We start from the raw sequence: 288,358 nt of genomic DNA, 5'->3' as shown, positions 1-288,358 counted from the left end.
AACACCCATGTATGACTGCATGGGTAACTTTGTGGAGAGTGGGCTGCAAGAGGCCCGCGAATACGCAAAAAGCCCCGCGAACACGCAAAAAAAAGCCACAAATTCGCACAAATTTTCCGGATTATGCGGACCGCGAATTCGCTTTCCCACGAATTCGCAGACCGCGAAAATTTCACCCCTACTTAATTTATTGTATATCTCTGTATTCCCCTGAAGGCCTACGAGCAATTTATACACTTTCATTTACACCAGTTTCATCCCTGTTCGCTGTTAAAAGTGCTGCAGCTCCTTTATTATTTCTGCATTTATTAGTAAAGGCATCTAATTCAATCAGTGCTTGTTAAGTGCGACTACTCACCTGTGAGGGTCTCAAGGCACTGGAGGGGTTGACTAGGCACTGCAGTTCAGTTGAGATCATTCCTGAATTGGTTTACCACAGGAATAGCCTGAGGTGGAGAGGCAGGGTGTTCCAGGTTTTCGCATTGAGGTATGAAAAGGATCTTCCGCCGGTCCTGGTCTTGTGGGTCCGAGGGAAGGTGGCAATGGAAAGTTGGGCCGAGCAGATGTGTGTGTTGGGTACGTGGAATGAGAGATGGTGGTTCAGGTATGCTGGTCTGGTATTTGGAGAGCTTTGTATGCATGTCTGGGGAGCTTGAAGATGATTCTTTTGTTGACTGGGAGCCAGTGGAGTTCTAGTAGGTGTTTGGAGATGTGGCTGAGGTGGGGGACAATAGTAAAAATAATAATCCACATTTGTAAAGCACACAATAACCCGTAAGGGTCTCTAGGCGTTGGGGGCCATCAGGAAGATTAAGCAAGCTATTGCCCAGAGTCACATGGTGTTGGGCTAATCTGCTGCCGGTGCCGGGGATCGAACCGTGATCCCCAGATTCTGGAGTCAGTCGCCCTAGCCGCGGCGCCACACCTCTTCCCGTGAGGATGTGGCGAGGAATGCCCATGCGCAGGCTGCAGCGCATGCGCAGTTTCAAGAAGAAGGCGCGATAGACCCGGAAAAGATGTCCCCGCTATAAGGTAAGTGTCTTTAATCTTATTTAAGGCTTTAATCTTTTTAATATTGCGGGCGGGAGGCGGGCGAGAGGCGGGCGGGAGGTGGGCGGCCGGGGCGGGTGCCAGGTAACGGAAATTTGCGGAGAGGCACGGAAATTGGTTCAATTGCCGTGCCTCCCCGCGAAAGTCGATTACACGACTTCCGCCCACCCCTATTAGAGATCCATCAGTAGAGTTTGTGTTTTGAGGTATTGGTGTCTATGAATGCGGGCGGTGTGGTTGTGCTGAGGGAGGTGGTGAGATGTTCCATGGTGACCTTGTTCCAGTTGTGGAGGGGGAGGTGGTGTACGGTGGATTTCGTTAAGGTGAAATTAATGCAGTGGTGGTCGGTCCAGAAGAGTTCAGAGGTGAGGTTATGGGTGATGTTTTCGCTGGTGGAGAAGACAGCAGCAAGCATGTGTCCTGCTGCATGGGGTGGAGAGGTGGATGATGGTGATGCCTCCTCCTGGTCGGATGGTGTGGTCCTTGCGGGTGATCATGTAGCTGTCAGAGGTGGCGGTTGTGATGTCCTGGCCCGAACTGGGGTTTGTCCCGGTTTCCGTGAGGAAGGCGATGTCGGGGGAAATGGAGTCGAAGAGGTCCCAAATTGCTGTTGTGCGTTTGTGGAAGGAGCACGTGTTGAGGAGAATGCAGATTTGCTGGTAGGGTTCAATATGGGTAGGCCAGGCAGCAAGAGGAGCTTGAGTGTGGAAGCGGGTGAGGGTGCAGTTGTAGTTTCAGCAAGAGAAAGGTCATTGGGTGTCCTTTTGCGATGCAAGGTGGCAGGCGGCATGGCATCCAATGTTTAGGGCAAGGAGGGTGCTGGTGTCATATCAGTTGAGGGTCTGAGAACCAGAGTCCACGGCGATGGGCAAGGGAAGCAGATCACTGACAAGGTAGTAGTAGTAAACCATCTTGCAGAACCATCAAACCCGCCCAGTGAAACATCGCAAACTCTCTGCAATGCTCTGGCGGACTTTTTCTCTGAAAAGGTTACGTCTATATTCAAGGACCTCACTCCAAATTCCAGCCCCATCAAACCAACTAACACACAAATAAATCAGAACTTACCGGTTCTTATGGAGTTTACCAAAATACACCCGCAATACATTCATAAATTAATCTCGTCAATTAAATATGGCTCCCCATTGGACCCTTGCCACCCTTCTATACTCAATACTATTCCAGACATCATTACTTTACCTCTGACACACATTTGCAATGCCATGTTCTCAACAGGTTCATATCCAACAATATGGAAAAATACTATAACTAAGCCACTCCTCAAAAAACCATCACTTGACCCTTCACTACCTTCCAGTTACCGTCCCATAGCATCCTTACCGTTCCCAGCCAAAATCTTTGAATCCGTCATAAATAAACAGCTGTCCGAATATATTCATAATCATGACCTTTTAGATGACACCCAGTTCGGTTTCCGACAAGGTCACGGGACAGAAACTGCCCTGATCAAGGCCGCAGATGAAATGAGAACAACGATGGATAATGGCGGACAGGCTGTGTTGATTCTGCTGGACCTACCGGCGGCATTCGACACGGTCGATCACTCTACTTTGATCGACCGTGTTGAGGCCATCGGTATTAAACATAAAGCCAGGGATCTTATCACATCTTTTCTGACAGACCGTAAACAAGCAGTTAAATTAGGCACATATACATCTCCCACTTTCACGCTTCCTTGTGGAGTTCCTCAGGGTTCCTCGCTAAGTCCGACCCTTTTTAACATCTATGTTTCGGACTTAGCGAGGGTAATAAAAGCCTATAACATCAACCTAACAACATATGCAGATGATACCCAGTTGGTATTATCTGTACACAGAGACGGTCCTACAATAGCAGCAAACTTCAAAGACGGCATGAGGGCCATTAGCAGTTGGATGTCTTCTAACTGTCTAAAACTGAACTCTACTAAGACTGAAGTAATGCTGTTTGGTAAGATCCAGCCTATGTGGTCCCCCCTTTGGTGGCCGGAAGAAATGGGCACTCCACCTGAACCAGTCAGTAAAGTCAGAAACTTAGGAGTCATTTTTGATGACAAACTCCTTTTTCACCATCATGTGAACTCGGTAGTTTCATCATCATTTAACACTCTACGGAAAATCAAGAAACTCCTTCCATATCTCCCTAAAACAGCAGGAAAAACTCTAATTTCTGCATTGGTGTTTTCACGCACTGACTATTGTAATGCCCTCCTCCTCCATGCACAAGAAAAGGTAATCTCCAAACTTCAAATGATACAGAATGCCTCAGCCAGAGTTTTACTGGGCATTTCAAAATTCAGCTCTGTTTCTAGACACCTGAAACAATTGCATTGGCTCCCGATTAGAAGTCGCACAAAATTTAAGTCCCTTTGTATTGTCTATAAGGCAATTAACAATGTTGGACCTAAATTCCTCAGGAATTAATTTAAACCACTCATAACTCCCAGAACGCTTCGTTCAAATACTGCTCATCTGCTTAATATACCCAGAACGAGGAGAGTTAACTGGGGAGGCAGATGCTTCACCATCGCAGCTGCAAAACTGTGGAACTCTCTTCCCCTTACTATAAAAACCAGTTCCACTCTGACTATCTTTAGAAAGCAACTAAAGACATGGTTGTTCTCTCAATAATCTGACTAACTGGAAAGTTTATAAAGGAATGTTTCAGTAATCTCACATTAGTTATATCAAACATAGCTCACAGCGCTAAGACACCCCTGGGTAATTGCAGCGCTTTAAAAATTTCATAAATAAATAAATAAATAATAAAGGTCAGTGAAATTGCTCCTTTACTGGTGCAGCAGCTGCCATTACGTAGTGTGAGGGGAGGGCTGGACAACTGGGAGGCGTGAAGCAGAAAATGCAGTGCTGGAAGGGGGCAGGGCCATGGCCGTCAAGCAGGGGTAAGGTGCAGATAAAAGAGAGTGAAAAGTAAGCAAGAGGGAGAAAAAGGGAAAAAGTTAAAAAATGAAAAGAAGGCAGAGGGGAAGTAGAGACAGAAGTACAGGGACGGAAGGCAGACCAGCAGCAGAACAAAGACGCTCCCCACTAGACCACCAGGGATGAGGGTCTCAAACCACCAACCAACCAGGGTCATTAAACCTGCAAGGGGTAGCATCTACCAGGCGGAGCTGTACAGGGAGGGAAGCAGATCACTGAGGTGTTGACAACTGTCCAAAGAGGTGACTGGAGTCAAACTACTGAACACTTCCTCCTGACTTATGCAGCTACAATTTGCCTGGTGGCTGATAGTGACTTAGTAAGTCCAGCAAAGTACAAATTGATTTTTGGGATGTTGTCTCGGATGCAACGGTTGTCCCTAATGGTGTGAACGTGCAGGTGGGAGTAGAGGTAGATAAGTTGTCTATCATCCAAAGGGGCAACCTTTACTGAGTTAGGCTAGAACTTCTAAGAAATAGAATGCCAATATGTGCTTGTGACGCCAGGTGTGCATGTCCAATCTACAGAAAAGAACAGGGAATAATGATACAAAGGCACCAACTTCGGCATTAATCTTTCAAAGAAACTCCCCCAATTGCACTGACAGGAAGCAATTTTTTCACAGACACCTGATGCAAATGTTCTGCAATCCTACCTGGATCATACTCCGCACTAAAAACCCAATGGAGTAATTTGATGATCCCCATAAAAACCTTGCAAAAGGTGTTAATGGGCTGAGAGGGCTCCCAGACTACCCTCTCTCATGGGTATTTGGCGGCTTTGGGCTCCATGGGGTCTCAGGGGCTGAGGGGACTTGTGTTACCCCTGAGTAAGGCTTGGAAAGCTCCTAAAAATAAAAATGACCAGCAAAACAATAGTAGTCCGGCTAGATGTATTTAGATGTAAACATGTTTTTAGACATTGGGGCATATTCTCAAAAACGTGTGATAACCATCGCAAAAGTTACTTAACACAATTACCAACTTCGCATCTATCACAGGAAAATGACGCTATGTTAACCAAGCATTCTCAACACGGCGGTACCATGTGATACTCTCCAGATAACGCGTCAAATGTCCATGTTAAAATCTACACCATTCCGCAAAAATACGAAATGCAAACGCAAAAAATCCTGCGATGAGGCCAATCGTGGTACAAAGAGCAGCAAAAATTAGCGACAGGTCTGCAAACACCACGCATCTGGCGGGAAAAAGCACCAAAAAGTTACAAATACAACACACCAAAACCAATCCAAAGTTCTTAGCAACATGGATGCAGTCAGAGTGTCGAGGAGGCCAATCGAGGAGGTCAAGAGGAGCTGGCATGATGTGAAAATCTAAAACAGGCACAAATCCGCTGCCAACAGTAAGGCTGCAATGGGGACAGGAGGCAGGAGTCCTGCGCCACAGTAGAAGATGGAGGAAACGGAGGCCACAGTCATCAGTGCGGAGACGGTGCAAGGAGTCAGGAGTCCGGGCACAGCTCGGGAGGACCTGACACAACATCAACAGGGTGAGTAACCACCAGGGACTGGGGCGATGGGGGGAGATGGGCACATTGGCACACATGCACAATGAGTAGTAGCACACTGCACACCCAAATGACCCAGTATCATGGCCATGTTCCCCGTAGCACACACACAGCAAGAACAGCACACCCACAGTGACGACAGTGTGGTACAAATGCGCAAACACGATTCTGCATAACAAAGGACACAACTGGGTTCGCACATACAAAGAAACAGGCCTACTACATCTGACAGAGCTGGAAACTGTGAAATGGAAATGTACGCATACAACCATACATCCGTCATGTAGTCCAAATGTACATGGACCCGCATCTAATTCCTGCACCTTCCAAACAGACACAATGTACATTGTCTGACAGTCTGCATGTAAAAAGAACAATACGGCAACATACATGTCAACACAATGTCCCATTCACATTGCAGATGGACACACAACACCTGCAGCAGAGCACAGAAGACCACACATCAGTGATGCTGGAGAGGACCACCACACTTTTGACACTGATGGCCTACAACAGGCCTAGGGAATCCCATGCAACCCACCACCAGGACCAGGGCAGCCAAGCTGCGTAGAGGAATCCACAGATCCTACAACAGACCACAGCAGGAACCACCCGCAAGCACGGCTGGCTCACAACACGTCACCGAGCCACACATGGCAACCCAATGCCAGGTGACAGAACGCCAAAAGGAGGTGGCAGAACAGGTGTGGGTTGGGTCCGAGCCCATGGAAGGAAAACTAGATCATAGACGTAGGTGTCTATCATCCTTCAGGGACCACCTACACCCCACAGAGGAGACCCACACTGCCATTGACACATGCAGATGCACATACCCAGTACATAAACACGCCATTGGGCATGCAAACATCAGTCACACACCTGTGTTGGCTCTGTGTACGATGGCCCAGTCCACTTCCCTGACGACTAGAGTGGTTATCGACAAAGCCACATCTCTAAGCTTCAACCCACTGCCTGCTGTGACATGGTTGTATCCGCTGTACACAGCACATAGTACTGTGGTAGGACCCGGGGCACTCATGCATACAACAATACCACAGGGACACATGCAGATATCATGTTGAATTGGCTACTGGCACGTGCGCCCGGCCCCTTCATTGGCAGGGCCACATGTACAGTGATTCCTGTGCTAGATGTGCGTGAGGTGTGTGTAAGACAGCCTGCATGGAGTGTTTGGTGCTGGCTACAACCTGAATAATGGACACCAGTGCAATGGAAACACATACACCTGCATAACAGAGTCAATTCCTGAGCAACATGGAGGGAGCCGGACCAAGTACAGAGGTCACCCAATATACAAACAGAAGTGTCCTTGAGTTGCAGTGCACTGAGTTAGGGGCAATGGAGCTGAGCGCACTCATGTGAAGAAAATGTCTGGTATTGTTTACCGTCTGGATAATCCTGATGCAGATGCAGTGGGGTGTGTTAGACCTGCATCATCTTCCACGTCAGTGTCCCAGGTCCCCCACACTGCCTGAGGTGACATTGCTGCGCAACATCTCCACAGCACAACACTCAATCAGTGATGGACCATGGGTTGCGGTGCATTGAATGGAGTGCTGAGCAGGGTAACAGGCAGAGGATTGCATCCACAACAGGTGCGAGCAACTCCGTTAGTCTGTCAGTACCACTATTTTGACTCTGGCAGATGGCGTTTGGAGGTGGTCCTGGCAATGGTGGTGTGTGCCTCCTGCGGTGATGCCAGTCTGAATAAGATGTGATGTGTGAGCCCTGGTGGTGGCTTGTGGCTGGAGGCAGCGGACAGTGCAGGGCCACAGACACATGGCGTTGATGACCCCAAAACCATCGCCTCAGAGGCCATCCAACATCTCAGAAGAAGGGGTCCTGGACCTGACCAGCACAGAGTTAGTGGCCCCGGATGCACAGCAGCCGACACAGGCACCCCGCCATGGGACTTTGACTTGCGATCCACTGAGGTAGGGCCACGCAGACTGTGCGGGTCCTCTTCGAGCTCCAAGGGGAATGGGACTGAGGGTAGCGGGGACAGTGGAAGGGGTCCTCCAGGGCATGATGCAAAGGTTTGATCTCATCCAGAATCAGCAAATGGAAAAGTTGAAAGCGACAGCCTTGTTTCCACCAACAATTCGGTATCAGCTATATGAGGATGAAAACTACCTCCTAGTCCATACACTCAGACGCCACCAAAGTTCAACCAGAGAGTGTCCATGATTGTTGGGGAACAGACTTAGTGGCACCTGGGCTGAGGCTAAGCAGTCTGTGATGATGCCAGTACACTGATATGAAGTCTGCCATTGCTAAATCAGGACTCTGTAATCTACTGGACCGTAGTGTAGGCCGGAGGCAGCGGTCAGTAGTGGCCCACAACCACGTGTCGTAGACTCGCGATGCACAAGGTTAGTGCCACCAGGGCAGTTGTCGGCAGTGTCCGATTACCTCAGTAACGATGTTTCTTTTCCCCTCGCATTTACAACGCGTCATCCTCTTACGCCTCTCCTTGCGTGCATTGATATGCACTCTGTCTTTGAATCATCCATATCCAGTTCCAATAGTGTGACTACGTGAGCGCAGCGTAGGCCACGGGCAGTAGTCTGCGTGGGCCCACATACACGTGTGGTTGTGAGGCTAAGCACAGACTTGGTGGCACCACATCGAAGGGAATATAGTGATGTAAAGTCTGCATTGCCATGTGTACCTGGCCATTGCATGATCAAGACCCAGTTCCAAATGTGTGACCTACTCAAGCTTAGTGTGTCCCTGGAACAGTAGTCCATGTGGGCCCACATGCATGTGTGGTTGTGATGCTGAGCACAGAATTGGTGGCACCACATCGAAGGGAGCATAGTGATTTCCAGTCAGCCATAAACATCATCCCCTGCCATGGTGCAATCAAGGCTCAGTTACAAATGTGTGACCTACTAGTCTGCTGTGTCAGCCGGTAGAGTATGTAAACAAGAAAGGACTCCTACACGCCTTGCTCGCGGAGGCCGTGACGGTTGTTGCAGGTTGCCAGGGTCGTGGGCCTCTGAGCAAGCACCTGCATGTGGTGGGCCCTCTTGGACACACGCCGGTGTCAGCAGGTGGGCATTGAGGCCCGGGTACGCAGGGGCAGCCAGGACTGCTTTGGGGACCAGCGCCTGGGGTACAGCAGGTGCACCGGATCGCAGGCAACTCCGCTCACAGAGACAGCATCGGCCTCGTGGTGGGGTGAGAGGTGCCACCATGCCAGAGGCGCTGGGTATTCCGAAAGTGGACCACACCCAGGGTTACGTGCCTTTTATTCACACCCCTAAGCTGTCCTGGCGTACGCCGGGCCAGCCCACCCCACTCACGCTTACAGGGGGAACGTAACAAGCTACAGTCCAGCGATCTTCCCCACTGGCTGGGGTGACATGGTTGCGTCCACTGTCCATTATACTCCATACATCCGCTGGGTCTGTCGACATGGATATGTGTGTGGTCTGCATACCGCAGGCTGGCCATCACATCCACACCACACTTGGCATTGTGTACATTCTCATTCATAGGATACTTGCCTCCTTCGCACATGCATAGCCCCGACCACTTCAGACATCCTGCTTTTGTGTGGCTGAAGTGCCATGCCGTTGAAGGCTAATGTACATGACTGGCCCAGGTTCCCAAGTAAGTTATGCTGTTGTGTCGGGTGGGTGTGCATGCTGTATGTGAGCTTGTGACGTGTACATTTCAGCTTGATAATGGACTGTAGGAGGTGTTTGAATCGTGCACACTGCCTCGGTGGTTGGCAATGAGGTTGGTGGAGATTCCCAGGAGATGTACGTGCCTGTACATGTGTGGGATACTGTGTGCAGTGTTGCAAGGGGGTACAAGTAGAACATGTCTTCAGTCAATTGCCCCTGACACGTGTGGGTATCTAGCTGTGCCATAGATGCCTTGCTTGGTCTCCAGCTGTTCCTGCGCAGGGTGTGAGATGTATAGATAGTGGGGTACCAAGCTGATGGTGTCATCCATGACCGTTGTGAGGGACTTGAATTGGCCTGGCTGTGTGACTTATTTAACTCTGGCAGTTGTTGGTTGGTGGGTACCAGAGGCCAACAGGTGCATCACGGCCAGCATTTTTGTCTGAGGTGGGATGTTGGTTGTCCGCTGTGTTGGTACCGTCAGCCAATGGTGGTCAAGGTGCTGATGTGGTTTGTCCCTTTGAGCCTGTAGTGGGCAATGACATTCTCTGGTGTTGAGTCTTTGAGGTTGGTGCATTTTCTGGGGTCGCTCTCTTTGTCTGCACTGCCTCATTGGTGGTCCGTGGGGGCGGTGTGGGTCTGGGGGTTAGGAGGGTCCTGGGTGTGGTGGCGGTGGGTGTTGTGGCCCTCTTGGGTGTTCGTCCCACATGTTCAGTGGCTCCATGGCATCTGCTGTTCTTCAGGTGTGGCTCTGACCTTGGCTCCGATTTATGGTGCAGGCTGTGGTCCGACTTTACACCAGGTCAGAGCAGGTGTTAGTTTCCTGCTGCTAACGCGCCTTATCGCCTGTTTTGGGATCTTATCAGCGATCTGAGTGACCGTTGAGAATGTTGCAGAGTGGTGTTGATGCAGCTTTTAGCTCGGAAATGCCTACTCTGCATCTCATTAGCGATAGTTGCGGGGGTCATCTGTGGCAAGGTTTTTTGTGGCTGCTATCGCAGGTAAACTGGTGCTATGGGCTGTTAGCACCAGCTTGTAAATGGGGTGGGAACTTTATTGCGACTTTGGCTGAGATAAAGTGCAGTTAACTCAGCAATAGCTCCTTGAGAATATGCCCCATTGTGTTTCTTGCATTCACATCGGATCCTCAGGTGCCTGATGGCCATCTCAGAATTGTGATAGGTTGTTTCATAATTTTGATGGATTATTTGAGATTTCTGACCTGAGGTTTCAGAATTTCTATCTCCCTTTTGGATAATGGGATTATGCTCTGTCACTTCAGAGTTCAGCTCTGTGAACGTGATATTCTGAAAATACATTCATTTCCGTCCACCTAGGGATTGTGACAAGTCATTTCAGAACTCTGGTAATTTTTTGTAACTGTTATTTCTAATTCTACATGACCAGTGCATTTCAGCTGTTTTAAAATTGTAATCGGTAATTTAATAATTGCGAGGTATCTTCATTGCTCCAGTCTTCTTGCAAGATATATGAATTGGCACAGGTTTACTCTGTGGAATGCAAACTATCATGGGCGTATTTAGTGACTGAGCTGATCACTTCAGATTCCTAACAGTAAGGGGCAGATTTACAAGCCCCTTGCGCCACTTTTGAGTCATTTTTCCCATGTTAAAAATGATGCATATGTGGCACAAGGGGCTTGTAAATCTGCCCCTAAGTATATTCAACATGCCAGCTTTCTTCAAGAATTGGTTTGCATTGTAATGGCCATACGACACTCCGACAGACCATTTCAAATGTTGCTTCAAATTCGTATTTTAAATTCTGAGTTATAGAAATCTGTAGGCGAAGTCTGAGACTTCTTCCATGGTATTCGGTATAGGCTGTCTATTGTTCAGACCCTCTGCACATTTGTATTTTTTCTCTTCCTCCTAGTGTCTGCTTTCTTTCAGTGGAAAGGGGGAGGGCGGGTCCCCATCCTTCACTCACCTGCTGCTCAATTATACCAAGGTTTAGTACAATTTCACGACAACAAGAAGAGCTTTGACAGGTAGGTAATTCATCCACTGTCCTTACACCACTTATATGAGTCTATTAGGGTTAGCACATGAATTAGGGAATGCTAATAAAGGTCCTGAAGAACGACTAGTGATTTACTCACACATTGGGTAGAGCTTAAAGTTGATGCCCTGGATAAAAGATTTGAAGGAGGTACTGTTGGACTTGGCCCTTATGGCAGGTTCACCCCTAATCTTTTTGCTTTTAATCTGTGATATGTATGTATGATTTTCTGGTCTGTGTGCACTTTTTCTCTGTGCCCCAGAGTAAAGTGTGTGCATGTAGTTAGGCTGGCCTGCTCTCCCATAGGGATGCATGGGGAATGTCTGTGTCCCTAGTAATTCCTGATGTGTGGGGAGTGCATGCTCGAGTTTGGTATGTGCGTGTTCGTGGGAATGAATGCTTTGCAATGATGTATGTTGCATGAGTGTGGAATGTGTAGAAATGTCATTTCTTGGACTTGGCATATTAATGTAAAATATGTCTGCAGTGTGATTGGCTGGAGCTGGCTGGTGAGCCTGGCTCCAGGAAGGCTGGATGGGTCTGCCCGGTGGTGAGTGTGAGATCAGCATGCTTGATGGCTTGGGAGGAGTGCACTTGGTCCCTGATGGGCCTGGACTTTCCCCGGACAATGCTGGCTCCACCCCCTGTAGTGCGACTGATGGCCCTAGCCTTGCCAGTGAATAGAGAGGGTGGTTGGGGTAAACAGAGTACTTCAGAACCAGCTGCAACTGGTTTTTCCCCCACCCTGCACCCTTGAGACAAAGGGGTTTTACTGTATAAGAAGGGGCTGTGTCCCCATACAATTTGTCCTGTTCTTGGTTCTGCCTAGGATCTTGCCAGAGGGGGCTGCTGCTGCTGCAGGGGCCAAGAGGACCGCCACTTGGCTGTCTCCCTGCCTGGAGACCCAGTGCGCTGGCTCTGGCCCTGCCTTGCCCCTCTGCCTGCCTCCAGACCCTGCTGGAGCTTTCCTGTGCCTGGAGGCGCCCTGAATTTGATTTATAGCGCTAGGAGCGCTTTCCTGGTGCCCCAGCGCTCAATAGCGCTTTGCTTATCTTTTTAGCGCTGAGCGCGCTCTTCTATAGTCCCTAAGCGCTTGGGAGCGCTGTATTTGCATTGCCGGTGCCACCCGGCATTGGGACCGATATTGCCGATTTTTGGAGGAGCGAGTGCCCACCTCGCTTTATTTTTAATTTGAAGGCCGGTGCCACCCGGCATTGCCCCGTTGTGCTGATTTTATTTCAAGCTGGTGCCCACCCGGCATTGCCCCGTGTTCACCGCCGCAGCCCGGGAGCCCTGAAAGCTGTTGCCGGGCCGCTGCCTAGAGCGACCCGGAAGTCCCGCCTCCTGACCCCCAGGGCCGCGCTGCCATTGGCGGCCCCGGCGGAAGTCAGGCAGAAGGACGGCGTGACGAGGCCAGGCGGGAGACCGAGGAAGCCTGCTCCCGTGTCCGCGAGGCTCCCCGTGTGGAGAGGAGCCCCGCGCTGCTGCTGGGAGGCTCCCCGGGAGGAGAGAGGAGCCCCGCCCGCCCTGAGACAGCCGGTGAGTGCATGGAAGAGGGAGAGGGGCGTCGGGACACATTTTCGGTGTCCGCCCCTCCCCCGTAGCGCGATCTTGCGCGCACTACTTTGTGAAGCCCGAGGGCTTCAGGGGGCATTTACCTGATCGCGAGTCCCCCGTGAGGGACTCCAACGAAGCCTGCCATCCAGATTGGAGCCCCGAGGCTCCTGGGGGCAAGTTGTGTGTTCTGAGCCCAGCGAGGCTCCAACGTGGGCAGCATTTCTTAAGTTGAGAGCCACGAGGCTCTGTGAGGCCATTTGCATTGATTTAGAGCGCTGAGCTCTATTTGCACATTTTGCTTGGTGAGCCCCTGAGAGGCTCCTTGCCCACCTTGGTTCTTGAGCCCTCCTGGCTCCAACGTTGTGCATCATATTTACAACTGTCCAGCACTTAGTGGACAGTTGCCACGTTTAGGCTTTGTGTTCTGTGCTGCCTGCACAGACCCCCCCTGACACTGAGACTCAGGGCATTCCGCCCCTTTCGAGGCCAGTTGGCCTGAGGGACCTTTTGAGTGTTGTGCTTTGTGCACCCCGCGCATTGTAATTTGTTGTTGATATAATTCTTGCGCATGTGTTCTAACCTGCACCTTTTCTAAAAGTGACCTGATTAGGTATTTTATGGTTATCCCCTTATGCTAAATGTGACCTGCATAGTAGATGGTTGATGGTTCATTTTATGTGTAGGTTTCCTTCCCTTTGCTAAGAGTGAATTGCTTAGGTGTTGGTATTCCTTCCTTAGGTCCTAGTTACCTGCGTGATTTCCTACAGTGTTTTAGGGTTGCGTAGAAGGTCCTGATTTTTCCAGTGATTACTGGATGTGTGTTGCTTTTATAATTTTGGTGCTACTCATTCTATGTTTACGACATAAGTGTATATCTACCAGTATTAGTATCTAACAAGTGCCTACCCCTGACAGTGGTCCATGTGGCCCTGTCCTGTAAATAATTCCCCTTGTAATTTTTGCCCGTGCCCCTGGCACATTGTAAAGTTTGTGTGTTATCTAATGTGTTTTGTTTATTATAAATACAAAGGCTATTTTTTATATATATCCTTGTGTAGAGTCTTTCTTTGTGGTGGGCCTTGGGTGTTGTTGCTGGGGTGCGTGCGCAAATACTTAACTCATACCGCCTCCAAGTTTAGCCTAGACTGCTCGCGCCACGCTACCTAGAGGGCGAGTGGGGGTTGCCTTGGTGTGTGACTCCCCTGCCCTGACTTTAGAAATGGTGATCCCTGACTGACCTCGACGCGAGTCTTGGCCGGCCAGGGTCCCGTTTCTAACAGGTACCATAATCAATACTGTGCATGCCACGCCCTTTATGCTTTTATTCTTGTATAAGATTTGCTTAACCCTCAATAGTCCTCAATAAAAGTCTTCATTTTGACTCCTTTGAATGTAATTTGACTCCTTTACTACCCTTCATATGTCCAAGAAACTGCTCCTAATTCAGGGCCCTAGTTGAACCCATCTAGCAGCAGCTGGTGCTGGGAAACTAGCAGCCCTATGATGAAGCATGTCACGAAGTGTGGGTGAGGTGTTACATCTTTTTTTTTTTTTAAGAATACTTTTTAAAGACCAATCTATATACAACTAAACTCTAAGAGGAACATAAACAACTTTGCTAGACCCTGTTCATCGTTATTGATATGTAGATTTATGGCTCACAGAGAGTCCAGATCAATGGCAACCTGTCCGCTCCCTCTCCGATCATGGTTGGAGTGCCTCAAGGATCAACCCTGTCCCCTACCCTCTTCAATCTTTAACTTGAACCGCTCTCAGAGTGCTGTGCACTGCCAATATCTCCTACCACATGTATGCCGATGACACACAGCTCTACATCAAAATCTCTTCTGAGGACATTCGCTCCCCGAATGAGGCCCTGAAGTTGACTGTTCACTGGCTCACATCTAACCAGCTAAAACTCAAAGCTAAAAAAACAGAGTTCCTCTTAATTTCAGCACCTAACCACAATACAGACATTCAAGAATGGATCAAGGCTATCACAGTGCTAAACTGCTCTCCTACCCTTGTGGACTCTACTAAACCCCCTGGAATTTTCTTAGACGGCAACCTGAACATGCGTGGCCATATTACCTCTAAGCATGGGTGAATTTTGCGAATTCGCGATCCGTGAATTTGCGGATTTGCGAATTTGCGATCCGCAAAATTCGCGAATTTGTGTGAATTTGCGGATTTTTGTTTTTTTGCGTGTTCGAGGGGTTTTTTGCGTGTTCGCTGGGTTTTTTGCGTGTTCGCGGGGATTTTTGCGTCTTCGCGAGCCGCTTGCATAGCGAAGTTACCCATGCAGTTGTTTATGGGAGAGGGAGAGATAGATAGATAGATAGATAGATAGATAGATAGATAGATAGATAGATAGATAGATAGATAGATAGATAGATAGATAGATAGATAGATAAAGAGAGGGAAAGAGAGAGGGAGAGAGAGAACAAGAGAAAGAAAGAGAGGCCGGATCTTTGAAGTGCCAGATTCCTGAGTTGCCCCTCCAGAACATACAGCTTTTTATTTTTAGCAAAATGCATATGAAAATTGTGCTGTAAAGGTCTCTTTTAGTTGAACCCCTCCTGACAACTCAAAATGGGTGTATTTGCCATCCTCTCCCTTCTTCCTGTTTTTTATATCTGTAAGTGCTTCCTGATGAGGTTTAATTCCTTGGACAGGTGCCTCGTTGCCTACTTGTAACTGTTCTCTGACCCTGCTTCAAGGGTCAGAGCAGGGTCAGAGAATAGTTGCAAATAGGCAACGAGGCGCCAGGAAGCAATTAGCAGCAGGTGTCCAAGTTGAAGTTAATTTGTTTGTAACCCTTTTGTAAAAGGTTACAAAGAAATTAGGTTCAACTTTTGCACCTGCTGCTGTAACCCTTGCTTGGCTGAAAATTCGTCCCCGCTGGACCGCGGATTTTACAGCGATTTCGCGAGATTCGTGGATGGCGAAATCGCGGAAAATCCGCAAATTCGCCCGCGAAATGGATTTTACGCCCACCCCATAACTGCCAGATTTCATTTGACCTACCTAAGAAACCTGAAACCATTCCTCGACACCCCAGATCTAAAATCGGTAATTCAGGCATTAGTCATTTCTAGGCTAGAATATGGATGCTCCCCCCTCTCAGGCCTACCCAAGATCTCGCTGGCGCCCTTGAAAGCCTGCCTCAACGCTGCCGCAAGACTTCTGAGTGGCATTAAGAAGTTCAACCATATCTCGACCCACCTTAAAGTTCTGAACTGGTTTCCTCTTGAGGCCAGAATCCAATTTAAGCTGGCTTGCATCACCCACAAGGCTCTTTCCTCAAAGTCCCCTGCATTTCTCACCCAGAAACTCGTGATATCCGAAGAAACCAGAAACTCCTGGTCCGCCAGAGACTTTTTGCTCCAACTTCCATTCTTCAGGAAAAAAAGAATGTGGTATTGGGCCTTCTCTGGGGCTGCCCCAAGAATATGGAACTCACTCCCACCAGTCATTAGAAGAATATCGTCTAGCACATTTCAAAAAGGAGGCCACAACTTTCCTAATGGGGACATTTCTCTCCTAACGCTCAAGTTACAATCACCTCTGTAACCTGGCTTCACCTATCGCTACAGCACTATCCCTGGGCCTTTTCTCCTTATGATACCCACCCAGCACTTCCGAACAAACCTCCCGGTTTGTTTAGACTGCTTTTTCTAGCTTAATGTATCCTGGTATTATGATTTTTTGTTTTACCAATATATTATGTCTACCTGTCCCTATCTCTTTGTCTTTGTATCCCACCTGTTGCTGCTGTAAAGTGCTCTGATACCCTCACAAGTCTGGTTCGCGCTCTATAAAACACTAAATAAATAAATAAAATAAATAAATAATAAAATTAAACCCATCACAGAGGAAGAAATCATCTGGTGATACGCTCCCTCAAAACTGGGTAAACCTCTGGCCAAAATGGCTATTTGTCGAAATTCTATTAAAAACTTTACCAGCAGTGTGACAGGCACCCTTCAAGTAGTTTTCATCAATATGGCTCTTCGGGCCTCATTAATAGGTTTGCTACTGAACCTACCATCATAGTGATACCTAAGGAAAGGAAAGACCTTCTAAATGTCAAAAATTACAGACCGATCTCCCTTATTAATATTGACTGCAAGATTTACACAAACATTGCAGCTCACAGACTCGAAGCGGTCATTCAACTGTTGATCCCAAACTCACAAACAGGCTTCCTTAAGGGCAGACTTGCAGCGAATAACATCGGACATTCTGCTGTGTCTTAGAAAGAGCTAAACTATCCCACTTCCTAACCGAATCCTTAGCGCTGGATGAAGCAAGGTCTCCTGGCCATTTCTCCATGCCAGCCTGCACAAATATTACCTTGGCGAAGTCTTAGAAAGAGCTAAACTATCCCACTCCCCAACACTGACCTTAGGGCTGGTTGCAGAAAAGGCCTTTGTCAAGGTCTCCAGGTCCCTTCTCCATGCCACCCTACACAAATATAACCTTGGTAAAAACTTGATATAGATTACTATTGATCTCTGGTCAGGTCAAAATGCAAGCATAAGGGTTATTGGTCATTTTTACCCAACCTTTCACTCTTTTTATTATAATTTATTTTTAATTTTTTGAAAGAACGTAAAAACCTGACACTGCTGTCATGGCTGTCAATTACAAAGCAATTACATACATCAGATTTCATAAACAGCGGGAGAAAGTGATTAATAAAGCAAGGTCATCAGTGGGGTAGGGGAACCAAAAAAAAAAAAAAAAGACAGCAAGAATTCATGGAACTATACAAACATAATACTAAACATCTTGAATATGATGGACACACAAGCTATTTTAGCCATTCCTCGACCGGGCCCAGATATTGCAACCCAGTCCGCCTCCACCTACCCTTTAGTAAGAATACTGAGAACTCCAGATTGTAAATAGCAAGTAACCTGGCTCTCCAGTTAGTGGATGTAGGTGCATCAGGGCATAACCACTGCGAGGTAATACATAGCTGAATCATTGACATGGCTATGAACAAGAACGCGGATACATACCACGTATTTCTAGCCCCTACTGCACCTTCATAACCCATCATCACCATCTCTGGGGAGAGTGAACACAGGATATTAAGAGTAGAGTTGATAAAACGCTCAACATCAATCAGAAATTCACGCAGATTCGGACAAGAATAAAACATATGAATAGAGTCCGATGAGTACAGCCCACACCTTGCACAATGATCTCCCTTCCTGCCACCCCATTTTGCTATAATAAAGATCGAACATTGCCATGTAACTTTGGGTCCGGAGGCTACCAGAAATTATGACGTCATTGGCTAAATCCAGTGCAGGCCTCAAATCAACCCCGGTCTTCCCAGATTTGCCCTCCCACTTAAGATTTTGTGCCTTCAGATCGTCCGGAAGGCCGGACAACAAATGTTGATACACTGTACCTATTTTAGCTTGCTTTTGAATCACTTCACATATAATTAGCTTATCTAGCATTGAGGGGGTTTCACTGAGATATTTATGAATAAAACTTCTAACCTGGAGATATTTAAAAAAGTCAGGAGTATTCAACTGAAACTTATCCCTCACAGGGGAATACCAGGACGGGTTCCCTAGGCAAGCGCTTAGAAACCGCTCGGTGATTTGTGCTATATAAATTCCTGTACATTTACAAATATGAAAAAGAAAGTATTTGCCCACCCGCAACTAAATCTCGTATAATCTGAATACCAAATATCTGCCATTTAAATATAGTCTGATCCCGGAAAATAGAGGGCAGAAGTCGAGCTGCTTTAAATGATGTATAAATATTAACATTAGGAATAGACAATTTCCAGATTTTCTGCCAAACTAAAAATATAGCAATAATTACCTTGAACCTAGTCTTCTTGAAATAACTCGCCTCCAGAACTTGCGTCAAAATACCCTTTGCTGCCGCGCCAAGACCAATCTCATAGATAGTAGGACTATTGCATGGCAAAGCATTCACATTTTCTCCCAGCAATGGAATCCCAAAAATTGACCATCACGGACCAATAGTAAAATACCAGGTTAGGTACTGCCCAACCACCACGATCGCGCGGAAGACACATCCATTTGGCAGCCCTGCGGGAGCGGCGAGAACCCCCATAGAAAGCTATGGAAGGTCCTATCAGCCTTCGCCAAGCTGCTGTATGGGAGTTCTAAAGGAATGCTCCTGAAGAGATATAAAAACTTTGGGAGTACCAGCATTTTAAGAACACTTCAGCGGCCGTAAGGGGAAATATGTATGTGGTCTAATGATTCCAGCTTAGTGTTTACAGCCTGAACTACTAGAAGAATGTTCAAATCCGGAATGGTTTCTACTATGGCAGTGATCTTGACTCCCAGATATGTTGCTTCATTGACCACTGGGGCATCGGAGTATGACATATTAGTTGTTTGAACCACCTGAGTTTTAGCCACATTTAACTTATCCCCCGACACCGATCCAAACTGTTCAGCAGAAACCTTAATGGCAGAGAAGGCTGAAGAAACTTCTGATGTTCACACACCAATGTCATCCACGTAGGCCAGGGCCCGATACTCTGTACCATCGATCCTTATCGGAGATATGTCCAAATTCCCTTTGATTTTGCTAAGGAACAGGTCGATGTACAGAGCAAAGAGTAAGGGTGAGCAGGGGCACCCTTGCCTGGTGCCTCTACTGATATTAAAATACCTTGACTCTTGACCTGTGACGCGTAGTGCTGCCATTGGGAAGACATATAGTGCCTGGATAAATTCGTTACGGAAGCCCTTCCAACGAAGCACAGCCCGCAGGAACCCCCAGGAGACCCTGTCAAATGCCTTCTCGGCGTCCAACAGGATCACCCCGAGGGGAGAAGAAGTGACCTGAGCCCAATCCAATAGGGCAATGACATGCCAAACGTGGTCCGCCGTGTCCCTGCCCGGAATAAACTCATGTTGGCGCTGGGAAACCAATGGGACAATCACCTTGGCAAGCCTGGATGCTAAGATTTTAGAGTATATTTTACTATCACTGTTTATGAGTGAAATTGGACGAAAGGATGATGGGCTTAACTCACACTTTCCCTTTTTTTCTAACAAAACAATCGTAGTCTGGCGCCAAGAGTCAGGAACGACACCACGCTGTGCCGACCTAAAAACAGCTAAACAGCTGTCGGATCTCTACAAGAAAGGTCTTATAGAACTCCAAAGGCACAGCGTCCGGGCCAGAGGCCTTTCCATTCGCATGGGATTTTATGGCTAGCTCAACCTCCTCCCATGTAATAGGAACCGATAGCAGTTCATTCTGCTAATTTGTAATAAAAAATCCTCAATCTCAGACTCAGCCAAAGTGCTCCCCATATCTTCTGTGTATAGCGCAGCATAAAACCTTTGAAAAAGATTGATTACCCCCTCCTGGGTATCCTGTACCACCCCATTTTGATCCTGGATTTTAGTAATATGACTCTGCATACCTTTGTGTTGGAGCCTCTTGGTCAGTAGCTTACCCGAATTCTCACCATATTCAAACATCATAGTGCGGTATTGAAGGTACTTACTAGCAAGGTCCTGCCCAACAGACTCCAAGAGTTTGGATTTAATTATAGCAACTGCCTGCTGACCCAACTTTATATTAAGGCCGTCCTTGATTCTGGAGGTTAGTTTCAACTCAGTGAGCCTAATCTCCTCAATACGGCTCTTCACCAACTCTTGTCCTGCCTTCAAGCAAAAGGAGGCAAAGCTCTTGGTCTCACCACTGACTGCAGCCTTTAGAGTATCCCAGACCATATGATCAGTTACAGTCCCTCTATTGAAATTCAGGAACTCAACTAACCACATTCTAGGCCTGGTCCGACAAGATTTTCCTTTCAAAAGTCCAGGCACTAGGGGCTCTGCCTACACGGGGCCAAAGGTATTCCACAATCAGCGGATTATGATCTGATAAAATTCTTGGAGGAGCCGAGATAGATGCTACTTAAGCCACCTGGTCAGAGGCAAAAAAATAGTCCAACTGGACCGTTTTATTGTGGGGGCAAAATAATATGTATAGCCATCATCAAGTTTATTATGCTGATACCACAGTTCAATCATACCATGTTCTTGCACTAAGGTCTGGAGAGCCTTACACACTCTAGGTTTCCTACCAAAATCCTTTTGATCCCCTGCCAAATTAAAGTTACTAGATAAGTTAATGTTCATATCCCCACATACAATCAGTGGATGCAACCAAGCAGCTAATTCTACATTTAAATATTTAAACAATTCCAGGTCATCTAAATTTGACCCATATATCGAACATATTGTTAACGGTCTGTTATCTACCACTATTTCAGCCAGAACCCATCTGCCCACCCTGTCCTCTCGGACCTTGGTACAGACCCCGATGCCACGCTTTAACAGAATGACCGCCCCTCTAGTCATGGAGGTCTGTCTAGAGCATGCGATTCAGTCGAATCCAGGCAGTTTTAAGCACTCACGCCTCCCCCAAGGTATATGTGTCTCCTGTATACATAATACATCCACTTGCATAGTGTAGGCAATTTTAGGGAATAACATCTGTTTTTTTGCATCATTGAGACCACAAATGTTCCATGAACTTAGAATAAATATACCCTGCCCCATCAGAGCTTAACAAACAGTTTGATCCCCACTGTAAACCTTTTGATTTTTTAAACAAATAAACTAGCACGTAACAAAATGGTCCAATTTTAAAGCAATGACTGCAATATATATCCAAAACCATAGTGACCCTACCCCTTTCCTCCCACCTCACCCCACCACTACCCCCTAAAGAACACCCCCCCTCGCCCACCCATTCCCTACAACCCCCTTAAGTGGCAACAGGACCTAGGCCCTTGTGATGGGATAAGCCGCTCTCATCTGGATCCCCTCACCCCCTAATAGTAAATGGCTAAGCGTTAGGGACGATTGCATCTAGAAAACAAGAGAAAAGAAGAATAAGGAGTAACTAGGGATTAACTCCTCATGCAATCGACCCGCCCCATCTTTTAACCAATAGCCCCCCTGGGATAGCTAGAAAAAAAATTACGTATGGCAAATACCAGCACCTACTCAGCTATATGGTGCCCAAAAACTCCTTAGCCTGTATTTCGGAGAGAAAAAATCTAGTCTGTCCCTTATAAATGATTTTCAGTTTGGAAGGGAAAAGCAGATACCCTTGGGCACCCTTTGACTGAAATGGAGATATTAGTTAGCTGGGGTGCCACCTATGCTCAACTGTTGCTGGACAAAAATCTGTCCAGACAAAGAACTCATAATCTTTTCCCAGTCTTTTTCTGTCAGTTTTAGCTAAATCATAAATCTTCTCCTCACCCAAAAATTATTAAGACAGATCGAAATTGCCCGGGGCTTATCCCCAGTTGTTCCCGATTTTTGTCTCTGCTGGAATGGGAATCGATGCCCTTGTTGCACCTCGAGCTGACAATCCTACTGCTTAACATCTGGGAATGCCTCTGTGAAAAGTTTGACGACAAATTACCTGGCATCTCCCCCTCACGTCCTTCCAGGATCCCAAGTATCCTAAGATTGTTCCACCTGGCCCTATTCTCTAAATCAGTCAGCTTCCACAAAATATCATCTTTTTGTTCTCCAATCGTGTCTGTTAAGTCCTTCTGCGTTGCCAGGGCGTTCTCTAAATTAGAAATCCTCTCCTCTGCTTCTCCAATTCTGGCTGCAATGTCAGTACAGGTTTTGGCGATTCTGCGGATTGAGTTTTGGACTTTGCGGCAGGCGCTCTGTGTGCGAACATTCTCCTGGCGAGACTCTTCACGATGCGCTATCATGGTCAGGTAGATGACAGCAAGTGTGATATCTCAGGAGGGCAGACCTGATGGATTAAGTGGTGGAACAGAGCCCTTAATTAGTGCGCTTCCCCAAAAGCCAGACTGTGCAGATAAAGAGCTGTCCCAGGACAGCAAGCCAGATGAACCTCCGTCCTTTCTTGAAGTGTTCTGATCTTTTGAACTATTAGCCTTGCGAACTGTGTGAGAACCGTGGGGTGAGACCTAACTATTGAGAATTCCGTTAAGTCGCCAATCTCCAATGTCGCTGCCATCATTAGGCCATTCTCTATCCTGATCTTCCTCCTCATCCACTGATGAGCTTGTGTGCCCTGATAAGGAGAAAAATGTATCCCCCCCTTCAAACACTCTGGAAGATTCATTAACATCAGCAGGACAGGTAATGAGAGCCTTTTGCTCAGCAATATATGCGGCTGGGAGGGATTGCACAGGAATTAAAGATCTCTCCATTTGTTGACCATCCATTTGCTGAACTACAGTTCCCATAGTGCCATTCACCGGGAGACCAGGCACAGGCTGCAAAACTCTGGTTTCTGAACTGTCATCATTAATAACAATTGATGAATTTGAGATATTGAGCCCCTGTGGCAAAGGATGACCTTGCTCAATTGAGAATACATATGCACCCTATTTACTGCAGCAGGAACTTCAGACACAAGTGCGGGGCTCGGTGAAACAGACACTTCCACCACTGAACACAGCGACACTCCATTAGAGGGAAGTAATTGTAATTGCTTGCTGGCCCCAATGTCGGTCAGGGTTTTAGTTTTTACTGCCGCATTTTTAACCGCTCGTCATAGACGCTGTCTGGTTGCTGCCTCCGGTAGCTTCGCCTCTTCGCACTGTCTGTGGCGCTTTAACTGGGTCAGCTGGCTCCACTAGACTGTTGGCTTGAGCAGCAGCAGCAGCAGATCGAGCCCTTGCTGCTGTAATTTTTGCTGTGGTTTTTGCACAAAGTTTCGGGGCCATGTTACCCTGAGAAAGTCTCCGGGAGCTCCATGCGCGGCGAGTGCAAAGGTAAGCGGCGTGATAAAAAGCTGGTAGATAACAAGCCGGTCTGCGCCGAGTTCTGAGTAGGCTGCCAGATACAGTACTCGATGAATGCGCGATTATCCTGAGCAGGGCACACAGGCTGGTGATTAGTAAGCCCAAATCTTGCAGTAGAGGTGCCTCAGGCGATTATAGTACTTAGAAGGGATGAATCATCCAGGTGAGAGCAAACGCCAGCTCACTCGGCTGAGTGCTCGGCCGCCATCTTGCCACCTTTCACTCTTTCTCAAGGTACTCACCAAGGATGTCCGCTCTCCCCATGCTCGTTCTTTTGTTAATTAAACTGCTAATCTCCGCTTTTAGAGATAACCCAGGGATAACGGGTATTAACTTTGCATCTGGCAGACACATAGTGGCCGAATATGCAGGCAACGTTTTACTATTTACTGAAGATGCCTCACAAGCCATACCAATCATTGTGAGGGAAATAAACAGATACTCTTGCGCGGCTGGCTATTCCTTAAGTAAAGATAAAACAGGGGTATTCCTCTTAAACATACACTGCACAACTGCTGTAATCAGTGATCTTGGCCTAAAGTGGCAACCGACGGCCATCAAATACTTAGGCATATGGTTCTTCTCAGATCTTAAACAGTTGGTTGATCTTAATGAACAAAAAACACTAACCAAAATCAAGGACCTTCTTTCTACATGGTCACCAAAAAATATCACCTCGTGAGGACGAGTTAACAAAGCAAAGATGATGATGGCCCCACTGATTAACTTCATCTCTAGCATGCTTCCAGTGACCCTATCCCCTCCTTCTTTAAATTGATGGACAACTCCATCTCTGAATTTATCAGGAAAAGTAAAAAGGTGAGAATCTCTATGAAAATCTTGAAGAGGAGAAAGTGCTCCTATGGTATAAAAATCCTGGACTATACCCATCACCAAAGAGCATTCCTGATCTCTTGGGAACGTGGTAGCTGAGACCTATCTACCCTATTGCTCAACATTCAAGCCAGAACACCACACCACCACCCTCAGCTCTATTCTTATATCCCACAGAATATCAAGGCTTCCAATGGAACGCTCCTTACACATTTCGACAGATTCTACAACCTCATTACTCTTGCTTAACAAACACCTAGGACATCGACTACAGGACCTGACCCTAGCTGCCCTATGCTTGAACTGCTCAATTAAATTGGAGGATAAAACAATATTTTGGGATCCATTGGCTTATAAAGGTATACACACCATACATTGCCTAGGACACGGGCCAACCCCATCCCTTTTTCCACCCTGCAAATACATTTTGACCTTCCTAATATCATTCTTTATAAATGTATTCAAATGAAAGACTTCTGAGCAAACTGAAGCCCCTTCACGAACCAGACCTTCCTGTCCAGTTAGCCAATCATAGGAGGCGTGGTCATAGTGCCTCCCGCCTGTTAAAATGCCTTGACACACACAATGGTCAATCTCTGAGTCTTTCTAGCAAAAAATGGGAATCCAATACCCAATTGACAAATGCCTTCCTCCTTGGTGAAACAACATGGCAATAGATCTGGAATTCTCCCTTTGATACCAAAACCACCCGCTCTAGTTCAATCCAGGTTGTTGTCTATCCACAAGGCATATTGGAAACCAGCCAGATTATGCAAACTTAGTTTGCGGGACTCGCCCACCTGTTAGTGTTGTGAGGAAGACCCCGGGACCTTCAACACATGTTTTTTAAATGCAAGATGACACTTCCATTATGGACAAAAAGCCAAGATCTTCTATGTCAAATCACATGGGTCCCAATTGAGAATGACTTCCTAACAACTGTCCTAGGCCTTCATGGCAACCCCGAGCGACTGAACTAGACCCTCTTCCAGCATCTTATATAGACCTCCTCCTATCCCTACGCACTAAAACTGTTCTTTCTGACTGGAAATCCATTTCAACCCGTGCCACCGACAAATGGTGGAACCTACTATACTCAGTCAGAAGCGCTGATAATACGCTATATTCTAAACTTCATCGTTCCTCGGACCCCGGCTGCTTTGGGACACACTTGATATATAGCTACAGAAGAACTAACCCTCATAAAGCCCACTTCCATCTTTCCTCCCACTGGGGTTACTTCCTGGAGCTATATCATGTGGCTAGCTTTTCCCTGCCCAGTGTAGACATTCCCTCCTTCCTTTTCCCTCTCCTTCTTCTCTTCTTCTTTCCTTTATGAGCCAGTGGATTTCTTTTCCTTTTTTGTGGTGCACTCCATTTAGACGGCCTAGTTTTTTGCAATTACTTCAAGCTACCAAGCCACAGATATATTTATCACCATACATGTCTTTTAATGCTTCACAACTGGTGACTACTTTGTGCACTATTATATGTGCCAATATGTTTGCTATGTGTACTATTATGTGTACTACTATGACTACTATGTGTACTAACATGTGTACTATTATTAGTACCATTATATCACTGGTCTTTTTTTCTAATTTCAGCTGACTTTTGGAGTGTACTGCCTTTTGCAGTATTATTTTTCCTCTCCATTTTGTATATAAAAAAAATATCTGAACAAAAAACTATTTTGAAAATTCTTTCAAGCGCTGGTGAATAAGTTGGTAACATAAATAAATTCTGCAAAGTGGGGGAAAAAAAGAAAGAAACAGTGTTGGTTTGCAACATTTAGAACAAGGTAATCCTCATCCTTTAAGAACAGCCCCATGAGCAGAAAACAAAAGAAAAACATGAATGTAAATTGAGAAAAGAAGACTTGGCAAAATAAAAGAAAGTTAACTACAGAAAATGAATCTTTTCAATTTTGCTAGGCAAATTTTTACCAGAGAGACACATTGTGTTTGCTGGGCACTAGAAGTTAAAAAGAAAGAACCTCGATCACGCCCGGGAGCATGGGATGGGCACTGATTACGTTTAATCAATCAGTGCTTGGTCCCTGGTCCACAGAGAAGAACGTAAATGATAATAGGACTGCCTTGACGAATTGCAAGGCTGTAAAACAGAGTGCTACTCAAGCCAACAAATGGTAACAAATCTATGGGCTCCCAGGACTTCCTTGTTAACAAATGTGTCTAGCAAGCGAGATGCATGCGCTAGTGCGTGCTCTTGAGGTTCGACCCTAAAAATGAAGATACTAAGGGGCAGATTTATGAGGCCCTTGCGCCACGTTTACGCCGCTGTTGCGTCACGCAAGGCAGCGTAAACGTGGCGCATCCCTACGAACGATTTACAACGTGACGCATCTAGGCAGATGCGTCACGTTGTAAAGCCCTGCGCCGCTTGTGGGCGTTCCGGCGCAGGGTGGGCGTTCCGGGGCAGGTGCGCCTCGCAAAAGTGGCTGAGTGAAATCTATGAGATTTCACTCAGTCACTTTTAAGCCAATGCTGCGTCAAAAGCCTGCGCCTGCTTGAAGCAGGCGTAGGTCTTGACGCAGCATTGTTCAAATGGGGCACACCCGAGCCTTGCTGGAGCTGCGTCGCGCTTGCGACGCAACTCCAGCAATGCGCCACATTTCCGGCACAGATGCGTCACGCATCTGTGCCGTTTTTGCACCATGGTGCGCCGCATTATAAATGCGGCGCACCATGGCTGGCGGAGCTGTAGCGCACTGTGGCGCATGTTAACTGGCGCATCCCTGGGGATGCGCCAGTTAACATAAATCTGCCCCTACATCTCAAAATCATCTACAAAATGTATGCGCAAAAGACAGTCATGAACTATAAACGTAGAAAGCAATGGTAACTGTTTTCAACACAACACATGCATGTCTGCAACAGAACTCAACGTGCACATACAAATCTGAGAATAGTTCAGCAAACGGGGCTAAACGCCCTTCAATGCAGACCATCATATCTCAAATGAGCATGAACACTGAGCCCTACTTTGAGAGCCCTCTTCAAGTATATTTGCAACCAAAGTTATTTAAGATAGTGTGACTCTCAGTAAAATAGAAAGATTGGCTGCCTGGAAAAAACAACAGACAGAGCCATATCAGTGTGCACACTGGGAATGTTAAAGTGCTAGATAGAGATCTAAAACCATTCAACGCAAGAACCTTACCGACAATTCTTTGAGAAATGTAATCCAATAAGACGTGAAAGGTTAACTGTCAGAGGTGCAGGCACATAAAACGTAATAGGTTTTCCCTGCAACAAAACAGAAAAACATGCAATTACTTACTTGACTCTACCAAATAGGTACAACACAAATCATGTACTATGAATAAGTTAGAGGATCGCCTTAAATGCTTCACAGAATTGCTTGGAACCTAATTGTCTTGTCTGTGAGGGATCCTGGTGACTGACAGCCAACAGTCAATTAAGCCCCTGAGCTAGTCCTAAACTATAAATGAAGCCATAGATCTTGAGAAAAATAACTTCCTCTTTTTCAAATGAGCTCTGAGCAGTAAATGCAGAAAGAAAACACAGCAGGACTCAAAACGGATGGATCCTAGCTGATGGTGATTTCCACATTGCAAGGCATCTTCCTCTGAGATTCTTTATATTTTATAGAGCTCACTTAAGCATAATTAAAATCAGTGGGGCATATTACCAACAACTAGCGATAATTTTTGTCTCTAACTTGTTTAGAGACAAAAACTATCGCCGCACATCGGCGATTTTTATCGCAGATAAACCTTGCTATTAGCAAGGTTTATCGCAAATGTGATAAAAAACGGCCGCAATGCATGAATATCGCTGAAAAGTCAGCGATATTCATGCATTATCGAGCAAATGCTCTTAGCCATGTTATCCACCTCCCATTGGATAACATGGCTAAGAACTGCTCAGGGCAGGTGTTAGCTTTTGGAGATATTCGCGCTTAGCGGGAATATCTCCAAAAGTTGGTAATAGGAGATAGCGATGTTAGGAACTGTTTCCAGTTGCTAACATCTTGGCATGCCCACTTTGCATGTCATTAGTGATAAATATCACTGACTTGCAAAGCGGGGCCCAAGATGGTCGCTATCTCCTATTAGCTGTCGCTAACTGGTGTTAGCGACAGCTTGGTAATAGGGAGATAATTTTATCTCCGCTTTCTTGGATTTTAAAGCCAAAAACGCGGAGATAAACCCCCTTGATAATATGCCCCAGTGTCTTTCTAGTGCACACGCAGGCTTGCTCAAAAAGTTATTGTGCTGTTGCATTTATGTATTGCTTTGTACCCTGCTGTGGGGTGTCAAAGTGCATTTTGGGGTAGGTAGCAAGCTACAATTTGGGGATTCGACCAGTTGGCAAAGCGTTGTTGTGATTCTGTAGAGAAAGGGTTTTGGTGTCTTCTAGGAGTGAGCAATGCATTATTGTGTCTTGGGGCACAGCAGCTAGCAGTGTGATGGAGGAGGAGGAGGTGTGAGAGGAACGCGCACAGAATATCATTGTAATATGCAGGTTTTTTTTATTTACTATGTAGGTCATTTGTTATGTTTCATGGTTTTTATTATGCTAGAGGCAGGGGAAGGAGGAGGGATCAGCCTTGATAGTGTGTGTTATCGGTGAGGTAAAGGGACTAGAACATATAGGCTGCTACACAGCACCAACCTAGCCAGAGAAGCAGAGTGCACTGTCTTTGTGCACATATGGCATCATATGCAAGACAGAGAGGCTGCCACGAGTCAAATGATTGCAAAAAACACAGTTGATGGACAGAATGTAGAACAATGTCATACATTCACCCCAGTACAAGGATCTGGGCCTAAATCCATCGTTTTTTTGCACTCCACACCACCCTGGGTTAGACACTGGCTATATGCAAATCAGCTCTGACCCTGTGCCCCATGGGAACAGTCCAGTCCGAACTACCAAGCCATGTCTTTCCCAGACCGGAATCAAGCATCCAAGGACCAGTTTCTGGCTATCAGCCTTCATTCAGCCTGGATAGCTTGACTCCAGTGGTGAGGAGAGCCTGGGACTCACGTCTGAGTATACCCAGCACACTCGGGGTGAAAATTGCAAAAAAACACAGTTGATGGACTGAATGTAGAACAATGTCATACATTCACCCCAGTACAAGGATCTGGGCCTAAATCTGTCGTTTCTTTGCACTCCACACCACCCTGGGTTAGACACTGGCTATATGCAAATCAGCTCTGACCCTGTGCCCCATGGGAACAGTCCAGTCCGAACTACCAAGCCATGTCTTTCCCAGACCGGAATCAAGCATCCAAGGACCGGTTTCTGTCTATCAGCCTTCATTCAGCCTGGATAGCTTGACTCCAGTGGTGTGGAGAGCCTGGGACTCACGTCTGAGTATACCCAGCACACTCGGGGTGAAAATTGCAAAAAACACAGTTGATGGACAGAATGTAGAACAATGTCATACATTCACCCCAGTACAAGGATCTGGGCCTAAATCCATCGTTTGTTTGCACTCCACACCACCCTTGGTTAGACACTGGCTATATGCAAATCAGCTCTGACCCTGTGCCCCATGGGAACAGTCCAGTCCGAACTACCAAGCCATGTCTTTCCCAGACCGGAATCAAGCATCCAAAGACCGGCTTCTGGCTATCAGCCTTCATTCAGCCTGGATAGCTTGACTCCAGTGGTGTGAAGAGCCTGGGACTCACGTCTGAGTATACCCAGCACACTCGGGGTGAAAATTGCAAAAAACACAGTTGATGGACAGAATGTAGAACAATGTCATACATTCACCCCAGTACAAGGATCTGGGCCTAAATCCATCGGTTTTTTGCACTCCACACCACCCTGGGTTAGACACTGGCTATATGCAAATCAGCTCTGACCCTGTGCCCCATGGGAACAGTCCACTCCGAACTACCAAGCCATGTCTTTCCCAGACCGGAATCAAGCATCCAAGGACCGGTTTCTGGCTATCAGCCTTCATTCAGCCTGGATAGCTTGACTCCAGTGGTGTGGAGAGCCTGGGACTCACGTCTGAGTATACCCAGCACACTCGGGGTGAAAATTGCAAACGAGTCAAATGATGTCATATGGGCAAGAATGGAACTCAGTGATGAGTAGTAGTGATGCACTTTTTTTAAAACATGAATTCTGCCATCAGCTTACAAACTCACCTCATGAGTTAGCCAAGAAATGGCAGTCTAATCAAGGCTAGGAACCGGAACAGAAGTTACACAATCTGGAAATGGCTCAGATTCAACCTACTCCGTCTATGCTGACGGAAGGCTATCTTTAGAGGAATAATTCAGGTCCAAAGCCCCTAACTTGCAGACAAAGGCTCCAAAGACAATCAAGCACAAGTCAGGCAAGCTCTAGAAAGGTCACGGGCGGATTCTATCCAGACTGACACCCTGCGCATGTAAGCTGACAGTACAAGAACAAATCAGCCTGCACTGTGATACCTTTCTGCCCTCGCCCCTCTATGTAAGTCCCATACCTTTCTTAGACACAAAGGGGCCGATTAGGATGGCGGTCGGAAAACCACCCCGACCGCCATGGAAGCAGAAAAGAACTGCCCGCCGCTACCGTGAAAAAACCGGCGGTCATATTAGAATCATCTGCCAAAAAAACACCGACCGCAGCGGAATGGGGTCAAGAAAAAACACGCGTAGCAGGCGGTGATGGCCAAAATCCGCCCACGGCGGTCGTATACGCAACGGAAAAACACCAACCTGTTGCAATCATAGCAGAGACCCCGCACAGGAAATTAGGATATCTCCGATGGACCCGCTGTTTCTGATTGCTGCGGTCACACACTGGAAAGAATGGGAAGGCCAGCGGAAGAGTTGCAGCATAGCCCCCGCTGCGGATGATTCGTGAAAAATGTGGCGGACAAAGCAAAAAAACCCACAATCAGGCCAAAAAGTACACACAGCAAACTACCCATGCCCTCCAAATACACAAAACACACCCCAATGACACAAACACATGGAAAAAAAAAATACTATTCCCAGGACAACACACACAACACACCTGACAGCAATACCCCATTTGGACACATCCACGTAGCTGAGTATAGAACCAACCCCTTCCCTGACCACAATCCTTTGCAACATTCCAAGACTGAAGGCCACTAACCCTCACAGGATAGGTAAAGCAACACACTAGCACTACTCACACCACACACAGTACCACCACCAATTCTACACCTGCACTACTAACACCCCTGCACATCACAACCATATACATCACAACCACACCCACCACTCACAACCCTGCACCCACAACCACTTTGCACACCACAAGCCATGTAAACACATAAAATGCCTAAATTCACAGAGAGTGAGTTGACAGTCATGGTAAATGAGATAGTCAGAGTGGAACCACAACTGTTTGGTAGCCTGGCCTAACAGACACTATTAGCCACAAGGACACAAATGTGGGCAAGGATAGTTCAAAGGGTCAATGCAGTAGGGACCATCCCGTGATCCAAAAAGGAGATCATGAAGCGGTGGCATGATCTGAAGAGGGTTGTCAAAGAGAGGAGAAGCAAGAACCGTGAGCTGACTTAGAGACTGGCGGTGACCCTCCCATTCCACCAATACCATTCACACCATGGGAGGAGAAGGTGCTTGCCATACTGCATCCAGAGAGTCTCACAGGAGTAGCCGGGGGGAGTGGAGGCTGGTAAGTACAAACAAAAGACTGCCACCACACTGATATGTACTGTCTTGCACAACTACAAAGCTACACCACCTAGGACAAATCCCATTCATCTGCATCACACATTCACAAAAGCATTTCTCACAGATCCAACATTCACCCACTCCCATTCACCCCAAACGTAGCTACCAACATTACCATGGGGCATGTGTACATGCAGCCAGCACTACAACTCCCACCATGCCCCCTGCCCCACAGCCTAGCAAGATGGACCCCTCCCCCCCACCCCACCCAGAAGCATTTGGAAGCCATTGCAGTACACCAAACAAACATACAGGTAGGTAGCCATCTTCCCTGGGAGGGTGTTTGTAGGTGAGAGGCCTGTACCACTACTCCCACCATGCACCCTGCCTCACACCTCAGTAGGATGGAGCCCTCCCCCAACCCCACCCAGAATCAGTTGGAAACCATTGCAGTACACCAAACAAACTTACAGGTAGGTAGCCATCTTCCCTGGGAGTGTGTATGTGGGTGGGAGGCCTGTACCACTACTCCCACCATGCCCCCTGACCCCTGCCCCACAGGCTAGCAATATGGACCCATCCCCACGCCCCACCCAGAAGCTGTTGGAAGCCATTGCAGTACACCAAACAAACTTACAGGTAGGTAGACATCTTCCCTGGGAGGGTGTTTGTGGGTGGGAGGCCTGCACTGCCACTCCCACCATGTACCCTTGTCCCCCAGTACAGCAGGCTGGAGCACTCACCCATCCCACCCACAAGCAGTTGGAAGCCATTGCAATTCACCAAACAAACGTACAGGTAAGTAGACATATTATTCTGTGTTATAACACCACTGAGCAGAATTTAAGCCTCCACCACACACACACAGATGTGTCACAATACAAAAAGCAAAATTTGAGCACGTAACAGGTAAGTAGCCAGTAAGTGCACCCACACATTTGTCACAAAAGAAATGGTGCCATATGACAACACCAGCCCTCTCATTGCACAAATATGCACACCAACCCAATTGCCACGCACAGTGCGCACACAGGTAAGCAAAGGAAACTGTAACAGCTACCAAAGTGTGACACATCAATGCACAAGTAGAATAAAGTCTGGGCACAAACATGCACAGCACCCATTGACATGTGCATCGCCATGGGGCCAGAGCAACACAGACTATTCAAAAAATAAGAAAGCATGTGTGTTGGTACAAATCAAGATTAGCACATGACATGACAAAGGTATGCAGATGACAATGGCCTGTCCATACCCAGATGTGACGTTTGCCAGGCCAGACAAATCAATAAAGAGTCCTCAATGAAAAACATGTTGTGCCAGTCCATAGATGGTCACAGGTCCCTGTGATCATAAATTATGCACGGTCGCATGGTATGCATTGAAACCTCACACCATTGACAAGTAATGCATGCACCACTGCATCATGTCAGGAGGCAAAGTAGTGCACATAGAAAACAATGTGGTGATCAGTCAATTGTTTAGCATACATTTAGTGAATGACACAGAGCTAACACAAAGCTTGCAGGGTGCATTACAATGACCATTTCCCATCTGATCTACAGGTGATCAAGGACTCACTGCAGAAGACAGCACCCGCAACCTGCAGAGACTGTCTCCCCCCGCACATGGACTCTCGGATGTTGACTCCCAGGATCCTCTGGATGATGAGCTTGAAGCCGGCCCATCTGGTGTCCCGGGGAGCAACAGGTCACAGGACTCCATCATCCCCCCCCACCACATCTGCTGCAATAACAACTTCACTGCAGACCCCGGCTGTTACGGTGTGTGCGTCTACTGCCACCACCACCACCAGTGCTGCCTGCAACACCCTCCCTGTCCCAGAGGATGACCACCCCACACCACCGACTGAGGACAGTAGGGAGAGGATGCGGGTGCCCACAGTGGTGAAGCAACAGGTCTGTGGCAGCAGGGTAGATAGGAATGCAGGGTTACCCACAGACACCAGGAGGCTGGGACCCAATTCCTGGACCACATCACCAGAGTCCTTGGCGCTTATGAATAGGTCCAGGGACAAACAGGCAGGCCGGTCGGATGAACTAGTATTGCAAGCTCGTCCTGCTGATGAGGACCATCGACACCCACATGGGACAAATTGTGGACCTCTTGGGCCAGCAAGTGGCGTAACTGAGGGACAGGCCTGAGCCACAAACAACACCTCCACCTCCCTCTGGTGGGCTGCAGGATGACAGTTAACCATCCTTCCCTGTGCCCACAGAGAAGGGTGAGTCCTCAGACCCCACTGGCCCTGCAGCAGGGCCCCCCTCCCAAGCAACGAAGGGGCCGTCCTAAGAAGACCCTGGGCGTAGATGGAAGCAAAGCACCTGGCAAACTCCAGTTATGGAGCCAGCCCTGATCGCAACCCTCTTCACCACTGCTTTGACTTTTTGGACTGTCCTTCCCCACACTGCCTTTTGAATGGCATCTGTCTGTTGGACTGGGTCATCACGTCAATGTGGTGACTACTCGATTATATCATTCACCATAACTTTCAACTCACTGCTCCACCACCACCACAATGGAAATGTACATCCCCCTCACATATCACCATTGTAAATAAAAAATCCTTACACACATGTTGTCGTGTCTGCTCTGTCTTTAGTGCATGATGTACAGTCTATAACATGACCACAATGTACCAGGAGTATGGACTGTATGTAGGCAAGGAGAATTTGAAAGCACCCAGGGAAACACAACAGAGCAACGTTCACTGGTCTGGGTGTGGCATCACAGACATCACATAACACCCACCATTAAGATAAGCCAACATGCACACGTCACAATGGGCAACAAGTGTCAACATACACGTCCTGTAGAAGTTCCCAAATGACCTGTGCCAGAAACATTGCCAACCACTGCTGGGTCTACAACTGGCTGCTATTACATTTCTCACATACCCCTTCATAACAACAGCAATATTATCAGACAATGGGTATGTTGTACATTGTCACCCACCTTCAAGTGCAGTAGCGGGTGATGAGCTGTTGACGCAGGTCAACACCTTCCTCCTCTCCACTGTCCTCCTCACTGGACACAGGTTGGTTTGCAGGCGGGTGCCTTGGATCCTCTTTTTCATCCAGGAGCAAGGGAATCTCCTTGTGAATAGCTAGGTTGTTGAGCATGCAGCATGCCACTACAATCTGACACACCTTCCTGGGCGAGTATGCTAGTTCACCTCCGGTTTTGTCCAGGCAGCGGAAACGTGACTTGAGCAGACTAAAAGTACGCTCCACCACACAACGTGTCCTCCCATGGGCATCATTGTAGCAGACTTCAGCTGGGGTCCTGGGATTCTTCAGTGGGCTCAGCAACCAGGGACAGGTGGAATAAGCAGAGTCACTTAGGTATGACAAACACAAATAGACATTGCAATGTCGCTGAGGCAGAGGGCAGCAGGTCACATATCCATCACGCCATACGACTAGGCATACTCACCCACAATCCATGCACGCACAGGAAGCAGATTAGCCCTCAGCTGGGGCACAATGCTGTTATACAGGATGTAGGAGTCATGGGCTGAGCCTGGGAATTTGGCACACACGTGGGAAATTATCATATCTGCCAGGCACACCACTTGCACATTTATGGAGTGGTAATGTTTGCGATTCCTGTAAATGTGTTCACTTGCCTGTGGTGGCACTAGACCAACATGGGTGCTATCAATGGCACCAACAACATGGGGGATGTGCCCAAGGGGATAGAAGTCTCCCTTCACAGCTGGCAATTCAGCACCCCGGGGGAAATGGATATATCTGTCCTTGTATATCCTCATTGCAGACAGAACATCACGCAGCACCATGCTGAACATCGGTTGTGACATCCAACCAGCACTGGCTACTGTCTGCTGGAACGATCCAGTGGCAAAAAAATACATGGCTGCCATCACATTATAAGTTGGGATGAAAGCTGTTGGATATGTCCGGCTAGGCTGCAGGTGGGGCTCCATACATATCGCAAAGGGTTTTTAGGGTGGCTCTATACAGACGGAATTTCTGGATGATCGCTACATCCTCCATGTCCTCAGGCACTGTCAAGTGACAAAGCAGATTTGGCCTCATCCTAGTTGAGAGGAAATTGGACAAATGTCAATGCAATACATCTTGAGATGTGCACAGCATCTCACATTCTGGATGACACAACAATGACTGTCATCAAAATTGAGTTACAGACCAGCTTACATGTAGGGACACCTTCAGCTACAAAGGGCACACCTGTCAACTTACACAAAATAAGTACCTCAAACATCACCTTAGTCAATGTGAATGCAAATAGGGATATGGCCACATTTCACTTGGTCATGCCTGGGAGCATAGCATCCAGCATATGTGTAACAAATTAACCCCACTGTCTCATACCTAGCTGCTGTACCTGTCAGACCTTAATGCGTCATTTCAACCTGGCACACATCCACAACACAATGACCACAGTTGGCACAGAAATGATGATTGTGTGCATGAGCAGACATAAGAGGCCATGCAAAAAAGTACATCATTCATTGAGACGAGCATTGCTGTGACTGTCACTGCACCTCAACACATTGACATGTGTACACATTTTAGAGTCCAGAACAACACTGTCCTGCCTACACGACCATAAATTCATAAGTGACATGTGCGGAAGTACAGGCCAATCTATGAAATCATATACACAAACATGGCATGTGTAGTCACCAGTGGAGTCAATGGAACATTGGCATCATGTTCACAATGATGTGCCATTGACCATGTGGGCACTGTGCACTGTTGATGTTTGCCAGATGGCCATTGCCATTGTATGGCACCCAAATCGTGGTAGCTACTGCCTGGCCCCAGCGGTGTGTCACCAGCACCCCCCAGGTTGGCATGCTCCACCACCCAATTCGCGGTAGCTACCCCCTGGCCCCAGCGGTGTGTCAACAGCACCCCCCATTCCCACAAGTGCAGTAATGATAGTCATGGAGACATGGGAAAATGGTGGTTGGCATGCTCCGCCATCCAAATTGCAGTAGCTACTGCCTGGCCCCAGTAGTGTGTCACCGCAGTGGAGCATGCCCCACATCCAATGGGAACCTTGATTGCGGTGGCATGATGCAATTTTGAAAATCGCCGTAGGCGTGCTCCGCCACCGCAGAGACGGTCATTGGATACATTTGAAAGATGAACCATCGCGGTAGCGCACACCGGGTCCCAGCGGTGTTTTACCGCCATGGAGCATGCCCCAGAGCCAATGGGAACCATGATTGCGGTGGCATGATGCAATTTTGAAAATCGTGATAGGCGTGCTCCACCACCGTGGAGGCGGTCATTGGATGCATTTGAAAGATGTACCATTGCGGTAGCACACACCGGGCCCAAGCGGTGTGTCACCGCCATGGAGCATGCCCCAGAGCCAATGGGAACCATGATTGCGGTGGCATGATGCAATTTTGAAAATCATGATAGGCGTGCTCCACCACCGTGGAGGCGGTCATTGGATGCATTTGAAAGATGCACCATCGCGGTAGCACACACCGGGCCCAAGCGGTGTTCACCGCCATGGAGCATGCCCCAAAGCCAATTGGAACCGTGATTGCTGTGGCATGATGCAATTTTGAAAATCGCGGTAGGCATACTCCGCCACCGCGGAGGCGGTCATTGGATGCGTTTGAAAGATGCACCATCCCGGTAACGCACACTGGGCCCCTGCGTTGTGTCACCGCCATGGAGCTTGCCCTAGAGCCAACGGGAACCTTGATTGCGATGGCATGATGCAATTTTGAAAATCGCGGTAGGAGTTCCCCCCCCCCCGTTGAGGCGGTCATTAGATGAATTTGAAAGAGGCAGACCTGGACCACCAATTCCTGCAGCTTGGCACCTTTGAAACAACCCCAGCGGGATCTATATGTGTGAGAGGGAGCCTCACCATTCCACTGCTCCGATAGCCTGCTGCCGGGGACTACTGCCTGAGACCCCTCAACTGATGCTGCCTCCAGGGACTGCTGCCTGAGACCCCTCACCTGCTGCTGCCTCCAGGGACAGCTGCCTGAGACCCCTCACCTGCTGCTGCCTCCAGGGATTGCTGCCAGAGACCCCTCATCTGCTACTACCTCCAGGGACTGCTGCCAGAGACCACACACCTGCTGCTGCCTCCAGGGACTACTGCCTGAGACCCCTAAACTGCTGCTGCCTCCAGGGAATGGTGCCAGAGACCGCTCACCTGCTGCTGCCTCCAGGGACTGCTGCCAGAGACCCCTCACCTGCTGCTGCCTCCAGGGACTGCTGCCAGAGACCCCTCACCCGCTGCTGCCTCCAGGGACTGCTGTCTGAGACCCTTCACCACCCAATTCCGCCGCTGTTGTCTCATGTCCACTGTGATGGCAAGGACAGAGAAGTTATGTGCCAGTCCCTTCACGAGTGAGGAGCTGGAGGTCCTGGTGGACGAGGTGCTCACACAGTACCCAAGGCTATATGGTGCCCCAAATGTCATAGTAAACTCAGACGTGGGGGTGTAGGGCAGGGGGGGCACACATGTAGTTGAACTGATGCAGCATGTGCCTGGGAGTGTGGGGTTGTGTCATGCACTACCTAACATGCTGTCTCCAGTGGGAAGGTGTGTGTATCCAATGCCATAGGTTTCCCTGCCTGCACATGTATGTATGAGTGACCTGTATTGTATTGTCAGCCATACTGTGACACAGAAGGTTGTTCATGCAGGAGTCGGGACAGTGATTGCTAGGCTGAATGGCTGTGTGTGCCCTTGTTTTCCATCTCAGTGTGAGCCCAGCTGGCCAGCACAATGCCCGCCCACAAAGATAAGGACACATAACTTAACTTACAGAGTGTTACATCAGTCTTTTCTCAAGGCACTCCAGCTATGCGCCATCTCAGAACTGTAGATTGCACACTACCGGCCTTGTGATGAGGATTTTTGCTTTGTGAGTTTATGTTTCTCAATGCGATATACATGACACATTTATCTATTCAAAGGGCAGGGACATTGAGCGCTGCGCTGTCTTGGACACAGTGAGTCCACCCCCAGATATGTGATGTATGTGTTGCTCAACCCAACAATGGACTGGAGATGTGGGCCGGCTACATAGGGGTTTCAGTGCTGGCATCCTGCATGTGTGTGAGATGCGCAGGGACTGTGTCCCCCCTCACACCTGCATGCCTTTACATCCGCTTTTCCCATGCAGGTGTACCATGTGAGATGTACTCTAGTCCCTGATAGACATATCGTTGCATTTGTGACAAGTTTGTATCTTGCTGCTATAATGATAGACGTCGGTACATAACACTGTGTCACTGATCATTTCCCCCTCCTGTCTCCCAATCCTGCACCTCAAGGTACACCAGAGTAAGACTGTGTGGAGGGCCATTGCAGCCAAGGTGTGAGCACTGGGGGGTCTCAAACCAACATCGCACCCACTGCCACAAGAGGTGGGACAACATCAGGCGGCTGGCAAAGAACGTGGCGGAGATGACCTTGGGGCTGCTTCCTCACACTGGGTGTTTGGCATGGCGCAGCATGACTCCACTAATGGGCCGCATCTAAGCGGTGACTCAGCCTAAGCTGGATGCACATTTGAAGGAGCATCAGCAGCAAGCCAGGGGTGATTATTTGGGGAGGGTGACTTTGGCTGGGAGTGGCTGCATGTGTACAGAGCCTTTCCCAGCGCTGGCCTATGTGATGTTGGTAGTGTGATGCCTTGGCATGTGAGTGGCTTCTGGGCTAGGTGCCAATGTCACACATTTGCCCTACCTGTACATACAAAGGTAATTTGAATGCTGTGCATTTCCATTGGAGTCTGAGTTGTGCTCTTTAGGTTGCTTCTGCATTGGGGTAGTCTGTGGAATCCCATTGGGAGGGAACAGCAGTGTTCCTGATCTGAATGTGCCTTCATCAATACATCCATTGCATGCACCAAGATTGGGGAGGCCTAGACATCTGAAAACAATGTGCACCAGTCTTTGGGCCCCAAAGTACGACATGGTGGATGGCATGGGCTCATTGCCATTGTGGACTGTCATGTTGTAGTCTGTGTCTGTGTTGTCCCCTCCTGTTCCATCCAGATCTGTCAGTGGCAACAAGTAGTGTGCCCCCATCATGTCCCTAGGAGTGCTCAGAGCTAGTTGTGTGTCTGGTTGAATAGAGCCACAAGTAGGGTGTTGTGCTGTGTGGTCGTCACATGGCTCAATGATGCCTGAATTTCTGGATTCCACGCACTGTTTGAGTCTATATAGTGAGTTGGCACGATGTGATTGCACAGGGTGGTGTGCAACATGTAGATTTGGTCATCTTTTATTATGCATTGCTTGCATATGTTTGTTCTGTTGCTGCCACTGACCTGACCCTACATCTCTCTCTCTCATGCAGCATCTCCAGTGGTCACGGAGGGACAGGAGACTGGCACCAGTGGGGGTGAAACTAGCACAACAGCTCCACAGGAGCCCAGTGATACAGAGACGAGGGGAAGAGTGTCCTTCACTCCTGGCACCACTGCCCTGCCCCTGTCCTCCCTGCTGCCATCAGTGATGAGTCTGTTGACCTTTTGTACCAGCTATCTGTACAAAAGGTTCAGACAGTTTTCCCCAATGCCTTCATTGACCACGACATAAAATTGGCCCAGGTGGTTCCTTTCATTGAAAGCATACATTCAGACGTGGGTGGTCTGCACTGGACTGTCCAGGCATTGTCTTCCACAGTGACATCTGTCCTTCAACAGGCACATACTCACAGTCCATCTCTGGCACCTTTGTCCACCCCCCTGGCAGTGGCCATGTCTGACAATAGTGACCACAGTCCACATTCATCAAAGTCACGATACGGCACACAAAGCACACAGCAGAAGCAACCTAAGCAGTCGCGGGCGCAGACACCATCCCCACTGAAGACCAAAGCCACCCCAGAGTGCAGAGAGAAAAGCCCATCAGGTGACACCAGGGGACCAAAAGCAAAGCAGCAGACCTCAGACACACGTGCCTCAGAGGCATCCCCAGCCAAGGACTCTCCTGTCCCTTAAGCATCTATTAAAAGATAAGGATACAGTTTCTGTGACCACCAAGGAGGTGGTGCATGCCAAGGGTACACCTACAAGGGCTCCAAGGCAGAATCATCCACCACCTCGACTCCAATTCCAAGCCCAGTGGAGCAGGAGAAGGAGGGCACTGTAGGGGTGACACCTAGTAAACAGGGGAAGGAGGGGCAGAGACGAAGCCAGGCAAAGGGTACAGCTGGGTCCAGCACATCACCAGAGGGGATGCCAGCGTCTGCACCTGATGCAGCTTTGGTGGTGAGTGTTCCTGTTGTGACCACACCTCTTCCCATTGACGCAGGGTCAGACAAGCCATTTAGACTCCCCAAGAAGAGGAAAGGCACCCCTCCACAATGTCCCAGCCACACCGTGTCTGCCTTCTGCATGACTCCGCCTCCACATGCCACTACACCACCTGGTCCAAGGAGCCCTCAGGTTTGCCAAGCCACTGATAGCTCTACCTCAGCTGGGCCGCTCTCTCCCCGGTCAAGTGCCCCAACAGTCCCCGAGACACAGCCAGCTCCCAGTCCACCTGTCAGCCAAGTCTGAGTGGTAGTCACCCTCACACACCTGTCTCACACAGGTGGGCCTGTACTGCACATCGTTACCCCCCGACTGTGTTGCTGACCATGAAAAGGTACAGTCGCACACATTCCCTGTGCAGCCTCTCCTGGACATACCCTGCACTTCGTTTCAGCCACTGGCCTGGTTGCTCTTTGCTGTGTTCAAGTATTCCCTCTGCACCTTCTCATGAAAATACTCTGCACCCTGAACTGGTCACTGGCCTTGTTATTTCTCTGCTGTTTTGCCCCTGCCTGTGCAGCTTCTCATGGACATACTCTTCACCCTGAATTGGCCACTGGCCACTGGCCTTGTTCACTGCTGTTTTGCCCATGCCTGTGCAGCGTCTCATGTACTCACTCTGCACTTTGCCCTGGACACTGGCCTTGTTCTCCACTGCTGTTTTGCCCTTGTCTGTGCAGCTTCTCATGGACATACTCAGCACCCTGATCTGGCCACTGGCCTTGTTGTTCTCTGCTGTTTTGCCCCTGCCTGTGTAGCTTCTCATGGACATACTCAGCACCCTGATCTGGCCACTGGCCTTGTTGTTCTCTGCTGTTTTGCCCCTGCCTGTGCAGCTTCTCATGGACATATTCTGGACGCTGAACTGGCCACTGGCCTTGTTGTTGTTCCCTGCCGTTTTGCCACTGCCTGTGCAGCTTCTCATGGACATACTCTGCACCCTGAACTCGCCACTGGCCTTGTTGTTCTCTGCTGTTTTGCCCCTGCCTGTGCAGCTTCTCATGGACATACTCTGCACCCTGAACTGGCCACTGGCCTTGTTATTCCCTGCCGTTTTGCCACTGCCTGTGCAGCTTCTCATGGACATACTCTGCACCCTGAACTGGCCACTGGCCTTGTTGTTCTCTGCTGTTTTGCTCCTGCCTGTGCAGCTTCTCATGGACATACTCTGCACTTTGCCCTGGACACCGGCCTTGTCCTTCACTGCTGTTTTACCTTTGCCTGTGCAGCTCCTCATGGACATAGTTTGCATTTTGTGCCTTGCTCTTGGTGCCTATCTGTGCAATATGTGAATAAAGAGAATTGCCCCTGTTGTCTATTTTGTCAGTGTCCTTACTAAATAAAGTTATTTTTCTGTGCGTATGTAGCTTACTGTGTCACATGGTCTGTGTGGCACTTCAACATAGGATATGTTTTGGCTCACTTACTATATTTTTTACAGGGGTGACACAGACTTAAGTGCTTCCTGACCCAGATACTTGTGGGGGCAATGATGTCAATTTTTAATGGGAAGCAGTTGTTGTTTTCTTAATTTTTACATGTTGGCTATGTTGTACACATGTCAGGTTGGGGTGCACTGCCAGCACAGAGTGGGATTCTATCAACAGTATTGCATGCAGGCTGGCCAGGGTCATCATGTATGTGTATTGTTCCTTTATGTGTGCCCAGTGGTGTATGTGTGTGGTCATCTTGTGATAGCCAGTCATCACAGTCCCATGGCTTACTTTCCATGTGTGCTTTTGGATGGTCAGGAAGTGTGCAGTGTACAGGGGGTGAGCTTGTCAGGAGTGTTGATGTGTGCATGCCCCTGAATTTTCAACTACACAAGTGTCACCCACATGGTGTATGCCTGTTATTTAGATTGTTCAGCCCTGTGGATGTGGTTGAATGCACATGTGTTATTAGTATGTTGTGCACTGTGCAGTGTGTTGGTGTGTCCTTGCAGTTCTGTCTGACTCCTACTTGTTGTTTTTGCCACTTGTGAGTATGCAGAGTGTGTGACTGGAAAGTCAGTGTTGTATTTTGTTGATCATCCATGTGTCTTGTTACTGTTTGTGGGGACTGTGCAGACATGTTGCTCCACACTGCCATTGTGGTTGTGTTTTCTCATGCCTTGCTCTCACATGGTGCCTTCTTGACTCCAGTGTGGCATGTTGTGTGTGGTGTCATACCATTCCCTATCTGTGCTTCAGTTGCCTAACCATTGTGGGTCAGCACTCCCTCAATTTATGTATGGTGCACTCCTGCTCTGTCCCCTACTGACATGTAGTACACTTCACTTTGATTTCAGCTGTCCCCTTGGTTTACATTTGTGTGTGCCTCCCCATCACTTCATTTGTTACACTGTGCTGTGTGCTGCAGTTCTTTGGCCAGGATCAATGTGTCACTCAGGTCATTCCCCCAATGGGTTGTATTTGATGTTCTTGTGTTTAGTTTGGCAGTCATGGTTGTTCATTTGCAGTTCAACTGTGTGTGCTGCCCAGTCCTCTGGCCAAGTTGTTTCCACCTTTGAGTCCCAGACTTATGCATCTGTTGGTGTTGTGTTGGATGTATGTGTGTAGGCTGTGGTATTGCTTCACTTCCTGTGTGCGCTGTTGTCTTTGTACTGTGCTGATTGGTGTTGTGTGGGTTGATGTTGTGGCACTCGTGTCTGTGTGTGGCTGGTATGCTTGGTGTGCACACACTGCTTGTTGTGCATGCAGTGCTGTGTGTGTATGTTGCCTTGTCATTGCCTGGTGTGCATACCCTGATGTCCTCCTGTGTTTGCTATGTGATTTTTTTGCCTGTACATCTGTTGTTTGTTTGATGTGGCTGTGTTGTTCTGTGATGGTGCACTTCTTGTGTGTGTTGTGATATGTTGTCTGTGCATTGTTCCTGAGTGATGAGATTGTTTCTGTGCTCCCATTGCCTTTCCACAGTTTAGCTGCACAGGGCATGTCTGTTCTTGTTGTGGTTCTGTGTGTGTTTCTGTTAGGTTATGTTTTTGTTGTTTTTGTGCATACATTTGTTCTGACATCACTGTAGGTGGGTGTTGTTTGTGGCTACCCCCAGGGTGTGTGATTGTTTGTGTGTGCATAAACTGGCAAGTATTGCCAGCCTTCATTGTGTTTGACACTGGTATTGTGTGCTGCTGGTGTGAGGCAGGTATGTGTGTACATTCCTACTAGTGTTTGGCAGTCATGGAGTGTGTCAATGGACCCTGTGTGTTGTGCTGCTGGTGTACTCCTCTGAAGTAGTTGTATACATACGTGACTGTTCGCAGTTGGACTTCAGGGCCTCCCTTTCATCCTTGTGCCTGTACATGGTTTGCCTTGCTGTCTCCCTATGTTGTTGCACTGTGATGTCTGTTGTTTGACTTCACTGACTGTACCAGCCATATATGCTTCGATGGTCTGAGGGTGTTGTTCTGTGTTGCATGTCTTGCATGTGATATACACATGCATGGTGTGTGTCTCCATGGCCTTCCCTTTATGTTCAGCCCACTTTGGCTTTCCTATTTATTGTGCTTCGTTGCTCTTGGCATGTGGGGTGTGTATGAGTCTGTGTGTCAATCTGTGGTATGTATGTGTGACTATGCAGGATGTGTGTCCATTTGGATGTTTGTTCCTTGTATGTGTTCATTTGGTGCTTGTACTTATTGTTGTTTCCCTGAGTGTGGTGTTGTTGTGGTCTGTGTGTTTCCCTGGCCCTGTGCTACTGTGCTACTGTGCTGTGTGTTGTGTGTTCCTGTGCAGCCACTCCTGCAGTGGCTGTCTCCCTGGTTGTTTGTTGTGTGGTGCAGGGCGTGGATTGACCTGGCTTGTTGTTGAGCATGGGGGTGCACAGAAGGGGCACATGGCATATACCCTCATTCGTGTGCTAATGTGTGGTGGGAGGAGGTGTGGCCCTGTGGTCTTTGTGCCCTGCCCATGCCTGGCTCTGGCCCTGGCTTCTGCATTGTGCGCATCTATTCCCTTGTGTTCACCACTGCTGTGACGTGACCGGGACATTGCTGCATGATCTCGGGCAATATGTGTCCAGGAGGCAGAGGGGTGACTTGGTGGCAGGTGTGTCATATATGGGTGCCCTTGTGGATGTGTTCCTGTCCCCAGCAGGGGGTCTGTTGTGGATTTGGACCCTGTGTCAGCCCATATGTTGTGTGTTGTGTTTGTGTTATTGCGTACCTGCGGCGGCGTCCGCTGCCGTCCATGAGTTGCTGGTGACGTATCAGGTGCAGAACCGGAAAAACATGTAGAGCTGGATCTATGGCGGTCGTGACCGGGTGGTGTGCACCGGGACTCTGGATTTGCGCTCCCCTGTTGAGCTTCTGCGTTCTCTGGATGGGCGGTTTCTTCGCTGCGGTGCGTCTGCTTGTTTGGGGCATCCTAATTTGTGGAGCGGGCGGACTTCATTCTGCAAGAAGGTGAGTCTCCATTGGCTCCCACCACTGCGGTGATGGGGGGCACTTTGATGGCGGTGTGCATTGCACCGTGGCGGACGGGAAATGGTCTATGTTTGGCCATACTAATATGACGAACATGTGTACTGTTGCTCGCAGTCGGAAAAATGCCTTTTTCCGCACAGCCAGCACCGAGGTGGTGCCACCGCCCGACATCTTAATGGACCCCAAAGACTTGATTTTCCAATTACACATCTGAGTTACTAGTTCTTTCTGAGTCTGCTGAACAAACTGTTTTGTATATGTCTTTATAAGTTACTTCTCATTGTGAGTAGTATATGTTGGAGTTATAGACACTAACTCCTAGACTGGGGCACTCCAAATTCACACGAAAACACTGTTTTCTCGTTGCATTATTTACTTTTAATTGCAGTTCATATTGTTTTCAATTTTAGATTCATAGATAAACGTTTGCTGTTGATATGTATTTCTCCAACATAATCACATCTTATGCTGTCGCACAATAGTTGAATTCATCCAAAGTTTTTCAACATCTCACAATACCCAATGCATTTCGGGTCAAACCATAGCCAAGACCCTTCGTCGGGGGTCTACATCAGGGAAAACAAACAGGACCAAATTAGTCACCCTGCCTGATAAACCAACAATAGTAAACACATGGCTGAAACTAACACTCGCGCAGAAAACGGAAAAGAAAGAGTGCCTTCAGAGCCCAATACTGCCCAAGCTTCAACTGTAAATAAATCGGCTTAATGCATAAATCAACGAGCTCAAGGAGGCTCCACCATGTGAGAGGTGAGAAAGTCTTACGCGTTACCGGTGGGCTAGAATATACGAACGCTCGCAAAACAGCTCACAAGTGAAGGAACTTACAGGTTTGAACGCGCGAGGACGCTTCTGTGGGAGTCTGCTCAATACCCGTAGACTAACAAGTTGTAAGTTAATAGGGAAACAGCATGTCACATGATCGCGGTAGTGACCAATCACGTTATAGCTTAACGGTCACATGTACTGAGTACAAAGGCATCAAAATAAACATAAACAACAGACGCTTAGCGCATGCAAAAAAAGGAACATAAACCAAACGTGCCTAATCTAACCCAAGAGGGCTTGAGTTATAGCAAAAATACAGAAATAAACAATATAATTTGCAAAATTTCAAGGCAATTGAACAAGTTCATAAAGGGGCTCAGGAATTAAAAAACAAGTCGATGCATCATAAGACCCACGCATATTCTATGCGGTCGTTCAACCCGATGGGCTGGGCAGAGTTCAGTTTTTTCATCCAAAAATATTCTGCTTTAAGTCTTTGTTTGACTGGATCCATGTCAGGGCGCTGATGGATGACTTCAAGAACCGTGAATTTTAACTGTGATATTTGATGATGACATTCATTCCAGTGGCATGATATAGCTGACTTGAGGTTACTGAGCCTAATGTTGCTTTTGTGTTCTGTGATTCTAACTTTAATTTTCCGCTCCGTTTGGCCAACGTAAACCTTGCCACATGGGCATTTTATCAGGTATATACAATTCGAGGTGTCACAGTTGCCGGAATGCTCAAGTTGAATGGGAAAACCTTTTGTGGGGTGCATCAAAGTGTTGCCACAGATGACATTATTACAGTGGATACAGTTAAAACATTTAGTCATTCCCTTCCAGTTCTTTTTCTCTTTGTTGGGAGTGTTGAGCAATTCCTTCAAGTTTTTAGATCTTTGGTAGGCAAAAGTTACTCGATCACTGTATATGTTCTTCAAGTCTGGCTCATTTTCTACCAAGTGCCAATGCTTATTGATAATTCTTTTGATTTTGGAAGCATCAGTGGAATATTTCAATACGCACACAGTTTTTAGCATGGTCGATTTGATTTTAGGTGTCAGTAACTCAATTCTATTGATTTTATCAACTTTAGAAGAGGCTTGAATAAGAACGTCATTAGGATACCCTCGTTTTTTGTACTTGACTGATTGTTGCAAGATTGCTTGTTTCGCTTGTTCTCCATCAGAGGTTATACGTTTTAGACGAGTATACTGCGAAAATGGCAAGTGTTTTTTCAGTGGTTCAGGATGAAAGCTTTGGAAAAGCAAGCTTGAGTTTCTATCCGTGGGTTTTTGGAACACGCTGGTTGTGATCTCATGATTAGCAATGTTGACGAATACATCCAAATAAGATATTGAATCCTGGGATATTGTGTGCGTAAACTTAATCCTTTCATTTTGACCGTTAAGTACTCTGATGTTTTCTTCCAATGATTCTCTTGAACCGCACCAGATTAAGAAAATATCGTCAATGAATCTCTTGAAGATGGTGAGACCTTCAATCCAAGAACGCTTGCACAGAATATAATCATTTTCAAACTTCTGCATAAAAATGTTCGCATATGAGGGGGCCCCCCCAAAACCCATAGATGTACCATTGAGTTGATTATAAAAAACACCGTTCCATTCGAAGTAACTGTGATACAGAGCATACTGCATCAGTTCCAAAATCAGGACTTTCTGGTAGTCTTCCAAGTCGCTGTTCAATAAGCTCCATTCCAGAGCTTCAATGCCCTCTTTGTGTGGAATTGAAGTATACAAGGCTACGACATCAATTGTACATAGCAAATATGTTTTGTCAGGTGATAGTTTGACACTGTTTAACATGTTCAAAAACGCAGTGGTATCTTTAATATATGTGACACCTTTCTGGAGTCTGCTGAACAAACTGTTTTGTATATGTCTTTATAAGTTACTTCTCATTGTGAGCTCATCTGCTGGGTTCCTTTCCACGCCCCAATTGCCTGTCTGCCTCAGTAACCAAGCCTGCACTTTTGACAAGGGGCCTTTGATTCAAAAGCATAGCAGCCAAAAAGGTTTCTTTTCTTATTCTGGACAGCTCCTAATTCAGCCTCTTTAAATCCAACTCCAGCCAGCAAAGTGTATTGATGAGATTTATAGACACTACGCTTCACACTTGCCCAGAGAGGGATACTTCACATTCCCACAATGCAGGTACTACTTCAATAGTCCTGCTCAGTGATTTGCCAACACGCTCACCATTTTATATCCCAAGATAAATAAATGCAAAGTGACCAATGCTGTGTAACCAGCGCAGAGATGTCATGCTCCGTCTCCTTAATGTCTAATCGCGACTTCTCTCTGAACTGATGCATGCCAGCATCTTCAATGTACATTGACATTTGCCCAGCCTTTGCTTTGCTTTTGACTGATGCACCAAATTCTTTTACCAATGAGAAAGCTTGCATTCCAATCCTCATTGTCAACAAATGTACATCAGTGGGCGGAACAATGCTTACAATAAGCATTTTCTTTGGACTTTGGATGATGTTACTGCAACACTATTACAAGACATAGCCTCTACCATCTTCCTGCATTGAGTGTTCAGGGAGAAGAGTGCCTTGACTTCTTTCTGCCATGTATACCCAGCTGCTACTAATACTCTACTGAAAACCTCTCTGCTCTTCTAGAAGGTTGAACTTTATGGTACCTCTCATAGAAGGCATTAAACTCACTCAAACAAATTGTCTGTTTTTACTGGTTTAGCAAGATCCCAAGACCTACTTTCTGAATCAATAGGCTTCCAGAGCCCCATCACCTGATCATTCAATCTGGTTGCTTCTGGAAGGAGCCATCTGGTGAACCATGTCACAATATGTCTGAAATTGTAAGCAGACATCATCAAACAAGGCCATACTAGAATGCCTATTGTTGGTGATTGCCAGAGATGCAGGACTAGGCAAAGAGAATCGTTTTTCTCTACATTAGTTGGCCCTTTAAGTTGAGCACAACCCTAAGCCTTTACCCAGCCTTGGGTAAAGATTGCACATCTTCTACAGCTCGAGAAGGTTTTAACTAAACCTATGCATCATTTTTATTGATCATTCCAATTATTCCAGTTCCAAATCCAATTATTAGGCTCCACACAGCATGTGCAATTGACCATTTTTCTTACCCTTACACTGACCACCTAGCTTTTGCTGACTTGAAAGCTGTTTTAAGCAGAAACGTCTCACGGAAACGTGGATACTGGATTTGTGCCATGAGCACTGCCCTAACAACATTCACTCTGACTTACAAAAACTAAAAAGTGATTCGTTGCAAGTAAAATGTATGTGAGAGCCTTGGCATTTGAGAAGAGATGGTAAGAATGGGAATCTTGCAATGAAAACCACCCACTGCAAGAGTCTGGATTTTCAGGTACCAAACGTCAAACCCATAATTCTTGCAGTAATTACATTACTGGGTACATTATAAAGCCTACTCAGTTTCGCCCATCTCTAGTTTCAGCAACGAAATCTGAAAGGCAAGTGAACTTTCCTATGACTATGAATGAAAAATATCTTTGCCACATGATGAGTTTCCCGATTTGAAAACAGTAATATATTAAGATTGCAATTTCTCAGTAGGAATATGCACATAGTTTGTACTGAACCATCAGATTTTTCTTCCACTTGATAATCAAGACCTTAGTGGAACTCCATTACTTCTAGCATCTGCACACTCCTTGTATTCTCGTTGTGCTCTTCCACATCCTGATTATCCTGTTTAAGTTGGTTTATAATTCAAGGAACTTGACATAATTAAGATACGAGCCCCTGATTGTTGTATATTCAGCCACAACTGCTTACTCTGGCCAAAGTTCATGACGTACAAATTAGAACATCTCAGACAGGGCCAGACTGGAAACCAACATCAGAAATGGCAAAAAAAAATTCAAAGCAGCCCTTCATTACACTGCACGCGCTGTGTATTAAATGGGGCAACAAAGGCATGATTGGATCATAGTTGCTCATCCAGCTCAGAAAGCAGGTCCCTAGCCTGCAGCCTACCAGGAAAGTGTCACAGTAGGAGACTGGCTACTCTGGCCCCTGGTTGGGAAGAGGAATGGCTAGTACTGCATCTTTGACAGAAAAGATGTAAAGCATGAACTCTACCACACACGGTGAAGTTTCAGGTTTCATTGGTGTAGTGAGTGTAGATGGCTTGCTATTCGTTAACCACCAGTTTTTCTTATGCATAATGCAGACTCAGCTGGTCAGCATCTATTGTCCCTCAACTGACCCATGTCATGTGGCAGCTCCACCCTTTCAGGATGGCTGGCTCTGGTTGTGTGGATTAGAAAGACCACGCAGGCATGTTTGAAAAGAACTTTGATCAAGCTAGGCCAAAGCTGGAATAAAATGAGCACCACGCAGGTCGTTGACCAGAATAGGACACGACAAACCAAAATCAAAATAATCTTTATTCGGTTTCAAGTGTTAAAACCATAAAAGCACATGCTAAAATATAATAAGAAACAATCATCACAAGGGCACATCGGTTTCTGGAGCTTGAGCTGATAAAAATATAGTCATATAGGACCTCCAATACTAAGCAAACAATAAAAACACTCCCAGTTAATACAATAATCACAGCTCATCAATGATATAATAACCAGAGAGATAGGCAATATATTATAACGTGCATGGTACCAGGAGAATTGTGAAAAGAAGCAGGCTAGCTAATCAAAACTAGACCTTAACCTGATTGAAGTTTTTAAAACTGTAAGCACATAAAAAACAGTGCTTCTTGTGAGCATTTGTAAAAAGATAAAAGCTAGTAGCAATTGCCTGAAATTGGCCTATTTCAATGACAGAATTAAAAAGCACTTTCTGGGGTTATCATAAAAGCAACAAAATATCATAAAATAAGTCATGTCCTGTGGAGATTGCCCATCACAGCCGCAGGTTAGCAGGCTATACCCCTTGCGCTGACCCCTAGTGTGGGCAAGTAGAAGGTAAAAGAGGTTGAACCAGAACCTTGTCAATAAAAAACTATCACATGAGTTTATGAACCCCAGTAAATACGGCTCCACCAGCTGGGTAGATGTAAGCATGATGAAGTTGCGTACACTGGGCTTCAGGTGCTCCTTCTCTTTCCTCAGTGCTGTCTGTTGCACAAAAAGGACCCATCTTAATGAAGTTTAGATACATCTTATTTGTCAGAACAGGGTTAGTAAAAAGATATCCCCTTCCCAAGCTCATTTGGTTTTCTTCAATATATTTGAGCCACCTCACACGTGAAGCTTGATCAAGGACCAAACAGTTGGGGAACGGCTAAAAGCTGTCTCATGAACTTGTTTTCCACTATTTGGAGATCGTCTAAGGTGTTGTACCCACAAATTTCATTGCCGTTCAGTGTCTTTGAGATATACTTGGGCCTGTAAAGCTCTAGTAAGGCCCCCCCTGTCTTTTCTCCAGTCTAGAAGCTAAGTTGAAAATAGCAGCTGACTCCCTGATGTGGTCATTTCTTTACAAGTCAGTTGAGGCCCCCATTTAATTTTTTCATCTTTCAACACCCCCAGATATGAAAAAACACTCAACCTTGGGACCGAGGTGGGCCCAAACTTAAAGCTATATGGTCTAATTGGGGGGGGGACTACCTGCATAATAGAAGACTTAGCATTTTTACCTTCAGGCCCTGCTCCCCCATGAATTGGCCAAAAGAGTTAAATAATGTTTTCAGGCCCCGTGCAGTCCTGGCCATCAAGACAGCAGCGTCGGCATACAACAGTAGTCAAAGACAATGCCGTCTCACCTGAGCAAAGTCCGCCTTGGTCTCCAAAAGGAATCTCTCCAAATTATTAATGTATACATTAAATAGGAAATGAGCCAATATGCAGCCCTGGTGGACTCCACCCTTGATAGGAAACAGGTGTGAAACCTTCACGTCACCTGTGTATCTCATTGCCGCCCTGGTGTCTCTATGGAGGTCTTGTAGAAAAACAACTATGTCACTATCCACCCCGAGAGATAGCAAGGTCTGCCACAACTTGCATCTATTCACACAATCAAAAGCATAGGATAGTTCCATAAATGCCAGGAAAATAGCACCGGGCCTGGCAATGGTGTACTTGTTCACTATCAGAAAGAGATTAAGAAATTGGTCTATTGTTGATCGCTGCGGGCGGATGCTGTATAAGGAATCTGACAGAATGTCATACTCTGAGGTTCAATTAGATAGCCTTTCTAACAGAATCCATCTGATCACTTTGACGACGGAGTCCAAAAAGGAGATAGATGAGCCTATAAAAAGGGTACTATCTCTATTGAACCTTTTTTAGGTCTCGCACCTGCGATGCAGGGCGAAGCCCTGCTGTCGCAGAAGAGACCTTTTGTCGGCGGTTCTGCTTACAAGGACTAAAAGAGGAGACAAGAGACTGGCACGCGCAACCTTGCAGAATTGGATCAGGTCGTGCGCGCATTCACCATCTCCTGTCTCCCTTTTGGCTCCTTGTAAGCAGACACACATGAGCGCACACACAGAGACACACACACACACACACACACACAAGCGCACATACAGGCACGCACACATAGAGACACAAACACACCCCCGCCACCGCGCACGCACACACACACACACACAGACAGACGCACGCACACACAGACACACTCACACACACAGTCCCACACATCCCCCCCCCACACTCACCGGGCTCTTTCCGCGTGTTCCGTGTCCCTCTCTCCCTCAGCAGCCAGTGGGTCAGTCTTATTTTTTTTTCGTGATCTACTCATCTCCCTCACTTCTGTGCACTGTGGGACCAGACCAGCCTCTCCGTATCACAGAATGGACGGAGCGAGCATCTGCCTGTGACTACGCGTATGCGCCTTGTGAACAAACGTGCGCGATACCCAGTTTTCTGACGTGACCCATTAACTTCTGGTTTGTAAATTTGGCGGATGTTCATATTGCCTCGCGCTGTGAAGTCACACAGAGCCATATGTTCGCTCTGAGTGCTCTTATTAAACAATTTTTGTATGTGGGTCCTCCGGCCAGAAGGGAAGATGCCGCATCGAGGTCTGTTAGAGGAAATGAGTGAGTGGACGCCCAAAACCTGTCGAAATGAGCTAAACTCCGTGTTACCCCGGCTCCTCTCTGCGCTCATTAACGCAGTACAGATAATGCCCTGGTCATCACGAGAAAGGTGGCCGTAATCTCCTCAAAAAGAGATCTGCATTCCAACCACAACCCCTCAGCACCCCCCTCCCCACCCACCCCGGTCAATTCTGCATCTCCAGTGCCCAACTTGTCTACTTTATTGTGAATACCCAGATTGGAATATGTTAATTCGCTTGAGTGACGTCACTACAGTGTGAAACCAAAGTGATTATCCACTGCTGTGACGTCACACGAGGAAGCATTTGCTCCTCCTTTGTTTATTCATAGAGACCCTAGAGTGGCAAGGGAACGGCAGGAAGATGCCTCTGCAAAGAGCCAAGTGCAGGACAAACGCAGGCATTGTGATGTGTCTGCTTCAGTCACCTACTACCCTACCTGAAACAGTCCCCATACTTGTTGCCTGGTTCCCACATTCGAGGACCCCTCCCCACCCCCCATGGCACTGATCAGAGTTCCCATACTTTTTTTATGCACGTCAACTCTGCAGAACTGTGCTGCAAGGACAAAACCGTCCGTGCTGACAGGCTTTTCCCACCGCTGCAGTGAGTGTGCTTCCAACTCCAGCAGAGGCACAGGAAAAGGGCTGGGATGAGGTGGGGGTGGAGAAGGGTGGTCCGGAAAGGTGGCATTAGGCCTGGTATTTTTATTTAATATCTTGATTTGAGCAGTCACCTCGGGGTTCTCAGTGGCATCATAGACAACTTGAGATTCCCTATTGTTGTCTCTGATGACATTCAGAAACATGCAGTGAAAAACGTCCCTGTTATTCACAGTTACAATAACTACTTGTTTTATAGTGCATTAGTGCAAGACAGATCCCTAGAGGGCACCGTTTTCAGCAACATTTGCAGCATTTCAGCTGCTTCGGCAGAAACTCGATTAAAAGTGCAGGCGTTGTACTCTATTTTATCAAGATCTCTTCGTAGCTTAAAAAACAGTGACCACGTGCCATGTCTAGTGAAGATTTCAGAGAAATTTATTAAACCTGCAATCTGTGAACCATGAAAAGCCTGCCTTGTCAGAAAGGGGGTGCACATGTGGTCTCCAGTTCTGTGCCGGTCTCAACCTACATGATGGCTCTGCTTATCTTTGTAAGAGTTTGTTCAGCACATTGCTGCCTTCTGTCTGACCCCATGCCGCTCTCAGAAATCCCGGAGTGTCTCTCCACACAGTATGGTTTGTCCAATGTAGTGCTTCATGGTGGTGCAGTTAATAAGTACAGGGACCCAAAGATGTGGCATCGCAGAATAAGAACGGACGTGGTACAGGTAGGCCTTTTTTTATTTATTTATTCTCTTTCAGTTTGATTTAGCGCAAACTTTACCCGCAGGTATCAGAGCGCTTTAAATCAGCATGCTTATAACAAGCAAGATTAGCACTCTATATTACTGCCAACTTTTCTTAGCATAAGCAACAGCTAACCATTCACAAACAATGTTTATATACCAATTGCAAATTAAAAAAAAAAATTAATGCAAAGCATTGTCATTTACAATGCCAGTAACTCAAACTTTAATGCTGCGAGCCTATTGCATTGTAAATGCTTGTTTTAAACTGGGACAATGATGGAAGTGACCCATGATGCAGGGGGGCCAGACCTAACGGCCGCATTGATTACTGAGGTAAGCACTGGGGCTCAAAACTGAAGCAGGTGCTCTGTGTATGATAAAGTACAAGCTTTAACACAAAAACGTTTCCAGAAAGTGACACACTGGTTCATGTCTCAAACACAGTTTGACTTGTTTTTGCAATTTGGGACACAAAATTCAATTGGCTCTTCTTGGAGAGTCGGTTATTTAGCTCCGGCATCACCCAAGGCATTCAGATTTTCAAAAACAACTCTTAAAAATACATACATATAGGGAATTAGAAACAGAGTCTTTTAGTTAGCCCATTTCATCCTTTGGTCAGCTGTAGTGTTGTTTACGTTTTTCGTCCACCCAACACAGCATCTAGCATAGAAACCGGTCCTTGGCTGCTTGATTCCGGTCTAGGAAAGACATGGCTTGGTAGTTCGGGCTGGACTGTTCCCATGAGGCACAGGGTCAAGGCTGATTTGCATATAGCCATTGTCTGGCCTAGGGTGGTGTGGAGTGCAAAAATACGATGGATTTAGGCCCAGATCTTTGTACTGGGGTGAATGTAAGACATTGTTCTGCATTCTGTCCATCAACTGTGTTTTTTGCAATTTTCACCCCGAGTGGGCTGGGTATGCTCAGACGTGAGTCCCAGGCTCTCCACATCACTGGAGTCAAGCTATCCAGGCTGAAGAGGGCTGATAGCCAGAAACTGGTCCTTGGGTGCTTGATTCCAGTCTAGGATTTAGGCCCAGATCTTTGTACTGGGGTGAATGTAAGACATTGTTCTGCATTCTGTCCATCAACTGTGTTTTTTGCAATTTGGTATGAAATTATCACCCCCAAAAATTCCAAGAAATCAGGCATTGATACACCACAAAGTTCGTCTCCAGCCAACACTAGACTTATTTGCTTATTAATTATTAGCTTATTAATATATCCAATGCAAATGCTTGTTACAAAGAGATAGTATTCACATCCAAGGGCTTTTCGGCAGAGGCGCCTAGTTGATGAGCAGAAATGGGGGAAGGTAATGAAAGCTTTCTCTATAGCTGATCTATGGCCTGGAAGGTTACACAGAAAGAGTATGCAGGTGCCAGGGGGAACTGCATACTCTTTAACTGTAACGTTTACTGTTGGGGGCTCGTATGCTGGACCTTTTAGCACCCCTCTTCCCTCCTTTGTATTACTACAATGGCCTGGAAGCCCACATATCAAAGCCTGGATTCATTTTTGTCACTCAAAGAAAATTAAAATGCTTTGTACCTGGAATCAAACGGTGCAGTGGAACTTAATTCCAGAGGCCCGGCTCATGAACTTTTGGCAAAGTAACTTAGGCGTAACAGCGACAGAATGCCCGTAGGGTTACAGCGCGCTTTAGAAATGTCCATACAATACAGTACAATACAAATTTGCTGCAGAAATATCTCCTGTTTGTTGAAGGGCACTTTTGTGACGCATCGGCGGCGTAAACAATACGGCCAATTTAATTGTGTGTATGTCTTTTATGGATGTACCATGTTACTCCGCATACTATTACTCCGCATACCGTTACAACGCGACTTTTACAACGCATACCATTACAACGCATAGCGCTTTGGGGTGCTGGATAGTGGTAAGTATAATTTACTATTCTAACTCCAGTCCCCGTGGACCCTAGGGAAGGTGTTGGATAGTAAATTATACTTATTCCCTATCCTAGAGCGCCCCCCAGCGCAATGCGTTGTAATGGTATGCGGAGTAAAAGTCGCGTTGTAATGGTAGTGCGGAGTAAAAGATGCGTTGTAACGGGTGTATACCGTCTTTTATGTTTGTCTGTGTCTTTTCTTTTACAGGTGCAGAAACACTCCTAAATCAGGAGTTTTTTAGGAACGGGCTATTTGCTCTTCCTCCCCCCCCCCCCCTTTTTTGCACTTTACTACACTTTTTACTTTTTCACTTTCACGTCCCCAGGTTAGGGTGGACGATTAGAGAGTCCATACTGCTGGGGTTTACACTAGTCCTGATGAATGCCTAGGTAAATTAACACCACTGTAAAAGGCTGAAACATGTTGACTGACTTAATGTAATTTCTGAAATAAACCAAACCATTACCTTTGGCTGTAAATTCAGACACATAAGAACTTTTTAACCGTGTCTTAGGGATCTACCAATAAAAAAAAATTTGTTTTGAGATACTCTTTAGGCACTTTTATCTATATACCTCACTGCACGCCAACTCACACAACCAGCTCCGCAGTCTTCTGGCGTCGTAGCACAACAAAGAGGCACTCGGCCTCTTTGGTGGGGCCCTATGATGAAGCATGACACTTACTAGGTCGGTGTGTGAGGGCTTTCTTATCTACCCAAATTGGGTGTGTAATTCCTTCCTTGCATCGCTTCGTCTCTGTGGCTTCTGAGACACATTTAACCTCTCTTCTTTTGTTTATGTACAATTTACAATGTGCCACATCTAGGGAGATGCGCCACGTTGTAAAGCCCTGCGTCACATTATACCTGCGTCAGGGATAATGTATGCAGGGTTGGCGTTCCCATGCAGGAAAGCCTCGTACAAGTGGTGCAGTGAAATCTACAGAAAAGTTATGAGTAGGGAGCTACCCTTTCTGTCAGGAAAAGGACTGGGTCGACAATTATACAAAAACAGGGTGCCTTTTCCTGATTGTTATGCCTTATGCGGTGTGCCTCTCCCCCTAGGGGTGGCCACCTCTGTGTGTACAAGATTGTGCAGTGTTATTTAGGTTACCAAATTTACAACATGAACTAACAACCCTTCAGTGTCATGGGGGACCATATATGAAGCAAAGACTTGTTTAAAAGTTGTCATACATTTATTCAAAAATTTTCTTTAAAAAGTCATAGTACTACAAAACTGTTACATTAAAAACCATTACACAATATATATTCAGTTAATGCAAACAATATTAATAACACATTTCTAAAACAATCTTAAAATTTTTTGCAAAAAAAATTTTTTTGCTTGTGAAGCATTATTTGCCAAAAAACATATTTGTACAAAGATAGTAGAACACAAATTATAGGAACAAACTGTCGACGCGGCGTTTCGGTGCCTCTTAAATTCTTGCACCTTCTTCAGGACTCGCTCCCTGATTGGTCACATCTACAAAGACATATATCATAATACATTTCATTAGGTCCCATCTTCTAGCATCAATTACATTTACATAGTACATCATTAGTTAAAACCTAATATTTGGTAACCTATATATTCTCTTCTGCACACCTCAACTCAAGATTTATTACAACTCTCTTTCTATCTTCTTTCATTTTCTATAGATTGATTGCCTCCTGGGCGAAATGGTAGTATGGAAGAGTTTCCTTACAACAATCTTAGTGACTGACTCAGTTCTTATTTTCTGTACTGGACAGTCCTATTCCATACTCCTATCACAGATCTTTTAATTGTATCTGCATGGTTCTTACTTATGGGTCCCTTTGTTATGACCCTGGGGCCTGGGTTAAGATTCTTTTTCCTTAACCGTATGTGTCCCACCATATCTATTACTCAACTTACCCAGGTAATATTCCCTGGATCTTTTTGGTCATATGAGTCCGTTTAGCATCTGCCCATATTTTTCGTTCCCTTTGTCTCTATGGGATTTCTTCACAATCGATATTCTTGATCTTTCCTCAGGGTCTATGGAATTTAACCACTTCAGTACTACAAGGCAAAGGGAAACATATTTATATATTTACTTTTTACTCTTTGTAAGCAGTCTGTTTTTTAACTAACCCCTCTTTGCTCCAGTAATTAAAAGGTAGGCCTGTCCATTCCTCACCGGTTTTGTTTCCACTTATATTTTGGTTGTCAGGAGGACGCCTCTGGGAGCTCCCTTTTTTTTGGATACTTCTTACCCCTGCTCCGTCTAGGGATGGGATAATCTTTGTTAGTGTTTCTCTACTTCCACTACACTTAATCAAATGTGCCCCATTCCTCTTACAGTTCTTACCTCACTGGATGTTTAGAGTTACTTTTAATTTACTTCACTCTTGGGGATGGTAGTCTTTAAGTTGAAGCCTTTTGACTTGGCTTATACTTCTGAGAAGGAACAAATATTGAGGCTGTATCAGAATAATCTGTTTTTTAAAAAAACGTTCTTCTCCTTGCAGCGCGATCGTCACCCTGTCTCTACTTACTTGGTAATGGGAGCTGAACTGCGTGGCGTCCTCCTTGCCTCTTGAGTCTTCTCGATCTAATGAGGCTTACTTCTGTCTGGTATTTATACCGTCAGAGATTGGCTCATTATTTGGCTCATTATTTACACCTGGCTACTATTTGCAGGTGCAATAGTTTGGTGACCCGACTGTGGCCGCCATCTTGTAGTGGGTTTAAACCTTGTTCCTTGTTAGCGTTTTGTGGTAAATTTATTTGTATTAGGTCTCCCTTTACTTATTTTCTCAATTTAATAAATATACCCCTTGTTTATCGTATTCACGGGTGAAATCTACAACATTTAACGGCACCACTTCAAGGACATCACTGCATCAAAACCTTACGCCTGCTTGAAGCAGGTGTAAGGAGTAATGCAGCACAATAAGTATAGGCTTCAACATGCATTGATAGAATTGCATCGTGCTTGCGATACAACTTCAGCAATGCGTGACTTTTAGGCCAACAGAAGCGTCAGAATTTCTGACGCATCTGTCAATCCTTGCGCCATGGTGCATTCATGGTGGCGCAAGTGTATCGCAGGCTGGCACAGGGAAACTGACGCAGCTCTACAGATGCGTCAGTTTCTTGTAAATCTGCCCCTCGATGCCTGGCTCTGTGATGGTGCTCTAACTACAGTCTTCAGTGTCTCTGGGAGGGAGAGTCGTGTTTCCAAACAAAATATGTTTGAGCAAGTTGAAGAACGACACTAAACTGCTGTATTGCTTTTTTTTTTAACATAAATTATTATCATTTCCGGGAAATGTTGTACACTCGCAGTAAAAATTAGTGGAGTACAGTGGAGTACAGACAGTCCTGGCAACGCTTAGAGTAATAGGCAATCAAACATTGAAATGAAACGTATTTCAGATAAGTTGTTGCGTGATCTAATAGGAGGCAACCTAGGTACAGGTGAGTATGGCCACTCCAATAGTATAAACAAGTAAGATGAGTGAGCCCCACCAACCTAAAGGAACAGTTGCAGGAAAGAAGAGGGTGTGGAACAGGATGCAGCGACTATGCAGGAAACTCAAAATGGCAAACCAAAGGCTGTCTATAGTGGGAAACAATCAGGCGGGGAAATCTCGTGCGTGGGAGTGAGGGGGTCTGACGTACAGGGGCAAAGACTCATGATAACCTAAATCGCTGTAGGAACTACAAACAAAAACAATATGTACGTCGATAACAATAGTGTTCATATAGCACACACGTGCTATATGAACACCATGTGTGTTACCATCACTCATTTTGACTGTGGTGATGATGATGAGTGATGAAAATGAAACTTTATTTATCGTTCTACTGCGCTAACACTTGAAGGTTTCATACAGCGGACGTAGTAGTGGAAACGGGCCTCAAAAGACCACACGACCTTCAATTGTTCAGGAGGATGAAAACGACCTGCTGCTTGGATGCTCAGCTCTGCAGCAGGTGCTTCACCCACTTGGACTTTCTGACCAGCCAATGATCTGATCATCGGGTGGTATATTGTAAACCAGGTAAGTTACACCCTCTGTTTATTTCCGATCAGAAGTGTTTTGCGATTCCTTTTCTGTTGAGAAGAGACATAACATCTTGTCAGTCAGCCTGCTCGGCCAGGCCTCTATTGGAGGCAGTAAGATATAGCTTCCTCCCTTGTCACAATCTGTTTGCTGCCTTCTCTTTCTGCCTCCTTGATCATCACAAGGAAATTGGTACCACTCTGAGAATCTGAACCAGTTTGATCTTGGTGCAATTGAAACCAGACTGATCTTGGCGGACCGCAGAGCCGGGTTGCAAAACTGTTTTCCCCCTCAGCAAAGAGCGGGAAGAAACTCTTTGATAGCGGGGAACCTGGAGTGCGTCTCCTCAGCCGGACAGATGCTGCAAGGCCCAGCGCCACGGTCTGCGCATTCGATCGCTCCTGGAACTCAATCGCGGCCTTGATTCCTCAGTTCCCCCCTTTTGCGCTCTGCACCTCTCTTTATCCACCCAGGGATCGGGAGTTGAAAAGCTTCCAGTTTCCATCTAAAAGATGAAAAGCGAAGAGCACAAAAAGCTGCTCTTTAAGTAGTTTTTTTTCTCATCCTCCACATACCCCGGGGGCAGAAGTGTTGACGAGAGAAGCGCGTTTTCTCTCTGCGCAGGGATCGCGGCGTCGACAGTAATCCAGCTTCTATCGATCTGGCAGCCTGACTGATAATGAGACGAGTGTGGAAATGACTTGTAAACACGTCAAAGTCGGCCTTAGTAAATAGACTAGCCCCGGGCAAGGGATAGATTTACCGGGGCAGGTAACATGTTGATGGCTGCCACTTTCACTCTAATTCGATGGCCTGCTAGATTGCCCAAAGTTGTCGGTAAAATTGATACTGGACCCATAAAAGTGAATAAATGCCCCTCAAGGGTGAGGTACCAGACTACGGTAGCCAAGAATACTTTGTGACATAACTATATTATCCTGAGTGTTGGTTTAAAAAATATCGCTTCAATAATCGAAAATCTGCTTCCAGCTGCACAATATTTTTGTAAACGACATTGAGGGCACAGTATTTACGTCAGGTGATGTTTCTGTATATGACATTCTGTCGTATAACCCACTTCAAGAGTGCAGCACCCGAGCAGAGACTGCATTATATTTAGACTAACTGAAACGAATGCCCTTCTTTTCAACTATATGTATGTGTGCCATAACAGATAAGTTCATGTGGCACAGAAACACCTTATTCAGAGTAGCTATATTAATAACAGCATATTTACATTTACTGTTACTTTGCAATGGGCACATTTAATTGTATTGCCACAGTACAGTGACATTTATATGTACAAAAACAATGTTCACTGTCTCCCAGATCGCAAGTTTAATTGATGTTACAAGGGGGAAATAACTCACATAATACTCAGCAGGCCTTAACTATTTGATTTTACATTGCTGCATAAATTTAGTCTCTTGCATCCTGACTTTTTTTTAAATACTTGAAAAAAAATCACCATATCCACATGAAAAAGCCATGGCATAAACCATATGTGCGGGTATGCAGAGTGTACTATTATTGTGGGATGAGAGGAGTATCATGACTCACTCCAGACTACTATAAAGATCTATTTCTATCTAATCTTTGTCTCTCTGTATATATATCTATATATCTATATATCTATATATCTCTATATCTATATATCTCTATCTCTCTCTCTCTCTCTCTCTCTCTCTCTCTCTCTCTATATATATATATATATGACCAAGCCCTCTGTGTAGGGCGAAACGTTATCCTGGCGTGGTGTGCTATAAAATAAAAACTCACCTGCACTCTGGGTCTTCCGTGTTCTTGCTTGAAAGTTGGCTGAGGATTGATAGCTGGCGAAGCAGCAGGAGCGCAAGTGGTGAAATATATATATATATATATATATATTTTTTTTTTATTAGATCCACATCCTTTGTAACGCCGGGACACCGTGACAGCGGTGCATTAAGGGGCAAAGGTCCCCCTTCGTTGTATGCAGGTCCACAAAACGTAGCAAAGCTACGTAAAATGCACTCCCCTTGAAAGATCAGGAATCAAAAAGTTCTCAGCAAAGTGCGCTTTTCCAAAAGTTCATATTTATTCAAAGTGCAGCATCGTGATAAGTCATGGAATCACAAAACCCAACGCGTTTCAGCGAGGAAACTCGCCTTGATCACGGCGAGTTTCCTCGCTGAAACGCGTTGGGTTTTGTGATTCCATGACTTATCACGATGCTGCACTTTGAATAAATATGAACTTTTGGAAAAGCGCACTTTGCTGAGAACTTTTTGATTCCTGATCTTTCAAGGGGAGTGCATTTTACGTAGCTTTGCTACGTTTTGTGGACCTGCATATATATATATATATATATATATATATATATATATATATATATATATATATATATATATATATCCAAAAGGTCGCCGTAATTCACTCTGCCTTCCACGCAGAACAACGAAGAAAGCGAGACCACAAGATAAGTGCAGTTTCTCAGTGCAATTTATTTTCGTGCCAAAGTTACAGCCTGCAAATCGACGCGTTTCACCTCAAAAGAGGCTTGTTCACATAGCGTGTCATGAACACAAACGAGGGTTTATAAAGTGCAAATGCGTAATACTTTTCAGCTGTGCAGATTGCATTTTTTTCAAATTGTAAACAGTGAAGACATACTATGTTCAGTCAAACAAGAATAAAGGGCATGGTGCCCGAGGGGTTCCAATGTGCATAAATGCAATGGTGGAGTATAACCATTATTATCTAAAAATGCTATATAAGTGAATAAATAAATTTCATTTTATGTATATACACCAGGTTAAAAAAATTATTGAACCATAAATCGATTACATTTCATATATATACATATGGTTAAAATTCATCAAACCATAGTAATTTCATTAAATCCATTGATTATACTTCATATATATATACACTAAAAATTTAGTCAGTATATATAGCACATACAATTTTAGGAACCCCCATTTATCACTTGTGAAAACACATGGCTCCACTTAAAAAGGATGATAATAGTGCCCCAGTGGGCATATATACAAGAAAACTGCACAGACTAAGTAATGAAAATAAAGACATGCACTTTTAGAATAACCTCTTATAGTTACTGCAGATCAAAAAAGTGTTTGTAAAGTGAATAAGTGCTAATACTAATGATTAAAAACATGCTACAGTTAACAGCAAATAGCAGAGTTTAAAAACAGATTGAGAGTCAGCTGGGGGAAATTACTATTTACATCAGAAATAATTTTCAATAGGTGTATTCTATAGCTAGAGGCAGGTATAAAGGTCCTCGCTATTATTAAGACCTCCCGGGTTCTTGGTATTGAATTCTCAAATGAATCTGGTTTCCAGCAGGCGCAGTTTAGCGTCCCGGTCACCCCCTCTTTTCAGAGGCAAAACCGAATCCACAAGAAAGTATTGTAAGCTGCTGGGGTCACTATTATGCGTGGTTTCAAAGTGTCTAGCCACTGGGTAGGCCTGGTCCTTTCCGGAAATTGCCCTCAAGTGTTGTAGGATGCGCTTGTGGGCAGGTGGGCGTGTGCTCCCAACATATTGCAGTCCACAAGGGCATTGAAGGACATATACAACGTATTCCGTCCTACATGTTAGTTTCTTGTTAATAATGAAGGGTTTGTCTGAGAAAGGGCGTGGGACCTGAGTTTTATTAACCCCGTGGCGGCAAGCCTTACAAGTAAGACACTTTTTGAAACCAGTGATGTGATCCATCCAGGATTTTGTGGGTTCTAACATGTTGCTGACTAGGGCACTAGCGAGGCTAGGGGATTTGCGAAAAGTTATGCTGGGTTTATCTGGTACCAGGTCACCTATTATAGGGTCACCTTTGACCAGATTCCAGTTCTTGTTCAAAATCTTCCTAATTTGGGAATGCTGGTTACTGTAGGTTACAATGGCTCTAGATTGAATTTGCTCATTGTTATTACCTTCTGCACTGGGTTTAGTTTTAGGCATTAGTGCATCCTCCCTTGTGATTTTCCTAGTACGCCTAATGGCTCCTTCTATTAGGGTACTGCCATAACCTCTTTGCAGGAATCTCGCTTTACTGGCTTGTTGTGCCAGGTCACACTCCAAGTCGGAGCTGCAGATTCTCCGCAATCTCAGCATCTCCCCGTAGGGGATGCTGCGAATCAGGTGTTGGGGATGCTGACTGCTGGCGTGTAGAACTGTATTTCCAGCAGTTATTTTTCTGTGTAGCCTAGTTTGCAGAGTTCCATCCCTGATATATACCTCCACATCTAGGAAAGTAACCTTCTCCTTATCAATGTGTGATGTGAATTCGAGATTCAAATTATTCATATTTAGTTGTTTCACAAAATGAATAGCCTCTTCCTGCGACCCTCTCCAAATAAAAAACAGGTCATCAATGTACCTTAGGTAGAGCATAACCTTGCTTTGCATGATTTCCATGTGGTCACCCATTAGGACCTGCTCCTCCCACAGCCCCATATGCAGGCAAGCAAAGCTAGGGGAGAAGCAGGCCCCCATGGCAACTCCCCTCATTTGTTGGTATATTTGGTTATTGAAGACAAAAAAGTTTTGTTCCAAACAAATTTTCAACATACCAACAATCATTTTGTTATGCTGTAAGCATTCAATGGGGCGTTTACCAAGGTAATACTCAACCGCTTTAATACCATCACAGTGTCGAATAGATGTGTACAATGAAGTTACATCCATGGCAATAAGCAATAGTTCATCATCCCAGGTAATTGAGGCCAGTTTGCACAAAAAGTCAGTTGTGTCTTTAACATATGAACCTAAGCTCTTTACCCATTCCTGTAGGAAGTAGTCTATATAGCGGGAAATACATTCCGTGGAGCTGTCTATGGCCGATATTATGGGCCTGCCAGGGGGCACAAGGGCGTCCTTGTGCACCTTAGGTAGAAGGTAGAAGCTGGGGATGACTGGATAGTCTTTCTTTAGATATTTGTATTCATCAAATGAAATTAGACCACTGCTTCGCCAAGCCATTAACTTTGAATTTTGGTCGGCTCAGGCAGCTTTAACAGTAGATAAATTGCTCTTTTTGTAGCAATCCATATCGCCCAATTGGAGTTCCGCCTCCTTGATGTACTCCTCACGTTTCCAAAGGACGATATTTCCACCCTTGTCGGCCGGCTTGATTATAACTTTGTCATCGTTCTTCAGCTTTTTGACCAAGTTATAATAGCATTGATTGTTTCTATTGATGACTCTTTCTTTATTGTTCGAGGCAGTATAAAGTTTTTTTAAGTCACGAATGACGAGCTCGTGGTACACATCCAGATTGTCATGGGTAGATATTGGGAGGAAGGTGGATTTTGGTTTGAATGGAGTTGTACTAACGCCCCTGCCAACGGCTTCGTCAGTAGTTGCTGGTGTTTCCCTACTTTCACATTGCAATTCCCATATTTCTTGCATCTCCATACCTTCACCAGCAGTTAGCAATGAGGGACTGGCTGGTAATGTTTTTTTGTTTTTTTTGTATGGGTGTTGTCGATGGAATTTATTGAGCTTCAACTTCCTGACATATCTGAAGACATCCATCCGAGTGTCAACATAATTGAAGTCCCTGGGGGGACAGTATGAAAGTCCCAAAGACAGGATGGAAGTTTCCTTTGTAGTCAGGACTATGTCAGTAAGGTTAATCACTGAGGGGGCGCCGTTGTTTGTCCTCTTTTCTTGTTCCACCTCCCCCTGTTTGCTTTCTTTTCTCCTCCTGTTTTTGTTACATTTCCTGCGTTCTGTCCGTTTCCTGTTTGCCCTCTGTTTCCTGGTGGGGCCTTTGGTTGTGAACTTGAGCGCAGAGTATCCCTCCTGTTCTTGCACAGGCAACTCACCTCCTGTGCTGGGGTAAGTTTTGTATACCCCAATCCTTGTCCCTGTTTTTTGGAGGTGCCTTCCTCTGCCTCACTTTCTGCAGCTGAACTCAGGTCCGTGGAGGAGACAGATACGGACGTTGTTTCTCTTACCTTGCGTCCTGTAGTGCCAAATTTAGCCTTAATTCCATCGAATTTGCGTGGAAATGTAAAAATATGTCCATTCACATAATCAAGCATGTCCCTCTCGAATTTAAAAGCCTTGCGCTTTTTAATAATATCCTCTTCCTTCGCTAATCGATTTTCCATTTCTTCCCTCATTTTCTTCATTTCATCATTTGTTTCAGTTTTAGCCAGCTCCGCCTCTATCTGTTCAATTTCTGTTTGGAGCTTTAGTCTGTCACTTTCCGCATACTTTACAAGGATTCTCATTACCCTTGCTGTCGATTCCAGGTTGGCAGTAGCCCATTCCTCGAGCATGTGTGGGTCTGGGTTATCGTAACTTGGGGCTAATGTAATTCGAAGGCCCCTAGGGACCCGCCCAACCTCTAGGTATCTCGTGAGGGATTTATTCTCCCACCACTTAGCCTGCTCCTTCTTTGAAAGTTTTTCCAGTTTGCGGAAGGTGTCTCTGATAGTTGGATTCGTATTTACCCCATCCGGCTGTTGGACGGGTGTAGATGAATCTCCCCCTGCCGGGCTCTCAAATACTGACTCCGCAGCCTGCTCTCTGTTCCGCAACACAGCGGCGGACATTGCGTTATGTGGCTAGTCGATGTCAGGCACTTCCGCTGAGAAACTAAACTAGCGGGGAGCGCTGTTATGGATCAACGCGCACCCCACACGGCACACTCTCCACTGCGATTGTCGCTGCTGTCTTACCAGGAAATGGGCTGCCGAACACCACGATTTTCCTCCGGTGTCGATGGCTCCGCTCCTCCTCGGCAGACGTGTGCTTTCTCGCAGGGGCATACACAGCTTCCTCCTACCGGAGTGTCAAAAAACGGTTCCGGGTCACAGAACCACTGCTTCCTGCCGTGTCGCCGCCCAGATGGAGAGGGGTCTCGCATGTAACCAGGAAGCTTCCAGCTACTAATACGTCCAAAAGGTCGCCGTAATTCACTCTGCCTTCCACGCAGAACAACGAAGAAAGCGAGACCACAAGATAAGTGCAGTTTCTCAGTGCAATTTAATTTTGTGCCAAAGTTACAGCCTGCAATTCCGCCATGACGCGTTTCACCTCAAAAGAGGCTTGTTCACATAGCGTGTCATGAACACAAACAAGGGTTTATAAAGTGCAAATGCGTAATACTTTTCAGCTGTGCAGATTGCATTTTTTTCAAATTGTAAACAGTGAAGACATACTATCGAGCCCTTCTTCACACTGCACTATATACATACATACATACATATGCACACACACACACATATATTAATATATGTATATATATATATATATATATCTTTACAACAACAACGCTCCATTAGGAACATTCGGGAGTAAACAGCGGATTCCACAGCCCTTTTATTGTGCCAAGCAGATGCATTTCAGAGAGAATTCTCCTTTCTCAATGCTTGTCTCCACCGGGGGTCCGAGGTTATCAGTTCTTTCATTTATTTAAAAAAACACACTCCCATTAATTGCCAAATCTTTTGATCCTTCCAATTACAGTGCCTGTGGATTGAAAAAAATCGCCTTCATTAGGTAATGTCTCTCACAATGACCCCAAGCTCCACAATGCATTTCAAGTTCTTACTATTATTTCATGAGCAGATTTGCTTAAATTAATATGATTCTCTCTGACCCCCTTGATCAGTCGCAATTATCATATTCAGGGTATCCCACCCTTAAATGCTCATTTTAGAATTCACGCTTACCATTTAGTAATGTGTTCTCAGTGTCCTTGGGTATGATTGTCCTTTTAGTGAAGTGCCGGTTCTGGCAGTCTCCAATTCATCAGTTCACCATATGCCACTTAAATGTTTTTAGCAAATGGCACACTAAAGGAGGCCCCTATAAGTTTTTGGTGGTCACAAGAGTGGCATTTGGTGAAAAAAAAAAATATATACATATATATACATATATATATATATATATATATATATATATATATATATATATATATATATATATATATATATATATATATATATATACATATCACTTAGGTCTAGCGGAGCAAGTTTAGCTACAGTATTGAGTTGTAATGCATTGTTGACCAATTAATGAGCGCAAGCTATATGTATTAGCAACCACATATATATATTTTTTTAATTTTAATGTCTGTCTAGTAAATAGGAAAATATGTTTAATTTTAAAGTGGTTTGATAGCAAAATTTTAAATGTTTTAACCTTATGAAAATTCTAAATACATACTTTTTAAAAAACTTTTTTTATTATACGACTGTAGAATTCTTTTATGATACTTGCTATCGAATAAAGCCAATTTGAATTACATTGAATATATATATATATATATATTTTTTTTTTTTACTGCAATGTGGTCTACTGACAGGATCGCTCTGCATAGGGTGCCGGCGTTGGGCCAGACCAGTGGCCAAAGTCAATTTTTCACCAAAAGATGCAGCACACAGCAATTTCAATTTTACTGTTTATTCAGTGCCCAGTCTGACACACCAACGCGTTTCAGCCACATCTATATGTTACTGCAACATGATATAGTGCTTTTTCCAAACGTGTAAGTTCACCTCTTGCCTAAACTGTAGGTGGGTTGGGTCATAGTGTGTGGGTGTGTTATTCCATATTCCAGGTGCTTAGATAGAGGCTTGTCGCCTTCCATTTTTTCACTTTGTCTGTAGTCTGATTGTGTCCTGGCTTTGGGCATTCTAAAAGCCAAAGGCGAAAGTGATCTTGTCAGTTGGATATGCACGGGGTGCCGGTAGTGAGGGCTTTGTAGATAATGTAGTGGTTTTGAAGATGGTGTGGACCAGCAAACCGAGCCAAGCCAGTAGATGTGCATTATGGTGGGGGTGATGTCATCATATCTTTCAGCGGCTTCAATGAAGTGTGCTGTGTTGTGAAGGATGTCCTTAAAGGGGGTCAGTGTGGGGCCCTACATCAGACCATAGCTACTAAATAGATGTATGAGTGTTGATGACTTGAATGCCAGTTCTGAATTTGCTTTCAGTTTCAGGGAGAAATAGTTTCTCTTTCTTTAGTAGAGGCATGTGGTACTAAGCCGCATTGGTGTTCTTGACTATGTCTTCTTTTAGGGTGAGGTAGGTGAGGTTAAGCTTCACACAGATGTTTGCCATCAAGGTTTGGAAAATGTGCAGGCAGGGGTAGAGGATTAGGATGCTTGGAGCAGAGAATACTTTCAATTAGGGCTGTGTACCACTGGCACATTGGTGAAGTTTGATGCTGTTATCACCCAGTAGAGCTTCAAGGGGCTCAATGTAGTATATACAAATGATGAGGGTCAAGATGGAATCCTGGGATACCCTGCAGTTGATAGGAATCTTCTTAGAACCTGGAGGTACCCATGTGAATTAACTGCTAAAGAACATCACACAGACACCAACCCCATTGATCCAGATACAGAGGACAAACTCCATCAAGATCATCTTGATCAGTGGCCTTTTAGCACCCCAATCTAAATCCATCTAGTAAACAATGGAAGAAGAAATGTTTTAGGGTTAGGCAGGAGCACCACCTCTAACACTATTTCCAAGCGTTCAGCACCTGGGGAACACCACTTGGGAGGCTGGAACTCATTCCAGCAGGGGCCAGGTATATAGTTAAATGTCTCTGGAGCTCACTATGTCCCTGTAGCTCACACAGGAGTTGAGCCAACTATCCCTTGAAGCCACTTCTGATGGCCCTTGGTTCAAACAGATGGTCCACTTCTCCTTCAAGCAGCACAGCAGGTGGACTTAAAGAAGCAGTGCAGTCCTCTGATAGCAGCAGGACAGTCCTCTGGGGTGTTAGATTTGAAAAATCCCTTTGCCTTTTCAGCCTGTGCTGTGCTATGTTAGGATTCACATTATAAGGCTAAGTTAGTAGCATAAGTCATGTTTACTGTAACCCACTGAGCTGTCCCTATAACATGCAGGCTTAAGTTAACATTTTGTGGCTCTATTTTGTTATTCGAGAGCCATGTTATACTACGACTGAATTGAGCTTCATTTATCTGCTTTGCTTACCTCAGCAGAAGACTGTATTCAGCTACTATTGCTATTGTGTTCAAGGTTGGATTTCGACTTACTAATGAATGGATTGTTCTGCCATTCATGCCTGTCTTTGTTCGTAGCTCTGCTCCCACGTTGGAGGAGCCGAGCTCTGACAAGACAACCTTGAGATAGTGATAGTGTGTACCCATCTCGCAGGTGGTACCCTATTTTTCTTTGTCTTGTCTTCTTTGTTCATGTATGGCTCAAGCTGGTAACTTTCCATTGGGGGTGTGGTTTGGGCTTGAGGAAGAATGATTATGCTCTACCAAATATTTGGGAACCAGTCCCCTCAACAGCAATCTCCGGGTGCTGGTCAGATTGGGCCCAGCTGCAGTGTATTTTACTAATAAATGATTATTTGTATTCTTTACTGTCTGACTAACTCTTCACTTGTTTGGAAGACTATGAGGTGATCTTAAAGTGACCCAGGTGGCCATAAACAAGTCACTTCCTTCAGTTGGCACCCAAACTGGGACTCCTTCATCATTTGTCCCATCCTTGCCCGTAATCGGGTGTAAGGAAGACAGGGTTACGTCTGGTCGGATGGGCAGATCAGGGTACCTTGCATTATAGAGCTTTGCACTCGCAGCTGCCTGCCTGTCTGATCATGCGGCTCCTCGTCTAGCGGTCAACCGGGCTGGGGTGCTGGGAAGGCAAAACCCTTGGATCTGACCATTTGGTCTGAAGAGTCAGCAGTGGAGAATAACGTTGCTTCACCTGTGTGCACCAGGTGAGTTTATCTTGTCTTTTTTAAACTTCTGTTTATTGTTTTTTAAACAAAAGATACATGTGCACCATTTACACTTATAATAATAGGCACAGTATAAGTACAGTTATTTCAAGCTCCTAAGAGCATTGGAGTACACATCAGTAATCAGTAAAGTACAATGGCGCATTTTTACACACATCAAGAATTAGCACACAAGTGATCAAGGCATCGCACATGCCCACAGATATGTAAGTATTACTAAATACTTCCAACATGTTACATCAATAATAAGTTACTATACTGCTAAACCCAATTGTGTCCAATCTCGGGCAGATCCAGGCAGTCCAAACAGATCAGGATACAATGCAATTAACTCAGTTCAACAGCACCCCACAAGGGAACACATACGCAATAGTGATGTGTGTGTTGTGAACCCCTCAGGATGCGGGTACCTATTGCTCTGTTGCGGGGCCCGCCCGCGGATGCTCTAACAGATAACACTGTAGGGGGGCCGAAATGTCCTTAGGCCTGGAGGTTCTTGGTAATAGTTCCCCGTATGTAGTGAGCTGTTCTTGACACTAAGTCATCAATCAATACTTTGAACTTGGGCGCCCTTCACCTGCCCCAGTGGCATGCCTCCCGCCTTTTTACCATCAGTAATGCGAGGGCCACGTATTTGTGATGCGCCGCCTGCAACGGTTTAACATATCCCAACAGGGCCAGTAATGTGTGGGCTCAATACGAGCACCTACCATCATATTCAGGGCTTCAAAAACATGTTTTCAGTAGTCATGTACTCCTGGGCCATCCCAGGCTAGATGCAAGAAATCTGCACTTAGGGCCTGACACCTTGCGCACCTATCTGTAGCCCTCAGTCTATACCTATGCATCCGGGCCAGGGTGTAAAACATTCTATGTAGGAATTTGCAGTGGATTATACATAGCCTGCTGCTGGCCGGGACCTGCTCTGTCTGCGAAGAGCAGTATTCCCACTGTTCATCTGTCATTGCAAAGCCCAATTCTGAGTCCCAGTGCGCTCTAGCTAGTGCAGGCGGTTCCTCTCTCTGTGTGTGCACTGCACAGTATATCAGTGATACTAGGCATTTGGCTGTTGTGTTTTTAAGAGTCAGTTGTAGTGGTGCAAGGACTGGGGGCTCAGCCGGGAAGTCCGGGGTAAGTGAATGGACGCCCTGTCTGAGACGTATATATAAAAATACATCAAGCAGAGTCTGCTGCAAGCCCTGAAAGATGTGCTCAACCTTCCGAAACTGACCTTCATGATACATGTCCCCCCAACGTTTTAATGTGCGTCCGCTCCATGAAATTAATAAAAGACCGCTTTTTCGAGAAGGGGCATAGTTGGATGATGTGCGAGAGGCAGTAGCGTAGAATAGAGCAGGGGTGTCCAACATCCGACCTATGCATGCCCATGCTGCGACGGTGCAGGTAACAGTAGTCCGTGTCTTTTCCCTGACAGCAGGTGTGTCATACAGCGCACCCTCAATTGGAACAGGATGTGCGAGCCAGTCCTCTGCCGCCACTTGTGGTATATATCTTGATTGGTGCACCCAAAAGTATGCATAGTGGGCCTGCCCGCTGAAATAATATAATTCAAAGTTGGGTACCCCAAATCCTCCTTGCGAGTAGGGTCTAATGAGAACATTCCATTGCAGTCTCGGGTGTTTACCTCCCCATACCAAGCGCATCAGCCCAGACTTGAGCAATTTAAAAATACCCAGAGCCCAATTTACAGTGTGGAAGATGTGTGGAGTGTGATGAAAGACTATGAGCCGTTTGTGCAGTAGCATGCTCTTATGCAAATGTCGGCTACGCTAATAGGATTGTGGGAACAGTGTTTCAGTGGAGTTGCATTGCAGATCATATATGATATTGGGGTTAGGGTGTACGTTACTGATTTGGCTACCAATGATGTTTTTAGTAATGCTGCGAGTTTGATTGCATCAGAAGACCCCAACTTTAGGTGCGCAGTTCCCTATGAGGGAGGTACATCCTATTTACCATCCAGAAATCCCAGAGCAGCGTAATGCAGCAAACATTGTGATTCAGTAAAAGGTGGAGGCTCATTTTCAGGAACAGTGGGTCTACACTCCTTGGAAGAGGAGTGAGGTACTATCCCTTAAGAGCCAGTTTCCAGACCCTAGTAAGTATCTAACTGCGTACTATAAGGAATTGACAGAGACAGCTTCCTCCCTGGTAATGACATTAGCTGATACAGAGCTGTTTTTGAGATTATTGGTACCAGTGTATATCTGGAGACAGGTGCATACACACGTGGAGCTAGGGGGGATATGGAATGAGATAGGGGAGTTGGATCAGAACCATGAGCCTGACGAGAAGCCGAGGGCAAAAATATTAGCTTCGCCAAGTCGTATCATTACTTATATGCGCTCCCTTATCCCACTGAGACGGGTGGATTGGGATAAATTGACAGCATGTCGTCAGAAGAAGGATGAAAGTGTGTCTGATTTTTTCACTAGGTTTGAAGGTGTAATCCTGGATTTTGGTGGCCAAGATTAGTCGGTGGAGGGTGGTGTCCGATTGTTTGTTAATACATTTGTTACAAATCTTCTTCCTGACATCGCGACTCGGCTACAGGCGTCGGAGAGTACTTGGACAACCTCCTCCCATCAGTAATATTGAGTATCTCACAGTATTATGAGCATAGAGAAAATGAGGAGAAGGAGAAAGCAGAGAAAAAGACTCAGGATCTAAAGACAAAAGTGTTGATCAGCGAGCGACTAGGGGCAATGGCAGGGGGAGAGGTCGTTCGGGTTCGGTTCATCAGTTGCCTCGGACAAATAGGAATAGCACCGTGGGTGCACCTGTTGGACCAAACCAATGTGCGTACTGTAGAAAGGAGGGGCATTGGTGATGTGAGTGTTCAGAGCTGTTACACAAGGTCGCGACTCCACGAGATCGGGGTTATAGAGGATGTGGTCATGAAAGGGACAGCCGTGATGACACGCAGAAGAAGGATTCGTCGTTTGGTCATCAGTATAAGAACTATTTCGATGATGCTCGAGGAGGACAAAATTACCATGATGATTATGATATGGATGAGGGGACAGGAATGTCCTACAGCTAGGATTGAAGAGGACAGTGCGAGGGCCAGTTTTGGTGCCTGTAGATCAGCATGGACCTTATGTCACCGCGGACTTACATGGCACGGCCAAGCCATTCCAAAATGATACGGGTGCTATGAATAGCTCTGTTTCTTGTTTGCTGGTCCCAGGGGCAGCTCTGTCTGGCCAAAATAATGTTTCATTAGGATTCTCTGGCGTGCCGGTTGTGAGCCCCATTTCAAAGCCCCTTGCTTGACCATTGGCCCTTTTACGGTTGGTTTCCCATTTTTGTTGACCACGAATTGTGAGGAGAATTTGATGGGACTAGATTTGTTGAAGAAGCTACATGCAACCATATTCTGTTCACCAGATGGTGTTTACATGACAATTGGCACTAAGGTAGTTAGTACAAAATAGTGTTTTACTAAAGTTACCCCCTCCAAACCTAGTTCAAGGATGTGCCACATACTTTATGGGCTACGGGGGATTTGAATGTGGGGTTGTTATGGATCCAACCGGTTTCTATCAAGATCTAAGAGAATGCTATATTACAGTGTATTCCTCAGTATAAAATACCACAGGCAGGGGAGAAAGCTTTTTTGCAAATAATTAAGGACTTGATACGGACAGGGGTGGTTGAGGAAACAGTACTGAATGTCTGTAAAAGCCCTATTCTTCCAATTCTTAAAAAGGCACCCTCTGGTGACCCTGAGGCTCACCCTGATGTTTATCATTTTGTTTTTGACCTGCGTGCAATAAATAAATTAGTAATACTTCAATATCCTGTGGTTCCTGACACTACATTGTTAACGATGTTTGCTCCCTCAGCGAAATTATTTTCCGAGATTGACTTAAAAAATGCTTTCTTTAGCATTCCAATTCACCCCAATAGTAGAAATCTTTTTGGGTTTGCAATAGCCGGCAGCAGCTTTCTCTTCTATCGTGCTCCTCAAGGCTATACTGAAAGTCCTAATATATATAGTCAGGCCTTGAAAGGTAAGTTGGATTCATTGACAATCCCCTCTGGCAATGTCTTTTTGCAGTATGTCGATGACCCCTTAGTGGGCTCTGACACTGAGGATGGCTGCAAGGATTGCTCCATCTGGCCCATCATGGACATAAAGTGTCCCTTTCTAAATTTCAATATTGTCGACAGGAGGACACCTTTCTAGGTCACCTACTGTCGAACGAGGGTCGTAGGTTGATGCCTGAGCGCATTGCTGCTATAACTAATATGCCGGTCCCTAAAACCAAACGTACTGTGCGTGCGTTTATCATCATTACTTTGAATTGCCGTCACTAGATCCCTAATTATTCCCAATTAACAAAGTCCCTACACCAGATAACCACTAAAGGTGTGTAGGAGCTCCTGCCTTGGACACCTGCATCTCAGCAAACTTTTGACCAATTAAAGGTTTGCTCCTTTGCTTGGTACTCCTGACTATCTGAAGCCGTTCGTGCTTTATATACACAAGACGGCTGATTGCACACTCTCTGTATTAACACAGCCCTTTGGTGGAAAGCAGGGGCCTTGCGCTTACATTTCTGCTATCCTGGAGTACGTCGGCAGAGCTCTCTAACGCTGTCTAAGAGCTGCAGCGGCTGTGGCAGTTTCTATCAGACAATCGTCGGGGCTCATCCTAGAGACTGACCTCACAGTTATGCTACCTCATGATGTGGATACACTTTTAAACAAAACAAAAACACAGCACCTTAATGGTGCATGGTTGACTGGTTATGAACTAACATTATTTGCACCACATATTACTAGCAAAAGATGTGCCACTCCGAATCCAGCCACGCTACTTCCCCTCCCCTCGGCGAGCGGAGATGTTGACATACACAATTGCATGTATCCGACAGAGGAGGAGACAATGGAACAGGTATGTTTGACTGATGTTCCTCTCTCTGACACACAAGGAGACCTATATGTTGATGGCTCTTGCTTTAAGGTACCGGATGGCATCATCACTACAGCGTATGCGATAACAACATTGTGTACAGTTGTTGAAACATCACGTGTCCCATATCAGTCTGCCCAGGCTCCAGAGCTTATTGCCCTTCTCTGGGCTTGTGAGTTAAGTGAAGTACTGGTTTTAAATATTTATACTGACAGCCAGTACGCTTTCTGGGTCACTCATAACTTTGGATGCCTCTGAGCAGAGAGAGGGTTCTTGTCTTCACATGGGTTACGAAAACAGAACAGCCCACTGATACGTAGATCCTTGTTGGCTCTAACACTTCCAAAAAGAGTAGCTATAGTGAAGTGTAGTGCACATAAGGCGATTTCTGATGATGTTGGGAGAGGAAATGTGTTTTCAGACCTGACAGAAAAAGAGACAGCTAGATCAAAGATGATTGTAGCAGGACCGGCGAGATGGGTGCCAGAAAACGGGATGTTGGAGGACACGCTAGACAATGTTAAGGAAATACAGAGTGAAGAGACAATAGGAGGAATTGGCAATATAGCAGGAGAGTACAGGGTGTCTTGATGAGGATGGGTGTTGGATAGATCTCTCAGGAAAACAAAGATGGATGTTGCCCAATTTACAGTGTGGAAGATGTGTGGAGTGTGATGAAAGACTATGAGCCGTTTGTGCAGTAGCATGCTCTTATGCAAATGTCGGCTACGCTAATAGGATTGTGGGAACAGTGTTTCAGTGGAGTTGCATTGCAGATCATATATGATATTGGGGTTAGGGTGTACGTTACTGATTTGGCTACCAATGATGTTTTTAGTAATGCTGCGAGTTTGATTGCATCAGAAGACCCCAACTTTAGGTGCGCAGTTCCCTATGAGGGAGGTACATCCTATTTACCATCCAGAAATCCCAGAGCAGCGTAATGCAGCAAACATTGTGATTCAGTAAAAGGTGGAGGCTCATTTTCAGGAACAGTGGGTCTACACTCCTTGGAAGAGGAGTGAGGTACTATCCCTTAAGAGCCAGTTTCCAGACCCTAGTAAGTATCTAACTGCGTACTATAAGGAATTGACAGAGACAGCTTCCTCCCTGGTAATGACATTAGCTGATACAGAGCTGTTTTTGAGATTATTGGTACCAGTGTATATCTGGAGACAGGTGCATACACACGTGGAGCTAGGGGGGATATGGAATGAGATAGGGGAGTTGGATCAGAACCATGAGCCTGACGAGAAGCCGAGGGCAAAAATATTAGCTTCGCCAAGTCGTATCATTACTTATATGCGCTCCCTTATCCCACTGAGACGGGTGGATTGGGATAAATTGACAGCATGTCGTCAGAAGAAGGATGAAAGTGTGTCTGATTTTTTCACTAGGTTTGAAGGTGTAATCCTGGATTTTGGTGGCCAAGATTAGTCGGTGGAGGGTGGTGTCCGATTGTTTGTTAATACATTTGGTACAAATCTTCTTCCTGACATCGCGACTCGGCTACAGGCGTCGGAGAGTACTTGGACAACCTCCTCCCATCAGTAATATTGAGTATCTCACAGTATTATGAGCATAGAGAAAATGAGGAGAAGGAGAAAGCAGAGAAAAAGACTCAGGATCTAAAGACAAAAGTGTTTATCAGCGAGCGACTAGGGGCAATGGCAGGGGGAGAGGTCGTTCGGGTTCGGTTCATCAGTTGCCTCGGACAAATAGGAATAGCACCGTGGGTGCACCTGTTGGACCAAACCAATGTGCGTACTGTAGAAAGGAGGGGCATTGGTGATGTGAGTGTTCAGAGCTGTTACACAAGGTCGCGACTCCACGAGATCGGGGTTATAGAGGACGTGGTCATGAAAGGGACAGCCGTGATGACACGCAGAAGAAGGATTCGTCGTTTGGTCATCAGTATAAGAACTATTTCGATGATGCTCGAGGAGGACAAAATTACCATGATGATTATGATATGGATGAGGGGACAGGAATGTCCTACAGCTAGGATTGAAGAGGACAGTGCGAGGGCCAGTTTTGGTGCCTGTAGATCAGCATGGACCTTATGTCACCGCGGACTTACATGGCACGGCCAAGCCATTCCAAAATGATACGGGTGCTATGAATAGCTCTGTTTCTTGTTTGCTGGTCCCAGGGGCAGCTCTGTCTGGCCAAAATAATGTTTCATTAGGATTCTCTGGCGTGCCGGTTGTGAGCCCCATTTCAAAGCCCCTTGCTTGACCATTGGCCCTTTTACGGTTGGTTTCCCATTTTTGTTGACCACGAATTGTGAGGAGAATTTGATGGGACTAGATTTGTTGAAGAAGCTACATGCAACCATATTCTGTTCACCAGATGGTGTTTACATGACAATTGACACTAAGGTAGTTAGTACAAAATAGTGTTTTACTAAAGTTACCCCCTCCAAACCTAGTTCAAGGATGTGCCACATACTTTATGGGCTACGGGGGATTTGAATGTGGGGTTGTTATGGATCCAACCGGTTTCTATCAAGATCTAAGAGAATGCTATATTACAGTGTATTCCTCAGTATAAAATACCACAGGCAGGGGAGAAAGCTTTTTTGCAAATAATTAAGGACTTGATACGGACAGGGGTGGTTGAGGAAACAGTACTGAATGTCTGTAAAAGCCCTATTCTTCCAATTCTTAAAAAGGCACCCTCTGGTGACCCTGAGGCTCACCCTGATGTTTATCATTTTGTTTTTGACCTGCGTGCAATAAATAAATTAGTAATACTTCAATATCCTGTGGTTCCTGACACTACATTGTTAACGATGTTTGCTCCCTCAGCGAAATTATTTTCCGAGATTGACTTAAAAAATGCTTTCTTTAGCATTCCAATTCACCCCAATAGTAGAAATCTTTTTGGGTTTGCAATAGCCGGCAGCAGCTTTCTCTTCTATCGTGCTCCTCAAGGCTATACTGAAAGTCCTAATATATATAGTCAGGCCTTGAAAGGTAAGTTGGATTCATTGACAATCCCCTCTGGCAATGTCTTTTTGCAGTATGTCGATGACCCCTTAGTGGGCTCTGACACTGAGGATGGCTGCAAGGATTGCTCCATCTGGCCCATCATGGACATAAAGTGTCCCTTTCTAAATTTCAATATTGTCGACAGGAGGACACCTTTCTAGGTCACCTACTGTCGAACGAGGGTCGTAGGTTGATGCCTGAGCGCATTGCTGCTATAACTAATATGCCGGTCCCTAAAACCAAACGTACTGTGCGTGCGTTTATCATCATTACTTAGAATTGCCGTCACTAGATCCCTAATTATTCCCAATTAACAAAGTCCCTACACCAGATAACCACTAAAGGTGTGTAGGAGCTCCTGCCTTGGACACCTGCATCTCAGCAAACTTTTGACCAATTAAAGGTCTGCTCCTTTGCTTGGTACTCCTGACTATCTGAAGCCGTTCGTGCTTTATATACACAAGACGGCTGATTGCACACTCTCTGTATTAACACAGCCCTTTGGTGGAAAGCAGGGGCCTTGCGCTTACATTTCTGCTATCCTGGAGTACGTCGGCAGAGCTCTCTAACGCTGTCTAAGAGCTGCAGCGGCTGTGGCAGTTTCTATCAGACAATCGTCGGGGCTCATCCTAGAGACTGACCTCACAGTTATGCTACCTCATGATGTGGATACACTTTTAAACAAAACAAAAACACAGCACCTTAATGGTGCATGGTTGACTGGTTATGAACTAACATTATTTGCACCACATATTACTAGCAAAAGATGTGCCACTCCGAATCCAGCCACGCTACTTCCCCTCCCCTCGGCGAGCGGAGATGTTGACATACACAATTGCATGTATCCGACAGAGGAGGAGACAATGGAACAGGTATGTTTGACTGATGTTCCTCTCTCTGACACACAAGGAGACCTATATGTTGATGGCTCTTGCTTTAAGGTACCGGATGGCATCATCACTACAGCGTATGCGATAACAACATTGTGTACAGTTGTTGAAACATCACGTGTCCCATATCAGTCTGCCCAGGCTCCAGAGCTTATTGCCCTTCTCTGGGCTTGTGAGTTAAGTGAAGTACTGGTTTTAAATATTTATACTGACAGCCAGTACGCTTTCTGGGTCACTCATAACTTTGGATGCCTCTGAGCAGAGAGAGGGTTCTTGTCTTCACATGGGTTACGAAAACAGAACAGCCCACTGATACGTAGATCCTTGTTGGCTCTAACACTTCCAAAAAGAGTAGCTATAGTGAAGTGTAGTGCACATAAGGCGATTTCTGATGATGTTGGGAGAGGAAATGTGTTTTCAGACCTGACAGAAAAAGAGACAGCTAGATCAAAGATGATTGTAGCAGGACCGGCGAGATGGGTGCCAGAAAACGGGATGTTGGAGGACACGCTAGACAATGTTAAGGAAATACAGAGTGAAGAGACAATAGGAGGAATTGGCAATATAGCAGGAGAGTACAGGGTGTCTTGATGAGGATGGGTGTTGGATAGATCTCTCAGGAAAACAAAGATGGATGTTGCCCAATGCATATGTGATCCCTGTTGTCATCATGGCTCATGGCCCAGTCCACATTAGTGCGAATGGAATATATAAGGTGTTAGATCCCATATGGCAGAACAACAATATTCCCAAGGTAGCCAGTCAATTGGTGAAAAATTGTATGATCTGAATACTACACATTCCTGGAAAAGGCACCCCTACCCCCAGTGGTAATTTTACACCACCTTCCTCCCCTTTAGAGGTTTTCCAGATGGATTTCATCAAAAGAGAATGAGTGAACAATTTGAAGTATGTATTGGCGGTGGTTTGTGCTTTCAGCACATAGATCAAAGCCTACCCCACCAAAGAGAATACAGCATTGGCAACGGTGAAGGCACTCTTGAAGGAGTTCTTCCTGCAGTTTGGTTTGCCACATTTGATTTAGAGTGACAAGGGAAGTCACTTCAATTCAAAAGTCATCCAACTAGTGTGTGATGGTTTACACATTAAACAGAAGTTCCAAGCAGCAAATCACCCCCAGTCAGCCGGTTTGGTTGATAAGTACAATGGTACTCTCAAACTGGAATTAACAAATATAAAGGAAAGCACATGATTGCAGTGGCCATATGCTCTACCCTTAGCTTTGTTAGCCACCAGAGGGATGGGACCTCTAGAACAGGGTTGTCCCCATACAAGGTTGTTTTTTGCCGCGCCCTGCAAATGTATGGGGCATTCCATGCCCTGACATTTCTCCGAGATAGAATACCCCTTACTAGTGAATTACCTTTCATGAGTTAACTAACGACTTACTTTCTATCCATCAACTGGTTCAGGACACACTACTGCCAGTACCGGAGGAGCCTGGGCATCAGCTTCAACCTGGCGATTTTGTCTTAGTCCGCAACTTACAGAGGAAGAGTTGTCTGGCACCTTACTGGAAGGGACCATTTTAGGTCCTCCTCACCACCCGGACGGCAGTGAAGGTAGACGGAAGGAAGCACTGGACCCACTCCTCGCATACCCGCAGGATCCTGCTTCCCTACAACTGTTGGGTGCGTGAAGGCATAGGAGACCATGAAAAGGAATGTGTGCCCCATTTCGTTCCCTTCTCTGCTGCTCGATGAGTTGGGCGCAGATGGACGAGGGAAGCGACGCAGTTCTGCAGGAAGCTATACCTTCAAAGATCAGAGCTTCTCAAGAGCAACCCTCATCCAGCTCTCCCACAATTGTTCAGCAAGGGCTGAGATTGCGCAGCTCCACGGATCAGTGCATAATGTAGAGGAACAAAAGGAGTCTACCAGTGAGGCGCTAATGAACACTGAGTGACTTGTGCCGTAGTATTTTATTGTTGGCCCCAGTATACGGATTTCCTCTGGCAGTTGTGAATTGTTCTTCATTTTGAAATGTACCCATTTGGTCGACCCATTATGGAAGAAGAGCAGCCCTTAGCGACCCCTCTGGTAGAGCAAAGAAGTCCTGGGTGGTCCAGTTGGTCTACTAAGAGTAGAATAGTAGCAGTAGTATTTGTTTTTGTAGTATTAATAACAGTGTTCGGGGAGGTGTGGTACTTGGAAGAAAAGCATCCTGTGCACTCCTTTCTGGGAACAATTCCAGCCCCTCCTGAGCATGTTTTTGTTATGTTGGCTCCGCACAAAGAGAGTCACAGACAGACATATATGAATAATGTTTTTCTTGAGATGTTCCATCATGCACATCAGACATCCAATGTCACTGATTGCTGGGTGTGTGGGTTATTTCCTTCAGTCATGCATAAAAAGTATTTATTGGTGTCCTTACCCATGCCATATTTAAATAGCTCTGAGCCCTGGTTCCAGTTGCTTTCAATTGTGTATATCCATTATGCCGCTGATGCTATGAATATTACCCAATCTGACTATAAGACAGTTTTTGAATATATAGTGGAACACCAAGGATTTACCCCCGGTAGAAGGAGGGGAACAAGGTACTCTACACCATGTTGCTTGTATGAACGTTTATGAACATAAGACGAAAGCCACTTGGCTCCAAAACGAGATGTTTGTTTTTCAGGGATTCAATGTCACTGAGTATTTCACATCTTTCCATTCACGTAATATCACTAAAGATAAAGCAATGCCTGTACCGGTGGTAAATATTACAGCTAGTTTCTGTGTTCAGGGTTTCGGAAATGTCCCAGTGGGGAAAAGTAATTGCAATTACACATAGTGTTTGAATATGACTAGAAGTCCACCCTTGCTCCTGCCCCATAACGTATATTTTGTCTGTGGGTCTCAAGCATATATATGGCTCCCCAGGGGCTGGTCTGGTATATGTCTCTTTCCTGTTGCACCATCCAATTATCACAAAGATCACAAGCTACGCCATAGGGATGTACACCTGCCCTGGGTGAAAAGAGTAATCGATTCTGATGATATAGATCAAACAGATACTACTCTGCAGCAATTCACTAATGCAATGAAGGGTATTTTGCCTTTCTTGGGTCCCATGTGCATCAGTCGAAGTATTCGTCGCCTCACCAGAGTAGTGGAAGTGGTTCATAATACCACTGCAGGAATTCTGACCAATATTATGGCCGAGCTTCAGGTTACCAGGCTCATTGCTCTTCAAAACAGGATGGTGCTTGACATCATACTCGCTGATAATGGTGGGGCCTGCTGCGTCATTGGCAGTATTTGTTGTGTGTACATCCCAGACCACTCCCAAATGTTTATCCAGCCATACAGAAATTACATATGTTTGCTTCTGATTTTCCCAAGAAAATGGGACCTTGTCCTTAACAGTGTGGCTCTGGGATTTGATGACTATGTGGGGTTGGGAAATAATTCTTTTCCTTGTAGATATTGCAGGTTTCATCTTTACGTACTGCCTATGTATCAATTGCCTTCCAGCCTGTTGCACCTACTGTGTTAGTAGATTAAAACCTACACCTAAGGTAGTGGGACCTGATGCTAAGGCCACTGTCATGATGATGCAAGATGTGCAAGATATCACAAATATCGATGAGGGCATTTTTGAATATTGAGTATGCTTTGCTATAATGTAATGATTCTGTTTTCTCCTTGAAATGAACATGTTGGTGAATAGTGATTATCCCTTCCATTAGAATTGTAAAAACCCTTACCTGATATCAGCAATAAAGTCAGCCTTATATGCTAAAAGGTGGGTCTGTTACATTTGAAAAATCTCTTTGCCTTTTCGGCCTGTCCTGTGCTATGTTAGGATTAGCATTATAAGGCTAAGTTAGTAGCATCTGCCATATTTACTGTAACACACTGAGCTGTCCCTATAACGTGCAGGCTTAAATTAACGTTTGTGGCTCCATTTTGTATTTCGAGAGCCATGTTATACTACGACTGAATTGAGCTAAATTTATCTGTTTTGGTTGCATCAGCAGAGAACAATATTCCACTATTTTTCCTATTGTGTTCAAGGTTGGATTTCAACTTACTAATGAATAGACTGTTCTGCCAAGCATGCCTATCTTTGTTCGTAGCTCTGCTTCCCCATTGGAGGAGCCAAGCTCTAGCAAGACAACCTTGAGATAGTGACAGTGTCTACCCATCTCGCAGGTGGTAGCCTATCCTTCTGTGCCTTCTTTGTTCATGTACGGCTCAAGCCTGTAACGTTCCGTTGGGGGTGTGGTTGGGGCTTGAGGAAGAATGGTTATGTGCTATAAAAGTGTTGGGTAACCAGTCCCCTCAACAGCCATCTCCGGGTGCTGGTCAGATTGGCTCTGCTGCAGTGTATTTGACTAATACATGATTGTTTGTGTTCTCTACTGTGTGATCGACTCTTCACTTGTTTGGAAGGTTATGAGGTTGTCGTAAAGTGACCCGGGGGGGGCCTAAACAGATCACTTCCTTCAGGGGGTCCAGGCAGTCCTTCTGAAATCTTCCAAAGCTTCAGGAGTGTACTGAAGAGGTGTTCTGAGGGTCCAATATTTATTCCTATTGCCAGCCCTTGAATTGGAGGTAGATTTTGGCCTACCCTGAAATCTGGTTCTGAGAATTTCTTCCCTTCTTCTGCCAAGGCTTCTAGAAGTCTGGGATGAAAAAAGGCTGCTGCCAGGTTCCTTTGTGTGTGCTGGGGGCAAGCTCTTTGAAGTGCAAGTGGGAGCGGGAACAGCTCTGCCCCAGCCATGCAGGCAGGTCCACCCTGCCTACAACCTGTACACTTTGTCACACTGTCTGGCAGGAATAGGCAAACCCCCAACAGCAGAGCAATTCAGACTCAAGTGATCCAGTGCACTGGCAACAGTACCAAATGGTTGGTGCAAGAAAATATCAACTTTCTTAACCGCATGCACGCTAGCGGGTTTTCCCGCTGCGCGCTGAAGATTCAAAAATCGCGCGTTACGTGACAAAGCCAGCTCGTCATGCGCGGAGCGCAGGTAACGACCATGACGAGCTGGCTTTGTCACCAGCATCGAAGGAGTTAAAGTATTATCTGGCTACTAGAGCAACCCATATCTGGATATACAATGACAAACTTGCAGTAAAGTTTTGCACAGGTACTGTTTTTTCACAAGTTAATGCAAACATTTAAAAGAACTCAATTAATGAACACAGAACACCATTGCAAGTAAGACACACAATGTTTATCTGTCTTAGTGTGAATACTAACAGCTGGTCTCAAGGTGACTTATACATAAATGATACATACATAGAACCCAACAGTACATAAGTGCAATGTGTCCCTAGCGTCAAAGCCTTCAATTAAACAATATGCAATTAACATAAGGATATACAAGGCTTTTGTGATGGTAGCAGACAACCTACAACATATGATTTATCATATCAATCTGAGAGCAAGCAGTTATCACATTTTTCTGCTACACCAAATCATCAACAACGTTTTTACATAAAATATGAAGGGGTCTCATCAGGACGTGAACAATGCAGGGACTTCCTAAGTGGAAAAGTATCAAAAATGAGGGGGTGGTAATGACACTGCATCATCATTACAGGGAAATGAAGAGGTAGTCGGGAGTACATAAAACAACAAAACAACTCTGGCATGCAGGGCTGTGTGCATGTTCACCGATGCAGACCGGAGCAGAAGAATAAGTATTGTACCTTATCCTCCTAGGTTGCTGTGGATAGAGGGCAGGAGATGACAGTGTTAGGCCTACTCAAACAAGCTTAGAGAATGAAAGTAAAGATAGGCCCAAGGGGCTGTCTCTTACCAAGGATGGCTAGGAGGCCTGATGTGTTGGGGTGCAAAATGGATTACACCAGGCCCCACGGCTGCGTGGGAAAGGGGGTCCATGTGGGTTTAAAGTAGCAATGTGCCTTGAATTATTCAGGTAACAACAGAGTCCTACATGTCTGCCTTTCCTACTTCCAACAGTAGGGCATATTCTCAAGAATGTGTATTAACCATTGAAAATTTTGCTTAACGCAACTTTGCATATCGCGAGAAAATAACACTGTTTTAATGTCCAATTCCCAACCCGGCGGCACCATGCGATAGTAGCATGATAACGCACCAAATGACCGCGTAGAAATCAATGCGACAAACAATAAATGCGAAACACAAACGCCCAAAAGTTACGATGCCCCAAAGCGCGAAACCAAAATCAGCGAAAACCAGCGACATGCTTGCAATTCCCACGCGCCATGCGGAAAAATGCACTATAAAAGCCACAAAACAAAAAAACACACCAAAACTCGTTCAAACTGCGTAGCACCATGGATACACATGGACCGAGTGCAGAGGACAAGCCGAACCGCACAAGCCCCACGGAGGCCCAGCATGTCAATGCAGTCGGAGTGTCGAGGAGGTCAATGGAGGAGGTCAAGAGGCACTGGCATGACTTGCAAAGCCAGACCAAACAGAAACTCGCTGCCAACAGGAAGGCAGCAACGGCCACTAAAGGTGGGAGCCCTGCGCCACAGAAGGAACTGGATGAGCTGGAAGAAATGGTGGCCACAGTCACCAGTGTGGAGATGGTGGCAGGAGTAGGGGGTCCAGATACAGGTCGATATGACCTAACCCAACAGCAACAGGTGAGTAACCAGAAGCCACTGGGGGGACGGAGGGAGATGGGCACAATGGCACCACTCATGTGTCACACACTGCACACGCACAATGTCTGTGGAACATGTCCCTGATACCCTTGGCACACTGCAGCACACATACAAACACAAAGTAGACCCCCGTCCACCATGTGCACATATGGGCCCTCTCCAAATCACCGACACAACCTATCCATACACATGTGATGAATCCAGGAAAAGCAGCGGCTCTGTGACCCACACTGACTATGCAAGTGACACTGCAGACCGATAGCTTGACAGCAGCCAAAATACATGACATGGTGCACGCTTTCACATGGAGGTGGCCCAGTGTGGATCACATCCGTAAAGGAGCAGGTAACACTCTGACATATCTACGCGCACCCAAAACCCATAACGTCCAATACACGCAGCAGACAAACAATGCACAAGGCCACAAAATCTGTCCAAGGGCACAAATGACCCAAGTCACAAACATGTCTGCCCCCGAAAAGCACAAAACACAAAGGCACACCACCTCAAAAGGATAAGGGTCCACAAAATCAGAGCTGCAGGGTCGACCCCCACAATGAAGGACACACACAACAATCAAAGAACATCAACAATGATGGCAATGTGGTACAAAGTGCAACACCTACACCACAGGACAGAGGACACAACAGGTTCTCCTTGTGCGTTGTAACTGGCCACTCACATCTGGCATTGCCTGACACTGTGTGATGATAATGTACAGGTACTACCACACATCTGGCATGTTGTCGAAAATTCCACTGTCTGCCATCAAATAGCCAGCTCTACCAAAACAGTCACAATGTACATTGCCGTGCAGCCTGTATGTAAACATCTCAAAGCGTCAACATACAGGGGAAACTCTGTTAACCTGCATCTCCCCTTAACATTGCAGAGGGACAATCAACACCTACTGCAGAGCAGACAACAAATCCCAGCAATGGCGATGAAGAGGACAACCTGCACATATGTTCAGACACCCTCCAACGCATGATGGACAGCCTCTGCACCCCACCCCCAGGAGCAGGGCAGCCTAGCTGTCTCGAGTTGACCCCACCACCTGCAAAGACCACATAGCAGGAAACACACACCACTACAGCTGTCTCCCAGGACCCACACGACCAACACATGGAATTTCAAAGCCATGTGTTGGGTTGCCGGGTGGAGTTGGCTGATTAGCTGCGGGTGGGATTTGAGCTCGTGGCAGCCAACCTCGATGCCATATGTGGGTGTCATCAGGGACTATTTACAGTCCATAACGAACACTCAATGTCCGCACCATGCTTCCCGATAATCCTTGGCTGACATCGCTGGGGCCATTACTCGGATACAAAAACTGTCTAGGCACCAGTGATGACAGCACAGAGTTGGCACAGATGCGCAGGACAGTGGAGACCATGGAGCAGATGCAGGCTGGAAGTAAGGCTGCCACAGCTAAACACCAGCGAGATGTAGCTGGGATCTTCCATGCCTTGCAGTTCATCATCTTGCAATTGCTGCTACTGAGCCTGTCCCAGATAAATGCAGTGGGAACTTCGACACACACATCTCCAACCCCTGATGTGTCAGTGGCACACAGGGATGCAGCCATTACACTGACACACACCGGACAAACCAGAGTATCAGAGGAGTAAGATGTGGATTGTAATTACTGTGTGAAGAAGGAGGTAGTAGCATCTACCACTGCCATATGGCCTGTCCCTGCCTGGTTCTGCCCTATGCATCATGCCCTGAGACGACACCTCCCACTGTCCTCTGGAACACTCGGCGACATTCACCTGCACCCTGACATGGACTGCCATATCTTTAATGGTTGACAATTACACAGCAGTCCTGCTGCGGACTGCACTCTCCCTCTTCCAAATCACTTTTCAATCCCCAAAGGACTCTGGTTGGCCCAACATTGGGCTTCCACGTAATGTGGGCTTGGATAGCCATGTACATCTCCAGCTCCGTAATTCACCAGAATGTGAATAAAACATTCGAAATCATGTAGATGTGTCATGACTACGTTCACTCAAGTATGAAAGTATGGCTGGATGTAGGGACAATGATTGCACAAGAAGGTACACCCTGGTAAATGACATCAATGTCCATGTTGAAGCCTGAGCCACATGGCCAATTGGATGACTGTGAAGGTGAGTACCAGCTGTGTCCCCATTGCACATCAACAACTAGTAGGTGGTGGCAGCTCCTGCAAACACCGCTGAGTGCTGGGGGGCAGACTGCGAGACACGCGCAGTGTAATTATTTTACGATTACTGTATTCTCTTCTGCCTGCTCATTAACTCTCACCCTCACCCTACTCTATCTGCCAGTTCCTAAGTACTTCATTTACGCTACTAAAAGCGGCTGCTGGATTTTAAAATTGTTATTTCCTCATTTATTTTTATTCTTGCACTTACTTGCTGCGAGGTGTGCTTCCCCCTGCCCCGGTCCATCACGGCTGCATTGCCGATTGTGTGGAGGGCAGGGCGCCATCTTAGGTCAGTCCCTAGCCCGGCAGGACCGGAGGTTGCGGTCTAGCGGGAGGCGGGGCTAGGCTACATATTGGCCGAGTGGGAGAAAAACGCTGCGGTACTAGTAGGTGGTGGCAGCTCCTGCAAACACCGCTGAGTGCTGGGGGGCAGGCTGCGAGGCAGGCGATGTGTAATGACTTACGATTACTGTGTTCTCTTCTGCCTGCTCATTTACTCTCACCCTCACCCTACTCTATCTGCCAGTTCCTAAGTACTTCATTTACACTACTAAAAGCGGCTGCTGGATTTTTAAAATTGTTATTTCCTCATTTATTTTTATTCTTGCACTTACTTGCTGCGAGGTGTGCCTCCCCCTGCCCCGGTCCATCGCGGCTGCATTGCCGATTGTGTGGAGGGCAGGGCACCATCTTAGGTCAGTCCCTAGCCCGGTAGGACAGTAGGTTGCGGTCTAGCTGGAGGCGGGGCTAGTCTACATATTGCACATGTTGACTTGAACGTGCAGCCGGGGCCAGGGGCAGGAAGCTCTGTCCGTTATATCAACTACCCAGCCCCGGCCTTTATCCGCCTTCACGACCACTGGCCCCTTAGCCCCACCACGCAATCACGACTGGACACATTGGGAATTCTCAGCCCCCGGACAAATTTTGAGGAATTAGTTTCTCCCTTGACTGTGGCCCTGTCCCCTCCCTCTTTGGCTGACCAGGTGAGGCTTCTCCCCCCACCCCCCTCACCAATAGAGCAATTAATCCTAGCCTTACAGTCAGCTATCTTAACACCCGCTCCCTGGTTAAACATCAGTTAGAGATCTTCCACCTCCTGGACTCGGAAAAACCGATATATACTTTTATTGACGGAAACCTGGCTTAATGAGGAATCTACCCCTGATATCCTAACGCCGTCCCCCGGGGCTACTACATCCTCCAAACAAATAGGTCATCTGGTAAGCCGGGTGGTGGGGTCGCGGCTATCGTCAAACAGTCCATCAGGTTCTCATCTCTTAATACTGTTAGTATCCCCTCCGTTGATTGCCTTACCCTAAGACTTGAGTCCTCTTTGTCCCCCCTTATTTGTGTTCTGGTATATCGGCCTCCTCAGCACATGCCCGATTTCCCATCACTGTTCAGCGACATGCTCTCCCAGCTGGTGATCAATAACTCTAGAGTGTTAATTATAGGCGATTTACATTTTTGGCCTTTGGACGCCAGGGAAAACACTTGTTCCTCGGCCTTCACTGAGCTACTAGAAGGCATGAATTGCTTACAACACATCCAATCAGCAACTCATGTTAAAGGCCATGTTTTAGACCAGGTTTGGACTTCTAACCTGGCCATTTCCAATCCCCTTTTTTCCCCCTGCCCGTGGTCAGACCACTTTATTATTTCACTCTCCCTGACCTCGACCTCCCGTACTAGTCTTACCCCTGTGGGAAATCTTCTGGCTAGGAACTGGAACAGAGCTGATCCTAGGGAACTTTGTTCCTTACTCAGTTCTTCGATTCCTGCCGAGCATGATTCCCTTGACACTCAGGCCTTGAGCTTGAGACATTGTCAGCTAGCGACATTGTTGCGCCGTTTAGACGCATCAAATTAAAACGCCCCCACAATGCTCAGAGATGGTTCTCGGAAGAGCTGAAAGCAAAAAAACTTTTGCTTAGGCAGACTGAGCGTAACTGGAGGTGAGAATATGCCCCCGAGAAAAAACTGCAATTTACGGCTCAGCTTAAAGACTACAAGCAAGCCATCCTTCAGGCAAAAATCCTGTACTTTTCTAAAAAGATTGTAGACTCTGCCACAAAGGCTAAAGAAATTTTTTCTATTGTAGAAGAACTTTCACTTCCAGATAGGGTGACTATCAAACCTCTCCCCTCCCAAGCCCTTTGTGACTCCCTTCATTCCTTTTTCGTGGAGAAAAATGTCAAAATTAAAAACAGTATTGTTCGCCGCACAGCACCCTCTACACCTACACCTGCCCCCCCCCCCCGGCCACCACAAATCCCCGTACAGTAGATCAGATACCTCTGATGTCTGAGGACGAATTCTTTGCCCTGTTGAAAAAGGTTGGGTCGGGCTCCCCTACTGACTGTTGTCCCCCCCACATCTCACGAGAGGCTTTCACTGCTTGCCCCACACCTCCTCTGACCCTTCTTAATAATTCCCTACGACTGGGCCGGGTCCCTGAATCCTTTAAGACCGCCGAAGTAGTACCTATCCTGAAAAAGCCCAATGCCGACCCCTCTGTGATGAGCAACCTTCGTCCAATCTCCCTTCTTCCCTACAAAGTGTTGGAAGCCCATGTCACTGGCTTCCTGAGCTCCTTCATTGAAGGCTCCCTGTTCCTTGATCCGCAACAGGCTGGCTTTAGACCTGCCCATTCGACTGAGTCAGTCATTCTCTCAGTGATGGAGGAATTGCAGAGAGGGGCGGACCTCGGGGCCAGCCAGACCTTGGTGCTCCTGGATCTGTCGGCCGCCTTCGACACGGTCGACCACGACATTTTGGTCGACCGTGTCAGAGAGGCCCGCATCCAGGGGACAGCCCTGGAGTGGGTTCGCTCTTTCTTGACCGATCGCCACCAGGCTGTCCGTCTCTCTAACTTCTCAGGGGAAAAGGTTAAGCTGACCTGCAGTGTCCCCCAGGGCTCTTCCCTCTCTCCCCTTCTTTTTAATTTATATCTGCCCCCCTTATTCGCTCCCTGCAAGGCAGTAAGGTCACTGCATTTAACTACGCTGACGACATCCAGCTAGTTTTTGATATTGATTCCTCTGATCAGTCTATTTATAATTTCCAGTCTACTCTGTGCCTCATCAGCAACTGGCTGGAGAACAATCCTTTAAAACTCAACCCCGATAAGACCGAGTTAGTCCTAACCGGTGGCGCCTCTAATCCCTGGAGCTCTAATTTTTGGCCGTCTTGCCTGTGCACTCCGCCAAGAGCCTTGGAGTTATTATCTGTAAGGACCTTTCTTTGAAGCCCCATATCAATGCGGTGGTCTCCTCTAGTTTTTTCCACCTTCGGAAGATCCGTAAGATCTCTCGCTTTTTAACCATGGAGGCCCTTACTCTGGCTCTATTGGCCCTAGTAGTGTCCAGGCTTGATTATGCCGACTCTCTTTACGTAGGCATCCCTGCGTATCAGCTAAACCACCTACAGTTGGTGCAGAATCAGGCTGTGCGTTTAATCTTTCATCAACCTAGACACCATCATGTCCACCCCCTGCATAAAACTCTTCACTGGCTCCCGGTGGCCAAGCGATGTGAATTTAAATTAGGCTGTATCACCTTTAAAGCATTGGCAGGCCAAGGCCCGGTGTTCATCTCCTCTCTCCTTCATCACTACCTCCCGTCACATAATCTTCGTTCCTCCCACTTGGCTCTGCTCACCACCCCTACCTTCAAACGCAAAAAACATGGTGGCCTTAGATTTTCGTTTCTTGCCCCTTCCTGATGGATTGCACTCCCCCTGGAGCTGAGATTAACTAATTCCTACGCTCGCTTCAGGTCACTCCTGAAACACTTCTGTTTCATAAAGCCTATGATTAAATATTGTTTGTGTTACTTCACTGCTGAACTGTCTGCCTCTCCCCCGCTCACAGCGCCATGAAACCGTTAGGTGTAAGTGCGCTTAATAAGCATTTTTAATATAACACATAACATAACATAACAACAATCTCGCAACCACTCAACTTAGGCACACGTTCATGTATTGAATAGGGCTGTGTGTAGGAATGACCAAATATCAATCAATCAATCAATCAAAGCATTTATATAGAGCGCTACTCACCCGGAGGGTCTCAAGGCACTTGGGTGGTCGTCTACTGCTTGAATAGCCAGGTCTAGAGTTGCTTCCTGAAGGAGAGGTGGTCTTGGGTCAGTCGGAGGTGGATGGGGAGGGAGTTCCACGTCTTGGCAGCCAGGAAGGAGAAGGATCTTCCTCCCGTGGTGGCTCTTCGGATGCGAGGAACGGCGGCAAGGGCGTGGGTGGTCGATCGGAGTTCGCGGGTGGGAGTGTAGAAGGTCAGGCGGTCATTGAGGTATCTGGGGCCTTGGTTGTGGAGGGCTTTGTGTGCATGGGTGAGGAGTCAGAACGTGATCCTCTTGCTGACGGGGAGCCAGGATGAAGCCCAGGTTTTGTGCGTGGTCGGTTGGTTTAGGTGTGCTGCCGAGGGCAGGGGGCCACCAGGAGTCGCCCCAGGCGGAGAGTGATGATCCCAGGATGAGGACTTCCGTCTTATCTGAGTTCAGTTTCAGGCGGCTGTTCGTCATCCACTTGGCTACGTCTCTCATTCCTTCGTGTAGGTTGGTTCTGGCGGTGTCGGGGTCGTATGTAGCAGGACAGAACTGGTGTCCTATATCACATGTGACAACAGAACTTCACTTCGCATACCTAATCACACACATCTGTGTGGACACATTCTGTTATGATTCATAACATTGCTCCGCATGGTCAGAGTTTGGAAACCATACTCACATTGCTTCAGACACGTAAGTGCACAGGTCTGCCAACAACTATCCCAAAACAATGTCTGGCTCACAGATAGCTGTCAAAAGGGCCCCCAGCCCCATTGTACATGCGTCAGTCAGTCCCTCCCTGTGTATGGATGATGCTCATTGTGACACCAGTGAAGTTGCATAGCCTTTATTGGCATGTGTGTGTCAGTACGGACAAGGCAAGGGCCAAAACATGCTGGGGCACATGTCGATTTGTAGGAAATGGGGAGGGCAAAAATTTACACAAATCATTACGGATGGCAATGCGCTCAACCCACTTTGTCTTGCTGGATGAGTCATGTGTTATTTTTTAGTCTGCTCTCCACCCCGTGTCAGAGGACACGACTCACAGCCCATGGGGTCGGCATAGTGCTGTCCCACCGGACCACGCCGACTGTCTGCTCTGCTGACAGTGATCAGGTGAGAGGGTCTGACAAGGTCACATGTCATGCTACTCTGCCATGTGTGTACTCTCCTCCCAGCAGTATGCCCGAATTGGTAATGTTGCCAAACAAACGCTGTACTGCTCCAACTATGGAACTGCATCACCGTGCACAGGTGTATGTACACACACGTAGTTCCACGCACATGCATTAAGAGACCAGACGAAGGCAGACATGCCAAATGTTGTGGTGGGATACGTGAGCATTCCTCACGATGCGACAAGGTGTTGGGACCTGTGCTGTGGGTGACATTCCGATGTTGCTGCAGGAACATAGTTACTCGTCCATGAATGTCAGCACAGCTTCATGGGCATTGTGTTCCAATAGTACGTCATTGTCGGGTTCAAGAAACACCAGGGCGATCCAATCCATTAATTGGTCCAGGCAGATGTGCTCCGTACACGCCGTTTCACCAATCCGCAGCACAGCTCAATAGGGTAGCGCTTCAATGTGGTTACTGCACACGAGGAGTTGTGCAATCCCCATTGCATAACTGCTAGCACATATGCCAAAAATCAGTGCATCCCATGCATGGGTATCCTGGTGACACTCCTGTTCGTGGGCCAACAGGGGATGCACTGTCAAGTCATAATCCAATTCTGCTACCTGTTGCTATGGAGACCTCCATGGCCACTTGAATGTGCATGATCGACAGTGGAACCAGGGCTGGACGCAGGTGACATAGGCAAGATGAAAACTTAGACGGAAACTGATTCGCAACACTGCCATTGACAGGTATCCCAACAGATGCAGCATTTGTGCACAGTACAGTTCCACGTGACAGGGGTTATGCATGTGCCCGGGAATGCCTGCCATTGTGTTTGGTGGTCTCGTGGCACCGGCACTTCTCAGACCGGCGGCAGTTTGGTGGGCGATATGCCACAGCTCTAGGCAATGAGTTGTATGTGTGTTCAACATTTGGACGTATGGGCAGTTTTTAGCCAATTTGCCAAGGGCAGATCTTGCAGGTGTAGGTCATGCAGGGACAAGTGTTTGTGGGGTGTGGGCACATTATTTTTGCATTAGCACAGTTCGTGGTGTGGGATTCGTCGGAGGCTGGTATGGTATCTCACGCTGGGTGTGCCAGCCACATTCATGACCAAGGTCGGGGGTTTGGTTGGCCTTCCGCCTTGTGTGTTGAGACAAAGGAGCTTTCATTCCAAATTTTTGTCTGACTACTGCTTGCATTTCTTAAATGTGATGTGGCCTTCGCACTGACTTTGATGCCAGGCCTGTGATTTAGGGTGCACAAATTTCGAGACACACGCAGCTGATGGCATGTTTGCGTGAGCCAAGGACCCGATTGCCCTTGCGCTCCTTGTTCAGACTCTCTCTTTCTCTCTCTCTCTCTCTCTCTCTCTCTCTCTCTCTCTCTCTCTCTCCCTGTCCTTTGATGAGTGCCTGATACACCTTCCTATCAGAGATATTGCCTTGCAGGCTGTGAGTCACGGAATGTCCAGGGGATGCCCCTCCATGACTCTTCAAAATGGTTGTTTGGAGACAAATTAGTATGTGATATTTTGTTTTGTCTTTTAATGGTGATTGAATGAATCAGGATTTCAGTATTCACATGTATGTTGATTGTTGCAACTGTGCGACATCAGGTGGGTGCTTTTGTTCATGTTTTCGTGCCTTTGATGTGCAGTGTCTTGGTCTGGAGTTGGTGGGGGGTTTCCAGGGTGGGGCCCGGGGGGGAGGGTGCTTCTGGGGGTGGTGGGTGTTGTGGCCATCTTGGGTGTCTGGACCGCATGTTCAGTGACTCCTTGGAATATGTTGTTCTTCAGGTGTGGGTCTGGGCTGTGCTCCTTTTTTGTGGTGCAGGCTGTCGTCCGACTTTGCACCAGGACAGAGCAGGTGTTAGTTTCCTGCTGCTAATGTGCCTTATCGCATGTTTTGTGGTCTTTTTGCAGATCTGGCTAGTCATTGAGAATGTTGTGGAGTGGTGTTGTTGCGGCTTTTGGCACGGGAACACCTATCCTGCATCTCATTAGTGGTAGTTGCCGAGATCGTCTGTGGCAATGTTTTTAGCGGCTGCTATCGCGGGTAAACTGGTGAGATGGGCTGTTATCACCAGCTTGTGAATGGGGCGTTAGTTTTATGATGACTTTGGCTGTGAGAAGGTGCGAATTTCTCATGATAGTTCCCCTCAATATGCCCCAGTTTGTACTAACTCATGCATGCATGCTGAGGTTAAAAGACGTCTGGGACACCCAACACATATGCATGAGTTAGAATGGCGAAGTCTCAGAATGAGGCTTAAAATCAGAGCATTTAAAGCCTCAAGGTGGTGCACTGCATATGTAGGCGGTGCACGTGTGTGTAAACTAGTGGGGGATAAGGAATTATTAGGAAAATGCTGTAAAAAAAAATTAAGAATGGCTATACATATGAAAAACAATATTTTCAGTGTGATTAGGCAAGAATAAGATGCTGGGGGGAAATCACTACAATTGCATACAATTATAATTCATTAAACAGGGAAGACATTACTGTACAGTGTCCAATGTCTAACTCATATGGCAAGTTGTTCCGGGGACATATGTAATCCCAGTAATGGCAGGCATTCTTTCCAGTATAGCTTAACTGAAAGTCAAGAAGTTATTTTCTTAGACCAAAAATTGATCTTTTTTTTTGCAGGAGTCCTCAACATAATCCTATTTGGATTGTTTTTTTCCCAGGATCGAAAGACAAAGTTACTCCATCCTTCCATGGGTTTTAGTCCATGTACTGTGGATTTACAGGTGCTGATTCACTTACATTCCAGGCATTGCAAAGGTCAGAAAGGTCACTATTTCGCGTAGGGATATTAGCTACTTCCAGCACCTGCCATTAAATGACCTCCTCTGTGAGGTGATATTCCACGTAGTGAGATACCAGGGGGGCCATGATCATGCTGCATCGAATTCTGCACAGTGTAGGCCATAGGTTGTGTCATTTGGCCAATGTAGATCAGTTGTAAGTGGCACCAAATACAGTAAATTACGTAAATGGTATTGCAGTTGGAAAAATCTTTCAGAAATACATTTATGGAATCATGGGGGAACATTTCCATGTTAGTGGTATATTTAGAAGCTATGCAGTTGCCCGACTTATAAAGTCCTTTTCGGGGTGGACAGCCCAATGCATTGTCAATTCTGTTGGGTTTTGGCGTTTCTTTTAATAACTTTCTAAAAGCCGCATTTTCAGACTAGTGACTTGAATCTGACTTTACCATTGAGGAGGATTTAAAATTAAAATTAATTTTAGTCCACGCATGATGTTTCTAGCTTTTCCCAATCAAAATGTAGCACTCATTAAATGTAATAAAGATTCCAAATGTTATAGTTGTAAAAAATTAATTTAGAAGTTTTCCACTACCAGGACATGCAAAACCTAAACCTACATATAAAAACAATGCACCATGGCCTCTATGGGCTTTAAGGGCCTACTTTAAGGTGACTTTTATGTATTAAAAAGAAGGTTTTAGTCAAAAGGTTTAATTTGCCAGCTCAGTATGGCAGATTAAAACTGCACTACATGCTGAAATGGCTGGCCTGACATGCATTTAAAGTGCTACTTTAGTGGGTGGCATAATAAGTGAACCAGACTCACTAGTAGCATTTAATGTACAGGCCCTGGACACATTCAGTACCACTTTACTAGGGACTCATAGGTAAAGGATACGGTCCAATCAGGTGTAGGCCAATTTTACCATGCTTAAGGGAGTGCGCACAAGTACTTTAGAACTGGTTAGTAGTGATAAAGTTTACAGAGTCCTAATGCAAACAAAAAAAATTCAGAAAACAGGATTGGTGAAGACAAAGAGTTTGGGGGAAGACCACACCAATGATGTCAGAGACACCAACATTCTCACTGGTATTTTTTCCGATCATATACCATCCCTCCCATCACTGCTACTTACTGCTTTGTGGCTTGTACAATGCAGGGGTATTCCTGTACTGCTGTATCTTTTGAATCTGAATATTCCTTACTCCTCCCTTGTGCAGCAACTCTCCCCCTAATGGATGCAAAATTCTTGTGGTTTTGTCTCATGTTTTAGAACTGATACCATTTATGCAGTCCTGCTTGCTTTCTCCTGTGTGGCACTGTCATGTTTCCCGCCACAGGTGATATGAAGTATACTGTTCCCACCCTAGAGTGGATTTGCACCTGAGAGCTAATTGAAGATTTCTCTTGGGTTTTCTTTTATCTCCCGTGCCACTTTGTTGCATGTGACCCTCCTAAATCGTATTATGTGGGTTTGTCTTTGGAGCCTACTCCTCTGCCCCTCATGACAATAAAGGACATCATCCTGTAAAAGGAGAATCTGTTGTTTAACTACACTTTTCCCACATGAAGGTATGAAGAGTGAGTGAGACTGTGTTTAAACTAGTCAACTGAGGAAGGGGATAGACTGTACTAGAGTCATTTAGTCCATCAGGTAGTTAATGATTGGCAAGTTACAATAAACTAGTGGTATGTGGCAACGGATCGCACCCCACTGGATTATGTGTTTCATTGATGTTGATGCGTAAGACTCCAATAAAGTGAGGTGAGGAGTGAGTGAGGCTTGAAGAAGGTGACAAAGTTGCTGACTTTGGAAGCAAGAGACATGGAGATCTGATTATAACTTCCCTATAGGAAAATGGGCATAATCGTTTTCTAAAAATGCAATCAACCAGTGCCTTGGTTCTCATATCCTACTAAATTGTTGCAGCCCAAACGGGATGACTACCTGTATTGAATGGTATAAAAAATCTGGTCCTGGTACATGTAGCCTGAGCTTTCCAAGCAACATTTCACTTCACAATATTGTTCTGTACATTTTCTAGCCATTATGAGAATAGCATTGTGAGAAAATAACAGGATCCCATGGAAGATCATGAAGCCATTGAAATGAGAAATACCCAAAACTTTATTGATGTGTAAGAAGCCATTACTATTGGAAGACAGAGGCCAGGTGAAAAGTGTTTGATACTCTGATAGGCAAAGACTTTACTGAAGGGTAAGAGGCCAGTACTGTGAGATTGAGCAAGGCTTCATTGGAGAATGGAAATGCTGTACTAACAAAAGTAGCAGAAGCCAGTACTGGGACAAGAGAATGAGGGCAGTATGGCGGAACACGAGAGACGCCAGTAAAGTGTCAGAGATAAGCATTGCAGGATGGCAAGAGAACACTGAAATATAAGAGACCATTGCTGTAGGAAGGAAAGAGACTCCACTGAAGTGCAAGAGACCACTTCTGTGGAAAGAAGAGAGACTCTCCTTAAGAGTAGCAGTCCAGTTTTGTTGGAAGGAGACAGACCAGTGAAATGTAAGAAGCTATTACTGTGTGAAGGATTGAAATTCCAATGAAGTGTAAGAGGTTGTACTGTAGGAAGACGAGAGACCACTGACATATAAGTGGCCAGTATTATGTGAAGGAGTAAGACATCACGGAATTGAAAGAGACATTTACCAAAGGGAAGGAGATGGACCACCGAAATGTAAGAGGGTGTTACTTTCTGAAGGAGAGACACTCTGTAGAAGTTTATTAGGCCACTACCGTGTGAAGGAGAGGCATTTTTAAGAGGACAATATTGTAGGAAAGCGAGAGGCCACTGAAATGTAAATAGTGTTTGTTACTCTCTGAAGGACAGACTCCATCGAAGTGCCATAGACCAATGCTGCAGCCTGCAGGCATTTGTCGTTCATATGACTCAGAGGGGCAAGCGCCTGCTACACAGTGCTATTTAACGCCTGCCCGTCCACAGCGCTCATGGATACGTTGATTCAATCAGTACCATTGGATTGGTTAACCAGAAAATAGTATTTCGGCGACATGTATTTTTTTTAATAAGCCCAATTAATGTGCGCCATACACATTTTAATTGATAATATATCATTGGGCAGTGCACGTTATCAGTTGACCGTCATTTGAAAAGTAATCCCTTTACATCCTCATGAGGCTTTCCGTTTGGACCTATAAGGAAGCTGGTCTCCGGACATTCCTGGACAATGATCGCTGTGCAGATTTAACACTCAATAAGCTAAAATAGAAAGCAAGATGACAATAAAAGTTATTACAATTCAGGATGACACAAAAGTATGGATGTGGACTGCCGCTCTATCGGAAATCACCCAGAGTTACAGCGTTGCAAGCCTATTTTCAGTCACCAAAAGGCGTTCTGAACGCATGTTAAGGGGTTAACAGTTACTGCTGTCGTCGGAGAACTAGCCTGGCGGAGAGCCGAAAGGGGATATTCTCAAGAACGTGCGATAATCATCGTCAAAATAGGCTAACACAATTTTCCATATTTCTGTCTATCACAGGAAAATAATGCAGTGTTAATGTCGTATTCACAACACAGCGGTAACATGCGATAGATTCCCGATAACGCATCAAATGACCGCAATAAAATTACCGTAATGGCAACAAAAATCCAAAGCCGAACATGAAAAAAGTGCTGATGGGTTCAACCGTGATTGAAAAATACGCGATAATCTGCGCCAGGCCTGCAATTCCCACACGTCAGGTGGGAAAATTAACTATAAAAGCAGGAAAAAAACCGACAAAACCAAAACAACTGCAAAGCTCAATGGAGGTAGCCGGAGCAAGTACAACCAGACCTCACTTTGCCACTGGATTCAAGCAAGCCGGGTTGAAGACGGCTGGAATGCCAGAAACCAGTCCTCGGAAACTTGTTTCCGGTCCAGGGAAGACATGGCTTGTCAGTTCGGGCTGGACTGTTCCCATGAGGCACAGGGTCAGACTGATTTGCATATAGCCATGTCTGAACTGGGGTGGCAGAGTGGGCTACAGAACGGTGATGGATTAAACCCAGATCGTTTGACTGGGTGTGAGTATTTGATTGATTCAGATGCTCCGTCCATCACCACCCCCTTTTGTACCGCTTTTGGCCGCCATAAGTGTGGCAGGGTATGCTCAGACGTGAGTCCCTTCCTCACTTTGCCACTGGATTCAAGCAAGCCGGGCTGAAGACGGCTGGAATGCCAGAAAACGTTCCTCGGAAGCTTGTTTCTGGACCAGGGAAGACATGGCTTGGCAGTTCGGGCTGGACTGTTCCCATGAGGCACAGGGTCAGACTGATTTGCATATAGCCATGTCTGGGGTGGCAGAGTGGGCTAAAGAACGGTGATGGATTAAACCCAGATCTTTTGACTGGGTGTGAGTGTTTGATTGATTCAGATGCTCCGTCCATCACCACCCCCTTCTGTACCGCTTTTGGCCACCATAAGTGTGGCAGGGTATGTTCGGACGTGAGTCCCTTGCTCACTTTGCCACTGGATTCAAGCAAGCCGGGCTGAAGATGGCTGGAATGCCAGAAACCGGTCCTCGGAAGCTTGTTTCCGGTCCAGGGAAGGCATGGCTTTGCAGTTCGGGCTGGGCTGTTCCCATGAGGCACAGGGTCAGACTGATTTGCATATGGCCATGTCTGAACTGGGGTGGTGTGGAGTGCAAAAAAACGATGGATTTAGGCCCAGATCTCTGTACTGGGGTGAATGTATGACATTGTTCTGCATTCTGTCCATCAACTGTGGTTTTTTCATTTGTCACCCCGAGTGGGATGGGTATGCTCAGACGTGAGTCCCATGCTCTCCACACCACTTGATTCAAGGAAGCCGGGCTGAAGACGGGTGGAATGCCAGAAACCGGTCCTCGGAAGCTTGTTTCCGGTCCAGGGAAGGCATGGTTTGGCAGTTCGGGCTGGACTATTCCCATGAGGCACAGGGTCAGACTGATTTGCATATAGCCATGTCTGAACTGGGGTGGTGTGGAGTGCAAACAAACGATGGATTTAGGCCAGATCTCTGTATTGGGGTGAATGTATGACATTGTTCTGCATTCTGTCCATCAACTGTGGTTTTTGTATTTGAAAGGGATAAGGGGTAGCAAAATAAGAGCTGCAGGGGCGACTCTCCCAAAATGCTGCACACACACACAACATTCAGAGCACATCAACATTGACAACAATGTGGTGAAAACTGCAACACGTTCACAACTGAACAGAGGACACAACTGGTGCCACTTGTGTCTAGAAACTGGTCAATCACATTAGGCATAGCAGGGAAATGTGAGTTGATAATGTACAAGTACAAACACACATCCGTGATGTTGTCAAAATGTCCACTGTCCCGCATCAAATAGGCAGCTTCTTCCAAACAGTCACAATGTACATTGTCTTTCAGTCTGTATGTAAACTTGTACAATGCATCAACATACATGTGAACACAATGTTACACTGCATCTCCCCTTCACATAGCAGAGGAAAAATCAACACTTCCTGCAGAGCAGACGAACATCTCTTCACTGATGATTTAGATGACCTCTACACCATTGACCACGGCGCCCTCCAACAGGTCATGGACTGCCTCAGCACTCAACCTTCGGGAGCAGGGCAGCCCAGCTGCATCGAGGAGACCCCACCCCTGCACAGACCACACAGCAGGAAGCACCTACCACCACGGCTGTCTCTCAGGACCCCATAGCAACATATGGCCTTCCAACGCCGTCTGTTGGGGTGCCAGGAGAAGATGGCTGATCAGGTGCAGGTGGGGTTCGACCTCATGGCATCCAAACTAGATGCCATACATGGGTGTCTAAGTTCCATCAGGGACCACCCACAGTCCCTAACGGCCACCCACAGTCTGCTCCATGCTCACCAATGATCCATGGCTGACATTGCTCGCGTCCTGACTCTGAGACAACAACAACAATTGTCTAGTCAGAGTGGCTCCAGCGATGTCAGCCGGGAATTGGAACAAATGTGGAGGATCATGGAGAATATGGACCTTGCGCAGGAGGAAAGAATGGTTGCCACAGCTGCACACCAGCAAGAGGTAGCTGGGTTCTTCTATGACTTGCAGTCCCTCATCATGGCATTACTGTCATAAGGTCTGGCGTGGATGAATGCTGCTGCTTCTATTCTATCCACATCTCCACCCCCTGAAGTGTTATTGACACACAGTGCTGCAAACAATCAACCTCCGGCCACTGATGTGTCACTGCCACACAGTGATGTGGAAAAAACAACACCACCCACATGTGAGGCACATGTAACATCAGAGGACAAAGATGAAGATGATTCTTCCTTAGTGGTAGGAAGGAGGCGGTAGCATTCATCTCTGCCATATGGACTGTTTCTACTTGGTTCTGCCCTCTGCATCATCATCTTCCACTGTCACCCGATACACTCTGCGACACTCACCTTGGACCTCGACATGGACTGCAATAGCCTGTTGGGTTACCAAGGACACAGCAATCAGACTGCGGACTGAACTCTTCCTCTACTGATGAACTTGTCAATCCCTAAAGGACTCTGGCTGCCCCTTAACGGACAACAATGTAAAGTGGGGTTTGCATGGCCCTGTCCTGCTTCAGCCTCAACACTCCACCGAATGTGAATAAAACATTATATTTCACATAGATGTGTCATGTCTATGATCAATCAAGTATGAAAGTATGGATGACTGTAGGAGCAGTGATTCCCCCTCACGTCCATGTTGCTAATGTTGTGGGACTTGAGTCACAGGGTGCAACTCTCTGCATCATGGTGGTACATATTTGAGCCCAAATGATGCCCTGATATCTTTTCTTGGTCACAAATGACAGCCTTTATGTGGTGAATTTGGACACACTGCTGAGTGGGATTACATACTATCTTTGACACCCCGAAATGGCATTTTGAATATGTGACACCCTAAACAGGCTCTCTGTACAGAGGTGACACCATCTAATTGCCATTTGTGAGATTGTTAGCACTAAATGTTGCACTCACACTTGTCAGAGTGATGGGCTTATGCAGAGGAGCAATATGCACACAGGGAATGTGTGTTGGAATGTATTTATTTGCACATGCTGTGCCTGTGGTAATTTTATCCTGTCCCATGATTGCTGAGAACAGTCACAATGTGACGTGCTCATGAAAAGAAATTGTTAATGAATGTGTTCCTTCGGGCTATTCCTGCTGAATCTGCACTGGGGTGTCGTCCACCTGCCTCATCTTCATAATCATCATCGTTCAGTGCATCTGGCACTTGGATCCATGGTGCATTGGTGCATACACATATGTTGTGCAACACACAACATGCAATGATCATCTTGCACACTATGTCCGGCTGTACATGAGTCTTCCTCCTGTGATGTCCAGGCACTTGAAACGTGACTATAACACGCCAAATGAGCACCCCACAATACCCCTGGTCCGTTTGTGGGCCGCATTGTACTGCCTCTGGGCCTGAGTGTTTGTGTCTCGCAGGGGTGTCATCATCCATGGGCTGAGTGCATATCCTTGATCACCTATGACAGGGGAGGAGATATGTGTCCATCAGTGGTTCTGCATTCTGTGTTGGCAGGCTTATTAGTTTAGTGGTGTGTGATGTGTGCGACTTTGGGATTCATGTTTGACATGTATTGCTTGTGGCAAATGAGCAGCATCCATGTGTGTTACATTGCCTCACAGCTGCTCCTCACTCCCCCGAGCCTATTTACTTGTTTGCACTGCGCAGTTGCATCACTTGCACTCTTAAGACACACCATTGTCATGACTGTCTGCGCATCTCCACAAGCTTGACAACAACACTGTGATATTGGCCGTTGAAGGTGGTCGGCCACATGTGTGTAGGCCTATGGTCAGAATAAGGTGGACACAGAGACACATGCAGTATTTACTTTGTTTGCCATCTCGGAAGTGAGCCACGCCCAGAGCCCAAGGCTTTTTATTGCCACTGCTATGCTGGACTGGCGTATGCCTGCCCAGCCCACTCCGCCTTACGCTTACAAGGGGGGGGGGACAGCACAGCTACATGTCCAATGTCTTCCTCACTGCCAGAGGTAACATGGTTGCGTCCACTGTCCACAATACTACAAACACCAGCAGCATATGTCCATAAGAACATGTCTGTGCTCTGCATACTGAACTCTGTCTAGCACATTACCACCACACCTGGCATCGTGTACATTCTTATTCATGGTCACTTGCCTCCTTCACACAGACTTGGTTCACACCTCTCCTCACATTCAGCAATTGTGTGGCAAAGGTGCCTTGACGTGGATGGTTTGTCTACATGGCTGGCCACGGTTACCACAGTTACTTGTGTTGTCGTGTCTGGTCGGTGCGCATGTTGTTTGGCATGTTGTATGTGATTTTGTAATGTGTGCATCCCCAAAGTTGTGAGTTGCATGATTGTGGAGTTGAGGTGTGTGGTGTGTTCATTTGGTACTTACCAACGAGCAGTGCATTTCCATAGGTGCCATACTGGAAGCGCTGGTTGATTATGGACCGTCGGAAGATGCAGGAAATATGCACACAGCCTGCACTGATAGTTGGCGATGACGTTAGTGAGGAGTCCCCGGTGGTCTACTATTGCCTGCACATTGATGGAATGCGTATGCTTTCTTTTGTGGGAATTGTGTGCAGTGTCGGCAGAGGGATCAAGTAGGACCTCTGTGCAGTCAATTGCCCCAACACGTGCGCGAAACCAGCTATGGCATACAAGTCTTGCTTGGTCTCCAGCTGTTCCTGCGCAGTGTAGGGGAAGTAAAGGTGCTGGGGTACCAAGCTGATGATGGCATCCAAAACAGGTGTGAGGAACTTTGACGGGGCTGGCTGTGAGACTCCTTCGACTCTGGCAGTTGTAGGTTATAAGGTACCAGAGGCCAACAGGTGCAGCACAGCCAGCAGCTTTGTCTGCAGAGGGATGTTGGTTCTCTGCTGTGTTGGTACCGCCGGCCTATGGGCAATGTGGGTCAGGATGTGCAGGATGGTTGTCCTTATGAACCTGTAGTGGGCAATGACATCCTCTGGCGTTAAGTCTGTGAGGCTGGTGCATTTTCAGAAGGTCCACTGTTCTGCGGTGCCTCTGTGGTAGTCCGGGGGGTTGGGGGTGATGCTAGGTGTTGTGGCCCTCTTGGGTCTCCGAGCAACATGATCAGTAGCTCCATGACATGTGTTGGTCTTCAGATGTAGCACTGGACTGGTCTCCCTTTCATTCAGTAGGTTGTCGTCCTGCTTATCACCAGTAGAAGGGAGGTGTTAAATCCCTGCTGCTAACGCGCCTTATCACCTGTTTTTGGATCGCCGATCTGGCTGATCTTTGAGAATATCGTAAAGTGGTGTTTTTGTGTGTTTTTGCACGGGAACGTCTACTCTGCATATCATTAGCGTTAGTTGTCCCTCTCATCCGTGGCAATGTTTTTTGAGGCAGCTATCACTGGAAAACTGGTGATATCGGCAATTTGCACCAGCTTGAAAATAGGAATTAATCTGTAGCCACTTTTGCAGCTCTAAAGTGCTGATAAATCGGTGATTAGACCTTGAGAATATGCCCCTGAGTCTTGACCATGGTGCTGAAACAGAAACTCACAAGAATTACTGTCGGGTGCCATGCTGTCAGAGTTCAGGTCACACCTTTCCCCCACTCTGATTAAACTTCGGACTCTCTAGCACCACCTCCTTTTACATTCTTCAGACAGTGCGCACAGCCTTAGTTTTGCGTTTTTGGGGCCATATTTAAAATGAAGTAACACAGCATAGTTCCGCAAGCCATTTGACTGCGCTGAGCTGTGTTAATTTCGAAGCAAAGGGATATGTTGCATTAACAACAATATGACTATCCCTACGCTCTATCCTGCGCTGGCGCACAATTGGATGCCATGTGCCAATGCAGAAACCCTTGCACCATGGTGCGAGGGTGACTAAGTTGCAGGGATGATTGTTTTTGTGCAGGAAGGGAGGCCTTCCTCCACAATATCAATCATGAGAGGTGTTTTCCTCTCTTTATATGCGATGCAGAATGTAGCTCAAATAGATAGACGAAAAAACGAGGAGAAATAAAAGTATTTCTCCTCGTTGCAACTGCTTACGCCCGTAGGATTCTGACACATTCCCAGGTTTACGAAACCTTGTTAATCTGGGAATGCGGCAAAATCCATGGGTGTTGCATGGGAAGACCCACAGCAACACCCATGAAACGCCCCTATCACGCAAAGTGCTGCATGAAAAGTGGCCGTATTTACAAAGACACAAAAAGCCACGCAGGGTGGCTTTACTTGTCCTTGTAAGTATGGAGCACCACACTGCACTACCGGTGTATCACAAAAAGTGACACACCAGGGGCACAAGTGGCATATTTGTAAATATGCCCCTTAGAGTTATTGGAGCCTGCTTTTACCAGGGCCGGACCGGCTACTGGGCATTTTGGTGGGCTGCCAAGCTGGGGGCCGATTTCACTGCAGTGGGGGCTGATTTTGTTGATGGTGACATGCATGTGCTTCGAAATAAAGAAAAAGAACAAATGCTTTTAAAACTTACTTTAACCCCTTCGATGCCTATTACGGAACGGTTCCGTCATGAGCGTCGGTTGGCCTGTGCTCATGACGCATCCGTTCCGTCATGAGCCAGTTGGCTCATTAGAACGTTCAGCACAGCGCAGGAATCTGCGCCGCGCTGATGAAGTTCAAACCATATGTTTTTCCATTGTTTACTTAGAAAGGCCCAGTAGACAGTCCTGCCCTGGCTATTACTGCTTCTCAGTGGGTTGACAAGAGCACTGTGGGGCATATGTACAAGGGGATTGCTACACCGGAGCATCTCTTTTTACGACGCATATTTACAATCTGCATCACATATAGAAGTAGCAAAGCGCCTGAAATATTGCTTATGTGCAGGAAGAAGACCCTTCCTGCATATAAACAATCATTCCTGCAACGCAGGCACCCTTGCACCATGGTGCAAAGGTGCCTGCGCTAGCGCTAGCTAGCTTTTTCAGCACCAGCACAAGGGAAAATGCAGATGTGTGCCATACTTTTGTGAATACGTGCATACCTGCATTTTTTCAAATGGCGCAGTGCAGATGAATTGCTTACAGCACCACGCTGCGTCATTTCTTTGTACATATGCCCCCTATTGCCTTAATGGAAGCAAGGAAATTTCCCCGCCCCAGCTTTGGTGGTAAAAAAAAATGCTCATTGGGGTACAGAGGGCCCTTCACGCCGCTGGGGGACACTGTCACGTCACCTGCGCCCAGTTCATAGCTAGCTGTTGTGTTGTGCGCGAGTCAGCGCGAGTACATGCTTGGTGCGAGGTTTCCCTCGTGCATTAACCACATGGACTCGCGCCGACTCGTGCTATTGTTTTTATTCAGTTTGGTCTCGAGTGTTATTATTGTTTAATTGTGCATCACTCGAGACCATCTCCAGTTGTTTGCTATTGTACTGTATGCTCTAACTGTATTGTGTCAGTTACTGGCGATCTTCTCAGAGACCGGAGCTGTATGCAGGGAGTGCTTCATTTGTACCATTAAACTCATTTCTACAACTTCTATTTGTTGATATTTACACAACAAACTTGGCGACGAGGGACGGAGCACTGAACCTGTTCTAGAAGGAAGCACTTCCTGTCCGTTTTAATACTCTTTTACGCATTTTTCTGATTCTTAAAAAAATAATTAAAGCATTAAAACGCTTTCAATTACGCCCCAACTTACATGGAAAGCTGTGCACAGTTTTTCTGAAGAGCTGAATTCCCTGGCGATTTGAGGAGTTGGATTTCCAGCTTAAAAGCCGACTTCATTTCACTCGCGTGTGGAGGTGCGCGTCTTCATTCCTTGATCGCGCTGGCTAATCCTTCCGGTACACGCATTGGCTGTCGTTTAAGCGGAACAAACGTTTGCATTTGGTGCGCTTTGGCTGATTGGATTAAACGCAATATATTGCTACTTTTTAGTTGAAAATCAGTGACGTCGCTCTCCATTGGTTGCCCGTTTTGAGTGAAACTGACAAGGTGACTTCGTTTTTCTCTTCCTCTACTGGAAAACTGGGAGATTTATTCAAATAACGAAGTAAAAACCTCAAGAACAGAGAAATCTATGGTGTTTGAAAACTTGAAGGGCAGAGAAATGGATCGTGTTTATCAGAAAAATGGATGGTGATAAATGAACACTGGAATTTTTTTTTGTTTTCCAATATTTTTCTGACTGTTTTGTTTTCTCTGCAACACCTAAATATTTCTTTATTTTTACTGAGACTATTTTTTTTCTGTTATTCTATTTGCTATTAGTATTCAGTCTAAAGTATCTTATTTATCTACTTGTTTCTGTTACTATGTGTGCTCAAGGCTATACACTTTCACCTCCACAAAGCTATTGGTCAGCTGGTAGTTCCCCTTGTATGCCTTGGATTGAATGGAAAGCTTATTTCTTAAATTATATTGAGACTCTAGATGCAAATGGCAAAATGAAAGCCCCGGAAAAAAAAGGTATTTTTTTACACTCTTTGGGACCTGAAGGACTAAAAGCCTTCAATCAACTTCCTACCTCACAAGCAAGTGGTGACATGAATGTATTTGATAAGGCAGTATATGATTTTGATAAGTACTGTTCTCCCAAAGTGTGCATAGGAATTTCGAGGTTTAAGTTTTTTCAAAGAAGGCAATTAGGTGAGGAGACTGTAGACAACTTTGTCTCTTCTCTAAAAACATTAGCGTTGGATTGTAAATTTGGTAACCTACAAGAAGATCTTATTAGAGATCAAGTAGTCATGCACTCTAAAAATGAAACTATACAGGAGAGACTTTGGATTAATGGTGATGAGAATTTAGATTTTGTTTTATCCATTGTCAGAAAAGCTGAACTTTCCTGTAGAAGCGCACTACAAGTTAAAGGGAAGGAAAGTTCTGTCAGTAAAGATGTTGTTGCAAAAATTAATCAAAAATATGACAGCAAAAATAGGGATGTTCTCAAAAAGAAGCAAATGTTTTCTTCCAAAGCTAATTCTGAAGTTTCAAGGAGTAATTTGAAATGTTTTAGATGTAACAGCAAATCGCATTTAGCAAATGATAAAACTTGCCCTGGTTTGAGGCAAAAGTGTTCCAATTGTGGGTTAAAAGGGCATTTCACTTCTGCTTGCAGAAGAGGTAATGTTAATCAAAAGGTCAAGTGCATTGAGTTGAATGAGAATAGTGATGAGGATGATGTTACAGATGACTCCAATGACTGTTCATTTGTCTTGAACATAAAAGATTCTATTGTTTTAAATGTAAATGACCATTCCATTAAGAAAAAGCCATTGTGCGACATGGTTATTGGAGGTGTAAAGATTAATATGTATGCAGATTCTGGATCACCTTATTCTATAGTGTGTGAATCTGTCTGGAAAAAATTGTTTGTACCTAGACTTGGCAGTCACTTAGAAGAGAGTGATATTAATCCTGAAGGATATTCTGGTGGAAGGATAGATAACTTAGGATTCAGAACGTTAGTTTTCAGATTTAAGAATAGAAAATGTATTGCAAAATTGTATGTTTCAAAGAAGGGTCCCTCAGTCCTTAGCTGGTTTGACTTTGGCAAACTTGACATTGTATTAGACCCTAATAGTCCTACTCCAGTGATGTTGATTGATGAGCAAAATGGTATCTCTTCTTTGATGTTAAGTAAATTTCCAAATGTTTTTTCCAAAGACATTGGGAAGTTAACCAGCTTTAAACACGAAATCCGTTTAAAGGACAACGCTTGTCCTAAAATACATAAGGCTCGTAATATTCCCTTTGCTGTCAGAGAGGAGGTTAGGAGTGAATTAAATGCTTTAGTGGAAGGAGGCATAATAGATAGAATAGAGTCCTCTGAATGGGTTTCGCCCATAGTGGTCGCTAGGCGAGCTAATGGCAAGGTGAGATTATGCATTGACCTTCGCCACCTTAACAATAATATTGTTGTAGATCAATTTCCCCTTCCCCGCATTTCCGAAATGTTATCTGTGGTTGGGGGGTCTAATATTTTTTCGACAATTGACCTATCTGCTGCGTATCACCAGATAGAGTTAAGTGAAAAGAGTAAGGATTTGACGGCATTTATTACACCATTTGGGTGTTTCAGATTCAACAGGATGCCTTTTGGACTGGCGTCCGCAGCTGCAATCTTCCAGAGGGTCATGCAAGATATTCTGAAAGATTGTAAAAATGCCATCTGTTTTCAAGATGACATTTTGGTGTTCAGTGATGACAAAGACAAACATATTATGGCTTTAGAGGAAGTTTTGAATGCACTTAATGTACATGGCCTTACCATTAAGCATGAGAAATGCAAATTTGGTGTACATTTTGTAAATTACTTAGGCCATGAATTATGTGCAGAGGGTATCAAGCCTAAATCTTCACTTTTAGAAGCGATTAAATCAGCTCCTCACCCTTTATCTAAAGATGATGTAGGGTCCTTTTTAGGGTTAGTTGAGTTCTACGCCAGGTATGTACCTGACTTCTCGTGCAGAACATATAATATCAGACAGTTAATTAAAAATAGAGTTGTCTTTGAATGGACTAGTGAGTGTGAGAAAGAGTTCAGTGATGTGAAGAATGCAATCTGCTCTGCAAGTGCATTATCCTGCTTTGATCCTTCTCTGGAAAATATTATTACTACCTATGCTAGCGCAAAAGGACTAGGTGCTGTGTTTTCGCAAAAGAACAAAGAGGGAAAAGAGGTTATCATTGCGCATGCTTCAAGGGCACTTACTCCTGCTGAGGAAAAGTATTCCACAATAGAAAGGGAGACTTTAGCGTGCATTTGGGCTTTGGAACATTTCAGAGTGTTTGTTTGGGGTAAGGAATGCACTCTTAGAAGTGATCATAAACCGTTAGTACGGCTACTTACTACAGAAGGCATGTTAAGAGCTTCAGCCCGTATTGCACGCATGTCCATGCGTTTGCAGGATTTTATTTATAATATACAATATTTACCAGGAAGAGAGAATGTTTCTGCAGATTTTTTGTCTAGGATGCCCTTACCTATTCAAGAGGATTTACATAATGAATGGGACAATTTCCAGATTGCCATGATACATGATGAGGGTCCCATTTCTATTGATCAGACCTTGTGGAAGGAGAAATTTGAGGGTGATGACATTTTAAGAAATGTTGCCAGTTATATTGTTGGTACTTGGCCTGAAAAGAAGTGTTTGAGTGCAGATTTGAGAAGCTTCTGGGAAGTAAGGTCAGAACTTTCATGTTGCGGGAACATCATTAAAAGAGGTGAACGCATTGTACCACCAGTGGGTGTAAGGAAAATTATAGTTTTACAGGGTCATGAAGGTCATAGTTGCATGGTTAGAACCAAGCAACAAGTTAAACATTTATTTTGGTGGCCAGGGATGGACATGTTTATTGAAAGGTTGGTTAGAAATTGTGTGGTATGTGCCAATTCTGATAAGTCCTTAGTTACCTTAAAACCCAATATGGGTACACATAGTATTCCTAATAATCCTTGGGAAACCATTGCCATAGACATTATGGGTCCTATTGGCTGCGAATCCAAGTATGTTATAGCAGCTATTGATATATTCTCAAAATGGCCCATTATCAAAATTGTCCAGAAGATAGATACTGATTCGGTCTTATGTTTCCTAGATAAAGTTTTTATTGAAGAAGGGTTACCTGTAAAGATAATATCGGATAATGGGGTACAATTTATCTCCAAGAAAGCTAATGATTATTTCTCAAGACTTGGCATCGTTCACTCTACCACCTCTTTATATAATCCCAGTGGGAATGGGGTTATAGAGAGATTCAATAGGGTTCTGAAAGGGGCCATACAGATCACTAGTAGTGATGACAAAACATGGGAAGTAGAGATTTTTAGGAAGGTATGGATGTACAGGACAACCACGAACTCTATGACTGGGTATTCTCCTTTTGAGATCATGAGAGGAAGAGTTCCTAGGACAAAGGTGAACCCTTCGTGGTTGGTAAAATCCACTCCTTCCAATGTGGATTTGAGTGTGGTCAAGGAGAACCTTATTCACACTCATTGCTCAAACAAAAAATACTTTGATGAGAAATGTGGTTCAAAAAAAGATCCCAAGGTAGAAGTGGGCATGATGGTAAAAGTCAAGAAACCATGGAAGGTCAAAAAAGGTGAAAGTTCATTTATGGGTCCTTTTGAAGTTTCAGAAGTCTTGAAAAACTCTGTGAGATTATCCAATAATAAGGTTTGGAATCTGGGCAGAATTGCTGTCCTCAAGGCTGACAAGGATGTTTACTGTAAAGAAGTTATTCCTGAACATCCTGATTTTTCTTTTTTGGATGAGGATTCCTGTACTGCAGATGTTTTACCTTGCTGTTCTAGTAATTGTCTTACCAACCAGGATTCTGCTTCCACTGTAACTCCCTGTCCAGATAGCAGTGTCATCAATCAAGATGTTACTGTCCAGTATGGTGTTTCTTCCTTACCTAAAAGAGTCACTAGGAAACCGAAGTGGTTGTCTGATTTTGTTGCTTTCATTACCAGAAAATTGTAATTTACTGTTTTTTTTTCTTCTCCTCTTTCCTCATAAGGGGGGAAGGTGTGTTGTGTTGTGCGCGATTCAGCGCGAGTACATGCTTGGTGCGAGGTTTCCCTCGTGCATTAACCACATGGACTCGCGCCGACTCGTGCTATTGTTTTTATTCAGTTTGGTCTCGAGTGTTATTATTGTTTAATTGTGCATCACTCGAGACCATCTCCAGTTGTTTGCTATTGTACTGTATGCTCTAACTGTATTGTGTCAGTTACTGGCGATCTTCTCAGAGACCGGAGCTGTATGCAGGGAGTGCTTCATTTGTACCATTAAACTCATTTCTACAACTTCTATTTGTTGATATTTACTCAACACTAGCCCCATCTGCTGCTGAGTAAAGATGGCTGTAAGGCACTCATCCTATAGAAGTAAATAACTATGCTGTGCTCAGGCAGCGGACCTGTCTGCTGTTCCACAACTTGCTTAGCAAATTGATCGCACTTCAGCCACACAGACAAACCGGTCTTTGAAACGGAGTGGGGAGTCATATGAACACAGACTTCACGCCCTGGCCAGAAAAAGAAAGGCCAGAAGATATATCCAAGCATTTCACCCCCGCCCTGATTGCTTCATTTGACATCACAAGATCACATATCTTCTCAAAATATTTCAGATTTTCTGGTCAATATTAAAAATTACCAGTCAATGTAGAACGTCTGACTTTCTGATTCTTTTCGAAAAGCAGTCTCATGGAAATGGCCACCTTAACCAACTCGTATGTTCGCTTCAGTAACGTGACCAGAAAAGACCAGTTAGGATAAAAGGCCCTCTTTTTTTATTAAGGTGCTGACATTATCAAATCAACAACTCGCTCACAATTAGGCAAAAGAACAACTTCCTTTTTGTTTCTTCCTTTAAAGAATGGAACAGTCCCCGCCCATGTTAACGCACTAGGCATCCACTAAAAACTGTACAGCATGCAAACTCTAACCATTGTCAACCACCATGTGGTAGAATAACCGTCTAAAAAGCCAAAAAGCTATTCTATGCAGGATCTACACAGCATTCAGAAAATTTAATATAAACCCGAAGGCAAAGTAAAGCCTGGTTATTTTAGGGTATTTTAGGGTATTAAAAACAAAGTAAGCTTGGCAAAAATAATCTTAAAAATGACAGTGGTGATTTTCCCAGAGCTGTGAGTGGAAAACCAAGATTTAGGGCTTGATTTAGACTAGAAAGTGGTGCATGTGTAGTCCTTCATAATCATGACTCCAATCTTATTACATGTACCTTGAGATATAATGCACTTGTGATAAGAAGTGGCCAGATATTGATCATGTTTGTGATGGAGTACCGATCTCTCAAGCTCTAAATCATGCCCTTAGTTAAACATGTGGAGGCTTTTTGGAGGCTTTTATTAATTTAACAGTGTTTCTTGCAGCTCCTTTAATGTAGGAAGCTAGCTTTTTATCTGGCAGTGCCAATGTACAGGCACACCATACAAAATTTACAGATGAACTTTATTGGTATATAGGGCTTAAATTAATAATCCCAAGTGGTCTGTTTGTGGTAATGTGTTCAAGCAGTTTAGGATTATCAAAGGGTAGTGTTAAGAATTGGTTGTATATACAGAGTCAATAACGGGGGCACACATTCAAAACGAATTTAGAAAAACAGCCCAGATTTTTATATAATTCTAGACACCAAAATCTTAAAAATCAGGTAAGTAATTTAGAACTTGTAGATTTTTAAAGATAAAACAATAGCAAATCACAGCTTTTAGATTTGAGGCATGCGCCTCGAATGTAGTAATGTTATCCTATGGTAGGATAAGACGAGGAAAAGACAGCTACTTCATAGGTATGCTTGCAAATGGTTGTAGAAAGTGTTGTTTAGGGTTTAAGGTGCTTAGGGTCCAGGGTCCAAGAAACCCCCAGCAGTCTGGGTCACACTGCGATGGGGTGTCCAGGTGCAGCAGTGCTGGTCACGTTGGTAGCCTCAAGTCACTTTTAAAGGGACCTGTCAAAATAAAAGAGTCTCCAAGGGGGGACTTGGGGATAAGTCCAGCAGAACCCAAAATGGGGTTAGGCTCGTGGGATTTTTAGGCCAAAGGGAAGGAGACACAGGCAGAAGTCTCCTACTAGGGCTGTGGGGCTCGGGTGCACAAGTGCTGGCTGACTGGCCACTTAGTGTTGGAGGCTCTCATTGTTCTTGTGTACCTGCAGAGGAGGGAAAAGAAACACAGCAGGGCCACTCTTGGTGTGGAGACCATCCCTACTAAAGTCCCTTGATGCACAGCTAAGTTTTGCCGTGGTAGTGTGCAGACTGAGCAAAAACAAGCATTTGTTGGTGCAAGTGCCCAGGTAGTCAGGGTATTAGTGCAGGGGGGCTCCTGGAGGTTCTACCATCTCAAACCTTGGACAGGGCTGATCTCCTAAAGCCTCAGGGACCTCCTCCTGTGGTGATGTACCTTCGGTGGGTCAGATTGCCAACTACACGAGGTACCAGGTAGATACTTTTGGTGCCTGCAGATGCAGAGGAATGGCTCCTCCACCAAGGGAGATGCTGTCTGATTGTTGAAGCTGATGGATGGTGCTCCCCAGCTTTGGAAGGATGCACAGTTTCTGGATGAGCTGGGTTGGTGCAATTGTGCAATGGCAGACTGCATGACGTTTTTGTGTGGGTCCCTTTCGGTGGCATAATACATGCTGCAGCCATAGGAATCCTCTTTAGTACCAATGCCCTGCATTCCAGAGGTAATAATAACTATTGACTAACTGGGGGGCTAAAGTCCTTTCCAATTGGGTTACAATTAAACATTTAACTATTTTAAGGGAAAGAGCACTGGCACTGTGGTCCTGGTTAGCAGGGACGCAGTGCACTTTCAGACAAAAAGCATTAGTACTAGGGCAAAAAGTGCGGGTGACATGCCAAATAGGGGCACTTTCCTACACTCAACAGCAACATTAAAAGGGCCCACACACAAAGAATACAGCTGAAACCTTTGACATGCCCTCTATCCTAGAACATCTTCTCATTATCTTCTGATAGTAAGATAAAAATAATTATTGTGTCATCATTTCCTGTGTGTAAAACACAGTCATCTAACATCATATTTTCCCTCACTTTTAGACATTGTTTCAATCCACCTCCGAATTATTTATGGTGGATGAGAACCCCAAAGAATGATTCACCTAATGCAACTCAGGTTCCACTTTGGCTACATCTGTTACTGAGACCTCTGCAATAGCTTTCTCTCTGCTAGAAACACACTGAAAGCATAGTAGGAGGAACCAAACCTTCCTTCAGTATAGTGGACTTTAGACAGCCCACTGCTGGAATGTCTTCCTGACAGTACTGAGACCTAACCATTCAGGTCAAAGGGTTTACATTTTGTGTGACACGCTTGACAGTCTCTCCAAAGAATATAGATTTTAGAATCAGACTCTTTATTTACTATACTAATTCCGATAGAGCACAGTCTCTCTGCACTCAGCCTCGTAATAGATCTAAACCCACTGGAAAGTCTCTTGCCTCTTCTTCCCGTGCTATGTTATTAAATGCATTTTACTGGTGTTACTGTATCCAATAGGCCATATTTTCAAATTTTATTGACCCTGTTTCAAAACTTTCTTGGATCTCTGTACAATTTGAAGAAAACTTCCAATAACTACAGATCTTATAATAGAGGACCTTATACCCTCATCCGGACAACTGCACCCATCCATCATTAAAGTTGTAGATCACCTTTTTTAAGAACAGAAATATCCTCTTACAAAATTAACCAACTTAAACACCAAGAACCAAATGACCATGACAGCATTCATATGTATGCCAGAATACCTTTACTACTCTTAGCTATGCATCCAAATACTTAAGTACACATCCAAATACTTTCAAGATATATTTAATGTCAAGGATGTTAAGTATAATAAGGAAATATAATTGCCACTCTTGTGACCACTGATATGTGAGCCCTGCAGAGGCCAACAATTGGCTATGCCTGTACTAAGAGGAAGTCTATTATCCAGTGATTTATACTGTCAGAAATGCACACAATTTAAAGCCTCAATCTCTAGAACTCTCAGTCATGCTATAATGAACTTTCTGAACTCACTTTGACACTTAGGCCCTAATTATGATGTTGGGCAAACCGCCACAGACAGGACGTCGGAGGTGGCCCGTCTGATCCAGGGCAGTGGTTCAACTGCTGGATTACGATGCTGACTGTCGGGGAGCAAGGGGGGAAGACAACTGCCTCCGACAGGCTCCAAAGCCTGTCATGGTGGTGGTCGGACCGTAATCCCTACAATGGGGGTGGTGCCTATGCAGGCACTGCCATGGAGATTAAGATGTTGATTTCCCACAGCCTTTCCATGGTGGTCCCACTGCTATGGAAAGGATGTCAGAAAGGGACTTTGGGGGTTGATAGCAGGGTCCTTGTCCCCAGTGGGCCTCAGCTATGTCGTCCCCCACCAAACATCCATGCACCATGTGCCAGGCACCACACACATGCATGAATGTTGAAAAATATCCCTTTTTCTATTGTGGCTTGTGGTGCGGTCCTTTGATGGGCTGCACCACAAGCCACAATAGAAAAAGGGATGTTTCAGACCATCTACACTATGGTCGCATCATAATCTGGGGGGTGGGACTGCTGGCTACATGTCGGGCAGTCCCATTCCCACTGCAATAGCAGTCAGACACTTGTACGACCACCATCGTAATAAGGCCCTTAGAGTAGTGTGCAGAATGCATTATACAAGATTCATGGGGTGCCAGAAAAACACAAGTGCAGAAACACAACATATGGGAAAAGAAAACAACCAAGACACGTATATTGTAAAAAATGGAGTTAAACATGTGTGAAATGTAGCAGGGAATGCATCACTAACAATGGATTACCTTAAGGATTCTTGCACACATTGTCAAGACAGACATTGTGTTGGCGTGTACAAACAAGAATTTGAAAGACAGGGCTAGTAGGGGGATACTTTCATAGTGTGTTCTTAAATGCTGCTTGTGCTGAGCCTCTGAATATAAAGCTCTGACTCACATACATTAACGCTCACATATGCTTTCTCTCTCCCTTTGTTTCCTTCTCCCCCTCACAATTTCTCGCACTCTCTCTCTTTCTGACGCTGCAATGGCCAAGGTCCCATTAGTGTAGTGTATATAGTTGTTTCAATGTTTAGACAACACTAATGAGCTATGAAAAAGAATCCATGTCACCTAATACACTCTGGCTGAGGCGCACCGACACCCACTAGTACGACTTAACCTTTGACTACTACTCAACAAATGTAAATGCTCTGAAGTCTGGCATTAGTAACTCTGATTTCTAAAATTTCTAAAAGATTTCTAAAAACAGCAACACCACTACTTAACTGCCACCATCTTTTCTAACACGGAGGCCTATGATAGTCCCTATCCTAAAGCCCAGCCTAAACTGTCCTACCACAAAGAAGTGAGAACAGAGGGCAGTCATGGCTCGTCAAGCCCAGCCTAAACTGTCCTACCACAAAGAAGTGAGAACAGAGGGCAGTCATGGCTCGTCAAGTCCAGCCTAAACTGTCCCACCACAAAGAAGTGAGAACAGAGGGCAGTCATGGCTCGTCAAGCCCAGCCTAAACTGTCCTACTACAAAGAAGTGAGAACAGAGGGCAGTCATGGCTCGTCAGTTGTTGAGTAAAGGAGCCTGAAGTACAAAGTTATCACCGGCATGTACTTATACCACTCTTGACACAACCAATCCTGACCCCAATCAGTCACAAAAATACCCTCCAGTGAAGCTAATGGTTCCAAACACAACCGAAAATGCTTACACTAAAAATGTTTTGAATAAAAAAGGTTACTCACCTCCAAAACATCCAAATTAATACCTTGACAAACCATGAAAGAATAGAAAACATTAAGCAACAAACCAACAAGAAGTCTACAACTTACCCAAAATACTTAACACATTACTTTAAAATCAATACTCGCACAATCAACCTTTAAATGATCTTTTTAACAATAATTAACGTCATATACACACACATATATATATATATCTCTATATATACCTATAAAGATATATACATATACATTTTTTTCTACAAAAAACAGTCCGGAGGAGTGCACTCTTTCCATAGTGGGTGCCTGTGTCGAGGGTGGACTACCCCTCGTTTACTTGTGAGCTCACAAAATCAATCAATCAAACGTCTGAATTTGGATATGATATATCCATTAAAGCACAAATCAAATCGATATGGCAACATACAAATGCATTGAGCTGTAAAAAGAAGTACAATGTCTTAAAAAATAATTTCTAAATGTGAATTTATGGGTTGTATGTGGTTTCTACCATTAAAAATTAAATATAATATTAACACAAATATTATAAACACAATATTAAGATACAAGCAATAAAAAGCCTTCATGGGGTACACATTGTTTCATGTGCCCGTACTGCTGCTTTCAGGAATGAGCCTACACGAAAAATGTATTCATCTTCTTCCTATTTAAGGATTTTCATGTAAGCATCTGGCACTTGCATCCATGGGGCATTGGTGCGTACACATATGTTGTGCAATACACAACATGCAACGATAATCTTTCACACAATGTCTGGGCTGTACAGGACCCTTCCACCTGTGATGCCCAGGCACCTGAAACGTGATTCAACACGCCAAATGTGAGTTTCACAATGTCCCTGGTGCGTTTGTGGGTTGCATTATACTGCCTCTGGGCCTGAGTGTTCGGGGCTCGGAGGGGCGTCATCATCCAAGCGCAGAGTGTATATCCTTGATCACCTGTGACAGTGCAGAGAGACATGAGTCAATAGTTCATTCTGCATGATGTGTTGGCAGGCTCACTGGTACATTGGTGTGGGATATGTCTGACTTTGGGAATCCTGTTTGACATGTACTGCTTGTAGCAAATGTGCGGCATCAATGTGTATTACGTAGCCTCATTGCAGCTCCTCCATCCCCCGGGCCTATTTACAATTGTGCATAGCGCAATTGCATCACTTGCACTCCTACAGCACACCATTGTCATGCCTGTCTGTGCATGTCCACAAGCCTGTCAACACCACTGTCATGTTGTGCATTGAAGGTGGGTGGCCACGTGAATGCAGGCCTCTGGTAAGTATAGGGCGCACACAGATGTAGAGTTCATAGCTGGCTCAACTTGCCATGCAGTTGAGGGTAGACCTTTGGCTTATGCTGCGGTAATAGCGACACACAAAACAGTTGGCATGTATGATCCCTGACCCGAGCAGGCTTGTACTCCCTCATTTACCCCTTCAGCCGAGCCTGCACTCCGGGGGCATGCTGCTTAGCAACATTGCCCATTGAAGGGCGGGTGGCCGCAACACTGCAACAGAGACACACGCATTAGTTACTTCCTTGGCAAGGCTAAACTTAACCAATCAGAGGCTAGAGTTAATTAACCACACCTCTATTTTGGACTGTCATAGGCAAGTCCACTCCGCTTACACTCACAGGGGGGTACGACATAGCTACATTGACCAGGTCTACCCCACTGCCTGACGTGACAGGGTTGCGTCTGCTGTATACAGCACAATGTAATGTGGTAGGGCCCGGGGCCATCATGCATACATAATGAACACACGTACACGCTTAGATAGTTTGTGGGACTGGCTAAGGGCATGTGCCCCCGGCCCCTTTTATTGTCAGGATCACATGTCCAGTGAGGCCTGTGCTGGATGGGTGTTGGGTGAGTGTAAGCCACCCCTCAGGGGCTGGTTGGTGCTGGCAACAACTACAACAGTGATCAGACAATCAGAAGTTTAAAGTTCAAACTCCAAGGGTCCATGACATGAGCTACACAGAGTTAGTGGCCCCGGATGCACTGCGGCCAGCATAGGCACACTGCCACGGGACGGTGACTTGCGCTGCACTGAGGTAGGGCCACATGAGTTGAGCAGGTACTCGTATAAGGTGGATGTCGTGGAGGGTTAGGGGGGGACAGTGGAAGGTGTCCTTCCAGGGCATGATTCAGGGGGCAGAAGCGGGCAGAAACAGGCAAATATAGGAGTGGAATGCTACAGCCTCATTTTTACCACCAAGTCAGTATCACCTACATGATGATGAAGACAACCCCCAGGCCATAGACTTAGACCCCACCAAGGTTCAACCAGAGAGTGTCCATGAACGTCAGGGCCCAGACTTAGTGGCACCGGAGCTGAAAGGGTATGCAGTCTGCAATGAGGCCTGTACAATGATATAAACTCTGCCATAAATAAATCAAGACTCAATTCCAAATGTGTGACCTACTCGACCACAGTGTAGGCCATAGGCAGGGGACAGCAGGGGCACACAGCCATGTGTCGTTGGCTCGCAATGCACCGAGTTAGTGACACCAGAGCAGTTGTTGGTAGTATTCGATCATCTCCGTAAAGATGATCCTTTTTCCTCTGGATTAAAATGCGTCTTCCTCTTACTCCTCTCTTTGCATACAATGATATGAACTCAGCCATTGAGAAATCAAGACTCAGTTCCAAATGTGTGACCTACTGGACCGCAGTGTGGGCCGAAAGCAGTAGTCAGTGAGGGACCACAGACAAGTGTGGTTGGAATGCTATGCACAGAGTTGGTGGCACCACATCAGAGGTAGTACAGTAATATCAAACGTCCTATTAACATATGTATTCGCCCATCAGGATATCAAGACTTAATTCCAAATGTGTGACCAACTTGACCGTAGTGTAGGCCAGAGGCAGCGGTGGAGTACGTCAACGAGTAAGGAGTCCTGGGGGCCTGTGTTGCGGAGGCCAGCGATGGTCTGAAGAGGCTGCAAATGTCACAGGCCTCAGGCTTGAAGATTGCACCGGCACGTGGTGGGCCCTCTTTGACACATGCTGGTGTCGTCAGGTAAGCAGTGAGGCCTGGGTGCACAGGGGCAGGCAAGATGGGTTCCGGGACCAGCAGCCAGGGTGCAGCATGCAGCAGGCGCACAGGATAGCAGGCACCACCGCTCACGGTGTTGGCCTTGTGGCGGGGTGAGGGGCGCCACCCTGGGAGACACGTTGGCCATTCCGGAAGAGAACCACACCCAGAGCTACGTGCTTTTTCTTCACACCCCTACACTAGCCTGGCATTCACCGGGCCAACCACTCCACTCACATTTACAGGGGCGACGTAACAAGCTACAGATCTTCCCCACTGCCTGGGGTAACATGGTTGTGCCCACTGTCCACTACACTCCAAACACCAGCATTATATGTTGACATGGACATGTCTGTGGTCTGCATACTGCAGTCTGGCCAGCACATCAATGCCACACTTGGCATTTTGTAAATTCTCCTTCATGGGCCACTTTCCTCCTTCGCACATGCCTGGTTCCCGCCTCTCCCCACAATCTGCTATTGTGTGGCTGAGGTGCTATGCCGTTGATGGCTCATGTACATGGCTGGCCCATGTTACCACAGTAAGTTGTGCTGTTGTGTCTGGTGGATGGGCATGTTGTTTGGCAAGTTGTATGTGAGTTTGTAACGTGTGCATTCCCAGAGTTGTGTGTTGCATGATTGTGGAGTTGGGGTGTGTGGAGTGTTCATTTGGTACTTACCAACGATCAGTGCATTTCAGTAGGTGCCATCCTGGAAGTGCTGGTTGATGACTGTTGGAAGATGTAGGAATCATACACACTGCCTGGGTAGTTGATGACGACATTCGTGAAGAGTCCCCGGTGGTCCGCTATTGCCTGCACATTGATCGAATGTGTGTGCTTTCTGTTGCAGTAATTGTGTGCAGTGTTAGCAGGGGGCACAAGTAGGACATGTGTGCAGTCAACTACCCCCAAGACGTGCAGGAAGCCAGCTATGGCTTAGAAGACTTGTTTGGTCTCCAGCTGTTCCTGCACAGTGTGGGGGAAGTGAAGGTGCTGGGATAGCAAGATGATGATGGCATCCAAGACAGTTGTGAAGAAATCTGATAGGGCAGGCTGAAAGACTCCTCCGACTCTGGCAGTTGTTGGTTGGAAGGTCCCAGAGGCCAACAGATGCAGCACAGCTAGCAGCATTGTCTGTGGAGGGATGTTGGAGTCTGCTGTGTTGGTACCATCAGCCTATGGGCAATGATGTTCAGGATGCGGAGGATAGTTGTCCATTTGAGCCTTTAGTGGGCAATGACATCCTCTGGTGTTAGGTCTTCGACGCTGGTGCATTTTCTGAAGGTCCGCTGTCTTTGTCTGTGCTGCCTCTGTGGTAGGGGTGGGCCGAATTTGTGAAATTGACTTTTGCAAACTATTGCGAAATTGCGCAAAATCTCGGCGAGCATGTGAATCTTTCACAAAGATGAGGAGATTGCTTTTCCCGCCCGTTCGCAATGTGTTTTTGCGTGCTCGTGGGGAAATGCCCTTCTAACTTGCCCATGCGGTCACTAATGGGCGCGGCCATCTTGCTCGCGATGCTTATTTCCTCTTCCGTGTCGAATGTTGGGTTCGCGATCACAAACTCGCGCGGGATAGCGCGACCGGTTACAGACAATCCAACATCTCGTGGCTCATGTGAACGGATAGGAAAACTCATTGGCGAATGCAGGGACCCGGCAAGTTGCTACCGCACATGCAAGAATGCATTTTTAAAGCGCAAACAAGAAAAATTGTCTGTTTTGTGGCAGATTGCGAAAGTTTTGACAATTTTGAGCACTCCTCGGAACGCGAAAATGTCAAAATATCGCAAATTCCGCTAGTGTAACTAAATGTACAGCCCAGGCCTACTCTCTGGTGGTCCGGGGGTCCGGTGGGGGGGGGTTGCGGGTCTGGGGTGGTGGCAGTGGCTGTTGTGCCCCTCTTGGGGCTCCGAACAGCATGATCAGTAGCTCCATGGCATCTGTTGTTCTTCTGGTGTGGCTCTGAGCTGGCTCCCTTTTATGATGCAGGTTGCCGTCCGACTTTACACCAGGAATGAGCAGGAGTTAAATCCCTGCTGTTACGTGCCTTATCGCCTGTTTTGGGATCTTATTGCCGATCTGGCTGGTCATTGCGAATGTTGCGAAGTGGTGTTTTCGCTGCTTTTTGCACAGGAACACCTACTCTGGATCTCATTAGTATTAGTTGCCGGGGTCATCTGCGGCAATTTTTTTTGTGGCTGCTATCGCGGGTAAACTGGTGATATTGGTTGTTAGCACCATCTTGTGAATGGGGCGATAAATTTATCTCCACTTTGGCTGTGATAAAGTGCAGATAACTCAGCGATAAGTCCTTGAGAATATGCCCCTATATCAGGGAATCATTAATACGCATTGTTATAGAGATATTTAGATTCTGATAAATGTTTTTATAGAGGTATTTAGGCAGTGAGTTTTCTATGGTGATTGTTATAATTATCTATATAGTTATAATTTTTGAATGTGGTGGTGGCTATTGAATTTCAGCTTTTTTGTTTTCTGTTTTCGCAACATTTCTGAGGCATCATGATTACTGATGTCATTGTGATCCCAGGAGTCACTGTGAAAATATAAAATAGGTTTCAGAGATGCTTTTTATAGAAACTCACTGGAAAAACAAGAGTTTAGAGAATACTGTAAGAAACCATTAGTGTGTAAAATACTGTAGTATGTTTGTATATATGTTTCTTTAGACTTTATGGAGGTTAAAGCGACGTCCTGAATACCTGTGAAAACGGAAAATAGTGCAATGTACAGAATCGATTTTTTATATCATATTTTGGATGTGTTGCTGGCCATGGAATGTCTGCTTTTGTTTTACACTTTCGCGACGGGTCCGGGGCAATAACGATAACCAATGTCATTGTGGTCTCTGAGTTCACTCCAATTACGGAAAATAGGTTTTAGAGATGGTTGTTCTATAAATACACTAGAAAAACATGAAATGTAAAGTAATAAACCCCTAGTGTGTAAAATAGTGTAATATGTGTCATATATGTGTTTTCACTTTATGGAAAAGGCGTGATCGTCATGGTTAACGATTTCATCTCCACGTTCTGAATGACTGCGAAAATGGAAAAACAGGTCTGAAAGATGGTTTTTAAAGAAACTTATTAGAAAAATATGAGTTTAAACATGCTTTTAAAGAAGTATGTAAATAGTAATATGTGTAGGGCAATATTCAGAATGGATTGTTTACATAATATTTTTCTATGTGTTGGTGGTCATAGAATGTCTGCTTTTGTTGTCTGTTTTTGCAACATGTTCATAGGGATCGCAACGTCGTTACACATATAAAAAATGTAAAGAAAAAACAACTCTAATTAATACACTGAAGAAAATACAAGCTTATAAAAGTACCCTTTATAGAAGCATTTAAGATAGAAAATACAATTTAAAAACCTAAAGAATTAAATAAAATAAAACATTATATATGGATAATAAAATTTGAAAAACCTTAAAAATGCACTGAAAAAACCAAAGGTTGCAGAGACCTTATAGTGAGTATTTAGCATTTTAAAAAAAGTCTTAGAAATTCACTGAAAAAACCAAAGGTTACAGGGGCATTATATTTAGGAAATAGTATTTAAAAACTTTAAAAATTCAGTAAAAAAACAAAGGTTACAGGGATGTTATAGTTAGGCTGCTATTTCATTCGTACAAAGCCAGAGAAATTCAGCAGTTACAGTTAGCTAAGCTAATTATAACGTGCGCACCTGCAATGCATTGTTTATGACCCCACATATTATCTTACTCATTACATGGTCGGTGACATAATTCATGACATCTCAAATGACATCACTGATGGCATTATCCACAGATTCTCGGATGCACCCACTCACACCCCCAAATAACCTTTCATATACCCACTCCAACTTCCATTCTACCATTCTCAAAACTATTGACACACCCATTCCAGTGCTAACACACCCACTCTCTGATTCATAGGTCTACACACACATCCACTCAGTCACCCATATGGCCACTCATACACCAACTTGCTCACTAATACAGCCACTGATATCTACTCATACACCTATACATCCACTCCCACACTGTCAGTCACTCATAGAGCTACTCACATACCTACTCACTCATCTGGAGAGTCACTCACACAGCCATTTACTCACCTTTACAGTTATACACACTGACTCACTTATTCATAAAAATACTAAAACATACTCAGCTATACAGTCACTGATGCAGGCACACATTCACCCATACAGCTTCTATCACAATCCCTTACTCACACATACAATCACTCATATACTCCAACATTTACCCATATAGCTGCTATCATAATCCCCTACTCATACATACAGTCACTCATATACTCCAACACTCACCTATACTGCCTTTTACATATCCAGTTACTCACCCATATACCACTGACACATTCAGTCACTCACTGACATACCCATACAACATTCAGTTGCCTATACAGCCCCTCACTTACACACACACTAACCCATAAAGCCACGGACTCATGACTCACTCATCCATGCAGGCAGTCACACACCCTCTCGCCCAGCTACACAGACACTTATACACCCATGCAGGAACTCAGACATCCAATCAATCACCCATACAGTCACTCACGTACCCACTCATCAACCAATACATCCAGTTAGACACCATCTGACAGACTGATAAGACATTCTCAAAACCTAGTCACTCACCCATCCATTCACTGAGACACCTAATCACTCGTACAGTCAGTTACTCACCCACTGAATCATCCATACAGGCACTCATACAGCCACTGATTCATCAATACACATTGTTATAAATATTTAACATTCATAAACATTTTAAAAACACTCACAGTCACTGAATGATGTCATCAGTGATGTCATTTGAAATATCATCATTGATGTCACTGTCCATGTCATGAGTGACGTGAGGTCATAAGCAGTACATTGTGGGGGCGCAAGTAATAGTTCTCTGGTTTTGTATGAGTGAAATATCAGTCTAACTATAACGTCCCTATAACCTTTGTTTTTTTCACACTCATTTGAGTTTTTTTCAATTAACCGTGGGAGTGTTGAGCGCCAAGGACAGTTGAGCCTCTGATGATGAGCAAACGGCTCAGAAACGTGTCAGGCGAAGAACGACTGAGAGCTGACACCGGCATACTGATGTGTCTTCTACCCGCTGGATTGCGGTGCCGCTCGTGTGCTGTCTCGCCTGAGGGCATGGTGTTTTACAATTAATACGCGGCGGCCGTGCCTTGGAGTCATGCACCACCCCAAGTGCTGGGGGTCATGGGACCTTGAATCACCGAAGCCTGATGTGAAGCGGTACCAAGGGATTATTGGACACATAATATTCAGGGGCCCATACAGGGCTGTATATTTTTCAGCTGTGGCGCCCCATCCAGGGAATCAACACTTACTACAAATCCCACAATGCAGCGTTCACACTCATTTGAGTTTCTTTCAATTAACAGTGGGAGTGTTGAGCGCCAAGGACAGTCGAGCCTCTGATGACGAGCAAACGGCTCAGAAACGCATCAGGCGATGAACGACTGAGAGCTGACACTGGCATACTGATGTGTCATCTACCCGCTGGATTGCGGTGCCGCTCGTGTGCTGCCTCGCCTGAGGGTATGATGTTTTTCAATTATTACGCGGCGGCCCGGCCGTGGAGGCATGCACCACCCCAAGAGCTGGGGGTCATGGGACTTTGAATCACCGAAGCCTGATGTGAAGCGGTACCAAGGGATTAATGGACACATAGTAATCTGGGGCCCATACAGGGCTGTATATTTTTCAGCTGTGGCGCCCAATCCAAGGAATCAACACTTACTACAAATCCCACAATGCAGCGTTCACACTCATTTGAATTTTTTTCAATTAACAGTGGGAGTGTTGAGCGCCGAAGACAGTCGAGCCTCTGATGACGAGCAAACGGCTCAGACACGCGTCAGGCAAATAACGACTGAGAGCTGACACCGGCATACTGATGTGTCTTCTACCCGCTGGATTGCGGTGCCGCTCGTGTGCTGTCTCGCCTGAGGGCATGGTGTTTTTCAATTAATACGAGGTGGCCCTGCCGTGGAGGCATGCACCACCCCAAGTGCTGGGCGTCACGGGACTTTGAATCACCGAAGCCTGATGTGAAGCGGTACCAAGGGATTAATCGACACATAGTATTCTGGGGCCCATACAGGGCTGTATATTTTTCAGCTGTGGCACCCCACTCAGGGAATCAACACTTACTACAAATCCCACAAATCAGCATTCACACTCATTTGAGTTTTTTTCAAGTAACAGTGGGAGTGTTGAGCGCCAAGGACAGTCGAGCCTCTGATGACGAGCAAACGGCTCAGACACGCATCAGGGGAAGAACGACTGAGAGCTGACACTGGCATTCTGATGTGTCTTCTACCCACTGGATTGTGGTGCCGCTCGTGTGCTGTCTTGCCTGAGGCCATGGTGTTTTTCAATTAATACGCCGTGGCCCTGCCGTGGAGGCATGCACCACCCCAAGTGCTGGGGGTCACGGGACTTTGAATCACCGAAGCCTGATGTGAAGCGGTACCAAGGGATTAATGGACACATAGTACTCTGGGGCCCATTCAGGGCTGTATATTTATCAGCTGTGGCACCCCATCCAGGGAATCAACACTTACTACAAATCCCACAATGCAGCGTTCACACTCATTTGAGTTTTTGTCAATTAACAGTGGGAGTGTTGAGCGCCAAGGACAGTCAAGCCTCTGATGATGAGCAAACGGCTCAGAAACGCATCAGGCGAAGAGCTGACACCGGCATACTGATGTGTCTTTTACCCGCTGGATTGCGGTGCCGGCCGTGTGCAGTCTCGCCTGAGGGCATGGTGTTTTTCAATATATGTATATATATATACATATACATATATGTATATATATTCACTGATAAAAAAAGGGTTTCACACCAGTTATAGTTAGCTGGTCATTTTACTCAAACAAAACCTTTGAATTTCTCCCGTTATAGTTAGTTCAGCTAACTATAACTTGCGCGCCCGCAATGCACTGCTGATGACGTCACATATTACATCACTCATGACATGGTCAATGACATCACTCCTGACATCACTGATGACATCTCAAATGACATCACTGATGACATCACTGATGACATCATCCAGTGGATGTGTGTCTTTCTGAAAAATAAATATTTTTTTATATATGTATATCTAAAGGTCGATGAAAGAATAAATGGGTAAGTAAGTGTCTAAATGGTTGACTTTTTTGTAAAATTGATTGTATAGCTGACTGATTAATTGTATCTTAGTGAATAGATGGGTTAGTTAGTAATGTTTAAATATGTAAATATATGTATCAGTCTCACACATTTTTTGAATAAGTGGCTGCATGGGTTGGTGAGTAGCTACATGAGTGTCTAAATAGGTTATTAGTTGGTTTTTTGAGTATCAGTATGAGTGTCTGAGTGTTTATATGATTTGGTGGGGGATATTACTTAGCAACATAGATGCATTAATGAGTGACTCACTGTTTATATGTGTTTTGAAGACAGCATGTGTGCAGGACTGTATGGGTGGATGAGTGTGTGTATAGGTGCGTTAGTGAGTGAGTGACTGTCTCAATACTGTCTTTATGACTAAGTACATATGCGTTAAGCTACTATATGTGAGTATTGGAGTATATACGAGAGTATATACGAGAGTTAGAGATTTGAAGAGTTCCTGTATAAATAAGTATGTGTTTCTATAAGTGATCGTTTAAGAGAGTCAGTATGTGTATGTTTGTGTGTATAGCTGTATATGCAAGTAAATGGATGTTTGATAGTTTATTTGCATGTGTGAGTATGTGTGTAAGTAACTCTATGGATGAGCATCGTGTAACAGGATGTATAGGTGTATGAGTAAATATGATGATTGAGTACATGTATGAGTGACTATATACAACTGTTGGTGAATGGGTGGATGTGGAAGTAGATGTTGGAATAGGTTGTTGTAACTGGTATTGGTATCTCCATTTTCCTAAAAAGGTTTGTTTCTATTTTTGAATGTGTGTATCAAAGGTTATATTAGAGTGAGAGGAGGTCTGCCACTCTTTCACAAGGATGATGTCATCAGTGATGTCATTTGAGATGTCATGAGTTATGTCATGAGTGATGTCACTGACCATGTCATGAGTGATGTAATATGTGAAGTCATCAGCAGTGCATTGCGGGCACGCGAGTTATAGTTAGCTGAACTATCTATAACAGGGGAATTTCAAAGGTTTTGTATGATTAAAATGACCAGCTAACTATAACTGGTGTGAAACCTATGGTTTTTTCAGTGAATTTCAAAGGTTTTTAAAATGCTAATTCCTAACTATAACGTTGCTGAAACCTATGGTTTTTTCAGTGAATTTCATTGGTTTTGTAAATGATAATTTTATAATGTATTAATTTTCATATTTTTTCTACTGATTTACTACATTATTTTAAATTATTTATTTTTAGATATTTTATTTTTTAAATTACATTACATATTTTTAATGTAAATAAAAAAAAAAAGTTTTGACACCTCTCTGCAATGCAGCCCTCTGGCGCGTTTGCAGAGGGGGAACTAATTCCCCTTGCATACTGGGGGTGCCTGGGGGCCAACTAGCCCACCAGGAACCTCCAGTATGCGCCAGGGGGCTGCATTGCAGAGATGTGTAAAAAGGGGTGTAGCCTCATTACACCTCTCGGCAACGCAGCCCCGGGCGCATTTGCAGAGGGGGAACTAATTTCCCTTGCATACTAGGGGTCCCTGGGGGCCAACTAGCCCACCTGGAACCTCCAGTATATGCCAGGGGGCTGCATTGCAGAGAGGTGTAGTGAGGCTATGCCCCTTTTGACACCTCTCTGCAACGCAGCCCCCTGGTGCGTTTGAAGAGGGGGAACTAATTCCCCTTGCATACTGGGGGTCCCTGGGGGCCCACTAGCCCACCAGGAGCCTCCAGTATGTGCCAGGGGGCTGAGCTGCTTTGCCCCGAGGGGTGGCAGTCCCCGGGGCAGTGTGGGGGGGATTGGGCCCCCCCCCACACTTCTTTATCACTATGCCCCCACGATTTGGTCCCCCCGGGGGGTAATTTGAAAAACAACAGACCGGGTTTTAAAAAAAAAAATTGGGGGCCTTGGGGGTCCTTGTGGGACCCCCTGAGCAGGCCTGAGGGTCAGGATGCTTCAACCTTCCCCCTTTTTTGAGTTCTACACGTTTGTTTTTCTGCTTTCTTGTGCCTCAGTCTACCGAGGCACAAGATGGCTACCAAAAATTTCTGTTTTGGAGTGTTGACAGACAGTGGCAGCCAATCAGCATGCAGCTCGTGCACGCGAAGGTCCGCGTGCCGTACACGGACCGTACGAGGACCTGTACGTGTACGGTGCTCGCTTATAGATATATATTTTTTCCTTTTGATTTTCTCATGAACTACTGAAGGGATTTTCACCATTTGAGCAAAAGCGTGATCTGTGAATCAGACTCTACAATTTTGCCAAATTTCTTGTAATTCCGTTCAGCCGTTCGGGCTGTAGCCGTGTCCAATCGTCCTATGGAAAATAACATGGGGAAAAAACGTTTTGGGACCCCCTTTTTTCTCAGCCCCCGCTTGACGAATCCCCCAAAACTTTCAGGGAAGGAGCGGAGCGGGTCATCTTCTTTGAGAAATTCGCCAAGATTCATCAACCGGCGCCAAAGTTAGTCCCAATAGAATGTTGCGGATTTCTTATGTATACTAGGTCCTAATTATAACTACCTACTGGCGACCGCAGTAGGTAATATATATATAATAATATAGCCTTGGATCGCTTCAAGAAAAGAGGTTACACTGATGACGTACTAAACAAAGCAGTGCATAAAGCTAATGAAAGATCTAGAGAATCCTTGCTACCTATGAATGAAGTGAATACAATAGAGGAGAACAGTGATAAAGAAACCCCTAGGCTAGTGACAACGTATAGTATGAAAGAGCGGAAAATTAAGGCTATACTAACAAAAAAATGGCCCATAGTATTAACTGATAATGTCTTATAATATAGATTGCCTGAGAGACCAACAGTGACATTTCGGAGATGTAAAACAATGGAATCCTATCTATCAAAACCAATGATGGAAGGAACCTCAGTAAAAACGTGGTTACCGGCAAAACAAGGATTTTTTAAGTGTGCGACTTGTCGGGCCTGCAAATTTGGGGTTAACACTTCGAAATAAAATACTCTATTCAGGGAACAAGCACAAGCAATTAGAGGAAACTTTGATTGCGGTGCGGTGTACATCCTCATGTGCACTTGTGGGCTCAGATACATGGGCAGCACCATCAAACAAGTGCACGTGAGAATCTTGCAGCACATAAGGGCAATCATCAATTGTGATCCGGCTTATCCGGTAGCTAGGTATTTCAAGGCCATGCACAAAAAAGACATTAATTGTTTAAAATACTATGTGATTGATCATGTCCAGATACCCAGAAAGAGAGGAGACAGGGAATTACTGTTGAGACAATTAGAAACTAAATACATCCTGAATCTCAACAGTAAATTCCCTTATGGACTCAATAATACAGAGGACTTACATACATTTTTGTAGTAGAATAGCCTCACACTGTTGTCTGGATGTTTATTATCTACAGCCTTTAAATTCACTACTTATTCCTCTTTAATTTGTCTCCCCTTTCTGTAGCATATTGATAAGAAATTAACAAACATAAAGGAAATAGAAGAAGAAAGAAAAGAAATGAACTCTTCAGGGGTCATCTCGGCCAACACTATGGAGAACTCTGAAGGATTGTAGAATGGGTTCCAGATTTGGCCTTTGGGAAATAATCTGCATGTAAATTGAATTTAATTATATGGATAGAAACTATGTGGTTTGAACAGTAAAATCTGTCTGATATTGAAGTCCTATTGATCACTTATGAAAGTAACTGTGACACACTGTATACTTGGGAAAGAAACAGAAAAAGAGACTAAATAGTAACAACGGAAAAGAGATAAAAAGTAAATTCATCTGTAAGAAGCCTCCTTATATATATATATATATATATATATATATAGGCATATATATATATATTTTTCAACATAGTTATGTAGTATTCACTATTATGAGCACCATCTTTTTTTATATATACAAAAAACTGTTCTTTTTTCAGGAGTTGAAGTGAGCTGGGTATCTGACAACTGGGATCAGTTGTTAAAGGGTTAAACGTGAATTAATTGAATATTATTGGCACATAGATATATAAAAACCTGGGATAGTGTTTACAGATAGCTATTTTGCACATATGCGACTGCATTGAAGCAGTTAAGTTGCACAAAGGGTCATACCCTACAAAACTGGATAACGGTAATTAGAAATAGAGTAATCATGTTTACAGATTGGCATTTTTTGCACATACATCCTAAGCATTGTAGCTGTAAGAACTTTTGAATTGGATGTATTGTAAATTAATTGAATGCATTATGTATATAGTAATGAGCGTTTTTAAGAAACTTAATTTGTTTGAAAACTTTTTTACATTACATTTTTTCATATGCCATATTTATTGATCTTTGTAAATTTGCACAAATTCAGTCTGTTTACCATTAACGCATTTATGCTGCTATAAACTGTAAATACTATGAAGATAATACTTAAAAGGTTAAATGCTTTTTAATGTGCCTTACCAGCAATGTACAAGACACTGATCCTGTATAACACAAGTATTTTTTCACTTTCTATGAATCACGTGGTGTGCTTGATAAAAGGTCTCTGGTACCACTGATCCGTTATGTGAACAAGGGTAGTCCATACCCGAAACGCGTCAGGCCAGTGAGAAACAAGGGGATAATAAACTTGAACCTTCGTACTGGACGAGCTGTATGGGGGTCCTTGTGTTCTGCGTGCCGTGCAAGCAGCGTGGAGAAGCAGGAGGAGAATTATATATATATATATATATATATATATATATATATATATATATATATATATATATATATATATATATATTTTACAATATTGTTTTATGGGGCAAACCTGACTATCTTCTTGAGGCAGCCCGACAATTAAATGACGCGCTTTGTTACACAAAATCTACTAAATTTGCCATGTTAAAAACCTTTGAAAAAAACTAGGAAAAACATCTTTCAGTGGCAGAGGCAGGGTCTTTTGACTAAAGATAAGGTGAAGTTCTTGAATGTTACACACCCTATCACCCCTTTATTCTATTTACTGCCTAAAATCAACAAGTGCACTACTCCTATTGCGGGCCGTCCTATAATTTCTGCATTAGGTAGTTTTAATGAAAACCTCTCCAAATATGTTGATTTCTTTCTACAGCCACATATGGAAAGGGGCGACCACTCGGTCCCCCCGAACGTATGGTGGAGTGCCCGACCCCCCCGGGAAGCCATCTTGGGCGGGAGGCGAGTCTCGGCTGGTATGCCCAAAGCGGCGTAGCCGGGGCGCGCTTTTTCCCACCCAAGAGTGGGTTGTCCTAGACACTGAAGCCGCCAGCCACGCCCCCGGAGGCGGGTGGAGGCGGGTTTACGCCCGCCCAAAGAAGGATAAAAGGAGCGACAAGCCAAGGAAGCATCCTCTTGTTCCTGTGCTCTGAAGCTGCACCTCCCCGCTGCACGTGAGCTCGAGACGGAACGAAGAGCCAATTTTGAGCGTTTTAATTTTGTCTTTGTTCTTTCAGAGAATCAGAGTTGGACAATGCCGGGCAAGAAGGTCGGAAAGCGGGTCGGTACCGATCAGATGCTCCGCATGCTCATGAAGGACATGGCCGAGATGAAGAAACAGATGGCGGCAATGAACGTGAGGTTCCGTGACGGTTCCGTGACGACTTGAACCCGTGTTTTCAAGTTTGTCGGAAATACATAAAAATGGTATCAGTGAACCGCAAATGATCCATTTAGTATATCCTAGTGGTTCCGCTACGCTACGAGCAAGAGCACTCCTTCCACTGACACATTTCTGATATACACACGGCATCCATCTTAGATCGTGGCCGCCATTTTGTGTTTCCTTGCCCTCACATATGCAATAGCCTCTGATCACTTCATTTACTCCACTTTGATTAAGGACACGTAGCTTTAGCCGGAGATTCACCTCGTACATGACACGTGCACCTTAAACCAAATCACGCTGTATCTGCATGACTCGACAAAGACTGCCTCCTCTGCCCGAGGCCAGTCCTGCCAAACTGGTCTTCGTGTCCATTGTACCTGATCATGATTAGGCGGCCGGAGCCGGTAGCCTTGCCCATTTACAACCCACAAACATCTCTTATCCCGCTTTTCTATCTTCCGCACCTGGCTCTGCTCCTTTCCTTCTGGGCCTTTATTAGGGGGAGGTAACGAACTTTACGATGAGGCGGTCCGGCTCTTGAATACAATATTGACAAGGGATTGTGATGGACTGGTGGGAACCCCTCTTCGTGATGTTTGGTATCAGATATTATCGACAGTTCCTGTGTAACGCCAAATATTTATTGTTTAGAGACACAAAAGGTTTGGGAATGTACCGACATGTGAAATATTTGCCTAGAGCACAATTTTTGGTATATAAGGAGCAACCCACTTTGTACAAATCGAACAGGCTCCTGGTTACTGCCCGTGTGTAGTATCTATGACTTCTGTGTCCCTGCAGTAATAAACCTTTGGTCTTTGACGCCACCATCGAGAAGCCCGTGTTTCTGTTCATTTGTGCACCAAGGCAGGTGGGACTCCGGGGTCTTTGGGTGTTGTACCCTGACACCTCTGGACGGAACCAAAAAAGTCCAGAACTCCAATTGGCGCCCAACGTGGGGCGACGTCATTCGGTACCGGTCCAAAAGCCTGAAGAGTTCGAGAAGCTTCGTGTGAAGATTCCTGAGGGAGGCGCCCCACTTCATCGATCCCGGCATATCGCAAAAGTGGCCCTGAAGTTCTCTTCCACGAGGGTTCCCGTTCAGGACGGCTGCAGTGGGCCGTTGCCTTGACCGTCGCCCTGTCTTGGACCCGAAGTGGTGCAGTCCTTAGTACGGCGAAACGTGACGGGTTTCTCCTTGGTGACGTCTTCAATGACTCAGTTAAGTATTTAGTAATAGCTAGCTGGTTACTTTTGTGAGGATTGTTAAAAATCCTTGATCGGTTCTTGGTTTGGTTTGGTTTTGCCAGATTATCATTGGTTGATCTAATTACGATAATCTATTTGGTTTAGTTTTGGGTATCGATACATCAGTTCGTTTTTGGTAGGCCTAAGTTTTTGGTTCAAGTGCACAATTTGTTTCGTGTTTGTTTGTTTTGTGTTCCGGACTGAAAATGGTAAGTCGGAAAATGTTGTCTTGTTTTAGTTGCAACAGTGACTCACAATTAGAGGACTCTTGTCTGGTTCCTCCGATTGGGACTCCCCTATATGATTTATACTGTAAGTATGGTGTGGGTCCTATAACTTATAATGAGATATGGGTCCGTTATTGTAAGAAGGATGGTGTCCTTAGTTGGCCACTGCATGGTAGTTTTGAACAAGAGATTCTCGACAACTTAGAAGCGAAATTGTTTAGGAAGAAAGCCCGGCCGGCAATGTTTGACTCTTTTCGTTATTGGCGGAAAGAATCCAAACAGAGAGAAATGAAAAGGTTGAAGAAAGAGCAAAAAGAACAAGAAGAGTTAACTCTAGAGCAAGCGACTAAACAGTTGCAGGCTAACGAGTGTGAGAAGGCCATAGATGTAGCCATTAGAGAGCATAACTTAGCGATTGACAAGTGCTATCCTGCCTTGCCATCGAAAATGGCTAAGATACTGGAGGATTCCGAAAACGATCCTCTGCTATCTTATCTGTTACGGTCACCTCCACCGTATGCACAAGGTGCTACGGCTCCACTCATCCCGAATGTTCAATTGCCGGTTGCTGGACAACCTGGTGTTCCTGCTCCTGTTCCTCAGAATCAAGTTCCTATACTTCCTGTGGTGAATGTAAATGTTCCTACAGCTCCTCCTCTTCCCGCACTGCCAGCTCCTATACCTACCACTGTACCTACTGGTCCTCAAACTATTTTCCTCGATACTCCTACTGTTTTGTCATCTATTCCTACCTCTACTGCATTCTCTATGTCTGCGAGTGTACTAACTCCACTTTCTGTTCGTCGAAGAATCACTGATTCCGTTACTAATATGCTGTCTCCTATATATAAAACCTTGATTAAGACTCCTACTCCTGACTCTGTTCAGAGACGGAGTCAGCTTCCAAGCACTGAGGAACGGGGAGTTTTAGACTCCACGGCTCTCAGATGGATTTCGAAGGGTAGAAGATATAGTACGAGAGATGTGTTAGAGACATTTATGCAATGGGGAGAGCCAACGCAACGGTACGTCTTTGATGAGATGTGCTCGTTGTTACGTGAAGAGATAGAAGAAGACGATGTCGAATCAGATTTGGAAGATTTAATTAAAGTTCAAAAGGAGTTTGCTGCTGGAATGATAGTGGGTGAGAATATAAAGCAAGCGATGGAACTCATTTTAAGTTTTAGGAGTGATCCATCTCTTCGTTCACCGAGAGATTTAGAGAAAGGTAAAGTGAAGCCAAGTCGCCAATATCCTATGAGGGAGGTTCCTCCAATTTGGCGCGAAGCAGTACAACGTGATGATAATGCAGGAATTGCAGCTGCTCCAGCACAGTTCCAAAGAGTATGGATACATATTCCATGGAAGCGAGCAGAAGTGTTAGCAGTGAAACAGGCCTTGCCAGATCCACGTAAGAATCCAGCTGGATATTACAAGGAATTGACGCAGACAGTTGAGGCTTGTATAATGAACTTAGCCGACATTGATATGTTGTTTGGTAATGTAGTTCCGCAACCAGTGTGGGCTAAAATTCGTAGAGAGGATCATCAGGCTACTTTAGGTGGTGATTGGGCAGCTATCACTGCAGCAGATGCTCAACAAATAGGTGGTGCGAAACCCGAACCTTTGATTGCTAATCTGCCAGGTAGAATAATTGATTTAATGAAGACTCTGATGCCAGCATTGCGTGTTAATTGGGACAAGTTGTCAGCGTGTAAACAGAAGAAAGACGAAAGCGTCTCGGACTTCTTCACGAGGTTCGAAGAGACTTTTGTAGATCATAGTGGTCAGGATATGAGCACAGAAGGGGGACAAAGACTCTTTGTCGATAAATTTGTGCATAATTTGTTACCTGAATTATGCAATAAATTGAAAGACTCAGAAAGTGCGTGGGCTGTATCTACGACAGCGCAAATACTTGCGACTGCACAGTACTACGAAAATAGGGATAAAGAGGAAAAGGAGAAATCAGAGAAGAAAACGAAAGATTTAAAAACTAAAGTTCTTTTGCAGCAGGCGTATCCGCCTCGTACGAATCAGACTAATACACAGCAAAACTCATATCAAAGGACAGATTATAGTACATCAAGGCCTCAATATCAGTGGAATCAGTGCGCGTACTGTAAGAAAGAGGGTCACTATAAAAATGAATGTCCGATCTTAGCGCAAAATAATGCAGCAGCAGCTCAGAGAGGTCGTGGTGGTTTTGTGCAGAATTCTAGAGGACGAGGACGAGGTGCTATGCCTCCACAAACGAATGATCGTCCCTCCAATCACTTTGATCAACGAAATGGACAATCTGCTCAGCAAAATAGATCTCAACAATATCTTGTTGAAGACTATTGTGAAGTAGATGAGGATTCTCAACAAAATGGGTACTAGGACAGCCATGGACAGAGAAAGGGAGTAGTATCAGTTCCAGTGGATCAGAGTGGACCTTATGTCGCAGTAGCAACATCAGGTGTAGTCGAACCGTTTCTGTTGGATACTGGTGCCGCGAAAAGTTCTATCATGCATGCGAAACTCCCTGGCGCACCTTTGTCTGGCTCAACAAATGTTTCCGTAGGTTTTTCAGGCGCCCCTGTGTACAACCCGATATCTGGTCCTTTGTCTATTTCTGTTGGACCGTGTCACTTGAAAGCACCCCTGATTTTGACGACAGGTTGTAATGAAAATCTGCTTGGTTTAGATTTGTTAAAACGACTATATGCGACATTGTACTGTTCTCCGGAAGGAGTACAGCTTACTTTGGGTAAAAGACTCACATCTCCGATGTACTTGTCAATGGACGCACTCCCGCCGGAGCTACGTTCACTCCCTGATTCTCTTTGGGCGACTGGTCCCAACGATGTAGGTCTACTAGAAATTCCACCGTATGTAGTAACTTTGAAAGCGAATGTAAAATTTCCAAGAATTCCTCAATATAAAATCTCAAGTGAAGGAGAACGTGCACTTTTACTAATTGTGCAAGATTTGATTAAGAAAGGTGTGGTTGAAGAAACGCGAGGAAATGTCTGTAACAGTCCTGTATTGCCGATCTTGAAACGAACTGATCCTACAAAGCCTCCAGTTTATAGGTTTGTCATAGACCTTAGAGAAGTTAATAAGATTGTAATTCCGCAGTTTCCTGTAGTGCCAGACATTACTGCCTTGTTAACATTGATTCCTGCCACAGCTACGTGGTTCTCAGTTATAGACCTTAAGAATGCCTTTTTCAGCATTCCGATAGCTGAAGAAAGTAGGGATATTTTCGGCTTCTGTTTGGGAGGTCGCAGTTTCAGATTTAAACGCGCTCCACAAGGCTATTGTGAAAGTCCATCCATTTACAGTCAAGCTTTAAAAAGTCAGCTAGATTCTTTTGTCCTTCCTCCAGGTTCTGCCCTAGTACAGTACGTAGACGATCTTTTAGTGGCTGCCGATGACAAGGAAACTTGCAAAGCAGCTACAATTTCACTATTGCATCATTTGTCTAATTTGAATCACAAGGTGTCACCTTCCAAAATGCAATATTGTTGCCAAGAAGTAACCTACCTAGGTCACCTCTTATCAAAGGAGGGAAGGAAGTTGACCCCAGAGAGAATAAAAGCAATTACGCAGATGAGTGTTCCACGCACACAGAGAGAAGTACGTGCCTTTCTAGGTATTACCTCTTACTGTAGGCAGTGGATTCCAAATTTTTCACTTTTAGCGAAACCATTGGTAGCTTTGACTGGGAAAAATGTTCCGAGTCCGGTGCCATGGTCTGATGAATGTCAAGAGAGTTTTATTGAGTTACGAAAAGCACTGTGTTCAGCTCCTGTATTGGGTACACCTGATTATAGCAAGCCATTCACGCTCTACGTTCACGAAAGAGAAGGTTGCGCGTTGAGTGTTCTGACACAGAAGTTTGGTGATAAACAACGCCCTTGTGCGTATTTCTCATCAACATTAGATCCGGTAGCTAGAGCATTGCCTAGTTGTTTGAGGGCTACAGCGGCAGCTGCAGCTTCCATTCGACAATCTGCTGGTTTGGTGATGAACAATATGCTAGTGGTCATGGTTCCTCATGCAGTGGATACACTCATGAACCGAACGAAGACACAACACCTTACTAGTGCGAGATTATCTGGTTACGAGCTGACGTTATTAGCGAGTCATATTCAGATCAAAAGATGCAATGTATTGAATCCAGCAACATTGTTGCCGACTGATCAAGAGTCGAGTGATTCTGAGCCACATGACTGCTATTTCAAAATGGAGGAAGAGACAAAAGGTCGCATCGACTTGAGGGATACTCCCCTATCCGACCCGGATGGTACGCTGTATGTGGACGGGTCATGTTTTAAATTGGAGAATGGTGATGTGACTGCTGCCTACGCGGTAACGACTTTGAAGACGATTGTGGAGACTGCAAGAGTGAGTCAGAATTCTGCCCAAGCAGCAGAATTAATAGCTCTTACGAGAGCGTGTGTTTTAGCTGAGGGAAAGAGAGTGAATGTGTTTACAGATAGTCAGTACGCATTTGGCGTGGCCCATAGTTTTGGCCGGTTGTGGAGAGAAAGGGGTTTCATTACGTCCCATGGGACTAAGATTCAACATGGTCAGCTAGTTAACGACTTGTTGGAATCTCTAACCTTACCGACTGAAGTTGCGATTGTGAAGTGCAGTGCTCATAAAGCAATCAGGGATGATGTTGGTCGGGGAAATGCCTTTGCTGATGAAACCGCTAAACAAACAGCTAGAGACATGATGAGTAGAATGTATGTTGCTACGTCTGCAAGATGGATTGCTGAGTCTGGAATGTGTGAGGACACTATGGAAAGTGTGAAAGAGATTCAGAAAGAAGCGACTGAGGAAGAGAAACGTGGGCAAATTGGACTCGAATGGATGTTGGATCGATTTGACAGAACAGCAGCGTTGGATGTTGCCTGATGCGTATGTGCTTGCAGTAGTGACGATGACGCATGGAGTGGCGCACATAAGTTCTAAAGGGATATGTAAAATGTTAGCTCCGGTCTGGAAGAATGAGGGAATCAGTAAGTGTGCAGAGAGAGTGGTGAAAAATTGTATGGTGTGCTTGATGCATAATCCTGGCAAGGGAACTCCAACTCCAGCTGGTCATTTTGCTCCTCCTTCCTGTCCCTTTGAAGTGATTCAGTTAGACTTCATTCACATGGAACGCTGCAACAATTTAAAATACGTCCTGGTGGTAGTTTGTGCTTTTTCCAGGTGGATAGAAGCATACCCACTAAAGGACAACACTGCTCTATCTACTGCCAAAATTCTTCTAAAAGAATTTTTCCCTAGGTACGGAATGCCACGGATTGTATGGTCAGATAACGGAAGTGAGTTTATAGGGAAAGTTATGCAGAGTGTGTGTGCTGGTCTAGGATTGAAACAAAAATTCCATAGTGCAAACCATCCCCAGTCTGCTGGTTTAGTCGAGGGTTACAATGGCACCCTCAAGCTTAAAATAGCCAAAATACAAGCATCCACAGGTTTGGCTTGGCCAGACGCACTTCCTTTGGCTTTGTTATCAACGAGAGCAACAGTGCATTCTAGAATAGGGCTTTCTCCATATGAGATTGTGTTTGGCCGCCCAGCAAATATCTGGGGTGTGCCAAGGCCTAAAAGGTTTTGCTCCATTGAATATCCTATGTTGATAGACTACCTTTACGACTTGACTGCTAAATTAAGTCTTATTCATCAACAGGTCTTTGATGCTTTGCCAAAACCTCCGGAGAGTCCAGGGCATCAGCTGAAACCCGGCGACCACGTGGTGGTCAGAAATTTTGCGAGGACAAAGAATCTTCAGCCTCGCTACATCGGCCCCTTCCAGGTCCTGCTGGCGACGAGGACAGCTGTACGTGTTGCTGGTCGCAAGCACTGGATCCACGCTTCTCACGTAAAGCGTGTTCCACTGCCGCTGCCCTACGACGACTGGGTGAAGAAGGGAATTGGTGCCTCCGAATCTGAAATAACTCCGAAATTTGTCCCTTTCAGCGATGCCGGTTTGATTACTGACACTTTGAAACTTGACTCTCCTCCTGAAAAGACTGCTTTGAACATTGAACATTTGTCTCCAGCATCAAAAGAAACTTTGCTATCTGCGAACTTAAACTCTACAACAGCTGCTAGTGATACACTATTTTCCGATCAGACAGTACCAGCGAAGAAGAGATACAACCTTAGAAGCCATAAAACGGACAAATAAAGCAGGCAACTGCATATTGTGATTTTGATATATATATATATTGAACTTTTGCTTTTCAGCCAGGAAGTTTGCTATTGTTTATTGTTTTTTTTAAATTGCCTTGCCGTCTGGGTAGCCGTAGGGTCGTGGCTGTGTGCCTAGTTTGAATTTGCAGGGGTCTGACACAAGGTCGATCTTTCTGTTAGTTCTGGGAACTCCCAGGGCTGACAGAGGCATTTTCATCTACGTACACATCATCAGTGGTCGCGAGCGGATTGTAGAAGATGGAACTTCCTGCGCTGCAACGAGAAAATGTGATCTACGTTCGCAGAAACAGACTTAATAGAATTCTTCACAGCAAATGTTTCTTGATGCAATGTGCCATTACATTTTTGATTGTTTTAGCAACATTGGTGGGTGGAATTGTCTTTAGCATAAATTTGATTTTTGTGCCAGTTTCTACAGTGCCTCCCCTTGATCCAGCTATTTCTACTGTTTCTTCTATACACTCTTTTCACTCATTTCCAGAACATGAGCAAGCTCGACGCTCAGAATTCATTAATAACACTTTTGTGCAGCTCTTGCACCAACACCAACTGGTGGTTAACACTACAGACTGCTGGGTGTGTGGCTTGATACCTCACACTATGGATAAAGGTATTCCCTATTTGGTTTTGCCTTACAGCTATAATGGATCATTTCAGGCCTTCCAAACCATCTTTGCTTATGCCCTTGAAACCTATCCTCCACGTCCACCACGTTCCACTAAATATAACTCTGCCAACAAAGCCTTAGTCCAGGGAATTATTGACATGGTCAAGGACGTCAATAATACTCCATCTTACCCTAGAGACGAATTGCGAGTATATTTAAGTTGGAATACTTCAGAGTATCGCCTTAGTTTAGGAGAAAGCAAGCGTAAAAGCTCAACTCCAATCTGGGTCGTACCTCACCGAGGTCAGGTCTGTTTGCAAGGTAATGGGAGAAATCCGAGAGCTCAGCTAGGGAGGAGTGAGTGCGTAGAGACTTATGTGTTTCCGGCTAACTCTTCCCCTGCCTTCCTCACTGCTAGGGGTACCTACTTCATTTGTCGAGACAGAGCTTATACATGGTTGCCTGCCGACTTCTCAGGATCATGTTATATTGCTCGATTGTTACCTCCGACATACACTGCTTCACCGGATTACCACAGAACAAGAGTAGCTAGAGGTGTTTTCAGCAAGGAAGATACCGCTGGTCAGGAAGCTGGAGACTTCTTCAAAGGCTTCCTTCCGTTCTGGGGGCCTATGGCCAATAGTAGAAACATACGTCAGCTAACACGGGTAGTCGAATCTACTATTACCGAAACTGCTGGTGCCCTTAGCAATCTGACAGCTGAGCTTCAGGCGGATAGACTCATGACATTGCAGAACCGTATGGTTCTAGATGTTATACTTGCAGATCGAGGTGGGGTATGCAGAATGATCCAATCGAGCTGCTGTGTCTTTATTCCTAATAATGCTCCAACAGTTTACGAAGCGATCTCTAAGTTGCACAAGATTTCGGACTCAATACATGTAGACAAGGGAAACTGGTCCTTCATGGAGTGGGTTTGGACTCTGATCTCAGTGTGGGGATGGAAGATTCTAATGGTCATTGGTGTCATCTTAGTATTCCTATTCTCATGTTGTCTGATTATCCAGTGTGGTCCTGCTCTGTGTAGTCTTTGTGCTGCAACTTGTCTCAGAAAACCACCTGCGTTTGGAGAAAAGACACGAGAAAGGATGATGATACAACAGCATGTCACTGACCTGATGAGCATAGAACTAGATTCAGACATAGATTGAGTAATTGCCTATGTAAGGGCAAAAGGAGGGTCTGAGGTTCCGTGACGGTTCCGTGACGACTTGAACCCGTGTTTTCAAGTTTGTCGGAAATACATAAAAATGGTATCAGTGAACCGCAAATGATCCATTTAGTATATCCTAGTGGTTCCGCTACGCTACGAGCAAGAGCACTCCTTCCACTGACACATTTCTGATATACACACGGCATCCATCTTAGATCGTGGCCGCCATTTTGTGTTTCCTTGCCCTCACATATGCAATAGCCTCTGATCACTTCATTTACTCCACTTTGATTAAGGACACGTAGCTTTAGCCGGAGATTCACCTCGTACATGACACGTGCACCTTAAACCAAATCACGCTGTATCTGCATGACTCGACAAAGACTGCCTCCTCTGCCCGAGGCCAGTCCTGCCAAACTGGTCTTCGTGTCCATTGTACCTGATCATGATTAGGCGGCCGGAGCCGGTAGCCTTGCCCATTTACAACCCACAAACATCTCTTATCCCGCTTTTCTATCTTCCGCACCTGGCTCTGCTCCTTTCCTTCTGGGCCTTTATTAGGGGGAGGTAACGAACTTTACGATGAGGCGGTCCGGCTCTTGAATACAATATTGACAAGGGATTGTGATGGACTGGTGGGAACCCCTCTTCGTGATGTTTGGTATCAGATATTATCGACAGTTCCTGTGTAACGCCAAATATTTATTGTTTAGAGACACAAAAGGTTTGGGAATGTACCGACATGTGAAATATTTGCCTAGAGCACAATTTTTGGTATATAAGGAGCAACCCACTTTGTACAAATCGAACAGGCTCCTGGTTACTGCCCGTGTGTAGTATCTATGACTTCTGTGTCCCTGCAGTAATAAACCTTTGGTCTTTGACGCCACCATCGAGAAGCCCGTGTTTCTGTTCATTTGTGCACCAAGGCAGGTGGGACTCCGGGGTCTTTGGGTGTTGTACCCTGACACCTCTGGACGGAACCAAAAAAGTCCAGAACTCCAAACGGTGTAGGAGGCCCCAAGCGAGTCGTCGTACCAGCATTGCCGGGAGTAGTCCTTAACAGGAGAGGTAGAAGGGCCAAGAGGGGAGCGGCTGGGGGAGAGGCCCCGGTTCCCGAGACGCCGCCGGCGCACCCTGATGCACCGACTGAGGCGCCGATCCCGGTCCCGAACGAGGGACAACGAATTCCCGTGGTAGTTACCCCAGTGAACGGGGAGGATATGCCTCCCGAGTTGGCTGCACAGTTGGCAGCATGGTTGGGGAAAGAGAGTGAGGGGGCAACGGCAGATGACGCCAGGGCAGTAATGAAGCAGTTGCGGTAATCAAGAGAAGCTGCAAAGGCACCATGTCCTTTTGTTCCCCCGCAGGCTCCAGTGGGACAACCCGCAGCGGGCATGAGTTCGGCAGCGACTACGGTCACAGCTTCCGGTTCAGGTAAGCAGCTATTGCCGATTGCGGGGGAGGGGTCAGTACCCTCGAGAAGGGAGAAAGTGGCTCAGCATATTCTGAAGGAAATCAAAGAAAGGATATGGGCTGAGAAATATATAAACATGTTTTCTTTATTAACTGATCATTACGAGATTGAGCATGTGAAAATGCAAAAAGAGTTTCTGCACCCGAGTGTTTGGCGCGCCAAGATGGCCGCTTTCAGAGTTGATGAAACAATAGGTAATTGGGGCAGAGCGTTTGGGATATTCACTGCAATTATGGGGGAACGGAGGCCTGAACTGTTGGACGAGTTACCTGTGTACCAGACACGTATTATGGAGTTTTCTCAGACATATGAGGGCAATCAGTGGTTTTGTTATGATAATATTTTTTGTAAGGCCAAGGAGTTCGACACATCTCTGACGTGGGATTGTTACGACTCCATTTCCTGGCAAAAAATGGAGAAATCAGGCATGACAAAGGTGCCATTGTTGGGGGGGAATGGGGGCGAGTTTTCCCGCCACTCATCAGGGGCGCCCTTTCGGGCGGGATCGAGTAATGAGCACCATTCAAGGTCGAATGGCAATACAGGTAAAAAAGGGGTCTGCTGGAATTTTAACAGGGGAAAGTGTACAAGGCCCCAGGGGTCATGCAAGTTTAGGCACGAATGTGGGGGGTGTGGACAGTCCTCGCATCCCGAGACCATGTGCAGAGCCAAAACGGGTGATAACGGAAGTAGGGGAAGCGCCAAACAGGTCTGAAATAGTCCGAGGGGCGCCTTTACCTACCCCGGTTGATACCATGGCAATGATTCCTTGGCTCAATGAATACCCGGATCATGTCTCCGCTGGGGTGTTGCGAGACGGTTTTTCGTATGGTTTCCGCATCCCGGTGGGGAATTTTCAGGGTAAAGCACAGTGTAGGAACCAACTGTCGGTCCTGCAGAATACGGCGGTGGTACAAGCAAAGATTGGGAAGGAGGTGACCCGGGGTCGGGTTGCTGGACCATTTGACATGCCACCAGTTGCTAATTTTGTTTGTTCACCCTTGGGAGTGGTCCCCAAGAAGGACCCGGGTGAGTTTAGATTGATACATAACTTGTCAGCCCCGAGAGGTCTTTCGGTAAACGATGCGATAGACCCGGAAGTTTGTTCGGTGCGGTACGCATCTTTCGATGATGCCGTCGCCATGTTGAATCGCCTGGGGCCCGGAGCGCTGATGGCCAAGTCAGACATCGAGTCAGCGTTCCGGTTGCTCCCGGTACACCCAGACGATCAGCGTCTCCTGGGTTTCATGTTTCAGGGACGCTATTACATGGATAAATGTATGCCAATGGGATGCTCCATATCTTGTGCATATTTTGAGAAATTCAGTAGTTTTCTGCAATGGGCATTCACAAGAATGACGGGGGTTCAGCATGTTATGCATTATCTTGACGATTTTCTGTTCCTGGGGGCAGCCGGGGACCCAGAATGTGCACAGGCTTTAAATGAATTTTGTGGTCTGATGAGTCAGTTTGGTGTGCCATTGGCGCCAGGTAAGACTGTGGGGCCATCTACTTCGCTCGAGTTTCTTGGAATAGAGCTCGATTCCGAAGAGGGTTGCTTCCGGTTGCCCAAAGAAAAGGTAATGAAATTCAGGGCCTCGCTTGAAACATGTATTAACGAGACTAAGGTAAATTTGCATCAATTGCAGCAGACTGTGGGTCAATTGAATTTTGCCCTTAGAGTGATGCCAATGGCCCGCCCTTTTTCCCGCTCGATTGCACAAGCCATGGTCGGTCTTAAAGAGGGGCACCACCGCACGAGGCTCTCGGCAGAGATTCGCCAGGACATGCGCATTTGGTTGGCATTCCTGGCGGATTTCAATGGTCGGGTTGTCTGGAACAAACCGGCGGTGTCCTCCGAGGAGTTGGGGTTGTGGACAGATTCGGCGGGGAGTATAGGCTTTGGCGCCATATTTGGTAATCACTGGTCAGCTCAAACATGGCCGTCATGGTGGCACGAGAGTGGGCTCACAGGTAACATCGCTTTTCTCGAACTGTTCCCTATTCTGGGGGCCTTGAAAACATGGCCTGAGGGGTTTCGGGATCACTCTGTGGTGTTCTGGTCTGATAACATGACCGTGGTTGAGTGTATCAATAGTCAGGCAGCACGATGCAAATGGATTTTGAGGTTGCTTAAGGAAATTGTCTTACTATGTATGCAATTGAACATGCTCTTTAGGGCAAGACATGTGCCAGGGGTGCTGAATCAGGCTGCTGATGCACTTTCTCGTTTCCGTATGCAGGCCTTCTGGGGTTTTCTGCCCACAGCGGACCCGGTGGGGGCACCATTTCCCGAAGCTCTCTGGTCTCTCGGTGCCCCGAACTACAAAACCTCGTGGGAGAGAGTTTAGCACCCAGGACAAGGAAGGCATATGAAGGGGCGTTCCGTTCCTATTGGTCCTTTTTGGGTTCTGCTAGGGGGGAGCTTTGGGTCCAAGAAGAGTATGTCTTAAAGTTTTTGCTGTCATTACATCAGGCAGGCAAATCGGTAGCTACGGCCCAGAGGCATCGGGCCGCCATTTCCTTTATGGCACGGGCTCATGGTATCCAGGACCCCACAGCGTCTTTTGTAGTACAGAAAGCGCTGCGTGGGTGGCAACGCCTTGAGGGTCGCAGAGTAGATGAAAGGCACCCGATAGGTCTGGAAAGGTTGGCCCTGTTACTGTCCGTACTCCCTGCGACATGTTCATCTCATTCAGAAACAGTGTTATTCCGGGCCGCTTTTGCATTAGCATTCCATGGGGCTATGCGGGTAAGCGAACTGGTGGCGAAGAACAAGCAGGATACGGGGGTGGACTGTGCCGGGAGCACATTCAAGTTAAGGGGGAGACGTTGATTGTCTCGTTTGCCAGGTCCAAGACCAATCAGGGTGCGATCGGGGACAGTGTAGTAGTCCAGCGGATTCCCGGATCTCCCATGTGCCCTGTTGCATGCGTTGAGGAATATTTGGCACAGAGGGCGGCATCATGGGGGGGGGACCTTGCTGAGACACGCTGATGCCACCCCACTGACAAGGTTTCAGTTCCAGCGGGTGCTTGCTATGGCAATTTCGGCCGCGGGCTTGAACCCGGGCGAGTTTGGGACCCATTCCTTCCGGATAGGGGCTGCTACAGAGGCTACAGCCAGGGGTCTGAGTGTGGAAAAAGTAAAACAGTTGGGGCGTTGGTCCTCGAATTGTTACAAAAGGTATGTGCGGTTGCACATGTTGTGAAGCTGATATCATGTACTCACGCTTCTTGTTTTTGTTTGGTTTACAGTTTCGCAAGCTTACGAGGCGGGGCGGACTGTGCAGTCGACCCGACACCTGGGAACCAGCGGTCAAAGATCACCGGCTGAGGAAAAAGTGGTGTGGGTCGTGGGCCACTCATACGTGAGGCGTGCCGCGGACGTATTCAAAGCAGGTGACATGATTCACATGGCTGGGGAATACGGGTACAGGGTGACCTTCTACGGAAGGGGCGGGCTCTGTATTGACCAGTTTCAAACTTTTATGGAGGGTTTGTTAGGGCGGACAAGGTCACCGCCAGCTATAATCATAGTGCATCTTGGGGGCAATGATTTGGTGACCACTGGTAGACGACTACTTCTCGAGGCGATACTATCCACAGTAAGTTGGTTGGCGAGAAGGGTTCCAGGGTGCACCATTGCATGGTCCCATATGATTCCACGGAAAGTGTGGCGGGGGGCTATTTCGGTGGCTGCTGTAAATCATTCTGTGAAGAAAGTAAATAACAAGCTTGGTAGACTGTTCCGTACAAGTACATTGCATTCGATTCCTCATGGATGTATCAGGGGGGACCATATGTATCTAGAAGATGGGGTCCATTTGTCCCGGGTGGGGAATTCTTTACTCATAGGAGACCTCGTAGCCTGGTTAAAGAGTTTACAGCATGACCTTTAGGTAGGAGTTTTTGTGGGGGGTCCGGATAGCCGGTCAACTATCCGGCCTGTGGCGGTAAGGTCATGATCGGTGAGCAGTAATTGGAAGATCCCTAGGGGGGGGCGTCACCCATTACGGATGGGAGCGCCCGGGGGGAGGTGGCCATTGGCCCCTCAACGGGGAGGCGGTCCCTCCTAAGGATGGGACGCCGAAAGGAAAGGGAAGGCGGTCAAGGCCCCTCCCTGGATAGGAGAGGCTACGGGCCCCTCCTAGGAATTTCCCGGGGCCAGGACATCTGCGACGGCAGATGTGGTAAGTTGTGTGGGGTGGGGAGGGGGGTCTACGCTACCTTCTAGACACCTCACACGAGTCCTCGGACGACCATTAAGATGGCGTCGAGTTAAATTGGGGCCCCCGTCAAGACAAGGGAAATTGGTATGTGCACATGAGGTGCAGTCCTCTGTGCGGCCGCCCCTCACAAGTGAGGGGGGAGTTCTGGTTTAGGGATCTGACACCGGTTACGACCTTGCCGTTGGCCCTTAACGTTAGGATGTACAATTTCAATTTGAAAATGCATTTGTAGGATGTTAGTATCGGCTAGGAGAACCTTTGTATTAGAAATGTGTTAAGGTCAGCCAAAAACATCGTAATGTGGAAATGAAATTGTACATGATATGAAACTGTTATTTTAATGTTTTAATTTTGTTTCATATTTTAATAAATACGGCCGGGAGGGTAACTCCCTCCCGCCTTCCAAAAGTTCAGCACCGTTTCCGTATTCCCATTCTTGGGGATTGTGTTGAGAGGGGGTGGCGGGTATCTCAGCCATATGGAAAGGGGCGACCACTCGGTCCCCCCGAACGTATGGTGGAGTGCCCCGACCCCCCCCGGGAAGCCATCTTGGGCGGGAGGCGAGTCTCGGCTGGTATGCCCAAAGCGGCGTAGCCGGGGCGCGCTTTTTCCCGCCCAAGAGTGGGTTGTCCTAGACACTGAAGCCGCCAGCCACGCCCCCGGAGGCGGGTGGAGGCGGGTTTACGCCCGCCCAAAGAAGGATAAAAGGAGCGACAAGCCAAGGAAGCATCCTCTTGTTCCTGTGCTCTGAAGCTGCACCTCCCCGCTGCACGTGAGCTCGAGACGGAACGAAGAGCCAATTTTGACCCACCCACCAGCCCCTGAGGACAGCAAGTTGTTTTTGAAATAAAGTCATTTGACGTGGTAATTAATTTTCTTACAGGTTGTTCTGAATAAAGTTGTGAGTCAGTATGCAATAAAGTGGATAATTCTTTACAGTATGCTTTATTGAATAAAAGTAGTTGCAACAGAGTTGATCAGTGATGTTTTAGACAGTTCATAATGTGAATGTCTTATTGTCTTTCTCCTCTTTAGTAATTAGCCTCTTTTAGTTTGTCGTATTTATTATTTGGTCGGGCGGTAAGGTCATGATCGGTGAGCAGTAATTGGAAGATCCCTAGGGGGGGGGCGTCACCCATTACAGATGGGAGCGCCCGGGGGGAGGTGGCCATTGACCCCTCAATGGGGAGGCGGTCCCTTCTAAGGATGGGACACCGAAAGGAAAGGGAAGGCGGTCAAGGCCCCTCCCTGGATAGGAGGGGCTACGGGCCCCTCCTGGGAATTTCCCGGGGCCAGGACATCTGCGACGGCAGATGTGGTAAGTTGTGTGGGGTGGGGAGGGGGGTCTACGCTACCTTCTAGACACATCACACGAGTCCTCGGACGACCATTAAGATGGCGTCGAGTTAAATTGGGGCCCCCGTCAAGACAAGGGAAATTGGTATATGCACATGAGGTGCAGTCCTCTGTGCGGCCGCCCCTCACAAGTGAGGGGGGAGTTCTGGTTTAGGGATCTGACACCGGTTACGACCTTGCCGTTGGCCCTTAACGTTAGGATGTACAATTTCAATTTGAAAATGCATTTGTAGGATGTTAGTATCGGCTAGGAGAACCTTTGTATTAGAAATGTGTTAAGGTCAGCCAAAAACATCGTAATGTGGAAATGAAATTGTACATGATATGAAACTGTTATTTTAATGTTTTAATTTTGTTTCATATTTTAATAAATACGGCCGGGAAGGTAACACCCTCCCGCCTTCCAAAAGTTCAGCACCGTTTCCGTATTCCCATTCTTGGGGATTGTGTTGAGAGGGGGTGGCGGGTATCTCAGCCATATGAGTTCACTTCCTTCATTTTTAAAAGACACCACAGATTTTTTACTTAAGATTCAGCAGATCACTTGGTGCCGTGAATTTTGTTTTCTGGTGATGGATATCGAATCTTTGTACACCAGTATACACCATTCACAAGGTTTAGAGGCAGTGAAATATTTTCTGGAAACTAGAGATGCTACCTTTAGAGACCACAATACAATGCTTTTGGGTATGATTTACATCTGTTTGACCAACAACTACTTCCAATTTGGAGGTGATATTTTCCATCAAGAACGAGGAGTGGCCATGGGTTCGTGTTTCTCCCCCAGCTATTCGTGTCTTTACGTTGGTTGGTGGGTGGAACACGTTCTCCGGGGGACTCAACGCCATTGGCTCCAGAATATAGCCCATTATTATCGCTTCATCGATGATATTTTCATCGTTTGGAACGGCTCTAAGGAACTTGCTACCTTGTTTGTCAATGAGATTAACAGCAATGACAGAAATCTCAAGTTCACTGCTTCAATTACTACTGAATCAGCTGTGGTTTTAGATGTACAGGTTTACATTGATCAGGGCCAACTCCACACCAGGTTACATAGAAAAACCACTGCGGGCAATTCAATTCTTCATGCCCGCAGTGCTCACCCTCCGCACACCATCAAAAGTATACCCTACAGGGAATTTATCCGTGTAAAAAGGATTTGTAGTAATGCTGTAGTTACTGATGAGTGTTTGACTGATTCTAAACAGAGATTTTTACAACGAGGCTATAGCCTTAGCCTCCTAAATCAGGCTCTGCACAAGGCATCTAAACGTCCGAGAGCAGACCTTCTAACTAGTAAAACAAGGGAAGGAAGGGCAGAGAACATTCCAGCTAATGTCAGACTAATAACTACTTACTGTACACAAGAACATAAGCTGCGAAAGATTATTAACAAAGAATGGCCAATTGTCTTAACAGACGTGATATTAGGTCCTATTCTGCCAAATCTGCCTTCTATTACTTTTGGGCGTGCACCCTCCATGAGAGATGCACTTGACATCTCTCAACCGGAGTTACCAATAAAAAGGAAAGTGCACACTAAAACTGGGTTTTTTAGATGCACATCGTGCCGGGCTTGCAATTTTGCTAGTAACAGTACACACTATACTTCAGCATTTAGTAGCAATCCTATACTCATCAAAGAGTATCTCACCTGCCGTAGTGAATATGTAGTATATCAGCTTACATGTACATGCAATCTTTCCTACATAGGCAGCACAAAGCTACCGGCCAATCAACGCATTCTTCAACATCTCCGTGCCATAGTTAATTGTGATCTTAACTACCCGGTAGCTCATCACTTTAAATCAATTCATAATAAAAAATTAAGTGACTTGAGATATACTCTGCTGTGCTCTGTCCCCAACCCCGGACGGGGTGGTAATAGAGAGAGACTGCTTACACAAAAGGAGTCTTCACTTATCTTACTTCTCAACACCCGTTCCCCAAATGGTCTGAATACTATTGATGAGCTTCATCATTTTCTTTAATGTTGAACATTTTGAAGGACATTCCTTAATACTTTGGTCTATGTTTCTTAGAATGTGACTGTGGTTAACTGCTACTATATCATGAATCCTCTATGTTGTGTTTGAAATACCTTTAAATGTACTTTATCTGAATCGAAAAAACTATTGTAGTAATGTGTAAATTTCAATAGGTTTTCAGCCGCTTTAATTTAGCTTAGTTTCACAAAAAAATGTTTTTTCACAAATACGAAATGAGGGAACCATTTTATCTCATTGCAATCATAAACTTGTCTTTGGTTTTGCAGTTGGCGATATTATAGGATAGATAACTGAGCATTGATTGTCGTGGTCATACAGGCACTTGCACTTTATTGTATCTAAATCATCAGATGTATCTATTTACATTGAGTTGATTGTTGCACTGGCACTTTATTTTGCTGATTCACAGCCGACAATTGCTAAGATACTGTTTACCATTATTGATATTTGATATATGCTCACCTATTTGCATTTTATCGCATCTGTATCTATGAGCAGTATGCTAAAAATTTTCTAAAAAACCAATGACGATATATACATTTTTTGGATTTGCATGGTAAACTGTGTAATGTATTTACAAGCAGCACGCTATGAATTTGTTATTTTACAACCTGTTGCACTCGTTTTGTACTCATGTGATCGATTTCTTTAGTCACATGAGCTTCTATTTCTTTAAATTGCCGTGCCTACTCCTGACACGTCATGTGATCAAGCTCTGTGTGCAGAGCGAAACGCGTCAGGGAGAGCACTTGCTTGTCAAATGGCAGAACATTAAAACTGCACTGCTCACTTTACTACGTGTGATGGTGTCCTAATTCCTGGATTAAGGAGTTGGAGGGAGAAAGAGGTCCGCACCCAACAGAAGCTGTGTCGAGAGCGGCTGGGATTTGTTTTTACATATATATATATATATATATAGATATATATATATATATATATATATATATATATATATATACATATACATCTACATATATATATACATATACATATATATATATATATATATGTATATATATATATATATATATATATATATATATATATATATATATATATATATATATATATATATATATATATATATATATATATTCACTGAAAAAACCATAGGTTATAGACCATATATAGTTAGTGATTAGCATTTACAAAACCTTATTTTACCCGCACAAAACCATTGAAATTTGCATATATAGTTAGTTGCACTAACTATATATCGCGCACCCGCAATCCACTTCTGATGATGTCACATATTACATCATTCATGACATGGTCAGTGACATCACTGATGACATCACTGATGACATCATCCAGTGACTGTATGTTTCTGTAAAGTTAAAATATGTCTTACATATTGAAGAATGAGTGGATGTATAAGTGTCTGGATCAAGGTTTTAGTAGGTGCATGACTGACTGTATGAGAGAGTGATTAAATGTGTCTCACTGAGTGCATGGGTTAGTGACTAAATTGTCTTAATTTGTGCATCATTATGTCTGTTGTTCTGTAAACTGCTGCATGTGTTAATCAGTAGCTATATGAGTAACTATATGGGTTATTGATTGGTTGCCCAAGGATTTGTATGGGAGACTGAGTATGTGTGTGGGTGGCTGGGAGGTGTATAACTCTGTGCATAGATGTGTGACCAGTTGATTCACTAGATGTATGGGTTCAAAACTGCATGTGGAAACAGCTGTATGCGTGGTTGACTGTGTGCATGAGTGTATTGGTGAGTGAATAGATATCTCAGTGCTGTATGTCAAAGTAAGTACATATGTAAAACACAGTACATGTGAGAGTTGGCATATATAAATAACTGTGCATAAGAGCCAGTGAATGTGTGAGTGGCTGTATGGATCATTGTGAACTTCAATCACGGATTGTATAAAAGAGTAAATATGTGTTAGTATATGTTTGAATAAGTAAGGTGTGTATAATTGTATAGTTGAGGAAATGGAGGTGTGATTGATTGTTTGCATGACTGACTAGGTGTGTGAGTAACTCCATGGATGAGTGACAGTCTGTGAGTTTCTGTTTACACTGAGTGTATCTAAGGTTATATTAGAGTCTGAAGAGGTTCATCGTATTATCACATGAATGATGTCATCAGTGATGTTGTCAGTGATGTCATTTGAGTTGTCAACAGTGATGTCATCAGTGATGTCACTGACCATGTCATGAATGATGTAATATGTGATATCATCAGCAGTGGATTGCGGGTGCGCGATATATAGTTAGTGCAACTAACTATATATGCGAATTTCAATGGTTTTGTGCGAGTAAAATAAGGTTTTGTAAATGCTAATCCCTAACTATATATGGTCTATAACCTATGGTTTTTTCAGTGAATTTTTATGGTTTTGTAAATGCTAATTCCTAACTATATATGGTCTATAACCTATGGTTTTTTCAGTGAATTTCAATGGTTTTTTAATAGTAAATATTATTGCGTTACAACATTCAAGACATCTACAGAATAGATGGTGTGCACTTCCCTGGTGAAGGGAATAGAATATTCGTCCTTTATTTAAAAGTGTGCATTGGAACATACTTGTAGGTACCTAAATTAGCGACAGAACCCAATAGCTCTTTTCAGAGCTACCCTACCTCTGATTATTCAAAACGTTTATCTTTTTCTTACTTTTTTTTTTCACCAAAGTACGCTCCCCGGTTTGCTTACTGGTGCGCGTACCGGGCGCTCCCCCGCGAAATATTTACATTTTTTTTAATTTTATTTTTGCCTGTATCAGCATCCTAATCCCCCCTCCGAAAACCTAGAGGGTCACAAAGTGTCTACCGTGCCCCCTTCTACCCATTCCGAACATTGTTTTTCCTCCATCTTGTGTCTCAATTCTACCGATACTCAAAATGGAGAACTCCCGTAACGCTGCCGGTTCGCGTACCGGGGAGCGCACCGGTAAGCGCTCGATAAAAAAAGGTGGGAAAGTAATTTACAGAAAAACCACTACAGACACTTTCATCAAATATAGAATAGCCCCTACTACATAGCAGTCCCTACCATTTCCCCAAATTTGATGGAATTCCATTGAGAAAATTATGCTGTAAGCCTCACTAAATATCCTGAGGTAAATTACCTAACAAAAACACTTATGAAGTGTTAGAATTGACAACCAATCAAAATGCTACTTTCAATATCTTCTATTATTCCATGACATTTGATTGGTTATGTACCTGAATATATATAAAGAAAGAGAGAGAAACACAACCATTTTGACTACTACTTCCTGAAGTACATATCAAGTGCATTTCAACTGAGAACTTAAACTTCTATTTGAAAGGTAAGATGTTATTTTAAAAACTGAAGTATGTTCTGTACTTTAAGTTAATTAGGAAAACATTTTCTGATAGTTATATACTATCCCTCTGTAATACTTATAGAATAAGATAGACTTCTCTGTTTTAGTTATGGATGGAGTTAGGCTTGTCTTGTATAATTAAGAATTGACTTAGACTTTATCACATACATTTTTTGATATTTCTACTTCCAGTCTGATACCATACACTGCACAAAGAAAAAATCACTGTTTAAAAAAACCAAACTACCTGTCTCTACTTAAACCCAACAGTGCCCTATCTGTACTGATATATTTTTTTAAAATTCATTTTACAGCATAAAAATGGAAGGAGAGAAAAAAAATAACGTGGAAATTGTTGCAGAATGCAACAAAGATACAGAAAATGAATCAGAATTCTTTGATGAATCACTGGACATAGAACTTCTGCAATGTGTTGAATCTGTGGATTTCCTAATTGAAAATGAGACAAATTCTGACAAAGAATTATTAGAAGTTCTTTTTAATTTTGAAAACAAATCAGAAAAATAAATGTATATATAATAATTCAAAAATTGTTTGAGGCATTATTCATTGTTATATGTATTTTTTAAACTAGTAGCAAATTGATTATAATGTAAAATTAGACTTTAAATATACTGTGCAACTTTAAGTTTGCTAATAGTTACTTCCTTTCTTCCACTATATCATCTCCAATGTGTATTTAACATCTCTTTATCATCTCCTGCCTCCATGGTGTTTCTGCTTTCCTGACAGACTACGCTATGAATTCCATATACCAAAATAACTTCTGAAACAACATGCAAGATATCTACAAAGGAAACAATGTATTTTTATTTTTAGACTCTGCATTGGTACCTACATGTTGGTACTTAAATAAAAAAATTAAAATAAAATAAAAAAAGAACAATCAATAAACATACAATATTTGAACATTCTTTCATCCTATTTTCTCAATATTACGCTTCCCGGACCGCTTCCCGATGCGCTCCCCCCGCAAAAAAAACGATATAAAATTATTGTTTTTTAACCCCGCGAGGCCCTTTTAAAGCCCCCTCATCAAACCTAGGGGGTCAGGAAGGATGTACTCTGCCCCCTTATGCTCATTTCCCCCTTTGTTTTTGCCACATCTTGTGTCTCGATCCTACCGAGACACAAGATGGCGGCCGCTCCGGACTGTTTCGAATGTTGACAGACACCCGACAGCCAATCAGCTTCGCTTTGCGAAGTTACGTTACGCGTCAGGTACGCGAACCGGGGCGCTAACCGGAGCGCTGTCACAGATATATCTGTTTTTAAAAACGTTAATTTCTCAAAATCCACTGGAGCACATATATTGAGACATAGCAAAGGCACGTCGGGCAAACCATATCTACAATTTTGTCAAGTTTTGTGTAAATCCATTCAGCCGTTCGAGCTAAAAGTGATTCCAACCGCCCTATGGAAAAATGAATAGGAAAAACAAGTTTTGGGACCCCCCTTTTTTCTCGGCCCCCCCTTGACGAAAACCCTCAAATTTTCAGGGGATGCTCAGAAACAAAATGTGCCATTTTCCTGAAAATTTCAGCCAATTCCGTCCACAAACGCCAAAGTTATTCGACATAGAATTTTCAAAAATCCCATTGGAAAAAAATCCTAACTATATATACCTACTGGCGACCGCCAGCAGGTAATATATATATATATATATATATATATATATATATATATATATATATATATATATATATACATAGATATATATATATATATATACATATATATATATATATATATACATATATATATATATATATCTATATCTATATATATATCTATATCTATATCTATATCTATATCTATCTATATCTATATCTATATATATATATATATATATATATATATATATATATATATATATATATATATATATATATATATATATATATATATAATATTATATTATATTGCAACAATGAAAGTCCAGAGAGAAATTTCATTATGCGAGGCTACAAGGTTGATAGGTTGATGCAGCAGGTGAACCTTATTCCTGACAGCAAAGACGACGCATTTCGACCATGCCCATGGTCTTGGTCACATGACCCACGTCTCCACAGTGAAACTATTTAAATGTACAGTTTGATTGTCTAACATAGACATACAAGAAATTAAATGAAACATGTTTAAACGTCACATTTTCAAAGAAAAAGGTGAGTGCAACAATGATAAATGTGCATGGATAAGATACACTACTGCAGTTTAGTACAATGTTTGAGATGACATCATATATATTTATATATATATATATATTTATGTTTTTGTATATGTGTGTATATGGCTTTAATAAGATATAATTATAATAATAATTATAAAAAGAGAGGAGACAATTGAGAAGAATGACTTATCTGTTTATGGAATAACAATAAAGAAGAGAAGCTCTGGAATAGTGGGTATGTACAAACCCACCTGATGAATCCTATCTACGTGTTACATTTTAAAATAAATGTTAAATAAACATTTATAGCGAGAGGCTAGAGAAAAAATACTATGCTCTTACAAAGTCGCTAAACGTTTGACACCTATACTAACCTTGGAATTCTAGTGATGTCTAATGACTATTTCAAGGAAAAATATATACAAAACAAACAACATTTCTTTTACTATGTGATCTTATGCCCATAAATACACTCAAATTAAATCAAGCAATCAACATTTGCTTCTAAATCATAAACATAAGTTACCTGTTTGAAGAGCAGCAAATAAAAGAGTCAGAGTTTTGGAATGCCTCTCGCTTTGAATGTTCCCAGCTCCTAGAGTAATTTCTACTCAAATTTGTTACTTAAAGAGTATAAAATAAACAATCAGTGCATAATGTAAGCCTCCTATTTTGCCCTGAAATTAGCTGTGAAATACAATAAGATTATTAGAACATTGGTATTTTGGGAGCTACATTGAAGGCAATGGATTAGAGGGTCAATGAAGGCTTGTTTAAGCCATCTGCTTCAAAATTCGTATGTGTGTATCTTTATGAGTCTCTCTCATTAGCCTGGAACATTACACACGCTATGGATGGAATTCTCCTAAAGCACTGATTCCCGGAACTATGCCAATGGATGAGTACTCTATCTTTAGGGGTTGGCAGTTTCACTGCACAGAATTACTTTGAGCCACATATCTCCATGAGATTATGTGCAGATCCACCAATGGATGGAAAATCTTCATATCACACTACTTGCACTGCAATTTAGCGCCATTAGCATAAGCAGTGCTGAAAAATCAGCTAAGTGGTGGCCAATAGTGCACTTCCATTCACTTTGATTTTGCTGTCTCTTGGCCATTCAAGTTGATTTTGCTCCCATTTGAGCAGAAAATCTACTTGAGCTACAGCACATCTACTCAAGAAGCAGATTCCTGACCGCCACCGTTCATTACCTCCCATGTAAGAGAATGGCACTAGGTTCACCAAATATTGTTCACACATGCATTTCTGGAGCCTTGCTTGAAATAATTCTGTCATGTTGTGATTGGGGAATTTGACCGGAACTTCGTCTTACAAGAGTAATATGGAGTCGCCAAATTCTACCAGTTCCAAGGGCGGAATGAAAAATTACACCCACTCCTACCTCTCTTACATTAAATGCCTCACCTGTTGTTTAAAATTTCAACTCATGCAGAGAGTATTGTACTAGGCCCTCTCTGCAGGGTCCACCCTAGACTTTCTGCCTTCACCCCTCCTGTTTTACTGAATTTGTTTTTGTTGCTTTAGGGGACTCTGTGCGTTTTGCCACTGCTAACCAGGGCTTAAGTGCTTGTGCCCTCTCGCCCTAAAAGAAGGTAAAGTTGGCCAACATCCAATTGGAAGATTTAATGTACTTGTCAGCCCCTAGTAAATGTTAATACATGTACCTAGAGCCTACTACTTAAATGCTACTAATGGGCCTGCAGCAATTAGTGTGCCACCCACTTAAGTAGCCCTTTAAAACATCTCAGGCCTGTCATTGCCGCTCTTAATGCAGTTCTAAACTGCCATTATGGCTTGGTAAAATTTATATTTTGCCAAGCCTAAACCATTCTTAGTAATACTTGTATTCGACCCCCAAGGTAGTTCGTAAAAGCTCCTGGGGCAGGGCGCATGGTATGTAAAGAGCAGGACATGTGGCTGTAAGTTTTACATGTCCTGGTAGTGAAAAACCCCTAAAGAAGTTTTTCACTATTTTATTTATTTATTTTAAAGGATTTCTATAGCGTTGGCTGGACACAAGAGTATCAGAGCGCTTTACAGGTTTTGGTAATACAGAATTACAATATAACTTTACTATATTGAGAAAATGAGACAAGGCAGTTTGAAAATTTGGGACAGTTTTTTTTTAAATGGGTAAATTAACTAGGCAGACCTAATAGATCGAAGATAGTAGATCTGGAAGAAAGCAAAAGTAATTTGTGTTTGAGGAGGGGGAGGGGGAGAAAGTGAAAGGACAACAGTGGAGGGTAAGGGGTAAGGGGAAAGCAGGTGGAAGAAGGTGGGCATTATCCAAAAAATATAGAGGGGGAGGTGGTCGAAATGAAAGAATAGAAGGGGGTTACACAATAAGTTGAGGGGACCTATACTGATAGGCAAGGGTAAGAATTAGTAGCCAGTGACAATATATTAAGTACCCCAGTATTTATTGAGAAGGAGCAGCTTGAGGTCTTCTTTGAAGCTGGGGTAGGTGGGGTTGCAACTTAGATCTTTAGGGAGGGCATTTTAGACGGAGGGCTCATTTCCAGAGAAAGAGCGAGACTGTGGATTTCTTTTTTAATAAAGGAGGGACAAGAGCATTAGTGCTCCTCATAGTTCTAGTACAGCCCGCTCTGTGGAGTTTGGCAGAGAGGTAAGATGGGGTATTTTGATGGAGGCCTTTGTGCGTGATGCAAGCAGTCTTGTAGGCGGTTCTGCCTTCAATCGGAAACCATTTAAGGTCTTTGAGATGGGAGAGATGTGATCAAAATGCTTACAGTCAGTAATAAACCTGGCAGCAAGGTTAAGAACGGATTTGATAGGTGCTAGGTGGACTTTAGAAGTTCCAGCGAGAGTGGCATTACCGTAATCAATTCTAGACAGGACCGATGATTGTACAACTGATTTAAAGTCATCTACAGGAATAAAGGGTTTAATTTTTTTAAGATGGTGAAGTGTGAAAAGAGCACCTTTGGCAGAATTTTTTATGTGGAGAGTAAGACTGAGGCTCTTTTCGATGCTGATGCCGAGGGATTTGACTGGGTTAGAGATGAAGAGAGAGACGTTGAGAGCTTTGATGTTAGAGATCCAGTGTTGAATAGGTTGTTTTTAGGAGAGAATAGAATGATTTCTGTTTTTTTAGGGTTTAGTTTGAGGTGGTTCTGATGGAACCACAAATGAATCTTAGTCAAGGCATCGTTAAGATGTAAAACATCGCCATGGGATTTGATCCTTTAGTAAAGTTGGGTGTCATCAGCATAGAGGTGGTAACTGATTTTTGCTTGTTTAATAATAAGGGTGAGGGGTTTCATGAAGAGGTTGAATAGAGTGGGAGAGAGAATAGAGCCCTGGGGGACACCCAAGGTGACTGGCAGAGGATTAGAAAGGCAATTGCTGACTTTAATTTGTTGGGCTCTATGTTGGAAAAAGGAGGTGAACCACTTGAGAACAGCACTGTCATAGCCAAAACGGCCTTCGAGAATATTGAGTAAGGCAGCATGGTTAACAGTATCAAAAGCAGGAGAGAGGTCAAGAAGAATGAGAAGGAAGGATTCACCCTTGTCTATCCATAATGTTGAGCATTGCTGTTTCAGTGCTACAGCCCTTTCGAAAACCTGATTGTAAAGCGTCCAAGTGGTTGAATAAGTCGATGTGTTTGTCCAACTAGAGCAGGCCGCATTTTCATAGGGCCTTAGATAAGAAAGGAAGGTTAGAAATAGGGTGCAGATTATTTGAGTCATTGGAATCAGCTGTAATGTTTTTGATGGTGGGGGTAATTTGGCCTAGTTGGAGGGACGCAGGGACACTACTGGTGGCAAGGGAGGAGTTTGATAGTGGTCCAATATGGGGCGATGATGTATTTTAGGTCTTGAATAAGATAGGCCTGGGGGGGATCTCTGGTATGTGAGGATTGTTTAAGCTTGGTGATGATGTTGAGGACATCCTGTTCTGAAACTGGACAAAGGTTATTCCAGGATGCATTGTTTTTTAGCTGGGGAATGGTGTAGTAAGATTCAGAAGGGGTGACAGCGAGGGGGAGTTGGGCAGAATCCGGGGGGGATTGAAGTGGATCGAGACATAGAGAGAATGCTAAGGATGGGATGTAGGCTATGTGGGGGGGGAGTTAAGATGAAGGATTGATCAATCTTAGTGATTTTATCTGAGAAGAATCTTGCAATTTCTTCACATCTCTCGACCGTGGCCAATAGTTTGGAGGGGGCTGAGGCGCTTTGGTTTTTGACAATGCTAAATAGTTCCCTAGGTCGATTTCCTTGTCCGGTCAAGTTGTGAACGGAAGATGTAAGCTTTTTCATTAAAGATGTGTTTTGTAGTTGTCCCCTTGCAGCTCTGAGGAGGACAAGATTTGAGGGGGAAGGCTGTTGCCTCCATGTGCGTTCGGTCTGCCTGAGAGCTCATCTCTCATTGTTGAGGTCAATATTGAACCAGGATTTGGAGGGTTTACTTTTTTGCAGTTTTAATTTGGCTAGGGCAATTTGGTCAAGGACTTCAACGATGGATTTGTGTTCATGTTCTGTAAGGTCATTGGCACTTTGGGAGAGAGGAGTAAGTCGTAGATGAGCTTTAATTTTAATCTCCAGTTCGTCCGGTGGAATAAGGTGAAGATTTCTGGTCAGCTTCTTTTGTTTGATGGTATTGGTGGAAAGGGGGGGTCACAGAGCTGTTGATTGTGAAAAGGATGAGGTGGTGGTCAGACCAGTCAATGGGGATAATGTGGGAAAGAGAAGCCAGGTCCTTACTAGTGATGATAGCATCAAGGGTGGTACCTTTGGAGTGTGTAGGAGAATTGTAGAGTTGTTTCAAGTCACTGATATCAAGTAAGTCATTGATGAGATTAACGGAGGGGGACATAATTTTTGTTCCAGTGGAGGTGAAAGTCCCAGAGGAAGAGGTTTTTAGACTTGGAAATCGAAGATTGGATAAGAAGATCAGACAATTCTTTAACAACGGAAAGAGGTTCACCAGGGGGATGATAGATATTATGTAGGCGAATAGGGGGAACCCTCAGCTGTAAGTTCAGCCCCAAGGTATTCAAAAGTAGTAAGGTCAGGGTGCTGGACAGGTGAGAGTTGAAGTGCTTCTTTTTTACGTTCTTACTATTGTAAGGCCTACTTCCCCCATAGGCTTACATTGGGTTGCCTCATTACATGTAAGAAGTGCTAACTCTGGACTGGGAGCAGGTAAACAAATGATTATGTGTATGTTTTGGATTGTAATTGAAAACTCTCTTTAATGGTAAAGTTGAATATTAAGTTACAATTGTAAAAAGATCCCATTTACAAAGTTAGCATTTTTGTGCGTAAATCCGCCATACCTTTCTGCTAGTATCCTTGGTCAAATGACTCTGTTGTAGGTTGTGTATTGCTGCCAGACAGTGAGACAAAGGGAACTAAATGTGGCCAGGATGGGTAATCCTGCCAGGTTGGCTGGGAGCAGTACTGTACCAAGTCCCAATTACATTTCAAAGGACTTTGCCTCCTGCACAAACAAACAAACCTGACATCAGGACTGCCCTTGCTTTTTGACACCCCAGATATTTTGGAGCCAGTATCAAGGCAGAGGAATAGGAGACAAAGGGGAAATCTCCCAACCAAAAGCTGGTACTGTGGATAAAGGATGGCACTCTCGGACCCCAAATCAGATCACTTCTTTACCTGTGGAAGACTCAGAAGAAGGACTGCACTGCAGCCCTGTTGCCTCAGAAAGGAAGACTGGATCTGCTCCTTGAAAACATGGCCACCAAAGTGACTTTATGGGGTTGCTGGCAAGCCATCTTTGTGAGCTATAGGGACACAATGAGCTACAGAGACCCTGCGATCTGTCTGTCTGCTGCTGCTGGTCCCTGCTGGAGTGAGTCCTAGCCACCAAGTGGTGCTCCCCAGGTCCTGGACCCTTGGTGTGTTGCTAAAGTGGCCTCCTCCTACCAAAACCGAAAAAGTGTGACCTGTAAAATGTTCCTGCAAAAACTTCTCCAAGAGCGGACAGGAAACCGGAACCAACCTGCTAGCCAATCAGATGAAGGTGCATGTACTTAGGGTCCTCTTGTTTTATGTTGAATAACATCGGCTGCTACATAATCGACAAGCCGGGTTCAGGGCTCACAACATCACTGAGTTAGTGATGCTCTCGGTGCTGGATGATCTGCGACTCGCAGCCGATAAGAAGACCCCCCAGCATTAATCTTACTTAATCTCTCTGCCGCCTTTGATACGGTAAACCATGTGCAGCTACTTGCTTGTGTCCGGCGACTGGGAGTCACTGGGACGGTTCACCAGTGGATCACTTCCTTCATGGAAGATCGATCTCAAAGGGTCCAATTAGGAGACTGCATGTCCTGGCAGGGTAATCTTCGCTGGGGGGTTCCGCAGGGCTCTATGCTGTCCCATTTGCTTTTTAACATTTACCTTCAACCTCTGATTGAGGCTCTGGCAAAAGCAGATTGTCAGGTGTTTAACTGCGCAGACAACACTCAGTTAATAGTGCGTATTGACAACTCTCCTGATTTACAGCATCCAGAATATTCTCCGATTCCCCATAAACTAGATGACTTCTAATTCCCTGAAGGTGAACCCAGACAAAACCGAAGTGCTGGTTCTTACTTCAGGCATTTCCCCCTGGTCCAGCTTTTTTTGGCCCCAAGAGCTGGGCACTACTCCAATACCTGTGCCAGCCATGAAGAGTTTGGGCTTTAGGCTTGACACTGGACTAAACCTAAAGACCCAGGTGTCTGCCGTAGTCGGAAGTGGCATCGGATTGATGCAACAACTCCGTAAATTGTCAATTTTGTTGTCACGGCAATGCAGTCTATATTAGTTTTCCTGGTAAACTCTTGGGGAAACTCCAAGTGGTCATGAATGACGCAGTGAGGTTGATCTATAAATTGCCTCTGAAATTTTTATGTCTGAAGGTAGAACTCTTCACTGGCCTCAACAATCAGCAGCATCCCTTCAACAACAATGACCTCCTCGCCATGGATTCTGGGCTTTTTGTGCTCCACGCAAAACAATAGCTCCGATTAGGGCTATCTGGTTGTACTTGACTGGGAGAAGTCCACAGGTTCAGTCCGAACGCGATGGTGCTTGGGCGGCTACAGGAGTCACACCACCCTTGTTACAGTATCTTGGGTGAGTCACAAAGTCAAATAAGGTGCAATGCACAGAGGAGGTGGGGCATTGTGAAGGCAGGTGATGCAATCGTTCCTTACTGCTATCCAAGTCATTGGTACATTGGCGCTCGGGAATGATACATTGCTCAAAGGAGGTGAGGCGTCATTGCAGCAAAGTGAAGTATTAGTCAGTTCCTAGCGGTAGTGCAGGGTCGTTGAGCCACTAACACCAGGGGACAATGGGGGGGGGGGTCATAGGGGAGGTAATTCACCCAGCCATTGTCCATGGGTGTTAGTGGCTCTACAACCCTGTCAATGATGTGTCAATGTCTCAGAGCGACCTCCGTCGATTCCACAGCGTCAATGTCAATCCACCAGTTCACAGGTGCTGTATCAGAGTTGGAGTGGGGCGTCACGGACTTGGCAGAAGAGGTGCTCGAGACTCCTGCAGTGGCTGTACTTTGGAGGCACTGCAGCACCATCGGGCATGTGTTGTAAGTTGTCGTCATTGAGTTGCACGCTCTTTGAGCACGGTCCATGGCTATAGTGAAGGCAGTAGCAATGCGTGGATTAGGTGGCGACGCTTAGATGCATTGATATCTTGGTAGCACCAGAATCACCGCCAAGGGTCCAGGATTGTAATGGCACCACTTGGCAGGTCAGAACTCACAGCTGAGGAGCCCAGGTCCTGGTAGCAAGATGCAAATGAAGTCTTTGATGGACCTGAGACGTCCAACAGGAGGCAAGCTCAACTCAAGTCCTTAGAGAAACTTTAGAAAGCAGGATGCAGAGAACCAAGTATAGTGCTCTCATTCCCAAGCAAGATGCAAAGGGCCAACACATCAAAGCAAGCATCAAAGTGGCAGTCCAACAACTCTTCTTCCTGGCAGAATGTCCTCAGTCCAGAGTGTTTCTGAGTGTCCGACTTTTCCTTTCAGAATCCTCTGGACTGTGCTGATGCTCAAGGGGGTCCACCTCTTGACGGCCCCAAGTCTGGAATGTAAGTACACAAAGACTTTTGCGATAGTCAAGCGAGGGAAGGAAAGGGTAGGTACTGCAAGGAGGGAGATCTGAGGACAACACAGGGTAAGTATACCGTATATATATGTAATGTCTGACCAAGTAACTTAAGACACTATATTCAAAACACAGTACGTTTTGCATACCCTACCTGTAAAGGAAAAAAGGTGAAAATATGTTGCCAGAAGAGAGCATGCAGAGAAATCTAGTTTATGGCCGCTTGTGCTCCTCTGTACGGCGTTTTGTTAGTCAGCGTGTCTCCGGCCTGGAATTCCTGACACTGAGTATATGTATCAGAGGTTCAGTACTATGCCCATTTTGGCCTTTGAAGTAGGGAAACTTCAAACAAAGTTCTTTGTAACACACACGACTGGCTCTTCCTGGCCCTGTCTCCAGACACACTACAGGGGAGTACGCAGTTCTTTGTGTGGGAAGTGGCACAGCCCTACTTAGGTGCAAGTGTCCACTAGTCCTGCCACTGTGGGAAACAGTGTTTACAACGCTGCCATCACATTGCATTACTGTTACAACGCGGTAGTTACAATGACCCCGTTGTTAGAACGTGACACCTTTACTTCGCAAGTCATTAGATCGACTTGCTGTAGGTGGCGGTCAAAAATAAGGAATAGTATAATTTACTATTCCAATACCTTCCCTACTGTTGAATAGGCTGGAGTTGGAACAGTAAATTATACTATTCCTAAGTCCAATGAGCCCCCGATAGCAAGTCGATCTAATGACTTGTGATGTAAAGGTATTGGGTTCTAACAACGCGGTCGTTGTAACGACTGCGTTGTAATAGAAGGCAATGTGATGGCATGCATTGTAACATGCTGTATTTACCACTGTAGCGCCACTGTAGCTCAGGAAGACCCACCAGCCTGGTGATGGACCATTGGTATACGCAGGGCACACTTCAGCTCCCTTTGTGTGTAACTGTCTAGAGTGAATTCACAAATCCCAACTGCCATCCAACCCAGAAGTGTATTCTAGGAACAGGCAAAAGCACCAATTGGTTTAAGTAAGAAAATGACAACTTTCTAAAAGTTACATTTTCAGACCTGTAAGTTAAAAAACATCCTCACTAAAAGATTGCTTTTAACTTGTGAGTACAGAAACACCAAACTTCAATTTTCTATCAGCTCCCAATTGGAAGATAGCCATGTAAAATGCTACGGTGCAGCTTAAATGCTAACCTATGGGAGACATAGGACTTACTGTAGTGAAAAGCAAATTCAGCGGCTTTTCACTACCAGGACATGGTTAGAGGCGGCAGACCCGAGAGCAGAGGACGGCCCGGGACCAGGGTTCGATTCCCGGCGCTGCAGGTTTCTGGACCAGGGTCAGCGGACTCGATAATTCTCTCGCCTCGGTGCCCACTCTGATCAGCGATCACACTCGGCAACTCTGGGCATTAGCTTGCCTCATCTTCACTAACGGCCCCACCAGACTGCCGGGGAGGCCTGGTCTCACCCTGGAGATACCCATTAAGGGACCATCTCTCAGGGAAGCCAGGAAGGGTTTCGCAGCGGTCGAAGCGCCTTGGGACCCTACGGGTAAGTAGTGCACTATATAAATGCCTATACATTTACATTTACATTTACATTTTACATGTCCCATCTTTTAAACACACAGCACCCCCTGGGGATACCTAGGGCCTTCCTTAGTGGTGCCTTACATATAGATAAAGGTAAGTTTGGTTTACTTGCCGGGTCGATATTGCAGGTAAACTTCACACACGGGCGCTGCAGTGATAGGTCTGAGATGAGTTTGAAGGGCTTTGTGGGTGGCCCACTAGTGGCATTAGGTTTGCCGGCCCCATGCACACACTGAGCACTGTATGAGGGAATTGCTAGGAAATCAAATATGGCAATCGTGTGAAAACAAAATGCCATTATATTTAAGACCCAGAGCACATGCACTTTAGCACTGGGCAGCAGTGGTGACGTGCTCAGATTTCAACACCAGCAAACATTAAATCCAGCACACAGTTTATAGACCTTCTGTCTCAGGCTATACTTGCTGTTAATGGCCCTCGCCCTCGTTTTAGGCCCTTGCCTGCGGCTCAGGTCTCGGGTTCAGGGCTTTTAACCGGTATAGCTCACTGAGCTATAATGTTACACACTGCCAGTTGGCACCCACCCCCTGCTCATGCTGCCAAAGTGGGGGGTTCATGAAGCCCCTGGTGTAAATGCAGAATTGCAATAATCATGCTCAAGGTTGATACATATGGCTGCTGACTGAAAAGTACGTAATATGTAGGGGTGGAAGGTTTAGAAGAACAATTTAAAAGACACCTCTGCTTCTTGAGAGGTAAGTGCGTTTACATCAAATGGAGAGACGTGAATGATAGTTCCTCTGCCCCCCTTGGCTGTCGACGCTACTTAGTTGGAAAATATTGTGATTTCTCCAACCGGCTTACTACTCAAGCGCTGCAGACTGTTGTTTTGAAGGAAACTAGCCCGGCGTTAAAGTTGATGCAATCCTAGTCAGTCGGGTTGTCTCCTACCTGCAACAACTCCTTTGTCCCTATCTTTGCCTCACCATTGGGATTTTTTTCTTTATCCATTTTTAAGCAAAATTTTCTCTAAATGTAAAATAATACCTTTGTGCGAAGCCCTTTTCTTTGATTTAATCCCTCCGCTTCCTTTTTGATGGCGCTATTTGAATGCAGGCCCATTGTGCTTGTTCTCGGTGTTCCACCGTTGCGCACGGGTTTCCTGGCGGACCTGGAAATGTAGGGTAAGTCACAAATCCGGGCACGTCAGCCGGGACAATGGCTTTTCTGCCTCAAGTGCCCTGGCTTTGAAATTGCTCTCGGAGGGAAAGAAAGACCAAGTATGTCGTGAAATAAGACGCTAATTGGACCTGTGAATATGTATTGTGCCCGAGAAGTGCCTGGTTATTCCAATAAAAAATGCCTCGCTGTTCCACAGAGCAAGAACCGGAATCCCTTTTCAGAGCTTTTCAGGCCTTTAAGTAGCACTCAGCGTCACAAAAAGATTCCTTTTATGCTATTTTTCATCTTTTGCATTGTGATTTGATAGAAGTCCGGCTGCCTGTGAGGAATCTTTTACGGTCCTATCTTGATGTTCTAGTACTGCAGGTGAAATAAAAAGTTTCAACCATGCACTGAAGTGTACTCAAAGATTGAGAGGATGACGAAAGAAAAATGAAATGTGCAACTTCTTCTTGAGTAGCGTTTTGAAAATGTCGAAGTCTTTGCCAAAGGAAATCCATCCGATTCCGTCAACAGCCTCATTCAAAAAAGAAGTGAAATCATTTCTGATGAAACAACGGCTGGAAAAGATCATACCCTGTGTCCCTTGCCCTTGTATATTTTTCATTTGCGATCATGACTACTATCCTGCTGATCTACCATGGAGGACATGTTCCTCAATTTGTCATTCTTTCCTGATTGTACTTCTCTCGTATTTGCTATTATACTTCTGTCTTTACTTGTTTCTTGGTCTGTCCTCCTGTAAAGCACTCTGATAACATCACGGGTCATGTTATGTTATGTTATGTTATATAGTTGCTTGTAACACGCACTGTTAGTCGAAACTGTCCTGGCGCGAGAGAGGATCGTGGTGTCAGGTAAAAGAAAAGCAGAGAATCTACAAGGCTTGTCTAAATAAGTGTGTTTTCAGATGTTTTTTAAAACATGTGAGGTTTGTCGTATGCCTAAGTTCGTCGGGAAGGTTGTTCCACATCTGAGCAGCTCTAACCGTCAGAGATTGCCCCCCTAGACGAACTCTCTTAAATCTGGGAATGACCAAATGTCTAAGGGTGGCTGATCGCAGCTGACGGGGTGGTTGGTAAAAAGCAAATCTGTCCCTTAAGTAGGACGGGCGTGGGCCATGTAGGGCTTTGAAAGCCAAAACCAGGGTCTTAAAACGTACTCTTTGAGCTACTGGAAGCCAATGTATCTCCCTGAGCTGCTTGTGTACGCTGAGTCTCCTTGGAATGTCAAAGAGGAGCCTCACAGTCGCGTTCTGGACCATTTGTAATTCAAAAAGTCAGGCGCACCGATGTAAAGGGCGTTAGTGTAGTCCAGACGCGAGAGAATAAGTGCTCTGGCTACTGTTTTTTTTGCCTCTTGTGGAAGGAGGGGAAAAAACTTCCGGAGAGTGGTTAGGGTACCAAAACATGTACCCGCCAACGGCGTGATTTGTTCCCGGAAGCATAAATCAGCTCCGAACCAGATCCCTACGTTTTTTGCAACCCCACAGTCCCCATTGGGGCATGGCAGTCCACTGGGCCAAATGGATTCCTTAAAAGCCACCGGAAAATGGCCATACAGAAGTATCTCTGACTTGTCCTCATTACATTTGAGGCAAGCCTGGGCAAGCCAGGCAAAAACTGAGGACAAGCACTGCCGGACTCCATCGGTACATAGGTTGTTCTTGCCCCAAGTGAAGAGAAGTTGGGTGTCATCGGCGTAGGCCATTATTTTCGCACCCAAGCTCTCGGCCAAACAGACAAGCGAGGTCAAATAAACATTAGAAAGCAGGGGGCTTAAAGTCGACCCTTGAGAACCTCCTGTATCTACCCTGCTATTCGATGAATGGTAGGGGGGCAGCCATACTTGTTGAAACCTGTCTGTGAGGAAAGATTTGACCCATCTGAGGGCCGCGCCCGTGATGCCAATATCCTCCAGCCTAGAGAGAAGCTGGACATGGGGAACTGTGTCAAACGCGGCATAGAGGTCCAATAAAGTTAGAGCCGCTCTGCCGCCCCATCCAGACATTCCCTAATGGCCTCAGTGACTTCCACGAGCACGGTCTCAGTGCTAAAGGAGGTGCGGAACCTGGACTGGGCAGGATGTAGAGCCCCCGATGATTCCACAAACTTCTCTAGCTGCCTAAAGGCAGCCTTCTCACAGACCTTGGCAAGAGCAGGGAGCAAGGAGATGGGCCTGTAATTGGAGATGATCAGAGGATCCGCTGAAGGTTTTTTGATCAGTGGGAGAAGTTTTGCTTGTTTCCACTGACGGGGTACCACGCCTGTTTGTAAGGACTCATTGACCAAGTCAGTTACTATAGGAGCGATAACTTCCGCCACACCACTCAAAACTCTAGCCGGGCAAGGATCAACAGGAGATCCAGACTTCAATGCTTTTAAGATGGCAAATTTTAGAACAAGAGTCACCGCTAACCGGAGGGGTAACGGTAGAGGCAGAACTGCTAAATTGAAACTGACATATAGGGCAGGCCCTCGCCTTGGAGTGTAAAACCTCCGATGGCGTGCAATTGCTACAAGGGTTTTTATTAAGAGAGAGAAGTAGCTCTCGGCTATATATGATAGGTGTGTCTAAATGATGGAATCCTAAGCATGAAGCGTTTCTGGCCCTGTGTGCTGCCGGGGCGTTGACGGGCGCAGACAGGCTTACCTTAGGTGCACCTTCAGCACGCCATCGTCGCACCCGCTGCGCCCGTCCGCTGCGCTCCCGGAAACACATGTGCTTTATATGCCCTGCCTCCCCAAAAGCGCTACACCGCTAACTCCGGCCAGGCTCCAGGAACAACACAGCCCAAGATGGCGCCTCGCCCTCCACTCAAACGGCACAGTCAGCCACGGTGGAACGGGGTGAGGGAGGCCGCAGAAGGAGCAAAAATGTGCAGAAGATGCAGTTGAATATGCAAATATTAAAACCAGTGCTCAAAAAGAGTAAGTGACAATTTTAAAAACGATATTAGGCGCCAGCATCTAAATCATGCCTGCGCTCACTGAGTAGCCTGACAAGCTTTTGATTGTAAATAGCGAGCTCCCAGATGAAATAATAGCTCACACTGACACAGAGTCCCCCAGTGAACCTCAGGCGCTGCCACCGACCTGAAAGTTCCCTGCGAGCCCTGCGCTGGTTGTCTTCTTATGCCCTGCCTCCCCAAAAGCGCTAGACCGCTAACTCCGGCCAGGCTCCAGGAACAACACAGCCCAAGATGGCGCCTCGCCCTCCACTCAAACGGCACAGTCAGCCGCGGTGGAACGGGGCGAGGGAGGCCGCAGTAGGAGCGAAAATGTGCAGAAGATGCAGTTGAATATGCAAATATTAAAACCAGTGCCCAAAAATTGTAAGTGACAATTTTTAAAACGATATTAGGCGCCAGCATCTATTACACTATGTAAAACGTTAAAAATAAATAAATAAAATAAAAAAATTTAGGAGGCCACAAGGGCACATGGTGTGTCTAAATGATGGAATCCTAAACATGCAGCGTTTCTGCCCCTGTGTGCTGCCAGGGCGCTGACGGGCGCAGACAGGCTTACCTTAGGCGCACCTTCAGCGCGCCATCGTCGCACCCGCTGCTCCCGTCCGCTGCGCTCCCGGAAACACATGTGCTTTATATGCCCTGCCTCCCCAAAAGCGCTACACCGCTAACTCCGGCCAGGCTCCAGGAACAACACAGCCCAAGATGGTGCCTCGCCCTCCACTCAAACGGCACAGTCAGCTGCAGTGGAACGGGGTGAGGGAGGCCGCAGAAGAAACAAAAATGTGCAGAAGATGCAGTTGAATATGCAAATATTAAAACCAGTGCTCAAAAAGAGTAAGTGACAATTTTAAATTAGGTGCCAGCATCTAAATCATGCCTGCGCTCACTGAGTAGCCTGACAAGCTTTTGATTGTAAATAGCGAGCTCCCAGATGAAATAATAGCTCACACTGACACAGAGTCCCCCAGTGAACCTCAGGCGCTGCCACCGACCTGAAAGTTCACTGCGAGCCCTGCGCTGCTTGTCTTCTTATGCCCTGCCTCCCCAAAAGTGCTAGACCGCCAACTCCGGCCAGGCTCCAGGAACAACACAGCCCAAGATGGCGCCTCGCCCTCCACTCAAACGGCACAGTCAGCCGCGGTGGAACGGGGCGAGGGAGGCCGCAGTAGGAGCGAAAATGTGCAGAAGATGCAGTTGAATATGCAAATATTAAAACCAGTGCTCAAAAATTGTAAGTGACAATTTTTAAAACGATATTAGGCGCCAGCATCTATTACACTATGTAAAACGTTAAAAATAAATAAATAAAATAAAAAAATTTAGGAGGCCACAAGGGCACATGGTGTGTCTAAATGATGGAATCCTAAACATGCAGCGTTTCTGGCCCTGTGTGCTGCCGGGGCGCTGACGGGTGCAGACAGGCTTACCTTAGGCGCACCTTCAGCGCGCCATCGTCGCACCCGCTGCTCCCGTCCGCTGCGCTCCCGGAAACACATGTGCTTTATATGCCCTGCCTCCCCAAAAGCACTACACCGCTAACTCCGGCCAGGCTCCAGGAACAACACAGCCCAAGATGGTGCCTCGCCCTCCACTCAAACGGCACAGTCAGCTGCAGTGGAACGGGGTGAGGGAGGCCGCAGAAGGAGCAAAAATGTGCAGAAGATGCAGTTGAATATGCAAATATTAAAACCAGTGCTCAAAAAGAGTAAGTGACAATTTTAAATTAGGTGCCAGCATCTAAATCATGCCTGCGCTCACTGAGTAGCCTGACAAGCTTTTGATTTTAAATAGCGAGCTCCCAGATGAAATAATAGCTCACACTGACACAGAGTCCCCCAGTGAACCTCAGGCGCTGCCACCGACCTGAAAGTTCACTGCGAGCCCTGGGCTGCTTGTCTTCTTATGCCCTGCCTCCCCAAAAGTGCTAGACCGCTAACTCCGGCCAGGCTCCAGGAACAACACAGCCCAAGATGGCGCCTCCCCCTCCACTCAAACGGCACAGTCAGCCGCGGTGGAATGGGGCGAGGGAGGCCGCAGTATGAGCGAAAATGTGCAGAAGATGCAGTTGAATATGCAAATATTAAAACCAGTGCTCAAAAATTGTAAGTGACAATTTTTAAAACGATATTAGGCGCCAGCATCTATTACACTATATAAAACGTTAAAAATAAATAAATAAAATAAAAAAATTTAGGAGGCCACAAGGGCACATGAAAGCATATATTACTTTCTTTTAATCATAATTTGCAAAATGTCCTAAAGCAATTTTTAGGTTTTGCCTAGACAGTGTGAGTGCTGTTTCTGCAAGACATTTCATTTACCACACAGTGGGCATGCAGCTCGCCAATAGTTAACATTTAATAACTTGAGCACTGCTCTCATTTCCTTTATTCCCGTTTGTCTTGGCATGGCTGCGCCGTGTCCTCTACTTGTATTTGGCCCTCGCCTGGAGCATGGACCAAGTACTTGTGTCCTTCCACTGCTCCAGTTTTTGGAGCTACATTTTTTTCAAGCAGTCCATATGAATGCTTGTGTTTTCAGTTTCTTTCTTATATTCCTGTCCTTGTAGCTTCTATTGCCTACCACCGCCCCCTTCCAAGTTCCTTCTTTTCCCTCCCACACCCTGCCCAACATTGTAAGCAAATCAGTCAATCTATGGCAGTGAATAGGTCCACAGTTGTGGAATAGTATACCCATAACTTTGTACTGTAAAGTGTGACTATGATTCTGCGTGCCTTCCAAATAAAGAACGCTGTTACATTATTTCTTGTTCCCCACAGTGCTCACCAGTGCAGTGTCTCTGTGAAATATTGTCAAATTGCATGACAGTGGCTTTTCTTCAGAGATTAAGAACCACATAAAACTTGAATTGAGGCTCTGATGTAGGCCTTTGACTGCATTCCTCTAGGCCACTGCACTACACTGTACTCCACTCCACTATGCAAGACTCCACTCAATGCCACTTCACTCTATGCCACTCCACTCTATGGTATAGCAGGTTATGCCCCTGCACTCTTTGTCACTCTACTCTTCTCTGCACCACTGTACTCCATGCCACTGCACTCTTAACCATTCTACTCTTTGCTGCACCACTGCACTCTACGCCACTAGACTCTACTGCACTACACTCTACGCCACTCTACTCTGCACCATTTCACTCTACCCCCAAACTATACACCACCCTACTCTGCACCACTCTATTCAACTGCACTCTACACCCCTCAACTCTACACCACTGTACTTTACTATACATCACTGCATTCTACACCACTCCACTCCATGCCAGTCCACCCTTTGCTAGTCCACTTTATTCTACACAGCTCCATGCCACTCCACTCTACTCTGCACCACTGTACTCAACACCAATCCACTCCATGCAACTACACTACGCCACTGTACTGTATGCCACTCTACTGAACTCTGCACCACTTCACTCTATGCCACTCCTCTCTTAGCTACTCCACTGCACTGTATATCACTCCACTCTACACCTCTGCACTTTATGTCACTCTACTCTGCTCTTACTCTGCCGTACGCCACTCTACTGTATGCCACTGCACTCTAGGCCTCTGCACTCCACACCACTCTGCTCTACAGCACTGAACGCCACACCACTGTGCTCTATGTCACCACACTCTACTCTGCCCCACTCTACTCCACTTCAGTTTACTCTGCACCACTCTGTTCTGTCACTGCCCTTTATGTTACTACACTCCACACTGCTCAAATTTACTCTGCAGAACGCCACTCTAATCAACTCTATTCCATGCAGGCCACTGCAATCTTTGCCACTCCTGTCTATGCCACTCTTCTCTTCTCTTCCCTGCTCTGCTCCACTCTACTCTACGCCACTGCACTCTGAGCAACTGCACTCTATGGCCGCTCCACTATACACCAATCTATTCAATGCCACTGCACTCTATGCCACTCTATTGTGCACTACTGCATTCTACAATACTGCACTATACGGCACTATGCTTTATGTGCCACTCTAATTTAGCTACTGCACTCTATGCCTCTGCACACGACATCATTCTACTCTTCATCACTCTATGCCACTGCACTCTACACCACTTCTAATCTAAGCCACTCTACACTACGTTGCACCACTGCACTTTATATCACTGCAGTCTATACCACTCTTCTCTACTCTACACCACTCTACTCTACGCCACTACACTCTATGGCTACTGAACTCTATGCCACTCTACTCTACTCTGCACCACTCTATTCTATGGCACTGCATTTTAACCCCTCCCACGTTCATGACGAGTTCAGCTCATCATGAGCCACGGTTCTCGTTTGCTCATGATGAGCTGAGCTCGTCATGACCTTTAGAACGCTCGCACGCTGTGCAAATTCCCCTGCTGTGCGAGTGTTCTAATTAAACGGGTGTGGTCATGACGAGCTCAGCTCATCATGAGCACACGACCACCATGGCGCATGACGAGCTCAGCTCGTCATGAGCACCGGGGCGCTGTGTGCGCGCTCCCTACCCCCAGCACAGCAGGGGAATGACCGCAGCATCCAAGGGGTTAAACTACTGTGCCCTTATCTGCACCACTCTATTCCACACCATTGCACTATATGCCACTTTATGTTCTACTAAGCACCATTATAATTTATCCATCTCTACTCTGCACCTCTTTCTTTTTCGGCACCCTTTTCTACAATGCATCACTCTATTCTATGCCACTAGGCTCTATTTACTGCACTCAACACCACTGCACGCTACACCATTCTACTCTTCACCACTCTACCCTATGCCACTGAACTCTACGCCACTCTTTTCTTCTCTGCACCTCTCTACTCTATGCCACTCTATTCTACTTTCCACCACTCAACTCTAGGTGAAACCATTCTACACCAGTCTACTCTGTATCAGTTGTCCCTTGTGCACTAAGGTAAATACAACTTGCGCCGTCACCATGCACTGCTAATTAATACCTCACATATTACCTCACTAAAACATCTTCTTTGACATCATCGATAACATCACTACAACATTTGCTGTAAAATTATTCATGAATAAACTGTGCATGGTGGGGGCGCGAGTTATAGTTTTTTGAGATAACTAATTATAAGTGCTGAATTCCTATAGTTTTGTGTGTGTAAAGCCTGAAACTAACTGTAACATCCCTGTAACCTTTGTTTTTTTCAGTGAATATATATATATATATATTTATAGGGGTAGAAGGAGGTATATAAATACAATATATATATATATATTTATATATATGTATATATATATATATATGTATATATGGCAGAGAAGTCGACACTACAACATCGTAAGGACGACAGCGGACCCAAATCTTCAGTGCATTAATTTTTTATTGTGCAAATTCCCTGCACCGCCACCATGACGCGCTTCGAGCCCTCTTGGCCCTTGATCACATGACACGCTATGGAGTGAAGTTCAACTATTTAAAGTGACAGTGCACATTGACTCTGAACAGCGTCATCATAGAAATAGAAGCAGTATTCATTTCATTGTCACATATTTAAAAAACAAATATTTGTTTTTAAAAAAGATTGATACCTATTTACAAGTGAAAAAACATATAAATATATATATATTCACCAGAAATGACAAAAATAGAGATCAAACCACTCATTGCTGAAATAGCAAGTTAAAAAAAGCTATTTTTGTAGCGTGCACAATGATACACAATTATAATGGTACAATACTAAGCAATCGCTGTAAAATACAAAGCGAATAGCTAAGAGCTCTATTAGCAGATCTCTGGTTACTACTGCTAGTCAAGAACAAAATGTAATGTCTCGTTACTAGATGATGTTCCTAGAACAGTGCAAAGTGTGCATAACTGATAAGAAATAAATATAAAGTGCTAAAAACCAGTGCAAAGTTCATGAATTAATTTGTGCAAAAATATGTATTATTGTATTGTTACTCAGTCAATATGTACATATTATAACTTAACCCTATTCAACAGGGATATACCTATCAAATATCTTGCAAGTCACATAGAATCAGTGTGTATAGACCTTTGCTGTCCTGACATAAAGAAGTAATATAGATACCCTTGAGCGCATCACTGTATAAATTTACCAACAAATTCATAGGCATGTGTAGAAATCCTCACTCGCATTGAGCCCTGCTGGATGTTTACTGTCTAAGTTGAGGATATAATGCATTTCTAGTTTTCTGAGGATCCCCTCTCTATTGCCACCTCTTCTTAATGGCATGACTGCATCAATTGCGTAAAACTTTAACAGTTTTAAGTCTCTATTGTGATGGTCATTGAAATGCCTTAAGACAGGATATGACTCGTCATGGTTGGTAAACGCTCTCATGTGCTGTAGCACCCGTTTATGCCCTGGGAGCTTGGTGCTCCCAACATATCTCAGAGAACATGGGCATTCAAGCACATATACAGCGTACTCAGTCTTGCAGGTTAAATATTTGGAGATAGGAATTTGTTTGTCTAAAAAGGGTGTGGAGTACGATGTCATGTTGACCCAATGCTTAAAGGCCTTGCATGACATGCATTTAAAACAGCCTGTGCAAGAGCTGAGCCAGTTGGTCTTAGCCAAGACCTCTAGACTGCTACTCACCAGGCTGTCTTGCATGCTGCCTGCTTTTCTAAAGGTAATGGTGGGTGAAATACAGGAGCCCATTCGTAGGATGGGGTCATTCTGGATCAATGCCCAGTGTTTCCCCATAATATTGCATATTGCTTGATGTTGTTTGTTGTAGGTAACAACAAGTCTGATTGTGTCAGATTCTACTGCAGGTTCAAGTATTTGTCTCATGGCTTTGGTGGTCAGTGCATCCTCTCTGGATAAGGCCTCCGTACTTTTGATAGCTGCTACAATTGTTTTGTTTGAGTAGCCTCTCTCTAAAAAACGCAAGCGGCAAGCTGCCTGTGCTTCCACCACATCTTGTTGTCTACTACATATCCTTTTGATGCGCAGCATCTCCCCGGAGGGGATGCTGTGAATCAAATGTTTGGGGTGGTGGCTGGTCGCGTGTAATAATGTATTGCCTGCAGTTGCCTTACGATGTAACTTTGTCTGAATTATATTGTTGTCAATAAATACTTGTACATCCAGAAAATTCACTGAGGTGGCACTAACATCTGACGTAAACTGTAAATTCAAAGAGTTGATATTAAGTTCCTCAATACATTTAAGTGCCAGATTCTCCTCCCCCCTCCAGATCATGAATAGGTCATCAATGTATCTGTATATACACACTACATGATTGTTTCAGCATGTAGGGCTCCGAGAACCTGCTTCTCCTACAGTCCCATGTGCAAACAAGCATAATTGGGGGAGAAGCAGGATCCCATTGCCACTCCTCTAGTTTGCTGAAAGCACATCTGCTGAAACAAGAAGAAATTATTTTGTAAACAGATCTCAATCATGTTTATTAGCATCCTATTGTCTGTATAACAAAACAATGGCTGTTTATCCAAAAAATGTTGGACAGCTTTCAGACCATCTGAGTGATTTATACTTGTATATAGGGAGGTCACGTCTAGCGTGATTAATAAATAATCGTCTTGCCATGTGATACATTTTAATTTAGGGAGAAAATCTCCTGTGTCCTGCACAAAGGTGGGTACGTTGTTTACGTGTTCTTGTAGGAAGAAGTCAATGTTTTTGGACGTATTCTCCAGGAGACTACTGCAGGAAGAAATAATGGGTCTCCCTGGTGGGTTGGATGAGTGTGTGTGTATCTTCGGTATAAAATAGATACAAGGAATGACGGGATTATCATTTAAAAAAATGTTAAACTCATCTGCGCTTAGCAACCCTAAGCTCTTCCAGGCCACCAATTTCAAATAGAAGCTATTCCAAGAAGACTTAACAATAGACATGTCTACCCTTTTGTAGCATTCTTTTTCATGAAGGTGGTGCCAAGCTTCATCCATATATATATCCCTCGGCCAGATTATTATGTTCCCACCCTTGTCAGACTGACGAATAATCACAGACTTATCTCCCTGCAGTTTTATTAATCAAATCATGATACATGGCATCCTGTTTAGAATATTTGTTCTTGACCATTGCCACTTTGTGTTGCAACTTCTTAATATTCGCAGTTACTAACAGGCACATGCATCAATATTGCTCTTTGCGATTCCTTAATTGTGAAAAATAAGGAATCGCAATTAAGGAATCGCAAAATGCAATGCATCAAGAAATCGCTGAAAAAAATGTGATTTCGTAATATTCCTTTATTGCGACTCGCAAATTGCGAGTCACAATTAAGGAATACCTCCCCATTCATTCCTATGGGCCTAGAGGCCCATAGAAATGAATGGGACAACATTCTCAATTTGTGATTTGCAATTAGCGAATCGCCAATTCAGAATGCGATTTCAAGGGTGCAGGGGTGTTGCACCCCTGAAATCAATCTGTGCACATATGTTGTGCACACACATGCCCTAAGGGCATGTGTGTGCACAACATGAAACTTTGAAAAATGCAAAAAAGTGCAATTTTCAAAGTTTTCGCAAATTACCATGAGGTTCAACCTCATGGTAATTTGCTCCCCCTAATTGTGAAATCACAATTTTTTTAACTTTCATGCATTGCATTTAAGGAATCGCAAAATGTGATTCCTTAAATGCAATCACAATTTGAGAATTTGCAAATATTTGCGAATTCTCAAATTGCGAGGGCCTTCACCCTTTATGCATTCTATTTTGTAATCGCAAACGGACAATTTTTTCGATTCGCACCGTTTGCGACTGCAAAATCCTTTGATGCATGTGCCTGTAAGTCATGATAATAGTCAATGTTATCTTTTATCATTACAGGGCAAAACGTAGACTTAGCTTTGAATTTGGTAAGTGCCGCTCCTGTAGCTCCCTGGTTGACGTCAACGGCTGTCATTTGTGTGCTTTCGCTCTGCAGATCAACCAAGTCCACACATACGCCCATATCTCCTGCTGTAAGGATATCGGCACCGCTGGCCACGGTAGTTCTGTTTCCTGGCCCATTGTCCTTAAGTTGTTTTGTTGCGAAGAATTTTCTCAGCTTCAATTTGCGAACATATCGAAAAGTGTCCACTCTGTTTTGCGCATAGCGAAAGTTGCTGGTTGGACTGAAAGACAAACCCAATGATAAGATCCGCATTTCAGATGCATTCAATTGTAAGGATGACAAGATAACTACGGATTTGTTGCCAATCACTCCTACTGCGGTGGGGTCGGTTTGTGCTTCCAATTGTAGTTGTTGCTTTTCCCGGCCCTTTTGCATTTCCTCCGCTGGTTGCGTTTGTAATTTTTAAAACGCCGGGTTTCCTTAGCATGGGCCGCAGTGTATCGAGACGATCCCGTCTCATGCAGTCTACCTCCTGAGCCAGGGTATATCATTGAAACGCCAAGTTTCCACTGGTGCTTGCCTGGTCAGTATCAGAGCCACTCTCTGGTACGGAGCTGTAGTCTGAAAGGGATGTAGTAGAGTTGGCCAAACTGGATAAATTGCCTTGCGGTTGGCTAGTGGGGGGTACTGGTGCTGGTTTTAAAATGTTCTTTTTGACTGCATCATAGCGTTTCGCGAACGTGAAGACTTGCCCCCTCTCATAGTATTGCTTATCGCATTGAAATTTGTACGCTTTTCTTTTTCTTATAACTTCCTCTTCCTATGAGATCCGCGCCAGCATATCATCCACCATTTTTTTGTTGGCAGGGTTTTGTTCAACACTGCTCAACTCCAGCTCCAACGTTACAGTCTGTTCCTCATAGTATGCACGATCGATCTCGGCGTATTTTACTAAAATTGCCATAAGATTCCCGGAAGACTGCAAATTGCAATGTGTCCACTCTGTTAGCAGGTCCGGGTTGGGTAATTCATACGTGGGGACCAACATATATATATATCCTTTCACAAACGGCTTCTCTCGCCGCTGTCATGGCGCTCTTTCAAATGGTGCGTTGTCTTGTAACCAAGCCAGGTTACTTCAAATTTTTGCACACTTCCCCAAGTGGAATAAGGTATACCTCACTCCGTTTTTTTTCAATTCTGTCATGCAGATCCTTCATTTCATTTAAACAAACAAACCACCAACGTTTCAGTTTCCACTGAAACCTTGCTCACATGAGTTATGAGTGATGCCACTGACCATATCATGAGTGATGTAATATGTGACGTCATCAGCAGTGCATTGCACGCACAAGTTATAGTGAGTCCAACTTACTATAACGTGGGAATTTCAATGGTTTTATGCGAGTAAAACTTCCAGCTAACTATAACTGGTGTGAAACCTATGGTTTTTTCAGTGAATATATATATATATATGATCAAGCCACTCCGGTGGTGAAACGCGTTATGGCGGACTCATGAAGGAATAAACGCTACTTGCTTTTTGCACTTACTTTGGGCTCGTGTCTGCTTCTTTGGTGCTGACTGGGACTTCGTCGTTGCACCTAACCTGTGTAAGCAGCCTTTCAGATATATATATATATATATATATATATATATACATATATATATACATATATATATATATACATATATGTTTCAAAGTCCCCACCTACCACCAAAGAAAAAATTGACAAATTGGAGAAGCTGAAAAAGAATGAGATCTCCAAATGGTGGGAGGCGATATCACTCCAAAACTATATAGATCAGGATATGGTTCCACAGGGTCTAAGGATCTTTACCACACCCACCTATGAAACTCCCAACCCAGCGATGCTGAAAGAGTGGTCAGACAATTCCGCTCTGAGCTCAAAACGCATGCTTGAAATCCTGGTCAAGTACGCGTGGATTGATCGTGAAGAACTTCTCAAACAAATCAATGACCTAATGGAAAGTATCAAATCCGAGGTTGATGAAGATACAGCCAATAATTTGATCACCCCCATGAAAATACGCCTCAAAAAATACGAAGAAGACATAAAAGCAAGAAAGGAACGCAAGCTGGATCGCGACTACAATGATTACGAGAGCGGCAGAATCCTGACGTTCAGTCGCAAATATGATCATTTGTATCAGAGCAAAACCAACGCATCAATCTCTACACCACCCAATGTGGAAACATCTGTGATTTCCAGTGGTACAGAATCGGATGTATCAATGGAAGAAGTCACAGCACCTGATGCACGTCCCCAAAGGGTGAATTTTTTGGAGGAATACCGCCACCTGCGCCGGAGCAGACGGGCGGAAGTGGAGACTCCGGCACCAGTTTCACAGACACCGAGGGGCAGAGGACGAGCACGAGGAAGAGGCGGAAGAGGAACAACCGGGGGAAGAGGCTTTTCCAGAGGTGGGAACAAAGACAAAGCAACTGGCGACGCAAGAAACAGCGTTACACGCTCCAAGAGAGGCCAATGAACAATGAAGAACTGGTAAATAAAACAGTGATTAATTTATCAAAAAGAAAAATGTCATATTTAGAAAAATCGACTTTGAGCCTGGGTCTTTCGTTTTGTCCCTCCATGCCATTTGATTTTTGCACAACACGCATTGACATATTTAAGTTTATACGCAAACTTAAAAAAATGGCACAAGTTGAAAAGATTGAATCACAAGTATGACAATCGAGGGCACAGTTCTATCGTCAGAGAGGAAAACTTCACTATTAGTGATGTGGACAGTATAATCAATATCATCACTCTAGATCAGGGCCAACCAGCCAATGAGGATGAAACGGACTTGGGTCCCATTACCCAGATGCTTAATGAAGCAGCATTTGTGACTGACGATAGTGCATTATCTGGTTTCAAACCTAAATCAACTTTCATCCCCAGCATGCCACATGATAATCTTGATACCTTTCATGACTGTGTTAATAAACAAATCTGTACACATAGAAGTAAAAAAGGTAGAGGAGCTATGAGGGAGCAAAACCTCAATGCACAAGAAAGAAAAGCTCTGACTTCCCTGATGGAGGATAAAACCATAGTCATCCGTCCAGCCGATAAGGGAGGGAACATAGTTATCATGGACCGAGAAATGTACACCAAAGAAGCGTTAAGACAATTGGGGGATGTGAAGTATTATACTACTACTTCCTATGATCTTTATAACAACAGCATACTGATCATATGGGAAAAACTCACTGAATGGAAAGACCAAGGCATTTTAGAATGGGAAGAGTTTAGGTACCTAAAAAATGACCATCCTATATTGCCGGTCCTATATCTTCTTCCCAAGCTCCACAAGGACACAACCAATCTACCGGGGAGACCCATTGTCTCTTCGAGGGGATGTGTCTCGGAACACACTTCTAAATATGTGGACTTTTTTCTTAGAGACTGGGTACAAGAACTTCCCAGTTATATTAAGGATACCAAAGATTTTTTGAAGAAATTGTCATCGGTCCAGTGGAAGGAGAATAATCTTTTGATAACCATGGATGTACAATCTTTGTACACGATCATTGACCATGAACAAGGCCTACGTGCCTGAGCTAGTTTTCTGGCCGGGCGCCCTCTGCGTTTTAGAGAACACAGCAAAATGCTAGTGGACATGATGTCGTATTGTTTATGTAGCAATTATTTTGTTTTTGATGGTGTCCTGTTTAGACAAACCACTGGGACGGCGATGGGTTCATGCTTTGCTCCCAGTTTTGCGAACCTCTTTTTGGGCCACTGGGAGCAAGGCATCAACTCAGACCCCAACCTAAGATCATTTTGGCCATTTGTGGATACATGGTGGAGATACATTGATGATCTCTTTGTTATTTGGAGTGGGTCCCCTGAAATGGCTAACGAGTTTGTGAACAAACTCAACAACAATGATCTCAATATTGTACTCACGAGCAACATCAGCAAGAGTACTGCAGAATACCTTGATGTCAGAGTAGAGGTAGTTCAAGGCAAATTACAGACTTGCCTATTCAGAAAATCTACTGCAGGCAACAGTGTGCTGCATGCCCTGAGTAGTCACCCTGAAACTCTTAAATGGAGCATTCCCTTTGGTGAACTACTCAGGGCAAAAAGAAACTGCAGTACAGACCAGGGTTATGAACAGACCAGCCGTGAAATGATGGCAAGATTTAAAGACAGAGGTTACCCTACATGGGTCATCAAAAGAGCTAAAGCACGTGCTGATGGTATTCCCAGAGCAGACACATTACAAGATAGAGACAATGAAACTGATACTGTCAGTGAGGAGGATCAAACACGTCTCATCCTCACTTACAATACTGAGTCTAAGCAAATTCGCAAAATAGTATCCCAAAATTGGAACATCCTCACTGCTGACAATGTGATCGGTAAGGATCTATCCAATGCGCCTCTTATCACGTATAGAAAAGGCAGGTCTCTACGTGATATGTTGGTAAAAAGTGACATTACTGTTTATCCCAAAACCCAGAATTTGGGCTTATCAGGTTTCTTTCCATGCGGCCACTGCAAGGCCTGCAGGCACAGTATCCACAAAAAATCTGTCACATATAATGGGGCAACGAGAATGCTGACTCAATTTCTGACCTGCAGTACAGATTTTGTCATATATGTCATTGTCTGCCCCTGTGGGCTATGGTATATCGGTAGTAGTACCAAACAAGCAAAACATCGAGTGCTTGAACACTATCGTGCCATTGCCAACAAGAACGAAAAATACCCTGTGGCAAGACATTTTGCTGAAGTACATTTTTCCAACCCAGCTGAAATGAGCTTTCATATATTGGAACAAATTGAGAGAAGTCCCCGGGGGGGAGACAGGACCCTGAAACTGAGACAAAAGGAGTCCAAATATATTATTGTATTCCAAACCAAGACGCCGGGGGGCCTTAACCAGGATGAGGAGCTAGCAGTCCATCTGAAAGTATAGCACCTTTACATTGTGTTAGCTTCTCTCTCATACTATCTGCAACATTATGCCTCTTCCTTCGACTAGTATGCACTGTTTATTTATTTAAGATGTTTTTAGTGAGATTTTCTAATATGTTGAGCACTGAATTTTGGCATTTCATTTCTTTTTCACAGATTTGGCTGCACTAACAATTAAACAGCAATTAACTTTCCTTTCACTAGTCCTGCCATACAATGGACGTTCATTTTGGGAGCACTTTATTTCTTCTCTTCACTTAACGTCTAGGCAGTTTCCGACAAGGTAGGCCCCATTGCGGGGGGCAACCTTACACCTTGGACTTGGTACTTTGATAATTCCCTCTGTAAAGTTCCCTCATGTGGGCTGTGGTATTTGACCTTTATAACGTACCAGACAACCTTGGTTTTCCGCCATGTTGCCCTCATGTATTTTACAGACATACAGGCACATGCATCAAGCGATTTGGGAATCGCAAACGGTGCGAATCGCAAAATTCGGCCGTTTGCGATTCCCAAATCACTATTTGGGATGCATCAACTTAAAAGTGAATAAATCGCTATTTTAGCGATTTTTTTCAAGTGCGATTACTTTTAAGGAATCGCAAATTTGCGATTCCTCAAAAGCAATGCATGAACCATTTTTTTAACTTTCATGTTGTGCACACACATGCCCTTAGGGCATGTGTGTACACAACATATGTGCATTGTTTGATTTCAGGGGTGCAACAGGGTGTCCTTTGGACACCCCTGCACCCTTGAAATCGCAATCTCAATTTGCGATTAGCTAATTGCGATTCGCAAATTGAGATTGTCTTCCCATTCATTCCTATGGGCCTCTAGGCCCATAGGAATGAATGGGAAGGGATTCCTTAATTGCGATTCGCAAAATGCTAATCGCAATTAAGGAATTCTAAGAAATCGCAATTTATTTAGCGATTTCTTGATGCATAGGCATTTGCAATTCCTTAATTGCGATTCCTTAAAAATCGCAATTAAGGAATCGCAAATGCCGAGTTTGATGCATGTACCTGATAGACTTGTGGTCAATATGCACCAAGTGCACCTAACAATCATGTGCATTTCAATTTCCTGCTGTATGCTGGCTCATATCTGTTTACCAATGCAATTGTATTAACCGTGGTTACCTTATAGACCCGAGGTCAATACGTGTTGACTGCATTCAACTAACTTGTATAAATTGACTTTACATGTTGGTCCATATGTCCATACAATCTGCACGTACGCAGTTTGCGATGGGATACATCCCCGTAGTGTGTCACATTTCTTTTCCAGGCAATGCACACAGGCGCTGGGTTGTGATTCAGCTCCCAAGTTGTATATTTTCCCACGCTTGGTTGTCGCAGCAACGTGTAGTTCTGTGTTGCTGTTTGACTACAAGCATGGCGGTGGTCGCCTCGGTTAATTTTGGTCACATTGGGGCGAATGTATTCAAAGAGGCACTTTTCTTCTGTGCAGTTAACAGGAGAGTGGACTTAAACGGGCACATACGAATTTCTGTATTTACAACAAAGTTTGCACGATGTGAAAGATTTATTTTATATCGTTAAAAATATGTGTTGGACAATACTTGACACAGTAAATTACGTTTCCAATGCACATATGTCTGTTACAACTGTGAAACTTTATATGTACGATATATGTTGCGAAGTCCTGTTTCTATGACCATAAACCTTGGCATTATTTACCGGAAACTGCTCACTTTCAAACTAACGTGATCAAGGCTGTCCGCCGCCGAAACATGTTGTTAGTTTAAATAAACACCCTTGGAGACTTTAGCGGTGTTGTGTTAATTTGCGGACTGAGAGCACTTGTTATTCTGGATCTTTGGAAATATATACATATATATATATATATATATATATATATATATATATATATATATATATATATATATATATATATATATATATATATATATATATATATATATATATAGCATACAACTTGTCCTGTCGCAGCGGGAGCACTCTTCAGTCGGTGCCGGTGAAGGGACCAGGGCAGTGTCCCGTTTTGATGAAATACCAATAATTCACCGCACACGCCTTGATGTCAAATTGCAGTTTCTTTTATTTCAAAACGTGAAAAACACCTTTTACGTATTTCGAACCGTAGTTCGTGTTCACGGTAGCTATACTGTGTGGTCCCTCCATTATTTCAATACACATTGGCCTTAGGCACGCCCCCATTTGTTTGAGGCATGCTGGGACATGTAGTGTTAACAAAAATATATGTGCCCATACTTTGTTTGTTTAAGTCCTGGGTTTATGCAGTACTGGGGCGACATTGGGCGTTACTGCATTTAAAGCGTGTCCCCAGTTAGCTAGGACAATGGCGCTTTGTATCACACGTGATGACACGTGCGTGTATAATCAGCTCTCTGATTACCCGAGAGTTGATTAAAATGCGTAACTTTACGGGTACAATTCCATAGTTACAATTTGTCACGTTTTGAAATAAAAGAAACTGCAATTTGACATCAAGGCGTGTGCGGTGAATTATTGGTAGTTCATATATATATATATATTCAATGAAAAAACCATAGGTTATAGGCCATATATAGTTAGGAATTAGCATTTACAAAACCTTATTTTACTCGCATAAAACCATTGAAATTCCATATATAGTTAGCTAACTATAAGCGCTAACTATATATCGCGCACCCGCAATCCACTGCTGATGATGTCACATATTACATCATTCATGACATGGTCAGTAACATCACTGATGACATCACTGATCACAACATCCAGTGATTGTATGTGTCTGTAAAGTTTAAATATGTTTCACATATTGAAGAATGAGTGGATGTATAAGTGTCTGGATGAAGAATTTAGTAGGTGCATGACTGACTGTATGAGTGAGTGATTAAATGTGTCTCACTGAGTACATGGGTTAGTGACTAAACTGTCTTAATTCGTGCATCAGTATGTTTGTTGTTGTGTAAGCTGCTTCATGTGTTGATCAGTAGCTATAAGAGTGGCCATATGGGTTATTGATTGGTTGCCCAAATATTTGAATGGGAGGCTGAGTGTGTGTGTGGGTGGCTGGGAGGTGCGTGACTCTGTGCATAGATGTGTAAGCAGTTGATTCACTAGGAGTATGAGTTCAAGAGTGCATGTGGAAACAGCTATATGGGCGGTTGACTGTGCATGGGTGTGTTGGTGAGTGAATGGATTTCTCATTGCTACATGTGCAAGTAAGTACGTATGTAAAACACAATACATGTGAGAGTTGAGATATATAAATAACTGAACATAAGAGCCAGTGAATGTGTGAGTGGCTGTATCGATCACTGTGAGCTTGTATCAGGGATTATATAAGAGAGTAAATATGTGTTATTATATGTTTGAATAAGTAAGATGTGTATAACTGTATAGTTGAGGAAATGGAGGTGTGATTGATTCTTTGCATGACTGACTAGGTGTGTGAGTAACTCCATGGATGAGTGACAGTCTGTGAGTGTCTGTTTATACTGAGTGTATGTAAGGTTATATTAGAGTCTGAAGAGGTTCATTGTATTATCACATGAGTGATGTGATCAGTGATGACAAATGAGATGTCATCAGTGATGTCATTTGAGTTGTCATCAGTGATGTCATCAGTGATGTCATTTGAGATGTCATCATTGATATCATTTGAGTTGTCATCAGTGATGTCATTTGAGATGTCATCAGTGATGTCATCAGTGATGTCACTGACCATGTCATGAATGATGTAATATGTGACATCATCAGCAGTGGATTGCGGGTGCGCGATATATAGTTATCGCTTATAGTTAGCTAACTATATATGGAATTTCAATGGTTTTATGTGAGTAAAATAAGGTTTTGTAAATGCTAATTCCTAACTATATATGGCCTATAACCTATGGTTTTTTCATTGAATTTTCAAGGTTTTGTAAATGCAAATTCCTAACTATATATCCACTATAACCTATGGTTTTTTCTGTGAATTTCATTGGTTTTTTAATAGCAAATATGAAAAGCTTTAAAATGTCAAGTACGTGATAGATAAAAACATTTTCGTATTTATGCACGCTGATGTGCTTTGAACGCTGCCCCCCCCCCCTCCCCTCTTTTGCCTTAGTAGTACTCTCTCTTTGCAGATACTGAAGGGTAGTTAACGCAGGCCTTTACCCCCGTTGTAATCCGTCGTGCCTCCTTGTCTCTCCATTTGATTGATTGTTGTCCAAGCATTTACTGTTTTAGAATTGGTTCTCTTTGGATCATTCTCTATTTACAAACAAGCACAAAGTCGCAATACTCTGTTTAGTCTTTGCAGATAGTGAAAAATCGTGTAAAAAAATAAAAGTAATCGAGCAAAATCAGTAGGCCACTAATTGGATCTCTTTTTGACCTCGCTAAAATAGAAATATTAGGAACAACCCTTCTTGAGAAATACGAAAATAGTGAGATGAACTGAGCTCCACACCATGAGGGCTGCAAGACAGCTCGGCTCCATCACCCATCCCGCACAAAATAACGACAAACCCTATGCAAATATTAAAAATATAGACAACACACCAGCAAAGAAACAGGGTAAAACATTTTATTAAAAAACTATTTACATAACATTGGTTTATAAGATGATGTCAGTAGTGGACCGATGTGTGAATAGATCGAAAACAGCACAAGGCTCCAAGATCCGGATAGCAAGCTCCTGGATGTTGGGTGCCATAGTTTAGAGTTCTGAATTTCAGCCTTTTTCAATGCCTGTGCTTTGTTGAATCAAAATGGCGGCTTGACACAAAGCTGACTCAAGCGTTGTTACTGATGCTATGCAGACCAAAACTGGTTTTCAGTTTGTACATTTTTCTAGATTTTTCAATCCAAGTTTGGTTGACTTTGTAGAACGATGGCTTCAGATTTTCAACATACGGTGTGGTGGCGCTGACTGGGAGGGGGCGCTTCGCTCCTGCCCCCTCCCCAAGTAAGATTTTCATACGTGAAAGTACGTTAATGGTTTTGGTCCCTGAGATGCTTCGATGTCACTACCATTCTCAAATAGCATAAGTTCTGGATGTTGGGTGCCATAGTTAAGAGTTCTGAGCAGCGCTTGTAACACTGTCTGAAGCTTATTTCCACCTACTGCAGCTTCACTATTCTCAAAGTAAGTGAGTGTCGTTTGTGGACCTGACTGCATTAGAAAACAATGTGATATGTTACCTTCCTAAACAGCTTGACGGAGGCCCCTGAGGGGCGGTGTGATGGCCATGGACTCGGAGAAGACGCTTGGCTCCGACACCCTCCCCAAGTCTTATAGCACTGGTGTAGCCTGAGATCGCCCCCGACATAGGCGGCCGGCTCCCGGGGTCCGGCGGAACTTTTTGCCTTTTGATGACTCTTCAATTCTGGACCTTGTCCCACAATCCGTTTGACCTGAAGACAAGCTGTAGTGGGGCGCCCCTTTATCGTTTTAGTTGCCATTCCGCCCGCTTTTGCTACACTGTGCCTCTTCCGCCATTCAGCTGTTTTCCGCCCGCTCTTGCGACTACAGCGTCTCGCTCACCATGTAGTTGAGATGCGCCCGCTCTTGCGGTGCAGCGATAGGCGGCTGCCACAGGACTCTCAAAATGGCGGCCGGCTCTTCGGTTTTGGGCCTGGTCCACTAAAATGGCCCTGGGACACCTTGGAACTCGGACGCTTGTCTGCTAGGGCTTGGGTCCCATTCTCGAAAAGCGTCCCCTCAGCCGTGAAGATTCTACAAAAGTCTTGGGGGCCTCCGACTCCCGCAGGCTTCTGGTGGGGAGCGGCTGCCATGATTGCTCGTGGAATGGCCACGACGGAGCTACGAGATGGTAGTGGTCTCATGCTGACGCCAGCTTTAGTCTGAAACATCCAGAAACACTGTAGACTACCAATTCGATCAGTTCCGGTAGCGCCCCAACATGACCCGGAAGAGAAGAACTTGCCCTCCCCTCTTTGACTGATGGTTCTTGTTGCCTGTCCCCTCTGTTGTCATTTAACAGAACTTTTTGGACTGCTGAAAGGGGTTGTGTTCTGAACGCTGGTTGGTGGAGACATTTAGACTATATTCTTGACCTACGTTGTCGCGTAATGCGTTTTATGACACGCCGCGTTAGCGCACCCGGAAGTGATCCGAGGCGCGGCGCGCAGCGCGTAACGTAAGCATAACAGGTCATGTGACTTGTTAATAAAACTTTTCATTGGTTCATTTTACTTTTGTTAATTTAATGATGAAAAGCTTGGTCATATGACCTAAAAATTACGCTTTTTAATATTTTCGAACAATATTTTTTTTTCAAACATATGTTATAATATTCCAGGCTAATGTACTTTCCCGGAAAATTTACAACTGTCTTGCAAGTAAAATATATTCCTTTTTCGATAAAAAGGCCGTTTCTTCCTTCCATGACGGAGCCGTTGAGTAAAAGAGATTCGGCCTGCTGTCTTAGTCGCCGATACGCCTGATTATCAGATTCTTATCGATCACTTTATGTTGCAGACATGAAAAACACAACTGCCCTTGACCATTTATCTTTACTGCGTTCCTACATATTATACCTTTTATCCGTCATGTAATTGGACTGCTTTATTTCACTTGCCTTTTACTGATTCGAAAACAGTCACTAAAAGTAAAAACTTTACAAATAAAAATACTACTACCGTGTTTTGTTTTAAAAACCTTTATTGTGAAAATGTCAGTATACAAATACGGGCCTATAACCACGTGGGCCGGCCACGGAGCAAACTGAAATCGTATATGATGAGGAGACATTTACACTGTAGAAGAACGTAACGAGCGGGCCATTAGGTGACAAGAACAAAGGTGTCTAACAGTTGCGGAATCGGTGGACGTACATTTTGTAATTAAAATACGACAGGGCCACTTACAATAACATTTTCTAGATATACATTTGCGGGCAAAGAGTTACGAGTCCCATTTATAACGGCGCCATTTTGGGCGAGGCCGGGCAGGTCCAAGATATAGTCAAAATGTCTCCACCAACCATCGGCCAGACCAGAACCCCTTTCGGCCCTTTATGCTACAAGATGGTGTCTTCCATTCAGAAAATATTGGTGGCAGCATTTTGAAAGGAAACAGAAACAGCCGTTCTCCTAGTGAGTTTCACATTGTTACATTTAGGAAGAATGTTGAAGAGTAGTATGTGGAAAATCTGAAGCCATTTTTCTACAAACTCTCAATCAGACTTGGATGGAAAAAAAAAACCTGAAGAATGTACAAACTGAAAACCAATTTTTGTCTGTATAGCACCAACAGTAACGCTTGAGTCAGCTTTGTGTCAAGCCGCCATTTTCATTCAATCAATAGCGTCCCCCTGCACACATTCAGGGACCTGGTCGTGTCTTCAGATGAAACGCATTGTAGGAAAAGAAGCAGAAAGGAAAAGGAAAAAAGTTCCGCCGGACCTAGTGAAGCTGCAGCAGGTGCAAATAAGCTTCAGACAGTCTTACAAGCACTGCTCAGAACTCTCAACTGAGGCACTCAACATCCAGGACTTGCCATTCGGATCTTGGCGCCTTGTATTTTTGTTTTGTTTTTGATGGAGGGGAAACAACAAAAAACAGACATTGAAAAAGGCTCAACAGTGCAGGGCGCCTTGTGCTGGTTCCGACCTATTCACACATCGGTCCGCTACTGACATCACCTCATAAACCAACGGGGCACCCCACGCCGACTTTCGGCGCAGCATTGTAGGATGGCCACACCAGTGCGGCAATTTGCTGGACACCACCTCGGTGCCATCCAGATCTCGGCGCGTTCATTCAATCAATAGCGTCCCCCTGCACACATTCAGGGACCTGGTCGTGTCTTCAGATGAAACGCATTGTAGGAAAAGAAGCAGAAAGGAAAAGGCAAAAAGTTCCGCCGGACCTAGTGAAGCTGCAGCAGGTGCAAATAAGCTTCAGACAGTCCTACAAGCACTGCTCAGAAATCTCAACTGAGGCACTCAACATCCAGGACTTGCCATTCGGATCTTGGCGCCTTGTGCTGGTTCCGACCTATTCACACATCAGTCCACTACTGACATCACCTCATAAGCCAACGGGGCACCCCACGCCGACTTTCGGCGCAGCATTGTAGGATGGCCACACCAGTGCAGCCACTTGCTGGACACCACCTCGGTGCCATCCGGATCTCAGCGCGTTCGAGTCACTGTGCCGGAAGAGTGACCGGAACTCAGCTGAACACGCCGTCTTTCGGCGCAGCATTGTAGGATGGCCACACCAGTACGGCAATTTGCTGGACACCACCTCGGCGCCATCCGGATCTCGGCGCGTTCGAGTCACTGTACCGCAACAGTGACCGCAATTCAGCTGGACACGCCGTCTTTCGGCGCAGCATTGTAGGATGGCCACACCAGTGCGGCAATTTGCTGGACACCACCTCGGTGCCATCCGGATCTCGGCGCGTTGTGCTGCCTTCGGCCTATTCGCACATCGGTCCGCTACTGACGCCGCCTCACGTGCCAACGGATTTTCTACGCTTTTTGTAGCCCTATGTCGCATAACAGGTCATGTGACTTGTTTATAAAACTTTTCATTGGTTCATTTTACTTTTGGTTTCCTAAAGATGGAAGGCTTGGTCATATGACCTAAAAATAACACTTTTCATTGGTTTAGAACATTTTTTTTTCCCAAACGATGAAAGCCCCACCTTGTTTCTGGATCATTCAGACTGAAGCTGGCGTCAGCATGAGAGCACCACCATCTCGTGGCTCCGTCGTGGTCATTCCGCGAGCAATCATGGCAGCCGCTCCCCACCGGAAGCCTGCGGGAGTCGGGGGCCCCCAAGACTTTTATACAATCTTCACGGCTGAGGGGACGCTTTTCGAGAATGGAGCCCAAGCCCTAGCAGGCAAGCGTCCGAGTTCCAAAGTGTCCCAGGGCCATTTCAGTGGACCAGGCCCAAAACCGAGGAGCCGTCCGCCATTTTAAGAGCCATGTGGCAGCCGCCTATCGCTGCACTGCAAGAGTGGGAGCAACTCAACAACATGGTGAGCGAGACGCTGTGGCCGCAAGAGCGAGCGCAACTCAGCTAGATGGCCGCCACCTGGGGAGGCCCGTTCACGCCGGCTCCCCCACGCCCCCCCCCGGGCCGCCGCACGCCAATTTTCGGAGCAGCATTGTAGGATACCAAAACCAGTGCGGCAGTTTACTGGACATCACCTGGGTGCCTGTCGTACATGTTGTGTCAGCCATGTGACACTGGACACAGACCGCTACTGACGAGGACTCCCCCCGCACCACCCGGGACGCCCCACGCTGTTTTTCTGTGCTGCATTGTAGGATCCCTAAACCAGTGCGGCACCCAGGCGACATCACCTGGGTGCCGTCCAGAACTCTGCACGTTGTGCTGCCTTGGGACTATTCGCACAACAGACCGCTACTGACGAGGCCTCCCCCCGCCCCACCCGGGACGCCCCACGCCAATTTTCGGAGCAGCATTGTAGGATCCCTAAACCAGTGCGGCACCCAGGCGACATCACCTGGGTGCCGTCCAGAACTCTGCACGTTGTGCTGCCTTGGGACTATTCGCACAAAAGACAGCTTCTAACCATTGTTGCTTTTTGTGTTGAGAAATGTTTAAATGTTTTTAGTTTTTGTTCCGTTTGTTAAAGTTAGTAGTTAATAAAGTTTTATAACCTTACTTTGTTGGAGTGTTATCTATTTTTTTAAAAACGGGTGAATGGGGCCTTGAATCGGGTTATTGTCATGTGTGGGCTTTGGAAGTGTGCTGCTGCAGGATCGGACATTTCAAACTCAAATGCACGTTCTTTTTCTTACCTTTCCGAAGCATGGAGCGCAATAGCAGGCAGAGAAAGGGTGATGCACGTGTTGAACACTACCTGACCTGGCAAGTTGCTGGCAGTGCCCCCCCGCCCGCTCCTGAAAGAGGGCACACACACACCGCCGCCCCGAGTACTTCACAAATCTTTAAAAGACCATGCGCTTGTTCATGAGGCTTAAATGGTTTATCACCTCTTCTAGAACCCCTGCATCGACCCTCTGACGTTTCATGGAAAAATTACCATGTAACACAATACCAAGCCCTGTCAGCTGAAACCCCCAAGGAATCGTGGGGCATATTATCAAGGGGGTTTATCTCCGCTTTTTTGGCTTTAAAAACCATGAAAGCGGAGATAAAATTATTTCCCTATTATCAAGCTGTCGCTAACACCAGTTAGTGACAGCTAAAAGGAGATAGCGACCATCTTGGGCCCCGCTTTGCATGTCAGTGATACTTATCACTAATGACATGCAAAGTGGCGTGCCAAGATGTTAGCGACTGGAAACAGTCCCTAACATCGCTACCTTCTATTACCAACTTTTGGAGATATTCGCGCTAAGCGCGAATATCTCCAAAATCTAACACCTGCCCTGAGCAGTTCTTAGCCATGTTATCCAATGGGAGGTGGATAACATGGCTAAGAGCATTAGGTCGATAATACATGAATATCGTTGACTTTTCTGCGATAATAGCAAGGTTTATCTGCGATAAAAATCGCCGATGTGCGGCGATAATTTTTGTCTCTAAACAAGTTAGAGACAAAAATTATCGCTAGTTGTTCGTAATATGCCCCCGGGTTTTTGCTTGCAGAAATCGGGAGGCGGGAGACTAGCACTGAAATCAGTACTCACACGCCTGAATCAGGAGGATTGGCATGTCTGAATTCTCTACAGCTGGGGCCATAAACTACATCCGCAGGGTTAGGTGATAGCCTGGAACCAGCCTGGCATCTAAAATGGCTGCCGTGCACGACAAAATTGTGGCATTCGAAAAAAGGCAAGATGGCGCAGCCGCTGGAAGAGATATATCAACATATATCAGCCTCCTCAGCCACCCTCAGGAAACATAGGGGATTAGGATATGTCTCCCGCACCCCCTTATACCTAGTACTTTAATTAACGAAGCACAAAATGGCGAATTCCCGTTTCGCTACCAGTTTGCGGCCAAGTTCGCGGCCCGTGAAGCGCTTCTACCGTGAAAAATCATTTTTTTTTTATTTTCCCCACGGGACCCTTTAATAACCCCAACAACATTCCTAGGGGGTCAAGAGGGGGATACCTTGCCCCCTTTCATTAAATTCCCCCTTAGTTTTTCACCTTTTCTTCTCTCTCGATCCTACCGAGAGACAAGATGGCGGCCGCTCCGGACTGTCACGCAGCAAAAAAAAAAAAAAAGCTCACGCACAGCCGCTGGAAGAGATGTATCAACATATATCAGCCTCCTCACCCACCCTCAGGAAACATAGGGGATTAGGATACGTCTCCCGCACCCACTTATAACTAGTAATTTAATTTACGAAGCACAAAATGGCGAATTCCCGTTTCGCTACCAGTTCGCGGCCGCGCTTCTACCGTGAAAAATCATTTTTTTTTTATTTTCCCCACGGGACCCTTTAATAACCCCAACAACATTCCTAGGGGGTCAAGAGGGGGATACCTTGCCCCCTTTCATTAAATTCCCCCTTCGTTTTCCACCTCTTCTTCTCTCTCGATCCTACCGAGAGACAAGATGGCGTCCGCTCCGGACTGTTTAGAATGTTGACAGACACGGGAGAGCCAATCAGCTTTCTGCGCGCAAAGTTCCGATAAGCGAAAAGTAAGCGGACCGGATCGCTGCCCAGAGCGCTGTTACAGATATATATCTTGGTTTGAACGTTAATTTCTCAAAAACTACTGGAGCACATATATTGAGACCTAGCAAAGGCACATCGGGCTAACAGTCCCTACAATTTTGCCAAGTTTCGTGCAAATCCATTCAGCCGTTCGAGCTAAAAGTGAGTCCAACCGCCCTATGGAAAACTCAATGCAAAAAACGCGTTTTGGGACCCCCCTTTTTTCTCAGCCCCCCCTTGACGAAACCCCACCAAATTTTCAGGGGCTGCTCAGAAACATAATGTGCCATTTTCCTGAAAATTTCAGCCGATTCCGTCCACAAACGCCAAAGTTATTAGACATAGAATTTTCAAAAGTCCCATAGGGAAAAAATTCTAACTATATATACCTACTGGCGATAGCCAGTAGGTAATATATATATATATATATATATATATATATATATATATATATATATATCCACCTGGTTGCAGAACACCCACATTGAAGCAGCCACACGAGGTTTTCAATCAGCACTTGGTTTAATGAAGGTATGCTGGCAGCTTAGAGTACAAAGGGTAGCGTCTTTAAAAGTTTCACCGCCAGACGCGTTTCGAGAGCGGAATGCTCTCTTCCTCAGTGGCGTGTGTTAAAATGAAAAGCAGCGCATGCACGATGAGCACAGTCTTTTTGAATCACCTGCCTCAAGGGGCGTGGTACACCCCACGGCATTCTGGATACTGTAGTTAATTCAAAATCCCTGTTGGGTGCGCTCGCGGTTCAATGGTAAACACTTGATAATGTCCCAGTGGACAGACCTGCACCCATAAGTCCAAAGATGCCCTGCTTTGTTGCCTCCATTATATATATATATATATATATATATATATATATATATATATATATATATATATATATATATATATATATATATATATATATATATATATATATATATATATATATATATATTCGGCATACGAAAGTCTCCAGCAGTTCTGCAGGTAAATAGACGAGACAAACCCAAAGACTGGTGCTGATTTAATATTTAGCTCTCCACCACACCACCATTACGTGTTTTGGGCCAAGCAAGCCCTTGATCACATGACAACGTGTAGGGGCGTATATGCTCCTTTTAAAGTGCTAGTGCCATAGTATTGCTATCATAGTCATAGAAAACATATTGCCTTAAATAATAACTGCTTGAATGCAGGAATGCACATAATACATAACAGTTGTATAACCTCATAATGTGTTCTAATTGCTCATTCAATTGTACAAAAGGATGGAAATATATCTGAACATATTAAATACATAAATACTTAAATATATAAATATGTAAATAAAAATAAGATGTTAAAATCACAGATATAAATATAGTAGCAAAATACTGAATATCAATGATAAAATAACGTATTATACAGTTAAATTAATTTTTATATTGTTCCACCCTCACAAATTTGAAACCATATTCCTGAATAATCATTTTATGGTGTATGTCTGAAATTAAGGAGTGTAGGCGTGGCGCACTGCAATGTTGATTGAAAAATTTGTTGAGACAAAGTTAAGATGGGTGTAGTTAAGTTTAAGGTGCTCCTACAGGTGACGTAACTGTTCTGGTGCGTCCTGAAAGATTGATGGGTTGAGTGCGCTACTGGGGTGTAGGCGCATCCCTGTGATTGGGCACACTTTTGTGGTTCTTAGTGTTAAACAACACAATAGATTCCATTAAGTTCAAACAAAGTTCCAAGTAAGTATGATTGTAGGGTTTATTGAAGGTTATAGTTGTGACGTTCTTAACGCTTTTTCACAAATCATCAAAGTTCTTGATAAACATCATCAAACGACATTAGATTAATGCTCCAATGCATTTCGGACTAAGAAGTCCTTTCTCAAGGAGCGCTGCAACAAAGAACATAAAATAACCCAAATCAGTTTTTAGTGCAAAAAAATGCGAAGATGCATAAACTAAACAATGTTACATAACATGTATAAGTGGGTCGACCACATGCATCCAAAAACAACTGACTTTGTGAAGCTTCCGGGGGGTTTAGGCGGGGTCTGGACTGGGGGTGGATGTGCTGGAAGGTAGGACGGGTCATGCAAGGAAAGCAGGGGATAGCGTGCCTTTAAAAAATGTGAGGTAAGGGCGGGGAGTGTGGGGACTATGAACAAAGTGAGGAGAAAGAAAACAAACTGCTCGAAGTTGTCGAGTCTTACGTAATCATCTTCAAGATTGTAGGAGAATTCTCTGGAAGACATGAAAAATAGGGACATCGTTACGAACAAATGTCAGAAGGAAGGAAGGTAATACGCGAGAAAAGGTCGCGCTGGGACTTACTGGAGTAACATCGAAGACGTGTCTGTAATGATCGGGTTTAAAGTGCGGTAACTTCGCGGAGTGAACGCGGAGTTCCGGGAAAAAATAGGCAGAATAGTAGAAACAGGTGAAGGACTACTCAAAAAACGGAATCAAAGAGGAAGACATGTTGGAGTGGGGAAAGTATAACGTGGTAAGGATTGTGGATGCAAGTAACATTGTAAAAGAACAATCAACAGAATGCGGATACAGTGTATCAAAAAAATGCCCATAGGCTTTACAGGTAACAACTTAATTCAGTCCGGTCATTAAGACCAAAAGGCTTCTGAGATTGGAGCCTGTATATCTAAGCTGTCTCTCTTTGTAAGAGAGTTTTGTTATTGTCTCTCCCTTCAGTCTTTGGGACAACTTCAAGGACCATATATTTCAATTGGGCCACATTGTGGTTGGATTCATTGAAGTGAATGGCCACGTTGGATTTAGTGTTTTTTGTTCGTATGTTTGACTTGTGTTTGTTGACGCGAACCTTAATCTTCCTGCTGATCTTGCCCACATAGATTTTCCCACAAGGGCATTTGAGGAGATAAATCAAGTTTGAAGAGTCACATGTTGCTTCGACACTTAGTTTGATGTTAAAACCTCTCATCGGGTGACTGATGTGATTGCCTTTTATGATGTTATTGCAATTGTTGCAATGATGACATGGACGTGTGCCAGTGTGTTCCACCTGAGTGATGCTGGGTTTTGTTAGAATTTCCTTAATGTTCATGGAACGGGTATATGCAAAGATTGGAGAATCCTTGAAAAGATCCCCAAAGTCTGGTTCAGATGAGAGGATGCGCCAATGTTTCAGAATAATGTTCTTGTAGGATTTGCTGACAGTGGAGTATCTTGAGACCAGAACCATCCTTTGGTTGTCTGTTTTAATGCTGCTCTGGAGAGCTTCAGAACGGGAGATTGCGGAAGTTCTGTTGATGGCCTCATTGAGTATTTCATCGGGGTATCCTCTGTTGTGGAATCGTGTAGCCATAGATTTGATTTGTGCATTTCTGTTGGCTGGATCTGAAACTATGTGGGTTACTCTTAACATCTGGCTGTATGGTAGGTGTCTTTTCAGAGAGTTTTGGTGGAAACTACTGAATAGTAAGGCGTTGTTACGGTCCGTAGGTTTACGGAAAAGGTCTGTTTGAATGCCCTGAGAGGTAATTTTGATGAGGACGTCTAGAAATGCTATCTCCTGGTGGTTGATGTTCCATGTAAATTTGATTCGGTCGTCTTTGGTATTCAAATCTGTTAGTGCAAGTTCAAGGTTCTCTTGAGAGTCCTTCCAAATGAAGAACAAGTCGTCAATATACCGTACATAGAGTTTTATGTTCTCCGTCCAGTTCTTGTTGGAATAAATATGATTGTGTTCGAAGTTGCCCATGTAAAGGTTAGCGTAAGTGGGAGCCACACAATTACCCATAGCCATTCCGGACATTTGTAAGTACCATTTCTGTTCAAATGTGAAATAACTATGATACAAGGTAAATATCATGAGTTCCAGGATGAACGATTTTAGATGATCGCTAATGTCAGATTGGAGTAGAGCTTGTTCTACCGCATAAATCCCTCCTTCGTGGGGGATGGAGGTGTACAGGCTTTTTACGTCAGCTGTGCATAAAATCAATTTCTCATTTTCATTGATTTGTAAACATGCAAGTTTATTCAAAAACTCTGTGGTATCTTTGATGTAGCTATCCAGTTTCGAAACCATGGGTTGTAAATACCGGTCAATAAGTTTACCAGTTCTTTCGTGTATAGAGCCTCTAGTGGAGACGATCGGGCGGAAAGGAGGGTCCATGAGATTCTTGTGTATTTTCGGCAGCATGGTGATAGAAGGGCTCCTAGGATGTTCTATTATCAGATATTTTTTGGTTCTGTCGTCAATGGTGCCGTCCACTGTTGCTTTCTCAATGATTTGAGATAGTTCTGTTTTGTATTCACTGGTGGGATTCCCATCTAGTGGCAGGTAAATGTTTGAATCCATGACGTGTTCCGTTATCCGTCGATTGTACAGTTCTGTGTTTAGAATGACTAGGGCTCCCCCCTTGTCAGCTTTCACACATTTGATTGAATTGTTGTTGGCAATGTTCTTTAACGCATCTAGGTCTTTATTGGTTAGATTTTTCCGAATCTTTTTTCTGCAATTGATTTTAGTGATGTCCTGTCTGACCAGAGTCTCGAAGGTGTCGATGCTTTTATGTGTGCTGGGTGACATAAAGGTACTGGGAGGTCGTAGAACCATAAGTAAATCTGGTTTAGTGTCCTTGGGGGTTTCTAGGACTTTCTCAAAGAAATGTTTTACCCGTAATTTTCTTGTGAGTTTAAAAGTGCTGACTTCAAGCTCAAGAAGGTTGGTGTTGCTAGTGGGGACCAATGACATGCCCTTTTGGAGAATCTTGGTTTCGTGATTTGTAAGATTGGTATCCGAGATGTTGATTACTAGAGATGTTTCCTGGTCTTTTGTTTGTGCTTCAAGGGTTGTTGGGTTTCTTCGTTTGCTTTTTCCTGCCCTTTTGCCCCGTCTGGGTCGTCGATTCTGTCTGGGCCTACCTCTAAAAAAGGCTCACTGGTGGTTGGATCCGTGTTTTGTGTTGAAGGTGTTCCACTGGACTAGGCTGTGGGGGTCGGTGCTCCTGTTTGAGTTCTTCTTGGTGGGCGATTGGAGGTATCGCTCCCGGAGGACGAGGTGTCGGTATTAGATTTGAATGGTTTGTTCCTTCGACGTTGGGCGTAGACGTCCGCCCACGTATAAACCTCCCCTAATTTATAGTCCAGGGTATCCCGGCGAAATTTGCGTATTTTGCGCTCATTAATTTCTTTTGTGTGTCTGTCCAGTTGTTTGTTGATGTCATTAAGGGTTTCGGTAAGTTCTTCCGGGGTGATTGATTCTTTTAGTTCAGTTTCGATGGTGTTAATCTCATGTGTTAGTTCAGTTAGGATGCCGGATAATTCCTCTATGATTAGTAGTATTAGGTCCAGACTGCACTTGTTTAGAATCGCGTTCCATCTTTCTACGAATGCTTTGGAATTCTTACATAACGACGGTTTTAGGACAATCCGTAGGCCTCGGGGAATGTGGAGTACCTTGTGTTACTTGATTAGTGTGTTGGCATGGAGTTTTTGATTAATGCGGCGTTTTGATAGATATAAGAGTTGTTTGATACATTGTTCTTTAGTTCTGTTGGTTGTGGTTTGTGTCAAATCCTCATGGATGAGTCCATAAATTATCTCTGTTGCTTCTGTGTCGAATGCTAGAGTTTCCGCTCGAGCTTCTGTCGACTTTGAAATTTCTTCATATTCCATTTTGAATTAAAGGGTGACGGCGTGCTGCCTGCCTGGAGAACAGTAAGGGTAATGCAAACAAAGGAGTGTAGGCGTGGCGCACTGCAATGTTGATTGAAAAATTTGTTGAGACAAAGTTAAGATGGGTGTAGTTAAGTTTAAGGTGCTCCTACAGGTGACGTAACTGTTCTGGTGCGTCCTGAAAGATTGATGGGTTGAGTGCGCTACTGGGGTGTAGGCGCATCCCTGTGATTGGGCACACTTTTGTGGTTCTTAGTGTTAAACAACACAATAGATTCCATTAAGTTCAAACAAAGTTCCAAGTAAGTATGATTGTAGGGTTTATTGAAGGTTATAGTTGTGACGTTCTTAGCGCTTTTTCACAAATCATCAAAGTTCTTGATAAACATCATCAAACGACATTAGATTAATGCTCCAATGCATTTCGGACTAAGAAGTCCTTTCTCAAGGAGCGCTGCAACAAAGAACATAAAATAACCCAAATCAGTTTTTAGTGCAAAAAAATGCGAAGATGCATAAACTAAACAATGTTACATAACATGTATAAGTGGGTCGACCACATGCATCCAAAAACAACTGACTTTGTGAAGCTTCCGGGGGGTTTAGGCGGGGTCTGGACTGGGGGTGGATGTGCTGGAAGGTAGGACGGGTCATGCAAGGAAAGCAGGGGATAGCTTGCCTTTAAAAAATGCGAGGTAAGGGCGGGGAGTGTTGGGACTATGAAAAAAAAGTGAGGAGAAAGAAAACAAACTGCTCGAAGTTGTCGAGTCTTACGTAATCATCTTCAAGATTGTAGGAGAATTCTCTGGAAGACATGAAAAATAGGGACATCGTTACGAACAAATGTCAGAAGGAAGGAAGGTAATACGCGAGAAAAGGTCGCGCTGGGACTTACTGGAGTAACATCGAAGACGTGTCTGTAATGATCGGGTTTAAAGTGCGGTAACTTCGCGGAGTGAACGCGGAGTTCCGGGAAAAAATAGGCAGAATAGTAGAAACAGGTGAAGGACTACTCAAAAAACGGAATCAAAGAGGAAGACATGTTGGAGTGGGGAAAGTATAACGTGGTAAGGATTGTGGATGCAAGTAACATTGTAAAAGAACAATCAACAGAATGCGGATACAGTGTATCAAAAAAATGCCCATAGGCTTTACAGGTAACAACTTAATTCAGTCCGGTCATTAAGACCAAAAGGCTTCTGAGATTGGAGCCTGTATATCCAAGCTGTCTCTCTTTGTAAGAGAGTTTTGTTATTGTCTCTCCCTTCAGTCTTTGGGACAACTTCAAGGACCATATATTTCAATTGGGCCACGTTGTGGTTGGATTCATTGAAGTGAATGGCCACGTTGGATTTAGTGTTTTTTGTTCATATGTTTGACTTGTGTTCGTTGACGCGAACCTTAATCTTCCTGCTGGTCTTGCCCACATAGATTTTCCCACAAGGGCATTTGAAGAGATAAATCAAGTTTGAAGAGTCACTTGTTGCATCGACACTTAGTTTGATGTTAAAACCTCTCATCGGGTGACTGATGTGATTGCCTTTTATGATGTTATTGCAATTGTTGCAATGATGACATGGACGTGTGCCAGTGTGTTCCACCTGAGTGATGCTGGGTTTTGTTAGAATTTCCTTAATGTTCATGGAACGGGTATATGCAAAGATTGGAGAATCCTTGAAAAGATCCCCAAAGTCTGGTTCAGATGAGAGGATGCGCCAATGTTTCAGAACAATGTTCTTGTAGGATTTGCTGACAGTGGAGTATCTTGAGACCAGAACCATCCTTTGGTTGTCTGTTTTAATGCTGCTCTGGAGAGCTTCAGAACGGGAGATTGCGGAAGTTCTGTTGATGGCCTCATTGAGTATTTCATCGGGGTATCCTCTGTTGTGGAATCGTGTAGCCATAGATTTGATTTGTGCATTTCTGTTGGCTGGATCTGAAACTATGCGGGTTATTCTTAACATCTGGCTGTATGGTAGGTGTCTTTTCAGAGAGTTTTGGTGGAAACTACTGAATAGTAAGGCGTTGTTACGGTCCGTAGGTTTACGGAAAAGGTCTGTTTGAATGCCCTGAGAGGTAATTTTGATGAGGACGTCTAGAAATGCTATCTCCTGGTGGTTGATGTTCCATGTAAATTCGATTCGGTCGTCTTTTGTATTCAAATCTGTTAGTGTAAGTTCAAGGTTCTCTTGAGAGTCCTTCCAAATGAAGAACAAGTCGTCAATATACCGTACATAGAGTTTTATGTTCTCCGTCCAGTTCTTGTTGGAATAAATATGATTGTGTTCGAAGTTGCCCATGTAAACGTTAGCGTAAGTGGGAGCCGCACAATTGCCCATAGCCATTCCGGACATTTGTAAGTACCATTTCTGTTCAAATGTGAAATAACTATGATACAAGGTAAATATCATGAGTTCCAGGATGAACGATTTTAGATGATCGCTAATGTCAGATTGGAGTAGAGCTTGTTCTACCGCATAAATCCCTCCTTCGTGGGGGATGGAGGTGTACAGGCTTTTTACGTCAGCTGTGCATAAAATCAATTTCTCATTTTCATTGATTTGTAAACATGCAAGTTTATTCAAAAACTCTGTGGTATCTTTGATGTAGCTATCCAGTTTCGAAACCATGGGTTGTAAATACCGGTCAATGAGTTTGCCAGTTCTTTCGTGTATAGAGCCTCTAGTGAAGACGATCGGGGGGAAAGGAGGGTCCATGAGATTCTTGTGTATTTTCGGCAGCATGGTGATAGAAGGGCTCCTAGGATGTTCTATTATCAGATATTTTTTGGTTTTGTCGTCAATGGTGCCGTCCACTGTTGCTTTCTCAACGATTTGAGATAGTTCTGTTTTGTATTCACTGGTGGGATTCCCATCTAGTGGCAGGTAAATGTTTGAATCCATGACGTGTTCCGTTATCCGTCGATTTTACAGTTCTGTGTTTAGAATGACTAGGGCTCCCCCCTTGTCAGCTTTCACACATTTGATTGAATTGTTGTTGGCAATGTTCTTTAACGCATCTAGGTCTTTATTGGTTAGATTTTTCCGAATCTTTTTTCTGCAATTGATTTTAGAGATGTCCTGTCTGACCAGAGTCTCGAAGGTGTCGATGCTTTTATGTGTGCTGGGTGACATGAAGGTACTGGGAGGTCGTAGACCCATAAGTAAATCTGGTTTAGTGTCCATGGGGGTTTCTAGGACTTTCTCAAAGAAATGTTTTACCCGTAATTTTCTTGTGAGTTTAAAAGTGCTGACTTCAAGCTCAAGAAGGTTGGTGTTGCTAGTGGGGACAAATGACATGCCCTTTTGGAGAATCTTGGTTTCGTGATTTGTAAGATTGGTATCCGAGATGTTGATTACTAGCGATGTTTCCTGGTCTTTTGTTTGTGCTTCAAGGGTTGTTGGGTTTCTTCGTTTGCTTTTTCCTGCCCTTTTGCCCCATCTGGGTCGTCGATTCTGTCTGGGCCTACCTCTAAAAAAGGCTCACTGGTGGTTGGATCCGTGTTTTGTGTTGAAGGTGTTCCGCTGGACGAGGCTGTGGGGGTCGGTGCTCCTGTTTGAGTTCTTCTTGGTGGGCGATTGGAGGTATCGCTCCCGGAGGACGAGGTGTCGGTATTAGGATTGAATGGTTTGTTCCTTCGACGTTGGGCGTAGACGTCCGCCCACGTATAAACCTCCCCTAATTTATAGTCCAGGGTATTCCCGGCGAAATTTGCGTATTTTGCGCTCATTAATTTCTTTCGTGTGTCTGTCCAGTTGTTTGTTGATGTCATTAAGGGTTTCGGTAAGTTCTTCCGGGGTGATTGATTCTTTTAGTTCAGTTTCGATGGTGTTAATCTCATGTGTTAGTTCAGTTAGGATGCCGGATAATTCCTCTATGATTAGTAGTATTAGGTCCAGACTGCACTTGTTTAGAATCGCGTTCCATCTTTCTACGAATGTTTTGGAATTCTTACGACGGTTTTAGGGCAATCCGTAGGCCTCGGGGAATGCGGAGTACCTTGTGGTACTTGATTAGTGTGTTGGCATGGAGTTTTTGATTAATGCGGCGTTTTGATAGATATAAGAGTTGTTTGATACATTGTTCTTTAGTTCTGTTGGTTGTGGTTTGGGTCAAATCCTCATGGATGAGTTCATAAATTCTCTCTGTTGCTTCTGTGTCGAATGCTAGAGTTTCCGCTCGAGCTTCTGTCGACTTTGAAATTTCTTCATATTCCATTTTGAATTAAAGGGTGACGGCGTGCTGCCTGCCTGGAGAACAGTAAGGGTAATGCAAACAAAGGAGTGTAGGCGTGGCGCACTGCAATGTTGATTGAAAAATTTGTTGAGACAAAGTTAAGATGGGTGTAGTTAAGTTTAAGGTGCTCCTACAGGTGACGTAACTGTTCTGGTGTGTCTTGAAAGATTGATGGGTTGAGTGCGCTACTGGGGTGTAGGCGCATCCCTGTGATTGGGCACACTTTTGTGGTTCTTAGTGTTAAACAACACAATAGATTCCATTAAGTTCAAACAAAGTTCCAAGTAAGTATGATTGTAGGGTTTATTGAAGGTTATAGTTGTGACGTTCTTAACGCTTTTTCACAAATCATCAAAGTTCTTGATAAACATCATCAAACGACATTAGATTAATGCTCCAATGCATTTCGGACTAAGAAGTCCTTTCTCAAGGAGCGCTGTAACAAAGAACATAAAATAACCCAAATCAGTTTTTAGTGCAAAAAAATGCGAAGATGCATAAACTGAACAATGTTACATAACATGTATAAGTGGGTCGACCACATTCATCCAAAAACAACTGACTTTGTGAAGCTTCCGGGGGGTTTAGGCGGGGTCTGGACTGGGGGTGGATGTGCTGGAAGGTAGGACGGGTCATGCAAGGAAAGCAGGGGATAGCGTGCCTTTAAAAAATGCGAGGTAAGGGCGGGGAGTGTGGGGACTATGAACAAAGTGAGGAGAAAGAAAACAAACTGCTCGAAGTTGTTGAGTCTTACGTAATCATGAAAGACATGAAAAACAGGGACATCGTTACGAACAAATGTCAGAAGGAAGGAAGGTAATACGCGAGAAAAGGTTGCGTTGGGACTTACTGGAGTAACGCCGAAGACGTGTCTGTAATGATCGGGTTCAAAGTGCGGTAACTTCGCGGAGTGAACGCGGAGTTCCGGGAAAAAATAGGCAGAATAGTAGAAACAGGTGAAGGACATCCACCCCCAGTCCAGACCCCGCCTAAACCCCCCGGAAGCTTCACAAAGTCAGTATGTCTGAAATTAGCCATAGAACAAATCCATAAAATCAAGAAGTATAAGTTCTAAAGGCGAGCATCCTCAAAAGCAAGCCTATACACACATTAAACACTGAAGTTTAAAAAAAGTTCCCCCCTTAATGGGTAGGCAACCAACTGTGCAAAAGATGAGCCTTGTTGCGCTATGTGCAAAGATAGCAATAAATATCGGCAGAGTAAATACTGCAAATTTGTGCCACCTACTAAAACATGAAAATGTGCAAAGTATAAAATAACATACTTGTGTAAAAACTAGATTGAGACAGCGGGTATGTTCATAGTGGTACAGTTAGTCATTGTTAAAACAGTGTCTACAAATAGGTATGACAATCTTCCCCTGCGTTAAGACCATTTGGAGTCTTAGTATCCAATAAGATGATGTGCCTGGTCTCTAACCTACGCAATAGCAACTCTCTATCCCTACCTCTTCTTTGTGGTGGTACCATGTCAATGACAAAGTATTTCAATCCAGCTGGAATTTTTCGCATGTGACTCCTCAAAGTGCCTCGCAACCGGGTACTCAGTATCCCCGTTGGTAATGGCCCTTAGGTGCTGCAGAATGCATTTGTATACCTGTGGTCTCGTGCTACCGATGTAGCGCAGACCACAGGGGCATTCCAGCACATATACTGCGTACTCAGTGCGGCATGTTAATTGGTACTTTATTAATGTGACCTATTCTTAGGACACCCCCGCGCCGCACGGCCACCAGCTGTAGCATGTGCTCCCCGCCTGCCGCTGCCCTCAGCCTCGCTGAGCCTGCCTGCTGACCACGCCCCGCCGTCGCTCGGTGTGGTCTCCTGCGTTAACTGTGTTTTCTCTTTAACTATCTGTTTCCTTGTTGCCTAATTTAGGCATGTTGCCCCTATTGCCTGTGTTTGTGTGCCCCCCTGTGCTGTTTTTCCCTGTAGTGCCCCCTGCGCCCACCCGCCCCGCTCCCCGCTCCCCGCTCCCGCCTCCCAGCTGCTCCTCCCTCCCTCGCACTTGGCCATAAATGGCGACCGTGCGCACGCGCAGTGTTGACGCGCAGCGGGCGCGCCGATTGTGCACCAAAGGCGCACCAAAGGTAAGCCCGTCTGCACCCATCCACGCCTGGACCGCGCCCAGCGCCCGGACCCCTTGCCCCCGCAGACACCAGCCCACCTGCCGGACCTACGACGCCACCGAACTCTACGCACTCAACTTCGGTCGCATCCCCGGATGCTACCGAGCCACCCCGAGACGCACCCACGGACCCTTCAGCTGCCACTCCTGCAAGTGCTCCTGCATCCGGTCCTGCACCGCACCCGCACCCACCAAGCCGAGCACCAGCAGCAACCACCTGAAGTGCATCCTGCTCAACACCCGCTCCGTCCACAGACATGCCGTAGAGCTCTGGAACCTACTCGACACAACATCACCAGACTTCGCCTTCCTCACGGAAACATGGATGAACGCCTCCTCAGCACCCAACATCGCCATCGCCATCCCGGACGGATACAAAATCACCCAGAGGGACCGCGGCAATCAGACCGGAGGAGGCATCGCAATCATCCACAGGAACACCATCCGCATCACGACCAACACCGACGACACCCCCACCCTCGCAACCGCCGAACACCTGCACTTCCAGATCCACACCGACCCCAAGACCACCCTCAGAGGCACCCTCATCTACAGACCCCCGGGACCACGCACACAATTCAGTGAAGACATCGCCGACTTCATCAGCCCGCACGCCCTCCCCTCCGCTGACTACATCCTCCTCAGGGACCTCAACTTCCACCTGGAGAACAACAACGACCGCAACACCACCACCCTGCTGGACAACCTCAGTCTCAAGCAGCAGGTGACCACCCCCACCCTCTACGCCGGACACACACTCGACCCCGTCTTCTCATCCAGCAAGGACATCGCCTTCAGCCACGCCACCAGACTCCACTGGACGGACCACAGCTGCATCCACTTCAGCTTCAAAAAGAACACGATCCACCACCACCTGCAACAGGTTGCATGCAGAAGCTGGAACAGGATCACAGCCGACCAGCTCGCCGCATACCTGTGCCAGGACCCCCCCGCCAGCTCAGCGAACCCCAGCCAGGCCGCCAACAACCTCACGAAGTGGATCAGCAACTGCGCAGACGACCTCGCCCCCCTGAGGACCCTGCCTAGCAGACCCGGCAGTAAGAAAGCACCATGGTTCACCGACGAACTCAAGAGCTCCAAGAAGAACTGCCGAGCCCTCAAGAGAGCCTGGCGCAGAGACCCAACACCAGACAACATGACCACCCTCAAGCTCGCCACTCGAAAACACCACCAACTGATCCACACCACCAAGAAAACCACATTCAAGGAACGAGTGGACAACAACGCACACAACAGCAAGGAACTGTTCAACATCGTCAAAGCACTCTCCAACCCCAACGCCGGAAACAACGACATCACCCCATCACAAGACCTCTGCAACTCCCTCGCCTCCTACTTCCACAACAAGATCGCAGACATACACAACAGCTTCATCACACAGCCAACGCCCCCCACGACCGCACCTGCACCCCCCGCCACCACCCTCCGTGCCTGGACCCCGATCAACACCGAAGAAACCCGTCGCACGATGAACTCCATCCACTCCGGATCTCCAACCGACCCCTGCCCGCACCACGTCTTCAACAAGGCCGACGCTGTCATCGCACCCCACCTGCGGGACATCATCAACACCTCCTTCGACACGCCACCTTCCCGGAGAGCTGGAAGCACGCCGAACTCAGCGCTCTACTGAAGAAACCATCAGCGGACCCCACCGAACTCAAAAACTACCGCCCCATCTCGCTCCTCCCGTTTCCGGCCAAAGTCATCGAGAAGACCGTCAACAAGCAGCTGGCCGCCTTCCTCGAGACGAACGGATCCCTTGAACGCTCGCAGTCTGGCTTCCGGGCCAACCACAGCACCGAGAAAGCCCTCATCGCCGCCACTGATGACATCCGAACCCTGCTCGACAACGGGGAAACAGCGGCCCTCATCCTCTTGGACCTTTCCGCGGCATTCGACACTGTCTGCCACCGCACCCTAGTGCAGCGCCTCTGCAATGTCGGAATCCAGGAGAAGGCACTAGAATGGATCATCTCCTTCCTCGCCAGAAGAACTCAGAGAGTCCGCCTCCCCCCGTTCAGATCAGAAGCCACCGAAGTCATCTGCGGCGTTCCTCAAGGCTCCTCGTTCAGCCCCACCCTCTTCAATGTCTACATGGGCCCCCTTGCGGCCATCGCACGCCAACACAACCTCAACATCATCTCTTACGCCGACGACACCCAGCTGATCCTCTCCCTCACCAATGACCCCGCCACCACCAGAGCCAACCTACATGAAGGGATGACAGACGTAGCCGAGTGGATGATGAACAGCCGCCTGAAGCTGAACTCGGACAAGACGGAGTTCCTCATCCTGGGCTCCTCGCCCTCCGCCTGGGACGACTCCTGGTGGCCCCCTGCCCTGGGCAGCGCACCCAAACCGACAGACCACGCACGCAACCTGGGCTTCATCCTGGACTCCTCCCTCTCCATGACCAGACAAGTCAATGCCGTCTCCTCGTCGTGCTTCAACATCCTGCGCATGCTACGTAAGATCTTCCGGTGGATCCCCACCGAGACCAGAAAGACGGTTACCCAGGCCCTCGTCACCAGCCGACTGGACTACCGCAACTCCCTCTACGCCGGAACCACTGCCAAACTCCAGAAGAGACTCCAGCGGATCCAGAACACCTCAGCAAGACTCATCCTCGACATCCCCCGACACAGCCACATCTCCGGACACCTGAGAGACCTACACTGGCTCCCGGTCAACAAGAGAATCACCTTCCGTCTCCTCACCCACGCACACAAAGCCCTACACAACCAAGGCCCAAGATACCTCAACAGCTGCCTCAACTTCTACACTCCCAAACGTCAGCATCGATCGACCAGCCATGCCCTCGCCCCCGCATCCGAAGAGTCAACACAGGAGGAAGGTCCTTCTCCAAACTGGCCGCCAAGACTTGGAACTCCCTCCCGACCCACCTCCGCCTGACCCAAGACCACCTCGCCTTCAGGAAGCAACTCAAGACCTGGCTGTTCGAGCAGTAGCGGACCCCCCTCCCCAAGCGCCTTGAGACCCTCCGGGTGAGTAGTGCGCTATATAAATGCTTGATTGATTGATTGATTACTGAACGGAGTTATATATTCTTTCTTGCTAACTCCATTCTTACATGCTTTGCATGAAGAGCACTGAAGAAAACCTTTATTTGAGTCCAACCACGAGCCCGTGGTCCGGATCTCAGGACTGCTAGATACTAAACAGTTCCCCATTGTTTTAGCTCTTTTGTAGGCTATTCTTGGAGTGCCCTTAATCTGTCCACTTAATACTGGGTCACTAGAAATAAGTGTCCAGTTGCGTTTGACAATGTTTCTAATAATCAAATGTTGATTATTGAAAGTTAAAATAAGTCGGGTGTCATTGTCAGCAACTGTGGATGTATTGTTTCTGCTTTGCGTACAGGTAGACAACAAAGATGTTCTATCATAAGAATTAGCTCTTACGATGGCTTTGTCAATTATTTCATTGGAATAACCTCTTTGTAGGAATCTAACCTTACAAGCTGCTTGGGCCTCTGTGCAATCAATATCTGCACTACAAATCCTCCTAATTCGGAGCATTTCCAGATAAGGAATGCTTCTTATGAGGTGACTCGGACGGTGGCTGCCCGCATGCAAGACACTATTGCCTGCAGTTGGTTTGCGGTATAGCTTAGTTTCTAGTTTCCCCCCACAAGGGAAAACCTCTACATCTAGGAAACATACTGAGTTGTCACTGATTTGGGCTGTGAACTGTAAGTTAAGATCATTGATATTTAAATTCTCAATGAATTCCACTGCCTCATTATGTGACCCATCCCAAATTATAAAGAGGTCATCGATGTATCTTAGCCATCTTATAATCTTGGTATTCATGATGTCCCTGAACTTGGGCGTGAGGACCTGTTCCTCCCAGTAGCCCATGTGTAAACAGGCGTAACTGGGAGAGAAACAGGCCCCCATCGCCACACCCCTTATTTGTTGGAATAGTTGTTTACCAAATAAGAAAAAGTTGTTTTCCAGGCACAGTGTGATCATTGCAATAATCATACAGGTATGGCCATTTAGACATTTGGGTCTGGAACTCAAGAAATGCTGTGCTGCTCTCAGCCCATCATTATGAACAATGCTAGTGTACAGTGAAGTCACATCTAGTGAAATTAATAGATAAATTTGTTTCCACTGCACATTGTTAATCCTGCTCAAAAAATCTCCTGTGTCTAGCACAAATGACGGAAGTGATCTAACAAAGTCTTGCAAGAAAAAGTCAACATACTTGCTAACATTTTCAAGTATACTATTGCAAGCAGAAATGATTGGACGGCCCGGCGGTGCAGATCTATCCTTGTGGATTTTGGGAATTAAATAGGCAACTCGCATTACAGGATTTTCCTTCTTCATGAATTTAAATTCATCCATGGTTATAATGCCAGTGTTCCTCCAAGCCATCAATTTGTAATAGATATCACAATTCGCTTGCTATACGTGGTTGGCATCCGTCCGTCGGTAGCATGTTCGATCATTTAGTTGCCCCATCGCCACCTCCATGTACATTGTGCGGGGCCATAAAACGACATTTCCTCCTTTGTCAGATTGTCTTATGATTACATTGGTGTTCTTTTGCAATTTTTTGATCAATTGATGATATTCAAAGTCACGATAGTGATGTTTTTTAGAAAAAGTGCCACGTTTAAGAAAAAGTGCTCCTAGTTCTTGGGAAACTCTATCATGAAATAAATCGATGTTGTCTTTTATCATCAGTGGACAAAATTTTGACTTGGGTCTGAAATTAGTAGTTATGGTGGAAACATTGATGCCCGGGCCCGGGCTGGATGAAGTCAAATTGAGGTCGTCACCCATATCAAGTAATTCCTGTACCAAAATCGAGTCATCTGTATGTGCAGACAGCGGCTGAGTTCCCTGCACTACCTCTGTAGACGATGGTCGTCGGTTGTGTAAACTGAAGTATTTGCGCAATTTGAGCTTGCTCACATATTTAAACAACTCAATTTTGGTTCCTGCATAGTCGAAATTGGACTTGGCGCTGTAAGATAGACCCAATGAAAGTATGGAGATTTCTTTGGGGGTTAGTTGCACATCAGTAAGGTTGACAACAGTTTGTGATAACTCAGATCCCTGACTTATCTGCGGTTCCATTTCTCGCGCGTATTTCTTGGCGTGTTCATTGCCCCTCAGTTGTTTGTTGCAGCGCCTCCTTGCTGCCGGCTTTTTGTTGGCATTTTGTTTGTGTTTACATTTTTGGCACCAGAGCGAAGGGTCTGCTTGCGATCCTGCTGAACCACCTCTAACTCCTCTGCTGGAGTAAATTTTTGAAACCCCGCCCTCCGTGCTCTTGCCAACTCATTGTCAGACTCAGTGTCTATATTAGAGCTGCCTTCTGAGACGGAAGAAACTTCAGCCCCTTTTGCCCCCGTCATGGGTGCTGGTTGAGACAACTGTCTTACAGGTGGTGCTTTGCTGATTGGTCCTGTCTGCGATGTTTTCAGCCGATCGTATTTTTTGGCGAATGTAAAAATTTGGCCATGATCATAATCAAGGCGGTCCCGTTGGAACTTGTATGCCTTGCGCCGCTTGATCACATCTTCTTCCCTTTTTAATCGAACCACCATATCATCTCGGTATTTAGTCTTTAGCGGTCAGTCTGGCAATTGCTCAATCTCTTTGTTAAGTCTATCTATTTCTGTCAACAGTTTAGCTCTGTCAGTTTCCGCATATTTGATAAGTATTGTCATTAATTTCTTTGACGACTCCAAATTGCATTCAGCCCAATCAGCTAACATACAAGGGTCGGGGTTCTCATATGACGGGGCGAGCATGATCCTTAACCCACGAGGAACCCTGCCGACCTCCAGATAGCCGGTTAATGAACAATGTTCCCACCACTTGGACTGTTCGGCTTTGATAGCCTTCTCTAAAGCCTTAAATAGATCTTTCATATTGCTTTGTGAATCTTGTTGGGGGACTGCCAATGCTCCAACTGTACTTTCCCCAGCCGGGGAGTCCGTGAACATACTCCTTGCTGCCTCAACTCGTCCCTGCAACGTGTCGGCAGACATGGCGTTCAGTTCTGTGAGCTTAAGAATATTAAGTTACGTTATTCCGTTAATAAAAGTAGTGTCCGTAATGGAAAACGAGCACACTCCGCTCGGGACCTACTTTGGAGCTCCATTGGTTTCCAGGTACTGGCAGCGCAGTTCGAGTCTCGGATCAGCACTCGCCGACGAACGCCGACAGACGCTGACCTCCAAACCGGAACTGCTCCGTCACCTTCCCTGGTACCCGTCCGGAACTTCCTCACTCCCGGGGCAATTTGGTTACTCCTCACGAAGTGCAAAAAGGGGATCCCAACAGGCATCGCTGCTTCTTACCGGAGAGCCCAGATGCGGAGGGGTTCGCCAATTCAAGGGAAGCAATCCCAGAAATATTTTCGGCATACGAAAGTCTCCAGCAGTTCTGCAGGTAAATAGACGAGACAAACCCAAAGACTGGTGCTGATTTTTTATTTAGTTCTCCACCACACCACCATTACGCATTTCGGGCCAAACAAGTCCTTGATCACATGACAACGTGTAGGGGCGTATTTGCTCCTTTTAAAGTGCTAGTGCCATAGTATTGCTATCATAGACATAGAAAACAAATTGCCTTAAATAATAAGTGCTTGAATGCAGTAATGCACATAATACATAACAGTTATATATATATATATATGTCTGTTTATAGTTAGGACCTACTTTCCATAGGAAATCCACAACATTCTATTTGGCATAACTTTGGCGCCAGTGGACGAATCTTCGCGAATTTCTCCAAGAAAATGGCCTGCTAGGATCCCCTCCTTCCCTGGAAGTTTGGGGGTGATTCGTCAAGTGGGGCCAAGAAAAAAGGGGGGTCCCAAAACGTGTTTTCCCCATGCAATTTTCCATTGGGCCCTTTAGCCAGGGCTACAGCCCGAACGGCTGAACCAAATTAAACCAAATTTGGCAGAGAGGTAGAGTTTGGTTCGCAGATTGTGCTGGAGTTCTTGATGGCTCTGGGGACCACCATCTCTCAAGGCCGACTCCTGCAGTGTCCTGGGGTGCCTACCCACGGGACACTGCTGTTTGCTATGGTAGGACGGGAGTACCGCGGCTCCCACTTTAGCACAGCAAACAGGTTTCCTTTTTGAAAGAGAGAGCAAGTTAATCTGCTGTCTCTTTCAAGTAGGAAAGCAGATTGCTTTTCGTTAGAGAGAGCAGCATGTAATCTGCTCTCTCTGAGAAAGCAATGCCGGCTCTCGAAGGACGCGGGGAGCCGGCTGGGACCGTGGGGGCATTGGGGTTCCCCCCACTGTCCCCAATGTTATTTTTTGAGTCCCGGGGGATGGGGTACCTTTGCAGCTCCTTAAACATTCATACATATCATTTCTGCAAAATCTTTTTTTGTGTTGGGGAACAGAGTATTACTCCAGTGACTTTGTCATCCATGTATCTTTTTTACTTTTTCTTTATTTGAATTCCATTTTATTTACAGTATGTTTCTACCTCTCTTCAGAATGAGTTCCACAGCGTAGCGTCCGTTGCAGTGTTCTTAAACTTTTTGTTCTATTGCTGAATTACCAGTTTGTGTTCAAGATTCAATGTCCTATTTGTGTAGCTTTTCTTTGTGTATCTTTTGTGCAGCTTTCTTTTGTGTATGTTCTTTTGTATCTGACTTTGTTTATTCAGTGCTTCATCCAGTGTTCTGAATATAGTAGTACATCTGTAGACATGTAGTTTACTCCTTTCCTTTGCCTCCCTCAACCTTAATTGACAACATAATGGGGTGAGTCAAACTAAGGCACTGCTGTTGTCACTGTTTTAAGTTTGCAACACAGTAGGTAGGATAAATAAATAAATAATGCACTTGACACAATGCAGAGTGACATTGTATTTATTGTATTTAATTTTCAAATGTTTTCAAAATATTATACACTCATGTACAAAATATTGTTGCTTTATTTGCAAGATAATTATTTAATATAATTCATATGAATCACCACATATGCTGATGTTACAGTAAAGATAAAATGAAGTGTTTATGTTTTTGTACAAGGACCTACAAAATAAGAAATTCAGTATGGAAAATCAACAAAACAATTTGGAAGACGGTTTCGAGATTAGTCACAGTGTCATAGAAGAGCTGAACATACTTTTTACAAGTAGCGAGAATGAAGAGGAAGATATAAATGCTGCAGATATCAGCTGTGCTTTCCTAGACTAAACCTTAGATGCTGATTTTGTGGAAGCATTAGATGACATCAAGCATGATCATATGACTTTTGAAATTGATAATCAGGAATATGAAATACATGATGAAATTATTTTAGTAGCTCTATTATATTATGAGATGTTATAAGAATACATTTATTAAAATGGTTTGAGACATTCTTCTTTCAGAATTGTAAATATTCAGCTAGTACTGAAGTACTCATGTTGCAAAGTGGGCCTTAGGGCATGGACTGCTTCAAACCCCTGTAGACTATGTATGCACTCTTCCATGCACCGGCAAATTTGTCTTTTAACCTTCAGTTGCCCAGTCTGTTTCCTTACACTACCAGGAAACAATATCACACTTCTAGAAAGGCAGCAAGTGTGTAAATTTCTTACTGCCTTTGGCTGGGGTAGTTGTTACAACAAAAAGGCTCAAAAAAGGGCCTGCACTTTGAATACGAATATGAAATAGAAGAATACTTGATAACCATAGCCAAGAAAGGCAGCAAGTTGATGTGTGTATGGTGTGTTGATTAAGTGGAAGATGAATAATGTAAAAAATAAGAAAGGCTGCAAGTGTGCAAATTACCCAGTGCCTTTAGTTGGGGAAGTAGTTAGAACAAAAAGGCTCAATAAAGGGCCTTGACTTTGAATCAGAATAAGACATTGAACAATAATTAATAACCCCAGCCAAGAAAGGAAGCAAGAGTGCAAATTTCCCACTGCCTTTTGCCGGGGTAGTTGTTACAGCAAAAAAGCTCGATACATGTCTAATGACTAATGTTGAGGATAGCGATGCTCCTGTTTCCTGTTTTTTATGAGGTTGATAGACTGTTTCACGTAATACAACATTTCATTGCAATAAATGCATAGAAATGTAAGTTTACCGAAATCAAGATCAATATGTGAGTATGGACTGCTTGCCGAAGATGCTGTTGCAGGAGTTGATGTGCTTGGTGCAGCAGCAAGTGGGTTGTTCTGCAATCTATGTGTTGCAGCTCAAGCAAAGTTATTGTTGTGCAAGTTCTTTACCTGTCGCACTATGTTTGCTGTGCCAAAAGGAGTATTATTTGGATGGATCACCCCTTGAAACAGTTGTTTGGCAAATTTTACAGTTTACTTTTGGAGCATTAACCTTCGGCTGGGGTAGTAGCCACAACAAAAAGGCTTGATAAAGGGCCTTGACTTTGAATCAGAGTATGGAATTGAAGAATAATTGATAACACCAGTTAAAAAAGGCAGCAAGTAAGTGTGTGTATGGTGTGTTCATTGAATGGAATATGAATAAGGTAACAAGTAAGAAAGGCTGCAGATGCGCAAAGCAACCAGTGCCTTATCAGGGAAGTAGATCTTTAGATACCCAGCTCATTACACAGACTGTGCGTTGTAAGAAAGGATGCAAGTGTGGAAATTACCCACTGCTATTCACAGGAAGTAGTTACCAAGAAGGTTGAATAAAGGGTCGGCACTTTGAATTTGTATTACAAGAAGAAGAATTGATAGCCCCAGCCAAGAAAGGCTGCAAGTAGGTGTGTGTATGTGTGGATGATGTGTTGATTGAGTGGAAGGTGAATTAGGTGAAAAATAAGAAAAGCTGCAAATGTGCAAATTACCCAGTGCCTTCAGCCGGGGAAGTAGTTACAACAAAAAAGGCTCGATAAAGGGTCCTTGAGTTTGAACAGTATTTGAAATTGAATAATAATGGATAACCCCAGGCAAGAAAGGCAGCAAGTGTGCAAATTTCCCACTGCCTTTGGCCGGGGTAGTAGCTACAACAAAAAGGCTCGATAAAGGGCCTTGACTTTGAATCAGAATATGAAATTGAACAATAATTGATAACCCCAGCCATGAAAAGCAGCTAGTGTGCATATTTCCCGGTGCCTTCGGCTGGGGTAGTTGTTACAACAAAAAAGCTTGATAAATGTCTAACTACTAATGTTGAGGATAGCGATGCTCCTGTATCCTGTTTTTTATGAGGTTGATAGACTGTTTCACGTAAAATAAAAGATCATGAGCACCATTTTACAAGTTACTAACGGAGTATTAATGTTTTTTTGCCCTTCAGGGAAAGTAAATAACTTCCAAATTAGAGCTTCTTTTTTCTTCTTTGGAGGCTCTTACCGAAAGAAATCTCCTTCTGAAGAATAGGTGGAAGATGAGTCTATTGCTGTTATTATGGTTATTTTTCTTCTATTTGACAGGATTCTCAGAAGAGATTATTCTTGTTTGAAAGTCAAAGTAGAATGAATAAAATGGGAGGGACCTTTCAACAGTTGGTATAGGATGTGTTATAAACCAATACAGTACAATACATATACTTTCTGGCTCTTTTTCAGTTAAATATTCAAGTTGTTGTACAGATTTAAGTACTCAATTTTGTGTTGCAGCAAGACCTAGACTCACTTAAAAGATTCTTTTAGATTAGGAGTAAATATTTGCAGATGATAAGCCATTATCATATGTATTTGAGGAGCACCTCTTGCTTGATACTCCTTTATCCAAAAGAAATCCAAAACCTCTCCAGAGGAGGATTTTTTTTATTGGTGATTAAAGACATCATAGCTTTAAATCTATGATTGAAATACCTGCATACATTAATTGGATCCAAAGGGCACAATTCTCCAGGTATCTTGTATTTAATATTTAGTATATTTGGATTTGCTTTGCGAATAAATTGAAGTAAATCATTCCAAGCATTTCATCGGAGTATAGATTAAGGAAACATGTAGGAGTTTCTAAGTTCCTTAGCATACATTTAAGTTCTCTATGACAAAAGTTCCAGTACTTATTAGTATCATGGTGACATGCCATGAGATTAATTAGCTGAGATTCAAAAACATCTTTCTGTTGTTCTTCATCCATAAATTCCTTTGTCGAAACATTTTGCAGATGTACACCTGTTTCTAATATATGATTCACTGCATAGGAAAATGCAGACAAGCCACTCTCAAACAAAAGATGAAACAAATATGGAATACATTGTCGAAATCTTGGATCTTCTGCATAGAACCTTGATGTCCGGTATTCAGAATCAGGAATCTGCATAGCTCAGTCATCATATTGTTCTCCTTTTCCTATTGGAAACAACTGAGGGAAACAATGAGTTTCCAAGCCTTTTTCACATACACTAATGGGACTTCCCTTTGCTTCTTTCATTTGGAATAACTCTATAGTATTCTCCTTCACTTCTTTGGAATGAACTGGATGAATACTATAATGTTCGTAGATGTCTTCAGTTCTGGAGTCATCTTCTTTTTCAATTTGTCCAGATGTGGAATCTCTTCTTCAATAGTTATTTCTTCTTCTCCCATATATACAACTCTACTGACTGCAGAATAGACTGAAGACAGTTCTCAGCACGGATACTGAAGACAAATTTAGATCCAAAGCTGAATTCAAGTTGTGAACCCTGCTGTCCGCAGTGTAGATTGAAGGCTCTAGTGAGCACAGTTAAAGATGAATGCTATTTGTGACAATCCTTTACAAAATCGGAAGACATAGAATCCATTAGTCTCTCACTTAACTAAAGCAAGGCTGGATTCAATGTTTTCTGTAGTAGTGGCGCTCCTGGCATCAAGTTTTGAACTCTACTGACCACAGAATAGATTGAAGGCAGTTCTCAGCACAGATACTGAAGACACATTTAGATCCAAAGCTATATTCAAGTTGTGAACCCTGCTGTCTGCAGTGTAGATTGAATGCAGTTGTTGACACAAAGATCGATGAATACTATTTTGTCACAGTTAACAGAATCTGAGGACACAGTACAATTGTCTCTGCCCTAAATAAAGCAAGGCTGGATTCAATGCTGTCCTAAGTGTAGATGGAAAGCTGAATTCAAGTTGTGAACCTTGCTGTCCGCAGTGTAGATTGAAGGCCGCTCTCAAGCGGTGCGACTAGGGAACTTTATAGCTGCCAAATCCTCTATTTCTTGTGGGCTCCCGCAGGGATCCTCTCTCTCACCTCATCTATTTAATATTTATCTATTTCCCTTGATCCTGGCATTGAAAGAAATGAACACAGTCACCTTCAACTATGCTGATGACCTGCTGCTCCTGTTTACAATTGATGGCACCCCAAGTTCAGTCCCACAATTTCAAGAGACAATGCGGTTTATTCGTCAGTGGATGGATCAGAACCATCTTAAATTGAACCCAGACAAGAATGAACAGTTGCTGACTGGGAACAGCAGCAGGCTCTGGGGCCCTCATTATTGGCCGCCTGAATTAGGTAATCCACCGCAACTGGCCCCCCATGTACGTATTCTGGGGGTAACCATCGACAGGGACCTATTCCTGAAAGCACAGGTTGGGACAGTGGTTTCCACCTGTTCCTTTCAATTTCATAGGATAAAAAAGATTTGACGTATGTTCACTCACTCAGCACTGGTGCAGGTGGTGATTGCACTGGTGGTGTCCCATTTAGACTACGCTAACTCTATCTATCTGGGACTTCCATTCTTTCTATCCAAACGCCTCCAACTGGTCCAGAACCAAGCGGCAAGGTTGATTTTCCATCAACCCAAATGGCACTCGGCATCCTTCCTCCTGAAGATGAAGAAGTTACATTGTCTCCCTGTTGCTCAGAGATCATTTTTCAAATCAGGATGCCTGATATTTAAGTCACTATACTGCAACAGCCCCGCATTCATTAAAAAGTTAGTCTCTAGATATACCCCTTTACGTCCCCTGCGCTCTGCCCAACTTCAGCTGATGATGGTACCATCTTATAAACTCAAACGCCAAGGTGGATGTAGGTTTGCCTTTTTGGCTCCTAAACTCTGAAACGCATTACCCACCGAGATCAGAAGCTGTACAGATCTGATGTGCTTTAGGGGACTGCTGAAAACTTGGCTTTTCATGCAGGCCTACGCATAACGCCATCCGGGTCGCATCTCTTCAGTCATAGTGCCATGAAACCTCTTCGTGTAGGTGTGCTCTAGAAATAATTGCTAACATAACATAACATAACAAGGCTCTAGTGAGTACAGTTATAGATGAATGCTATTTGTGACATTCTTTTACAAAATCGGCAGACATAGAATCCATTAGTCTCTGTCTTAAATAAAGCAAGGCTGGATTCAATGTTTTCTGTAGTAGTGGTGCTCCTGGTATTAAGCTTTGAACTCTATTGACCACAGAATAGATTGAAGGCAGTTCTCCGCCCAGATACTGAAGACAAATTTAGATGGAAAACTCTATTCAATTTGTGAACCCTGCTGTCCGCAGTGTAGATTGAAAGCAGTTGTTGACACAAAGATCGATGAATGCTATTTTGTCACAGTTAACAGAATCTGAGGTCACAGTACAATTGTCTCTGCCTTAAATAAAGCAAGGCTGGATTCAATGCTGTCCTTGGTGTAGATGGATAGCTGAATTCAAGTTGTGAACCCTGCTGTCCGCAGTGTAGATTGAAGGCTCTAGTGAGTACAGTTATAGATGAATGCTATTTGTGATATTCTTTTACAAAATCGGAAGACAAAATCCATTAGTCTCTGTCTTAAATAAAGCAAGGCTGGATTCAATGTTGTCTGTTCTAGTGGCGCTCTTGGTATTAAGTTTTGAACTCTACTGACCACAGAATAGATTGAAGGCAGTTCTAAGCACAGATACTGAAGAGAAATTTAGATGCAAAGCTCAATTCAAGTTGTGAACCCTGCTGTCCGCAGTGTAGATGGAAGGCAGTTGTTGACACAAAGATTGATGAATGCTATTTTGTCACAGTTAACAGAATCTGAGGACACAGTACAATTGTCTCTGCCTTAAATAAAGCAAGGCTGGATTCAATGCTGTCCTTAGTGTAGATGGAAAGCTGAATTCAAGTTGTGAACCTTGCTGTCCGCAGTGTAGATTAAAGGCTCTAGTGAGCACAGATATAGATGAATGCTATTTGTCACATTCTTTTACAAAATCAGAAGATACAGAATCCATTAATGTCTACGTTAAATAAAGCAAGGCTGGATTCAATGTTTTTGTAGTAGTGGCACTCCTGGTATCAAGTTTTGAACTCTACTGACCGCAGAATAGATTGAAGGCAGTTCTAAGCACAGATACTGAAGCCAATTTAAGATCCAAAGCTGAATTCAAGTTGTGAACCCTGCTGTCTGCAGTGTAGATTGAAGGCAGTTGTTGACACAAAGATCGATGAATGCTATTTTGTCACAGTTAACAGAATTTGTGGACACAGTACAATTGAGTCTGCCTTACATAACTCAAGGCTAATTTGAATGCTGTCCATAGTGTAGATGTAATGCTGAATTGAAGTTATGAACCCTGCTGTCTGTAATGTATGTTATGTTATGTTATGTTATGTTATCACCCAGGGGTATCTAAGCGCTAATGTATATCGAAGGTTCTACTCGACAGAAATATCGATGAATGCTATTTTGTACAGTTAACAGAATCTGAGGACATAGTACAATTGTCTCTGCCTTAAATACATTGAGACTAATATGTCATACTCTGTTTTAAGAATTTGCTGCATTCATGAATGCACAAAGGCAAGCATTAAGTTTGATACCATGCTTACGTCATCAATAATGAGAAGTTTCATTTTCTTCAAGAGTCTTCACAACAAGCTTCTCCAGATAGCGTGTGGTATTTCAATTTGTTGTCATGCTCCACAGGTAGTATGAGTAAACAATGTAATGTAGCATTGGTAATGTTAACATTTGGTCGTATTTTGAATATAAGGAATTTATTACACATATGCGACAAGCAAATGATGCTGATTATGGAACTATTCTACAAGATATAAGAATTGGAAAAATGACTGAATATGGCGAAGAATTTTTACAAAGACGATTACTTTCCAATTTGTTTCTAAATGAAAATATTGTTCCCGAGCTTGTAGCTACTTTTAGAGTAATTGATAACCCTAGCCAAGAAATGAGCTAGTGTGTAAATTTGCTACTGCTTTCGGCCGGGGTATTAGCTACAACAAAAAGGCTCGATAAAGGGCCTTGACTTTGAATCAGAATATGAAATTGAACAATAATTGATAACCCCAGCCAAGAAAGGCAGTAAGTTGGGGTGTGTATGTGTAGATGATGTGTTGTAAGGGAAGTGGATCTTTGGATGCCTAGCTAATTACACAGACTGTGCGTCGGATTTCACAGTGGGAGCCTGAGAAATGGCTACCACATCGAAGCAAGCAATGTAAGTGCACTGCGTTCCCACTGTGGGCAGTAGGGTTGAAAAATTAAAACACCGGGCCCATTTCAGGGACTCTGCTTTGAATTAGAATAATACTTGGCAAAGGCAGTAAGAAAGTTAGCAGGTAGGTGTGTTTCAGGTAGTGGATGCAGAATAAGGTGAAAAGGAAGAAAGGTAGCAGATGCGGAAACAACGCACTGTTTTGTAAAGGAAATGGGTGTTTGGTTTTCCAGTCCATTACAGACTGTGAGTTGGATTCCGCAGTGGGAGCCTGAGAAACAAGTATCTCATGTAAGGAGTTAAGCAAGTGCACAAAGTACTCACACTGTGCAGTGGAAAGGACGCAAGAAAGGACGCAAGTGTGCAAATTACCCACTGCCATTCACTGGCAGTAGTTACCAAGAAGGTTCAATAAAGGGCTTGAACTTTGAATTACTTGAAAAATAATTGATAACCCCAGCCAAGAAAGGCAGTAAGTGTGCACATTTCCCACTGCCTTGGCTAGGGTAGTAGCTACAACAAAAAGGCTCCATAAAGGGCCTTGACTTTAAATCACAATGTGAAATTGAACAATAATTGATAACCCCAGCCATGAAAGGCAGCAAGTAAGTGTGTGTGTATGTGTGGAGGATTTGTTTATTGATTGGAAGATGAATAAGGTAAAATGTAAGAAAGTCTGCAGACGTGCAAAGTAACCACTGCTTTATCAGGGAAGTAGATCTTTGGATACCCAGCTCATTACACAGATTGTGCGTAGCAAGAAAGGATGCAAGTGTGGAAATTAACCACTGCTATTTATGGGAAGTAGTTAGTAAGAAGGCTAAATAAAGGGCCTTCACTTTGAATTTGTATTACAAGAAGAATAATTGATAACCCAGCCAAGAAAGGCAGCAAGTGTAGAAATTACTCACTGCCTTCGGCTGGGGTAGTTGATACAACAAAAAAGCTCCATAAAGGGCATGCACTTTGAATAGGAATATGAAAGTGAACAATAGTTCATAACTCCTGCGAAGTAATGCAGCAAGTGTGCAAATTTCCCACTGCTTTCTGCCAGGGCAGTATCTACATGAAAAAGGCTTGATAAAGGCACATGAGTTTGAATCAGAATATGAAATTCAAGAGTAATTGATAATCTCAGCCAAGAAAGACAGGAAGTGTGCAAATTTCCCACTGCCTTCGGCCGGGTTAGTAGCTACAACAAAAAGGTTCGATAAAGGGCCTGTATTTTGAATATGAATATGAAGTAGAAGAATATAGTTTTTAATCATAGCCAACAAAGGTAGAAAGTAGGTGTGTGTACGTGTATATGATGTGTTGATTGAGTGGAAGATAAATAATGTAAAAAAATAAGAAAGGCTGCAAGTGTGCAAATTACCCACTGCCATTCACGGGTAGTAGTTACCAAGAAGGCTCAATAAAGGGCCTGCACTTTGAATTTGTATTACAATAAGAATGATTGATAACCCCAGCCAAGAAAGGCAGAAAGGGTGCAATTTTCCTACTGCCTTCAGTTGGGGTTGTAGCTTCAACAAAAACGCTTGATAAAGGGCCTTGACGTTGAATCAGAATATGAAAATGAACAATAATCGATAACCCCAGCCAAGAAAGGCAGAAAGTGTGCTGATTTCCCACTGCCTTTTGCCGGGATAGTTGTTACAACAAAAAGGCTCAATAAAGGGCCTGCACTTTGATAACCATAGCCAAGAAAAGCAGCAAGTATGTGTGTGTACGTGTAGATGATGTGTTGATTGAGTGGAAGATGAATAATGTAAAAAATAAGAAAGGCTGCAAGTGTGGAAATTACCCACTGCCATTCACAGGAAGTAGTTACCAAGAAGGCTGAATAAACGGCCTGCATTTTGAATTTGAATTATTTGAAATATAATTGATACCCCTAGCCAAGAAAGGCAGCAAGTGTGCAAATTTCCCACTGCCTTCGGACAGGGTAGTAGCTTCAACAAAAAGGCTCGATAAAGGGGCTTGATTTTCAATCAGAATATGAAATTCAGGAATAATTGATAACCCCAGTCAAGAAAGGCAGCAAGTGTGCAAATTTCCGAATGGCTTCGGACGAGATAGTTCTTACAACAAAAAAGCTTGATAAATGTCTAATAACTAATGTTGAGGACAGTGATGCTCCTGTTTCTTGTTTTTGAAGAGGTTGATAGACTGTTTCACGTAACACAAATGTTCATCACAATAAATGCATAGAAATTTAAGTTTACCAAAATCAAGATCAATATGTGAGTATGGACTGTTTGCTGAAGATGCTGTTGCAGCAATTGATGTGCTTGGTGCAGCAGCAAGTGGGTTATCCTGCAATCTCTGTGTTGCAGCTCAAGCAAAGTTGGGGTGCAATTTGTTTACGTGTTGCACTATATTTGCTGTGCCAAAGGAGTATTTTTTGGATTGATCACACCTTGAAAGAGTTGTCTGGCAAATTGTACATGTTACTAATGGTTGGTGTGTTTCAGTTAGTGTATGTCTGGTCTTCGATGGAATCTTTGAGGGACACATTAGGGCTTCCATAATACGGAAACACTTTGTACTTAGTGACATCTAATTCTATTGTATGTAGAACGTTTAAATTCTACATCCGCCTCAAGGACTAGTGGGAGGGAGGCATTTTAAAGTGTTTCACAGGTTACACTACATGTTTCCATGCAGCCAAATAAAACTTAGCATGGTTAGTTCTTATGATAATCCGGACACAACACTACATCGCAGAAGTATTGAAAACATCTAATTAAACATCTGGCATACTATCACATGCTTAGTTTAAGATATACATTTTGTACATTTTATATACATTTTGGACATTTGTAAGCAATAAAAGGTAACTAGGATGTTACATTTTGTTTGATACATTTAAGGTGGACTCATCTGCTGCATTCGAAACATTGGGCCTGTTGGGAAGATAGTGAAAAGTAACTTGTTATTAACATTGTATTATTTAAAGGTCAATAGCTTTTTGAAAAGAAAACTTTATATGTATTTACATAGTAAATATAGTAATCTCTCAAAATTCAGTGGAAAAGTGGGAATGAGTTTATAATTATGAAGGGTGCATAGCCAGTTAAGCAACATGGCGGACGTAACTCTGAAAAGACCCTTGCAAATGGCTCAGTTATCTTAGTCATACTATCATAGAGTCTGCATCAGACGAATGTTAACTGGAGACTTCATGCCTCCAAAACAGCCCAACAACTTATATCACTTAATTTTGATCTTCAGCATCTACAATCATTGAGGGTACTTACCATTACATTTTGCATATAATTTGAAGTATCTTGGTTCCAGACACCACAATACTTTTCAACAGACTCTAAATGTAAAAAAAGATGTATTAGCACATCATAACAGCAATGCTAACAATTCAAAAATTATTTTGCAATATATCATGTATGATTCTAGGGGCCTGATTTAGGTGGCCCAATACCGATCGGTAACGGCCAAAAATACCGATTTTCGGCCCTTACTGAGCGGTATCCAGCCATCGGGATGTAGGAGCATGAAATCCGTCTGAATCGGTATTTATACCGAATCGGTATAGATACCTAATCGGTAATAAACCGAATCGGAAATACACCGATTCGGTAAAAGAACGAATCGCTTACATACCGATTCGGTAAATATACCGAATCGGACCATGTACCGAATCGGTAGATATACCGAATCGGTAAATAGTCCGAATCGAACCATCTACCGAATAGGTAGAGTTACAGAATCTGTAAATTACCGAATCTGACAGGCCAAAACTCTGATAGAGATGTAGGGAAGCACAGAAATACAATTTTGCCTCCAAATCGGTATTTCAAAATCGGTATTTACCATGGATTTGAATCAGGTGGTAACCAAGTGCAACCTATAAAATGAGACCCAAACTGCAATGCAACTTGCAGGATGGCGGCATTTTATGTTATTGCAAGGCGGCTACGGCTACAGCAGGAAGGAAAGAGGGAATGGCAAAGAGAGGAACAGGTCTACAGACAGAGGATCACCCTGTTCATGCTCACAGAGGCAGAGATCCTACAGAGGTACAGGCTGGACTCAGACACCATTCTGGAACTCATCAGGGACCTCAAACCACTGTTGGACCACCCCACCCCAAGGGCACACGCCATCCCAACGCACGTGCAGGTGCTATGCAGCCTACACCTTCTTGCCTCTGGCAGCTATCAAAGTGCAGTTGCTGCGGTAGGAGGGGTGACCCAGAGCCGCCTGTCAAGGTTTTTCAACAAATTCCTTGACGCCATGATACAGAGGATGGACCAATACATTTCTTTCCCTGCAACCCATGCGGAACTGGTACAAACAAAAGCAGACTTTTACCAGATGGCACGATTCCCCCACATCATCGGCTGCATTGATGGCACGCACATTCCGATTTGCCCCCCTGCTGACACAGAATACATATACCGCAATAGGAAGTCTACGCACACCATCATTGTGCAGGTGATCTGCAATGCTAAGTGCACCATCACAGACCTGGTAGCAAAATTCCCAGGGAGTACACACGACTCCTACATTTTCCAAAACAGCGGCATCTATGCACGGCTGACGGCTGGGGAATTTGGTGAAGGATGCCTCCTAGGTGAAACACATCATCAGACCCCCATAATAAAATGTAGCACTGTGAAGTACATGTATGCATGTGAATAATGTTACCCCTTTTCCTTCTAGGCGACAGTGCATATGCCCTCCGCTCATTCATACTCACCCCCTACCTCAACCCCTCTACACCCAGCCAAAGGAGGTATAATCGGGCCCGCAAAAGCACAAGGAATGTAGTAGAACGGACCTTTGGCATCTGGAAAAGCAGGTTCAGATGCTTGCACAAGAGTGGAGGTGCAAGGCAGTATACCCCCATCACCTGCTGCAAGATCATTGCTGTCTGTGCAATGTTGCACAACCTTGCGGTAAAGAAGGGCACTGAGGTGGAGTTGTCAGACTACGAGGACCATGACGACGACGTTGCTGTGCCACAAACACTACCTGCTGGGGTGTCTACACCAAGTAATGGCAGATACAGACATGAGGAGATAACAGAAAACTATTTCTGAGTGAGTACAGATGCACAGACAGGTCATGGATGTGAAGAATTTTTTTTTTAATAATGTTGGCACAACGTTTCAGCACTGATGTGCAACAAATTAAATAACTACAGTAAAGGTGGGGAATGGAAATGGGCCGGGTTGCCTCACCCACCCTGGCAGTCTCACTTCCTGCTGCGCTTTGCTGAACCACTGGGATGTGGCTCCCCCCTTCTGCATGTCCGGCTGCCTCAGCGGAGCGCCTGGTGCTCCGGCGCGGCTCAGACACAGCGCTGGCCAGGCTGCTGCGGCTGCTGCTGTCCCCAGCCTCGGCCACGTCCAGAGCAGGATTCACCACCGTGTTGGAGATGATGAGGGCCTCCATGGCAGTGGTGATGCGGGCCATGCCCCTGGTCACCTCTGCAGTGTTCTGAGTGAGTTAGTCTTCCATATTTGCCCCTCGGCGGCATAGCAGGGCGGTTGCTGCGGCAAGCCGGTTGATTGCCCGGTTTTGTACACGCGCATCCCTGCGCCCAGTGTGCTCATGCTCCTCCATCTTGGCACACAGCTGTGTTATGGCAGTTGTCATGCGCCCCAGTCCTGTTGCTATTTCCCTGTTACTTGCCACGAAATTCACAAATCCCTTTGACATCTCCCCCATCTGCAGGTTGTGTTCCCGCAATTGGCGCTGGCAAGCCAGGATGGACTTGGCCTGCATCCGCTGGATCCGCACCATGCTCCCCTCAAGCCCTTGGAAGACGGTGCCCTCCCGTGCTGGTAAAGCACTGCTGGAAGTGCGTGGGCGGCGGCGATTGGTGCTGCCCTGCTGGGTGGCCTGCTGTGCCACAGGTGTCGCAGGTGTAGCTGCTGGTGCCTGACCCGCAGCTCCCTCCATGATGGTCAATGGGGCCACAATGATCCTCCTGGCAGGAGATGTGGCAGGTGCTGGCTGGGTCCGTGTGGGTGAGTTCTCCAGTGAGAACTGCAATGGGGGAGATAGTGACAGTAGGGGGGAGTGGGGAAATGAGAGGGTATGTCCTGGGTCATCCTCATTGGCCATGGCACTGCTGTCCTCCTCCTCCTCCTGTGAAGGAACCATGCTGCTTGGCCCTGCCACCGCACTGTCCGCTGTTGCTGGAGCTGTCGCTTGTGGAGCTGCTGCTCCACTGCCTGATGGTGCCCCTAGGTATAAAGAAGCATTTGTGAACTGAGTGCAAATGTCTTGCAGTCACTACAATAAAAACATTGCACATGTCATTTTCATTACTCTGAATCTATTTTTCAGTGCATTGCAGTTTAATGTGCACTGACATTTGTTCCTACATTTGCTGACTACATTTACCATGATGCATTGCTCATGTATGTTGCTAGCAGTACTGGGCTGTGGTTTGGCTGTGCATTGGGGCTAAAGGGGAGGTGTCTGGTAGGGTGTGTCATGCTGCGCATGCTTCTTACCTTTTGATGTAGCTCTGGCTGAGCTGTCCAGGTCCCCAACTCCCACCACACTCTCGGTCTCAATCGTTGTGGACACCAGTTCCTCCAGTTCAGTGAGGGGTGGCGCGGGGTTCCTGCCTCCACCTGTCAGACCTGCCTGCTTGTGCAGCTCCGCCAATTTCCTCTTTGTGAGGCTGCGTATATCATAAAACCTCTTCTTGAGGTCGTCCAGGCTCCTGGGGGTCACACCAACTGCATTGACCCTCTCACTGATGCCACTCCACAGTTTCCTCTTGGTGGACTCAGGGACTGTGAGGGACAGCCTCCCAAACAGCTGCCTGTGGACCCTCACCACCTCCTCCACCAATACTTGCAGCTCCATGCTGCTGAACTTGACCATGCGCTTGCGCTCAGCCTTCTGGCTCTCAGAGCTGCTTGCCATTTCCACTGTGATCTGGATTGTGCTACCACTCTCTCTGCTGCTAACTCTGAATGCTCAGCTCTGGCTGCCTCTCCAGAAAGTTCTAATGAGTTGCACCTGCCTGGGTAGCCACTCCCTGCTAGGGTGGGGGAGGGTGGTTCCACCTCATTGCCTGTTGTCATTAGTTTCACTTTTACTTGCTCGCCGATTCCGTATTTACCGAATCGGTATTTACCGAATCGGTATTTACCGATTCGGTAATTGCCGAATCGGTAAATACCGATTCGGTATTTACAATGCATTCCTATGGGCCTTTTGGCCCATAGGGTTGTATTGCCATTACCGATTCGGTATTTACCGATTCTGTATTTACCGATTCGGTTTCTACCGATTCGGTGAATACCGATTCGGTAAGTATCGAAACACGATACCGATTGTTTCCGATTCGGTATTTTACCGATTTTTTTTTTACTACATCTCATTTTCCGAATTCAAAATACCGATTCGGTAAAAATCGGTATTTTAAATTCGGTAAATGCCTTTTACCTACATCGGGCCCTTGGTGTTTTCAGATGCAGGAATAGAGAGTCACAACTGTTGCAAACATATTCAAATGGATTCACTGCGGACAATATTGAAAATTCACAAGTAAAATGACAATATCTTTCTGTACTATGTTAAAAATTAATGATATGCCTTTATCTATAAAAGACCTTCTATGAAAAAAGAAAATACAGAATAATGCAATGTTCAGGACAACATTACAGTGTGACAACTTATTTATCTTTGAAATGTTAAACCTGATGACTTCATTAGGTCTATTGCAATTTTCAGTACATAATTCCGTAGAAATATTACATTAGTAAAAATCTCGGCAACTTGCTGCTGAGTTAGGTAGCATTCTTCAAATTGAAAACATAAAAGCAATGTATATGTGGAGAAGTGTGGCTCAGGGGTTAGAGGCGGCAGACCCGGAAGCTGAGATCGGCCCTGGACCAGGGTTCAATTCCCCACCTCGGCGGGTCTTGGGCTAAAAATTCCACGGACTCGATAATTCTCGCTCCGGTGCCTTCTCGACTCACGGGTTCACACTCTGCGACTCTGGGCAATAGCTTGCTTAATCTCCACAACGGCCCCTCACGGCGGGATGCCTGGCTTTCACCTTGTGGACACCCTGCCGGGGTTATCTCACAGGGGTATACCAGGACGGGTTCCCTAAGCAAGCGCCGGGAAACCCACTGCGGGTAGCTGTGCGCTATATAAGCTCAAATACATTTACATTTACATATGTTGTGCAAAAGTCCAGTCTGAATGTTAATGTACATTAAAACAATTAATCAGAAAAAGGTTCAGGTTGAAAAGCAATCATAATTTTCAGTTCTCTAGATACTTTACAAAATCATTTAGATTAATTAGCCTGTAATTAGCATGTAAAATATTGAACCAGTTATTTTCGAACAAGAACTTTCAAAATAGATTGATAAATCGCCTTACCAAAAGTATCCAATGATAATCAGTATTTGCACCAGTAACACTGAAAAGTCACATAACAGATATGAATATTTACTTGAAAAGTAGAAGAGCGATATTTGTGGAGGAACATATAGGAAGACACTGTTGTTGATATTACTAAACAGTAAGGTTAAAATTAAAGGATTTCAGTACACAGATTGATTTGAAATTATTACTTAAAGATAGGTAACTGTATTAGGAATGGAAATATACATACATTTGGTCTTCTGAAACATATTTGAGTGGAAGATATAGAGTACCTGAAAAAATATATGAAAGCACATGAGCTTGTGAAGAAGAGCGAATATGTACATCATACGTTATTTGCCATAGTATACACAATTTACCTGTAGCAGAAACTAACATGAACAGGTATCCAAAAAAGTAACATTTCTTAAAGAAGAAATTAGTTTAACAACCTACCACAAACCTTTCTCAATCACAAAAAGTTCATCAGAAGTACGTTTCTTACATTAATGTACTTTGTAAAATATGTCGTGTGCAGAAAGATATAATTACGTACTGTTCTTCAATGTATTAACTTTTCACTTATATAGGAGAGAATTACACCACTCAATTGAACATCATTAATGTAGACATTCAAATTATGTGCCAATACTGAAAAAATTATCCTACTGTCAACAGAGATTTTATAGATAGTGTACGCAATCCATGCTTGTGGAATCTATTGAAGCCATCAGGATACACATTATGGTTTATATAACGCAGAAGCTCTTGGTACTTAGTGGCATTCATTTCTATGGAAAATGAAGATAAACTGGAAAAACGTTAGAAGAAAAGCATTATAGATGTAAAGAACAAATTTTATATGCTCACATTCAAGTATAAAGACATAAATGACTATAAAGATGTGCAAATATATAATTAGTAAAACAACTGTCACCCTGTCTTCACAGCTGAATACGCCCACAAAGTTTAAGTGAGGGATACAGAGTACAGTCCATATAAAGGGACGGGTAAGGCCTGCCAAATGGATGCAGTTTGAAAACATGGCAGTTTTAGAAAGGGCGTTCACGCACTGTAGTGCCAAGCCTCACTTTATTTATTTAAGGTTACTTGTGTGGGTGTGGCACAATTACTGTTGCAGGCCCACTAGTAGCATTTACATGAGGAGCCCTGGTATACGTAGTATACTTTACTATCAAGAGTAACATAAATATGACACAGAAATTCATGTATGCACAATTTATTTAAAAAAGGCCTAGGAGTGCTCCGTGACGCAGAGGAAATATTATGATCTAGAATATATGATCAATAAGAATAGAGGCCTGGGAAGGCTACGTGAGGTATCAATAAACATTAAAAGTTATGGGAGGATTAGAAGGGATCAAATACGATAAAGCACAAAGCATGTACCCCACAAAAATAAAGCAAAACAGAGCTGGGAGGGGCGCATGACGTAGTCAAAAAATAATACTATTATGAACGCACAATTTATAACAATACAGTCTAAAGCACGTAATACTTCAAAATACGACACAGAAATTCATGCATGCACAATTTATTTTAAAAAGGCCTAGGAGTGCTCTGTGACGCAGAAGGAAATGTTATGATCAACCATATATGATCAATAAAAATAGAGGCCTGGGAAGGCCACGTGAGATAGCAATAAATATTAAAAGTCATGAGAGGATTAGGAGGGAGCAAATACTATGAAGTACAAAGACCCCACAAAAATAAAGCAAAACAGAGCTAGGAGGGGCATGTGACGCAGTAAAAAAATAATACTATTATGAATGCACAATTTATACCAATACAGCCTAAAGCACGTAACACTTCAAAAATACGACACAGAAATTCATGCACGCAAAATTTATTTAAAAAAGGCCTAGGAGTGCTCCGTGAAGCAGAAGGAAATGTTGTGATCAACCATATATGATCAATAAGAATAGAGGCCTGGGAAGACATTGTGAGGTAGTAATAAACAATAAAAGTCATGGGAGGATTAGAAGGGAGCAAATACGATGAAGCACAAAATCTGTACCCCACAAAAATAAAGTAAAATGGAGCTGGGAGGGGCACGTGACGCAGTCAAAAAATAATACTATTAAGAACGCAGAATTTATAACAATACAGTCTAAAGCACGTGACACTTCAAAAATACAGCACAGAAATTCATGCACGCACAATTTATTTAAAAAAGGCCAAGAGTGCTCCGTAACGCAGAAAGAAATATTATGAACAACCATATATGATCAATAAGAATAGAGGCCTGGGAAGGCCACGTGAGGTAGGAAAAAACATTAAAAGTCTCAGGAGGATTAGAAGAGAGCAAATAAGATGAAGCACAAAGCATGTACCCCACAAAAATAAAGTAAAACAGAGCTGGGAGGGGCACGTGACGCAGACAAAAAATAATACTATTAAGAACGCAAAAATTATAGCAATACAGTCTAAAGCACGTAACACTTCAAAAATACGACACAGAAATTTATGCATGCACAATTTGTTTAAAAAAGGCCTAGGAGTGCTCCATGACGCAGAAGGAATTGTTATGAACAACCATATATGATCAATAAGAATAGAGGCCTGAGAAGGCCATGTGAGGTAGCAATAAACACTAAAAGTCATGGGAGGATTAGAAGGGAGAAAATACGATGAAGTACAAAGCATGTACCCCACAAAAATAAAGCAAAACAGAGCTGGGATGGGCACAATTTATAACAATAGTCTAAAGTACGTGACACTTCAAAAATACGACACAGAAATTCATGCATGCACAATTTATTTAAAAAAAGACCTAGGAGTGCTACGTGACGCAGAACGAAATAAATAATACGATCATGCAAGTACGATCAATAAGAATACAGGCCTGGCAAGGACACGTGACACAGTAATAAATATTAAAAGTTTTGGGAGAATTAGGAGGGAGCAAATACGACGCCGGCACTGCGCCTATGGTGTCCTTGCTGGACGGTAGCAGCAGTGACACCACATCGAGTGTCAGGAGTCCTCCTCCACTCGAGCAAACAGTAGTACAATCGACAATGAGGAGAGACTGTCTGTCACCGCAGCACAGGTAGGCAAAAGAGACCGTGCTTACGTCAGTATCCGCATTATATGGGAACCGCGGGGGCTGACCAAACTAAGTCCAGGGCCGTCATTGGAAACCTTTTCGCAGTCTAGAAGAATGACTGCCCTGGGGACCTCTCATTGACTGATGTATTGGCTTCCAGGCTAAGTAATAGCAAGAAAGCTACTTGGTGACATCTGGGAAGTGTGGGCAGGCGTGCACCGCGCATGTGCAAGTGTGAGTGTGTGCACCAACAATTAACAACAAAGAAAGACAGGGTGGGGTTTTCATGTGCACAGAGGCAGACCCACAATCGGATCTCCAATGAGTGACCACTTGTAACCTTTCTAGTAGCGCTCCCTGTTCTGTGATTTGACAGTGAGAGTGATTGCACCATAGTTTGTACTGCTAATCATTCTCAGCCCGTACCCGCGCATACGCTACAAATGCGCTTTGACGTTACGCGTCGCATTAAAGCTTCAGTGTGACGTCATGTACGGCGCCTCGTACGCGAAAGGCGCAAATGTTTTTAATTGTTTAAAAACATATATTTATGTATTTAATAAACATACTAACAGAATACATATGAAAATAGTTTTTTTAAACTTTGAACAATCATATATTTCTTTTAAAAGCAATTACACAAATCGCGGTGGAATGTTATGTGTACTCGCATCGTAAGAGCACCGTAAGCTCAGCGTAAGCGTACGCAAAGCCATGTGACTTTACAAGAAGGGATTTGATTGGTTCATAATAGCTCCTATTCCAACTGTTGAAAGTTCCGTCCCATTTTAATCATTCTACTTAGACTTTCTAAGAAGAAGCATCTCTTCTGAGAATCCTGTCAAATAGAAGGAAGATTACCATAATAACAGCAATGGACTCATCTTCCAGCTATTCTTCAGAGGAATATTTCATTCCTGAAGAACCTCCAAAGAAGAGGAAAGAAGCTCTAATTTGGCAATTTTTTAACTTTTCCAGAAGGGCAAAAAAAAGTTAATGCTCCAAAAGTAACCTGTAAAATTTGCCAAACAACTCTTTTGAGATATCATCAGTGATGTCACTGACCATGTCATGAATGAAGTAATATGTGTCATCATCAGCAGTGGATTGTGGATGCGCGTGTTATAGTTAGCAGAACTAGCTATAATGTAGGAATTTCAATGGTTTTGTACGAGTGAAATGTCCAGCTAACTATACCAGCTCTGAAACCTATGTTTTTTTCAGTGAATTTCTAAGGTTTTTTAAATGCTAGTTACTAACTATAACGTGCCTGAAACCTATGTTTTTTTCAGAAAATATATATATATATATATATATATATATATTCACTGAAAAAACCATAGGTTATAGATTATATATAGTTAGGAATTAGCCTTTAAAAAACCTTGGAAATTCACTGAAAAAACCATAGGTTTTAGGCCTTATATAGTTAGGAATTAACATATAAAAAACCATTGAAATTCCTCCTATATAGTTAGCTGGACATTTTATTGATATAAAACCAATGAAATTCCACATATAGTTAGTTGCACTAACTATATATTTCGCGCATCCGCAATCCAATGCTGATGATGTCACATATTACATCATTCATGACATGGTCAGTGACATCACTGATGACAGCTCATTTAACATCAATGATCACACCACTGATGATATACTGATTGATAGCAATTGAAATTTGCGATCAAAAAACCTTTGAAATTCACTGAAAAAAACATAGTGATGTCACTGACCATGTCATGAGTGAGTAATATGTGACGTCATCAGCAGTGCATTGCAGGCGCGCAAGTTATAGCGAGTCCAACTAACTATAATGTGGGAATTTCAATGGTTTTATGCCTGTAAAATTTCCAGCTAACTATAACTGGTGTGAAACCTATGGTTTTTTCAGTGAATATATATATATTTGGCGGATTGGTGCTGGGCTGAACATTAAATAAATCAAAATTTGCACCATTTGGGTCTCGCTGGTTCCTGTCTGTTGGTGTGGCTTACTGCGCTATGCTACTTTCGTAGGGAGCCGGACATACCTCATATATATATATATATATATATATATTGTAACACAGCTCTCCTTCAAGGAAGGAGAAATGAACACGCACTCACGGTGTCAGCATAGTTTCCTTCCGATTTTATTTACCAAATGGCATTTCAGTCTTTCAGCAAAAGCACCGACGCGTTTCGCTGTGTACACACAGCTTTCTCACGGTCAATACAAACAAACACTAGTGAGCCCCTCCTATATCAATAGGGTGTCGCCAGAAAACATTTACAAAAACGTCACTTCCCTTGTTAATGCTGGAGGTGATGTGGGAGTTGTAGTTCATGTTGTGATTTTAAACTTGTTACGTTTAAATTGCTGTACATTAAGCATCTGGCTGTGGGTTATGTTGTCACATTTTTAAACATCAAGTAACCAATTATTTCAAAAACGCATGGTCATTTATTTCTAACCACCCTTAAGCGTTTCACATAGTGCTTAAAATGTGAGCCTTGATAAGCCAATAAACATTCCTGCCCTCTAGTGGGCAATTCGAATATAGTGGTTTCTACTTTTTATGCCCTCCAGTGGGCATACCTGCATATTGTGCAATTATTCCCAGTGCCATCTACATCTGTGACACACATGGTAACTATTACGTGAACCCATTTACTCTTAGTCTCTTGAATCACAATCCCACTTATATTTCACAACCAACTGAATACCAATATATATATGTATTCACTGAAAAAACCATAGGTTTCAGCCATGTTATAGTTAGGAATTAGCATTTAAAAAACCTTAGAAATGCACTGAAAAAACCATAGGTTTCACTCATGTTATAGTTAGCTAGACATCTCTCTCATACAAAACCATTGAAATTCCTCTGTTATATTTAGTTCAGCTAACTATAACTCGCGGGCCCGCAATGCACTACTGATGACGTCACATATTACATCACTCATGACATGGTGAGTGACATCACTCATGACATCACTGATGACATCTCAAATGACATCACTGATGTCATCACTGATGACATCATCGTTGTGAAAGAGTAGCAAACCTCCTCTCAGTATAATATAACCCTTGATACAGACATTCAAAAATAGAAACTAAAATTTACAAAAAATTGAGATACCAATACCTATGGTTTTTTCAGTGCATGTCTAAGTTTTTTTAAATGCTAACTCCTAACTATAACATGGCTGAAACCTATGCTTTTTTCAGTACATATATATATATATATATATATATATATATATATATATATATATATATATATATATATTCATCCCAAATGTTCCCGTAGCAGAGGGAACTACTTGCGTTGGTGCCCGCGTGTGGAGACCGGGAGTGTGTCTCCGTTTATTTCAAAAACAAAAGCAGTAACGCGGCACTCTTCTTTTCACAGTAGATTTATTTCACAGGTCTCATGCAAAAACTCCTACGCGTTTAGAACAAACGTTCTTGGTCACGGCAGTGTTCTACAAGAGTCCCTTTTCTCTTTCCACGTTTTATACTCTCTCACAAGATTTTACAAAGTGAGGCATTATGGGCCTTGTAGTTTTTTTTAAACTTAATGTGTGTTTTTGATTTCATACAATCATTTAAACATTTTAAAGAAATGGGTATGCGTATGGATCATCTTTTAGCATGAATGATAATTTGCATGATTTATAATTCTTAAATAGAAAGTGCATGTTCAATTAATTAGTTAATGATTCATATTTTGATTGCACTTTTTGTTGGGCATATATACATATATGTCTCAAAGTTTCTGATCTTATGTTCGTTGTTTTTCGGGCTGAGTGCCCTATGTCCCACACTTTTACCCTTTATATTGTCACATAGGCCATATTTTTCAGTTACTCTTTCACACAGAATTCATACCAAAGTCGATACATGTAAATTATAGTTCTCTTATAGTCGTTTTTCTGTTTCTATAGGTGCACATGCATTTCCTCATCTGCGTTCAAGCCCCTCAGCTGTTTAGTTTTAAACTTGATTATAAGTTTCGATTCCAATCTTCTCAATTTTTGCAGTCTATCACTCCCACGTTCTTGTGTGGGGATGGATGCTAGTCCCAAATATTTGATGCCCTGCCATGTTTTTCCTGTGTGGGTTTTTATATGTTTCGCCATGGCAAATGTATTGTCATTGTTTTGTATTGCCCGGATGTGTTCTAAGATCCTTTTCTTTAGAGGGCATTTTGTACTTCCTATGTACTCTTTTCCGCAAAGACATCTTAGCATGTATATTACAAACGAAGATTCACAAGTTATTTTCGATTTTATCATGAACTCTTTTCCAGAAGGGTCCATTAGGACTGTTGTATTTTGTCCTATTTTGCAGGCTTTACAGGTTAAGCACTTTGTGAAGCCATTGCTCCTTTTCTGGAGCCAATCTGTTGGTTTTTTCTGTGAAAAATGACTTTGTACCAAATGTTCAGAGAGATTTGGCGCTCTCCGATAAGAAATTAATGGTCCGGTTCCAATATCAGTGCCTATATCTGGGTCCTTCATTAATACATGCCAGTATTTTGAGAGAATTTTCTGGATCTTATGGCTTTCTTTGTTGTAAGTTGCAATCATTCTTGGTCGTTCTTCTTTGTCTTTTGTTTGATTGCTTATGTTGGCCTGTTCAATATTTTCTGATCCAGTAGATGTTTTGTCTTCCTTATTCAGTGTTTCCAATCTTGTTTTCAGTTTTGCCTTTTCTTCCCCTTTGGTTATATCCATGTGTTTGTAACCTCTTTCAAGGAAACGGTCTCTTGTGTCTTTGAATTTCTTTTCCATTTCCTGTTCTGTTGAGCAATTTCTCTTCATACGGAGAAATTCACCGTACGGTATACTTTTTACCAGTTTTTGGGGATGAAAGCAAAGTCCGTGAAGGATACTGTTAGTTGCAGTCTTTTTTCTGTGGGTGGTTATATATCACAGTATTTCATCCAAAGCATCCAATCCAGCCGGAATGATGAATATTCGTGGACCCAATAAGTTCTTTGTGCAAATAAGTTTACTTAACAAGCACCCTGCATCGCCGCCATGACACTTTTCAGCCCCACCTGGGCCTTGATCACATGACGCGTTGCGCATGAAGCTAGACCTATTTAAAGTGCAAGTGCAAATTAAAATCAACGTTAGCTGCTCTGTACAATGGTAAATAGCGAAGACAGACTAACGTACTGCAAACAAATACTAAATGTGTCAGAATGTAATATAAATTACTGCATGAATGCAAATCGAGTTAATACACAATGTGGACCTGGAACATATATAAATAAATATGTATAAATAAATATATATATAAAGTATATATAACAAAACACTCATTACATATACCATATAAGTACATTATTACTTTCATACAGTACCAAACGCTGTTCTAATAAAGGGCAGTCAGATTAATAAATGTGTTTCTATAAAAAAAAGTGCGTACAAATTTTTTTAAATTTAAACATGATTAAATATTACACTGCAAGATACAACATTAAAATTAAGTATCTCATTATGTTATTTCAACAGGTCCTACGAACCCAGTCATGTTGTGCAAAAGGAGAGTTTGGAGTACAAAATACTGTCTAATGAAATAGGTGAAAGTGAATTCATCCTAAGAAAATACAGCCCGAGTGGGCAGTACAGGCATCATTGCCAGATCTATTCAAAGACAGCTGAACCCATACTAACAACTCCTGACCTGAAAAGAGAGTAGTTAGTGTCAAACGAATGTCCTAATATAAGTGTGAAAAATCCCAAAATAAAATTCAAGTTGTTAATGAATATAATTCTCCACATAAGTGTTAGAAAAAACCACACATCCCCTAATCAATAGAAAAGGAGCGTGATGTGTGAACATTAGAAATAGCTCATTAAATTGGTCTACAATGAATTCAGTAAAGCAGGAACCACAGACAAAATATGCAATACACATCCGGGTTAAGGTGCCAAATTAGAGACATGTATACAAGTCCTCAGTAATATTTAACCCTGACGGGGACTTGGTATTAAGTTCAAGAATGTATTTTGTCTCCAAAAGGAGAAGAGCACTCTCCCTGTTCACACCCCTCCGTAGTGGGGGCACACAGTCAAAAGCATAGTAGCTTAGATGTATTGGGTTACTTGCATGTGCGGTTTCAAAGTGCCTAGCCACCGGATAAGCTTGATCTTTATTAGAGATCGCGTGTGAATTCTGGAGAATCCTTTTGTGCACTGGCAGCTTCGTGCTGCCTATATATCTTAGTGCACACGAGCATTCCAGTACGTACACTGCATAATCAGTTTTACAACTGATTCTCTTAGTAATGCACTTGCGTTGAGGTAAAAAGGGGGTGGTATATTCTTTTTTGTTCTTAGCAAACTTACATGCTTTGCATGAGGCACACTTAAAAAATCCCTTCTGTGTGGATAACCAATTAGATGGTGGTTTAATTTCAGGATTATTTTTCCCCAGGCAATTGCCCATCGATCTAGCCTTTCTGAAGGTTAGTTGGGGAGTTCGACCTTCCAGTACCAAATCAGCACCTATTACCGGGTCTTTAAGTACCAGGTTCCAATTGCGTTTTAAAATACCCCTGATAGCCTTATGTTGCTTACTGTACGTCAGGATGACCCGGGTTTTAGATTTGGCATCTTTCATAGAAGTACTAGCTATTTTTCTATGAACAAGTGCCTGGTCCCTTGTAAGCAATTTTGGTTTTATTAATTGCTTTATCAACAACAGCTGTTGCATAACCTCGTGCTAGGAACCTTTTTCTACTAATATCATGAGCTGCTAGGCAATCAATGTCATTGCTACAAATGCGTTTGACCCGCAGCATCTCCCCGTACGGAATACTCTGGATAAGATGCTGCGGGTGATGACTAGACGCATGCAGCAGCGAATTGCCTGCTGTGGGCTTTCGATGTAACTTAGTGTATATTGCATTGTTCTCAATGAATACTTCCACATCAAGAAAGACCACGCGTTCCTTGCTCATATGTGCTGTAAAATCAAGGTTCAGATGGTTATTGTTTAGTAAATCAACAAACCTTTTAGCAGAGGATTCCAAACCTTTCCAAATGAAAAAAAGGTCATCAATATACCTTAGCCATAGGGGTACATGTTTTTCCACAGTCTCCTTATGTTGCCCTCTGAGGACCTGCTCCTCCCACAGTCCCATATGCAAACAAGCATAGCTGCGGTAGAAGCAGGCCCCCATCGCAACACCCCTGTTCTGCTGGTAGATATTGTTGTTAAAGGTGAACAAATTCTGTTCTAAACAGGTTTTAACCATACTAATGAGCATTTTGTTGTGCATAGTCAAATATGCTGGTCTAAGGTCCAAAAAATGTTGTACTGCTTTGATTCCGTCTATATGGCCAATAGAGGTGTATAACGAAGTGACATCCATAGTAATGAGGACAAAATCCTCATTCCATTGGATGTCCTGAATTTTCTTCAAAAAATCTGCAGTGTCTTGGAGGTATGAGGGTAAACTGGTGACCCATTCCTGCAAAAAATAATCTATATATTTGGATGTATTCTCCATAATACTTCCTAAAGCAGAGATCATGGGCCCTGGAGGTTTTGCATTGCTCTTATGTATTTTAGGTAACAAATACAATGATGGAATAACTGGATGTTAATTTTTTAGGAAACGGTATTCATCCTCACAAATTAACCCCGCACTTTTCCAGGCAATTAATTTACTATAGTAATCATTCCATGAAGTCTTTACAATATGCAAATTACTTAGTTTATAACAAGAAGGGTTACTCAATTGGATACTAGCTTCCTCCAAATACAATGACCAAGGCCAATAAACAATATTACACCCCCTTGTCCGATTGCCTTATGATGAATTCATCATTACACTGGAGTTTTTTCATAAGTTGAACATAGCTTTGTTGTTGGAAACTAGGATTATGACCTGTAAAGTTCATAGTTCTATATAGTTCCTTAAGATCTGAGGTTACAAGTTCATGAAAAAGATCAAGGTTATCATGGAGCATGATTGGTTGAAACACCGACTTAGGTTTGAACGGTGTCTTGATTGTACCACTTATATTCACATGCTCCATTCCTAATTCGCTTGTGGGAGCAGTTTGTTCATCCTGCAGTGACTGGAGATCATGAAACAGATTAACATCCCTAGCCATAAATAAAGGCGGACTAGAAGGAACTTCAAGTGTTTTGTCCAAAGATTTCTTTTCCTTTAATTTATGAAATTTTCTCAGTTTAAGTTTACGGATGAATCTGTAAACATCCATTCTTGTTTCAGAGTAGTTAAAGCTGCTTCCTGGACTATATGACAAACCAAGTGCAAGGATCTGTGTGTCCGCTTTAGACAAAGTGATGTCCGTGAGGTTGATGACTGTTTTTTCTGTCATTTCTTGCTCTCTTTCCCTCTGCGATTCCATCGTCCCTTTGTCGTTTTTTTTAAGGGCTGGCCTTCGTTGTCTGCAGCAGTGTCTCCTTGCGCTGCGCTTTTCATTTGCCCTCCTGTTTTTTGCGGTTGTTGGGGTGTTTGAGGTGTTTTACGATTGCGAGGTCTCAATGTATCCCGCCTGTCCTGGCATAGACAGTTGATCTCCTGTGCCAGAGAAAGTGCTGGAAACCCCACCTTTGCTGCCCCAGCACCTTCCTCCTCCGTCTCACTCCCAGCAGTCGTACTCAAGTCAGAGGCGGACGTAGATGCACTAGTATTGAAACTTAAACTACTCGCATTTGAATGTTGTATAGGAACACCCACTTTAGCTTTTACTCCATCGTACCTATGTGCGAAAGTAAAGACGTTGCCGTTTTGATAATCAAGTTTATCACGATTGAACTTGTACACCTTGCGTTTTTTTAATATATCTTCATCTCTTTGCAATTTAATCAGCATATCATTTCTCATGATGTTTTCTGTTTCCTCAAGTATGGCTATTTCAACATTTAATTTGTCAATTTTATTCTGCAGTTTGAGACGATCACTTTCTGCATATTTAACCAATATGCGAACTAATTTGCTTGAGGAGTCCAAAATACATTCTGCCCATTCTTCGAGCATATTAGGGTCAGGATTCTCATAACTGGGTGCAAGAGTGATATGTAGCCCCCTCGGAATCCTGCCTTCCTCCAAGTAACGTGTGAGTGATCTTTGTTCCCACCACTTGGCCTGTTTGGACCTCATAAGCTTTTCCAATTTTTTTAATAAATCACGGGCGATGTTGTTCACTTGGGGTGCAACAGCCAGTTCTGCTACCAAATCTGACTCTCCAGCCGGGGATTCGACAAAGAGTTCAACCGCCGCTGCCTCGCGGCTGCGCAACACGTCTGCGGCCATGATGCAAATATACGGGTGGAAATTCTGGTAGAAGGTGTCTAAAAGGTGCCGATACCTTCACCAAGCACACTCCTCCACTGGACAGTCAAACGTATCTCCTACCTTAAACCAGATATCTTCCGGCAGACCGATTTTCAATCACCGGTCGCCTCGACTCCAGATATTCAGGCAAAGAGAAATAACAAGCGTCTAGGGGCTGCCGTGCGGTGCACTCTTTACAAGAGCACAATGATTAAGCCCCGTGAAACGGAGCCAGCTGCTTCCATCCACAAAGCCCAATCCAGAAGAGGGGTTACCGCGAAGTGTCGCTGTAGCAACTCGACACCGTAGAAATCACAGTATTTCATCCAAAGCATCCAATCCAGCCAGAAAGATGAATATTCGTGGACCCAATAAGTTCTTTGTGCAAATAAGTTTATTTAACAAGCGCCATGACGCGTTTCAGCCCCACCTGGACCTTGATCACATGACGCGTTGCGCATGAAGCTAGATCTAATTAAAGTGCAAGTGCAAATTAAAATCAACGTCAGCTGCTCTGTACAATGGTAAATAGCGAAGACAGACTAATGTACTCCAAACAAATACTAAATGCGTCAGAATGTAATATAAATTACTGCATGAATGCAAATCGAGTTAATACACAATGTGGACCTGGAACATATATAAAAAATATATATATAAATAAATATATATATAAAAGTATATATAACAAAACACTCATTACATATACTATATAAGTACATTATTACTTTCATACAGTACCAAACGCCGTTCTAATAAAGGGCAGTCGGATTATTAAATGTGTTTCTATAAAAAATCGTGCATACAAATTTTTTTAAATGTACACATGATTAAATATTACACTGCAAGATACAACAATAAAATAAAGTATCTCATTATGTTATTTCAACAGGTCCTACGAACCCAGTCATGTTGTGCAAAAAGAGAGTTTGGAGTACAAAGTACTGTCTAATGAAATAGGTGAAAGTGGATTCATCCTAAGAAAATATATATATATATATATATATATATAACTTACTGCCGGTCACCAGTAGGTAGTTATAGTTAAAACCTAGTCTCTATAGGAAATCTGAAACATTCTATTTGGAATAACTTTGGCGCCGGTGGACGAATCTTCGCGAATTTCTCTGAGAAGATGGCCTGCTCTGCTCCGCTCCTTCCCTGAATGTTTGGGGGTGATTCGTGAAGCAGAGGCTGAGAAAAAAGGGGGGTCCCAAAACATGTTTTCCCCAAGCAATTTTCCATAGGACCTTTAGCCAGGGCTACATCCCGAACAGCTGAACGCAATTACACAAAACTTGGCAAAAAGGTAGAGTTCTGTTCGCAGATGGGACTTTTTGTTAAATGGTGTAAATCCGTTCAGTAGTTCCTGAGAAAATCAAAAGTATAATCGTACATATATTTTGGAGGAGTTACGGTAAGCTTACTGTAAGCTTACTGTACTCTGTACCTTCCAGAGCCCGAGCTGAATGCTAATTGGCTGTCAACTGTCTGTCAACACTCCAAACCAGAAAGTGTTGGCAGCCATCTTGTGCCTCGGTAGACTGAGGCACAAGAAAGCAGAAAAACAAACATGTAGAACGCAAAAAGGGAGTAGGGTAGAAACACCTTGACCCCCTAGGCCTGCTCAGGGGGTCCCACAAGGACCCCCAAGGCCCCCCCAATTTTTTTATTTTGACAAAAATCACGGGGTACGAGTACCGTACGCATACCTTTCTGAGTACGAGCTGCATGCTCATTGGCTGTGAACACTCCAAACCAGTAAGTGTTGGCAGCCATCTGGTGCTCGGTAGACCGAGGCACAAGAAAGCAGAAAAACAAACGTGTAGAACGCAGAAAGGGGCAGGGTAGAAAAAGCTTGACCCCCTAGGCCTGCTCAGGTGGTCTCACAAGGACCCCCAAGGCCCCAATTTTTTTTTTAAATCCGGTCTGCTTTTTTTCAAATTACCTCCCAGGGGGACCAAATCCCAGGGGGCATAGTGAAAAAGAAGTGCGGGGACCCACTCCCCCCCACACTGACCTGGGGACCACCACCACGCAACACAGCCCCCTGGCGCATACTGTAGGTTCCGGGTGGGCTAGTTGGACCCCATGGACCCACAGTATGCAAGGGGAATTGGTTCCCCCTCTGCAAACGCCCCAGGGGGCTGCGTTGCAGAGAGGTGTAAGAAGGGGCATGGCCTCATTACACCTCTCTGCAATGCAGCTCCCTGGCGCATACTGGAGATTCCTGCTGGGCTAGTTGGCCCCCAGGGACCCCCAGTATGCAAGGGGAATTAGTTCCCCCTCTGCAAACCTGCCCGGGGTTGGGTTTGAGAGAGGTGTAAAAAGGGGCTTGGCCTCATTACACGTCTCTGCAACGCAGCCTCCTGGTGCACACTGGAGGTTCCCGGTGGGCTAGTTGGCCCCCAGGACCCCCAAAATGCAAGGGGACTTAATCCCCAAACTTAGAACACTCTACAGGGCGCATTAGCACAGCGGTGAAGGTAGGGGGCGGGGCTTGAGGTGATGTGGGTGCAAACATGCCCTGAGGCGCATTTTAAGGTGGGGAATTAATTCCTGTTCAATCCAGAGGTCCCCTAGAGGGCAACTAGTCCAACAGGTATCTCCAGTAAGCGCCTTGGAGCTGTGTTGCAGAGTGTTGTGAAAAGGGGGCGTGCCCTTTGAACGCCTCTCTGCAACACAGCTGCCTGGCGCATACTGGAGGTACCGGGTGGGCTAGTTGGCTCACAGGGGACCTCAGAATTGAAGAGGAATTAATTCCATAATCTAGCTCACTACTATTCCTGAAAAGTAAATTTAACTGTAGTTACCAGTAACTTGAATTTCCTTCCATAGGATAACATTGCCTGCTATATATAAATTAAAAAAATATTGAATAAAAAAATAAATATTAAAATTTCAATATTTTTAAAAACATTTTTTTCAATTTATATTAAAAATGTGTAATGTAAGTCCAAAAATAAAATATCTAAAAATAAATAGTTTAAAATAATGTAGTAAATCAGTATAACAAAATAACAATTATTACATTTAAAAATTTACATTTACAAAACCTTCAGCAGTGCATTGCAGGCGCACAAGCCATAGTTAACCATAACGTGGGAATTTCAATGGTTTTGCATTAGTGAAATGTCCAGCTAGCTATAACACGTGTGAAACCTATGTTTTTTTCGATGAATTTCTAAGGTTTTTTAAATGCTAACTTTTAACTATAATGTGTGTGAAACCTATGTTTTTTTCAGTGAATATACATATATATATATATATATATATATATATATATATATATATATATATATATATATATATATATATATATATATATATATATATATATATATATATATATATATATATATATATATATATATATATATATATATATATATAATATGTATATATATATATTACCTAGTAGAGGTCGCCAGTAGGTAGTTAAAGTTAGGACCTATTATCCATAGGAAATCTGCAACATTCTATTTGGAATAATTTTGGCGTTGGTTGACGAATCGTCATGAAATTTTCAAAACTTATGGCCCGCCCCAGTTCGCTCCTATCCTGAAAGTCTTGGGGTGACTCATCTTGCGAGGGCTGAGAAAAAAGGGGGTCCAAAAACGTGTTTTCCCCATGCAATATCCCATAGGAACATTCAGCCGCAGCTACAGCCCGAACTGCTGAATGCAATTACACCAAATTTGGCAGAAAGGTAGACCTTGGTTCAGAGTCATGCCTTTTTAGTTAAATGGTGTAAATCCATTCAGTAGTTCCTGAGAAAATCAAAATTAAAATCACATATATATCTATGGCCGCACAGGATCCCCACACTATGCCGAGCATGAGCTGTATGCTAATTGGCTGTCAACACTCCAAACCAGGAAGTGTTGGCAGTCATCTTGTGCCTCGGTAGAACCAAGGCACAAGAAAGCTGAAAGAAAAATGTGAAAAATGCAAAAAGGGGGCAGGGTAGAAACACCCTGACCCCTAGGCCTGCTTAGGGGGTCCCACAAGGACCCCCAGGGCCCCCTAAGTTTTTTTTTTTTAATCGCCAAAATCCACGCAGGGTGCACGGATCCTGCCGATAAAAAAAAATGAACCGCAGGCTCCCGCGCTTCGATGCTAATTATCTCCCGGGGGGAAAGTCCTGGGGGCATGTTGAAAATAAAGTGTGGGGAGACCCAATCCCCCCCACACTGCCCCAGGGACCGTTCCCCAGGGCAAAGTATGAATATTTGCGGGGAGCACACAGCCCCCCCCCCCGCAGCCCCGGGGACTGCCATCCCCGGGGCTTAATAGTTTACAGTTGGGGGGCCTCTAAGGCCCCTCCGAGCCCCAGGGACTGTGACTACCTGTGGCTTGATTCAATTGATATTGCAGGGGACATGCTGCCCCCCTGCTGCTCCAGGGACCACCACTCCCTGGGCTTTTGTTTAAAGAAAAATATACCCTGTGTGGGGGGGTCAAGCCTTCCCACTCGCCCCTGGGACCACCACTCCCCAGGGCTTGGGAAAATGGTGGGAGGGGGGTGCACCACCCCCCTGCTAGAGCCAATGATGGCCTTGGGGCCCACCACGCCCCAGGGCTTGCTCCTACATAGCAAACTACAGTGTCCCGGGGTGGGCACCCCGGAACTCTGTAGTGTGCTATGGCAGGGCCGGAGCCTCGCAGGTCCTGCCCTGCCAGAGCAAACTTGGTTTGAATTTTGAAAGAGGGAGCAGGAAGCCTGTTCTCTCTTTCAAAATTCAAACCAAATTGCTTTTCCACACGGGGAGCTCTATGTTAGCAGCTCCCCATGTGGAAAAGCAATGCCGGATCCCGAGGGACGTGGGGAGCCGGCAGGACCGTGGGGGGATTGGAGTCCCCCTCCATGGTACCCAACGGAGAGGGCCAGCCCCGGGGGATGGGGTTCTTGGGGCTACAAGTGGCCCAAGAGGGGGCCACGCGGCCCCCTCCCAAAATTTACAAAAATAAATAAAATTAAAAAAATAAAATAGAAAGGCCAGCCCCAGGGGATGGGGTCACTGGTGCAATAAGTGGCCAGAGGAGGGGGGCAGCGCAGCCCCCATCCCAAAAAAAACATTTGAAAAAGGCCATGCCCCGGGGGATGGGGTCCCCAGGGCTGTTTAAGGCCTCAAATTCCCCTTGAATACTGGGCCAACAAGCCCACCAGGAACCTCCAGTATGCTCCAGGGGGCTGCGTTACAGAGAGATGTTCTGAGGCCACGCCCCTTTTTACACCTCTCTGCAACGCAGCTCTGTTGTGCTTAGTAGAGGTAGCTGGTGGGCTAGTTACACCCCAGGGACCCTCAGGATTCAAGGGAAGTTAATCCCCCAACTTAAAACATGCCATGGGTCGCATTTGCACAGTGGTGAAGGGAGAGGAGGTGGGGCCTGAGTTCACATGTGTGCAAACACACCCTGCGGCACGGTTTATGTTGGGGAATTAATTCCTCATCAATCCTGAGGGTCCCTGGGGACAACTAGCCCACCAGATGCCTCCAGTAAGTGCCACAGAGCTGTGTTGCAGAGTGTTGTAAAAAGGGGCGTGGCCTCTGAACACCTCTCTGCAACGCAGCCCCCTGGCACATACAGGAGGTACGTGGTAGGCTAGTTGGACCCGAGGTAGCCACAGGATTGAGGATGAATTAATTCTCTAACTTAAAACGTGCCACAGGGCGTGTTTGCAGACATGTAACCTCAGGCCATGCCCCCTTCCTTCACCACTGTGCAAATGCGTCCCATGGCGCATTTTGAGTTGGGGAGTTAATTCTCTTTGAATACTGAGGGTCCCCGAGGGCAAACTAGCCCAACAAGTATCTGCAGTATGTGCTAGGGAGCTGCGTTGCAGACAGGTATTCAGAGGCCACCACTCTTTTTACACCTCTTTGGAACGCACCTCTGTGGAGCTTACTGGAGGTACCTAGTGGCTAGTTTGACCCTAGGGACCCTTAGAATTCAAGGGGACTTAATCTCAACTTAGAACTGCCAGAGGGCGATTTTACACAGTGGGAAGAGAGGGGACAGGGCCTGAGGTGACGTGTGCAAAAACGCCCTATGGTGCGTTTTAAGTTGGGGAAATAATTCCCCTGCAATCCTGAGGGTCCATGGGGGCCAAATAGTCCACCAGGTGCTTTCGGTAAGCGCCACTGCACTGCGTTGCAGAGAGGTGGTCCAGGCTGTGCCCATTTTCTCTGCAACACAGCTCTGTGGTGCTAACTAGAGATACCTGATGGGCTAGTTGTACCCAAGGGACACTTTGAATTCAAGGGGACTTTATCCCCCAAATTAAAACAGCCACAGGGCGTGTTTGCACACGTCAGCTCAGCCCCCCCTCCCTTCACCAGTGTGCAAACGCGCCCTGTGACACCTTTTAAGAGGTAGTTTTAATCCCCCTGCCCTATTATATACTAGGGGCTTACAGAGGACGGCATGCTAATAACAGGTGTACCCCAATGCATAGTGTTTCCTAATGTATGTAGGTGTTTTATCTGTATTCTAAGTGTGTTTTATCATAGCACTGGCTCTAGGACTGGGTAGTCATAGTCAGTTACCACCAGTACCCATCTGAAAAAATTGAGGGTACAGGATGATTTTGCAACAAGGCCTCTTTTGACTCCTCTGTTTGTTCTTTCTGCACATCTTACTTCTTCCTGCACTTTTCTTCGTCTTTGAGGACTTCTGTTGGTTCTTTCTGCATTTCGTTTTCTTCTTTCTGTGTGTTTTTTCTTCTTTCTTCATATGCCCTACCTCTGTAGGCGTATTTAGAAACTAGCATTTAAAAAAGCTTTGAAATTCACTTAAAAACCATAGGTTCCAGTTATGTTAAATTTAGAAATTAGCATTGAAAAAACCTTTGAAATTCACTGAAAAAAACATAGGTTTCAGGCACGTTATAGTTAGGAACGAGCATTTAAAAAACCTTAGAAATTCACAGAAAAAACCATAGGTTTCAGGCACGTTACAGTTAGGAATTATCATTTAAAAAACCTTAGAAATTCACAGAAAAAACAGGTTTTTGGGGCATTATAGTTAGCTCAACATTTCACTCGTACAAAACCAATGAAATTCCACGTTATAGTTAGTTCAGCTAACTATAACTTGCACGCCCACAATGCCCTGCTGATGACATCACATATTACATCACTCATGACATGGTCAGTGACATCACTAATGACATCATTGATGACATCTCAAATGACATCACTGATGACATCATCCTTGTGATAGGGTGGCAGACTTCTTCTCACTCTAATATAACCTTTCATACACATATTCAAAAATAAAAACAAAAGTTTTCAAAAAAATGGACATACCAATACCAGTTACAACAACCTATTCAGTAATTCTAAAATCTACATACAGATCCACTCATTCGTCAACAATCCTATATAGTCACTCATACATGTACTCACTTATCATATGTACTCATACACCTATACATCCTGTTACACACCGCCACTCATTCATAGAGTTACTCACACACATAGTCACTCATGCTAATAAAGAATAAAACATCCATTTACTTGCATATACAGTTATACACACACCACTACACGTACTTCTACAGAAATGTACACATACTTACTCTCTTAAACAATCACTTATAGAAACACATACTTATTTATACAGGAACTCTTCCAATCTCACTCTCACATATACTCACTTATATACACCAATACTCGCATATACTTGTTTTAAACATATGCAGTTACTCATAAAGACACTATTGAGACAGTCATTCACTCACTAACACACCCATACACACACACACATCCACCCATACAGTCCTGTACACATGCTGTTTTCAAAACGCATACAAACAGTGAGTCACTCATTCATGTATCTATGCGCTAAGTAATACCGCCCACGGAACCATACAGACACTCAGACACTCATACTGATACTCAAGAAACCAACTAATAACCCATATAGACACTCATGCAGCTACTCACCAACCCATGCAGCCACTTATACACAAAGTGAGAGACTGATTTAGATATTTACATATTTAAACATTACTCACTAACTCATGTATTCACTAAGATACACTTAATAAGTCAGTTATACAATCAATTTTACAAAACAAAACCATCCATTTAGACACTTATTTACCCATTTATTCTTCCATCGACCTTGAGATATAAATATATAAAAAATATTTAATGTTAAAAAGACACACATTCACTGGATGATGTCATCAGTGATGTCATAAGTGAAGTAATTTGAGATGTCATCAGTGATGTCACTGATCATGTCATGAGTGATGTAATATGTGATGTCATCAGCAGTGCATTGCGGGCACACGAGTTATAGTTAGCTGACCTAACTATAACGGGGGAATTTCAATGGTTTTGTACAAGTGAAATGTCCAGCTAACTATAACAGCCCTGAAACCTATGTGTTTTTCTGGAAATTTCTAAGGTTTTTTAAATGCTAATTCCTAACTATAACGTGTCTGAAACCTATGGTATTTTCTGTGAATATATATATATATATATATATATATATATATATATATATATATATATATATTACCTACTGGCTATCGCCAGTAGGTATATATAGTTAGGATTTTTTCCCTATGGGATTTTTGAAAATTCTATGTCTAATAACTTTGGCGTTTGTGGACGGAATCAGCTGAAATTTTCAGGAAAATGGCACATTATGTTTCTGAGCAGCCCCTGAAAATTTGGTGGGGTTTCGTCAAGGGGGGGCCGAGAAAAAAGGGGGGTCCCAAAACGCGTTTTTCCCATTCATTTTTCCATAGGGCTGTTGGACTCACTTTTAGCTGGAACGGCTGAATGGATTTGCACGAAACTTGGCAAAATTGTAGGGACTGTTAGCCCGATGTGCCTTTGCTAGGTCTCAATATATGTGCTCCAGTAGTTTTTGAGAAATTAACGTTCAAAACAAGATATATATCTGTAACAGTGCTCCGGGCAGCGATCCGGTCCGCTTACTTTTCGCGAAACGGAACTTTGCGCGCAGAAAGCTGATTGGCTCTCCGGTGTCTGTCAACATTCTAAACAGTCCGGAGCGGCCGCCATCTTATCTCTCGGTAGGATCGAGAGAGAAGAAGAGGTGAAAAACGAAGGGGGAATTTATTGAAAGGGGGCAAGGTATACCCCTCTTGACCCCCTAGGAATGTTGTTGGGGTTATTAAAGGGTCCCGTGGGGAAAATAAAAAAAAAATGATTTTTCACGGTAGAAGCGCTTCACGGGCCGCGAACTGGGCCGCAAACTGGTAGCGAAACGGGAATTCGCCATTTTGTGCTTCGTTTTAATTGTTTAGAGACAAAAATTATCGCCGCACATCGGCCACAATGCATGAATATCGCTGAAAAGTCAGCGTTATTCATGCATTATCCAGCAAATGCTCTTAGCCATGTTATCCACCTTCCATTGGATAACATGGCTAAAAACTGCTCTGTGCGTGAGCTTTTTTTTTTTTTTTTTTGCTGCGTGACGTTTGTTAATGTTCGATTCGATGGAAATCAGGAAGTGTTGACCACCATTTTGTCACTGCGAGTAAATATTTTGTTATAAATGAATCCTTATTGATAAACATTGTCTGCGCCATCTTGCGTTTTTGTCCAATGCCACAATTTTGTCGTGCACGGCAGCCATTTTAGATGCCTTGACCAGGGCCACTCCCTGCACGCCGCCGATCCTCAGCATGGCTCCCCACCCTCGCAAGCATCTCCCCCACGCACTGGTCACCCCCGCTCTTTCTCTCATGCATGGGCCATATACTTCCCCCCATCTGCGCTGCTCTTCTCTGAGAATCACACCCTGTGCCCGCCCGACACCTCCCTTTCACCCTATTCACTACCGCACCCTCTGACACTCCTCTTCCTCTGTGTCCGATTGTCCAGGCCGGACCTAGGCTATCACCTAGCCCTGCGGATGTAGTTTATGGCCCCAGCTGTAGAGTATCCAGACATGCCAACCCTCCCGATTCAGGCGTGAGACTACTGATTTCAGTGCTAGTCTCCCGCCTCCCGATTCCTGCAAGCAAAAACCCGGGGGCATATTACCAACAACTAGCGATAATTTTTGTCTCTAACTTGTTTAGAGACAAAAATTATCGCCGCACATCGGCGAATTTTATCGCACATAAACCTTGCTATTAGCAAGGTTTATCGCAAATGCGATAAAAAACGGCCGCAATGCATGAATATCGTTGAAAAGTCAGCGATATTCATGCATTATCCAGCAAATGCTCTTAGCCATGTTATCCACTTCCCATTGGATAACATGGCTAAAACTGCTTAGGGCAGGTGTTAGGTTTTGGAGATATTCGCGCTTAGCGCGAATATCTCCAAAAGTTGGTAATAGGAGATAGCGATGGTTAGGGACTGTTTCCAGTCGCTAAAATCTTGGCACGCCCACTTTGCATGTCATTAGTGATAAATATCACTGATATGCAAAGCGGGGCCCAAGATGGTCGCTATCTCCTTTTAGCTGTCACTAACTGGTGTTAGCGACAGCTTGGTAATAGGGAGATAATTTTCTCTCTTTTTTTTTTGGCTTTTAAAGCCCAAAAAGCGGAAATAAACCCCCTTGATAATATGCCCCATGATTTCTCGGGGGTTTCAGCTGACAGGGCTTGGTATTGTGTTACGTGCTAATTCTTCCAGGAAACGTCAGAGGGTCGATGCAGGGGTTCTAGAAGGGGTGATAAACCATTTAAGCCTCATGAACAAGCGCATGGTCTTTTAAAGATTTGTGAAGTACTCGGGGCGGCGGTGTGTGTGTGCCCTCTTTCAGGAGCGGGCGGGGGGGCACTGCCAGCAACTTGCCAGGCCAGGCAGTGTTCAACACGTGCATCACCCTTTCTCTGCCTGCTATTGCGCTCCATGCTTCGGAAAGGTAAGAAAAAGAACGTGCATTTGAGTTTGAAATGTCCGATCTTGTAGCAGTACACTTGCAAAGCCCACACATGACAATAACCCGATTCAAGGCCCCATTCACCCGATTTTTTAAACATATATAGCACTCCAACAAAGTTAGATTTTAAAACTTTATTAACATTTAACTATAATGAACGGAACAAAAACTGTAAAAACATTTAAACATTTTTCACCCAAAAAAGCAACAATGGTCAGAAGCTGTCTTTTGTGCGAATAGTCCCAAGGCAGCACAACGTGCAGAGTTCTGGACGGCACCCAGGTGATGTCGCCTGGGTGCCGCACTGGTTTTGGGATCCTACAATGCTGCTCCGAAAATTGGCGTGGGGCGTCCCGGGTGGGGCGGGGGGAGGCCTCGTCAGTAGCGGTCTGTTGTGCGAATAGTCCCAAGGCAGCAGAACGCGCTGAGATGTTGATGGCACCCAGGTGATGTCCAGTAAACTGCCGCACTGGTTTTGGTATCCTACAATGCTGCTCTGAAAATTTGCGTGCGGCGGCCCGGGGGGGGGGCGTGGGGGAGGCGGCGTGAACGGGCCTCCCCAGGTGGCGGCCATCCAGCTGAGTTGCGCCCGCTCTTGCGGCTACAGCGTCTCGCTCACCATGTTGTTGAGTTGCTCCCACTCTTGCAGTGCAGCGATAGGCGCCTGCCACATGACTCTTAAAATGGCGGACGGCTCTTCGGTTTTGGGCCTGGTCCACTGAAATGGCCCTGGGACACCTTGGAACTCGGACGCTTGCCTGCTAGGGCTTGGGCTCCATTCTCGAAAAGCGTCCCCTCAGCCGTGAAGATTCTACAAAAGTCTTGGGGGCCCCCGACTCCCGCAGGCTTCCGGTGGGGAGCGGCTGCCATGATTGCTCGCGGAATGACCACGACGGAGCCACGAGATGGTGGTGCTCTCATGCTGACGCCAGCTTCAGTCTGAATGATCCAGAAACAAGGTGGGGCTTTCATCGTTTGGGAAAAAAAAATGTTCTAAACCAATGAAAAGTGTTATTTTTAGGTCATATGACCAAGCCTTCCATCTTTAGGAAACCAAAAGTAAAATGATCCAATGAAAAGTTTTATCAACAAGTCACATGACCTGTTATGCGGCATAGGGCTACAAAAAGCGTAGAAAATCCGTTGGCACGTGAGGCGGCGTCAGTAGCGGACCGATGTGCGAATAGGCCGAAGGCAGCACAACGCGCCGAGATCCGGATGGCACCGAGTTAGTGTCCAGCAAGTTGCTGCACTGGTGTGGCTATCCTACAATGCTGCGCCGAAAGACGGCATGTCCAGCTGAGTTGCGGTCACTCTTGCGGTACAGTGACTCGAACGCGCCGAGATCCGGATGGCACCGAGGTGGTGTCCAGCAAATTGCCGCACTGGTGTGGCCATCCTACAATGCTGCGCCGAAAGACGGCGTGTCCAGCTGAGTTGCGGTCACTCTTGCGGTACAGTGACTCGAACGCGCCGAGATCCGGATGGCACCGAGGTGGTGTCCAGCAAATTGTCGCACTGGTGTGGCCATCCTACAATGCTGCGCCGAAAGACGGCGTGTCCAGCTGAGTTGCGGTCACTCTTGCGGTACAGTGAGTCGAACGCGCCGAGATCCGGATGGCACCGAGGTTGTGTCCAGCAAGTTGCCGCACTGGTGTGGCCATCCTACAATGCTGCGCCGAAAGTCGGCGTGGGGTGCCCTGTTGGCTTATGAGGTGATGTCAGTAGTGGACCGATGTGTGAATAGGTCGGAACCAGCACAAGGCGCCAAGATCCGAATGGCAAGTCCTGGATGTTGAGTGCCTCAGTTGAGATTTCTGAGCAGTGCTTGTAAGACTGTCTGAAGCTTATTTGCACCTGCTGCAGCTTCACTATTGCCCTGGTGTGGCCAAAGGTCGCACATGACATAGGCGGCCGGCTCCCGAGGTCCGGCGGAACTTTTTTCCTTTTCCTTTCTGCTTCTTTTCCTACAATCCGTTTCATCTGAAGACACGACCAGGTCCCTGAATGTGTGCAGGGGGACGCTATTGATTGAATGAAAATGGCGGTTTGACACAAAGCTGACTCAAGCGTTGCTGTTGATGCTATACAGACAAAAATTGGTTTTCAGTTTGTACATTCTTCAGGATTCTTTTTTCTATCCAAGTCTGATGGAGAGTTTGTAGAAAAATGGCTTCAGATTTTCCACATACTACTCTTCAACATTCTTCCTAAATGTAACAATGTGAAACTCACTAGGAGAACGGCTGTTTCTGTTTCCTTTCAAAATGCTGCCAACAATATTTTCTGAATGGAAGACACCATCTTGTAGCATAAAGGGCCGAAAGGGGTTCTGGTCTGGCCGATGGTTGGTGGAGACATTTTGACTATATCTTGGACCTGCCCGGCCTCGCACAAAATGGCGCCGGTATAAATGGGACTCGTAACTCCTTGCCCGCAAATGTATATCTAGAAAATGTTATTGTAAGTGGCCCTGTCGTATTTTAATTACAAAATGTACGTCCACCGATTACGCAACTGTTAGACACCTTTGTTCTTGCAACCTAATGGCCCGCTCGTTACGTTCCTCTACAGTGTAAATGTCTCCTCATCATATACGATTTCAGTTTGCTCCGTGGCCGGCCCACGTGGTTATAGGCCCGTATTTGTATACTGACATTTTCACAATAAAGGTTTTTAAAACAAAACACGGTAGTAGTATTTACATTGGTAAAGTTTTTACTTTTAGTCACTGTTTTCGAATCAGTAAAAGGCAAGTGAAATAAAGCAGTCCAATTACATGACGGATAAAAGGTATAATATGTAGGAACGCAGTAAAGATAAATGGTCAAGGGCAGTTGTGTTTTTCATTTCTGCAACATAAAGTGATCGATAAGAATCTGATAATCAGGCGTATCGGCGACTAAGACAGCAGGCCGAATCTCTTTTACTCAACGGCTCCGTCATGGAAGGAAGAAACGCCCTTTTTCTCGAAAAAGGAATATATTTTACTTGCAGGACAGTTGTAAATTTTCCGGGAAAGTACATTAGCCTGGAATATTATAACATATATGTTTTAAAAAAAATAATGTTCGAAAACAATAAAAAGCGTAATTTTTAGGTCATATGACCAAGCTTTTCATCATTAAAATAACAAAAGCAAAATGAACCAATGAAAAGTTTTATTAACAAGTCACATGACCTGTTATGCTTACGTTACGCGCTGCGCGCCGCGCCTCGGATCACTTCCGGGTGCGCTAACGCGGCGTGTCATATAACGCATTACGCGACAACGTAGGTCAAGAATATAGTCAAAATGTCTCCACCAACCAGCGTTCGGAACACAACCCCTTTCAGCAGTCCAAAAAGTTCTGTTAAATGACAACAGAGGGGACAGGCAACAAGAACCATCAGTCAAAGAGGGGAGGGCAAGTTCTTCTCTTCCGGGTCATGTTGGGGCGCTACCGGAACTGATCGAATTGGTAGTCTACAGTGTTTCTGGATGTTTCAGACTAAAGCTGGCGTCAGCATGAGAGCACTACCATCTCGTAGCTCCGTCGTGGCCATTCCACGAGCAATCATGGCAGCCGCTCCCCACCAGAAGCCTGCGGGAGTCGGAGGCCCCCAAGACTTTTGTAGAATCTTCACGGCTGAGGGGACGCTTTCGAGAATGGGACCCAAGCCCTATCAGGGAAGCGTCCGAGTTCAAAGGTGTCCCAGGGCCATTTTAGTGGACCAGGCCCAAAACCGAAGAGCCGGCCGCCATTTTGAGAGTCCTGTGGCAGCCGCCTATCGCTGCACCGCAAGAGCGGGAGCAACTCAACTACATGATGTGCGAGACGCTGTAGTCGCAAGAGCGGGCGGTAAACAGCTGAATGGCGGAAGAGGCACAGTGTAGCAAAAGCGGGCGGAATGGCAACTGAAACGGTAAAGGGGCGCCCCACTACAGCGTGTCTTCAGGTCAAACGGATTGTGGGACAAGGTCCAGAATTGAAGAGTCATCAAAAGGCAAAAAGTTCCGCCGGACCCCGGGAGCCGGCCGCCTATGTCGGGGGCGATCTCAGGCTACACCAGTGCTATAAGACTTGGGGAGGGTGTCGGAGCCAAGCGTCTTCTCCGAGTCCATGGCCATCACACCGCCCCTCAGGGGCCTCCGTCAAGCTGTTTAGGAAGGTAACGTATCACATTGTTTTCTAATGCAGTCAGGTCCACAAACGACACTCACTTACTTTGAGAATAGTGAAGCTGCAGTAGGTGGAAATAAGCTTCAGACAGTGTTACAAGCACTGCTCAGAACTCTTAACTATGGCACCCAACATCCAGAACTTATGCCATTTGAGAATGGCAGTGACATTGAAGCAACTCAGGGACCAAAACCATTAACGTACTTTCACGTATGAAAATCTTACTTGGGGAGGGGGCCGGAGCGAAGCGCCCCCTCCCAGTCCGCGCCACCACACCGTATGTTGAAAATCTGAAGCCATCGTTCTACAAAGTCAACCAACCTTGGATTGAAAAATCTAGAAAAATGTACAAACTGAAAACCAGTTTTGGTCTGCATAGCATCAGTAGCAATGCTTGCTATCAGAGTGCATGAGTTTCATGCTCGATCGATTGAGCTAGCCGGATCGGGCAATAAAAAGTATAAAATAGTTATGTAAATAGTTATTTAATAAAATGTTTTACCCTGTTTCTTTGCTGGTGTGTTGTCTATATTTTTAATATTTGCATAGGGTTTGTCGTTATTTTGGGCGGGGTGGGTGATGGAGTCGAGCTGTCTTGCAGCCCTCATGGTGTGGAGCTCAGTTCATCTCACTATTTTCGTATTTCTCATGAAGGGTTGTTCCTAATATTTCTATTTTAGCGAGGTCAAAAAGAGATCCAATTAGTGGCCTACTGATTTTGCTCGATTACTTTTATTTTTTTACACGATTTTTCACTATCTGCAAAGACTAAACAGAGTATTGCGACTTTGTGCTTGTTTGTAAATAGAGAATGATCCAAAGAGAACCAATTCTAAAACAGTAAATGCTTGGATAACAATCAATCAAATGGAGAGACAAGCAGGCACGACGGATTACAACGGGGGCAAAGGCCTGCGTTAACTACCGTTCACTATCTGCAAAGAGAGAGTACTACTAAGAGAAAAGAGGGGAGGGGGGGGCAGCGTTCAAAGCACATCAGCGTGCATAAATACGAAAATGTTTTTATCTATCACGTACTTGACATTTTAAAGCTTTTCATATTTGCTATTAAAAAACCAATGAAATTCACAGAAAAAACCATAGGTTATAGTGGATATATAGTTAGGAATTTGCATTTACAAAACCTTGAAAATTCAATGAAAAAACCATTGGTTTTAGGCCATATATAGTTAGGGATTTGCATTTACAAAACCTTATTTTACTCGCATAAAACCATTGAAATTCCATATATAGTTATAAGCGCTAACTATATATCGCGCACCCGCAATCCACTGCTGATGATGTCACATATTACATCATTCATGACATGGTTAGTGACATCACTGATGACATCACTGATGACATCTCAAATGACATCACTGATGACATCACTGAAAACATCTCATTTGACATGACTGATAACATCACTGATGATATCATTCATGTGATAATACCATGAACCTCTTCAGACTCTAATATAACCTTAGATACAATCAGTGTAAACAGACAGTCACAGACTGTCACTCATCCATGGAGTTACTCACACACCTAGTCAGTTATGCCAAAAATCAATCACACCTCCATTTTCTCAACTATACAGTTATACACACCTTACTTATTCAAACATATACTAACACATATTTACTTTACTCTCTTATACAATCTCTGATACATGTTCACAATGATCCATACAGCCACTCACACATTCACTGGCTCTTATGCACAGTTATTTATAGATGTCAACTCTCACATGTACTGTGTTTTACATATGTACTTAATTTGACATGTAGCACTGAGATATCCATTCACTCACTAATACACTCATGCACAGTCAACCGCCCATACAGCTGTTTCCACATACACTTTTGAATACATACATATAGTGAATCAACTACTCACACATCTATGTACAGAGTCACACACCTCCCAGCCACCCATACACACACACTTAGTTTCCCATAAAAATACTTGGACAACCAATGAATAACCCATACAGTTACTCATATAGCTACTGATCAACATATGCAGCAGTTTGTAGAACAACAGATATAATGATGCACAAATTAAAACAGTTTAGTCACTAACCCATGCACTCAGTGAGACACATTTAATCACTCACTCATACAGTCAGTCATGCACCTACTAAATCCTTCATCCAGACACTTATACATCCACTCATTCTTCAATATGTAAGACATATTTTAACTTTACAGAAACATACAGTCACTGGATGTTGTCATCAGTGATGTCATCAGTGATGTCATTTGAGATGTCATCAGTGATGTCATCAGTGATGTCACTAACCATGTCATGAATGATGTAATATGTGACATCATCAGCAGTGGATTGCGGGTGCGCGATATATAGTTAGTGCTTATAACTATATATGGAATTTCAATGGTTTTATGCGAGTAAAATAAGGTTTTGTAAATGCAAATCCCTAACTATATATGGCCTAAAACCAATGGTTTTTTCATTGAATTTTCAAGGTTTTGTAAATGCAAATTCCTAACTATATATCCACTATAACCTATGGTTTTTTCTGTGAATATATATATATATATATATATATATATATATATATATATATATATATATATATATATATATATATATATATATATATATATATATATATATATATATATATATATATATATATATATATATATATATATATATATATATATCAGCACAGCACTCCTCTTAACCTCCTCGAGGGCGAAATGTGGAAGCGGACCCAACAGCTTCAGGCAGTCGATATTCTTTATTTAATCCGACCTTTCACGTTGACGCATTTCGAGCATCAAGTGCTCTTGTTCACACAACAGTCACTGCATCAGCTTATGCCTTTTAAACATAATTGTGAGTAACACCTCCCTTAGTGAGTCACATGATCACACTCATAGACATAGACAACATACTGTTACATTTTCGATGTTTCACAATCACAATGCTGGCCATATTAAAAAAGGCTTTCTTATTGATATTTGCTACAGAAGCTGTAATTGCGTGATTTTATATAATTACATCTTGTGATTTGTAAAAATGATATATTGCATGAATGCATTCAAGTTTGTAATCCAAAGTGGCAAGTGCATTAAATAATTTATAATGTTCAATATATAAAACATGTATAAATAAAAAAATTAATACACTTAAAATGCATATTGCATACTTTAAAGCCTCAGCTGACCCTCTGACTGCTTTAATGCATGTTTGGGCTTTGTATTTCATCTATATATACATCTTTGTAAACATTATAAAGTGCCAAATGCTTGTTCACCAGTTGATATATTTAATCAACAAATGTGCAAAACTATTGCCAATGTGCCTGTCAGAGCAATATGTGCAAAATTCCGCTTTTTTTGTTTACATGTAATCAAAGCCTGTACATCACATATCGTATGTTTGCCTTAACTTTAGTTAATATTTCAAACTTGTCTATATATATAGATATTAATTCCGAAAATTCCCACACGGTCGCTGCACTCAGGACGGTTGCATACATTCGTGAGGGGAACTCGCGTGCCACACAGCAACTTGTTTCTCAAAATACGGAGCAATGATGGGGTCTTTTGAAGTGGAGGCATGTCCCATTCACATAAATAATTGTACTGTTTTTGCATTAGCACATGCCTCCACTATTTATTTCAAAGGAGCAGGCATGCAATAAATTGGGATTTCTCTGTAGTAGTGGGGCATGTTGCCACCATGACTGGGAGGGTGTAGGACTGGAAGATTGGCAGGGATATGAAGTGGATGTTAAAGGAATGTTAGTGCCCAGATTCTATTTCATGGTGAGCCAAGAGCTTGCTTGAGCTGATTTAAGGGATGTTGCTAGAATAGTCTGATATAAATGGTGGCGTCATCCTTCGCTGTATTTTGTTAATGCAGTCTCCATCTTCACGAGGTGCAATCTGCAAAGAGAGACTGACTTTGCCCATCAATCGCAAAAATGTATGAAGCAGGGGAGTAGCATTGTAGGAAGCAAGCAATGTGCAAGACAGGGAACTAATTTTAAGGTGGAAGTTGAAAGGAGGAGTCGGATTGATTAGTCATTGTTCTGTTATCTCTGAAATTGTCCTTTTGTAGAGAGTAATGCTAATCATTGTACTTTTTATCTTTTTTTCATTTCAGGAGATGTGAAGAGTGATCAAACTAGGATTGCGGGGGAAGGCTACCAGCATCAGAAGCCAGGTCTGGTCCCAGCAGGCGATGGTAATGCAGGAGATTTCTAGACATCAGAATCCATTCCTGCTGTGCTGGTAAGTCATGTTTATTATGTATTTCTTACTTTTAAATATTTTCACCTAGTATGTATGGTGGTCTTCTATATTTTCCACTTTCTACATTTCCTTAATCTACTTTAATGTTAGTTATCCCTCATACTTCCTTACAGTTTTCTATATTCCCTGTTTCTGCAGCTGACTTCCTCCTATCAATAGCTTTCGGTACACACCTCTAGTTCTTGTGGCAGAAACCTATCTCTCATATCTTCTCCATCTCTCTGTGGAGTACTACATGAAGGGAAACTGTTCATAGCTAAGTGACAAAATAGCAAAACTGCATAAATCTAGTGGAGAAGCAACATCATTTGTAGGTAACTGTGTGTGAGACAGGGAATCTTTTATTTTTGGGGCTGAACGGAAGAGAGGAACAGGATTGCCTAGTTTGGCAGTAGATTTGATTTCTTGTAAAATGCCCTTTAATTAAAAAAAAACAGTACCTACTAATAATTACTATTCAGTCTCTTCTTTACATTTCAATGTTTCAGGACAGACCACTATCACCCCTACTCCATCCTGGGGGTGGGCCCATTGCAAAACAAGACATAACCTCCAAAACCAGCCATTCTTGCTGCTGCTTTTAGCCTCTTCCATAATCATGACGGCGCCGTCATGGGCATGTGCTCATGATGGCAGTGAGCCGTCATGACCACGCCTGCGATTGGAATGTCTAGCCCTGCGGCGGAATAACCGCTGCAGTGACGAGGTTAAGTTACATTTGATATTTCCTACTTTTAACATTTAGCATGCATTATGGTATTCTATATTTTCTATTTGCCCCAACTTTCCCCTATCTATTTTAGTGTCTACTTTGTCCACGCATACCTGCGTCCGAATTACTTTGTTATAATCCCTCAGTTTCCACATGTGACCTCCTCCTGTCTGTAGCTTTTCCCTCACACTTCTATCACATGTCTTGTGCTAACAGAAGATTGTTGGTAAGTGAAACACAGGCCTAAGTATTCATAATATGTAGATTGACAGAAGGCTTTGATGAAGCGAACTTTTAAAATTTATTATGTTTTCGTTTGCTGATTTGAACTTCCATAATTGATAATAATATTAATGAGTTTTGCATGTTTTTGTATTAATTCAACCTAGAATAATGTGCACTTTCATAAACACGCGGGATTACCATTATGTGCTCTTGTTGCATTTGTTAGTACGTTCAAATAATATATTAACTTTGTCTTTTCGTTTTGTCAACATTAACTGCGGCTGAATAAATAATAGCATGTGCTTATTTTTAAATGTGCTTTTGTCTATGTCGTGTCTTTTATGTGACAAAGTTTTGTTCATTTCTTGTGCTCAAAAGCTAGGTAACATAAACTATTGGGTTAACATTAGTGGAGGGGGTGGGTAACAGAATGATTTTCATTACTCAAATTAATTGATGTCTTGCGTTTCCTTGCATACTAGAGTCTCGGTAAAAAGGCTTGAGGCCTGATTTAAAATGGATGTTATCGAAGTCCTGTCATGATGGGCCATGCAAAGCAAAGAATAAATAGAAGAGGTTTATTGTTCATAATCTTCGAAAAACAAATACGTCTAACTGAACTGTGCAGGATGCGCCTAGCGTTGTATAACTTTCTTTGCCAAGGACAGGAAATAGCGGAAAAGCTTAAGCTGAGGAAGCAACTAACTGTTATTCAATAAAATGTTGCGAAGATCCTCGGAAGCTAATGTCACACCTAGACAATGGACAAGGCCGCTTTTGAAAAAAAATATGATTTTGAATGAGAAGGTGATGACTTCATGGACTGACGTCTGTCAGCCAATCATTTCGTGAGATGGTTTGTTAATTGTATTCTTTTAGCTAGTTTTAGATAGAGAAAAGGTGTAAAACTTGGCCCCTTGGGAGGAGGTTTGTTGGCTCGTTCCTGTGATCGTGAGATGCTGTCGGACTTCTGACTCACGTAAGAGAACTCTGAACTTGAATTCATGTCTCAGTCATTTATGGGCCTAGTGTTGAATTTGTGAATAATGGTGAGTTTCGAGGTGTTGAGTTGTGCATATGAGACAGAATTTCTTTTGGCCCGCTGGATCAGCTTCATTGAGCAAACAATCAATAGTATAGGTCATCATGGACCCCAGCAGGATTTCATACAAGGTTCCATGATGTCATGACAGTGCACCATGAAAGGATGGAAATACCATCTGTCATTTCCATTCTCCTCCATTCCTTCATTATCCTTCTGGTCCTTTAAGAGCCATGTTCCTCCATTATGAAAATAAAATACAATATAAAACGCTGAATGGTTGACTGCTCGGTTTAAATGTGAATTGACCCTTCCAAAGGGATTCTTTGCATAGCAGATAGATAATCTGACATTAATGAGGTATATGTAATTTGTACAAATAATGTGATGTTTACAGATATCTAAATGTGTGTTCTGTCTCATACTCTCTATCATTCAATTAGTAGAAGAAAAGGTGCGGTGCCCAATGCCCACTCACCTACAACTTTCCCCATTCTTTCTGCCCTAGTCAACACAAAAATTACAATCCTACATCAGATTGTGGCAACTTTCTCCCAAAGTTTAAGCCTAAGTGACTACTTTCATTGCATCTATCACCGTTCCATCTTCTACTTTCCATTAACCATGTAACTAAGTCTACTAATACACGACACCCACCCAGTCCATAATCAAACTTAAACCTAACCAAAGCTGTTATGTTTTATCCAACCTACCTCACCATACACTAACATGCCCCATAGCAAAGCAAACAAGCATTGGCATAGCCAATAGGTCTCGCCTTTGGGACCGTATACGTTTTTAGCCATGCAACAGTTGATGTTATTGCACCAAGTGATTGTGCTGCATAACTAACTACTTATAAGGTCCCAAATGCGAGACCTATTGGCTATGCCAATGTTTTTATAACTTGTCTGCTCTTACTCAGTGTCTCCACTCTATGTAAACCATTCCTTGTTTTTGGAATTGAGGCACTAGGGTCAGATGTACTCACATCTGGCAATGCCCATTGCTGCCAAGCCTATGGAATACATGCACTACTACAGATCTGAGCTGTCACTGCCATCGTTTAACTATAGATGAGTGCTTGAGTTCAGTTCTACGGTACAAAAGGGGTTGGTGATGGACGGAGCCTCTGAATCAATCAGACACTCACACCCAGTCAAGAGATCTGGGTTTAATCCATCAACGTTCTTTAGCCCACTCTGCCACCCCAGTTCAGACATAGTTCAGTTCTAGGCTTACACCGAAGAACAAGGGAGCGACCTGTGCAGAAGGCAGGCCAGTGCAATCAATAAATGATGTATTGGTGTCAAGGGGGACGGCCAAGTTTCGGCATGGGTGCTTGCATTACGTATTGTTTGCTAGGATCGTGAGCGCCAATGATCCTTTAATTGCAGAAAGTGCCTCGTGCAATTACCGTCCAGAATGAGATTGGGCTATTCTTCAGTTTATCTGTTCAGGTCAACCAGCCACACTTCTTTCATACTCGAGCATTTTATTGTAGTGTTGATATAGCGCCCCGTATATCTAATCGTACCTCACGGCGCTTTGGTTTGTAGTATGAGCCTGCTGTTGTGCATGGTTAGTTGGGTGTGGGTTAATAGTTGTCTGCCTCGTGCTTGTATGCTGGGCCAGTGGGATGAAGAGGTTCTGTGATGTTTCATTAATATGGGTTTTCCACATATTTTATCATCCCAGCTTTTATACCCTGGTAAAACCTCAGCATATTCACTTGACAAAGAAGAGTGCTCTACACACATAAATCTACTAATATAGACCATCCCTTTTTTGTTATTTGTTATGATGATGATCCACTGTCAACTGCATAATCTGCTGATTTTAACCAAACACTTTGGCCTGAAATGGATCTAGGGGGATCTAGATGTACGTTATATAACGCACATCGCACATTTCCATATCGCCGGCTATCGCCGGATTTTTTAGCCGTGTTAGCGCGTAATTATCAATACACAACACGTAGGCGAAATTAAATCCGGCGATAGTCGGCGATATGGAACATTAGCTCATGAAAACAAACATTGTTTTCACGCTCTAATGTGTGCCTTGATAATATGGGGGGGTGGATTCAGCGTTATGATCCACACCCCCATGTTATCAATGCCTTAACACCTGGTCAGAGCAGGCGTTGGGAGACCTGCGATAAACGAGTTTATCGCAGGTCTTCTTCTCCCAACGCCTGCGTTGGTAATAGGGTGTTCCCACCTCCAACCACATTTTACATGTGGTTGGACGTGGGAACGCCTACTTTGCATGTCATTAGCGATGTTTCTCGCTGACATGCAAAGTGGGCTTGAGGCAGGCGTTAGCATGCCCTTGTTAATAGGGCGCTGGAAGTATCGCCGCTGTCTCGGCACAATTCGCCGAAAAAGCGGCTATACTTCAGCTTGCTAATATGCCCCCTAGTTTCTAAAAACATGGCGATACCGGTCCTGCACAGGGATAGCCCATTACAAAGGCTTACTAGTCACCTTTCAGTTGCTGATGGCTGTACTTTGATGTTCAGCTGCTACCAAAAAGGTGAAATCTTTTTCCAGGTAGCATAATGTGTAAAGAAACAAATTAAGTAATATTATTGTGTCACATCTTCAAATTTCTTCCAATATTTAGGCAACCCTGTGGCATAATTTAATCCTCCATGCCAGATAATTTCAGTGATTCAAAGAATGTAGGCAGGACAGGGTCAATTGCATATTTTGATACTCCATGTCGCATAATTCAACGGAATTGACTAAATTATATGGCAAAAAAGGCAAATTTTACGGGGAATGCAGCACTTACAGCAAACATATTACTGGTTAATTTTGACTTTTAAACATGCTAGCACTGTCGGGGCAAAGGCCTTGCTGCATTAGTAACCGTTTAACTCGAGTACAGCTACTAGCAATCAAAAGGTGTCCACTTTTGCGGAAGGCTTTGCAATACTCCTCAACGCTTGATGCATTTTGTTTCAGATTTTATCACATATGTATTGGGTGACGGCTTGTATGGCAAATCCATAATTATGCAGAAAACACAACATAAGCAGAATCTCATAATTCCAGTGGCCCTAATTGTAGGGTGGTTCGACTTTACCGAGACTCGACTCATGACCTGCAAAGTCACTGCTTTTGGTCGGTGGCTTGAGTGATCACCCGAGGGGATTGCTTGTGTTTTTTTCCATTGTAGGTTTTTCTGACAGGTTGTTTTGCGCAGTGCACATCCTATGATTGTCCCATCAAGCTTGTGTTGCTTGAGTGGTAGTTACTGGTCCTTATATTTCCTTTGGTTCTTGAGGCACAACAGTGTATTGCCCAGGAATACACGTTTTGTACACGGAGGCTGGGATTTTGTTTATCGGCGTTATAGCATATCTCCGTATAGAACGGTGTAGGACTATTTCTGTTGACTAGATGAAATGCCCTCCCTGCCCAGCACAAATTTCATCCGCATTATTTTGGTGAATACATAGTTTTGGTGGAGTGCGCCCTGTTATGCTTATTACTCAAGAGACTCCCATCCCCCGCCCACCCCTACATAGGACACAACATGCAGCAAGCTGCGTGGGGGCGGGGGGAGTGTCTCCTTGGCAGGTGTTGACAGAGTACAGTATTTATTCTGCAGCAGCCCCTCCCACAAAACACACACATGGGTGCCCCCCACACTCAGAAGTGTGCGATATTTGCCTCGAACACATAATGTACTGGCACTCGCTGGCTGCCTGAACACCCTGGGGGATGAGGGGGGAATCCATTGGCATGGCAACTGGGGAGGTGGACTCAAGGGAAATCAAACAGGATGGATGTGACGCTGGCTGTGAATGAAGCCTGTTCTAGAAGCGCGTGCAAGCCCTGAAACAAATCATCCGAGCAGCTGCCATTTAATACTTTTAATGTCCTATTTTTGCTTTGCCCTCACTTTCAGTTTAGAGACCCGTCTACATACTTGGTGCGACCTGTCCATTTCTAGGGCTATGCGCATGGCGCATGCGTCGTTGGGACCCGAGAACAGGATCCGGAGTGTTTGCTGAATTCCTGGCTGTACGCTGAGGCGCTTGCAGTGGTTAGAAGCCCCTTTTGTTACAAAAGGAGCGTTGTTGTCAGTCTGATTTTACTGATGCTCCTGCGGTGCTTGCCAAGGTCGTGTGTGGTCTTGCAGAGCATGTTAAAACTATTCAGTGATAGAGTTCTGTCGGTCTCAGTGAGAATATCTCTCAAATTTTGTTTCTGTAACCCTGCTTGAAGTTAACTTTGTTTACCAAGAGAAAAAGCAACAAGCTTGCGCGCCTCGTGCAAATAGGGGGCAGGGGTTGCAGCCCAGAGCAGGCAGCGTTTCCCTTGCGGAAGCTAGCGCTAAAATTGTGACAATATGGCGCCGCGCGCTCCCGCAAGAGAATCGCCAGACGTGCCCGCATTGCCATTGGTAGCAAAGCAACGCATGCACGTTTTTGCCCCCAAAGTCGTGCCGATGACTAGAGGTCTCTTTCCTATGCAGCGCATGTGTGCTGCATAGGCGAGACCTGCGTAGGCGAGACCTAAAAAGTATATGTGGAACATAATTTGTGCTGGTGAGGCACGTAGTCTGGGCTCAGATTGGGAGTGAGGAGGAAGTAGGAAGCGTAAGAGCAGCACCATTGCAATTTTAGATGACACACCATTAGCTGTTCCAAAAAAACATGCTGTCCCACCAAGATGGCTCCATCAATGTTCCACGTTATATAGCCAAATACAATGTGCAGCATTATTAAATGTGCCATATTCATCAATGGCAATATATATTTATATCTACCAGCTCATTCATTTGTTAACACACATTATGCATGTGATGCAAGTGTCAGCACAAGAAGGCATTTTTACTTTTGATCCGTTATCTATACTACTATTATAAAGAGAGAACACAAACCTTTTGGCAAGGTAAACTCGGGAACCACAGCGCCAATCCACACACCCAATACATTGTTGTAATCCTCAGGGTGTGCAGATGGACATAGGCTATAGAAAATAAAAAAAAACGTACATTTAAAAATATAACTTCAAAAAAAAAGTAGTGCCCTGAAAGTAGCGCAACGTACGTGATGACAATGAGGAGCGGCGGTGAAGTGAGGAGCTCGGGGAGGAGCGGCGGCTCAGGTAAGGCTCTGGGACTCGGGACGGGAGGGAGCCGGTGCGGGAGGTTGGCCCGGAACAACTGCTGTAAGGTTCAGGGTCTGGGGGCAGCATTTCAGGCTTGCGTGCCCTCCCGCCCCGGCCCCCGCCCACCACGACATTGTCCGGGACACAGACAATTTCGTGGCGGGTGGGGCCTGGGGCGGGAGTGCACGCAAGCCTGAAAGGCTGCCCCCAGCCCCCTTCTGCCCCGGGCAACGCTGGGGGCTGGGGCGGGCTGCTAGTAGAATAATATCTTAAGTTGATAATGTTTATGGACATGGAATAAATCATGTCACACACCACTACTGCGTTATGTGAAGTATGTATGAGAAACAATTTGACCCTGTGGCCACGAATCACATCGAAAACATTCCAGTGGCCATAGGGGACTAGCAATCATATGCTACAGTACAACTATATAAACCTGTGTTTACATTAAGTATTATAACTCATGATCTTTCTTCTTTATTTGGGTCCTCTAGCTACTCCTGCTCGAGGTCCTGCCCCAGAGGCCCATGCCTGGTAATAGACAGCTACTCAGCTCCTGAAAATTGAGTGCCTGCTGGTGATCATCGAGGAAGAGGTACCTGCTAACTGCTGTAGCATCAGACCGCCAGATGGAGGGACACCAGCAACAACATTGAAGCCACTGAAAGCAGCTGAGCTTCTTAGCCACCAAGCCACCCCCAAAAAGTTTTAGCCTCCTCTAACAAATCATGGGAGACCTGTAAGAAAATAAGCAGGCACAGCAGGAGCATGGGGTGGATGGAGGCTGTGGAGTCCCGTTATATATGGGAAGGGGGGGGTCTGTTTTGTGGGAGGTGAGGGTGAGAATAAAAGTTCGGGACAGCTCTGTTTATTTTTAGGATTGTTTTTGGGATAAGAGGAGGAAGGAGAGATTAGGAAGGTATATTGGAGAGGGTGACCAGAATTTCAAAGCCAAAAACGGGGACATTTCACAAAAATAGAAGAAGGGCTACAATTTTACTTCAAGTGATGAGAGCTCTCCTCAGCAGAGGATAACAGAACAGGCAGTAAGAACATAATTAAAACGCAATTTTTAAACCCATCAGTGTGTCTGGTAATTAAATTGCTTTCTTGAAACAACTGCTAACTAGCTCTGCTTTGTAAAATATAGAAAACACATCCCACCGGTTTCAGTCAACCCTCTCTAAAAACCGGGACATGAGCTAAATTTCTTGAAATCTGCTGGGACAGCTGGTGAAAAACCGGGACAGTCCTGGCAAAACAGGGACGCCTGGTCACCCTACTATTGGAGACAGGGTATGATGGGAGTGGTTTGGAGGGTTTAAAGTTGAGGGGCCTATTGTGGGAGGAGAGGGTGGGTGTTGTATATTTTTGTTTACATTCAAATGAGTTTGTTTTATTGAATCTCTGTTGTTGCATTAGTGGGTAGTGTAATATCACCGTTAATTCATCAGGAAGCTAAGTTGCTCTCCTCCTTACCTGTTACATTGTAAATAAATTGTCCCACTGTGCTTATCGCCTTCCCCCTCTCTAGTCTTTAATCTTTTCCTACCTAATATTCCTTACCATGTTTTATTAAGTAGGTTACTTACCTTGCATCTTTCAGTCCAAAACCCCCTTGTAAATTTTGTTGTAAAACTTAACATTTATGTGACTATACACAACCATCTCACCCTTAAGTGGCTAGCTCAGGATAATCAGCACCCACACTCCCATCGGTGTCATTATTAGTTGTATACTACTTACTGCCCTTGCCCTACCCTCTGTATCCAGTGACTGCTAATGAGGTCTGTTAAAACACCGCAAATATCAACAATCCCTGGTCTCTTCTTTTCCTACTTCAGTAGATAAAACTATGGTTGCTACCAATGTTCCCAACTAATATATATATTTATGTTTTGCTGTGTGGCAATGTAGTGTCAGTGTGCACACTTTTCTGAGCTTTGTGCGCAACTGAGTCATAACAGGAGTCACTATATGAGTGAGCATGCTGCCTCTGAAAAAGGAGCAAGGCAAAACCTCTCTTTAAGTTTTGGATAAAATGGGATAGGGAGTTCTTAGCTGAAGGTTAAAAAAAAATAGGTACTATGATGAAGCCAGCTTTGGCAGCATCATGTCGCTCTTTGTTTGTTATGGCAGGTATTGAGTTCTTAAACCTATAGAAAAAAGTGGCACCTAATAAAATAAGCAGTCGAAGGATACAAGTAATGCATCAGTACTCCAGGGAAGGGACAAACAAGCGAAGAGGTAGGAAAAACATGCAAGCAAATATGAGTGACAGTGAGACCAACCAATAGACTGCACATGCTTCTTAAATGAAAATCCAAATTTCGGCATATTAATGTGATCTACGGTGGCCATCGAAGCCAGAAGGGCTAATAAACACAAAGTCCAGAAATACAAAGGCATTTTGTTTTCACAAAAGGACTGATTTGCAATATCCGGCTGTTTGCAACCTTCAGTTCAGAGACATCTTTATTCGATTCATAGAATCATAAAAGAACAAACAATACTTTTGTTACATCAAATCAAGCTAATACAGTAATCCTCTAAGAATGTTAAAATGCCATAGATGATTTTGCAGGACTTTGCATTTAACACAAGTATATAATTCTATGCTAAAGTGTGAGGTAGAGAGAACATTTTCATCAAGGTCAACATACAATACAATACACAATTAGGAAAATAAAGTGCTTGAGTCCTATGACAACAGTTTCGCAATTGGTACTTGATCCCCTTTTTCACTAACATAAAGTCAGTTGGATGAATAAAAATCTACTTTCATCAATACAATAGGCTTCAAGGATAAAGTGCAAAGTGCAATAGCATATTCAGCAAAGTATTCCTACAGTACACAATTAATAGAATAAAGTGATCTAGTACAAGTAAATAGTAAAACTTCAATCCTTTCTTCATTCTCATAAAATGAATAGCCAATAAAAATCTACTAATTCCAAATACAATGAACTGTGTATTATCATCACCATCAAATCTTTAGTCGGTTATTAAAATAGAACAACCATAAAAGTACAATAAAATAAAATCACAATTTACAAAATCTCATCATAAAATACAAATACTTCATCACCAATCAGGATATAATAGACTTTCTTGATCTAAAAACATTTTTTTTAAATGTTGAAATAGATATAACAGTTAAAATATTGTCCAAACTTTGAACAGCCAAAAAGGCAGGACAGCAACGATTCATTTCCATAGTCTTCAACAGTGGAACAATCCATCTTCGTCTTGGAATCGAATACAATTTACAAAAGAAAAGGATATGGATGTCTGATTGTTCAGAAATTTCATCACATGGGCATTTAGATAACATTTTTCTCCAATCATTCATGTTGGGGAAGCTAAGTGACCTGAATATTAGATTTAATCTAAAACGAGTTAGAAAAAATCTCTCATAATCGCTCATTTGCAATTTTAAATATGGCTGCATTTTTAATGTGATTATTGTCAACTGATGAGCAGCCACCGTTTGTTTCATCATCTAGTTAGCTGTTCTATGCTTTTCTAGGTGACTCATGCACTTTTCCTTGAGAGCTTTTCTAGAAATGTCACACTTAGATAGAGGTTCAGTGAAATGATTTTCCAGACCTAGGTCAGTGAGAAACTTCCTTACATAGCTTAACCATCCAAACCTACCACCATTGTCTGACCTCATCACATCGTTCAAGATGGAGCAATTTAATTTACATTCGTCAGTGGTCCAGGCCCTATGCCATAACAGAACTGGAGCGACCTTTATTGTGTCTTCTAAATATGGTTCTCCAAGTTCAGTATGGCAAACATATGTAGATACGCTTTCTGGAACGGTTAAAAGATACTTCATGAAGGAGTTTTCCACCACCTGTAATGATCTCACATTAGCATGCCCCGACAGTCCAGCGCCATATGTGACAGTTGCTACGCAGGTCACTCTGTATAGTGTAAGCATCTCCCCAGTTGCTTTTCTGCCCATTCGTTTACTAAAATGCTTTAATGCCATTATTGATTTACTAAACTATAACCTTCTTATTTTTTTTTTTTTTTTTTGAAAACCTTTATTTATCAAATGCACAATACACAGCGTCTGCCTACAACCCCTTCGGGCCGGCCGCTATGACAAGAGAGCAAAGAATACATCACATTATACTGCGGAAACGGCCGTATAACGCTTCATTACGGTGTAGTGGCATAAAACATCATATAGAGGATACTGAAGGTTCAATTTTGTAATTTTGTCTAAGTCAAACAAACACCAAAAACAAACACATGATAAAGCAATGGCAAGTTCACGGGAGGGGAGGAAAAGCGGGAAACAGTATATAAGAATGGAGGCAAGTCTACTAGGGGAGGGAAACAATGAAAGGGGGGGTTAAGAATGGAAGCTGATGAAAGGAACGTCAACTATGGGGAGGAGGGAATGGTGTCAGTGTAGTCAAGTGGCGGGGTACAAATGTCACCCCGGTATTCGTTCCATTGCGCCCAGACTCTACCCCACTTCCTAGGACAACCCCGAGCCTCATACACCGTCTTCTCCCGAAACATGCACCAGTCCATGTTATCTTTCCAGGCACTGAGTCCAGGCGGTCTGTGGGAGCCCCAGAGCTGCGCTATGTCCCTCTTGGCAACCATGTTGCCCAGGGTGATCCAGAAGGTCTGAGCGGCCGTACAATCCGTAGGCTCCCATACATTAAGCAGGCAGCGCCTCGCCTCAGGAAGGAGGGGGATCCCAGTAACACGCCCCATCACATCGTGGATCCTAGACCAGAAAGCAGAAATACCCGGGCATTCCCACAAAATATGAAGAAAAGTACCATTCATACCACAGCCACGCCTACACAATCCATCAGTCACGAGCCCCATTCGTACCAGACGCATACCAGTCACATAAACTCGATGGAGGATCTTCAGTTGCACAAAACGGAGCCGAGCCGGAATAGCCACCTCCTTAGGGGAAGAAATCGCCATTTGCCAGTCTTCGTCATCCAATTCGAGCCCATCTGCCACCCAGGAAGCCCGAAGCTTCACCAGAAGGTCAGCCCTATTGTTAATGAGTTTTTTATAAATCAAGGAAATCGTACTGTCTGGGACATGGCCGTCAAGAATACGATCTTCCAACGGGGACGACTGGGTGATTTCCGTCCCGGGGGAAAGGCAGAGAACAGGGCATGCCGCACCAGAAGGTATCGAAAATACTCCTTGTCATCTAGTTGATACTCAACCTTTAGGGCCTCAAAGGTTTTTACCGTTCCTCTGGCCCAAAGATCCTCCACCTTGCTAATCCCAATCATATCCCATCTATCAAACCCTTTCGTCCGCCACAGGTTACCCAGTCGTTCAGTATCATACAGTGGGGTCATGCGCGTCAATCTATCGCCCCAACCTGTAGCCACAGTCGCATCCTTCCAGGCACGCACAGCACATTTCGTGGGACCAGTCAAGAGAAGGAGTGGTGACTTTGAGTATAAGGCTCTATTGAAGTTGCCGCCCGGCAACAGGAGTTTGTCCATAGCTAAAGCGGGAGCGGGTCCTGGAGAATACGTCACATGGTTAATTGCACTTAATTGTGAGGCCCAGTAATAACGTCTGATGTCAGGCAGAGCAATACCGCCATCGTACCAGGGAAGCGTGAGTTTTGATAGGGAGATACGAGCTCGTCCATCCCAAATCAACTGCCTTTGTAGGCCTTCAACCTCACGGAAATAGCGAGCGGGAACAGGATCGAAAAAGTTCTGTAAGGCATATAAAAACCAGGGAAGCGACATCATTTTAAAAAGTGCCGTTCGACCCAATGGAGACAAGGACAATTCACGCCACCGTCGTACATCCTGCTTGAGGCGACGAAGAGGAGCGTAAAGATTACGATCTGAAGAGTCCATGGAAATAAAAATCCCCAAATATTTAAAGCCATCCTCTGCCACCTGGATAGGAAACCTACGAGGCAGCGGAGGCAACACCCCCGCTATAACATAGACACACGACTTGGTCCAGTTAATAACAAGCCCGGAGTTCTTACCAAAGGAGGTGAGAACATCGAAGAGTACATTTAAAGACTTCTGGGGTGAGGTGAAATAGAGAAGGATATCGTCCGCGTAGAGTGAGACGCAATCCTCCAGATCCGGTGCCCACCGGATCCCTTTAATCGAAGGCTCCCATCAAAGCCATGCTGCAAGGGGTTCCAATGCCAATGCAAAGAGAAGTGGGGAGAGCGGGCACCCCTGACGGGTGCCACGTCCCAGTGGAAATGAAGCAGAGCCTCTGCCGTTCACCACGACTTGGGCTAACGGTTGCTCATATAGGAGCCGCACCCATGCAATGAAGCTAGGGCCGAACCCGAACTTGGAAAGGGCCGCCCACAAATATGGCCACTCAATGGTGTCGAAGGCCATTGTAGCATCCAGGGAGGCCACCACTGCAGGCTCAGTGAGAGCGGCCTCAGCTCTCGCGAGAACGCTGTGGAGTCTACGGAGATTAAGAGCTGTGTTTCGATGGGGAATGAAACCGGACTGATCCGGATGGATCAAGTCACAGATTACAGACAATAGACGATTAGCCAGGACTTTGGCCAGAATTTTAGGCTCGGCATTGAGCAACTAGATGGGGCGATAAGAGGTGCATCGGTCACGAGGCTTGCCATCCTTATAGATGACCACTATGGTAGCCAAGCGCTGTTCAGATGGAAGGACGCCCGCCTCGAATGCATCAAGAAACATAGTGCGCAAATGGGCAGCCATTTTGTCCGGTCGGAGTTTATAGAGCTCGATAGGTAAACCATTGGGCCCCATCGCTTTGCCCGATCGCAGGGACCTAATGGCAAGAGCGATCTCGTCCACTGTAATAGGAGCCTCAAGAGCCAATCTGTCCTCCTCCGAGACACAGGGTAGTGCAATGTCGTGCAAAAGTAAACGGGAGTCGGCCTCATCACGGTCACTCACTGAACTGTACACCGTTCGGAAATGATCCACAAAACATTCAACAATCTCCCCCGGATCAGTCACACATTCACCATTCTCACGGGTGATAACAGGCACCACACGGTTCAATCTCTCAGCCTTGTCCAGCCACGCCAGGAGTTTACTAGCCTTGTCACCCACGTCGTAAAGACGGCCTAGCTGATTCATACGCATCACCTTAGCAGCATCAGTCACAAGGGCTCTATAGTCTGCCTGCTTCAGTTCTAAGGAGTGCAAAAGTGCAGGTGTATCCTCTCCACCCAACACACTTTCGAGCGTAGTTATTGTGGTCTCAAGGGCCGACACAGCCTCCCTCCTAGCCTTCCTATCAGCTGCAATAAGGGACAGCGCGGAACCCCGTATAACGGTTTTAAAGGCCTCCCACAAAGTAGTAGGGGAAGCGACCGAACCCACATTCTCATCAAAGTAACAATCGATCGCCTTAACCAAATTCGAGCGGAGCTGAGGATTCCTAAAGTGCCAGGGGGGAACTCTGCTTCCGGAAAAACCTCCCACCGAAACCTCGAGTAACAAGGGGGAATGGTCAGAGATACCCCTAGGGAGATGCCGGATGTCACGCACCAAGGATGAGTTAGCAGTTAGCATAAAAAAATAATCAATCCTTGAGAGGCTGCCATGAGCACCAGAGTGAAAAGTGTACTGAGTTTGTGAGGGGTGCAACATCCGCCAAACATCTACCAGCCCAAAGGTTTCCGTCAAGTCAGTCAGCCACATCTGGGACAATGGCAGAACTCTAGGGGGCAGCCGGTCACACTCGCCCGACATTACCGAGTTGAAATCCCCACCTATGATCAGGAGACCATCTGGAAGCCCTAGAAGAGTCCTACCAAGGTCAGCATATGTGGTAGCCTGCTGTCCCGGGGGAACATAAACAGCAACAATTACAATCAGCCTCCCCTCCCATCTCCCAGAGACAGCAGCATAACGACCCCGATCATCGAGGGTGACATCATCTATTTCAAGGGCTACGGAGGATTTCACCATTATACCAACCCTTCGGGAGCCGGATGTAAAGCCAGCGTGAGCCACAAGTCAATAACCTCGGCGTTCAAGAGCTTTACAAGCATTGCCTATCAAGTGGGTTTCCTGGAGTAAAACAACATCAGGGGAATGACGTCTTATAAATTGCAACACAATACCACGTTTGATCCTGTCTCCCAAACCATTAACGTTCCAGGATAACACTTTCACGTCACCCCCCCCCCCCATTCCAGTAAGATTCCCAAACCACCCCCTCCCGGAACCTCAGAGCAAGGACACATACAAGCGATACAGTACCATGTGAAAAAGAAAACGTAAAACACGAAGCACAACCAAGTCCCCACCTCCCACCCCCCAACCAAGAACCTGTTACACCACCCCCCACCCTGCACCCCTGCTGACTGATAAGCCCCCCCAAACTGCAGTGTGCCTGTTGCCCCTTCCGAATCTACACAAAGAACCCCTGAGGAGGAAGGGAGAGACTACCCCCACCCGCCCCACCCCTGGGCCTAAAGGTGAAAGCATATAAAAAAATTACTCTGTAAAAGTTACAACCCAAAATCGTACCTCAGGACCCAAAGTCATTCCTGCGCCGTTGCGCTTCCGTCCGCGCCTCCGGGGCCTCCGCTCTCGGTGTCATCCTTTGGCAATGAGTCCAACCAGTCACTGACACTGTCCGGTTGATCGAAGAAGAAAGCACGTTCCCTGTATTCGATACGTAGGCGAGCGGGGAACAGCATCGCATATTTAAGTCCCAAATCTCTCATGCAATGTTTCACTTCCAGGAATCCGGATCGTTGCCGCTGCACTTGAGGAGTAAAGTCAGTGTAGATAGAAATGGAGCTGTTCTCGAACTTCAGCGGGCCGTGCTTGCGAGAGGCCTGAAGAATGGCATTTCTGTCCCGAAAGTGAAATAGCCTAGCAATTATAGGCCTCGGGGGTGCCCCCGGCTTGACCTGTCCACCCGGGAAGCGGTACGCACGCTCGACCGCAAAGAACTTACTAAGGCCTGCGGGAGCAAGTTTGGCAACAATCAATTCCTCGACCAGCAAATCGATCGAGGCAGCACCACTGTCCTCCGGTACCCCGACCAGGCGGATGTTGTTCCGTCGGGCCCTGTTATCGTACTCCTCCATACGTCTGGCCAGCAGATCCTGCGACGACCGCAGATTCCCGATCTCAGACTGCGCTTCCGTCATGTCCGTCACCAGACTGGTAGCTTTAAGGTCCAATGCCTTGATCCTCTCGTTAGTTTTAGCCAAGTCGGCACGATTAAGGGTGACATCAACCGCCACCGTGTCTATTTTGGACACGATGGCCTCGTAATGCTGACCCATATCAGCCTTGAGTCCTGTAGGTCTTGAAGGGACACCTCCAATGTGGCCGTCATGTCTGTCCTCGGGTCCTCTAAACTGCGGCTGGCAGCGCTGGGGGATCCTCTTGGCTGAGTATAACGATCTATCACGTTAGACTGGACCGATCCCCCATGATTGGTGACTTTCCTGCGCTTCTCCAGCTCGAGTTTCGTCGCCATGTTGGAATCAGCACCCCGTTGGGACCTCTCGGGTGCGATAGAATGGCAGCGACCCTTTGAACTCCGAAATTCGCAGCCTCACATAAATCACAGACCACTGATCTGGCGCTGTGGTGAAGGCGTGCAGCTGGGTAGACCAACCAAGTCCAGGAGTGCAGATTAGGTCTCAGGCAGTCAGTTCAAGGATGGAAGAGAAACCGAAAGTGAAAGTGACACACCATCGGTTGAGCAGATGCCAGGCGGCCGTTGTTGTTGCATTACTGCTCGGCCATCCAAAGCAGCAGAGTCCCCGGTCCCGTCCGAGCCGGATGTAAAGCCAGCGTGAGCCACAAGTCAATAACCTCGGCATTCAAGAGCTTTACAAGCATTGCCTATCAAGTGGGTTTCCTGGAGTAAAACAACATCAGGGGAATGACGTCTTATAAATTGCAACACAATACCACGTTTGATCCTGTCTCCCAAACCATTAACGTTCCAGGATAACACTTTCACGTCACCCCCCCCCCCCCCATTCCAGTAAGATTCCCAAACCACCCCCTCCCGGAACCTCAGAGCAAGGATACATACAAGCGATACAGTACCATGTGAAAAAGAAAACGTAAAACACGAAGCACAACCAAGTCCCCACCTCCCACCCCCCAACCAAGAACCTGTTACAACACCCCCCACCCTGCACCCCTGCTGACTGATAAGCCCCCCCAAACTGCAGTGTGCCTGTTGCCCCTTCCGAATCTACACAAAGAACCCCTGAGGAGGAAGGGAGAGACTACCCCCACCCGCCCCACCCCTGGGCCTAAAGGTGAAAGCATATAAAAAAATTACTCTGTAAAAGTTACAACCCAAAATCGTACCTCAGGACCCAAAGTCATTCCTGCGCCGTTGCGCTTCCGTCCGCGCCGCCGGGGCCTCCGCTCTCGGCTTCATCCTTTGGCAATGAGTCCAACCAGTCACTGACACTGTCCGGTTGATCGAAGAAGAAAGCACGTTCCCTGTATTCGATACGTAGGCGAGCGGGGAACAGCATCGCATATTTAAGTCCCAAATCTCTCATGCGACGTTTCACTCCCAGGAATCCGGATCGTTGCCGCTGCACTTGAGGAGTAAAGTCAGTGTAGATAGAAATGGAGCTGTTCTCGAACTTCAGCGGGCCGTGCTTGCGAGAGGCCTGAAGAATGGCGTCTCTGTCCCGAAAGTGAAATAGCCTAGCAATTATAGGCCTCGGGGTGCCCCCGGCTTGACCTGTCCACCCGGGAAGCAGTACGCACGCTCGACCGCAAAGAACTTACTAAGGCCTGCGGGAGCAAGTTTGGCAACAATCAATTCCTCGACCAGCAAATCGATCGAGGCAGCACCACTGTCCTCCGGTACCCCGACCAGGCGGATGTTGTTCCGTCGGGCCCTGTTATCGTACTCCTCCATACGTCTGGCCAGCAGATCCTGCGACGACCGCAGATTCCCGATCTCAGACTGCGCTTCGGTCATGTCCGTCACCAGACTGGTAGCTTTAAGGTCCAATGCCTTGATCCTCTCGTTAGTTTTAGCCAAGTCGGCACGAATAAGGGTGACATCAACCGCCACCGTGTCTATTTTGGACACGATGGCCTCGTAATGCTGACCCATATCAGCCTTGAATCCTGTAGGTCTTGAAGGGACACCTCCGATGTGGCCGTCATGTCTGTCCTCGGGTCCTCTAAACTGCGGCTGGCAGCGCTGGGGGATCCTCTTGGCTGAGTATAACGGTCTATCACGTTAGACTGGACCGATCCCCCACGATTGGTGACTTTCCTGCGCTTCTCCAGCTCGAGTTTTGTCGCCATGTTGGAATCAGCACCCCGTTGGGACCTCCCGGGTGCGATAGAATGGCAGCGACCCTTTGAACTCCGAAATTCGCAGCCTCACATAAATCGAAGACCACTGATCCGGCGCTGTGGTGAAGGCGTGCAGCTGGGTAGACCACCAAGTCCAGGAGTGCAGATTAGGTCTCAGGCAGTCAGTTCAAGGATGGAAGAGAAACCGAAAGTGAAAGTGACACACCATCGGTTGAGCAGATGCCAGGCGGCCGTTGATGTTGCATTACTGCTCGGCCATCCAAAGCAGCAGAGTCCCCGGTCCCGTCCGGAGCTAGGCCAGAAAACTTAGGACGATGTAGATATGGTTCCCGAAGTCCGATCTCGGCCCCCAAAAGTGCAGCAGCATCAACAAGAGTAGCACTTCAAAAGCCCATCAAAGTGACCAGGATTTCAGAAGGATAGATCATAAGGGCGGCGCTGGTCTCGGGAGCTCTCTGCTCACGCGACCATCTTGGATGCCCGCGTAGCTCCTCCTCCAACCTTCTTATTTTGATTGCGTTATTCCATCGACCGGCATGGTCGAATGAAACTCCTAGGTACGGGAAAGTTAAGGTAGTCTCAACTGGACTCGAGGAGACAAACATTGTCCTTCTCTTTCTAGCTGCCCCATGGCCACAGTTCATGCTAAAGGTCTTAGAGCAATTTATCCTTAAGTCCAGACTGGTCATAAAGTCAGTAAAGGAAGTGACTATGATTTGCATAGCCATTGGTGTTCTTGCCATTAGGACAGCATCATCTGCGTATAATAACACTGGGGTTGGTCTTTTACCCACCATCGGCATGTCCTTACACTCCGGTATTAATATCCTCTCCACCTCATTAATGTATAGTGCGAAGAAAAAAGGGGCAAGGACACAACCTTGTCGTACTCCCCTAGAGATTCCAAAAGTTTTCAGTGCATTCCCCATTTTTCCCGTACCTAACTCTGTCTCTTCTCTTGCCCCTGAGTAAAGTTCCCTAAGAAATTGGACTATTGAGTTCTCGACTCCTAGGTTCTCAAGGACCCGCCATAGATTGCAATGAGTGACGCAGCCAAATGCTGACGTCAAATCAACGAAGGTTAAAAAAATACAGCCATCCTTAACTTTAGTTAATAAGAGCATATAGATTCAGACACTGATCAATCGTACTCAATCCCTTTCTAAAACCATATTGAAGGTCGGTAATAATTGCGTTTTCTTCCGTCCAGGACTGAAGTCTGTTTAAAATCACACGGCCAAAAATCTTAATTGTGGAGTTGAGGAGCAATATTGGACGATAGCAGTGACAACTAGCTCTATCGCCTTTCTTGAATATCGGCACTATTACAGACTCACACCAGGACGATAGGAGGATAGAAGGCCTTTGCGCAAAGTAACATTAAAAAGCTGTGCGAGAAGGGGGGCCCACAGATCAGTGTTATATGAATCTGCTGGTACCTCATCGGGTCCGGGTGCTTTCCCTGCTTTCCCTGCCATACTAGCATTTACACTTGCGGTCACCTCCATTACAGATATAGCTGGGTTGAGGGTAACCAGAGTATGATGGGGATCCTCCGTTGTAATATCCATTACTGAGGAATCATCCTCAGCAGTCATCACAGAATACAAATCTGCGTAATGGTTCACCCATTCCCTCTCAGTAATCGCTATTTCAATCCTGGCGGGTGCATTGTCATTAATTGGCGGTGCATTCACTACTTGCCAAAAGGCTGCTGAGTCACTCGCACAATGATTCCCACGCTTCCTTTTTTAAAGTATTCTTTCTATTCTTCAAAGCCTTCTTATAATCATTTCTCAGGGCTTTGATTAAAGTGCGGTCCTTATCATAGGCTTTTAGGGCATGTTTTAACTAAGAATAAGCCTTAGTACAGGCGGTGTCGAACCAACCAAGGTTGTTCTTTATTTGGGAAATAATATCTAAAATGTTTTATAAAATCTAAATCATTGATGTTCGCATCTGTACAGGCGTGGAATTGGAGCTCGCAATACCTAATCCATTTATGGAGGAAATCTGCAGGAATCACACTGGTCCATTTTATAGCGTACCCGTTTTTCCTAACAATAGTAATATTATCCACACACGGTTTTAAGATGTTATTTTTGTAATAATCTTTGGGTTTCCGTTGAATTTCTAGGCTAAGGGACAAATGGTCGCTCAACGGATTATCCAAGACATTAAATACTTGGGTCTTTCCCCTATGTTTGGCCGTCATCAATATAAAATCGATGGTTGAGTTTGCCCCTCTACCATTAAAAGTTGGTTCAAAGGGGATCTCAGGTCTAACCATTTTATTCGCAAAACCCATATCACATCCAAAAATGATGTAATTAAGAAGATCTCCACACTTAGTATGCTCAAAATGGCTTAAGCTATCATCATTATCCAGCGTTATGCTGCAGGTTCCTCTCTCACCGCTTTGGCATATAAAACAGTTAAAGTCCCCACCCCAAATGACACAGAAATCTTTAAATCTCCCACATAGCGTCGATTTTATTTCGTTACATAAGGATTTAAGAATATCCTCCACCAGCTCTGCAGGAACATTATTGTAAAAGTTTACCAAGATCAGTGTAAACATTTTATCTATAGTTATCCTGATTATATGATAATACAAGTTGTTAAAAAGAATCTCATTTTTCAAACAATGAAACTAATTAGATACATATGTGGTTAGACCCCCTTTGGCCCTTCCATATGCAGAGTCAATGGCAGGAGAAAAGAAAGTTTGAAATCCACTCACATGAAGTGGGACAGTCGACCACGTTTCTTGTAAGCTGACAAAATCATACATATTTACTAGGTTAACCCAGTGCTCGTTCCCCAGTTTTGATTTTAGGCCTGCAATATTCCAATACAAGAAAGACCAGCTGGCCCTAGGGATCTCGCCACCCATCAAACTCGTAATACAATTTGGCTCAGGAGTAATCACTATGTTTGCCTCTTCAGTTAACTCGATCTGCGTCCCCTCTTTATTCCCATTAATATTGTTTTTTTTAACCACAGTATTTATCTGAAACTCAGATGCTCCTTATTTCAGGCTCAAACGATTTTGACCGACATTTTTAGCATTTTGACCCAAATTTACAGGGCAAATATCAGTTTTAAGTCAATCGACCTCCTCCAAACCCTGCAATGTTTCATAGCGATTACACATAGGGATATTAAATCTATCTCCCTCTCCATCAAAATACCCCTATTGCTGCCATTGGTTTGTTTTTATTGGGTTTATGTATGTGGGCAGATAGAAATAATTTAAATCTAGGGTTTGTATTCCATCATTAGGTCTGCAATCGCTTCAATTGCAAATAAACCTCACTGCCCGTCTATCCCTAAAGTTGACTAGTATACAGTCGCCTGGTAGGTCTTTTGGTTTATGTCCCACCCAGGCTACTCTCCGAACATGTAAAATGTTGGCATGTAAATGGTGTGGAAGAGGTCTATTAGTGTTGAGCCAAAAAGTTACTTTATTTGTTAGATCTGAGTAGGTTTCCCTTTGGTTGTTATTCAGCTCAGGCACCCTGGTCAGGACCACGGTATATGGTACTGATTGCGGGGGCAGATCAATGCGTGGA

The sequence above is a fragment of the Lissotriton vulgaris genome, chromosome 7 (genome assembly GCF_964263255.1).
Source record: "Lissotriton vulgaris chromosome 7, aLisVul1.2, whole genome shotgun sequence".
Taxonomy (NCBI): Eukaryota; Metazoa; Chordata; class Amphibia; order Caudata; family Salamandridae; genus Lissotriton; species Lissotriton vulgaris.
The sequence above is the reverse complement of the archived record's forward strand: the minus strand, read 5'-3'. Positions refer to the sequence as shown.